Genomic DNA, 245,769 nt, shown 5'->3' with positions numbered 1-245,769 from the left:
GAACAACAAAGACAAGGAAACACTACTTGGACTTTCTCACAGTAATGCAGCACCTTAGGTAATGACACATTTACACATATATGGTATAATACCGAATGATACATAAACATTACCTTTCTAATACACACACACACAAAATCCATACTGTTTTTTAATAACTCATTCTCACAAAACATAGATTTCAGATATGGAAAGGAATTAATAATCTTCCTCAACACAATATCCAGCAAGAAAGATTGTCACCAGGAAGAAAACGAGCAACAAATTCAAATTCAGAAAATGATGATTGCTTAAATACAACAGAACATGCAGGGCTGATCAGGAAATACATTCAAATATGAAAGTTACTGACAAGAAAAACCAGAAGAAATGCCACGTTTCATTTATCAAATTTTTTTAAAAAATGAACTGTATTACAGTATTTTGAAATACAGCCAGAAAAATAAATTAGAAACACAAAAGAATTACATACTACTAAGAGTCTGAGAGGTCTGTATGCACATGAAACACAAGCAAAATGAGACTGTTTAGTTTTTTTGAGGAAAAATAAAACAATAGTTACTAAAACATTGTAGAGAAAAACCAAAGGTGTTCTACTGTAGAAACTGAATTTAGAACATTAATCTACCCTTTACTGAAACAAATAAAATGGGAGGTTTTCTTAAAGGTTGTCTAAAACAATGAAGCTGAATAAAAGTATATATAATTATCTGAATTCTTTGAGAAAATACATTTTTGGGCACTTGTGGATTGCTTAGAAATACAACATTGAAAGAAAAGTTTATCTTACTTCATTAGACTCAAGGTTTTTCACTGCTGAACTGATCTATTTTGCTTAGTCCTAAGTTTTTATTTGACCATTTATTACACATCCCAGAGATCCTCAAATAAAAAATAAAATAATATGTCTTGAAAGACATATATTCAAGTTATTGCAAATAAATACCTAGCTATAACTTCTATAACTTTATAAATATTAAAACAAAATTCTGCTAAGTATACGTTAGCCTTCTAAATATATGAATAAACTAACAAACTCTTTCTAAAAGTCAGAAAAGTAGTTCAGAAAGACAAGTTTATTTTTGGGAAGTTAGACTCCTACAGCACTTGCTTTTAGGGCAAACTCAAAGCGCATTATCCACTACTTCCCAAAGCTCTGTGCTAGGTATTTCTCTTTGGTTAGTTAATGAGTTATAGACTTAAAGCTACTTTAAAAAAAATTAAAATCCAAATATAAAAGTATCTCAGTGAGAAAATGTGCATATGCTCTCCAATGCAAAGGTTACAGACATCAGTAAGCCCTCCCCAAATCCCTTCTGTTTTCACAAAACACATGCTACCTCCCCTTGTCCAGAAGCACATCTCAAAGAGCCTTTCCTCAGCCTGTCAAAGGCTGAGGAAACACAGCTAAAAATGCAAATTCATTTTCCTTTTCAGCCACAAGTCTATGGAGAGATCTATCCTTCTGCTGCAAAACAGAACTGGACTGTCAAGTGAAAGCACAGAAATTACTGATTTACAGACAGGAGTTACTTAGTACAGCAGTTTTCCAAAGCTGCGTGGCATCCTATTCCAAAGCAAATATGAGCATAGAGCTCATATTCCTGTCTTTCCTTTAAACATCCTTACTGGCAAATATTGACAGGTGCACCTGAAATATGACAACCAGGCTACATGTCACAGAGCTCCAGCCACATGGTAATTATTTGGCTTTTTTGGTCCCTTCTTGTACAAGCAGCTTTAAAGTGTTCTCAAAATGCTTCTTACATTTTTTGGAGACTTCTCTTAGGAAAGTAATAAATTATATCACTTGAGCACTCCCACTACTGTGATTCATAAAATCAGAAGTATTACTGTGTAGGGCCACACTCCAACTGAAAGATTACCACCAGCATTTCCCACCTCATTTCAGAGCCGTGCAGGTCCCGTTCTGCAGCCGGCACCGCAGCGAGCCGCTGCTCTGCGCACACGTCTTACCTCAGGCTGCACTGCAGGGAAATGGCCGAATGTGACTTTCCAGAGATTGTGCCACATTGAATGTTACACCTAGAACATTTAATATTAACACAGAATGCCCATTTAGATAGTTTTGACCGCCAAGTAGCAAAGATCCTGCAATTACAATATGTTTGGACATATTCACGGTTCACAAAGCTTAGCAAGCCCAAGGCAAAGCTCTGATAATTCTTTAATGTCTTGCTCTGATAAGACAAACAAACAAAACCTTGATAAAACATGTAATTGCCAACAGAAGAAAACCACTATTTTTACTTGAGTGACATAAGTAGAATTCTTTCTTTCCCATTTACAACACTTTCTTAAGAAATCTCAGAGCACTCCTACAGAATCTCCTAGTCAATCAGATGAGGTACTTTGGTAAACATTTTAAAACACCTTTCTCTTACACGTTTTCTTTAGTACAAGACAGATGCGAGAAAAAGCACGAAGGGAGTGGTGGCAGGGAACAAGGGAATAAAGACGTTTTTACCGCTTGCCATTCTACTGGTAAGGGACTCCTGATGTTTTTACACAAAATGCACTGTCACAGGTGTCACATGATTCACTCAGCATTAACATCCATTGTGAACAGTCTCCTGAAAACAAATGATTTTTAAGACAGTTTGTTTGTTAGTTCCAGATTTTTTTAGTGTTTCTGACTATACGCAGATACATCAACTGAAGTGTCCATAACAGTCTAATTGATCTAACTGCAGCAAGGTTTCTTTGTGAACTTTTTGTTGTTGTTGTTTGAAACAGAATAACAGCATGCTTTTACATTAACCTATTGCACAATTAATTGCTTTTAAAATATATTTCCTATTAAAGTAATTTCACTTCTAGAACAAATAGATCCAGAGAACCCATTTTGGTCTGTTTGCTCAAGGACTCCCAGAACAAAATAATAATAATAATTAAAAAAACCCTACCAAAACTCTAATTAAGCCATTACATAGAAATATACAGAAAAAGCCTGGAAGAGTTCATGAGTAAACAACACTTGTTTAAAAAACACCTCTGTAATAAAGTACAGTACAGTATACAGATGCCAGACCATAATATCTCCAGATGGAGCTGTTGCAGACAATGATAATTGCCTTTAAAATGCTTATTACAGGCTCTTTGTTTTTTTTTTTAAATCATGGTTTAAAAAAATCTTCAGAGGCTATTTAAAGCACAAAAACTACTTTTAAGGTTCTGCCAAGAAGTTGATTTATAATCAGAAAAATAACAAGCATGAACATTACATCTGAGCAAGCACCCATCATCACCCACTCCCAGGTTAGCATGGTAACCTCCAGCCAGCGTTCCCAGAGTCATCCCACCTGCTCCAACATTATGATGAGGGCTGGAGTATTCCTCCCTTCAGACTTAGGTAAGAATGTTAACATTCTTACAATAGTTTTATAGAAGCAACAGAATTGAAATATTATCATTCAATAACAGGTTTCTGTTATTAAATCAGCCTTCTAAAAATACAAAAATATTTGATATTGTGAAAGTGTCTTTCAATCATATTTCAATTTTCACAGTTTTAATAAGGAGTACCTAATTAGAACCATCACTTTAGAACTATGACATTCAGCTCATTTCACGTAAATAGACAAACAGTTAAAAACATATTTACTAAGATTAAATAGAATCGAATGGCAAAAACATACAATCTGACAATGTTGTTGTGTGCTCTTTCAAAGAGTGCATAGGACATATTTCTGCAGCAGTCAATACAGTAACTCTTTTGATGCAATCTTAGTCAAAGCTGTAAACATTCCTAATTGTAGTTTCTTGGAAACTTTTTGTTTCAAGTTTTTATTATCAAGTTGCACTGGGCATTCCCCTGACATTTCCCCCCCCTTCAGTCAGAGATAGCATCACCCTCCACCTGTAACCCCTCTGGCTGTTCAGAGCTACTCATCAGCATTTCTTCAATACATTCAGGGCAGTCATCCTTCCCTTGCAGTGCACAGTGACACTTTCCACATGCCAGTGCCAGCAAGGCCCCCAGTGCATGGTCTTGAGAAGTAGGTTGATGAGGAAGTCTGCTACGCCTTAATGGGATTTCCTGCAGGTTTGGGATCATAACCGTAAAGAAAAGTAGCTGCTATTACAAGGATGGCTCCGAGGAAAAAGACACTGAATAGAAGAGGGATGAAAAAAAAAAGTTTGTTTTAGTTGATGCAAATTTATTTATGCAATACAATCCAAAGAATTTACATTTTTCCATGAGGAAAACAGGAAGATAAATTTCATTTGTCCAATTTATAAAGAGCAAAATAATTTGTATGCATTTATTTTAGAGGGATGTAGAAAGTTGTTGAGGTAAAAAACCTATAACTACAAATAATTGTGTCATATTAACATATTCCGAAAATTAAAATTACACTTTCATGGAACAATTGCCAAAAGCAATCAGATCAATCCTTTTTTCTTAAACTTTTACCTAAAGATATGTGCAAAATGGAAGCAGGAGCTGAAGAAAAGCAACTACTGTGCTTACCCACCCATTCTTAACATATTACATGTTGTTGAAGCTGTGTTTGCTTTGAAGTCCAAAGCTTATGTCAAAACAAATTACTGCTGCCCAAGAACCAGTTTGCAAGTCAGTATAATCTAATTTTTGGCAGATACAGGAAGATTTGTCTCATGAAAACACAACAAAGTCATCTTTTCTATTGTGACACTTTGGCCTTTCAAGTTGTTTCGATAGTTAAAGTCTGATACAAAAACCTGAAGCCAGCAGACAATCAGTACACATTTTAGAAAAGACTCTTCTCACAGACATAACAATGTCAACAATTTGAACTTCTGAACCAAATGCTAAAAAAACTGTGCCATATGACATGATAATCCATCAGAGAATACATTTAGCCTATTTTGGGACATGGCCCCTTGCAACACATTCAAGCATTTAAGTACTTTACATCTATTACCCCAACTAAACTGTTTGCTGATGTGACAGAAACAATTACACAGTTTCAGTTCAAATGCATTGTTAGCATAAGCAAGGTACTAAAGATTAGGTTTGATTAACTCAAATTGATCAAGTTTTATTAAATGGGGTGGTTTCAAGTTCTACCTACTCCTACCTGGCTCTATTTATTTTGAAACATGTCTGCAGAAACTGTTACGTTACTTACTAATTTTCCATTTGAGCACATAGAAATTCTTGAAACACTTTCTACTTTTGTTTTAATGAGACAAATATAATCTACTTATGATTTAAGTACAATGTCTTCCATTTCTTAAGCCTAAACAGCTTTACTTAAACATTTCCTTTTCTGAATGTTTAAGTAAAGCCCTGATAATACAGAACCACAGAATGGTTAGAGAGAGAAGGGACCACAGTATTGCAAATATGTATTTTTAGATAAAAAGACATTTCTTTGTACCAGATACAAAAGTTGTAAATATTATTCAAAATATTTTTATGTTATGAGTACATGTAACATATGCAAGGAGTGTTGGCCAATCATAAGCAAAATCCTATTCCTGCTAAAAATTAGATTATCTGGAAGTGGGATTATTAATTGTACACTCCATACAGGAACATGCACTGCCAAGACAAGCAGTGTTCTCCGCCTACCCATGTACAAAACCTGTGGCACACAGAGCCACCACAGTCTGATCCCGAAACCATCAGGACACTGTACGGGGCCTAGAAGAACGGAGCAAGCCTTCTCGTTCTTTCTCGGCTGTTCTCACTACTGAATGTGGCATTGCCTTTACAAACAGCTCGGCTTTGGGGCTTCTGGGCGCCCTTGGACCACTCAGTGCTGCAGTGTCGTTTCCACGGGTGCGTGTCTGCAGTGACCTGTGTTAGCGCCTGCGGTGCGGGCGAGGAAAGGCAGCACAGAGGCCATGTCCTTGGGACACGGAGCGGCGGCGGCCCCTGGCCCCGGGACACGGAGCGGCGGCGGCCCCCGGCCCCGGGACACGGAGCGGCGGCGGCCCCCGGCCCCGGGACACGGAGCGGCGGCGGCCCCCGGCCCCGGGACACGGAGCGGCGGCGGCCCCCGGCCCCGGGACACGGAGCGGCGGCGGCCCCCGGCCCCGGGACACGGAGCGGCGGCGGCCCCCGGCCCCGGGACACGGAGCGGCGGCGGCCCCCGGCCCCGGGACACGGAGCGGCGGCGGCCCCCGGCCCCGGGACACGGAGCGGCGGCGGCCCCCGGCCCCGGGACACGGAGCGGCCCTGGCCCCAGCGCCAGGGGTGCAGCGGCCGCACGGGCCCGCAGGGGGCGCCAGCGGCTCCTCACCCGCCTGAAACACTCACTGTGAGCTACGGGATGAGGCCAAGCTTTGATGTGCAAGCTGGACTTAAACATTCTGAATGTGTGGTTTGGTTTTTATTTATTTTCGCAGTTATATCTGGTAAGCAGTAATTTTTCAACCTTTTTTTTTTTTTTTTTTTTTTTTTTAGTATACATGAAAAATAATTCTTACCTTGTAGGGACAAAATCTTGCAGCCAGAAATAGGAGATCAGTGTTGACAGTATAATAGAGAGCGAAGTTGCGAATCCCTTTAAAATGTTGTCTGCATATTTTATAACAGCAGCAATCACCAGTCCTCCAAGTGCCTGGAAAAATAGTGAGGTTTGCATTCACAAACTGGTAATTTGACTGAGAGCATCTATTTCAACACCATGCACTTACTTTAGGAAAAGCTTTTGTCTATGTTGAGAAGGAATACATTTATTTTACGTTAGGGATATGTACTGTTGAAAATAGGTATTGGAGGAGTAGCTCTTTGCCCATTTAAGAAATTGTTGATGACATTACTCCCATTAAATGAGTGGAAATGCTTGCACTGTACATTTTTAGCCACATAAGGAAGAGCATATAGAGAGATAATTTCAAACATCACAAAATAAATAATGCTTACATGCTTTTAATTTGCACAATACTTAATCACATACTTGCTATATATTTCATGATTGTCATTTAGAGGTTTATGCTAATAATGATAGATCAGACTTTTGACTATAGGATTCTCAGTAGCTTCAATGACACCCATTAGTTTCTCCAGTTATTTATAGAAGAGTACATCCCCAAGTGCCTTCACAGAAACACGCAACACAAGGTCTCACCTGTAGAACAACCACCACCCAAGTAAGTTTATTGTATCCTTGAAAAAATCCATTCTTTGACAGTTGTTCTCCATCATAAATGTAAACACCCATCAGTCCAAATATGCTACCAAAAAATCCTGAAAGTACAAGATTGGTTTAAAAGCTTCAGGTGAAAAACATGCAAATGGGTTCCTAATCCTTAAAGGCTGCTCATGTATTACTGATTTTAAAATTGGACTGTAACTTACAATACCATCACATCCAAATGCAGTTTGCTGCTCTCTTTTAAAAGTTATTTTCCACACCTGAAACAAGCTTTGATTTTTTTCCATTAAGAGATCCTTATATACTTATCTTCCATTGCTTTCTTCTGGAATTGAATGATTTTTGTTAATGGCATATAGCAAAATTCACTTAAATACAATTTCAGTTTTCCTGAAACTAGCCATGACTGAAGGCTTAAGTCACCCTATAAGCTGGAGAGAAAAAGAGGGAAAACACTTAAGAGGAGAAGGAGGTCTCCAGCACAGCAGCAGCAATTAGCAATTTGGCAATTCAGACAAGGATCTTCGAAATGGGATTCTCCTGAGCCAGTCTCAAACACAACGAATGTTTACTAGTAGAGACTTAATGTCAAAAGCTGAATCTGAGGTGAGACTGTGGAGCTTTTAATTTCAGACTGAAATCAGAAAGTAACTGCCATAGCTCCATCTAGCAGAGTTTGACTTTTGGTTTTAAAATAACATATATGCAGCATACAAAAATGTTGGTGGTATTTTTTTATACATTTATTCTGCACAATTATCTTAATGCTTCAGAATGCAGTATCTCTAATAGATGATTAAAATTAAACTTACCAAGCTGAATGTTTCTGATCCACACAGACTGCTTAGTTTCCTTTAAAATTTTCTCAAAATAAACCCCAGCAAATCCACTAGAAAAGCAGGCTATGAGAACTGCAATCAGGCCTACAAACTGTGATCCTGCTGAGTGCTCCTTAGCCGGTGTTGCCTGAGAGTCTGAAGGCCACTGGATGTAAACAGAGTTACAAAAAATTCACTGATGAAATCAAGCCATGAGCATCTACAAAATGCAAATTTGTTTTCCACCAACAGTAACAGTAACTAAATACAATCACATACTTGTAAAGTTTTCTATTTTGCACAATACTTCTAAAGGACTGCAACACTACAATTTTTTTCTACTTGTTTGTAAGGAGTAAAATTGTGCCTCAACTGAGAGCTGATGAGAATACTCATCAATTTAAACAGCTGCAGGATTTATGTTTTATAAGCAAGAACTGTTTTTGAATGCCATTGTGAATTATTATGGTCATTCTCTGCCACTAACTTGTGCCATCCAACAGTTGATTACCTTACAAATAAGATGAACTGTCTTTTTTATGTGCCCCTCTTCGGTGGTTGTGCAGACCAGGTAAATCTTGCAATATGTCTAAGACTAACTGAATAAAATGCAATACCATGGACAGAAAAAAATTTGAGGAGTCTGTTAAATACTGTTCAGAGTGTTTTGTTCTCATTTTTATTATTGAATTTAATCACCATATCTTTTTCCAAATCCTTAAGTTTTAAAATAAAAATTTCTAGGCTATACTAAAATCTGCTAAAACTTCTTAAAATATCTGTCTCTTATGCCATAATCCTGCCCTCTGAAAACTATGAACTCTGGTACCTGCACTATTTAGAACTGAGGCCAATTTTGCGTTTGGAAGTAGTCCAAAGTGAATTTGCCATGCTGAATCTATATGCCAAAGTGAACACAGCCTGTACTGGCAGAGAAGATCTGTGAATTCCTAACGCCTGAAGAAATGTGCTAATAAAAATTGCTATCATTATTACTTGCAGGTTGTTCCAGAGGCCCTGTCACATTCTACAGTAGAGCACTGGGTTGCAAAAGAGGTGTTATCTTCTGCCTTTGAACCATTTCTGGCGTCCTCCAGACCTGGCCAGTTGTGATTCGTAGTTCCTGACTCTACTCTGGTGCTCATGTGCAGCTGGTAGAATCAGAAAGCTGGATAATCAGTATAGAAATCCATGTTTCTTGAATAAACACATTAAAACCCCGCAAACCACCTGCTAATATTTACCTGCACAAATGCCACTCCTGTCATCAATATTACTAGTGACAGCCACTGGTATACACCCAGTTTCTTGCTCAACATGGATACAGAAAACAATGCTGTGGTGAGAATTTTCAGTTGATATGTAACCTAGAAGAACCAGGAACAGTTAATATGGCCCCAATCCATAGGGTATTTTTTTTTTAAAACTTACAGAGAATTCAAAATATGTAATACCTGGTACGTGGCTGCATCTAGGTTTGACAATGCTACATATAGCAAGTTGTTCTGAAGAGTGTAAATTCCTGAAGGAATGGCAAGTTTAAGTGTTTCCATGGGTTTGTTAAGGATTTCATCATGTAGCACCCTGTTCAGAGTCCGTATATTGCATTCTACCCAAAGAAACAGTAAAAGAAATAAACATTCACTAACTAGTAAGAAGTGGAAAAAAAGAGACACAGCAATGTTCTGTTCTTAAACTGTTGCCCCTTTTTATGGCTATCACTACACCAAGACCTGAAAATACCATCTATGTTTGTTTGACTTTCACAGGCCTTGTATATGTAAGGAAATTCGGCTGCAAGTGTCTTCCTGCAGCCTGAAATATCAGAATGAAAACAATTATTCAAAATACTCTGATTTAAACTTGTTGAAGCTGTAGCAGCAATTTAAGATAATATATCAAAGACTACCACATAAAAAGTGCATATTTAGAATCCTACAGAGTCATCAATATTTATGCATAGACAATGACATTTTTAAGCTGTTTAAAAATAAACAGAAACCAGGTAAATTCCGTTTTAAATATACAAAATAAGAATTGGAGGAAATGTGAATATAGTTTTCTTTTTTTATCTTAAAACTATGATTCTTCCTGTAACAATGAAATTGCTTCTTCTCTTCTGGATCTGATGTTAATCACAGGTTTCTAATGATCATTCATGCTTTGGACACACTTCAAGCTTTTAATTTTTTCCTACTTCTACATACAGATTTCTTAAAATGTCTGAGCAAACACAAGCTTTGAAATGTTAGCATAAAACTCACTCCTGCACTCCTCAGTATCCACATTCTCTTAAGCAAATATACTTATTTCCACATTCTCTTAAGCAAACACTGCAGTATGATTATTGTCTTTCCAAGACTATTTCTTACACAAGGAGAAGGGAAATGCTTTGTTGTATGCCTGTACTCACATGGCTGCTTTGCAGTTGCCACTACAATACAGCATATTGATTAGGAAAATTACTTGGTGCAAAATTTGACACATACTGCTGTCTTTGTAGACTAACAGAACACAGGCCAAAATCTTCAGCAGTTCAGCAATAACAACTGCAGTAGAGGATAAGTAACGAGGTCCTTCTTCTTTCAGTGTCCGAGAATAGCGCATGGTCAACACTAAACTCGTGGTCTGAAAAACCAGGATTCCCAAGGAAAGGTACTTTAAATTGGCAGACATGTCTTGACCTTTTCCTTTCTGAAACGGGAAAAAAAGAAACAAACCCAAAGGTAATGTTGCAGATATTGAGAATCACAGATTTCTTTATGTATGTGAAGGCTCAGAAGGTATTTGCAAGGTGAAAGTGTTCTCTGCTGTGGCACAGCAGAATGCCCAGTACTCCTGCAGCCATGAGCTGTCCTCAGACTGAAGAGATCTTCACCACTCTTCCACCTCTTCCAAGCCTGTCAGGTTGCCATCTCTGCCTTGCCAGGTAGCACCGTGCCAGCAAAAGAAGAGTGAGGGTTGGGCTGCTTTAAATGAGAATGAGAGGTATGCCTGGCAATGAAGGGAGAGCTGTGGGAAAGCAAAAGACTTGGGGTGGAGAAGCTTTAGGGGAGGCAGCACTAAACCTGTCCTGCTGAGTATCCTGCTCAGAAAAAAAATCATTGAATATAGATGACTAGGTGACTGCAACTGCTTTCTCAGGCTGCACTGACTACCACAAACTTCATGATAGTAAAGCTGTACCATCCTCATCTCTACCTGGAACTTCCACCAAGCTGATGCAGTTTTCTTTTGTCACCAATTTAAAGGATTTACTTATTGCAGAAGACTAACATAGACAGTAATTTTCATTTTAAAAGCACAATATATGACAAGAGAATTTAAGAAGCTTGCTGCTACTCAGAGTGTCACATAATTTTTGCTATGCTTCATATAAAGAACTTCCATACACAGTAACTAATGCTCTCTGTAAAAGATTAACTTTAACTCCCTCTTCCCTTCATTGCCCACTTCCTCAAAAACAGAGCCATTTTTTATAACGCCAGTCAAAAGTCAAATCAAATCAATAACTAGAAGTTCACAGCTATGTTAACAGGCAAAAGAAGAGTAACAAGCCAAGACAACGCATGTGGTTCTCAGTGTCAGAGGCCTAGTCACAGCACACTTCCTGCATGCATATGGCAGAGCTGTCCCCATGTTTTACGCCGGCAGGCACACAACTTCTGACTCATTAACTGTGCGGTTCTGTCCACACTGCTCAAGGATGTGCTGGTACCTCTAAATATTTGTGGCTAGAACTGAAACCGTTTCTTGTCGACTGCATTGCTCTAGCTCAAGATGCATTTCATTGCTGGTTTTGTAGATATTTGGAAAGCTACACTTCTTCAAATATTTCTGACTTGCTGTTATCTTGTCTCTAAGCATTTATAGATTTTCTCCAGTCAAGTATTCTAAGTCAAATTACTACCTATACAACATTAACTTAAAAGACTTTGCAGTAACCTGCAAACAGGAGTGAATTATCAACAGCCACAAAGACACACACATTTGTGTCCTACACAATAAAACTGTTCATCTCAAAAATCATGCCATTATAAAAACATTTGTAAAAGCATACTGGAAAATAAAAATGAAAAAGATGCCAGGACACAGAAACTGAGGAAGAAACACACAAGGTTCCACTAAGAAATCTTAATAGGAGATACTTTTGTATGAACTATAATCTCATTTAACTTCTGAAGAAACAAACACTAAAGATGCAACTGCACGGAGCAGCATGAATCAAATATAAACCATGAAGGAGAAGAAAGCTGCAGACAATACTCAGGGTTTGCTGTTTTCCACTGGTTTTCGTGGAATAATCCAATATACAAGGATGTTAACTGTAGAATTATGCATCCTGAACAACAAAACTGAGATGATATGTTAGTTGAAGAACAACAACTTTGACAAATGCATTTGCTAGAGCTGAGAACAAGGAGGAGAAAAGAACAGTTCCTGCAAAGGGATTAAGAAGAGACATGCACATTCTGAGACCGTGCTTTCTGGAGAAATACCAGCACCACAAAGAAGACAGAGAGAGAAAAAGGTAAAGAAAAAAACCCAACAAACCTACTGGGAGAAGATACAGAACCGAATTTCACTAAAAGGCTTGCCTATGATACTAGATAAAACTGAGTTTTCATTTATGTGAGCCAAATTGAACAATTTCTTTCACTGTTTCCATCTACCTCATTTTTTAGTATTCAGACCTGAAAAACTGGAAATAAAGAGCAACATATTGTTAAGACAGAAACTACTGAATTTCATGAAAGCACACCTACAGATAAATAAGTCTTCAAAATTTTAAGTTTTTAAGTTTTTGCTTGTTGGTCCGGGGTTTTTTTTTAGTTTTCAAAATGCTTCTGAGCAAAATACAGATAATGGGAACACACATATCCCTCTTGACTTGGACCAAAACTTCTGCATTTTGTCAGCCTGTAAAATGACAAAGGGTTTTACAAATGTTCAAAATCATTAGATATCAATTCTGCTACCTCCAGAACAGGTCATAGTATTAAAAATAATGTTCCCAGTAGTTTGTTGGGTTTTTTGCTAAATTAAAATAATCTATTTGTGAAGCAGCTTAAAATGTAATTTTAGAAGTAAATCACTAGTATGCTGTTAATGAGCAAGTACCAAAGCAATCAGCATGAAAATTAAAGAACAACACAACACCCGGATAAGCCCATCACCAAAGCCATAAAGAATGCATACCACAACTTCTGTCTTGTCTTCCTCAGTAGTCATGATAAAAAGGGAAACTGTCCCCAGACAATGTATTTCAAAAAGGCACCAGTAGCAGGAAATATTTCCTTACTGCACGTCACTAATGGATTTCAAAGTTTCCAAAGTTCATGTAGAATGGAAGCTAAATGTCCAGCATGATAGCTGAAATAAGGGTATTTGTTAAAAATTGTCCTGTCAGTGGTCAACAAGACAGACTTGCAGACAGCAAGTGTGTAGAGTTTCATGCTGTGTTTAGAAGCTGGTTCACAGAGAATGAACCAGAGCCCTGAAATGTACATATGCCAATTGTATAACCACTCTCTCCTGAGCACACAGAAGACCTTATCAGCTCTCCTGGTCCTTTCTCTTTTAAAAGACCTGTTTATCAGCTCACAGACCTCTGTGCAAACTGGGAAAAACTCACAAAAGGAGCAAAACACTGAACTTGAAAGAGTTGGACTGTCTTCAACTGCAGTCTCACAGCACCTTTAGATTTACAGGTGACCATCAGAGGTGTTAGCATTCACTTGTAGCCACGAGCTCCTGCTACCCTCACAGCAACAGCCATTTGTTCAGTCACTCAACAAATGAGCTATTGTCTTCAGGAACAGCTCACACCTGGATTGTCTTAAACCAACAATGATATTGAAGTTCCCACTGCATTTCCTGTGCAGAGTTACAACTTGGGTTTCTTACTGCACTTTGGAATCACTACTTGGTACCCTGCAGGATGCACCTGTTTAACAACTGTATCTTAGAGAGGGGTGTGCTAAAGACCTGCAGTTGCCTGACTATAAGACTAAATAACTCATCTCAGGGACTGCGCTCATTATTCTTCTCTTCTGTTAGTCTGAGCTCATTATTTTTAATTTTTAACTTAAAAAAAAAAATCAGCCCCTTCTGCATCATTTCTTCAGCGTGCCATGGACACACCTGCAGCCCTATGCAGGAGCCAAGGTGGGATTTGCAGACATGTAACACTGGGATTCAGTACACACAGGTGGATAAAATACAGATGGATTCCATGTGAAGAGCTGTTCTCCTGGAAAGTCAAAAGGAGAAGGACCCTGGAAAGGTTTTCAGAACACAAACCAAAGCTAAGCAATCTATAAAGGAAGTAATACTTCCAGCTCAAAGTATCATATTGTGCAAAGTCTGAAAAATAACTCTTCAAAGAAAGCAGATTTTTTTAAAGTGGAAAATCACATATTTCCAGCTCATAATATTAATTATAAAATGAATACATTTCTGACTTGTAGATTTTCATCTCCTTCTGTAATACCTCAAAACCAGCCTAAATTTTAATATTTTTAATTTTATTTTTATTTCATTCCTCCACTTTCCCTCTTAAAATACTGGTAAATTCTAATATTTGCAGATGGAATTAGGCCAGAATCAATTTGACTTAATGAACAGCACACCAAAACTCCTTGATATTAATCAGATTTTACTACAGAGCAATAAGATTATTATTTTCTTAACCTGAAGATTTTGTCTTTTAAAGATCTGATGGTATAAACTTCTGAGGTTTTCAGCTGCTAGGTATCTACCGTTCCAAAATCCTGTCCAAAATTAAGGATTAGTTTATGAACTGATTCTATTCTTAACTTTGTAGAAGGACTCAAAATCTTTGTAGAAGAACTCAAAATGAGAATTACAGGGAGTATCAGAGAAACTTATATGAAAAGCTCCAAGCACCAAACATTATCTGAAGAAGTAGATGACAGGCAAAAAAAAAAAAAAAATTCCAGTAAATTCCAGCAAGTCTCACGACAAAAAAGTAGGTTAAATTCACCAAAAGATTTGACAAAAATAACTTATACTGGCAACTATTTCTTTACTCCTCCATACCCTGTCACAAGTAAAGTTTAATTAAAAAAAAGAAAAATAAACTAACTAGTATCATGCTCCAAATCTTCACAGTGATGTCATTACATGAACTAAATTCCTTCCAGCCTAGCTGTGAAATGTTTTTCCTGCTGACAGTCTTTAGAGTAAAAAAGCCAAGTTACAGGAGTTACTTTTCTTAGGTCCTACACCATTTTATGACTAATCAGTTTAACATTGCTCAACCAAATAAAAGGCATTTGTGTATCAGTTAAAATGCAAAGTTCAACACTGAAGTAGACAACCAGTCTCTCAAAACCACCAAAGGCAAAGTTTAATTTTTCTGTGCTACTACACCAAATTCCCCATATGGGATCAGCTGGAAAATAAACACTGATTGAGTCTGCCTCTGTGTCATTCCAGTGGTACAGGTATGGACACACTTCCTGGGCATTCACTCTGAAATCAGGATAACAGATTAAAGAACAGGATGCTGTTCTCATATTTCTCCAATGAAATATGAACCTAGTGCTGATGCTATACTTATACAAATACAGTAAGCCATCAACAAAGGAAAAGCACAATTGGAAGGTGGAGTAAGAGCTAACTCACAGAACCTGAAGAATCTATGTTTATAACACTTCCTTCCAAGCTTTCTTACTTCCTACATGCATTGCCCTCTTCCCTGTGCTGGATAACACACAAGTAACATGTAACTTTCTGCAACACAACCACATTCCTCAGAGGAGATATTCCAAAAATACAAATACTTTAAGAACTACATGGAAGGAAGGAATCTCATGAAATTCAACAAGGCCAAGTGCAAGGGCCTGGACATGGGCTGGGCTAATTTAGGAACAGACTGCCCAGAGAACTAGAGAAACTCCATCACTGTAAGTGCTCAAGGCCAGGCTGGATGGGCTTTGAACAACCTGGTCTATGGAAGGTGTCCCTGCCCATGGCAGGGAGTCAGAAACAGAAGATCTTTAAGGTCCCTTCCAACCCAAACCATTCTATGATTCTGTAACAAACATCCCACATGGTACAGAGGGTACACAGATCTCTCCAAATCTAGTTAAGTGCTGCTGAACCGCGTTCTGAAGTAGATTTTACATACACACAAATAATTTAACTGCCATATTTGGACTGCTATAATTTGACAACACATTTCTTTCTTCCCTCACCACAAGATGAAATCTGTTATGTCACTGTAATTGTAGTAATGCACATCCTAAATATTTCTAATAATCTTAAACCTTGTATTTCTCCCTTTAAAATGCCACTACTATGTTTTCCATTTTCCACATACTGTGAATAGGTTTCTTTTTTGTTCCCTCCCATAAGCTATCTACAATTGTCAGCTGTTCCTCCCCAAATACCTGGCACTTTGCAACTAAATCACGACAAATCACTTAATCATTTTAGAACTTACCTTGCTCTTTCTTTTCTTTTCCAGTTTGTTACTGATTTTTGTTGCTGGAGACATTATACAGTGCACTCAGTACACTATGAAAAACACCAAAACTGCGCTTCTCTTGGAGCCTGTACAATTCTTCAGAAATGTGGTTAAAAGCAAATTCTCTAGTGAAGTTTTTTCCTTAATCTTTGAGCAGAAACTGAGGAACAAAAATTTTTTTCACATGAAGGTTTCCACCAGGCAGTATTTCCAATTTCTCTCTTTACATAAAAAAAATCTTAACTGGTGAAAAGAATTAAAAACGCAACTGCATTCAAATGGTACTTTTAAGACAAGGTTATCAAGTAGAACACAGTAGATCCCTGGTGGACCCTGCTCCTGCAACGTCATCTTGCTCCCTAGGCACAACTGTATCTCATGTGCTGGTTTTGGCAGGGGTAAAGTTCATCTTTTTCACAGTAGCTGGCCAGGAGATATGTTTGGGGTTTGTGCTGACACGTGTTGATAACACAGGGACATTTTCACTATTGTTGAGCAGGGATTATAACTTTCTGCTTCCCAGCTGACCAGTGAGGAGGCTGGAAATGCACAAGAAGTTGGGGGGAGCACAGCCAGGAGAGCTGACCACAAGAGAACACAGGGATATATCCCAGATCGTATGGAGCCATGCTCCCTACACAAACCTGGGAGAAGAAGGAAGGAGGGGGGAGGTTCCAAGTGATGGTGTTTGCCTTCCCATGTCACCGTTCCACACGACGGAGCCCTGCAGATGGCTGAACACCTGCCTGCCCATGGAACGTGGTAAAAGAATTCTTTAGTTTGCTTTGCTTGCATGTGCAGCTTTTGCTTTACCTACTAAACTGTCTGTGTCTCAACCCACAGGTTTTCTCACTTTTACACTTCTGATTGTCTGCCCCATCCCACCAGGGGCACTGAGCAAGTGCCTGTGTGGTGCTTAGTTGCCAGTTGGGGTTAAACAACAACTGTTGGCCATTTTAAATCCATGCAGATGGTTTTCAAAACTGGCAAGTGTAAGGTACAGAACAGTTACACATTAAATGGTAATTGTTAAAGATCAACCAACGATTTCGTCTCAACTTTGCTCCAAAACTTTGGCTTCTGCCAGAGATAGTGGAGGCTGTATCAGTGACTCACTGGCCATATCTATCGCTCAACCAGGAAACACCATCACTGCCAGGTTTAAGAAAGGGAATGCAATTAGATATTAACTATTAACTAGTCTCATTCCAGAGAATGCTATAAATTGCTCAGGACTCAGGCAAGGTTTTCTTACATGTTGACAGAAAACTGAACAGAAGGTGAACGCGGGTGAGTTGTTTTATGAGCTCCCAAAGGTTTTCTGTTTGTTTAATTCTTTTGTGGGGGGAAAAAAAATAGCATTCTAATCTATGTATCAGGCAGGAAGAGTAAAGCATTGTGATTCTTAAAATGTGGGATCTGTGGGATCTCTTTAAACCCACCACCTTTATCCTTTACACCAAACCTAAGGTATCTAAACCTAAGAATCCAGAGATCATATTTTTTTTGACTGACGAAAATCTGGTTTGATGACTATTATACAAATCACATATTGAGTATAAATATTCAACACTTTTGGAAATTCAGGCCCTCATTGAGCTAAATCTTAACACCAGCATTACTTGTAAGATGAAGATTTCAACTCTGCCCAGTAGTGCAATAGTTTTATATTGACGTAACAGTCATTAAGCCAAACTCTTCCTGCCAGCACAGAAATTTGATACAAGCTCCCTGAACTGCATCTTGTTTTCACACAGTACATACACTGTGTTCATTGTATAGGTCACAGTATAGATAGATCCCAGCAGGCACATTCAGACTCTGGGAGTAAGGAGCCATTCAGTTCTCAGTTTCAGTTCAAATGCCCACCTCTCCTCAAGCACACAGGAGAGCGATGCCATGACCAAGGCAGTGCTCAAAACTAGTTCCTGCAGATGTATCAAGCTAATGAAGGAGCTCGATTTAAGGTGCTCAAAGACTGAACATTGAGTCCAGCTGGGGTTCAGCTGCAGCTTACACTTATGCTGGTTATGAATTACTAGTTAAGACTGGGTGCTCAAGGCAACAGTGTGTCAAACATCCCCATCAAGGTGACCTACTTGGAGTAGAGTAACACAAACCAGATCCTACAGAGAAAATCAATCTGTAGGCACTGCAGTGTGCTAGTAATCACAAACAAAATGAGACAAGTTGAACAGCATTGAAGGGGTATAAGTGTAAAACAAGGTTCAGAAATCCAGTGGCAAAATCCTGAACTCCCAACCATCCGACATTATCATGCCAGATCCTATGTACAGATGTTATGAACCTCTCCTCCCCTCTAGAGACATCCTCCATTGATGTGATCCAGCTGTGCAGCCCCCTGAGTTCAGGACAAAGGCACATATCCCACACAAGCAGCTTGAATATGGTAGGAGCTGAAGTAACTGGTGAAGAATAACCCCAGGCAGCAAGCAATTCAAGAACAATATGGGAGGAATAACTGTGTCTAGCAAGCCTGTCCCTAAGGTAAGTATGTGTTGTGCTCCCTTAACACTGCCCAATCCAGAACTGTTTTAAGGGGACACGTGACTTCAATTCCACAGGTACTTGGCTCAGGTGATCCCTCCCTTTTTCTTGTTATTGCAAACAATAGCATCGCCAGAATAAGGAATTGGGTTGTGTATGCAGCCTGTAGGATTGTTGGATGTAGAGTTATTCCTAAAAATATACTGCTCTAAAGAAAGCAAATTTTCACTTACTAAAATCAGTCTTTCCCCAAACATCACATATCCCAAACCAACAGATCTTTATCTCCCAGAACTGTGATTTTCAATGACAAGTTCTTCTCACAGTGCCTAACAATGTACAAGGGAATCATGAACTACAGTTTCCAAAGGGAGAGATTATTGTAAATTACTTTCTCCACAACTATCACCTCCCTCAAATTCACCCTGCAGCCTGCAGCTCAACTCTGTGACCACACTGATAAGTCAATGCAGTGCCTATGGAGAGAGGCAACCCCACAGATTTTGAGAAAAGCAGTCCATCACCTAATGTTAACTCTAAGACCCACTCTGTCATTCTGCACATATGGTCTTTGAAAAGCAAAGGCTGTCTTAGATCCTACTCCTCCTGTGTAAAGATCACCATGAAAAAGAAAACTCCCCACTGTGGTGCTCTCTCAGATTCAGAAAGGTTTGTTGCAAATGTTCTTTTTGTCCCAAATAACACACATCTCTTTTGCTCAAAGCTGTGTCAGTCTTCTCCACCCAGTCATTACTTTAAAAGATTTTATCTGGAATTCAAGTCCTCCTCCCTCTGGTTTAAAACATAGTTTATAGGATTTAATAAAACGAAACAACTTCGGGTACCTTCTGACATTTATCTTTTACCTTTCAGTTTATTCCATGACACGCATTATTACATTTGGTATCTCTGAGTCTCTGCTTAATCCATAAGTGCTGTACCGCTAGAGCGCTTCTCATTTGAAAAACTTCCTATAAAATGATGATAACCACGCAAATACTTGTAAGATGTGCATTTGTGTGAACTTTACGTGCAGCACCACGTCACGCACAGCGAGCACCTTCCCAGCAGAGCCGCAGCCAGAGTCACCACCTCAGCAGCACTGACACGGCTCCGGCCGGATCCGCGCCCCTTCCCAACTTCACACGCGGCCGCCTCCCCACTGCAACTTCAGCTTCACCCTCTGCTCCCCCTCGCCCAAACCGCTCCATTTCCAGGCACCTCTCTCGGTATCTCTTCAATCCCACCCTTTCCCTCCCCAGCCTGCTCCCGGAGCGCTGATTCCCGCCCCATGCACTAACCGCACACGTCTCCCCCCGGCACAGGCCGCCCTCGGGCTCCCCCCTCACGCCCAGCCCCGCTCCGCTCCCCGCGGGGCGGCCGCGGCCGGGCTCTGCTCCCACCTGCGCGCCCGCCCGCCGCCACCGCTCGCCGCTCACCGCCGGCCCAGCTCGGCTCGCCTCGGCTCCCGGTGCTTCCGGGAGCCGCGGTCCCGTCCCGCAAAGGCTCCGGCTGCAGCCGAGCCCCGCCCGCTCCGTTCCCAGCGCCGCGGCTGCAGCCGAGCCGGGAGCGGCCGGGCGGGCTCCGCCGGCGGAGGGGCGGCGGCGCGGGGCGCGGGCGGCTCCCGGAGCCTGCGGTCCCTGCGGCCGCCTTCCGCCCAAACCGCCAGCGGGGAGCTTCGGCAGCCACTGACACCAGCGTCTCGTGTGAAACCCATCGCAAATTTATTAGAGAATGGCAGGGATGGTTCGAATTAAGAACATTGCTGTGTTGTCCGAAGAAACAAATCATCCAGGGAATTTTGAAGATCGTATATAGGCGTAACTTTATGCTTCAATTGCAAGTTGATTTACCGATGGTTGGCAAAGGGTAGTGCTGCACATCAAAACCGGGTGAAATCGTGGTCCCGCGGAAGTGGGTAGGAGAACTTGAATGGAAACCTCTCCGACCAGTTACACTTGTAAACCGTGACAGAAAAGCAAGCTACTAACACTGGTAATTTTAATAGCAGGCACATGTTCAATAACGCGTCCCTTAGAAATATGCTTTAGGTGAACGCGCTTTGTTAAAACCAAGCAGAAGATGGCTCAGAGCTCCAGAAGAGCTTGCTGCAGGGTGTGGAGCTGCCCCTGAACTCAAAAATGGGCCGTGGTGTTTCAGCGAGCGCGCTGAAGGACCTCATTGCAGATGTACGCGTCTGAAATGAGCCTTTCAGATACGCAGGTTAGACTGAATACTTGAAAAAAGGAGCCAAGGTGGTATTAGTTAGATGAATTTAATAGATTTTCTATTCCCTTCAAGGAACAAGGCTTTCTTTTTCAGCAGGTTTTGGTTTATCAGCCTAATCTGGGGAACACTTGCCTGATATGCTTCTCTACAGAACTCTAGGTATTTGCAGTTGGTTTGAATGGAGTTCATAATGTCTTTGCTCTGAGCTGTTTAATTTTTCTAATGAATAAACTTTAATTAGCAACAACAACAACAAAAAAAAATCAGTCGCATGGAATTTTTGCGGGTTTTTTGCTTTGCAAACTCCATATTGAATTTACATTTGATTACAAAAGACTAAAACCAATACTCTGATACTATTCCAGCATCTTTTCTTCTGTCCCATGGAGAACTGCTTATCAGAAGTTTTTATCAGCCTTATCTTACGCGATGATTACCAGGCACAGTGTTCAGTTTGCATATACAGCAATTTATTTCACCTTGTCTGCTCTGGTTAATAACCAAATATTTCCTAACTATTTATTTGCCACACCAGTCATTTCAGGTAGGTGTTCATTGCATTCGCTATTGGAAACAAAAATAAATCATATAGATAGGGTACAATATGCTCTCTTAAAATGATGCCTAAAACATTGAGACAACTAATGATATCTATTACTGACTAAAACCAGAGGTAAACTAATGAGGGGCATGGCATACCAGCTAGACATGCAACATAACAGCCAAGTAGCATCTGCCAATTTGACTTAATGGTACTTTTTTCCTTACATTAAGTAATCTAATAATATGGAATATAATCCGTGTTTAGGATGTAAAGTAACACTTCAGAAGTTCATATAGACCATTTTGATACAGCAGCAGAGAGAGCAAAGGCACTCAAAACACTGAATAACATCAGGAGTTGGGGACTGGAGTGTTTCCCAGCAGAGCTCTATTAAAAAAAAAAAAAAAAATTAATTTGATAAACCCATTCTTAAATAGTTCTCTTTGTTGCTATTATACAAGCATAGAGAAATCTTTTTCTATTAGCCCTGTCTATTATGTAGACACTACTGATGTCAAAAGGTCATGTGCCGCATTTATATCAACATGTGTTTTTCAGTGATAGTCAGAGTCAGAAGTATAAAGCACCTATGTGGTCCCACTTCTCTTCATTTTTGTTAAGATTATTTCATTTATTATGATGCACATTGTTCTCAAACATTCATCCAGTTGCAGGAAATTTCAGTTTTCAGACAGATTTCAGACATATTTCAGCTTTCTGCAACATTTATGGGCAAACACCAGTAGAAACTACAAAGAGGAAAAGTGCTTACCACTTGACTGCCGCCTGAATAAGGTGATTGCTGAAAACAAACAAACAAACAAATTTATAGAGGTGTTCCCAGCCAATGGTTTTGAACACAGTTCTTTCCTGTGATCAACAAGATTTTAATAGCTTAACCCACAGCATGGTTTTAAGTTGTTCAAGAGAAAGGTTGAACTAGTATTAATACAGAATGTCCTCTTCAGACCAAATCATCCCCAAATTTCTCAGACCACCACCCAGGTTCTTTGTTTACTAAGAAAAGAAGATTAAAGTGCTGTGATGAAAGTATTCTTACCGGTTTCCCAGAGTAAGTGCTTCCTGAGCCAGAGCCACCCTGTGAAATAATTATGAACCATTTAATTTTGTCGCACAAGGCAGCAGTGAACAGTGTCCAAAGAACACACAGCAATCTTGAAAATGCCCTGGATATCAGCGGGTCTGATAGTGATTTTGATTTTACCATTTTCACTGCACTTTCCCCCCCCCCCCTATTTTAATTGGATTGTCTCAAATAAGCATGGCTATGTCCTTTTTATTGGATGAAGAGTTTCAGAGGAATGGACCAAAGCAACGTGTCTTGTTTGAACTACAGAGTTGGAAACTGAAACAATTACCCTGATATTTAAATACTTCATTCTTATTAGAATGACCCAGGCATGTTCCTATGAATAAGTAACAGAGTATATCAAAACCTTGCTATGGGAGGAATAAACGGTGCCTCATCCTAAGGTTCAAGCTTGAACAAAATATTCAGATTATTATTGGTAATAATTTTTCTCATACATTTACCATTGTAACATAATTTAAAATTTTCACCCTCGTTGTTACCTATCTTAAAACCCAATATCCCCATTTCTAATTTGGTCGTGGAATACTGAAAGAAGAATATCCTTACTGGCTTTCCTTGATGACTGCCTCCTGAGGAAGAGGAACCCTGAAAAAAGATACCTGTTTTTGACTCTAAGTCTATTTATGCTTAAATATTCTTGCTATCTGGAATTAAAGACCGCAGAAGAATGAACACTGTTTTATCTAGTAATTCAAAAACCCCAGGCAAAACCTTATCTGAAATACAAATATTTAACACCTTTTTGTTGTGGTTGGACAATTTAACACAAAATTTTCAAGAAAAAAGAACTATTTTATAGTTGTGTTTAACATATGGAATGGAGAAAATAAAAAGGTCCAATTAAACAATAATTTGCCTGGTATCAGTCTATGGTTACGTTTGGAAAAATAAAAGACACTACCAACAAATGAAGGCAAAGGATAAGAGGCCTTTACTCTACAGCCCTTACTTAAAGAAAACTCTAATAAGAAAGGTAGTTGAAAAAAGTGAGTACAGAAAAATTAGATGTTCTGAAAGCATCTTATTCATTTTTCTGGTGAAGTGGCTCTGCTTATTTGAATGGCACTGCCAACAGGAAATGCTGTAAGCATTAAGTTTTAAAAAAATGCCATTGAATAGATAGATACAGAACATGTCTCACCTTTAGGATTCATGTATGAGAAAATGTAACATTTATGGCCACTTTTTGATTACAAGTACATATTTTTTATAAGAGATAAGCTAAAACATTTGTATCAACTGCCATTGAATGGCAAGAGTGAGGTCCAAATTACATAGTAAAAAGAGTAGTCTGAAATGGTAGAAAAATACACAGAGTTAAATGACAGCTATTATTTCTTTTGAAAAGAAAGTGTTTGCTTCAAAGCAAGACAGAAATACTTGAGACAAATACATACAGAATCAATGAAAAACTAAGATCTGAGGACAAAGCGTATGATTATTACAAATTTAAACAGAAATAGCTGTTCAGAAGTCCCTTACACACATACACAAATCAAAGGGCCTCATTCTGTGATTACTAGAAGTTCAGCTACATAGTAAAGGGCTGTCTCAGAACTGTGAAAATAAATACTGTGTTTGCATTTGTTGAGTATCTCGGATAGGTAAATCATTTGACGCTCTTTGCGTATAAAAGTAATTATCAGAAAACTGTCTAGTCCATAACTAACCAGATATAGGGTTTTTTAACAGGTGCATAAGAAGAGAGAAAGGTAAATTTGAATGTTTTGTACTTACTGGTTTACCATATTGTTTGCCTCCAGAAGGATTTGAGCCCTGTTATAAGTCAATCAAATTTGTATTAATTGAATGAAAAATCTTCTATCACTGTCTTGAGACAATCCCTGCAGTACTTAGGACAAGCTTATTTGGGTGTTCTTTGAACAAAAAAAGGTAAATTGGGTAGCTAAATTTTACGCTCTGTACTGCACATCACGACAATAACAATTTGAATCAGGAGAGCAGTGTTATGAAATACAGCCTGGCAACTATAGTATATTCAAAGGAATATTTTACACAGAGCAGTAACTCATCGTAAACAAATCTTGTATTCACCTCACTGAAACGATTTTGATCCATATTACCTTCACTGTTTAAAACTTAATAAAATGGCCAAATTAATGTGTGTGTCAGCATCAAGTAAGTGACGTGATCTAGAAAGTATGTTAGGAAAGAAAATATGTTAGAAGTGATGGGATGGAAAGAGAATACTCACCTGCCCACCATATTGGCTGCTTCCTGAGGGATAAGATCCCTATTAAAAAAAAAAAAATCACAGAAAATTAACATCGGTTTCATTTGGCAAGAAAAACAAAATGTAACATCACAGGACTGTGATGTTACTCCTCTAACATCACAGGAGACCTCAGTCATAATCTGGAAAGTATATTAGTCTAAAAAGATGCAGTGAAAGGCTTCTCACTTAATGCCTCTAAGTTCTTCAACAGCTGAAAGTAGTATATTGGGCAAACAGCCATGAAACACCTGCTGAAATTGTTCTGTTACATAAATAAATGGATCAAAAGTGTCTTACATGTGGCTCTATTCAAGAGGAAAAAAATCGACTTTAGTTGTGATTTTTGTACTATGTCAGGCATGTTCAGAGAGCATCATGTGAACTATTGTAAAAATGTTAACATTACAAAAAAGATAGTTTGGGGGAAAAAACTGATTTGCAGCTGTTAAGAATCCTCTCCTTTCTACATGAGATTATCTTTTTAATGGAATGATACTGAACTCCAATGCTTGCCAGTGGAGTAAAATCAAATAAACTTTTTTTAGTATGGTAGAGTGAGACACTGCAAACACAGTAATACTAATGAAAAATAAGCTTCATCTTATGAGTTAGTTATCCATTTCATCTGTCAGCTATTTGCACTAGTAGCATTTTTGAATCAGTGGCAGTCTGCACAATGTACACACTTAACAGGAAGAGTCTTGAGTTGAAGCTGAAGAGGAAAATAGTTTTATTGTGTGCAACACAACAGAATTTATACTTTGAAAGCAGTATCTATTGATTTATTATGTACCAAATTTTCCAAGTATTTAATGTAAATATAAAAAAGGTTAATTAAAATAATATTTTGAGATAAGAGGCATTCTAGGGTAAAACAACTAGAATTATGATCGATGGAATTTTTTTACATGGAAATTTGTTCGTGCTACTCAATTTCAAGTAGACTCCAGCTAGTCTACTTGATAGATAGTCTACTACAGATAGTCCCTGTTTTTAAATATTTATTAGGAGTAAAATGACCCTAAAAACCTGTCAGTATATGTACTGCATGTTATTTTTCATTTAATAAATTGCAAGCAGAAAGAAGATCTTGAAAACAAAGAAAATTTGCTTGCCTGTCCACCATACTGATTGCTCCCAGGATATGAACCCTGTAAAAAGAATGCAAATTTTTTATAAATAACTTTTTAATAGCATCAAAATTTTTAAATGGAAAAAAAAAATCCTGGACCTAATATAAACAATACTCATGACACTGATTACCTGGAAGAACTTTACACAGTTGCTAATGCAGTGGCTAATGACTAATTATCCACATATCATATTGGTGGTTTATGCAGTGAGATGAACCCTTTGAATGATTCTTCAGTAATTTTTTAAGGTAAGAAAGTTTATTTAACTACAAAGTAAAACCTTGGCTCTTGTGTGTAGGAGGATATAACTGAAATGTCAAGAGTGATTGACTAAAAGCCCCATGCACTCTCTGGAATTATTGTACCTATCTCTGTGACTAAACTGAACTCAATATTTAATGGGTTCTGGCAAATATGACAACTGAGCCAGGTTTATTCTTGAGGAAGGAATCTGTGTAAATGTTAGAGACAAACTGCCTACCTGTCCACCATGGTAGTTGGTTCCTGAGAAAGAGCCCTGCATTCAACAGAAACAGCAATGTTTACTCTGTATTAACTTCAATGTCACAGAGTTCATACTGCAATGATCAAGTCATTTACACTGCTTGCTATTATTCTGATTCATCTTGATTTATATCTCAAGTAATATATATGTATGTATATAAAATGTGTATATAAGTGAGTAATATTATTAAATAATTTCTATTTATAGAAATTCTAATTTAGATGTTGTTTTCAATGCTTTTGATTCTCAAAACTGGCATGTATACCATGAGTTATATACTTGGGCATCTTGTTTTACTTGATTACACACACCAATAAAGAGAAGTAGTAATCCAGGCAATTTTGACTGTACCAAAAAAACCCAGATAACTGAACCCTCCTTCAGAAGTAAATTAACTTTATATCAGCAAAACAGTGGGAGGGAATTTGTGTGTTTGGGTTTTTTTGGGGTTTTTTTTTTTTGGAATTTACAAAGAAATAGGAAATATACTAATTAGACAGAAAACTGGAAATAGCTTTAACTTTTCCAAATGTGTTTCTCTGCTCCATTCTGAAAGGATTTGGAGCCAAGATTTTAATCTAAGTTTCACTAGTTCAGTCATACTGTTAATAACTATCATATGAGTAAAGTCCAAAACCTAGCAGGTACACTATGAGATATTTAGGAAACAGATCCTTAAAAAGTCCCTAGCCTCTCTTACAAACTGAGTAGCTAATTTTGAATGCAGTACTATGGTTACAAGTCACTTAATATTTCTGCCTTAGCAGGTTCAAAATTGCTCATTTTAGCATAATGTGGAAAAAACTTTCATCATACATAGAACTTCACAGACAGAATTATTTCAAGAATGGTAGTTCCTCAGGAATTTTCCAGTATGAGTACATACTATGAAAAATATATAAAGACAATACTTACTGGACCTCCACCGGGGCACACACACCCACCCTGTACAAAACACAACCAAACTTACTTTCCTGGGACTATGTTTGGAATAGGCCTCTGAATTAGTAAATCAAACTCACATTCTGCTATTCTAAGAAAACTGACTATAGAGGACTGTTCATCCACTTATCCAGCTCTATTTAAAAAGGCAGTTTCTTTATCTCTCCCCTGTGCTTTTAGGCTAGCTGTGCACTTATTGATCAAATTTTTAAATCGAATCTTCTAAATTCTCTTTTAAATTTTACATTAAAAACCTACTCACAAAAGGATAAGTAAAATATTTTGAGTATTAATACAGATTTTTTTTTTCCTCTTGAGGAGGCCAGAGGATCAAGAAGCATTTGGACAATGCTCTTAGGCATGTGATGTCAATCTTGGGGTGTCCTGCACAGGGCCAGGAGTTGGACTCAATGATCCTGATGGATCCTTCCAGCTCAGGGTACTCTATGATCCTATGGATACATACAGTGCTCTTTAGGTGACTTCCAGTGGAGGCCTATCAGGTAACTTCTACTCTGATAAAACTTAGTAAGAGGTGGCCAGGCTTTCACTGGTCAGTGTCTCACTTTCCACATTGAGTCTGGATGAAATGTGTGAAGGGAAATAATTCTTGTGAAGTAAAGTTGCACAAAGCCAATTGTGAGTATATGACTAGCAGAACTGAACAATACAGAGAAAGAAAAGCATACCTGTCCACCAGACTGTCTGACTCCTGAAGAAAAGCCCTGGAAGAAATAAGTAACTTAATTACTCCTGTGTTACTCAGTAACATTGTCACTTGTTCTCTGTAGTTGTCAGTCTTTCAAATTGCTTGTATTTAAATATAACACAAAAAATTGGCTTCTTAAACCATGATATGTTGAAGAAACATTTCCATGCAGTGTCACAGGCCCCTCTATCTTTTGCTATTAATATGATCTGATACACCAGACAGACTTATACTTAGTAATCCTACTTCAGTCTGGCTTAAAGCTATTCTGTCTTAGAATGTTCCTTTTTTGCAAAAAATACCTGTTTTTCTGATGAACTGTGTACCCAAACTGCAAATACCATGAAAGTAGAAGTTTTGCCTGTCCACTACACTGACTGCTTCTCTGAGAAGCTTTACCCTAAAGAAATGAAAAAGCATTTATATATGTTGCACATTCTTTAACTTACGACCTGTAACAGAAAAACACGCTTTTATTTGTCTTCCTTGGATTTAAGTGCCACAGGGACATGAACATTTACTTTATAATCATACTGAAATCCACTGAAAGCCTTTACAGTGGCTGCTGTTTAAACAGAACAATGAAGTTTGAATCAAAGTCAGCTTCAGGCAGGTGTGAGTAGTGCTGCTGGCCTGGACTGTGTGCTCACAGCAGCCTTCTATGCTTTACTTATGTGAGTGGGCTGAGACAGCAGAAAGTCAGATATTTGCATATTCTGCCTAAACACCACTGTTTTGCTGTAAGAGAGTCCTTTTAAAATATTCTGATTTTCATTAAAAAAAAAAAAAAAAAAAAAAAAAAAAAAGTGAATAATGGAAAAAACAACCCATAAACAGAAAAACAATTGCCACCTGTCCTCCATAATGGCTGTCACCTGGGAAAGATAGACCTTGTAGCAAAGGTGCTATTTTTTTCTCAGATCAAAAAGCTTCTTTAAGAGCTTTTTAAAGAAACACTATTTTTTTTCCTCTGTTGCACAATGAAAAACTACAGGAAGATAAACACTCAGCCTATTGCTTTATGTGTCACTCCATACTAGAGGCTATATCTCCAGGCAGAACTAGGAACTCTGTCATCTTTCATTTCACGTGGGCATGAGGAGTCTTAGAAACTCCTCTCCTTCTCCCTTCTTCTTGTTTAACCCATACTGCTTTTCAGATATCAGTTCTGATACTGCATTTTGCTGAAAGAAAGGAGGTAGAGGAGGGATGAATCTGCTTCCAGCTACTCCTTACTGTTAGAGCTAAGAAACCTTGACAGCAACAGAGCAGGTCGGAGGGTAGAAAAAAGACAGAACTGCATTTAATACAACAGAAGCCGCAGAACTCCATAGTTTTTGTGTTGCTTCAAATCATATATCTTTAGATACCTATTAGTTATCAGATAAACAGAGTTTTCACAAAGTATTTTTTCAGTCAATATAAAAGTACCAAGTTTTGATGTAGAAATTGTGTATCAGAATAACAACTACACAGGAAGAGATTCTCACCTGTCCTCCATACTGGCTGCCTCCTGCAGAAGGTGAGCCCTGAACAAAAAAGAATTCAATGATCTCTATATCCATGTCATAGTACTCCTTTAAACCATGAAGGAATACCCAGTTTCCTTCACTCCAGAACTGTGAGTGGACTGAACCACTGTGCCAAAATGGGCAAGGCTCATCTGCATTTATGATGCAGAAATGATGGATCAGAAATTCCATCTTAAAAACTCTTCTGCAGCTTGGCATCACACACATTTATAGCCATTATATACCCAACAAGAAATTAGATTAAAAGTGGACAGAAACCCCCAAACCAAAGCCCAACCTCCTTAAAATGCCCTTTTACCCAGAGGGCTACCAAATCTCTTTGATAAACTAGTAAATACTCCAAGGGAAGAATATTCACCTGTCCACCATACTGGCTGCCTCCTGAGGAAGGTGAACCCTGAAAATAAACAAAAAATGGAAACTGAAACTTTTTTACACCTATAGACTCATAGAATCATTTTGTGAGACTTTAAAAATTATGGTTAGCTTCATAAAGTACTGATTTATTTCATAGAGACATGATATCTAGTCCTGCAAATTTCAGGAGTCAATTGAGTCAACAATGTATTTCACATTCTGTTTTTTCTTAATCTTAGATAATGATCTTCATCTGAACTTGTTTTATTTTTTAATTACAGTAGCATCAGTACACTGCAGAGAAAGATTTACTGAAAATATTTTAGATTAAATTAAAGCTAAGATAGACAGTCAGGTGGACAATAAATAAAATACAAAAATGGGGACTATTAATGCTTACTTGTCCACCATACTGGCTGCCTCCATAGGAAGATGACTCCTGAAAAAAATTAATAATTAGTTATTTCTGAATATCTAATTCGTGGAAAGAAGTGGCAAAGACATCTGTATTTTGTTATTTGAGTGTTATTTGTGTGAAATTAAGCCAGAATAAACTCCTGGTTTTTGTCTTCCTTGAATTCACAATATTACTACAGAGTATAGACCACTGTCAATTTTCTTGATATATTAAATTGAGATCCTTAATGTAAGTAAAGTATTTATTATATATATATATATAAAAATAGATAAAAAAGTAAGAGCTTACGTGTCCTCCATACTGGCTAGCTCCAGAGGAATATGAATCCTGTAAAGAACAGAAGATGAGTGAATTACCTGCAGTAGGATTTTCTTATATCAAAACATGACTCTGCTAGGACAACAGGAGCAAGAGAGCAAGATTAAGAGTGAAGACAGGTGAACAGGATTTTTTGAATGCTTTAATAACTAACTAGAATTCAAGTTGAGCAAAGTAAGTCAGGAAAATACCTGAGATCCTTTGCAAGGGTAGGAGGCAAAGACATAGTGCTTTGTTTGTGTGATGTGTTGGGAAGGTTAAAGTGGCATTCTTTCCAGTTCTTTCTCTGCTTATTTCTGGAGAATGGCATTTTTTTTATTCGGAAAGCTGAATGCTGGGCCAGAGCTAGGAGTAAAATGTTGGCTACCTAACAGGACTCTGAAAACCAACTAAGAAAAACTACTGAAATGTCATACAACAAGAGGCCCCTTTAAAGAGAGGGGATTGGATTTATTTTTCTTCATAATGGAATTAGTCCAATAGAAATATAAAATCATGCACTTTGATTTTTTCCTTTCCCAGAAACCTTTTTTGTGAGCTTCATTTTGCAGGTTTCCTGGAGCAAGGGCAGTATTTGCTAAAAAAGCCATTGTTACAATTTTTAGTCCATATCTAACTCAATGATGAATTTAATTTCTTTTTACCCAGTTCGCATATAAAGACTGAATTTAATTGAGTCAATGAATCAACAATCATTTTCAGAAGTGGCAAACTGGCTCTCCTTTTGGAAGGAATGCTTACTTGGCTGTTGTAGTGGCTGCCTCCAGAAGAAGAAGAGTCCTGCAGAAAAAAGCAAACACCAAACCCACCAGTTATTTTGTTCTGTAAGAAATATTTTGAAGCAAAACTTCTTGAAAGATAGCAGTACATAAAGGCTAACACTAAACTTTCTTGCCGTAAATGATCTAAGAAGAATCAATCACATAAATCCACGTCCTTGGGGGATTTTTTACATGATTCCAAGGAAGCAAATGGAATTGAATCCCAAAGTAAAAATTTGTACTGGTATCTACTTGTGTTTGTGACAATATTTTTCACTGTAAGACTTTGAATGAAAACTATTTCAAATGGAAAGAGAAACTGGGACCATTGCATGAATGTCTTGTGTGCATTTTTTAGTTACAATTAAAAAGAATGTCCTATGTGTATTTTTAGTTGTAACTAAAGGAGGTTATTTTCACAGGTGTATGACTTCTATTAGGTACTGTCTCTCTATCCTCCCTAGCCATTATATTGATAAAGCAAACAGAGGACACACTTAAAAGGTGATGAACGTTTCTTACATTTGCAGAGGAATCACTTCTGACTAAAGTAGGGGATCCGCCCTATAAAGGCAAAAAAGAAAAGAAAAATTAGCCTTTCTCCTTGGTCATGGACTAGAAATGAGACAAAACCTTAGAACATCTGTTCTATGACACATTACAAAGGAAGAATATCACAGACTGAAATTAATTGCATGTACACTTCACTTACTTTTATCAAATAAAGAGAGAAAATAGACTTTTTTTGGCCCAGAAGATCATAAATCATGAAGAATAATATTGTATCTACTCATTGTCTAAGAAATAATAGTATTACCCAAGGTGCAGGAATGTCCTTTACATGCTACATGTTGATGACCACATATCATTTGCTTTGGAAAGCAGGGATTACCCTATTTCGTAGTCCTTAAATAATTTCATATGGACTTAAAAGTACAAGTGAGAAGTTTAGGTTTTTGGTTTTGTTTATGTTTTAAATTTTGTAATCATTTGGGTTTGAAACAAATTTTTATGACTGGCACTTTTGTAGGCTTGATTTTATTTTAGCTTTCTTTCATGATCTTTTGTCAATGAATTCTGCTATTCAATGCAAACTTTTTGGGTTCTTTGAGAAGAGATACACATCTCTGTAAATACTGTATGGCAACTGACATCACTGCTCAGAAATGCAACTCACTGCTAATTTTGGAGCTTCCTGGCTTTTATCAGAAATAATGTGGCCAGCAAGCAGCACTAGAGAAGTGATTGTCCCCCTATACCAAGGGGAGACTGATGAGGCCTGGATGAGTCCTGTGTTCACTTTTGGGCCCCTCACTACGAGGTGGACATTGAGGTGTGGAATTGTGTCCAAAAACAGCAACGGAGCTGCTGAAGGGTCAGGAGTACAAGAGGAACAAGAGGAAATTGCCTCAAGCTGCTCCAGGGGAGACTTAGATTGTATTTCAGGAAACAATTTCTTCACTGAAAGGATTATCAAGCACTGGAGAGTTTTCTGGGGAAGGGGCTGAATCACCACACTCAGCAGTGGTATTTAAAAGACACCTACATGTGGCACTTAGGGACATGGTTTAGTGGTGACCTTGGCAATGCTGAGTTAATGGTTGGACTTGAGGCATTTTTCAACCTAAATGATTCAATGATTCTGTAATACTGAATCTTGGCATAATGAGAAGTAACTCCTACCATATTTGAACCATCTAAGTCACCAAAGGAACAGTGAGTGTAAACTTAAGGGTACATTCAAATAAGTAAGTTGCAAATAAATAGGATCGCTCATAATTCTCCAGTTCAATAGTTTAGTTAAAGAAAATGTATAAAGAACAAATACCACTTACAGAGCTTCCCCCAGAACAATCACATCCACCCTGTAAAGAATGCAGAAAGTATTTAAGATATCAAGATCACAGGACTGAAATGGATTCTAGTTACAACTCAAATTACTTCTACCATCCTAGGCATGCAAACCATAAAGCTACAGTTTAACTGCCCAACTTCTAGTACTGAGTCTACTTCATCCTGTTCAACTATTTCTGCACTTACTGCTCTGATGGGGAAACAAAATGCTAATTTTTTTATCTTCAAATTTTCTTACTTATAATTTTTACCTTGAAAACATTACTCATCAAAAGGATGAGGAAAAAATGTTCAGCAGTACCACAGAAAGCAATGTTTTTTCCTAAACAGGCCAGAGCACCTCGAGTACATGCAGTACTGTTTCATGTTACAGATGATACAGAAAACAGGTGATTCCTACTTTGATAAAACTAACTGAGAGGTGGCCAGGATTTCACCATTCAGTGTCTCGCTTTCTGCTTTCAATATGCATGGAATTCGTTTAGCACCAGAGCATGTACACGAGCTGAGATACATGTGCCAAACAGTTCCCACAGCCTACTCTGGCTTGCAGGATGTCCAAATGACCTGGCAAAAGAAAACAAGGTGCTGCTGAGGCTATGTGCAAAAAGGAGAGTGGTGAAGAAAAACAGTTCTTGTGAAGGAAAGATAAGAGAAGTAAATTTGAGTGCCTGACACCAGCCCAGCTGAAGACTGCATAGAAAGAAATTCATACCTGTCCACCAGACTGGCTGCCTCCTGAGGATGGTGAACCCTGTAAATGTTACATTCTCATTTAAATTTCTTTTCTTTTATATGTGTATTTAAATACGAAGTATTGTCTTTTACTCGTTTAACTATGCTTGAAAAGATCTGTTTGGTTGGGAATACAATTTTATCTATAGAAAGATTAATGAGGATAAAATGAAGCACAGAGTAGTCTGGAAATTTAGGTATTAAAAATTTGGTAATATTTTCTTGAAATATGTACATTAGGGGAAAAACCGTCACAATAAAAACACAGAAGAAAAATTTCCCACCTGCCCACCATACTGGCTGCTTCCAGATGAGGATGAGTCCTGAAAAAAAATAAAACCCACTTACTTTATGCTTAAAATACATAAATTAATACAAAATATTTATCACTTTCATTTTTCCTGGTGTTAAAACATCAGTTAAAACCTGATTTTTATGTTAGACTACTACGCTTGCATTTGGACTTTTACACAGAGATATATAAAGATGAATGAATCAATCTTGTTCACAGATTAAAAATTTCTGTAATACAATATAAGGCCTCAAACTTTTGTATGGCAGATACTTGAGGTCAAAATTACAAAGATTTAGTATTTACCTGACCACTGGAGTAGCTACCGCTTTGAGAAGATGACCCCTGCAAAAAGAAGGCCCAATTTATTTTTGTTTGAAATGGCTTCTGGAGAACAAGACTGCTATACACACAAAATTTTAAGGTTTTTTTTTAATTCAAACAATTTGGAATTTGATTTCATAAGACATGATGCCAGATGTCATGAGAAATCCCAGGAAATAAATAGTTTGGTGTTATTTACTCATTGGGATAATTTTAAAATAATACATCCATTTTTGAAGGGAACTGCAAATAATAAATAAAATAGATGCTTACATGTCCACCTGACTGGCTGCCTCCTGGGGAATAAAAATCCTGGAAAAATGTATTGAAATTACATGAAAAAAACAAACCCCAATAACTAGAAAGATCAGAGTGGAAGAAAAACACTCCTCCTTGCTTCTCCATATTCCTCTATTTCCTGTCATGGACTGTTCAAGAAAAAAAAAATCTTGTCTTTCTCTATAAAACAGCACACACCCTTTCATGACTATTGATAATTGCTCTTTTGGTGGGTGATATTCTCTAGGATACAACAGTGGAAAGAGTTATATCTCCAACAAAATAATTTCTCAGCCTGTGTCATTAGAATAAATACAATATGCGCCATGTAAGAATGATAGGAAAGTGGAAGCCTTCCTAAGTAAGTCACAGAGCACAACAAAGCAAAGGGTTGCACTTAATTCTAAGTGCTGGACAAATCACGGTATTGAAGCCCTTTGCAGTCAAGCAGTGGTTTAAAAAAGCACAGGGACCTGAACAAGTAAATAGTGCTACCACATTTGTGATGCGATTTTGAGATTCAAGAGAACACCTCAGCATCAGCTGGAATTTCTAGTAGTACTTCAACTCTTTAGCCATATCCTCATTCCCACTGTGCTTGAGGACTTTCTGTCCCACACTGGAACAGCCTCAGGGTTTCCACAGGAGATGTAATTGAGGGGCTGCAGTTGCCAACCTGGGGCTGGCACCTGGCAATACACAAAGGAAGGACTGCTTACCCGTTCACTCTGCCGGCTACCAGATGATGAGGAGGAATCCTAAAAAAATATCAGAACCCAGTTATTGCCATGGCAAATATTACTACTTCTTTATAAGCAAGGGTGGGAAGCAAAGGAAGGTACTGCTTGTGGGAAGGTTGAAGATGAAGGCTGTAGGATAAGCAGTGTACCAATTCTTTCTCTGCTCATTTCTGGAGAATGGCCTTTATTTTGAAAGCTGAATCCTAATAAAGTGAAATAAAGGAATGAGGTCTCATCTCAATCTATTTCCTCCAGAATGTTTCAGAGGAAAACATCAGCCTTTAAAAGCTTTCTTTGTATTTTAAGACCAAGATGTGGTAACATATGTTGTTACACTTTAGTTTATTTCAGAGGGCTTTTTGGGCCCTCTGTAGTATCATACTTCAGCTTTCTTGAACATCTATGAAAAGATTTGGTACAGAAACAGCATTGACACAGTAGACTTGTGATTAAAGTGCATAGCTGAATTTATAATTACTTACAGAAAGCAATTTCAATAAGGAGGACCCTGGAAAACACTTTAGAGTTGTCAAGTTTTATAAGCAGCTTCAGCAGAATTAATAGAAAATATATTTTAGTCAGGAGAAAAGGCATCTTCTAAAGAAAAGCAGACAGTTTTCACCACTCCACATGGAAACAGACCATTCCTATGCAATATATAGATGAAAGAAATAGAATTTTTATATGTGGCATTGGAAAAACAAATGAAGTGTAGTGTGAATTGTGGATGGAAAGAGGGAAGTAGTCATGTACTAATATTGAGTTTTGAGGGAAATTGTGAAATAAAAAGAGCTTTCTTTGTATTTCCTACTTCTAACAACCTATTCAAAAAATGTTTGATTGTTAGAAGTCAGAACTATGTAACTGTGATCTTAATTTGTGAAGTCCTTATCATGTGTAGCACAATCATGTGACACCAGATAAGGTAAAGGTCTGTGTAAGCACCTAGATACTTCAAAAGGAAGTGAATTACGATATTAATATTGTTGAGAAGAAACGCTTACACTATATTCAGTTTCACTACTTCCCATGGAAGGTGAATCCTGTAAAATAATGAAAAAAACATTTATTTTCATGTAAAAAGGACTTTTGCATGTTCTTAATTGTGAGGAGCATAAAATAGAAGAATAAAAATAACTAAGGACTAGGAATATCCGATTTTACCTAAACTAAGGAATATGAAAGAAAAGGAAAAATGTGTAACTTTACCTGTTGCTTAAGCAGAAGAGGCTGGGGAAAAAACCCTCCTTGCAAACATGCATTTTTATAAGGAAAAATATTTTCAATGAAGTTAATTTGCAAAGTTATCATTCTTTATATTAAAAAAATCCCATTATTTAAACTTCCAACAACTTCTGCATAAGTAAGGCGTGTAAAATAAATGCATGAAATATTTTCCTTTTGAATGAGCTAACATACGAATAATAAAATAGTTAAAGCATAGAGTAGGCACAGGGCACAGTTAAATATAGCTTACATAGTACCTCATCCTCTCTCCATTATGGAAACATTTTGAGTTGTTACAAAGATAAAGAGAAGCAAAAGTAAAAATGGCATTTTCATGGTCATTGTTACTTAAAAAAACTGAAACAGTACATATAAGAACTGATACAGCAAGTTTAAGCTTTTGATGTAAGAGACAAATAACATTTACCTGACCATAAGTCTCAGAACCACTATATGCGGAAGATCCACCCTGTCCAGAAAACATAGATAATTTTCATATTGCAAAAAGACTTTTTTTTTTTTTTTTTTTTTTTTTATGCTTCCTGTAGGGATCTTCTTCTGGCACATTTTAAAAATATGATTATTTATTTAGTTATCAGAACTTTTAAGAAACTCAGAGTTATGTCCCAGTAAAATACTAATGTTGCATATTTTTTAATTCAAATTCTAATTCCACTTTTGAAGAGACCTTCATCTTGCAGGTAGCTCAAAGCTAGCATTGTTGAGAAGAATAAGCCTTAAAGATTGGAGGCACCCCAACTTTTACTTACCTATAAACTTTCAGGCTACTCAGTTAAAAGTATGTACAAATTTATTCGTTCCTCAAAGAAAAGATCCCTTTCATTAGAATATAGTGAGAGCCAAGATACAGATATAGCTGTATATTTACTTCACCCAGGATATTGGCCCTCAGCAACATTTACACAAAGAGGAAAAAAAAGAGTATTTACCTGACCATAGGAATCACTGCTGCCATCATAATTAGAAGACCCTCCCTGCACAGAAAATAAGAAAAGCTGATTAATCGAATTCTCTCAAGAAAGTGTTTTCCATCTTTCAAGGACGGAATAGGAGTGAAAATAAAAGAAGTCTGTTATCTCTCCAAACAAGAAAGAGCACCTACCTGTCCATAAGATCCACCAGGATAAAAGTAAGGCCCTCCCTGCAGAGAAAGCACAGAAATTTACTGCTGTGTAGTTGCATGTTCTCTCAAAGCACACATTTAGGCTGCTCCTGTGCAGGCACAGTGACCAGAATATTTACCTGGTTACCAGAGTAAGAATTGTGGGAAGAACCTGGGCCACCCTGAAAGAAAAACACAGGCAGCTATTTTCTTGCAGATGAGAGTTTAAATACTTGCACATCTCGTTCTCACTTTACCCCTTCTCTCAAGTTTGAGATAATTTTTATGTGCCTAAGTAAAACTCAAGACCATTGTTGTTGAAGTGGAAGAAGTCTTCTTAGCAGCAATTTTCTTAGCCTGCTGAAACTTGAATTCTCTAAAGAAACTGCAGAGACCATTCTGTACAGTTCTCTGTACAGCTTCATACGACCAGGTTACATCAAGGTTAATTTAATTTTTTTTGCTCTAAGAGATAACAGTCAGGTCTGTGATTTTAGTTTGTCATAGCTAGCACCCACAATATTGGGAGTGAAGGAACCAGGAGGATGGGAGTCTGTATTATCCTGGTGTGGGAGGAAGAACTACTACCTGTCCATAGGATCCTCCAGGATAGAAGAAAGGCCCTCCCTGTGCAGAAGACAGAATGGGTTACTGGTTTATATCTGGCTACTCCTTCAGGGAAGGATTTAGATGGAGTTTCTGAATAGGGCACTTTATCTGAATGTTTACCTGGTTACCAGAATATGTGCTGTGTGAAGAACCTGGGGCTCCCTGAAATGAAAACACAGACTAGCTATTTTCTTGCAAACAGGATGGTAGAAATAGCAATGTATCTGAATCTCACTGTAGGCCAATACTGTTAAACAAGAAGGGACTTCTTATCCCTAATTTTTTAATTTGATGGAAGATCATTCCATGGAAGTTGTAGACACAATTTAGTCCTTTTCTTGGACAGATTTCATGCTGTAAGGTACACACAGCTTATACAATGATTAGGTGTTATGATAGGCTCAACGCTTGTGTGTTACATTTCACAGCAGCCACTACATTAGGAATATAGAATGAAAATAAAAGAAGTGTGTTGTCTCTACAGACAAAGAACACCTACCTGTCCATAAGAACCACCAGGATAAAAGTAAGGCCCTCCCTGCAGAGAAAGCACAGAAATTTACTGCTGTGTAGTTGCATGTTCTCTCAAAGCACACATTTAGGCTGCTCCTGTGCAGGCATATTGACCAGAATATTTACCTGGTTACCAGAGTAAGAACTGTGGGAAGAACCTGGGCCACCCTGAAAGAAAAACACAGGCAGCTATTTTCTTGCAGATGAGAGTTTAAATACTTGCACATCTCATTCTCACTTTACCCCTTCTCCCAAGTTTGAGATAATTTTTATGTGCCTAAGTAAAACTCAAGACCATTGTTGTTGAAGTGGAAGAAGTCTTCTTAGCAGCAATTTTCTTAGCCTGCTGAAACTTGAATTCTCTAAAGAAACTGCAGAGACCATTCTGTACAGTTCTCTGTACAGCTTCATACGACCAGGTTACATCAAGGTTAATTTAATTTTTTTTGCTCTAAGAGATAACAGTCAGGTCTGTGATTTTAGTTTGTCATAGCTAGCACCCACAATATTGGGAGTGAAGGAACCAGGAGGATGGGAGTCTGTACTATCCTGGTGTGGGAGGAAGAACTACTACCTGTCCATAGGATCCTCCAGGATAGAAGAAAGGCCCTCCCTGTGCAGAAGACAGAATGGGTTACTGGTTTATATCTGGCTACTCCTTCAGGGAAGGATTTAGATGGAGTTTCTGAATAGGGCACTTTATCTGAATGTTTACCTGGTTACCAGAATATGTGCTGTGTGAAGAACCTGGGGCTCCCTGAAATGAAAACACAGACTAGCCATTTTCTTGCAAACAGACATTTACATAAATGAATCTAATGCGAATTTCTATTCTTTCAAATAAAACTTTACAACAACCATTAAAAGATAATGTTGGTTCATACTTTATTTAGAGGTAAGGAAACTTGTAGCAGGTTCTGTTATTTTCCGTTCAGGTTAAAAAATCTGAAAGTAGTACTAGCATTTAGTTTTATCTTTCTAATCACACAATCCTATATCATACCTTCTAAACTCTGTGTATTTTTATAGATGGTCTTGACTTTGATGGTCTTTTTAAGAACTGTCAGAATAGTGGACTTCCAAAGTGTAAAGAGTATTTAGGAGACCATATTTTTGAGCTTATCACTTGAAGAAAAGACTATTTACCAGCTCCTGACATTCACTATAACTGTCACTTCCCCCTTATATACAAAGCAAGGGAAGTAGTATTCTACGATTAGATTTCTTCCTCTGAGACTATTTGTAGACTAAGATCTTGTCTTTAAAGGAAGCTTGCAGAAAAAGCAGAATAATTGCAGTGTGAGGAATTTGGGGATCCACATAAGTAAATCCATTTTTTCCTTTGAAACAAGACGGTTTAAATATGCATAGCTCTGACTCTTAATTTATAATATTCTCAAGTTTGACAAGACTTTTGTGTGACTCATACATTTTAAAACTAAAAGAAATCTTTTTTTAAGAGTTTTTCTCCTGTGCTGAAGAGCCTTGAAGGAATCACAGAATCACAGAATAAACTGAATGGGAAGGGACCCAAAGGATTATCAGGTCAAACTCCTTGTCCTGCACAGGACCAGCTCCAAAAGTCACATCATGTGCCTGAGAGCATTGTCCAAATGCTTCCTTAACTCTGTCAGGCTTGGTGCTGTGACCATTGTCCCAGGAAGTAGATGATTCTGTCTTCTATCTAAGATTTATGAATAGTAGTTTATTTGTACATATACATCTACTTATGTCTTGCATCTTTATTATTACTAAAATGTAACCTATCATGGCCAATCTGCTTACATGCTCCTGTAAACACTGCAACTGCCATGTGTGGAGGGCCCTGGACAAAATATAAAGATAAGACCAAGAAAGCTAAGATCAAGTCGACTGTTACACAATCTATCATAAATTAATTTGATCAGCTGATATGATTGCAAATTGGAAAATAAGTCTCGTGTATCAAAGTTGCACATCTGCATTGAGAACTGGTTTTCTAATCTGTTCGATTTTGACATCTTATTTTCTTCATGTTGAAAATTTTTGTTAATAGCAACTAAATACACTCTCCTCAACCAAGCTGTACTAGATTTCTGTTAAAAAATGTTTTGTAACAATTAAAGCATGCAAAGAAAAATGTTTATTAGAATGAAAAAACTTGCGTAAAGATCTCCACCTTTTTCCTTATAAATGGATTTTTTGTACAATCACGCAAGAAATAGAGGTTTTTCCTCAATGAAGTTTCAGTATAATTTCTTTTAATAGACTAGTTTATATTTTACAGTATTTAGGCCATGAGTACTGCTTAGCCTCAATTAGATGAAAGAGGTGGTGTTGTACCTGACCAAAATTGCTGTTGCTATAGTTTAAGTTAATGAAGTTAAGTGCAGAAAGCAGAAATTTCTTTATACAATTAGTTTGTTTAAATAGCACGGGGGTTTTTACAGAAAGAAAAAAATCACAAGATGCTTCTTGTTGAAATCAAAAACTAAAGAAATACTACACCATTCAAATGGGTTTAAGAAAATAAGCATTTATGAGTTATGTAAGAGGTTTATGTAATGGGTTTATGTAAAAAAAACATTCAGAAATACGTATCGTGGTAGAAGACAGGTTACTTTAAAATCCAAGGTGAATTCAAAAGCCAGAAGCATAGTAAAGCTAGTCTATAATGCCCACATGAGCACATTCCTTGGACTTTTTCCTGGGTCAGAGGCATTGCCTAAGAGAAAAGTTTATCCAGTGAAACTGACATTGAAATTTCAGTGATTCTCTTCAGGGGAAAGAAAAGTTTAAGTGTTGATCTAAGGGATTATATTTTGAAAAATTTATCAAATCTTAGTATTTTTAGTCACAGTATTTTATTGCACCAGTGAGAAAGACAATGTATCTAAGCTGGATGCAAATAAGTACTGTGGTTACTACAAACTACATTGACTGGCTTTTGAAAACAGCTGGCACATTATAGTCAAGTGAGAGAGCATGTGGATCACCAAGCACAGTTACAGAAAATTAGTGGTCAAATGGTAATTATGCAGTTAAGTGGAACTCATTCTTTCATTTAATTGTATATAGTTCACCCATACTAAGGAAATCACCATTAGTGTTAACCAAATGTCCATATTGACAAGGTGATTAATTCAAAATACTCCATAATGTGGAAGGAAGTATAAACTCAGAAAAATAATTACCTGTCTATGACCACTGCTTCCATCAGGACAAATGCAACCACCCTACAAATTAAAAAAAAAAAAAAAAAAAGATTAAAAAAATTGTTTTGTGGAAATTTAAAATAAAGTCTTGTTTCAGATACAAAACTGTTTAGGAGAAGAAAGTCTGTGGGACTACAGAGAAGGTGGAACCTTTGCTGTACCTAGAACAAATGAGGGGACAGCACATACATGTACAGTTGGCATTTGCTTTGGAAGTCAGACTACTGATAGTTCCTCTCTCAGTGGGATGTCTCGATGGCAGATGCCTCAGCAAGAGAGAATTATCAGGGTAGATAGGAGTATCCCATTGGGCTATCATCCATAATACACATTTTATATTGAAACAGTGCCAAAAAGTGATTTCAGACAGACATTTTTGATAAATTTAATATGAAAAGGGTTACTTCATTTACAAATTAATGGAAAACATCATCAATCTTCCATGTAAAACTACTTAAACTCTGATTTCTGAATTGAATTGGTTTAATTATTAGGAAGCTACCTGAACAAGACTAGTAAAAAATAAAGAAAATCCCCACCTGATTACTTGATCCACTGGTTGCAATAAATGATCCACCCTGTGAAGAAAACAATTTTATTTTATTAAAGAATTTAATTAGAATTTAAAGTATAAAACTATGTCATGGGAAACATTATTACAAACTATTACTTCCCTGTACAATGAACATACCGTGTTGAATTATTGTGAAAACATAAATTAGGATGAAAGCTAATTAAGTGACTTGATAAAATTCACAGGGAATGGGCATTAGGGAAATTAATTGAGAAAACTGTTACCTTCCAGAGCTCAGAGTTCTGTCTGCAATACTGAACTTCAAACTCTCTGAGACAGAGGACTGTGCTACTGTTAAGTCTACATAAGGCTGGGTATAGCAGGATTTCAGACCCCTGGGAAGCTGATGGCTACCAATCCGAAATATTAAGAAAAATAGAACAAGGTGCCACTGTGAATCAGTTAAATTTCACATAATTCTCTAAATAAATCCTGCTGCAGCAGTAAATAATTCTACAGAATATTAAAGTTGGACCTACTTTTGTAACAGAAGTATGTAATCCCTAAGAGGTACCTTTTACCAAATGCAAAATGAAACGATTATGTATATGGCCGTTACAATCAAGAATGCAAGAATGTTTCTAAAATAAGAATCTGAAATTATCTAGTTTGTGTTTTTCAAATTAATTTTACAAAATGTTATGTCAAGAGACACCTGCAATTCTTACCTGCTTAGTGGGGTGAAGGAATAGAAGAAACTGTGTATTCTGGGCCTAATATGACTATTTACAACTGTGCAAAATCATAACACTATAGGGAAAATGCTGTCAAATCAGAATAGCATTGTTCAGCACAGAAAAAATTACTGGAACATAACTTTCATAATGAAATATAGTTTATCAGAAAGCTCCTTGATATCATGCAGTTGACACTACATTATTACCTGCATGTCAGAGTGGCTGCTATTTGAAGGAGAAGATGCATTCTGTGAAAAAACAAAAAATGACACATATCTGTAAGGGTAATAAAATAAGAGACATAGTTCTATTAGGAAAGAGCCATCTAACCCTAAAGAGAATTAATCCTTTTTTGTGGACACTAGATCCTTCTTTTTTGTAGGTAGTATACAAGGAGCTGTAAGCTTACTACTACCAGCAGTATCTCAGAAAAAGGGACAGGAATGGTTTACCTGTACGTCATAGGCTCTTTTGTTTAAAACATGTGATGTGTCCTGTAAAATAAATAATAACATCTACAATTAGGAAATGAAAATTCTGTGATCAGGGAGAGGTCTTTTTTTCCTTTCCATATTGTTTGTTTATAAGTGCTCCAGACCCATTATTGTCTACATTGAGTAGGCATGCATTATTATAAAATAAAAGGCTATTTGCATATAATTTTAATAGGCCATTACTGAGTCTGACTTGCGACTATACAGTACAGATATCTGTATCTCCTACACAACCACTGAGCATAATAAATTAGGAAACATTATTATTCCTTACTTATTACTCTTTCTTCAGCTAAAATATTAGCTGTCCTTTATATGATACTAATTTAATTTTAACTTTAGCTTCCACCAACTCTGTATGTGCTTAATGAAGAACAGGAATTTGAGCTGCCCTATACTTCAAAGCATGATTTTCATGTGTTTTTTATACGTATACTTTCTTTAAAGAGATTCATCCAAAAAGCAAACACTCAAGTAATTTTATTTTACTTTTCCCTTATGAAGAAGGATATTAACTACTATAAACATGATTAGGGAAAAATTAGTATAATTAAGACAGATTAGGTATAGTTAGGACTAAAATCCTACAAGCAGGTAAAAACTTAAAGAAAAAAAGTGTTACTTACTCGGGCAACAACTTTCTTCTTTCCACAACCAGAACGCTGCAAAGGAGCCGCAAGCCTTTTAGTACTTTATAGCTGTAGTTGTCCACACTTTAGCTTTAGCAAAAATCTACTACTTGTCAAGGAGAGGTTTGGAAAAGGCAAATGTCCAGAGATTTCATTTTATTAGCAGTAAGTGCCTTAAAAAGCATATTCTTTCTTTTCAATTACCTCTTTCAACGTAAGTTCCTGCTTAGGGAAGTTTTCCTAAACTGAACAACTGAATTGTATACTGTAGTTTAGTATACAATCTGGATCAGGATCCTTTCTCTTTCGTTTTTCTTAGCATTCCCCATCCTTCTTTGTGAGAAAGTTTAGAAGCAAACTCTTCTACAATGCCATACAGGCTGGATAGAGATAACCAAGGGCATACTAATATCTCTCGTTAACAAAGGAGGAAGTGAAAAGGCTCCAAACAGGGCTTGCTGATGAAGGATATTTTTGGATTTTTTTCAGAACATTTTGAATTGAACCTGGTGCAATGCATTCAAGGTAAATACAAGCCAAAATGAAAGATGTTTTCAGAAGGTCTCTACTTTCTAGAATATGTTTGGTTCAGTACTTAACTACTGCAGAGGAAAAATAGGGGAAAAAATGAAGCAGAAAAGTGAAAGGCTGAGAAGTGAAAAGACAAGTAGCTGATGACTGATGGTTACTCTAGATGGCAGTAAAACAAAAGGAGGCTGTGACAGGTAGAAAAAGCTTTTCTATGAACTGAAACAAGTAAAGAAAATGTAATTTATTTACACAGCAATGTATTTGCTTGGTCACAATCTATTCATATTAATCACCCTTTCTGCTTGCAGGGATGGAAAGTCTTGACAGGGCAGAAATGTTACTTTATAACAGCAGCACGTAAGTGACATTAAATCCGAAGGAGTGAGAAAAGCTTGAGTTGGCCACGTGCCTCATGTACTCAGGTGATTAATTCCCAAATTATCCAGTCAAAGTGGACATATTGTAAAGAAAATGTATTAGTATGTATTCCTAGAAGTATTGTGCCATCTGAAGTAATTGTGCAGCCTTGAGTTCAGAGAAATAATTAACTTTTGAAGGGTATTATAAAGCAATCATATACTAAAGGTCCACAGGTCTAATATAGAAATGCTCAGTTACTAACAATGTCATTAATCATTAGAATTTTAACACTACAGAACAAACAAAGCTCTTACCTGATTATTGGAACTGTAGGTAGTGTCATTCTGAAAAAGAATACATTATTTCATTTTTTAAAGAATTATTTAAATAAAGTAAGCCTAAAGAAAACAAATTGTTTCTGATACTGCATACAGACATAACAAAAATCACTTATTGTTCCCATTCTCCACAGTTTTATCTAAATTAGCTTGAAATCCCACTATTCCAGTCTGAAAAACATTGTAATAACAACCCTAGATTGGTACAAATGTAATATGAAAAGCAGTGGAATATCTGTCACTTCTTCTTGCCTTCATTGCATGTCCTGAAGATTTTCTTGCAGGCTTGTTTTTTTTTTTTTTTAATTAATGTAAAATGTACTCTTAGATTTTGAGGAAATTATCTGTTACTGCAAAGCCATTGAAGTATTTTTATTCATATTTCACTTCATCAAGTGAAATTGCATTTGAAAGCACTAACTGGTCTGTAAACATATATATATATATGTGACAATTTTCAGCAAGAGAAGAGGCAGTTGCTGAAGCAGCTGTTAGTGTGGAAACTCAGCACTCTTTCTGGATTGTTCTGCTCCAAAGACTGCATCTAGCAGAGCAGTATTTTCTGATCTTTGTGAAAAATGTTGTGATGAAAAGATATTAGAGAAAGCATACTCACATCATCACAAGCATTGGGATTATTACCATATGAGGAATCCTGTGACTCCTAGAAGGACATCAGATATCAGTTATTTCCTCACAGAAATGAATTGATAAACGTACACTTTCCTGTTTACTCTACAAGATGGAAGAGATGCTCATGCAAAGAAGAAGCTGAGTTAGATTAAATTAGGATCTTTATAAGACAAAAAGGAGCCAAATCCATAGTTGCAACAGTGGCTGACAGGGAATGTTCCAAACTTCAGTAAAGAAAAATATCCCAATGAAACAAATCCAGACCACAAAGAGCACAGAAAAAAATTATGTTTTATTAAATCTTTGAGAAAGTTATGCAGGGACTACAAATAATATGTAACTAGGAGAAAGAAAGAACTACTTACATTATTATCATAATAGGTGTCTGAGGATGATCCTCCCTTTAAAACAAACAAAGAAACCCAATAAAAATTGTATAAAGTCAGAATATAGAAAACATGATTTTGAGCAGAGGCCAAAGTTTATATGAAGTGATGTGTAAATAGTGAAATAAAGTATTACTTACTTGGCCCCCACCATAGTTCTGTGAGTAGGATCCATCCTATTAAACAAACAAATATAAACTCTATTTCAGAAGAAACTGTGATTTGGTTCAAACGCTGTAAAGCTGGAATAAAGAATTGCCTAGGATTCCTTTGAACAAATACAATTTTCAAGATATCTGCATAAATTATCAAACACAATAAAAAATTCTTACCAGGAGAAAATCAAGGTCTACTTACCTGGTTGTCACCATAATTTTGGGAGGATGATGATCCACCCTGCCAAGAAACAACAAAATAATTAGAATTTACATCTCCATATTGCTGATCAGATATTGATCCGCCATCATAGAAGTTAAAACCTTCATAAAACTTTTGTGAAAGGCAATACTTACTTGGCTACCACCATAGTTTTGTGAGGAGTATGAACCATCCTGTGAAAACAAAACAGTAGCAGTCATAATGCTGGAGAGATGATTTTTTTCTGAGTGCATACAACTATCATACGTTGCTGAGTTCTATGGAAGTTCTATGCAACTTCTACTTTCATGGAAGTGAAAGTTCAGAGCTGATCAAAAGTGTGTTTGCAGAGAATGACTTAAAAGGTTGGACACAGAGAAACTCCGTAAGAGTCTATATCCCCATGAGCAAGAAAACTAGTGTGGATTAGAATTGCTTTAAAAGGTTTTACCAATGGATAATAAAGATGTACTCACCTGACCACCCTGTGATCCACCCTGTAAATCAGACAAAAATGCTTTAGACACTCACTGTTTGGCATGGAATATTTTTGATGAAACTATGATACTTGCTTAGGAAGAGTAAGAAGCAGAGGCAGATATACAATATGGAAATAATTCCTAAAGTAAAGAGCACAGATTGCCAGCAATGCAATGGTAAATACTAAATGAGACATAAATCAAGGAACCTCAAACATTTAACTTTAAGTAATGTCTAGTGCACAGATAAGTTCCGTTCTGAACACTCTCTAGAGAATGTACCATTTTTCTCCTGTAGAAAACCTAATTTATACAGATCAAATGAGTTCATACAAATTTCCCAGGTAGCATGATTGCACAGAAAGCTGTGACCTGTGAGATACAGAGGCCTCGAGGAAAAGGTTTTAAATAAAACACTCAGTAGGTTTCTATGTGCCCTCTTTAGAGAGGAATGTAACTCCTTCCAGTGAAATCAGAAAACACATTTGTAGAAGTATTCGTGTCAAAAGTGCATAATACGAATTGTGAAATACTGAACTACTGAAGTGAGTGGGGTATTTGCCATTTGCTAAAATGGGTGTGAGGCTTCATTCAGAACAGACAAAGAAAGATTAAATGAAAAGTATTATCTTTTAATGTTCTAGAAGATTTTGGAACAAAATTTAAGCATTTCCCTTAGTCTTACAAAGAAATAGGTCCTCTTAAAAATGAAAAGATATTATAAAATATATATCTATTTAATATATAATTCTTTCCAGTTACAATAATATACTACATACAGTGCATTGTATATTCTGTACCACATTATAATAATATATTGTACCAACATCTATGTTGTTTGCATACTTATAAATACAGTCTATATTTATATTGCTAAAACACAGCATTTGTTGAAGCAATTAATCTATCCAATTCTTCTGTTTCTTGTGAAAACTCAGTAAGAATCAAAAAAAGTATCATGAATAAAAAGGAAATAATCTTTTGCCATTTTCTGCCTAATTTTTAACATCACAGAGATAATCTCTTTTAACATAGCTGGTATCTTTTAGGATAGTGGTTTGTAGACCTCCAACACTTGAACTTGTAACAAAACCACAGATGGCTATTTATAGTTCACTGCACAAACTCAGTTTGTTTCAGAGACCTCAAGTGGCAGTCCTAACATACTTTCTGGCTTTTGACAGGAAGAGAGAAGCTGGTGAGCTCCAGCTCTGATTTAAGTCATGCCAGTTAAACAATTCTGCAACAGACTTCTTTCTAGAATCTGGCCTTAATGTCCTATAGAAATAGACATTTCAAAATGTAATGTGAGGAAAAAGTGGCAAAAAAGACTCGAAAGCCACTGTGAATACTCCTGTGAACAGGAAGATAATGAGTTCTAATGTCAGAATTCATAAGATTACACGAATTTGTGCAATATGAATCTGAATTTGGGAGTAATTTGGTTTAGTGCCAAAACTAATTTCAGATGCATCTTAAAATGAGAGGAGAAAGACCATTTACCTGGTGGCAGGGGTTGCTGTCATAGGAGACACCCTGTCAAAAACGGAACAAATAAAAAGGTAAATGACATTTTCTTGCAAAGTAATTAGTTTCCTTAAAATTTCCTATGTGAGAATTAGTGTAACAAAACGCAATATACACCTTTACAGAGAGTGAGTTTAATTTTACTTAACCCTTTCAGTCTGTGGCTTTGCCCTCTGTCACTCTCACATCCCCATACAAACATCAAAGCACTTGCACACAGATGATCAAATGAACACTTGTGAGCCACAGGGAAGAAGGTCGGTTGGTAATTGATGTCTCTTTGTATCATCCTAGTTCCTCTTGATTGGTAAAGAAGAACTGCTGGCGGGGTGTTCTGGAAGTAACTGTTACTGTTGGGTGACCATCTATCTAAATGTGACCATCAGTCTCTTGCTAGATTCACCACCATGGATTTTAGGCAAGGCTTCTACTCAGAGCCATTCCTTTGCCTGGGTATATTTTGTGATAACAGGGTGAGGAACAGTACACAGAAAGAGTTCTACCCTGGTTGTCACCCTCCCATTATTACAGCAATTATTACAGGGTCTTCTCTTAATAAGTCAACATGTGACACCCCTTAGTGGAAATCACCCATTCTTCAGTGTTTATGATTTTCATTGCTGGTAACTGTGTTTCTGCTGTACTGCTCCTTGTGATGCTTTCAGATGTATTTCCATTCATGCGTAACTTACATCAGTCCTAATATTTCTGCTAAAAATATCTGGTTTTATACTTCTCTTTCAATCTGCTTGCTTCCCTGGATATATTTATTCAAACAGAGGCTTACTATTGGCCTCATGCATTATGCTTTCAACTGGAAACTCATCATCAACATCCGAAAATTCCCAAGCAAAGATTTTATATACTTCTTGAGTAGACAGATTAATTGTTTGTCTTCCAAGTGCAGCTCTAAATGGGAGCAGCTACTTTGTATTCAATACAACAGCCAATAATAGCAGCCTTTCTTGACCTCTGTGCTAGAAAAGTTCATGTAACAATGAAAACAATAGATTTCAAACTAACAAACATTATAAAAATTATTAAAAACTATTGCAAAGACAGCTGAGCCTAGTTTTCAAAAAGTTTGGAGAAAAAGTCTTACTTGTCCACAACCACTGCTGCCAAAATAAGAAGCAGATCCGCCCTGCTTGGAAAAAAATATAAAAGAATAGCTTAAGATCTACATATTCCTATTTTCCATTTCAAACACACACATGAATTTTCAAGGGCTTTAGTGGCAAGGCCACTTCAAATCCAAGTATATCCTACTGGAAATTTTCTAGTAAATTATGTTGAATATCAAAATGCATCAGAAAGTTGACACCAGCAAGCACCCCATTCTACAGGGGAAAGTCCTGCCTCAGTGAGCCCGTTGTTGCCAGAGACATATGAAAAAAGTTCACAACACTTAATTCTAAAGAGTTACTTACTATATTATTTCAAGTAAGAAACCACAGAATTCTCAATACATATATGGGAACATCACATCATATATACTGTAGAATAACCAATGACTGACTGACAATTACCTGTCCATAGGAGCTGCCACCCTGAGGCTGGGAGCCCTGTAGGAAAGGCAAAATGTCATTTGTAAACAGAACTGCATAAGTGTAGTCCCAGCACAGCAGCAACAGAATCACAGAATATCAGAAGGAAAAGCCCACTTCCATTGAAGGTTCCTCTCTGCTATGTTATTTTTTCCCTCATGGTATTTCAGTGGTACAAACCAAATCAAGGACTGCTCAGAAACACCGAGAATGTAAAAGCTACCCAATGCCCCAAAACCCAGTTGCAGGACAGGCTCCTTACAGAAAATCTCAACACACTTCAGCAACAGAATCTCACCTGGCCATAGGACTGGCTGCCTTGGGAACCCTTGAAATAAAGAGAAGACAATTAACACCTTGACAAGGAGGCTTCTTTCAAGAGCATGAGGTTTATGGAAATAACAGCTGCATGCAGGATTCCCTAACAGGTTCTTCCTGTGCCAAAGGACCCAGAGCAGTATGCTAGCAGCTGTGCAGCACATTGTCTTATTCTCAGCAGCAGCCACCACTCAAACTGAGGCACAGACTGCCAAGGGAAATATCACTCTCAAAACTCTGCCAGTCATGCCAGTCACAGAGATCAGTGAAGAGCTTTCTGCAGAACAGCCAGTTTGCTTACCTGGCCATAGGAGCTGCTGCTGCTGCCTGAGAAACTTGGTCCACCCTAAGACAAGGACACCATTTGGTTACTTCCTTCTCAGTAAGGGATCCTGCCTGCATTAGCAGCAGCCAGAAACTACCTCCTAAAGCCATGCAGGGCAGTGTGCAGAGCCAGCCATCTTCTGGCCCTCACGAGGATGCTGAGTGTGATGATTTCACACACTGGGATGCCAGATCAATAAGTAGCACATGCATAAATGTTGAGTGTGGGAATCGACACTGTCAGAGAAAACTGTCCTTTGAAGTTCAGATTCTGAGGGACTGATAAGTGCCTTTACTCTGCCACAGTGCTTCATTTCTGAAATGCTCTATTCTGACTAGTGACTGACTGATGCTTACCTGGCCATAGGAACTGCCACCTTGAGGTTGGTACCCCTGTATGAAATTAATGATTGATTCATAGTTACTATATTTGTGAAGGAGATACCTCTCTAATGTCTGTTTTTGGGGGTGGAAATCAGAATGAGAGAATGTACAGACTCCACTGCTTAATTACAGTTCTTTTGATATTTCTTGTTCAGGAGAAATAGGTGATCTCCCTGTGTTTACTTAATAATAATAATCATAGAGTGGATTGCCCTCTGTCTCAGAGACTATTCAAACTTATGAGAGTTTTCCAGGAAGGGGCACAAAATTGTCTTACATTTATTTTTCCTTCTGTTTTTCAGTCAATGGGCTTAGATGGCTAATATTGAATGCTAGGTGAATATTGATTTAATATATTAATATTTTTCTCTGGCCCTAGCTGTAAAATTCCCTTTCATTGAAAGAAAATTAGGGTGAAAAGTAGTTTTTAAAAACTAGGAAATAATCTTAGAAAAAATATAGATTCATAAAATGAAAACAAACCAATGCAATTCAAAGTAGCAGGTTGAATAAATTAGCCAAGGATGACCATACCTTAAAAAAATTCTCAGTAATATAAAGTTATTGTGGTTATAATTTGCTGTTGCAATATGCCTTCAATATAATCTAAAAAAAGTGCTGTTGTTTCATGTACCTGCAGACCCGTGCCCAGCTACCTGGGAGAGTTATGAAGACAGGGATTACCAAAAAGTATTTGAAGTATCCTGTCTATCTTTGCTATATGACATGGAGATCCTAACAAAATTCATAGCTGTCTTAGGGCTGCTTGAATCTACATAAAAACTGTGAAGGGAGGCAGCCATTCATTGGTTGCAGGCTCCAAGACCATTCAGATGAGAACCTGACCCCGTGTTCTTTAGTTTCTCAACACTTCTTCTCTTCTGAGAGCAAAGGAGGCAGCGAGAACTGACTATAAATTTGTACTGTGCCATCAACTGAAATGGGAACAGCATCAAATACACTTTTTCTACCATAAACATATAAAGTTCCAAACCCATGGTAAAGGTAAGATAGCAGCAGAAATCTAGGATTCCTGTATCTATCCATGAAAAATACAATGGTCATGTTCCCAAAAAAATATTTTAAATGGATTCAGAGACTTATTGGTTAAGAATTCAACATGAATCCCAAACAAAATATTTTAAAATGTTCTAGCTTTTCAGGGCAATAACATTTAATTTTCTCGAATGTTTTATTCTGACTGACAATTACCTGTCCATAGGAACTGCCACCCTGAGGCTGGGAGCCCTGTAAGAAAGGCAAAATGTCATTTGTAAACAGAACTGCATAAGTGTAGTCCCAGCACAGCAGCAACAGAATCACAGAATATCAGAAGGAAAAGCCCACTTCCATTGAAGGTTCCTCTCTGCTATGTTATTTTTTCCCTCATGGTATTTCAGTGGTACAAACCAAATCAAGGACTGCTCAGAAACACCGAGAATGTAAAAGCTACCCAATGCCCCAAAACCCAGTTGCAGGACAGGCTCCTTACAGAAAATCTCAACACACTTCAGCAACAGAATCTCACCTGGCCATAGGACTGGCTGCCTTGGGAACCCTTGAAATAAAGAGAAGACAATTAACACCTTGACAAGGAGGCTTCTTTCAAGAGCATGAGGTTTATGGAAATAACAGCTGCATGCAGGATTCCCTAACAGGTTCTTCCTGTGCCAAAGGACCCAGAGCAGTATGCTAGCAGCTGTGCAGCACATTGTCTTATTCTCAGCAGCAGCCACCACTCAAACTGAGGCACAGACTGCCAAGGGAAATATCACTCTCAAAACTCTGCCAGTCATGCCAGTCACAGAGATTAGTGAAGAGCTTTCTGCAGAACAGCCAGTTTGCTTACCTGGCCATAGGAGCTGCTGCTGCTGCCTGAGAAACTTGGTCCACCCTAAGACAAGGACACCATTTGGTTACTTCCTTCTCAGTAAGGGATCCTGCCTGCATTAGCAGCAGCCAGAAACTACCTCCTAAAGCCATGCAGGGCAGTGTGCAGAGCCAGCCATCTTCTGGCCCTCACGAGGATGCTGAGTGTGATGATTTCACACACTGGGATGCCAGATCAATAAGTAGCACATGCATAAATGTTGAGTGTGGGAATCGACACTGTCAGAGAAAACTGTCCTTTGAAGTTCAGATTCTGAGGGACTGATAAGTGCCTTTACTCTGCCGCAGTGCTTCATTTCTGAAATGCTCTATTCTGACTAGTGACTGACTGATGCTTACCTGGCCATAGGAACTGCTACCTTGAGGTCTGTAGACCTGTAATGAAGGTAAGAAGATATTTGTCAACGAAGGTGTATTGTTTTACAACAACAAAGGTGTTTTCATCATGTTTCCGTGGTACAAACCAAATCAAGGTCTGCTCAGAAACACAGAGAAGGTAAAAAACCCCCACAACCCAAAGCACAGTTACAGGACAGGCTCCTACAGAAAATCTCAACACATTTCAGCAAGAGAATCTCACCTGGCCATAGGACTGGCTGCCTTGGGAACCCTTTAAACAAAGAGAAGACAATTAATACCTTGACAAGGAGGCTTCTTTCAAGAGTAGGATGTTTATAGGAATACAGCTCTATGGGGATTTCACATGGGGTTTCACAAGGGAGATAGAGCAGTCTGGCAACAGCCCTGCAATAGATTGTCCTTTTCTCATCAGAAGCCATGACTGTCAACCTCGTGCATATCGAATATTCTCGCTGTTGAATAGTGACCTCCCTGTGGTCCTGATCCGTAGAAATCACACCTACCTTTTTGAGATCATTTTCTGTCATGGTTTTTTTCACACAAGTAGCTTTATCTTCATGGCTTTAAGTTCCACTATTATGATTTTTCATCATTCCAGATCTGGCTCAGCAGCTACAATTTACAACTTCTGGAATTTGAGGTCTAATGTGTATGGGCTCTGATTCCATCAGTGTGGGGCTGATGGTGTGGTAATGAGCCTAGAATTACTTCCTCTCAGGGTCATGACCTTTATGCTCTGAGTGGACTACATTCATTTCATGTCAACCCATCACACGTGGAATTGCATTTGTGAGCATCACAAACAAAACCATTTGAACACCAATATCAGATGGTCTTTTCATGAACAAAACCCAGGGAAACAGAAATATCTGTACCTGTGAAATCTATTTTTAAATGCAGAAATTAATTTATTCCTAAGTTGTGCTAGCCCTGTTTAAGTGAAGTCGACAGGAATATTTGTAACACTTTTTAAGTTCACTTACCTGAATATAAGTACTGCTGCTGGTTTGCTGTTTTTGTCCACTCTACATAGGAACAAAAAAGGGGTTTTTTTTAAGAGGGATTGCTTATGCACTAAACTATTTCAAGAAGCAGCTCTGTCCTTCTATCTACTAGACAGTATGGAAGCCACAAAGAGTTCACTACACATTTTCTTACTTTATACCATCTCCATCTGCTATAAAATATATATAAAAATCCTACACAAATAAGGTGTCAAAAGTATTTATGTATCTTGATATGATTTTCTTAAAGAAAATTAATTGTATAATACATCTTTGCGTCATATTGTGGTATTTGAAGTGAGTTAAAATAATTCTGCCTTTCAAATGTATTTCACAAATTATATTAAACTCATATCTATTTATGGGATCAAACCATCAAAGTGTATTCACATTATGACTGATTTTTTTATTAATAAGTGCAACAAATTTTTGACAAAGGCTTCGCCAAAACAGAAACTGAAAAATCCACATTTCCATTACAATTTAATTTTCATTATAATTTAATGCAAGGAAAAGCCACAAGCCATTGCAAAAATATTTTGATTCCCACAAAATATGTTGATTATGAGCACAAAATATTTTTTATATTTACACATTGAAGATAGTTAACCTGTGTAATCAAAACACTGTACATTTAAAGTCAGAAATAAAATAACAAGGAAATCTTATTCCCGTCTTTTCCAGCATTCATCAGTAGTCATGGAAGAAAATAATGCTGTATATTTTGAAAGCAATTGTTTTAGAAATACAAATTTCAGCTGGGATAACCTACTAGTCATCTTTCAATGAAAGTTAGAATTTCTTGTTGTAGTCTGATGGACTGACATCTAATGGATTGACTAGCCATTATGAGTGGGATGGATGCTAAAATGGCAAAGAACCCAGAAAAATATGTCTGAATGATATTCATAGTACTTCATAAACATGCTCTTATTGAGATTAGATTGGAATCCACCTTCCAAGTTCCTGATTATCAAGAAGCAAACTTAAAAATACAACGGTTCACCTAAGCATTAATGGCAGGATTTTAAAAATGTAATTCTGAACTGGCTGTTTCCATTAAAAATGGACTGTTTGAAAAATAGACTGAATGAAATGGAACTGTGCAAATTACAATTTATATTGGATTTGATACTGACTAACATTCATGATTTAGTTTTAGAATTCCATCCTCCTTCCTGAGCAGACCGAGATGGTCAAATGTTGCCAATTTTGAGAGCACAATGGGATTCTCATACAGAGGTTTTCAAATCTTTATGTGTAGAAAACAGCTGCAATAATCTTTATTCAGCCACCAGCTAAGATATCCCCTTTGCAGTAGTCACAGAAATGCTCTACTCCACCACTGTAGTTTGTGGACATCTAAGATGTCACTAAGTTATTCATACTTTTGTTCCTTAAATGACAGGAATTATTACTTAGTTTACTAAGACAGATCTTCATTTAAAACTCACGTATAATGGAGGAAAAAAATGTCTACCTGTACTATGATCCTTGTGGCAGAGTTTCCCAAACTCTGAAAAAGAAATCCAGAAACAAAGAAACATAATGCAGCACCTTTAACTGAGTTGTTTAATGCAATGCAGTTAAACAGAAAATACTAAATTGAACTATTTAGTTTGTGAGAAGAAAGACAAAGGTCATATGTGTGATGTACTGCATATCACCTCTTAAAAACCAGCATTAAGCTTGTTTATTCTCAGTTCTGAATGTCTGGGGAGGCAGACTGGCCCTATTAAGTAATTTTCTATTCTTTCATCTTCTGTGGGGAGTAGCAGAGCACGGGTTATGTGCACCACCTTTCTGCGCTGCCAGTCAGCTTGGCTTTTCCAAATATGGGGAGGGAAGCTGAGACATCATCACCCCTCCAGCCCGTCTCACTGTCACCTGCACTGCACATACATCAACACATACAAATCCACTTCCTCATCCAGGCCATTTTTGCTGTATTCTAGGGCATGAGGGACAAATGTAGAAGAGTAGCACACACCACCCTGAGACTGCTGGTTTGATTCCATAAGCGCTACTGTGATACTCTAGGAATTACACGAGAAAGTATGCTTACCTGAGGGAAGGTCTGACGCTGCAAAGAAAAAGAAAAATCTTTCATTATTTTGCACAATGGCTTGCCCAAACAGAATATTGCAGCAGGGAAAGAGAAAAAGGGCCCTTATATTTCAGATGCAGTACTTAGTGAAATGCAAAAGAATGATATAAAAAGGATGGCATATGATAAATGCATCTTAACCTAAATTCAGGTTAGAGCAACAGGGTCAGTTAGAAATTAAACATCTATAAAATATTACATTATAAGAGTTCACTTCAAACACCTAAGGCTAAACTTAGTTTTAGTTCTAAGTAAGCAGAGTGAAAATGTAATAATTTAAAGATGAGAATAGAAGTGAACTTACAGAAAATTGCAATAGCAAAAGAAAATCAAAACTATCCAGGAACACAGAGACTGCATACATGGAGAGACCTGGTGTCTGCAGCTAATCCATGGTCTCTGCAAGTATTAACAAAAATCACAGAACCACGAGGTTTGTACCTCTCTTATAACATGCCTTCTCTGAAGATAGCTATACACACAGGGTAAATCCTGCCTGACAAAATATTGTCTCCAGGAATATTTCTGAAGAATTGAAAATGTAGGTATTTGAAAGCTTTTTGGATCAAAATTATTTGTAGAGAAAATGAGTACTGTAGAGAAAATTACTATTGTAGAAAAAAACAGCTTACCACAGGTGGGAAAGGGTTGCTGTTGGCAATGACTACTACCTATGAAGAAACCAGAGGGAGCTGTTTACTCGCCAGAGATTATTTAAATTGTTAAATATGTCAGAAAAATGAAGAATATAAAATTTATAAACGTTGATAATAATGCTATGGAAGATCCCTTTCATAAAATAACTTTTTATTAAAAAATTATTGCCCATTACCAAGCAAAGAAATATATATATTCATATATACTTTACACAACAGTATAAGCAGATAAAAGATTTGCCCCAAACCACATAAGGATTCAGCTGTAGAGACAGAAGGAAGATTTCATGTCTTGTACCAAATCTACTGGCCTGTACTCTGTGTCCTTTTTGATTCTCAACTTTCCACCCCGAACTAAAGCATCAATTTATATTGCCTTTATTCAAACTTCCTACCCCAAACTAGAACATCTATTTATTTTGTCTTTTTTCAGTATTATGCTAAAAAAAAAAAAAAAAAAAGACTTGATATTGATTTCATACAATTATTGCATTTGGCTTAAGTTTTTTTGAATCTTCTGCTCTGTTAATGTTTTCTCATTAGAAGCTCTCCTCACCTCTAAGAACCAAATCAAATCAAATAATGTGAATCAATCTGGGTTAAAACCTTGAAGAGTATTGACTGAAACAACAGGAGTCATGCTAATTTATAACTGTAAGAATTCTTTTCCCTTTCAAGAGGAGTGCTTACCTTCTTACTGGAATCTGAAGTGCTTGAAGGGACAGACTGTAAAGAATACAGAATTCACTTGTTGCTTAGGTAAATGTTTGGCAAATTAATTACAGCACTATTCTCCACAAGAATATTACAGCTATTACCCCTGAAGTACTAAACAAAGTAAGAGTCTGAGGAAAAATATGAATGTATGGGCAGTTAATAAATTAACAAGTTCAGTAAACCAACTGCTTTAAGTTTCTTTAAAAAGCCCAATTATTTTGCTAGTTTTACAGTATACTGCATAAAAGCAGCAAAATTTCATCTAATTGGAAGTTTGTAAGAAAACTACTGGTAGGAAAAAAAAATTAAGCTCTTCTACCTTCATCCAAAAAAAGTGACCCAAATTCCAGAACCCCTCTCCTCAGTTTAAAAAAACCTACCATTGTAATAGAATCTGGAAAAACTGGGATATATATGTCAAAACAAGATAAATTATTTAAATGAAGCATAAAATAATGTACAATGATGTTTTGCATTTCATCCACCAATAAGTAGCATTGCATAAGCAAAACAAAAAAACCAAACCAAACCAACAAACAAAAAACCCAAAACTACCACCAAAACTTTTAATTTTAGTAACCATCAAAGAAAGAACTGACTTTTGGAAAAGCATAATAAAAGTAACTGGCTTCCATTCATAGAATAAATATAATTGATTTTTGGTGGAAAATGGAATTAAGGATATAGCAATAAACTATGTAATCCATCTGATGAAGTAATTTCCAGATATGTTCATTACTCAATCATTTGAAGAGAGTTTGCCTTTTTCCCCTTCCACAAATTTGATTACTCTTTATTAAATTTGGGTGTAACTGCTTAGCTTTTGAATACTTTAGGAAGCTAGAAACATGTTGGAGAATACAGTTACCTGGCCATAAGTAAGACCACTGCCTGATGAAGATGCAGTCTGAAATAAAAATACAAGTCAGGTATTTATTTATGCAATAATTTGCTAATTATTATTTGCTAATTGTTTTAAAGTGAAAATGAAATAAATGAGATAGACAATAGAAGTTTTTTCTACTAATTAAAGAATTAATATGCAAAGACTGTAAAAAAACCCCTAATAATATTCCACAATATGCAATATCCAAAGATAATAATTTTCCCTGATAAAAAGCATTACACAGTAAGAATTCTGACATTTTGGTAGGGAAACAAATTAAGAGTTTCTAATAGAAGATATTATGTATCACCTATGTGTACATATACACCTTAAAACATAAATGATTAGGCCTTGAGGAACTGGCAGTGTAAAACCTTTTAATTTAGGGTTTAATCTCAGAATAATACCTCAAGCTAACACTATTTTCCTGAATATGTTTAGGAAGAATTCAGTAGCTCTATGGAAGAGAATCAAAAGCAATTTTCAGTAAGAAGGTGAGCTAAGAAGCAGGAGACAATCAGTAAAAAATCTATAACCAGCTTACATCACTGCAGGCGTGTTGGCCATACGCACCAGCAGCACCTCCCTAAGACAAAAAATAAACCAGTTATTTCTCATCTGTATTTTCTATTTGTAAAAGAGACCACCACATGAACATTTATTAAATAATGCCATTGAAAGCTAAGAGTTACTATGATTATAGTTATGCTGGAGAGAAGAAAGAAAATGTAAAAATAGTGCTTACAGGGCCACATCCACTCTTGCTTATTGTGTAGACTACTCCACCCTGAAATAAAAACAGAAGTGAATTATTTTTGTATAAAAATCTCAAATGGGCAAAACAGAAAAAACCCAATGCCATGCTGTTTATGGAATGAAACACTGTGCAGCTGACCATGTGTAACCAGTTCACTGGCACTGATTGTAATAATTCTAATTTAGTGGGAGACATTAGTCACTATCTGTATTTCATATAACTTTCATTAGCTTTGTCACTGGTCATGAAATCTTTCCAAATTTTACTGAATGCCTCATATTTTATTAAAAAATTAGTAACTTTAAGTAGTTACATGACAAGCTGAGAAACTCAACTCTTAGAAAAGAATATGTGTATATATATTAAAAAAGAATGTATATATATTTAAAAAAATACAAGGAAGAAAATCAGGTTTTAGCATATATATAAAAATAATTTGTGTTTCTCTGTATCTGGTAATTCATTACAAGCAGTAAAGATGTTGAAGAAATGGAATATTACCAGATAATTCACTAATAAATATTATATATAAAAATATATATAAAATTTTATATAAATATACTAGTAAATAGTAAGAAATATGTCCTTGATAAGCTGAGTTCAAGAAACTGGAGACATACCAGAAAGTTTCTAACAGTTAAAGAGAAAATAGATAGTGGAGATAATCAACTAAAAGCCAAGTATACATTGCTGTGAAAAATGAAGCTAAAGTGACAATGCAGATATGCATAGCCCAAAAGTTTTAAAAGGCTACCTAGACAGTGATATCCCCAAATTTTCAACTGCAGATATAGTCTGCTCTTAAAAACAATACAGACATTAAACTGGAGCAAGTTATTGAGTTCAACAGAGTAGAAGTAGTTGAACTTAGCCCAGGTACAAGAACACTGTTTGCTGGATGAATACCTCTGCCATTCTGGGCAGAGAAGATATTTCAGTACAGTATTACATCACCTCACTACTCTGTAGTTACAGAATTGAAGTCATTCAAGGTTACTGAAGGGAAACATACAAATGCTGAAATTTAGGATTCATACCTGACTGCCTGAATAGCTGCTCTGAGAGGAACTGGAAGGAACCTGTAAAGAAACCAGATTGGTATTTATTATCTTGCTGAAAAATTATTTTTATGTAAGTGATTTTCAGGAAAGAAAGATCTACTTGGTGGGAAAAGGAAGAACCCACAAAGTAGCTTTCTATGATTTAATTTCCACCAACTGATACTATTAAAATAATTTCAGAGATCTTTCAAGACAAATAATCAAAACTGTGCCAATCCAGCTGTTATAAATAACATAATTCTGTTGCTTGCATCCTTTTTTATCTGAGCTCATACACTTGAGATCCATCATTGAGGAGGAGATCTACACCATCACAATCATTTAAAAGTAGATGAAAGCTTTTTTCTAATATGACCGTGTAATCGTTAGCATATTTGTTGTGAAAAAGCAAAGAAGGAAAAAAGGCTTCTTCACTGAGCTTCACATAGTTTTCAAAGAAATCAAATAGATATATTTTATATCTAGATCCTGATTTTCAAAAGGCAAGGTTTCAGAGATGTTGAAATAAGTGATCTTAACAGCAAGAAAACACTAAGAATAAAGAGTGAAAAGAGAAAAAAGAAAACTTCTATTACATAGCTACTTCAGATAAGAAGAGAGAATCTGCAGAAGAAAATGTTAATGGGGCTGACAACCCTTTAGATAGTTTCAGATTTTTAATCAAGAAAGATAAACTAACAAAAAGAAAATTAAATTGAGTGACAAGGGAGATAAAGACATTTCTGTAATCAACTTTTGACTAGGCCTTGAGATCTTGGGCAGTTAGCAGCATGTCAATGTCCTTGGAGAAAGAATATTTACCATGATGCACCGGCCTGTTGAGTAAGTCCCTCCACGCTGCAAGAGAATACAGGTTCCAGTTACTGTTTATTGACTGGTGTAAAAATATCACATTACTTTAAACAGGAAATCAACTGAATTCATCTTGATCATCTGAGTGAAGAAATCAAGTGTTTCATTGCTGACAATATATTACACATTTTAACAATCTCACCTGCAAACTGATGTTAGCTAATTCAAAATAAAAATACATTCAAAACTGGATATAAATCTGAACGCATAAATGACATCTTGCTAGAAAATTAATTTGAATAGTACAGTAGAATCTTCATGCTACAAGCATGAAACAACTGGACCAGTAGGAGAAGAATTCTAAAACTGAGGTAATTGAAAATGGGGAAATTGAAGAAAAATTGCTCTTACCTTGTTACATTCTAATTCTATCATAATCTGTTGAGGGGAGAAAAAAAGGAAGCATTTACAAATTAGTTACTAAAAAAAGGAATTCCTTATTATAGGCAACAGAAAATACACTTGGTGAAGTGAGACACGTAAAACAGGTGTTCACTCTTGGTTACATCCCAATTTCACATAAATCAGTGCTGCTGCAGTCCAATACAGTGCATTTGAGGAGATTTTCTTTAACTGAGCTGCCAATGTTTAATATGTTTCATATAAGCACAATTCTTGGCAAAAAAATTTTACCAACTCCTTTCAAGAATATGGTACAGTTACAGTTCCCAGGGGCTGGGGCAGCAGTTAAAACCAGCATTGTACATCAGAAGCACAGTACAGTTCTCCTTATAACCAATTTTATTTTCTTTGTTTTGCTTTAAGACATGGATTGTTTTGAGAAATAGATTATTACTTTGCTCATTTCTGTGGGAAAAAAAAGTAATATTTATCTTTTCGTTAATTTAATAAAGGATTAGGCAGTTAAATTAAAATTATCGAAAACATCTAATAATTTTGGCCATCTTACTTAATGAATTAATGACAATAGGCGTATGTCTTGTATCAAGCCAAAGATACTTCAATTACTGTATTGATTTCTATAATTCAATACATTAAAACATACCTTCCTTTTACTTTTTTCTGTTCCATTAACTGACTCAGAATGCGTAGGTGTGAGAGTTTTGCTTTGAATTCCAACCCAAAAATTCTCTAGATTTTGAACAACAGTTGCACTAGAAAGAAAACAAAATTATGTATTTTCTATCAAAGTATTTCAATATAAAACACTAATAAACTCTCATCCCCCTTTACTCCCAGCCAAGAATATCCACTCTGTTCTGGTTTTAAGTGCACACCACACAGTATAAGTTTCACAGAATACTTTTCCTTGTAGTGACTTGTATTATCAGTCAGAATAATTTTGATCATAACTAAAGCAGATGCTGAGAACAAGCAGAAGAGGAAGAGACACTGTCTGGGGGAGCACTGACTGCAGTGAGGAGAATTGGCTCATATGTCCATAATAATTGTCTCACATGCCCTGACAATCTGCATTTGTGATGGTGAACTGATTCTCATGGCAGTAACCAGTGGAAGCAATTGTGGGTTTGGATTCTTTTGCCTGTTCTTAGTATTCCTCAAGATTTAATGAAGCAAGGCAAAGATGGCCCTATCATAAATCTGCACTTCAAACAATACAAGCTATCAAATATTTAGGTATTTTCCAATATACTTCAAGAATACATTTGTTAGAGTAGGTGGTGTTTTCACAAGCTTAACATCTGCAAAAATTGTAGAATTAAAAGTAGGCTTTTCCTGTTTTCTGAAGTTAGTTCATAGGTCATACACTTATTTTAAAATTTATATTAGAAGAATTTACATCAAATTGCTATTGGACCACTGTTCAAAATCAAGAAAGCTGTAACTGAATGGAGTCTGAATATCATTTTTTCAGGGGAGGAATTACATTCATACTTTGTTGCTGTTGTAAATTAAAGAATTCAAAGTGTAAAAAAGGGCTACTTGAAGATCCACTAATAACATTATGCCTAATGGAATCATTTACATATATTAAGATCTTAGGACATTAACTTTTACAATTATATCTTGAAATGGAAGTCATATTTTTTAATGAACATAGTGTGAAGTTATGGCAAAGTATGAAAAAATCTATGATGGACAAGAATATCTAAAACAGCAACACAGGGCTGTCTCAACACAGAAATAAAATTTCAAGAAAAAAAAACCCACAAAAAACAAAACAAAACAACAACAAAAAAAACCCCAAAAAACCCAAACAAACAAACAAAAACAAAAACCAAAACAAAAACCAAACAAACAAACAAAAAAAAAACCAACAAAAAAACCCCAACTATTTACATAAATTGAAGCTCTCTAACATCCTTTGGGGCAATCCATGTTGTTGTAACCTTCTGTTTCACATCTGAATTGGCATGACTTACTGCTGAATTCTGCAATTAAAAAGAAATACATATAATTATATAAGATTCAAGAGTGACTTTTACCTATATTATTACAGAAACTGTCTACTACAACAGGAAACAGTGTTGTCTTCCTACAAAGAGCCAGGGAATTTCTACATAAGTTCCTACCACATATAAAGGATAGATGGAGTTCTTGAGAAAACCTAACCTTTTAAACTCTACTGATGAAATAGCTTTCCTGTGTAAAGAATGGTCCCTATCTCTATTATTTAAAAGAAACCCAAGCTTCAGTAAGTGCTCCAGAGACTGCACACATACCGTCACATTGTGACATTCCAAGCCTTTAGTGTTTGGATCTGTAATTTTAAAAGTACCGACAGGAACATCTCCATCGATTTCTCGAGCTTGTAGATTAAATCCTTTAAACCCAGCATCGCCAAGTGCTTCTAGAGTTACTGTGAAAAGAGGCATTTTGAGAAATGTAAATTTCATATATCACTAAAACTGCTTAAATGCTTACCTAAATGTAATTTGTTTCACTCCAAGGCACAAGATTGCATTGTGCAGAATTCTGCACAGTGCAGAAATTATTTTAAGTCATATACAATTAAAAAAAAAAATTAAAACATTTTTCTTAATTATAAGGACAATGACAATAAAAGCAAAGGAAAAAAATTGAAAATGTGCTTATCTGTAAAAGTAAAATGAAATTTATGATTTACTGACAATTTCTAAAGGAATTCTGCTCTACCAAATGAGCAGCGGCCCTGCTGACCAAAACGTTATTTATTTCCTGTCTAATTAGGACTACAAAGTCAAAAAAGTTACAGGAGAAAGAGAATTCAATTTCTTTCTACCTCTGTTTCAAAATAAAAGATTAACTTTTGCATAAGGCTGAAATGCAGAAACATTTTTTTTTATGTATTACCACTGGAAAAATAGAAACTACAGTTTAGCTTCCATGTTCTACATTAAAGATGAAAGGTTAATAATTATATGAGCTAATCAATTTTGTTACTGAAGGAGCTCAGAAAAAATATGGTAGAGAGCAGTTTCCTGCTTTGTGTGTATCAAAACTGCAATTAGGTTTCAAAAGGCATAACCAAGTTTGCTATAATCTATTATAACTTTTCTCTGCTAATTCCATTGTTAGGGACTTTGGCAAACAAAATTAGAATAATGGTTTAGGAACAGAGATATCTGTCATTATTAAAACCAAGGGCAGATGAGCTGGGAATGACACAAAAATCAAGGCAAAGACCAATCACACCTTTATAATTTAGTACTTCCAAATATCTGCATAATTAGCCTTCCAATTTGTCATCAATTTTCAGTCCTAATTCACTACTTTTCCCCAGGTCTCCCAGGAGCAATGACATGAAGCCCTTGAATGCAGAGCTAAATGTAGCAAGGATGACCTGTAGAAGTGGTACATAGCCCACTCTTAAAATACTAGATTACAAATGCACAGTGAAACTGCGGCAGACTGAATAGAAGGAGACCTAGTGCAGCTCCCTGAGACCATGAACTGGATGCTCACAGTTGGGAGCACGAAAAAAGTACTGCTAAAAAAAGCCATTATTAGGGAGGAAAAGGGACAGAAAGGCAAGGTTAGTAGCATCTGGGATTAAATATTTTTTGTCATGATAAATTTAATTTAACTTGCAGAACAATCTGCATATACTTAAATCCATCCACCATTTTTCTGTCAGTAGTATTTTAAATATTTAAAGAGTATTTTCAGAGCTATCCTATCCTTGAAGGAGCTCTTCACATGTTTTCCCAAGAAGGGCAGCAGTAACAGGTCTCTAAGGCTTCTCTGTTCTTCTCCCTGTACATCATTCTCCATCCATGCTACTAGTTTAAAGTAAAACAGAATTGCAGCTATAGAGTAACTACTTGTGAATAATGTTTTTTTTTCAACTACTGAGATCCAAAAGACTTATGACAGGTCACAACTTTCTTCCACATCCATGCTTCTTCTAGCATGAATGGCTAGAAAAAGAAGCATTCACAAGTTACTTGAAGGATGACAGCACCATGAGATGGCATCATGGTGTGGAGAAACAAGGCTGTTAAGGCGCTCCATCCAGAGAGCAATTTGGGATTAGGAAGATAACAAGGTGGTTTAAGCCACAATAGCTCCACCTCCTGCAATGTGATAAAATCTAGGATGCAACTCTTAGAAGGGTGACTCAAAATGTGTCACTCTTATGTTGTCTCATAGTGCGTCCTGAATTTTTATTTTCCTGTAGGATGACAGCATGTGAAGAACTAATGAGTACAATCCCTTTGTATTGCAGAGGCCTGATTCAACAGCAAATACTCAAATACAAAGTCAAAGAGCAACTAATTATTAGTCCAGTTGGGCCAGCTGTCCCACTTAATTTTAATTTTGTCACAAAAATTACATCATAAAGTTAAGATATATTTATTAGATAAAGAAAAGACAGAAAGAAAGAAAGAAGGCATTTTCAGTTATACAAGTATGCATATACAGATATAAAACATAAATAATAATATCTCAGGTACACATGAACAAGATTGAAGTTAAAAAATAAATTATCTAGACTGAGACAGAAGTGGGGGGATTTTCCTGAGGATTGGTAATTCTGGAAGACATGGAAAAAGATTTTATGTCATTCAGATTGTTTACCTTGGACTTCATTTCCTGGCTCAAAGTTATCAAAAGATACAGCAATAATATATGGTGGTGCAGATGTCTGTGGTTCAGCTTCGTAGTTTGGTAACAGAGAATCACAATCAATTGAGGTATTTGTCTGTGGAAAACCAAAGATTCCAGGCAAAAATATCCCACAGAACAAAAACACAAAGCAGGAGTGTCTCCTCATCTGTGGAGCAAAAAGACAATACAGTTTATAGCAACTTCTTTTAAGTAGTTGCCATGTTTGGCAAATATCTGCTTTTCTCCAGTACAGGAAACAAAGCAAGCCTAGAAAACTGCTCTTTCTTTGCATTCATGTATTTTGAAGAAAAAAAAAAACCAAAAAACTAATCTACACTGGCAGAAAAGTACAACAAGAGACACAAATACTATAATTTTAAAATACTGAATTATTAACGGATGTTTAAATGTTCAGGTTACATGTCAGCAATCCATTAACAGCCATGCCTGCTGCATTACACATTTGAACTTAAAACAAAGTTCCTCATTGTTGCACCAGAAGATTTAGCTCAGCTCCTTGGCTAATCAAGAATTCAGAGCGAATCCTTGCTCCCTCAAATTGTAGATACAACCATGATTAGAATGCTCTCCTTTGACTGCTTTCCCTTCTCGCACTTCCCAGTGGATGGTTTAGAAGTCTAGTTAAATGCCCTGGAGTACTCAAAGATTTTTAAAATATTTGTTTCCTGAATGATTGAACAGGAGATTTCTGCAAAGTCTTCTGGAACTTCTAAACAGTTTAAAATTACAAAATTACTAATGCATGCTTCCTATTAGTAAAGAATAAACTATAGCCAGTGCAGAAATACACAAAATATAACTAAGAAACAAGACTGAAGTCCAATCTTCCAAGGCTGTCCATGAAGAAAATATGTATTTTCTTTATAGTTCAGTTGCAGTATTGACAATGATGGTAAACACTTTCCAAGAAAGAAAGAAAGGAAACATTTCTCAATAGTATTCTCAGGTGTTTAATACCAGATTTTCCAGCCTATGTTCAAAGTCTAAACATTCATCTATGGCACATAATTTAAAAGGTCACTACATTTTATGAATAACTCACTCTTCCAGCTACAAAATTGCTGATACAACTGCTAAATCTCCAAAAGTGTTTATTAATGCTATTTTACATGCTGTCTGCTACAGGATTGCCTCGTGTGACACAACAGAGAGTAACAGAAAGAATGGGGATATTTACTTGAGATTTTTTAAAGTATTTCGAACACAATGTAAGAGATATGTTCCATTTGTACCATCTACCTTTTATCTTACTTCATTCACGACTGTGTAAGGTCATTTGGTTTTGTATGTGCTAATGAACTAAGTCACAGAAGCATCTGGAAGGAGGGGAGAAATACACAACTCTGAAAATTCATGCACTTAGCTTTGAACTTCAACAACTTTTTAAAAAACCACTGAGTCAACAAACAATAAAACAGGTGACTGTGACATGTTGACAGTTTTCCAAGTAGGAGGATGAAGGTTTGCAAGGTGTCACAACTACTAAGAGCAGCAACCAGGAAAGTGATAGACACAAGTTATGGTGTGTTTAAAGCAGATGAAAACTGTACCTCTCTAAAGCCTCATCAAAGTGCCACTTTAATGGGATCCTGGTAACCATCATGTTTTGGTATCAGCACGCTGGGTGCGGTTATCCAATCTCTTGTGACGATTTTGACGTGGCCCACCTCTAATTATGTTTTAAATACAGCATGTGGGTGCTATTATATCAATAGATGTGGTAAACAGTGATTTAATATGACCCAGTCTGTGTGTTGTTGAAATTTCTGCCTGACTCATGGAGAGGTAGAAAAAAAATTCTGTTTCTAATTAGATGTTCCATTTCAAAGCCAAAAGTCCTAGTTTAGCTAGGATTGGAAAATTGTCTGGAACTGCACTCTGCCATGAATGAAACCCAGTCTGAAATCTTTCCTCTTTTTCTTGTTAGAAAAGAGCCAGAAGTACAAGTACAACATGTTAAAACACGGCTGAGATGCCTTCTCTTTGCATCAGTTCGCTGATTTAACAGTGCAAGAGGTATTCTAAGAGTCTCCTCATGTCATCTTTTGGAACTAGCTTTTAGATGAGAAAGATAGATATCAGCATCTAAAAAATTTCAAGTCCAGACTTGAGGCAGAAAACTTCTATGGACTCCGAATTCCAATACCTATTCAATGCAATCATGCTACCTTGCATCACATATTTTACATTTTCTCCATGAAAAATGTAAACAAACAAAAAATAAATATTTATAAAAGAGAAGCATAGGGAATTCTGGCAAATAAATGTTATTTGCAAACTTCTAATTGGAGATAATTATGAAAAATTAACTATATCTTCAGTTCTTTCATCTGACGTAAAAATTTCCATTATTTTTTTTATCACGGATTCAAACCTTTCTCCCTGTGAGTCTACGTAGCCTTCATCTTTCCAACACCTGAGCTGCTACCTTAAGAATTCTCTTCCATATTTAATCTAATACGACTTCAGGCCAACAATTAAATCCCTGAGTGCTAGTTAACGACTGCGTTCAAAGTCTATTGGACTTGGGAAGAGACACTTTGGTGGTTTGCTCCTCCAAAGCCTTGGGCAAACTTCTGAATGGGGACAAAAATTGTTTTAAAAGCTTTTGAATATAGAGCCTTTAATTAAGATGATAAATACCTTCCCATAATTCAAAAAAACAGTCCTTGCAAGTCCATCCTGCCAACAGTTTAAGAATAACTCCTGTATACCCCTTTCTTTACACTACTTTTCTCCTTCTCTAAGATGCTTCTGATGAGCCACAGGATTATTCTTTAGCCTTTGAGAACAAGCATCACCCGTTAGTGTGCACCCTGTCCACCACATCCCCACCAACACACCTTATCGACCGAGTGCTGATGCGTGGGCATCCTCCGGTCCCTCTGTGGTCAGTGTGGAGGAGCTGCAGCCGGGCAGTGCCAGTGCCCCAGGAAGATGAGACAGAGGAGGTGGAAGGCTCAGCCAATCCGTGCCAAGGCAGGAGCCAGCGTGGCCAATCCGGGCCAGCTGTGCCTCTGCCCTGGAAATTGGGACACCGCAGGTGGGACAGTCCTGCCCAGAGCTGGTGGTGACAACACCCTCCTCACAGGTGAGTCATGCCCCTCTGACCTTTATTGAGGCATCTGGCACAGGCAGGGTTTCTGAAGGCTGGTAGCCTAAACCAGTATGTCGACTAAAATCAAAAGAATTATGCTATACAAAAACACCCTTACTTTCATAAACCCCTTATATTTCGTAAACAATTCCAGTAAAATATTCGATATTAGTCTTATTAATCTCTTACCACAGAGATAACAGCAAAGTAAATCTGTTCTGCTGGTGCTTTTTTACTTTTCTGCTCCTTTCTTACAGTTGGAAAAGACTTGGAAGATTCTAATAATTTTCATACTTTTAAGCATTTTCTCAGAGCAAAACCAGCAAAAATAAGGCTATTTCTTCTCATGCACCTGGTGGGGAGAATCTGAAGTTACTGCAACTGACCTCCACTGAAAACTAACCTTTTTTCTTTACTCTGCAGAAGCATTTTCACAAGGTCTCTGCTGCAGACTGGGAGAAGTCCAAAAGCTGAATGACATATGAAATACAATAGAATATTTTCAGCTGGATGAGCTCTACAATTATTTCTCTAGTTCATGCCTGTCCAAATGCCTCTAAAACACTGATAGGCCTGGGGCTATGACCACCTCCCTAGGAAACCTGTTACAGTGCATGACCAACCTCTCAGTAAAGAAATGCTTCTTAATGTCCACTCTGAACCTCCCCAGAACAAATTTGAACCATTCCCACACCTCTTATACTGGACACCAGGGAGAAGACATCAGCACCACCCTTTCCACTTCCCCTTCCCAGGAAGTTGTGGAGGTGAACGAGGTCACCCTTCAACCTCCTTTTCTCTAAACTAGACAGGCCCAAAATCCTCTGGCGCTCCTCACAGGACATTCCTCTCAGCCTTTTCGCCAGCTTTGTTGCCCTCCTTGGGACACTTTCAAGGAGCTTAACAATATGACAGACATTCCTATTTAACCAGAGTATTCTGTGAATCTGTGAGTCTATGGTTTATCTATGAGTCTGGAGATCCTTTAACCAAAATTGTTCATAAGGATCTTCTTCAGTTCCTTAATGTTTATGTGTTGAAAATGTATTTAAATTCAAAATGCTCACAGCATTTTAAGAACATTAGCTATTTTTAAATTCAGTGTATTTAAGTAACTGTATTCTCTTTCAGTTAATTACCTTTAATTAATGAGTGGCCTTTTATTTACATTGTTCCATTATGAAATACATTATTTCCCATCTGCTGCTATCCTTTGGGAAAGAGATCATAATCTTTATTCTCTTACAATACCACCAAACTTACCATTAATACCAATGTTATAAAGAGCAATGCAAAATCATTCTGCACACCACAAATGCAATAGCATACCAGTAACACCATCAAATAAATTATACAGTAAAGGGATGACAAGTGCTCACACCAGAAACACATAACCGAAGAGATGGGATCTTGCAAATGCAGAATGCAAGACCTCCCTCACAACCAGCTGGGAGATTCTGAGACATAACCAGAGGGATCAGAACTATTTCTCCAGGCTACTTTGAGCAGCAGTGAACATTCCATGAGTATTTGATTTGACAGCCAGATAGATAAATGTCAGGCAATGAATTGCTGTAATCTCGGTAATATGGTTATAAAGAAGCATAGATAACCCAAGCAATATGCTTTTGTTGGCTGTAGCACTAGTAAAATACTACTGTGAATAAGCTGGTAAAGACTCAGACCATTAGTCTACAGTGTGAGAGTTGTAAACCTGCGTCCCTCTTACACAACATTCTGCTTGCGGTTTATTTCAAAGGAGCAGTATTCCCACTGAATCAAACATAGGAGACTGATTCAGTATTAATTTACCTGTACTCCAAAGTGCCAGTTAAAAAAAAAAAGGTCGTTTTCAGGTCTACACTCTTGAAAGGACAGTTTTGAGATTGTAATTTAAACACCAATTGAACAAATGGTAAACTCCCAACTCTAGTGAAACCATGATTACAAAGTTTGCTATGTACTGAAACTCCTGTGCAGAACAACACTACGCTGTGTGCACATGGAATTCCCTGGTGCTTGGAATGCCTTCAATGCAAATTCTCGTGGGAATATTAGCCTTCTTTTTTTTTTAGATCTCTGATTGTATGTAGCCCATATGGAGTTAGCTGGTCTTTCTTTGAAATAATCACATTAGATTTGTGACACTGAAGTGGGACAATTTGTTTTAGGAAGAAGCCAGGAACAAGGCAGAGAGGCCAGAGTTCAGAACACTAAAAGGAGGGGAATATCTACTGAGCAGTGGGTGAAAATTTCAAAGGACACATGGTGGGACACAGGGGAAGCTAATGACTCACATAAGCAAAAGACTTGAATAAAGGACTTCTTGAATAAAGGACTGCAAACCCTGTCAGAGTTTCCAGTACTACTTTGTTTCAACTAAAAGCTGTTTAAAACAAATCAGAGTGAGCAGCCCACTTCCTTCTTCCTCACTGACATCAGGAGCTGCAACCACCTTCATGACCCTCAACAGCTTTCTGCTTGCTCACTGCGACATCTGAGCCAAAGATTATTTTTAATCCAGTGGTTTATGTTGCAACTAGAAATGTTAGAAAGCCTAAAAAACCTTCAGCTAATGCAAACATACATGTATAGATAACATGGTAAAATAGGTGGTGTTACTTTCATCAGGGTCTGGTATCCTTATCAAACTGCTTTGATGCTTCCCATAGGTGATATATCCCTGAGTCTTGGCCTGTGCAGGAGAATTGGAAAATTCTTTGCTCAGACACCTCACATGTGCTGGACACAATGAATGCTGTAACAGCAGCCACAGAGAAAATGTACATAACAATGCTCTTACAGAAATTAAGAACTGAATTTAGAACAATCTGTGTCATTTGTAAAGTAGTCCAAACTGACTCCATGGAACAGTAAAAGACATCCCTGACTCCTCTTAAGTGCCAGGTGCCTTCCCAAGCTCTCCCAGTCTTTTTCTTTGCTTCTTCCTTGCTTAAACAGGGAAGACCAAGAATAATCCCTACAAATGACAGAAATAAAATTTGTTCTTCTGACATGTATTTTGACTATTTAAGAAATTTCTGTAATATCCCACATTCTATCTCCAAATGAAAGCAGCTTTCTCAGTGTACAGTATTAGTGTGATAAAAGGATGTTATCATTGTATACTTTTTGTGTATAACTTCAGAGTACTCAACTAATGTTACTTTCAAAAACTAGTCTAAATTTAGTATTCTTAACAGCTATGTGAATTGTATCATAATGATTAAATGAAAAGACAGATTTATCTAGTCTTCCTTCAGAACCAACATGCTTCTGCCTTATACTAGCATGTCAATATTTACATCCTGTTTCCAAGGACTCAAAGTATTGCCACATTTTTTATTTATAAAGGCACATTTTGCTTCCTATGCTCAATAAATAGATTTCTTTCTTAAAAATACACCAAAATATTGTACAGTAATATTGCATCTTGCTCTAGCTATAAATATAGGGTTATTTATAACCCTATATTTAATATAGAAAAATACTATTACATTTAAAAAATATATTGAAAAAGCCAACTAAAATTTACATAGTGTATTTTGCACTCCTAAGGAAAGATGTTAAATGTCTTCTTGATAAACATGTAACTCTGATAATTCAGCAAACCACATTTTTCTAGGAAAGAAAAGATATGAAAATTATCCTTTCCTGCATATTTAAAGATTTCAACTTTTTGTTGCCTTTAATGTCTTGTCTTTGCTCGTGTTAGCACTTTTCAGGTCTGATTTAAACACTGCCAACATCAGTGAAATAAATAAATAACTCCATAAATCACAGAATGGTTCATACCCCCGAAAGTCCTAGATAGATGATGTCACTGAGAGCCTAACATGAGTATTAGTGAACAAGAAAATTATTTGACTTGACTTGACATAAGAGTAGAAATGAAGTGATCAAATGGATTACTTCTACTAAACCTTTTATGTCCCAGTAGAGGTGAGGGTGAACAAGACTGTGCAGAGGTGGTGGGTGCCACGCACTTACGTGCTGCTCAGGAGAAACACCTGACATGAACAGCACATAGAACAGCAATGACATATGAACATTGCATCATCTTATCTCACGCATTGTGCAAGCTAACAAGTGGTATTGTCCTTATGTGCTTTTAAGGTGAGTGCCTGGGTGTGGCTGCAAACATATGCAATACTTCACATAAACCACAGTGGCTACCATTTGTTAGTGATTTACCAGACACTTAATTCAGATTTAAGTAAACATAAACATCTGTTAACTGAATGGAAGAAATTATAGTAGAGGGATCCTGCTACAAAGATACGCAGTCCTCAAGAAAACCGGAGCCTTAATATTAACAATGAAAATTCACTGTTTTGCCAGTCATGGAGAATATAAATGATCTCTCTCACGTGCATCACCTACTGGTATTACTGAAAATTTCTCTTTGACTGTAATTTGTATTTTTAAATCCAGAATACTTCAAGTACCATTGAAATATATTTACAGGCTTTTTCTAAATTCCTGTGGCCTAGAGAATTCTCCTGCATAGGAGGATTAAGGCAGACCACATCTATGCATGTATGGTCCACTCATGAATGAGCAGCTGAGATTCAGATATGTAAGTTAAGGTTTAGAGCTTCTGCCAATCCAATAGTACTGGGTCAAAACCAGCATAGACATAGGATACAAAGCTGGATTGTATAAACTCCCTTTGCTGTTGTATACCCTGTCATTGAAAAATTCTGGCTAATTTGGGGGACACATCATTGCGTGTCTGTAACAGATACCCATGAGACTTGCACCACCGTGTGATCAAAAAAGGCATGGATCTGTTATTAATAAACATAGAGCTGCACCTTCTAAGAGTCTATTTCAATCTCTCAGGCCAAGAGAGATGTCCTTAATAGTGGACATTCCTTTGGAATTCAGAATCATCTTTAAACACTTGCTATTCACTCCTTCAAAAGTGTGACTAAAGAAAGAAGATTACTTAGCTTTGCATCAATCAATACAGTTATTCCTAGGTAAGAGAATGTGACTGTAGATTTGGGGACTCCCAGGTTCATCATTTAGAGAAGCGCAAAAGCTGTCATCGCTGAAAGAGGAATAATTTTATGGGAAGAAATGTTGTCCAATTTTGGCTAACTACATGTGCATAGCTACTGGAGAGCAGAAAGGAAGCAGAGCAAAGAGGGAAGGTATGATGGGCTCATGTGGTTTCCAATAGCATCCAATTCCCAATACATAGCCAGTTAATAATATATTTTCCAGGACACGATCAACAAGGCCCTTGATATTGTATAGGTTTCTAGCAACAAATAGTAATACTTCCACTGCATTTTTCCTGTTTCTCTCTGAACATGCCTTGCAAACAGTAACCAAGTAATCCTTACAGCTCCCTGTGGGGCAGGGAAGTATTACTCTTTATACTCAATTCTGCAGATGAGGAAACCAAGTCACAGAGGGATTAAGTGACTTGGCAAAGGTCATATAGAAAGTCTCCTGCCACTCATGGTATGCGTCAGTCCTTGTCAGCACTCAGTGACACTCCCTGAAAAGTTCACTCAACCCCTTTCTCTGCATAGGCCAGCATCTTTAAGGTTTCGTAAGTGTCATCTTCCACCCCAACCTTGACTGGAAGAAGAAACTTCAGCAGTCCAGGTCAGAGTCAGGCTGAGCAAGATCCCCAGCTTTCTTACTTTTTGATTAGAACTCTTGATTATCTACAGGTTTCTATGTTATTTTCACCTCTGCCCGAAATTTCTCCTAAGGGACTCCTCTAATTTAAACCTAAGCAGGTGGGCAGGATGGTATCCATACAATAAATACATGTAGTAACTTTTTTCAAAGATTCATGTGTATTTCTGTCAGGACACAAACCTTCCCATTTCTACTCCTGCATTTAAAACTCTCCTCCATCCTTTTCTACACAAAATAAACCAGCTCAAAGTTTCAAAAATCCGTGCCATACAATATGGATATTTCTATACACATATATACACACATACACATACAGATAGCATAATATCTCCTATACAGACAGTGTTACACTATAGATGGCAATATCTAAGTGTATATAGTTAAAATTAACAAGAATAATCTAAAAAAACCCATAAACCCTAAAGTATTTCACTTTTACAGTAAGTTTCAAACAAAATCTCTGATGTATTTTATGTGTAAGCACTAACGTGAAAAACATCATATCCTATTTCCTTGTATTTGTGTATCAGAACAGTTAGTGGACTTAATGCGGATTTCTTTAGGTGTGAGAAACTTAAATGAACCTCATGTGTGACCCACACAGTGAACATTCCTTTTTGCTCAGTTAAAACAGAAATATTGAGATTCAGCCACAGCCAAATCAAAAAGCCCAGTGATGAATTGGCACATTTAAGGCTTGAGAGCAAATCAACCAGAACCATTTCTTCTCTGCTGCTCACCAGGTTTCTGGTGCTATATCAAACTGCTGAGGTCCTCCTTCTCCTCTCTCACCTTCTTCAAACAGAGATCTAGGATTCTTGCATTCTAGTGTATTTCTACTTAAAAACAATCCTATGCTAATAGTAGCACAATTCTTACATTATATTGCTAGAAAAGTAGCAGAGCTGCTCTTGGTACTTTTCTTCTACTTATTCAATAATTAGGCTTTTCAGTTCATTCACTTACAGTACTGTTCCAAAACCAGGAGTGCCTTTTATTTGAGAAAAAAGGAGTAATTTTTAAAATGACAAAGGAGGCATGAGTGCTGGAGGAGCTACCATCTTTTCCTTCCTTTGTCACAAATTTCCTGTATGACTCTTAACAAGTCATTAATTTCTATATGCCTCATCTAGAAAATGAGCTAATGACATTTAACTATTTCATTGGGAAGCTTAATGGTTGTGAAATTTGCTGAGCTTCTTGGAAGGAAAGAAGCTGCTGTCAGAGTAAACAGTAATAGCATGATTATGTTTGGTGGGAAGGGTATAGGAGAGTCACTTTGTAGCAATATCACAATTCTACATTACACAGCCAAGACTGGTCAAGCAAGTGAGTCACTTAGTGAGAAATTTGTGTTTTCCTTTGTTTGTGGTATCTGTGCATACTGTCTGGACCCCAAAATCAAGATGAATTTTTAATGCTCTGTAAGTCTGTGGAAAGAGAAACTGTCTTAGAAAATGAAATATCCTTTCTCTACTATTAGAATCTGTCTCCAAACATCAGCCTACAAAAGATTAAGGAAAATCCCTATGGGTTTTGAAATCTGCAATGGATTAGTACAACCCACCATGTGACAGGTCAGTCATGGACAGTAGCACATATATTGATTCTTTATTGATTTTCCCTCTGATATTCTAGAAAGCAAAGGGGCTTGAACTAGTATATCTGGCATTCACATACTCTTAGATGGGAATGCATCTGTGGAGTCTGAACACATTTGTGAAAAAATATCTAATTCATACAGTCAGTGGAAACAATAGCAGCTTAGGATCTCCGAAAAAACTCCACATAATCTTCTTGGAACACCCCTGTAGATGTAGGTATCTAATGTTAGATGCATACACTCCGCAGTTCTAATTTCCCAAAGCTTCACCTCTCCCCAGCATCTCATAACCTCTCTTCTTCTCATTTCTATTTGCTGGGATTTGGATTTTTTAGGTTTATATTCCTTTAACCGAGAAGATGATGGGACATAAAATATGCTTCTAAATTGCTTTTGGCCGTGAAAAATGTGATGACTATCTCCCCCAGCCTCAAACAATTTATGATGACAAAATGATCGATAACATATTTTTGGGCAACAACTTGAAACTAATGCTTCTGCTTCCACCATAGCAATCCTCATTTCATTTGTGATAAGGGATTATGCTGGCCAGCTAAATTCTCTGTGATGTTTCAATGTGGACAAAACATCAATGACCATGTGTTGTTTCCCCCTTCAAATTAAAATGTCACCTGAAGGAAATATATCTGGTTATATACACTGTTTATAAATAGCCAATACACCACAAATGGAAAGTCTTGATATCCACAGCAAGTGCTTTGAGTGCAGGAAATAACAAGCCACCCTTTTATTCAAAAGGAACTTAATCAATTCCCTTTCACCAAATACATGTTACTAAATACCAAGGAAGAACAGCAGCATTACACAATTGAGAACATAGTATGTGAGAGACAGAGAAAGCTAATCTTCTATCATTGTCTTCAGAAGACATTCTAAAAAATAAAGCATGGCCTTTATGGGCATATAGGTATGTATTATAATCATAGAAGAAATAAAGTCTTCCAATCATAGTGGCACTACAAACTGTAGCACTGGTCCATTCAATTCAGAATGTGTTAGAAATCTAACAATTTTCTCTAGGAAACATTATCTGTGTGCAGGAGACCCGCAGTTCAGGAAAAAATATGAGATCTTGGAACAATCATGATGTTCGCATATTCAGTCAAACACAGGGCAACTAGATAGATAAACAGCATTTAGAATTTCAGCACGTCATTTTGCAATGGTGTACTGAAATCTGTTCACAGCAACACAGCCAAATAAGGATCCTCTCATACTTGTCATATTCCATGGTGTCATATCTTAAAGATGAGGACATTCCACAACATCACACTAGTGCCTGTTCAACTACTGTATCATTGGAAAGGGAATAATTCTGAGTAGGGCCAAAAGGCACAATTTAAATAGATTTGTAGCTGGTTGCACTTTTCAGTTCTATCACCAAATTAGCTGATTCACATCAATACAAGCTAAAACAGCAAAACCAGAAGGCTAATTATGATACATATATCTGTCCAGAGCTATTACAGTGAGTGAGCACATTGAAATATTCATTCTGCAACTAGCATATTAGGAAACACACATGATCTAATTAGTCAAAATCCCTAAAGGAAGAAAAAATGGCCATCTACTATAGCAGATTTTAAAAACCCAATCATAAAAGAGTCGAAAAAGGAGTGTGTAGCACATATCGAAAGTGAATGTCTCTGCTTGGTAGTGTCTGAATACTGCTAACTCTGTTAGTATCAGTACTTTAAATCAATGACAAATTATGAAATATTATGTCAAGATTAGAAATTAGATGCAGGAATACTTGAACAGACTGCTCCACTTCACTATTTCCCATCTGGTTCTGTACTCGGTAAACCCTTTGCAGCAAGAATAATCTCAATACATATTTCTACTAAGGTGCTCAATTCAGACTCTTGCAAGACAAATGATGCTACAGGAGACAGCATTAAACCTCTGAAAACTTTCAGGTTAATTTACTCTTAATTTTAAAATAAGAAAGTTTGCAGATAGCCAAAAAACAGATGAACTGAGGCAAGGCCTATCCTACACCTAAAACTGATCATCCACTAAAGCTGAGGCTTTTCTAGCATGTGTTTATACTCCAGAATATCTAGGTTTAAAACTACATCATGGCATCTAAGTTCCAAATATTTGCTTTCAGCAAAAGGAATGCAGTAACTACTTTGTCTAAGTTGATCTCGCTGACAAGTCTAGACAGGTCTACACTTGCTTAGAACACCACAGAGATTTATAGCTGAGAATGAGCCCCAGTTTTAACTGAGAAGGCAGTGTCTGCCAGCAGGACCTAACACTCAGTGCAGAAAAATGTGAGCCTGGCATGACTAAGGTAGGCATTAGAAGATATACTGCTGGGAGTGGATGAACTGGAATGGGCAAGGTCGAGAGTATTAAAATTTGGCCTATTTCTTCTAATGAAATGCTCACAGAAGGATTGTACAGGGACAAGCTACCATACAGATGATATGTAAAAAATAGCAGAAGTAAACCACTCCTTAAAAAAAGTATTAGGAAGGAGGTCTATGTAAATTTCATGCAAATTAGGAATTAAAACAATAAAAGAAAATGGGAGGAGACATTTAAAACATTAAAGGAAGGAGTTGCAGTTTACTTATTTTCTCCCTGAATCTTGCCCTTGAAATGTGTTTGGTTAAATAAGTGAAGAAAGATATAATACGGTGTATGGAGCACAACTGCTCATTCTCAAAGTCTCCTGGTGATTATCTTTCCATCTAATTCCAGCTGTGTGAAATTATAAAGGACATACCATTCCATGCAGCTACAGAAACTACCATTGCAGAGCTCTTAAATTGGACAAACTCTTGTGCCTTGCTAAGAAGGCAGAAGCATATAAACATTGAAATGAGAAAAGTAAAAGCAGAGAAAAGGAGCCAGCAAAGTCAAGTATTTGACTGGACTGGACTGAGTTCCCAAAGTAAGAGTTGCAAACAATACACAGTTTCTACCTTGTCAAAGCTTCAGGTTTGAGTAACCTAAAAGTAGCGCTAAAGGACTGAGAATACTACCAGACAACACCTTCATATGCAGTTCTTTCCTGGTCAGCTCTTTGTAAGAGCAATTAGAGGTCTTTGAAAGTCATATGCTTTCTATTTTCTCCCCCCATAAAACCCCATGCAGAGAGTTACAAGTGCAAGGCAGAGATGACCAACAAAATGATCAGCCTCTGAATTAAGTTTGTCCTTTTTTCCTATCTCAATATTAAATGTTTAATGGGAAACAACAGGAAGTTTATAATTTCAGAGCATAAAAATTAACTTCCATTATAATTCATGTTGTAATTTATGGTAAGTACAGAGTAGAGAAATTCACTCTTTATTATTCATATCTATAATAAACCTCAAATTGTAATGTCTAGGTGTTTAGCTGCAAGGTACCTGAAGTTTTATACATTTATAATTTGTATCCCAGAAAAGTTTAAGTGATGTTTAATTGTAGAGGGCTACTTTGTTGGAAGAGTTCAACATGAAGTTCAAAGGTTGACACTGACCTGGAGCCCTAGGGAAGTGGGATGGCCCTTAATTTATTATGAATTAATTTTGCTGCTTGTGGAGACACATCACAAATTTTTCTGGCTTCTTGGTTAATGGTAACCTTGATTCCAATTCCCTCATTGTGGAAACAGAAGCTAGTTGGATACAGGTGTCTCAGCGTGCTGTAGCAGCTGACTGCAGATGATGTGGAGATGAGAAAAAAATAACAGAAATGGGCAAATTAATTTTGAGATATCCAAATGACAGGCTTTTGCACCCCTCAAAAAACATAATATTGTCAGTATTTTAATTACTGAGAACCGGGATTTTTCGTCTTTCACTCCCCTAGGTTTGTATGGTTGAATTTGCAGTCCTCAATTCTCAGTGCTTTTGGTTTTCTAGCTAAAGGGGACACTGTTGCTGTAGAATTCCCTCACACCAACACTGGGGTTGGACCAAAATCTAATGACACCCATGGCTTTGGCTTAGGCTGTTGGCCAAGTTGCTGCTATTGATCTGCAGTGCCACTCGTGGAAATGAAAACAAAATTCCAACAAGCAGTTGAGAGAGACATCACATACCATTAAAGGACTATTAGAACTTCTCATGTATTCTAAAAATGCAAATAATAATAAATTAGAGCAGTGTTTTCCACTTATTGCTAGAACAGGAAAAATGTGTTCAAATAACTTCAAGCCAAAAACTTCTAGGTGTGTTCATTTTAGGTAGACCCTTTTGACCATTCTCTTGTAAATCTGAAACCTTGTAAAATTATTGCTTTAATTTCTGCAATACAAGACTGAGAAACACAGGCCGCAGCATTACTGAAGTGATACTTTTCAGTATGGTGAAGTTTGGAACAGTGCAACTATGAGTTTATTACTGCAACATGGGAGCAGGTTTAATCCACACTGGCCTACAGAAATAGGGCTCCAGTAAGGACCAGAATTTCTGTCTCAACAAACACACATTGTGGATAGCTGAGATAATCTCCAAAATGAGGATAAAAGGAAAAAAAATATGGGAGATCACTGAAAATTGCATCTATTTATGGCTCGGTCTCCAATATTTAACTACAGAAACCCAGAAAATAAAATAGTAAGTGTAGCATTAGTGGCACACTGATTTCAACTCAGCCACAGCTATTTATTTTGAGACAGAATATAGAAGCAGAAGGGAGGGTTTTGTGAAAGAGCCAAAGGAGTGCTTCATATTTCATCATATCCTGTTTTCAAGTTTCATTAGACTTACCCTACAATTAATTTTTGGAGCAGATCTTGCAGCACCCTAAGGATATTTGGTCTTTCCTGGCTCAGTGCTGCAGAATCTCACACTGAACTGATGATAATTCTAAGCCATAAACTACTTCCAAGTTCATCAATGGTCTGTAAAGCAAATGATTTGCAGCATTCCGAAGTTCTAGATGACACATTAGTCTTGACTTGGAATGTCGGGGAGTTTGTAACACACCTTAGTAATCTGATCAACTTCCTACTTGATCAGCTATGACTTACTGATACTATTTTGTAGCATCGAATGAGAAAAGATTTGATTTAAAAAAATTGTTTAGTTGACATGCAGAAATCCAGTGGATCAAACAGAACTGAAGTACTAATGAAGAACTAAAATTAAAAGCATAGCATATGCTATATGAGGGCCTAATGTAATTTTCATTTACAAGGCTAAAACTATCTGTAGAACATGGTCAGTGTATTGGAAAGACTAGAGGCAAATTATTAAGTACTGAATCAGCTATTTCTTAGACTATTTTTCCTAATTAAAGTGTTTATTATTCAAAGTATTTAATAATAAAAGGCTGAGTTTAATGTTAAAGAAAATGTATCATTTTCTGAGCTGAAGTTTAAAGTAACTTTTTTTGGTGGTATTGGATAAAAACAGGTTCCTAAAAATGAAGCTTGGGAACCAGTAACAGCAATGTCACTTATAGTACCAGTGAATAATGGTAATTATACTCTCCACTTGCAAGCATAGCAAAATTATACTCAGTGTTATGAAAATAGGAGGGTGTCTGCTTCAATCTATTTGGTAATCTAGATGAAGGACCCTTCTTTGCTCAGAAATGGTGTGACAGGAGAGGTGTGGATACACAAAGAAGACTATTTATTTATATGGCTTGGGAAACATGAAGTTAGGTGTGCCAGGCTTGAGCAACACCTATTATCGTTTCTGCAGATAGCTTACTGCACTGAAATCAGTCTTGTGATAATTATTTCAGGACTTGATTAGGTGGCATTGCATCAGAACTCCATCTTCTACTTTATATCCAAGCCATTTTGCAGTTCCGAAAGAAGATTCATCCCAAAGCACTTGATAGTAGTAGGGTGAGAGAAAATGTACTTTCAGAAAATGGTAAGGAAGAACAAGAATAGCTCAGGTGCCACGTAACAGTGACACTGCTTGTGGTGGGCTTATTCTTTCATGATAACATAAGAGAAGTCTGAAGCATACCAATGTCTCAACATGGTTAGGTTGGTAACTGAAAATAACAATAACTGTTTTGTCTCCATTCATTCATCTTTCTTTCAAGCATCAGAAGAAAAAACTTGCTTGGGTGGCTCAACTAGCTAATTTATATAAACCAAGATTTCTCAAAGACTCGGAACAAGAGCTATTTCTTGGATGTCAGCTACTTGCACGTATTAGGTATGAACACTGTGTAGCACTAGTAAATTTAGTACTGGTGATGGTCATTAATTTCCTTTTATCTTCATCTTGTGAGCTACTTCTAGACTATTCAACAGAACATTATTATGCAAGGAATCATACTCACAGTAACTTGTCATGTTTTCAAAACTGATGTATAAAATGGTTATTCAGGAACTAAAATTTCTAAATTGCTATCTACATCTTCAGCAAGCTTTCATAAGTCAAACATAACTCAAATATACAAACTTTTTTAAAAATTTACAGTAATTACTATTGGATTATTTCTAGAACTTTTGATGCTTGAAACTATGTATAAGACTAAAAACTCTGACTTAATGTTTTTAAAATACAACCACTTAAATTATCTTTTCTGCAAAATGAAAATCTTGTCATACAGATGCAGGAATTGGAACCATAGAGAAAAGAATAATTGAAGAAAATGCTTTTATTATGGCCTTCTTTCTCAGAGAATCATTTGATTTTCACCACCACAACAACGATTATTTAGAAAAAAATATAGAAACAAAATAACAATTACACCAGATTAGTTCTTGAAAGACAGTATCCAGAAAAGGTCTGCTCCCACATTACAGATTTTGGAAAAAATACTATCATTGTTACCTGGTTACTTCTGATAAACTAGTTATGCTAGCTTCCTTGTTGGTTAAAAAATAATAAAAAAAATCAATCAGTAGAATATTTATCCTTATAAATCAAGAAAATTGGTAAAGGTGTACCTACTCTATTCCTAAAAGCATCAGTATCTTAGCTTAAGCTTAATTAAATAAGAAAAAAGACGTTGATAATTGAAGTAGAAAAACATGAATGTAATCACATAAAAGGACACTCCTCTTTCCTCCAACCTGAGAACTCCATAAAGGTGAAATAATTACTTAAAATTGAAAAGATCTCCCTTATGGCATAGTCTCTCCACCTTGGGCTGTATGTAGGAAATACGTTTTGTAAACTTGACTGTAGATTAAAAGTCTCACCAAAGACTAAGCAAAAACATTTTGAAAATTTTGTCCAATGAACCAAACAAATGTGTCACCGTCAACTAGTACTTCTAACAAAAATTCAGTGAGGAGATTTTAATGATCCAAGATAGAATCTGAGAACGTAAACTATAATCCAGAGTAGATGACTGATTAGGGCAGCTCCATCTCAGGCAGCCCTCTGAAGTCCAAGCAACATCTGTCTGCACCTGTCTAATGTTACAGTTCAGAACAGGAGTACATCCACATCACTCCTGAAGCACTTGTATTCATGGATTTCACAAAATCTATCTTATTCCTCTGGTTTTTTTGAGGTACTTTGCAGATGTCATTTTAGTGTATGTAGCCTTGGCAATAACTATACTGTGCCCAGTTTTGCCTGATCCACCAGGTCCTTATTTATGCCAAGTCAGCATCTCTCACTAGCTGTTCATGCTCTTCTACTGAGAGGTAGCTGTCATATGGTACCAAGAAGGACCCTTCTATGCATAAGTTAAATGAAGTCCTGGTGGTAATCTATTTGTACGTTTTGTGTAAATGCAAATGACTTTTAAAATCTTTTAAAGTCTGGAAGTTGCTTCACTCATTCATCTAGAATACCTTGACTTTGGTGACCTGAACCCCAAGATTTGGAGAAAGACACTTAGTGAAAGATTTCTCTCATGTGTCTTTACAGTAGCTACTGATGAGCTACAGTGAGTGGGTAACATGGAGATGCTGCATGTATCTATTGGATTAAATTCCTACTAGACTGACTAATTTATTCCACTTGATAATGAATTATCATTTCCATCACTTAGACTTTTTAAATTTGTAAAAATAAAAAGATGTTTATTAGATAAATAAAAAAATGTTTGCAAGATTTAGTAAGCTTACTAGAACAAGGGTTATGATTGCTTATGGCATCATAATCAACACAAGAACACCTTCTTGTGGCTTCCAGAGAAAGTGTTAATACAAATAAATTAATTTTCTGATAGGCACTTGGAAGGCCCAAGAGAAGCCCACAAAGGAATTGTTTAGCTGTGGCCTCTCAGTAGAAGGAGTTGATGCTTATTGTTAAGTATTCACTGGTCTCCTCCAACTCTGCCAGAACTGGGACATGTGTCTTGGCACTGAGGACCTCTCAGTCAAGCAGAGCCTAGATAGTTCCAGAGGTATTCCCTGACTGTTTCCCAAGCACTTCCTTTCACTCTGCATAGCAGTGAGAAGTCACCACAGGATGTGTTCTCACGTCACCTGGGGTCATGCAGAGTTTTCCCTTTCAAAAGCAGAAGCAGGTGAATTCCCATTCCTTCAGCAATTAACACTGTAAAGAATATTCAAGTAACAATTTTTGTTCAGTATTTACAACGTTTTTTTCATGGTGAATTTGAAATCTACTACAAGGAAAAACCAACTCACTTTCTATAAATAGTCAGCCCCTACCAGCTAGAACAATGTCTCCCTTTTATTTCAAAATAGTAAACATTCCTGGAATCATATCTGAAATGCTTAATTAGAAGTGCAGTATATTTAGAATATCTACATTTCCTGGCACTTCTCTACTCACCAGTCTGCAATTGTTTGACAGAGATAGAGTTTAATAATGCCTTCCAACACAATCCCCACAATGCCCACAGATTCATTATCAAAACAAAAGCACCTGGCTGCTCTTTGGGATTCCCATGGCATGGTAATAGATAGTATTAATTGAAATACAGTAATAGAATTTGTAACAAAGACTCAGAGCAACTAATGAAATGAATGCTTCAGTAGAGCAAGTAGCTCTAGTTTGCAAAGTTACTCACTACAGTTAGCAGGAAAAGATACAATGGATCTAGAGGTTGAAAACAAAACGTCTACAGAGGCGTTTTGTCCTATATATTTTTTATTCATTCCTAATCCATTTCCTACAACATGACTGACTCTTCCATCAGACAGAACATGGTCTTCCTGTGTGAGCTGTGGCTTGTACCAACTTTCTGTTGGCAATCTGTAAACCTTCATACTCTTCTGGCAAGTCTTTCAATCCTGAGGCTTGATTTACCAGGCCAAAATTTTCCATCCTATAGACCAAGCCAGAGATGACATAATTTTAACTAGGCTACAAATTCAGCTTTTTTCCTCAGGTACTCAAAGATCAAGTTCTTTGGTCTCCCTTTTTCAAGATAAGGCAAATGTTAACAATGTTAACAATGTCATGTGATTTCTTAGATGAAGTAATAACATGAGAATGCACACAACTCCTAGTATTTTGAAGAGGAGAATCTGTTTTGGAGGACAATGAGAATGGAATATATGAAGTCCTGTCATTGCTTCAGTATCACAAAGCCCTGGTTATAAAGTGCACACAAAGACCTGAACACAAAAGAAAATGCTGGAATTAACTGAAGAGAACATAACAAAGAGCAGCAAACAGATGAGGGAGAGCATCTAAAAACACCTGTTTACAGGGAATCATGACTCATTGGGTAGCTTTTTGTGCAATGGAAAAAGGGAATCCCTGGTGTGTAAGCAAGCCAAGCAATAAGACCAGTGAAGTGCATGTGCTCTACGCAGATAAATACTGCTGCCCTCAAGTCAACACATTTTTCTGAAATAAATTAATAAGCTTCACACTAGTACTATTCGCTTCCATACGTTAGTCATGAAAATGCTTTGAACTTAGACTTTACTAAATCACAGATAACTAGCTCGTTAACTAAGGAAATGATCATGTGTTTTTGAAGTGTTTGCTCTTGTCCTTGCATTTGATTGTCCCCTTGTCTCTTGCATTACTCATTATGTTAAGCCTAAATCCAAGATTATCAGCTTTTAGAGGCAAAGACCAAGTATTAAAACTTTGAAGCACAATGAATCCTTATTAGGTATAATCAATAATAATTATAGTTGTGTAATGGAAAATAGGAAGGTGAGGAAGAGGAAACGGCTGAGACCATAATAATTACTTTCTATTAGGACTGACTGAGAAAACTCGTGTGAGAAGCTGATCACCTGAGAAAACAGATACCTATTTATTTGGGTTTTCCTTGGAGTAGAAATAGTTGAGTTCAAGCATACCAAGTGTACACCAAACATAATTTATAACTTTAACACACTCTGGAAGTGCAGTGCATGAAGTAGGTGTATCTCTGAGGGGGTTGCTGTGGTAACCTCTTTGGAATGCAGCAATTACCACCTACCTGGCAAATTGGAAGTGTTACATTCCTCTGCTAATAATCCACTCCTCCATTTAGCCAGAGGTCAGGGAGGAGAAGCAGTGACTCTCACCGAGGGAACAGTCAGAGCCAAAGAGCTTTCTACTAGAAGGGCAAAGATGCACTAGGTGTTTACTTCACAATACAAAAAGCCTCTCCACATGGAACATGAAAGCCCTGTTATACCCATGAGATACAAAATAATTTGGACAAAATCAGAAATTGAGCTCTGTGACACTTCTGATCTAATGTTTTATGTTTCTATGGAGTGCAGGTCTAGGCCACTCCTGGTCTTCAGTGGGACTTGTTTGCTAAGATGGTTCCACAGAGAAGCTGCTGACCATCAAGGCTGTTGTGGGTAGAGTCCCTCACTGCTTTGCTAGACCCGACTGGGCATACAGAGAGCCAGGGTAATCAGCTACTGGCAAATGTCTGGCAAGTTAAATTGTAAGTCCTCTAATTTTTGCTCTGCACCAAGAATCTACTGCCCTGACTTCTTAGGGCCATCAGATCACTACAAACAGGGGACTTCTGCTCATGACAAATTAGTTTTCTTGGGTTCCTCCAATCTGATGTTCCATCTACTAAATAAATTCCAGAAGTATTAATTTACTACAATCCATTGTCCTAAATGGATTTAGATTTATATATAAATATTATCTATATTTTATATATAAAATTTATATATAAATATGATCTATATTTTTATATATAATATTTATATATAGCTTTATTTACTATAATCCATTGTTTCAAGCTTAGTATGATATTATCTACAGTATGAAAGACAGGCTATTTATTAACATCTTATCACCCTTTCACAAAAGAGTAGCATCCTTATAGCAACAGTCATTATAGAGATACAGCAATATAAATATCCTTAATGTATCTTTTAATTAGGTTTAGTAAGGGAAAATATTGGGGAGAGTCAACTCAAGGTCAATTTTCTAAGGACCACTGCTGTGATTCACCACTCTGCAGTGATTCATGAAGTACTGAGTGAGAATTTCCACAGCCACTCAAGGAAATACATTATCCCTGGTGCTACAGCGACAGTCACAGTGCTATGTGCACAGCTGAGGCACAAATTTGGCTATGCAGCTCTTCTGTAAAACGGTTACATGCACATCTACATCCATGAAGGTACTTGAAATAGTCTCCAACATTATTTCAAACAAAGTAATAAAACTGAGGATGAAGAGAGGGCTGCAAAACAGAAAAGGGTAAAAAGGAAAATGGAAACCCATCTCAAGTCACGAGTACCTGAAGAGGAGCACACATCTCATAGACAGTTAGTCCACAGCTTTTAGCTTTTAATTGTGATACTTTCACCTTCAAATATAAGTTTCACAGAAAGAAGAGTTTCATCTTTAAGTAATTTTTTATATTTCCAATGCTTTCTCTATCCATGTGGAAGCAAAACAAAGGTAGGAGTGTATGGTTTCCAGTAACAGTAATAGAAACATGTTTTTTAAGCATAGTAGGTAAACCTGTGGTCTACATATCCAAAGGTCTATATTATAGAATATTTTTTTAAAAAATCAACCTCTGTAGAAATAATATATAGACACAACTTTCATTAATTAGTTCCTTAAGTGTATATGCCATGTAATTTTCTGCTGAATGTGACATGGTGAATAACATCTCCAGAGCCATTCAATGAATATTTGAGTGTTCCATTGTATAAAACAATATTATAATCCAAAGAAAGGATTGTTCTGGAAACTTTTGTGACACAGTTCATAACCCAGCCTGCAGACCATGTTGAAACAGAGCCCAGAATGTTGTGTACAGCTAGGTCAGACATGAGCCTAGGCTGTGAGGCTTCCTGAAGGCTAAACATGTGATGTGGCAGGAGTGAGAACAAAGGAACTGTAAACTGTAGGAGGTTAGTATTTATATTTTATAAACTAAATATGTAGCTACAGGTAGTGCAGTAAAGGTACATGCACTGGCAGACCTACAGGCTTGCTGCAAAACACAGTGAGATTTGGCTAGTTGTGAAGTGCTGTATAATCCCTGACACATGAACAGTGGGATTACAGATCAAGCACATACAGGTCCTGAGGACAGGACAGGCAAAAGCAGCTCCTGAGGAGGGCAGTGCTCAGACAAACATCAGTGTTACTGGGGCATTGTGGGAGTGACCTCTGAGCAGGCAACATTAACACTGCGCAAATGGGAAACTAACTCTCGACTTCCTGGGTTTAAATGTCTGTGTTCTGCTGAACTTGCTGCTGTTTAAAATTATGACCCATTACTAGTCGCTCCTCATCCACATGTTAACAGGAGGAGGGTCTTTTCTTTTAATAGTATCCCCAGCAATGGAAGCAGCATTTAGAAATCACATATAACAATGGCAGCAAAATCAATGGTTCTTAGCTTAGAAGACAGATTCAGCTAAGTAGGATCTGGGTTAGCAGCATTCTTATTTTCAGCAGAAAATAGTTACTGATTAACTGTGAGGGGCAATGAAAATGACCAGGCAAGAAACAAAGATCAAAACTGTCCAAAAAGAAGTGTGCCGATCCACTTTCCACATGTTCTGAAGCTACCAGAAGTTCTCAGAGTACAGTAATCACAATTTTCCAAGAAAGTAAGACAAGAGCACAGAGACACTTTCATACTATGCCATTGTCCCTTCAGTTAATTCAGAGCAATCCTTAAATTTTTAGCACTGGAAACATACAAACGTGAGTGGTGTGTACTAATTACTGTCACAACTACTTAGCATTTAAAAGCATCCTCGTGTTAGTTTCCTGAGAAAAAATTCAATGTAACATGATATTTAACAAATCATTAATAGCGAAAAATGCTAAAGATATAAAGACATAGTATCCTTGACTTCTACTCCTACCCTCACGTTTGAAAAAATATAAACATCAAATAGATACATGTTGAATGAGTATATTTATTAGCAGTACACTGAGTATATAATTATGGAAAATTAAATAGAGTTCGCTGAGAATTACACTTATGAGACAAAAGATACTATTACAGCAATTGTTATTCCAAGTTACCTTTTGTATATGACATCAAAAGACTTTAAAATGTTACATTCAAACACATAAAACCTTTGAGTCTGATGCAGTACTTACATTTCCAGGGGTTTTGATGACTTCTGGCTGAAATTCACAGTAGCATTTTAGCTATGTTAAAGGGTGAAAGATGGAGAAATTAAGTCCACTTTAAGAAACCACAGTGCACTGGCTGAAGAGGTGGAAATAAGGCTGACAAAATAATGCCAAATTTTCACTTCAGCCAAGTAGAAATGTTTATTCAGCCTCTATAGGACTTCTTCTCCCTGTGAGATTTCAATATTTTTAAAGTTTCTAGTTTTCAGAATAGTGAAAACCAGGTGATAATTGAAATAATTTTGGAATTTCATCTGTGGTTACAACTAGTTCCTCAAGCTGCTCTTCCCTTCAGTGCTCCAGAACTCTTTGTCAGGGCAGTGTTGCATTCTGGTGAAACAGCAGTAGAGCCCTGTGGCTGTGCTGGCTGCTCCACTGAAACACAGGGCCTTACAGAGCAGCCAGAAGGCCCAGACTGAGGTAAACGGCAGCTCCCTCTCACCATCATTTTTGCTGTACAGCATGCAGACACACCAGGGGTAAAAACTTCCTCTCTTTCCTGCTTCCTCCTTTTGAAACACTCCACAGGTGAGGAAACATCCTCCTTGTCTCTGTGGGGTGTTCACTTAGAAGTCCTTCTCCCTTTCTGTCATAAGCCATCCTCAACCATCACCCGATCTCTGACCACCAAGCAGGAGGGTTGCTCTTCAGTCAAACATGAAGCTAAAATTCAAACACTGGGGTTCTGTCTTCCAAGAGATTCTTTGTGAAAGAGCAATACTGCAGCTCCCTCTCTACACAAACATCGAAGTGCTGTATAATTTGAATGGCACTAGACACAGAAACACCCACTCCCCACAATTAAATGGACCCTTTTTATGTTAAATAAAATCAGGGAGAAGGATAGGAAGCAAAATGACATTTAACATCAATATTCAATTTAGAACAACTACTTCATAACCAATAAAAAGTATCTGCTGAAATTTGGAAGAAATACTTAATTGCCTAACCAATGGCTCCTTATCTCAGCTACTAAACTAATAAACATGCAGTTTTTATATATTATAATTTTTTACTTCTTTGCTCAATCTTTCAGCACAGAAAAAACCAAGTCTTTCTAATAACACAGATACAAATTTCCAAATCCTAATGCTTTTAGGGAATACTTATAAGATCATCTTTGAAAGCATGATGGAAATAACCCGAGGAACACCTGTCTACTACTATTACTACCACCCCCTGCCCTGATCCTAAACTAGGATTTATTTGCTTTTAATATTCCTGAAGAGAATATTTTCACCAATTTGATAAACCCAAAGTACAAAATTCTACCGGATTTTTGGGACTACAGCAGAATTTAGAGTATGTTCTGTTAGACTCCAGCAAAGATACTGACAAAGAAGGCAAAGGACCCCTCTGCATGAGTGCTTCAATGAAACTATTGTGACAATGGACCCCAGCACAGAAGAGACTCCCTACCCTGGAACAAACAACTGTATCACATTGCTACATCTAATTTATGCTTTTAACTGCTGTTTGCAAAGATGTATAAACTGTCTAAAGACAAAATTATTCAAAAATAAACCTGCAATTATTTAAGGCATGGAAATTAAATTATGCTATATTTACTTTGATACACCTGATAGCAGAATCTGGTTCTTAAATTAAACTAAACAGTGCCTGGAGGCCTTGCAAAAGCTCTGCAGTAACCTAACTGTTCCTAACACATGAATCTGGCCCTCCAGAGGCCTGCAGGGAGACCTCCAGCCATTCAGCCATTACAAGAAAACAAAACCAGCTCTTCAACAGCTGTTCCAGTAGGCCTGATTACAGGCTTTACAAATTACAAAATTACCTTGAAAAGGTGGGTGTTCCCATGCAGCTTCAGCAAGTGGAATAACTGCTAGAAAATGCAGCCTGTAAAACGTGCAATGAATGGCACTAAAAAAAATATCCATGCAGTGACATAGTTAAGTTAAAATACCCACAGTTATAGTGAAAGATTGCCCAGGCGAAATTATTTTGAGGCTTCACTTTTTCGGGTTGGTTTTTTTTTTTTTTTTTTTTTTTTTTTTTTTTTTTTTTTTTTTTGGTGCTAAACAAAGCATTTAAGGAAACAGAAAAAAATCGTGAACAATTACAGAAGCATCAGATGGTTCTGGCTTCATATCTTAGTATTTCCCATTCTTTAGGAGATAAATAGATTCTTGAACTTTGCAATAAAACAGAGAAATATATCACTGGATCAAACTGTAACTAAACCACCAAAGTGCATTCCTTTCCCACTTCTCCTACATGAGGATATATTACTGAAAAAACTTCTAAACATTTAAAATCTTATTATGATTTTGACGTGTGGGAATGGAGACTCGAGCCATTCAAAGGCAGCACAGCGAGTGCAGCTGCGAGAAATGCGGAGCCGAGTGTCCCGGCCCAGCCCGGGCAGGGGACGGCAGCGCCACAGGGGCCAACTGGCGCCACCCTCCGCCGCCAGGGTGAAAACGTAAATTTTTTTATGTATAATAAGGAGCTGCACTACTCTTACCCTACATTCTCCTTAGGTATAAGACTACAACATCTTGGCAACACTTAACCTTCTATTGCCCTCCAACGACCGCTCTTGCTAAGACACTCTTGTTATTTGGCTGCTCTTCAGAGTATTACACAAGCAGCTGTGACCCTTACTCCTGCATTTGGAACCAATTTCTCATTGCACACTATTAAAACAGATACCCCTCTCCAGGTCTAGGCTGTATCTAGACAATGGCAATAAGACTAATCACAAAGAAATTTTAAAAACAGCCCCTGAATGTATCCCACAAAAGAACAGGTTGTTCATTTTGTACAAACCTTTTCCTTAAGACGTCACTTACAAGAATTACTTTTCAGCTTCCTCAAATTATGTGGTTGTGACTCTAAAAATCACCTTAAAAAGAAGACTTCCACTATTATAATTTAATCCTACTCTAGAGCATCATGCCTTAAAATAATTGTACTTATAAGTCTGTAACTCATGTGACTGCAAATATCTTCCTTCAGAAATGATGAGAAGACATAATCTTATTTTTCTTACCACCATACAAAATTAAGTTCCAGTTTATTTTCCAGTCCAAACTCAGAAATACAGAACTCCACAAGAAACTTAGGTCTATTAGTACCTGCAGTCCACATCATCCAACTTAAGACCCTTGTCCAGCTGCAGCATAATTCTCTTCTTTCATGGCCAGTTCATTCTCATTGCAAAAAGGCTCTGTATGAAGAAGAGTTTCTCTGTCTGAAGTTGTACTGAGATATTGCTGTGGAACACAAAGGGAAGGGAAGTGCTTGTGGATCTCACAGATTACGTAAGTTTATATGAATTGAGGTGAACAAGTGTATTATTTGTCAAGTTATTAGAATCGGTGCTGCTGAACTTTGTGTAATACTATGAGATTAATGCACCAGGTGAACAGCCACCTGAGGCTGAAAGTCTGCAAACAGAACAGACACATGGCAGAGATTAAGATTTCTGAGAGGAAGAGATTCAAGGAGGTAGTACACAATGACACAAACGTGTCACAGGCCAACGGGACTGGACAAGTGCTTACAGAAACACAAGAGCCCAGAACAGCACAGATGGCCCAGACTGCCATCTGACTAGCCACAGTCTTTCTGTGTTATTCTCAGGTTCCCCTTTGTACCACCATATGTTAACTCTGCTTCGAAATCTGACCCTGTAAAAACCAGCTATCGCTAAAACAATCAGCAGTCAACTTTGTGCATTGTCCAGCTGCTCGTGTTCTGAAATTAACACTCCTCATTAAAAATGGCCATTGGTCCACTTGGCCACCTGCACTTCGATGCAAAATTCAGAACTGGGAAGCCTCTGTTTTAATTTAGTCAGTAACTTCTGAGAAATACCAAATGCACGGCCAATGCTGTAAAATGTGAATAGAGCCGACCTCTCCGTTGTACCGCTACATTAAAACAACAGGCGTATAAGCTCCTAAGTTTGCACAAACCTCCAGATGCTCACAGGCAAGCACATTTTCCTTGTTACTGTTTCCAGGCGCATTTAAAAAGGAAAGCAGTCTGTCAGCTGGGGCAGGGTTCAGCAGTTTCCCGGAGCAGTGTGCGGCGGAGCGGCCCGCAGCCGGCGGCGCGCACGGAGCGCTCCTGAGGCGCCGGCCGCCCACAGCCGCTCCCGCTCCCGGCGCTGTCCCGCTCCCGCTCCTGGCCCTGTCCCGCTCCCGGCCCTGTCCCGCTCCCGCCGCTGTCCCGCTCCCGCTCCCGGCCCTGTCCCGCTCCCGGCCCGGCGCTGTCCCGCTCCCGGCCCTGTCCCGCTCCCGGCGCTGTCCCGCTCCCGGCCTGTCCCGCTCCCGGCGCTGTCCCGCTCCCGGCCTGTCCCGCCCCCGGCGCTGAGGGCTCCGGGCAGCCCCGGCCGGGCTGAGGCCGCCGTCCCGCCCGTTGCCGCCCCAGCCGCCCGGGAGGGGGAGGCCCTGGCTCTGGTGGGATTAGCGGGCTCTTGAGGGGTCCTGCCTCACCTACACAGCAACGCGGGCGCTTCCCCAAATGCCATCTGTAAATTCCAGGGGAGGTTTCAAGAGAAGCCTGCCTGTCACCACTGACATTTCATCCATCTATTCCTCGACTGAGCTGCTTGAGGCTCAGGTGGCAGCTCTGACCTTATCAACTTCCCCCAACTCAGTGACTTGTCACTTCTACATTTCCTTAACTATTTTTTCAATAGAATGTTTATTAAAAGTATATACAATAGAATAATAAACTATTTTTAAAGAAAATGCTTGAATATAGAACTAGAAAAAAATCCTATTTTTATAAAGCATGGAATTGTTATAAATGCACATTATATAGTTCGCTTTTTGCAAATATCAACATGAGTACTATATGTATAATTACACCGTATTATGCTTTATTCATAAGAGTTTAGAAGGGCGATGAATGTGTATTTTCTGATTATATCAGAGGGTTAAGACTGGAGGTTGGTTTTTTTTTTTTAAATCTCTTCTTTGTAATGTCTAAACCACCAAGCCAGAAGTTATGGGATGGGGGATCACCTTGTGACCCTTCATAAAAAACCTGTTAACTTCTGTTTTCTTATCCAAATGAAAAGAACCAGAAAACCTCGGAAGAAAATTTACACCCATGTTACCAGACCGAGTGGAGCCACCCACAAAATAAATCTATTAGATAATATGATCGGGAATACTTAAAACAGATCAAAAGAAGAATATTTGATTAACATCTGATGAATATTCAACACAGTACTCCTTAAAGACAGAAGTCCTAAAAAAGTGAGGTGGACTACGGGCGGACTTTGTGCCAAGCCCCCTCTGCCGAGAGGCTTCATTTATTCTGTCTCCTAATTTGTCTATTATTAAATTTTTTTTTAAACTTATAAATTTTTAAAAAGAGAGTGGAACTCGTTTTTCACAGAATGAAATGGGGACATTGCAAAACATATTCAGTATCCCAGGCACCTGTGCTGTGAGACTTTAATTTTACAAAGCAGGCCTGAAAAGTGAAAATGCCTTCTCCATAGTGATAAGAATTTTACTCAAGAAGTTCATCACTTGGGTATCTGTAAATCAGTTAATCAAGATTGTTTTGGTGAATTTGCAATCCTATTACCTAAATTATATAAATATTCATAGTAGAAGGTCTGCTAGCCCAAACCCACTCAAACCCAGCTAGGATAGCTGACATTGACACCAACATAAGAATCTCAAGTTTATGCTTTTTTCCTAATAATTTGTTGTTTTTGTAATAAGTGTTGTTAGAACTTTAATTTTTAACCTGAGAAGTTAACAATCTCTCCCCTGTATGTAAAATTGCAAGAAGTGAACACTGGCTGCAAACTTTGACTTTTTTTAAAAAAAACACCACAAGAAAAGGTTAACTTTGAATTAAATAGTTTTATTTTGTGCATTTCAGAAAGGAATAATGACGTTTTCTAAAATCAGTTGTTGCTGTGATAGACAGACATGTAAAGCTCAGGTTTCCATTTTACATTACAACATGAAATGTGAGAATGATACATTAGTTGACTTGAATTCTCAAGTTAATCATATTTGAATAAATCAAGAGCTATTAACTGTGTGAACATTCGTAACAGTTAAAATTATTTCGATTGGGAGGAAAAATAATTAGTAATACAATACAGATCAAGAAGCATCAACTGGAACACAATGGATACACAGTTCTTACTGAGTTACTTAGTTTATTTCTATTTTACCAATTATAAGTTCGCATTACTAGAAGTTTTTGATTGTAGAATATAAAGAATAATGCTACAGCTCAGCATCAGTCAATATAAGTCAGCTATTTTTAGGGGATAATGACTTGATCTGTATGAATATCAGCTCATTTTATGTTAGATTTAACTTTTTTTTTCTTCCTTCTTAAATTTTAAACTGTCTGGCTTGACAAAGTGTTGAGTAGCTTTTTGAGAAAAAAAAAAAAAAGAAACACCCCAAAACCAATAAACCACCCCCCAAGAAAGTTAATAACCTTAAATCTTACTTTTGTTGCTACTTAACAGCAAAGTCAACCAATACGTATGTTTCCCCTATTCAAAATATTTATCACTAAAACTATACTCAACTAATCAGTGCAGAAGCAACATTATAAATGGGCATGTTTAGAAGTTTCATAATATATGTATTTTTGTGTACACAGTGGTTATTTATCTTTAAAATTTTACCATTAAATCAGAAAAAAAACCCTAGCAGTGACAAATATGCAGTCCCTATCAGCAGTGCAGGTTGCAAAACTGAAAAGCAATCTGTACATAGCATAGGAAGGTTGTGATGAAAAATTTCTCATGTTTTTTTTTTTCCCAACACTCAAAGAGTGCTATTGCCCATGAATATAATTTTGACACCTGGTGGAAATCTTCAACAGTCATAGCTCTTAAGCTTCACTTCCAATTTTAAAATTTTTTCATGAAGTAAGAACAAAACTTTTTCTGCCATTTTGTTCCTGTTTTTTAAGCCACAGGAGCCATAAAACATACCTTGAAATAATAAACAAGAAATAAGTACCCAGGAAAACAGTAAAGCTACTGAAACAGTAGGACATAAACCTCAATATAATTATCAAGAATTTTGGAACGTTCAGTGCAGTATGAAAAATATTTTCTATGCCTCTTGGACATTAAAAAAATAATCTGTAGCTGACATTTCAGTAACATTTTTGATCAAATGACATTTCTTATGCATTGTGTTGAGAAAATAAAAAATTCCCAACCCATGTACTGCAGCTCAAAAGTTCAGGTATAATATAGACATTACCGATCCCTAACTTCTAAGGACTGAACACTTCAGCAAGGGAGTTAAAATCCTTATTAACCTTTGAAACAAATAGTATATGAGTATAGCCACTGCTTACAATTCATCTCTTGAACCTGTTAACTTGCCCTTACAGTATTTACCTGAAATACATCTCCCTGAACAAGACAGCATGTGTGCACTGTACTTTAGACAGAATACAGAAACTTTGAAGTACAGATACAATACAATCTTGATCCATGTGTTTTAGTGCATTATTATTACATCCTGTATTTATTTTTTCAGCATATGTTGTCTAACATTAAGAAATAGTGCTTTTGCTTTTATGCCTTGTGATGTAGGGAAAGTGTTTTCAACCACACACTCTGCCTGTTTATTGCACTAGGATGGAAGAATTGTATGAAGAGAGAATTACCAACTGCTCTCCTCTCAGTTTGTGAACCCTGAACTTAATAAGGACACACAGGCATCATAATATGAAAAAACACGTTTTGCATCATGTTCACTGGATTTGTTCCCAAAGGACACCACACAGAGGTAGCATGCTTATTGTTATTGGTGCAATTTCAAATGGCCCAGAAGCCCCATATTCTCCTCTCTGGTAGTAGGCTACTACGTCTTTCCATTGAGTTAAGCATTCCCACCTGATTAATAAAGCTAGAATTTTCCCAAGAAAGAAGGGCTCAGGTGACCCTATCTCTTCAATAAAGTAATTTAATAAGCAGTTTAGTACATTGGCCTTCCCTAACATACAGACTGTGCATTGTATGCACACTTCCCATGAATTACCCATGGTGAATACCAGATAGAAATGAAAAAATAGGTTTGCTATATGGCTCATGGTATTTAAATAAATCTAAAGACAGATTAATATTGGATGTTACCTCATTATTGCTTGAGCTAACTCTCAAACTAAAGTTTTCAAAAGTTTATGCATAAACTTCAAAGTTTGATTTATTACAGTAGTCATACACTTTATTTCTGTGGTTGCTTAGTGGAGTGTTCAATTGAACACAAACAAAAACATCCCCATTATACAGTTCAATGGAGAGATAACATATTATGCCTTCATTAATGCATGGTGCTAGAGCATGAGCACAAAGCATACCAAACTCAGAAAGCTAGAGGTTAGTCTACTCCCCCTTAAGCATGCATTTGCAAAAACATCCATTTACTCTTTAAGAGACAAAGAAAAAAAAAACATAAGAGCTGTGCTACTTATTTTTAGCTCAGGAAGGAGCAAACGTACTTCGTTACATCAAGATTTTGTTTTGAAAAAGCTAAAAAAACCAAAGTTACTTAAAATTAAGTTTGTGCATATTCTTAAAATTCCTCCTACTAAAAGTTTCTGCATCAAGTGTGCACTGCAGTTTTATTTTATTGTCATGGCCTGATTTTCAAAACACCTAAGCCCCACACAGTCAGAGGGCACAGAAGCTGCTGGCATTCAGCATTTCTGAAAGTCAGGACACAGCTTAAGTGATTGTGCAGAACAGATAATTTCCCTTGCAGTGTAAGCCAAGTGTTCATTTATGCCCAATAGTAAGACCACAGAAGTTTCATCAAATCTATCAAACTTTTACAAGTCATAAAGGATTTCAAGGATAACACCAATCGACCAGGCCTGAGTTTCACAGCTAAAAGGACAATACTGCCCATTCTCATTGGTTAGCTCTGGAAGCCCTTTCCAGGATGATCTGGTAAAAGAAAACACAAGTGAGTATGGTTGTTAAATCATAGATTGAAATAAAAAGAACACTTCATTTTAAAGCCTTTTGGAAGATAAACTCAGTAGGAAACTGAAAACCTTGACTAAAGGTCTGCTCTCCTACAAGCACAGTATGTCCTTTAATAATTGAGATCTAATTTTTTTTCACTTGCAGTTGTTAATTGTAGTGGAAGAGTTTCTTTTTCAAAGCAGACTTTCTGCTACTAATAACAACTAAACCTACACAACTGGTGTGCTGCTCCTGCTTCACATTCTGGTAGTTTTGCATTTGGAAGAAGAGATAACAATAGTGTTCAAACTACACTTGAAATTGATTATGATGCTAAAAAGTGACCAGAGCTGGAAGACAGCACCATTACATAAACCTCCTTTTCCTCCTTAGGAACAACCCCCTCCCTCCCCCAAACTAACACACAAAAATACAAATAAAGCCTGTTGCTACACTAATTGTTCTGTACAGAAACAAAGTACAAAACAGAGTTAAAAAAAAAAAAAAAAAAAAAAAAAAAAAGTACGCTACTTCACTAAGAAGCAAAGAGTGCTACCAAATTGCAAGTTGTTTCTGATACTACCAAACAAGAGACTTGGTCAAGACACTATATTATAAGGCAAAATGTTGCCTTGCAAATCCTTTTTTCTTCCTTGTGTGGAAAACTTTTTTGTCATGAGTCCTGAATTACTCTTTAGGGTACAAGTAAATGTTCGTGTGCTGCAGAACAGATTATATGGAGGAGGTATCAAGGACAAGGTGTTTTGTTTTTTTAGTTTGTCTCAAATCCTTATTATGTAAAATAGGTAGCAAAAGAGGAAAAAAAAAGTGTGGGTTTGGTGGTTTGGTTTGAGGGAGAACTCAAAATGCAAGTTCCTCTGTCTCCTTAGAAAATCAAGGTTATTAATATGACAGCTTGAGAATCTTAATTTCCTCACTTAGAACACAATAAATCCTAACATTATTTTGTATCATTTTATCTGCTGCAATTTCAATCTGTCACTACTTGCCCTTTAACTATTATGTTATATGAAGTTTGTTTTTAAATACTTTGATTTTTTTAAAAAACAACTCACTGACTTATTTTTTCTGAAATTGATTTCTTGTATGAAATAAGATCCTAATTTTTATGTAAGGTTTATTTCACCCAGTCTTTGTATAGATAAGCATTAGGAATTCTGTAGTCCGTAAAAGGCACTAGATCTCACCTGTACTTGAAATCTGACTTGAGATCTGCAATTGCACATATAGCAGTCAGCTTCCTATCTACAAGAGATCCTGTTTATACAGTAGATCTGTGCTCTTACATGCAATTGGATAGTGGATACCACTAGCTTGGTGTTTTGAATATTTTGAATGTTTGTTGTTACCTTACCTTTCAAGATGAACATAGTGGCGAGAAAGAAGATTCTTAATCATAACTACAGTTTTTGCATATATCTCTGGACCAATCAACCTAGAGAAATAGAGTTTGGCACGAAGAAAATATCCAATTGGCCACAGCCATTCCTAAACAAAGAATGAAAAGAGATGATTATCAAAGCAGTTGATCTGAAAAGATGACTACATTTTTTTCTAAAATTGAAGGAAGTAGCTCTTACAGGTCCTTGGTGATAATTAAACCCTCTGGATACATTGTAGTTGTCATTGTCAAGAGCATTATCATAAACTCCACAGTACACCATATCACTGCAAGAAACAAAAAATGTATTATGCAAAGTCTTAATTAAAAATGATACAAAGAAAAGGAAAACAGAAAATAACCAAAGAACCTGTAATTTACATTTATTGATGGTTAAGTTAGGGAGGTCTCCACCAGGTTCGGTAATTTACATGACAGTGGAATGCCAAACAAAGTTTAAATTTGTAGGAAAACTCAACTTCTTGAAAGGACTTCAGAGTCATAATTTTACCTTTTTACTTTTACTCAAACTGTAGTGCTGTACACTCTATCAAACACTGTATGTCCCAAGACAGAAATTCAACACCTTTGGTATGATATCAAATTTGATTTGCTTGGTGTGAAGCATCCAAAACCACATACCCACTGCCATAAAAGAAATCAATTATATGGACTTCCAGAATAGCAAAACAATTTTTCTGGAAGTATTTCCTGCAGCCTTATTTCATTGGCATAAATGAAGATTTCTCACCATCACCACCACCCCTGCCCTACATTAAATAATTCCTACTGTTGTATTTATCATCTTTAGGAATAACCACTTGATCTTATCTCTACTGTACTTACTCTGGGTCTAAGGTTTTCATGCCTAATGGACCAAGAAGCTTTTCCTCTGCTATCTGCAGAGCTTTCCAAGCTCTCTCAGGTGTAAACAACTCAGGGGCCTAATAAAATAATAAAGATTTAATGAATGATCTCTGTGCATATACAGACACAAGGCTGTGTATACAAATACAGAAGATAAAAAGCCTGCGTTTTGCATTACTGAATCAACTTCTAGAACCTGAAAGTCAGAGTAAGCAAGAAAACAGAAGGTATCCAGTGCTCTTTTCAATTTTGATTTTATTTTATATACCCTTGCCAAATATTATCACTGATGCTCTTTACAAATCCAATGAAGACAAAGAATCCATCCTTTTAGGCCAATTTGATGGGAAAAGCAGCCTCCCAAACCTAACCATAAAACATATTCTGAATACACTGAACACAGCAAATTGGCGAGTCTTGTATTTGATACATTTTTAGAAAACAGTCCAAGATGGACAAATATTAAAAGCATGGAAACAAAGCTGCTGTCAAAAAGTTATTCCAAGCAATGTATGTTTGTGATAGAATACCATGCAGATGGACCTTAAATTGCTCTTCATAACTGAACTAAGCTTGCATTTAAGTGCAAAGCCCTCCTCCCACTCCTCCCCCACTTACCACAACCATTGCTATTGGAAAATTTGGCCTGAGTTGGTAATCACACCAGGGACTCGAAGCTCCATAGCTGTCCTTATAAATGCCACGTTTGTGTACAAGATCTGGGTGTTTTTCATTAGGATCCGCTGGATTCTCTGAGACAAAGAACAGCTTTTCAAAGTGTCCTTGAATTTTCCTGTCCCACTCATCATATGTGATCATCTCCTCCTTTCCTGCAAGATGTTACACACAGTTTTAGTTTTCTACAATTAGCCACAGTGACAACAGCAGAAGTATGCTTCAATTTCTGACACTTCATATAACAGGAACAGACTTAGGATCATCCCTCTCAGTTTGTGATTCCCTACATTCAGGCCAATTGTACAGATGAGAGGAGCAACAGCTCACTGAAATTTCTAGTGAGACTAACCCAACGTTGGAGTCTCCACAGGGCATATTTTCACTCAGGCTGGTTAAGCTTAAAGTAACTTTGTGATTAGAAGGTTAGTTCCTCTAAAACATAAGGGACTTACAGTGATATTTATGTAAATATTCCCAGCAAGGGGCTCTCTGTGTTATGAGTATTGGGGGAGGGATAGAAATAGAAAACAAAGACAACTGTCCTGCATCATTTTACTTTGTATTCTTGTAAGTAATGATAGAATCATCATAATACACAGTAACCTTATCAGTTATATCCATTTAGAGAAAAGGTATTCAGGCTCTGAAACTCCTTCGTAATCCACTGACTAAACTATCTGAAATGTTGAGAAGACAATATAAACTTCTAATAAATTTTTATAGTAACAAAAGGATTTTGATCATACAAGATACAAGTTTTTGCCCTTTTACCCCTAAACCTTCTCCTGAGGTTACACGGTCACTTTTTCCTTGTTTTAGTTACTTTTATAGCCCAGTAATAGAATTATGAGATGTGCCTGTTTTACCATGTCTTTTTACAGTGACTCCACAGAATGGAAATATGTTTTTCCCAGATAAATCCATTAGCCAGCGAACAGTCGACTTGCACAGGCCAACAATTTCCACAGCAGAGCCATCTCTAAAATAACAATGATAAAAAACCTCATTATTTACTTTAAGAAGGCTATTAAAGTTCAATGAGTAACTGAAAAAATTAGATTAATAAATATCTTATTTAGACAATTTCTTTTTTCTTATTTTCCTGCTATCCCCCAATTTCTCAGTCAGGGAAAGGACTTGCTTGTAAACTGGGTAGCAAATACTTTTTTCTGTCCAACAGCCTTATTTAAAGTAATATTAGCATACCCAGCTAATTAGCACAAACAAAAGATAATTTTATACCAGCGATTAAGAACACAAAAAAAGGATCAACCCCAACTGTAGTCCTCTGATGCTAAAACTGTGTTCAATATGAAGCTTCAACTGCACATACACTTCTGTAACTTAATAGTTCCACCATAAGAGATCACTGAAATCAAAAGTGAGCACTAAATGTATCTCTTGTACTTGCTTCTTATTTCAGGTAATATTGATGTAATCAATATATGCAAATATTTCGTATTGTATCATACTCAGCTTTACTGTCTACTTGATGGAATTTTCTCTCTCGTATCACCAACTCAGCCTCTTTCAGAAAGCACCTCAACCTCTCTTGGCTCTCAATTAAAATGCTTGATTGCTCAAGCAAGATAACATTTTCTTCAATTATCACCCATGGATGGCAATTGATTTGAAACTGATACTGTACTAAATTCAAGCAAGGATGCCTGCAGCAGTTTGCTAGCACATAATAAAGAGCCTATTTCAAACTTAATCTCAACCCTAAAAATGTAGATGTCCTAAATATTTTTGAATTCAAAACTAAAACTTATTCAAACACCACAATCATCAATATATAACGCATATGAGAAGTCTGAATAAAGAAGTACTGCTAGTACAGCAAGTATACAGTATTTCCTAAATTACATTTTACTACTTGTATTCAAAGTCAGCTCTTGGCATGGAGCTTAAGACTGTGACAGAAGCCATTGGCTTCACCTGCCCAGCAACACAGCTTTTGACTTCAAATCAGCACAAAGAAAAAATATTCCATTAACACTTTAATAGGTAGAAACATTTAGAACATTTGAGAGAGAACCTCTCAGATGTGTCAACAGAACTCACAGTGGTTCTGCCAAAGAATTTTAGTTAAAAACAGAATGAAAAAAAAAATCCTGGGTAAAGCCCAGCTTTCTTTCATACCTCGGAGTAGCTGGAATTCCTTTGTTGCGAGCTTTGTCACTCTCTCCCATTTTATCCATCCAAGTGCCACAATTGAAGCGGTTCCCTCCAAAGACAAAGCCAGTTTCATGGTCAACGCCTGCAATTACATTAAAACCTGGCAAGAAAGGGTATCAGGTGTTAAGTTCATTTTTCAGACAACCCCAACTACCCACATCCTCAACCCAAACATCTTAATAAAGAAAAAGACCTTTCAACAAGAGACTTGAGGTAGGTTTCTGAAGGCAACTGTACTTTAAGTGGAATTTTAAGGATAACTTGTACAATAATACGACCACTTGCTATTAATAAACTATTATTTAGGCACTTCAAAAATACTGCAGTAATATAGTTTTAGATACAATAATATAATTTTATTTTAAAAAATATGCTCAATAGAAAGCAGAAATAAGAGGAAAAGAAAACAAAATATTTACTCATTAACTTCTGTTTCACACACTAAGTGTTCTGTATATGTTACCTTCATCTCTCATTTTTTCATCAATCTGAGGACCAGCATTCCTTTCTCGGAAATTTATGCCTTCCATATGTCGCTGCATTGCTTCCTGTATGACTTCATAAAGTGGCTGATCCTAGATTCATTACATGTTTGGATGACGTGAAAAGCAAGATGAAAAATGAGTAGAGAGCATTTCTTAAACCTGTAGTTCATAATACATTCATAAAAACCTCCCAAACCATCAAAAATTTTCAAGTATCATCCTTGGTAATGGCAATACATTGTATACAACTTTTCACATAAACATTTTTTCAAGACAAAGAGCAACAGAAAGATTTAGAAGCTGATGGAATTTTTTTTCCACCTTGCACTTGGTCTAATCAGGTGATACAAGAAGTGCCTAAAATATGGAGTTCTTGTGCAATAATAAAATTTCACCATAAACAATAGATAGCAACAGGTTATTGTAGCTAGGAAAAATTACATCTTTTCATTAAAACATTATAGTTTTGTTCAGTAGCAAAATTAGAAGAATTTTTACCACAGTGCCTGCAGGCTGAGGAGAAGAGTTATCTCTTGGGTACATTCTAGAAACAGGACACCTGAGAATGTCTAATCCATTGGGAACAATTTTACAGTACTCCTGGATACAATGAAGCCACCACCACACAGCATCACGACAGTTGTATCTGGCATGTGTCCCCCCTCCGAGTAGATTGGGAATGAGACCATGTCTTAAAGTCCCAGCATATGCTAAAATGATGTTTCTAGAACAAAAGAAAACCACAGTCTTGAATAAGTTGCCTTCAAGGCCATAACTGGACCAAGTATCAAATACGAAGCAAGAAAACAATCAGGATTTAAAAGACACACGATAAGTTTGCTGTTGAAAGTTACAAATTACTCAGTTTAGCATGAAATTCCTTTACAATAAAAACCTACCCATTCCCTCACAAATTCCTCAACGTGAATACAATTAAATCAGTTTGTACAAAATATACATCATCTATTCGTATGGAAAAGATAATTTGCTTTTTAATAGGTAGTGATAACAATCCTAAATCCCACTGAGGTCAGAGGGAAGGTTTTTATTGACCTTATATATGATTACCCTGGTATCCATTCTGATGAGTGGGGTCGAATGGGGACAGAGGGCATGAATAGATGGGAAATTCCTATTAAAATACAGAGAGGTGACCACAACTGAGGTCATGAGAGGTTTCATTTGAGAACCATTACGCATACCTTGCAGACAAATGGATTCCAACTAGCTCTAAAAGTCAAAATAAACATCCTAGTTGATTGCAGATCTCTCTGCATGAGAAAGCCAACAGCTGGCCAAATGTACAACAGCATAAATACATGTTGATTTACACCAGCTAATTTTTGTTTCTATTATGTGCCAAGATCCATTCAAATTAATATTAATCAAAATATCAATTCATCTGGCTTATGTATGGTTCATTTGTGAGGTTAAATATTTATAGCTACCAGATTGTGACAATGCACAATTAGCTGATTTCTAGCATCAACAGACAAATGGTAGCAATTACAAAAATCGTCCACATCTTTCTGATTAAAACAGTATTTTGCTACTTCAGAATTTTACATGAATAATTCTCAAATTATTGCTCAGCAACAATGATGCAAGTACTAGCGAAACAATCACTTTGTTCAAGGACAAACATTAGCATTGCTGGGCTTAAAACTACCTTATCTCTACAGAATATCAGCTTTGTATCAGTGCTAAGAAGGCAAAAAATGTTTGAGCAGTATTTTTAATCCCACTTAGAGGGAGCTCCCAAATATGTTTAGTGTCATTAAAGTTTTATACTGTTCCTAACAGCTTGTGCAGCAGCTCAGGTTTTGAGAGCATTGCTTTTTCCTAACTGCCTGCAAAGCCAACAAGAACCAAGGCTAGGCCAGTCTTACCTTGCTTCTAGATAGCGCCCAGTAACTAACATTAGACCTCTTAGTGCAATAAAAGTATCCCTTCCCCACGAACGAAAAATTCCAGAGGAAAAGTGAGGTAAACCTGAAAAGCAATGTCATTATTCATCTAATTAATTGATATAGCAGAAATCTCCAAGCACGCATGTATAAAATAACCAGAAGTAAAAAATCCTGATTTATAACTTCTCTTAGATTAAGGTATTTCAAATAGACAATCTCCTAGACCGAGTTCTTGATAGAATTAAATACATCTTATTCTAGAACAATATCCTCTAGAATTTTAAGATCACACAAAAGCATTTCTCATCCCAGTAACACTGACATTTTAATTTTTATTAAATCACCTAGCAACTTAACCAAAAGTTAATTGAAAGAAACAGAAAGAAAACTAACCAAAAAATCATAACTATGACAAGATTGTAACACTTTGTTGGCAAGAGTTTATGTATGAGAGTTGTGGCATCTCAGCAGCATAAAGAGGATGAGACTGTTCTCAGACACCGTGAAGGATATCCTGCTTCTCTTTTCCAGCAGCTTATAGAGCTACATTTTACAGCAGACATTATAAGATGTAGCTTTAGAAATGATTCTAACTGATAAGGCATAATAAACACAACAGTAATATTTGTCTTCTCTTCCATTTGTTTCCCTTTATGATCTATTAAACAGAAATTCCACATGGTAAAGTTTCAAACCAGCAGTCTCTTGTGCACGCTTGGTAGAACAGCATTTCACTTCTATCACTTTAACAGAGTTATTTGCTAATTCTCAAACATGGCATCAACACTTCTGCCAATTTACAGCACATGGCAGCAGCACTTGAGAATGACAATCTGTGTACAATTTAAAAATCTTAGGCACAACTACCAGTGAATATGTGAAAGGAATATTTGAAACCAAACCCTTCAGTACATTTAATCTTTATGACCAGTTTAAGGGAACACCGTGTCTCTGTGCTTCTGGGTAACACTAAAGTGGGCAAATGGAATGTTATTAAAATCCAGAAACTAAAAGCAATAAAGCTACACAAGAGTGATGGCAAAAAGAAAAAAGCACTCCACTGAGAGATGCCACTGCATCTGTAGACATTTAAAAGTTTCCATGGATTCAGAAAAGGAATGAGCCAACTCAGAACCAAAATAAATTCATTCTAAGCCACACAAGATACACTGAGCATAGACAAATGCCCATAGGAAGATTGCCAGATGCTGGCAGAACATTTGGAGGTATAAATACTTCTTCCTGACTGCTTTTATGCTCTATCCTTTCAGAGACAGATCAGGAGTTTCAGATCAGGAGTTCTTCTGGTACTTGTAAACTATAAATTCACTCTTGTTATTCCATTATAATTCACTTTTTAAATTCACATTTATAAAAGATAAACTAAAATCCCTTATGACAAGTATACTCATCTCAGGCAAATCTTCTGCAAAACAGTATTTGTGCAGATCTCTATATATGGTAACAATAAATACAGCAAAAAAGTCTCTAAACAAAAAATTTATGCACAAAGCTCTCCCTCAAAACCCCCTGGGGTACTACTACAAAAAAACTCCAATATTTTTAACAGGAACAAATCTTTACCTTAAATACAAAGCAAAAGTGAGTGAAATCACTACATTTTATACATAGCTTCTGACATATGGCTCTCAAACATGATGACGAAAAATTTAATATAGTTACTAAAAGTAGTTTAACTGCTTTGGAAGACTTCTTTTTTAAAGGTTGTTCTCACTTACCAGCTGCTAAGGAAACACAACATTGTTCTTTCTCATTTGTAATCTCATTCAGCCTATAGGGAACATCATGTAAGGAAGGAGACAGATCTGGCAGGGAAGAGTATTTTCCTATCCCACATAACTGGATTGAACCCAAGGCAAGGTGTTTAACAAACGTTGATCCATTCTGCACAAAGCTGTAATTCAACATAATTAAATAATTTTGCATTCAATAGTCTATAAAATATACCCATTCACAGAAGGCTACGACAAGCTTTATATGTAAGAAATATAACAAACTAGCAACAAATTAATTCTAGCATTTTACATTAACTGATTTTTTATACAAGATTTAATTTGTAAATCACTCATTTTCCTAAAATGGGTGTCCAATGTTAAGAGTCAGATTAATGCCAATGGAAGTGTTTATAGCATGTACTTCTAGAAAACAGGTTAAAAAAAAAGTTCTTTTGGTTTATTAATGCCTATACACAGACCTAAGACTTCAAAAATACGATAAAAATATTTAACTATTAACAGAAGTTTGTCAAAACTAGCCAGTATTTTTAAAGATCATATTTTTACATATAATACGAAAAACACAAAACAAAAGATCTGTGAAGGCATTGCTTGAAATAGTTCATCCCAATTCCTGACTAGTTGATCGCCAAACATCTTTTCATAAAATATATTACATTCCATGATTTCACAGCCATACCAAATTCTATTCCCATTTTAACATCCCTGCTTTTACAAAACAAGATCAACAGGCTCAGCATATTCATAGCTAGAATAAAGCCTCCACAAAATTAATTTCCCTTTCCTTTGCAAGAAAAAAGAAGACTGAAGATTAAACAGTTATTTCAAAAAGTAACCAGAGTGCTCAGGTAATGGGGAGTAATAATGGAGAAGCCTTGAACAAAGTATCAGCCACAAATACAATCTGGTACTTTCTTAGTTACTTGAACTTAAAGGTATCATTGCATTGGTACCAAAATTGTAAGAAAAAATAAAAGCTTCCAAAGTCTGGCAAAAAAGATGCTGGCTTAGGGTTTCCTCCTCCTACTGCTCAATGGCAATAGTAGTTATAAACTGAAACCCTGGATAGGTGTCTGAGATCTGAGTCTTCCAAACCACCACTGTTAGAAGACAGATTTGATAATTCTCTACCAATTTTACCCTTTCACATTAGAGGAGTATGAAAAGATTCAAATTACATTCTCCAGCAGATAGAAGTCAAAAGGCTCCAATATACACAGATGCCTTTACGGCTCTGATAAAAAGGCCAAGCATACCTCGACATCTGCTGCCATGCCACATCCAGAAGTGTTGTGTATGCTCCCACTAATATTGCATCAAAGTAACATGGGATGAGGTAACGTGGAATTCTCTTCAGGTACACAAACATGGCCTTCAACCATTTACCAACCTATTAAAATATAATAGAATTAGAATTTGATCCATCCAAGTTCTAAAGCCAGTACTTTCAGGATCCCTATTGTTAGTTTTTGTACATGTGTAACACCCCAGTTATGCTGTACCCTTTTGCTCCAAACTTTCAGCTAAAGGACATGAACTCTAAGAAGAGTAGTACAGAGAAATGCATATTGCATCTATACTAAATGAGCCAAAATGTGAAGTATAGAAGGAGGCTATATTTTGCTAGTATTATAGTCCAAAAATGAACTACCATGAAGTTGTAATTAAAATTAAGTAGCAAAGAAAAGTCACAACTCAAAAGGCATCATTATAATCCAAACATGGGAAGGAAGTTTTGCATTGCTAAAAATACAGGACTGAAGAGATGTAGCTTAAGACCAGAAATAAAAAGTTGTCAGAGCTAAATTATGTAGAGCCACTAGTGAATATGACTGTAGGTCTGCGTGTATGACTGTATCTTGGACTCAGGATTCTAGAGCTTCACATCCTTGTATCATTGCAAAACATTTGACACCTGGAAAGTATTTTTCCTTCCTTTTAGTTCTGCTAAATAACATTATGACAACTTTCTAGTAAGTCACTGAAGATTTAAGCCTTGCAGATAAAGAATGCACCTGTCAACATATCACATGATGAGACTACACTAACAGAAAAAGTGTAAAGTTCAGTTTCACATGACTTAGGTCTTTGAAACAGAATGAGATATTACAAATTAAGAACTCAAAAATAAACAGAAAAAAACAATCTTTGCAAAGCAGTAAGTGTGGCAAGTATCAGACTAAGTTATTTTCTAGAAAAGCTCTGTTTCTCAGGGCAGATCTAGCATTCACATCAGTATATTAAACTGTTTTATTCGTTCTTCTCCTTTGTATTACTAGACTTGACTTCAGGAATAGAATGAAGTAAGAATATTAAAGCTTTTATAATATTGTATTTGTTAGGTAAAAAAAATCAGGTCTTGTGAAATAAAGAAGTTTCCATGTAGGAAAAGAAACTATGAAAAGGACCGCACTGTAACACAGCTACAAAGCAAACTTGAATCTCGGAAATTCCTGTCTTCCCAGTGCTTAGTGACTGTAACTGTATCATACTCATGTATGCAGTAGTATTTAGGCACTCTCTTGAAAGTACTTTCATAAAAAAAACCCAAAAAAAAAAAAAAAAAAAAAAAAAAAAAAAAAACCCAAAAGCCATCCCAAAATCTAAGGGAAAAAAATATTGCTAACTTAAGTTTTTTGTTTGAGGACCAGTAAAACAGGGAGGGCCCCCCATAAGCCTTCATGAAAGAGCTAAAAATTCCTTAATGCCCTATATATTTTTCATTTCCCTTTTGCAGTCTATTCTTAAATAGGATTGAGGGGGCGAAGAAAAACATAATAGTGGTTTAACCTACTAGAAGAAATTGCCTAGACAGGAAATATGTTATAGACTGTCTTAATTAAAAAACACGTAACAGTAATTGAAAATGAAACAAAGCAGCAATTTAAAACCCCAAAGTTACCAAATAAGTATTTTTACTCACTTCTGCACAGGTTCCAGCACGCGAAATCAGACGATTACTGACATAATCAATCATCCAGTCTCCAGATCTTAAATTATCACAAAATGGATGACCCAAATCATTCTTTGGTCTAATGTCTGCCATCACTGACATTAACCCTGAAGATACAAACCCAACTCTCTATTAAAAGACATCATTATCACAAAGAGCAATTACAATTCAGGAGGAAAAGGTACATAGCAACAGATGCTTTAACTGGACTGCTTCACTCCATCTGCACAGCAAGTTAAACTATAATCCAAGTCTAGTTTCCTCAGCATAAATCCTAGAAACTTAAAAAAATCATTGCAAATAACCTGCATGATAGAATTTGTATGTTTGATAAATAACAGACGCTCCTCAGTAATCAAGTAATGCCTCAGGTTAGATTACTGCAACTTTTCACTGCAAGTCTATTTGTTTTCCTTTTACTTTAAAAGTCAAGGCACCGGTGTTAAAACACATCCTGGACTGCAGTGTTAAGTTTCAAAGCATTGAGAGAGAAGAGTTTTGTTCAAGTATGAGATTTCCTGGATACAACACCAATTACTAGCATGGTTAAGCAGAAAAAAATTATCTTTTTTTACCAAATGATGGCAGCAGCAATACAACAGCATTATGATATGACCTACATTGAGCAGCTCTCATTTACTTTTTTACTTGACAGAAAAAATAATGCTGAGTCTATTACCTTGGAGGCCTGCATACTTTAGGGGTGACCAGTTTGGTATATTGTAACAGCCTCCACCATCTTCCTGTTCTTCTGCCTCACATCTGTACAGCACTTGATTTAGCTCAGCCAAAGTTAGTTTAGATGCAATTCTGAAAAAACACAGGAGAAAATAAAAGCATAAACCCCCAAAGAAACATTAGTAAGGGGAACTGGGAAAGGATTTCACAAGCAATTCTCATTTCAGACTTAAGTTAAAATATTAAAATATATACAGTTCTTTCAGCAATTCTTGGAAATTAGGAGCCTGATTTTTTTGGTGCTCCAAGATGTTCTCAGATGTTTCAGTGCTTATTTAGAAACACAGTATTAAGCACAAAATCACACCTAAACAATCACACCCCAACACTGAGAAGCAGATCATGTTAGAAAGTCCACCTTAGGCAGCAATTACACAAACTGTTTTTCAGTATTAGCCCCACTTAGTATTATACATATAAGATGATGCCTAAGAGTCTTCATTGCACTCTCACAATTCAAATCCATCTGTATCACCACCACCAAAACTCAACAATCCCTCAGCAGATGTGCATAATATTCTCTGCTCCCCTAGCAGCTCTCTTGGTTCTATGCCAGAAATTTAAAGAACACTTACGAAGAAAATGGTGTTTTTAATATTGGTGCTGAGTGATCATCAGGAAGACTTCCAGACTTAAAATGAGAGCTGAACTGGATCAAATGATTGCGGAGTATCCCCACAGCCTCTTGTGCCTTTGGGTCCAGACTAACTCTATAAATAAGAATGCATATCTTATAGAAATACTGCACTTAGAAGAACTGTTCTCCAGTTTCCTATCACTCTTTTTCAAATTCACACAGCCACATGGCAATTATGATAATGTACCTGAATACTATCACACTTCCTGGTGTTAATCTTTCAAATTCTATTTCTTGAACAAATTCATTTGGCCCTTTTATAGCAGTTCCAGCTTGCTTTATGATTTTACTGTCTTTTATCTGAAAAAAGAAAACAAATTTGCAACTGAAATTCACTGGGTTTTTTTTCTAATATAAAATACCACAAATTAAAAAAATACTACATCAGAACATGGGTGAAGGAGGCTAATTACCTGGATATGCTCTCTGAGTTCCATTGTGAAATTAGGCAATCCATTTATAAAATGTAGATCTTTTTTGTAAGGACTAGCACTTCTCTCAATAGTCCTTGCCTCAAGTACTACTTCATCTATTTTTCCTAGAAAAAGTTAAACCATGTTGCAGCTCTTAGGATATTTGAAATGAAAAAAGCGATTTTTTTGAAATTATGAAGCAAAAGCTAAAACAAAAAACCTGAACATTTCATATCCAAGTCTCTGTTAGCAGAAGAACAGAAACATATGACAAGTAATTTAAATATCTATAAATATTAATTACACACTCATATGCTGTACTGTATTTAAAATGGCAATTTTTACTATTTTATAATAAATTAATAATAAAATCAGATAAGAGCATATCAACCTGTCTTTTACTGGCCATTTAGCTTCCTTAGTTTCCCTAATATCTTTTAGGAGACTGTGCTAGATGGCTTTCCAAACTGCAGCTACAGATGGTTTTCTTTAAAAGGTAAAAGTTTATTATTAATTTACAAATTCTAATTTTCTCTATTCTTTGAAGTCATTTACAGACACAAGGTATACAAGTCATATAAACATCTTAAAATATAAAGTGACTGATTTTGAAACAAGCACACACATGCACTCAAAGAACTGAGTATATTTTAAAAGCCAGTTTGGAAAGCTTCTCTTCAGAAACACTTCCAGGTAATGTATAAAAGTCATTATACTTTGCTACTTTTATGTACAATAAATACTCTGCATAATTAATTAATATTATGTATCCACTCCATACATATTGTCTTTACATTAACTTAGTCAATACAGAGTTCTTATCAAGAGTTTTTCAAGCTACAAAATAGCTACAGATATTTGAAAGCTGAACAGCAATGAAATCAAATAGGATAAAATTTTATCCTTTTTCCTCAGTATAACAGAACAAACAGCAATCCCCCCAAGTCTGCACAATTAACCATCTCACTAGTAACTAGTTCTAGTTCACAGACAAGACCATAACCACCCCCCCCCCCCCCCCCCCCCACACACACACCCTCAAGGGGAGCTTGCAGCAGGAATATTCTTGAATGTTATGAATGTTGAATGTTTCTGAAAACCCTAAGCATTGCAAGTCTATTATTGGTTCTTTAACCACTTTCGGGACATACATATTAGTACATATAAAAGGAGCAATATATACTGAGAGTTATCATATGGATTTCATGTGCACGTGGTTGAAGTTAAAAAGCATGAGTAACTTGAAATATTTGTACATGACAACAGCTCTTGAAAAAAGTCTGTTTACCTGGGATACACATTTCAGGTACTTCTTTACTGTAGAAACAAGTTTTGGGATTCCTGAAGGCAGTTCGACACACAGCCACAACAGACTGGTGTGTGTTAGGGCAGTGTCTGGTCACTGCAACTATATCTTCATCAACTTGATCTACATATACCTAGAAAAGAAATAACATTGCAAATGTGCTCACTCAGAGCACACATATGAAGAAATCCCAGAGTTACCCTCACTTCTTGCCTGATTAAAGCCTTTAGCCCCAAGCTCTTGATGCAGCCTGTTGATGGCCAGCCGTCCTGCCAAAATTCCTGTTTGGAAATTAACCTCACCAGAGGCCAGATATGCTGCTGGATTCCATTTTGAATAAAACCTCTCTTCAGATACTACAGAGATCTGTAAAAAAACAAATTTAAGCAAATATGAACCACTCTGGGAAATAAAAACTACCACACCTTGAGGTCAGAACTGTATAATAAATTAAAATTTCATATGAATCTGCACAATCTGCAGTAAGGCCAGAAAGCAAACTGCTTGGAATTTCAAAGAAACAACATTAAAATAAGTGTTCTAGGATGAGACAGAAGTTATGTTTAAAGGTATCTTAGGAGTTGAACTGGAGACACGCACCTGGTGTGGTACTAGTTCATCATAGCCTTTGGTACTTCCTGTGGCACAGCATGCCATGGAAACAATCATTGCACTAGGAAGAGCATCATATGCAGATCGGTGCTGCATCAAAAAATATATAGGTAATAAATAGTGAAACCAGGAAAATTCAATCCTCCCAATTCAGCATACAGAAGATACACTCAATTTAACAAAAGAAGTGCTAATCCCATGGTCAACATTTTTTCAGTTACAATACAATTACTGGAGAAATTTTCTACAAATGAACTAAGAAAAGCACTTCAGAAAAATCATCAAAATAAGCACTCCCTGCCCACCACTCTCTCTCACTCCTGCCTGTATACAAGCTCAGGAGAACAGGTCAACAAGCAGAAACAGAACTACTTACTCCAGCCGGATGAAAGACTCAAACCAGCTTATTTAGTTACTTTGTATACTTCTCCCCTTGAAAGACTAAATCTTGAATGTCAGAGTACTGTCACAGAATTTTTTTCTGTGCATGAAAGCTTGAGCTGAATTGCATTTGTTCTAAATATTTTTTAGGATATCCAAATTACACCAAGCCCTCCCACAGTTCAGAAATACCACTTCAGTAAACATTAAAGGCAAAATATTTTGTTTTGTTTAGGTGCTCACCTGAATTGGACATTCATTGTCATGTGTAATATCCATAAACAGTGCATGAGCAATAGCTGGCATCAAAGGCCTCAAACGTGGCTGGACAAAAGATCCAACAGGCTCACCTCCAAAGCGATAGACCAACCTCCCTTCTTCATGGCTATTATAGGCAGTCATGGCCTCTAAAGAACAGAACACCTAAGTGTTCGCATAACAGCAACTACCACACAGGACAGCACGCACAAAGGTGTTAATGTGGAATTTAGAAGTTGTTATTTTGGTGTGTTCAATCATTAAAAAAATCAAACATATAGCTATATTCTCCAGTCTGGAAACACAGCCTTGGAATATTAAATTTACTGTAACATATTAAGAAAGAGAAAGCTAATGGAAAAAAAAGGATAAAAAAGCAGAGACCAAACTATTTCTCACAGGCTTAAAAAAACTCATGCAACAAAAATCAGACATGATGCAGGACTTACATAGCAGAAACTGTGCTACAACTCCTTTTTCCTTCAATAAACCAAGAGTGGAAGATTTAACCTTCTGTAAACTAACAAAGGAGGTCTTCCCTTATTTTATGGCTAGTACTGTATTTTTTTTTCCAAGTATCAAAAAAGCCGTTATACAGAACCCGTACTTTTGATTATATGGAGTATGGAATTTAAAATCTGGTAGAAAACTTTTCCTTGAAAAAAGCATGTAATCTATAATCTCTCGTTGGAAAAAGACCACACACGCAGCAAGCCTACCTCTTATTAAGGAGGTAATGCCCAGCCTATTCACAAAGATATTGTCCAGCTCCTCATTTCCTGTGAACAGTTCAGCCACTACATACAAATCGGCTCGCAATTTTCTAGCTGTGTCCAGCATGTACTGCAAAAAGCACAGCCAAAAAAGCCACAGAAAGGGGAAAGGTAGATACAAAAAAGGACAAGTTTCAAAGCTAGGCAGGGATTGGACAATAGGAAAATGCCGTGCAGCAAAGACAAACAGAAAGCCAAAATTAAGGAACAAAACAAGTTGTTACATAGAAGAGGACACACAAACATAAGCAAAACCAAGAATTAGCATACAGCACAGGAGAATTTAAACAGAACATGAAGAAGAAAAGGTAATTGCATAAGCAAAGAACACGAATATGTAAGAAAAATGAAAAAGCATACCAATGTTAGTTTCACATTTAAAACTCCAAACCATACACGACAATCCTACATAATTTTCAACTGCTTATTGTACCTCTAATCAGGCTGGTAATTCCCAGGCGGTTGACAAAAACATTGTCAATGTACTCACTGCCCGTGAAGAGTTCAGCTATCACATAAAGATTAGGTCTGACTGATCTGGCTGTTGCTAGCATCTCCTATAGATCATAATACATTTTTAATGCAAGACATCCACTGTCAGCTATGTATACACAAACATTAACATGAATGTTAACAGAACAGAAATGAATTATTCATATATACAACACATTAAAATATTGATAATGTGGAGGTTTCAGAAAACCATGGTTATATTTTACAGATATTACTTATGGATTAAGTAATTCTAGGAAATTTTCTGTAGACTTTAGGCTAACTATTACTTTGTTTTAGAAGAACATCTTTAAACATACACTAGCAAAGCCTGGATAAAAAGAGATACCTATTGAACTAGGAAATCTCAGCAGCACTTCAGTTAACACCTTTGCAGTTATCATTCCAAAAATAGTAACGCTAAACAAAAGAATTTTTGAAAGGGCTGCATTTAGGAGCTCCTTACAACTAGTGTGGGCAAACCAACTTGTTTTGGAGAGCTCTTCATAGATTTAGGTAAACTCTGTTACAAAGTTAAGAGCAAGTGCTAACAAGCTGCACTACTCCAAACCTATTTAAAGCTGATTTACTAGCTAAGTACAACTTCTGGATGTAGTCAGCTCCCTGGGAAACAAGCAGCACTAGTCTTAGCAATACACCTGCCAGACTAAACTTTTTGCAGGAGCTGATAACCAGCTTTTAAATTCTGTGAAGTGAACCATTTGCTGTTTAATTTAGCAATCGCAAAATATATATGGCAAAAAAAAAAAAAAATGAACCAGTCAGACTTTCAATCAAGTCTTGGCAATGACTCCAGCTCAAACTGACACACTGGATACTGGCAGTCATTGCACCACATCCACAGCTCAGTGAGGGAAAAGCCAGCCAGGCCCATACACATTCACAGCATTTCAGCTAAAGTAGAGAAGTAAAAGATACAATAGCTACACCACTCTACTGTTTAACATAGCTGAAACCGCCTCTGAACATTCAGACAAGAAACCTTGCTTTTATGCTATGACAAAGATTCATTCCCACCTAAACTCTGCCTCCTAAGTCCTGCACTGTTGCTGTGAAATCTGCAGGATCTATTTCACAGACAGGAAGCTGCTTTACAATAAACAAACAAGCTTAATTTTGCGTACCTCAGCTACATGAATAGGTGTTGAGTGACAGTTGTCCAGACGAACACCATGGAAATACTTGGCAGTGATTTCAGTGTATTTTTTCATATGTGCCCAGAGGTATGGGCAGTCTTCAGGTTTATTACCATAACGCAGTTTCACGCTGTCTCCCCAACAAATGAGCTCTCTTCTCAAGTACACATTTGAACCTGCAAAGGAAATAAGTTCACTTTAGTGTATGTAAAACAGAATGTGTATGAAAATGTGGCATTTTCTACTACTGGAGAGCAGAGAAATACTGTAATGAGCAGTAACAGTTCTAAGAAAAACAACAGCAACTCAAAAATCTATATAAACTACACTAATACACAACTTCACACATGGGAATATTTAGCTTCTATAGTGATACTGAAACAATACTTCAGATGAAAATAAAATTCCTTTTAATTCTTCAAAGTAGCATAAAAAATTTAAAAAAGCAGAAAAATAAATCAGAAAAAGAAAAAGCATCAAACAAATGAACAAAATTAGTAGCTTTGTTTTTCACACTGGCCAAATTAAAAAAATAATCTCGCTGTGTTATTATGATCTGTCACAGCCACAATTTACAATTTTATCTTCTATTAACATCAGACTGCGATGGATTTCCAAAGCCAGTAAGTAAAAAACAAACTGTAAATTACAACAAACCCCAAAGCATTCATGTAAGCACAGTCAACCCTTTTCTTCACTAATAGCAGCACAGCCAGATAGACAGAAAAACCATGTTTCTTTGGATGTATGCTATGATTTTTTTCAAAGGATCATTTAGAGAACCGGCTGCATTTGTTTTGCAGCTCCTTTATTGTGCCTTTCTGTACCACATTTTCATATTGTGTTCTCAGTTGAAATAATGCGTGGCATAAAACAAAGGCATAACACAAACATAAAGCACTCATAAACCTGTAGCAAGGTTATGAGAAAAATCTCAGTAATGGAAATTAAGGATGCTAAATAATGCCAGTGATTGAAAGGAAAAAACCACAAAAGTCTGCCTAGAAGAAAGGCGAGAAGGCAACGGAACAAAAACACTCTTCAAATACGCATCAATCCTTGGGAAGAAGAATAAAAGTAAATAAAATTTAGTGAAAGAGGTGTAGATTACTTTGCAAAAATTAAATATTTTCTAACTCTGAAGTATCATTGGATTAGCTTGTAAAGCAGACTCAGACTTTCAGATGTTTTTTAATTACAATTAAATTGGCCTTTGTTTAATTTTATTTACCAGGTGAATGGCTACTCTGAACACAAGCTTTTTTTGCTTTTCTTGGATATCAACACTGTCCCCAAAGGAGTCATAATGCAGTATTTTAGTGCACGGTGATTTCATACCTTATTTTACCTTCACAAGTAATCTGCATACTTAATTTGAATTAACTGGGTCATCTCTTGACTGCCTGACTGCCACTCAGTGGACTTTTCAAGGATCCAGTTTTTGCTCACTAATGCAGTAAAATACTATTCACCTTTTCATTGCATTAGTTTTTCTGCCACACTGTCATTGTCTCATGGAAATGCCAACAAGCACTGGTGTTGGAACAAAGTACAAAGTAAGCAACAAAGACAATGACAAAAGTGGGGAGGCAGGACATCCCCATTTCAGTGGCAGAAAGCTGGCAATTTCCCTCTCAAATCTTGTAAAACTGTACCTCAAATTCCAGTTCTTACAGTTCATCTTTATGCTGAATGGGAAATTAAAGTGCTATAAGCTTAGTATCTGCTATTCTGCAGCTTCATAGGCATACATCTGGAAAAAAGACAGATTAAATAAAATCCTTTTTGCTTTGGCTAGAATGTCAAATGGTTTATAAGAATTCAAATTTCTTTTACAAACCTGGCTCTGCAAAGTTTCTAAGAGGATCATCTCCCATAACCCAGCCATTATGAGCCATGAAATAACAAGCTTTATCTGGCTGATGTATCATAGTTTCCTCTTCCTCCACAGTCAGCTCTTTGAATGGATATGTAAAATACCTATGGAATAGACAGGCAATTAAAAGAGAAAACAAACAGACAAGCACCAAACACATACGGTAACCTAAGATGCAATGCATTATCTTTGAAATTAAAGTATCTGCTATGAACTGGCTTGCACATAATACAGATAAAAAAGAGAGCATCTTGCATAAATGATGGACAGTTTTCTATTTTGAAGGAAGCTTTGAAGGAGCAAGAACAGATGCTGCCACTATGTTGGTGTCAGCTGGTAATATAAGATTAAAGGAATAGCACTTTAGATATGAGCGGCATCAAGAACATAAAACTTGAAAGGTGTAAACTTTCCTAGTTCCACTCCTCTTCCACCTACAGCAACAATTTGCACTATGTAAGGTTTTGATGTGCTCCAAGTATTGTTTCATGTTTCTGATCACATTTGTTTATGAAATAGTTACTGCTGGTGCTTAAAAACCCTGCCAATTTGCTAAGTGACATTTGTCCATGTGAAAGAAAACATATATTTCTACATATAAATATATACTTTTATTGAACTTTGAACTTGCTTTCCCTGGATAGATTCTAGTAGTTTCCAAATAAACAAGAAAACATGTATATACCTGGTAACCAAGGGATGTTTTCTAGTGATAGGTCCCAGCTTAGGACCATTACAAGCAATTCGTTCATAAACCACAGTCCCCACAAGGCAATTGACAGCCTGGAAGTAAATGAATTATGCATTATTGAAAAACTGAATTGCTCCAAATAAATGCAGTATTTGCAATTTAAAACAATTCAGCATTAAAACAGTAATTTCAACACCTGTTCTTGATGGTGACTAGTTTGTCTGTATTGCTCAGCATTTAGTTCCTCAATCCTCTTGCGAAACCAGTTACAACATTCTTCTATTGCAGCTGGTCCATTGCTTCTCAGGAGGACATTAAAAGCAGAGAACAATTAGAAGAAATATTTTAAAAACATGCAGAATAAATTACTAAAAGGAATCAAAAGTTAGTTTTTCCTCATGCCTCAAAATAATGTCTTTTTTTGGCTTTATAAATTTAGCTTCACTTAGATTTTAACCTGCAATCAATAACATGGTACCTGTGTGGTATGAACGTTGCCAGTGCTATGTTCATATCTACAGTACAGCCAAGTCGTCTATAATCAGGATCCTGAAGTATTTGGAGATGTTGATTTGGATCAGATTTAGTGCCCATTTTGCCTGAGAACAAAAAGGAAATGAGTACTCCAAGTAAAATCAGGAATTACATTTAACAGACATACAACTTTCATAATTCTAGCATATCCAATATGTGGGTGGATGAAAGCACTGAAGGGGCACGAAGTCTTTAAAGATTTTCCTAGCCCTCAAAGCAGTCTTATATGCTTAAATCAGCACAGTGGCTGTCTCACATAGTAAAAAACAGCATTTTCCTGTTTTCTCTCTAACTGTTAAATTCTCCTACATCTCTTGAACTGTAAGTATGTAACTCACATACTTCAGCAACAAAATCTTCCTTTACCTTGAGTTAGAAGCGTTTTAAATTGCTGCACAGCTTTGTTAACATCCACTTGGAAAAATTCCCATAGTTTAATTTTTGGATATATATCTTCATAAATTATTTTACGTAAACACTGTAAAAATAAAAATTGCATTAGTTACTAAGGTTGTTAATATAATTAAGAAAAGTTAAAAAAAAAAAGGGGGGGGGAGTAAGGGCTTATTTCACTAAATACATTTGCAAGGTATACACCATTTTTTGTGCATTTCCACAACCCTAGAAATATTCAAGGTTTATTCAGTTACTTCTGCAGTTCATTAGATTATACTTAGTTCTCATTCACTTACATTCAAGTGCTGATCATTTTCAATCAAGGGAGGGACTCCTTTGGCAATACATTTTCCATCAGCCACCATACCAGTCAAATGCCACAGAGCTCTGTCCAGGATCCACGCTGGCTTCAGGTGAGGAGAATTTACAAGGTTATAGCCACATTCCGGATGCATCCTGAGCCATTCACTGTTAGTAGCTTAGAGAAGAAAGGGAGGGGGGAAAAAAGCCCAAACAAAAATGTAAATACATCAGCTGAACCCTTCATGGTATTTTGTAAACATCTTAACACCAAAAAGCTGAGGTACTATAGCACATACAGTTCATTCACATTTAAACTGAAGCTTCCTATGTCAACAGAAAATCATATCTTGTGCAGAAATGTTCTTACTGATTGACTTTTTTGGATCAAAAATACAGCTCCAGAGACTTCAGGAAAACTTTGTTAGGTACATAAAAATAGGCAATGGTATCACAATCCTGAAACACCAAAAATACCCAATTCTAAAACACCGAAAAAAAAAATCAAATTTTTCTTCCAAGAAGTACATTAATTACTGAACGTAAGATACTGATATTCTTTGTGTTGAAAGCCACATGTTTGTCCCAAACTTTTATTATAAAGTTGTTTATTTTTTAATATTCTTCATCTTGTCAAGATGCCACACAGAGCCAGAGAGGAACAGCGCACATACCCCGCCCCACCCCCCCCCCCCCCAAAAAAAAAAAAAAAAGAATTAATGCAAAATATAGTTAAATGGGCATTTAAGAAGGGATTAGCTGTGACACTTGTGTCCATAGAAAGAAGCTGAGTTGCAGGAAGCAACATCACTGAGCCTTACCCAGCAAGATGAGTGCACTGTCTGGAGCATGCAAATGGAACACTCATTCAAGCTAACACTACACTCTGTGTCTACTTGCCAAGCTTTCCTTGCAGCATCAACAAGCACCAGCAGATACGGTGAACATTAAAAATTAACTCAGAGAAGGTAAGGAGATGTTAAAGGGTGTTCCAGACCAAACAGATTATTCCCTCCTGCTCTTTCCTTCTTTATCATTTACTACTTCTGAAGAAACCATTCTTCTCCAGAAAGCAAAACCAGCTTGTTCTGTCCTTCTAACAAGAACTATAATTTACTTTAAAGGAATTTCATAAGTAAATACAGTTAATTCTAAAAAGACAACACATAATTTAAACCTAAAAAAAAAAAAAGTCAACAGGTCTTCCATTAATTCATTAATTCTGCTACAGAAGAGAAGGGTGTTTCCCGATCAGAAGGTGAAGGTAAGCTCCAGTGATTCACAATGTAACACCAAGAGAAATCAAACTCTGCAGAAGAAAAATGATCCAAAACATCACTGGTGATTATATTTGCTACAGGTAAGGGGAAAATAAGTACGGTAAAGAGTATGCATATAGAATAAAGTAAGTATAGGACTATGGAAACACCAAGATGAGGAATTACAAAAAACTTTCTAAAATTTATAACATTCTAAGAAAAATCTGAAATTATTTTCTTAAGTGACTAACTCATTTTTACATAAATTAAACACAAACCTAATATTTAGCTGTGATGTTCATGGCCCAAGATTTCTTTTCTTCGATTCTCTATAAAGCAGGGAAAAGGTGGTGTTTGATATGACTAAGCACTTGAAAGCAAAATTTACTCAAGTGCTATATTGCAACCGTACAATAGTAGCCTCTTGTGAAAGAAAAGGAATACTTAATTTACTTCACTTTATTTTTACTGCCTTATACAATTTATTACAGCCATGGAAAACTCAGAGAAGAAAAAAAACACCAACTATCTTTTCTGTCTCCTAGTGAAAAGTAAATGTGGATATATATTTCTTATTTGAATACACTCAGTTACCAGAGAGGCTTTGTAAGTTTATTTGTGATACTCCTGCAAAGATGCCAAATGCTCAGGGACTTTTCACATCACTGCACGACTTCACTTTTCAAGTTCGGCCACAGATGCTGCCTTTCATTAGAGCCTCAAAGAGACAACCAGAGCTGACTCCCTGTGCTCCCTGCTGTGCGCACAGTGCGGGCTGCTCTCCAGCGTGAACGCCAAACACCTCAGCTTAACGCCTCATCCTGCAGGTGATGCTGCCTGGCTCCCACAGGGGCACAGGGGAAACAAAGCCATTTTTACACAATGGTCTCCACTAGAAAGCACAAACTACCAACAGATAGAACCATGGTAAACCAAAGGTCATGACAGGCAACAAAGGCATCAAGGTTATCCTACTTAATGATCTGAGAACCACAGTCACCTGAATATTTCTATCCTCTTAGAAGACACTTGGAATATTTTTTTACCATAGTACAAATGTTGAGTCATCCATCCCAAGGAAGATTACTTTAACTCTGAATGTGACCTGAAGAAGTCCTTCTACAAATATAGCCAAATAACACGACATTTTTCTTCTCAAATATATTCTGCTTTATAATTATGATTGTTAGATCTTTCTGTCCATCAAAAAAACATTCTCCTTAGTACCATGCAAATATACAGTTAAAAAATGAGAGGATCTCAAGCGTCTCTAAGAGAAATTGGACTTATAGTGGAAAAGTTTAAGAAACTTTTTATCCAGAAGTGGGAGGATCTTTAAAAGCCTGATTCCCTCAGACTCAGAGCCAACAACTACAATTAGTAACTTCTCAAGAAAAAGACAAGGAAAGCATTGTGTTGCAGACTGATCAGACAAGAATGTTTGGCAGCAGACAACACCAAAGAACTAAAGCAAGTAAAGCTTGAAATTCACAAATTATTTATGTTTAGGCATTTTCGAGCCTCAAAAGACACTAATCTACATAACCCCTTGTTGTAGTCTCTGCTATGAGAATGGTAAGTATGATCTTTAGGGTTACAGTATGCAGTAACAACTGCATTATAAACAAAGAAAACTCACTATCCAAATAATCAACATAATTACAAATTATTAAGTACTACAGTTTTCAAGTACTACAAATATTTCATCAGATCTCACAGAAGAAAATCCACTGTTCCTCATGCAATTAAGAAATGTAACACCTTTGATGTATTAACACACCTATGCTTAAAAAAAAAAAAAGCCTGCCCCAGACACAAAGCTGTAACATTCTCCCCATTACTTAATCTTATCTTCTCATCCCAACTCTGTTTCTAGTCTGCATGTTAGACCCAAACTGGAGCAGTTACTTCTAAGCAGCTACAAGCATAATGCCCTATTTAAGAGAAAAGTACTCAGTTTATGCTCATCAAACAATTCATAATACAGACTCTGCTCAAATATATGGGAAATGCACACCACAGATCATGAAGATAGGCAAACTACATAAATACAGATACACAGCTTATTAGCGCTTTTTAAGAAGGGCTGTCCTCGCTCTTTCAGTAGCAATACTAAGTCCTTTTATTCCTGTTACAGAGATGTATCAGTTATAATTGCAAGGAGTTAGCCTGGATTTGAGAGACTCAAAGACAGACAACTACATTGTTTAAAACAGCTACTAAAATGGGCTCAAGAGAGAGAAATTCAGGGAAATAATGAAATATATTTATAGGACCAATCCAGTTATTAACACATGAAAATCATACCAGTATGATTGTAGACTACATCTGTGATGCAAAGCATATTCCATTCATTTTTCATTTTCTCCACAAGTGCTCCAATATCGCTCCAAGTGCACTTTTTATTATGGTCTGAAAATTCAGGATTTACTTCTAACTGGTCAGCCAATGAATAACATGATCTAGATAGTCCAAGCTTCTGTAGTGGTGTAAAATGAATCATGTTGTAACCTATGTAATAAAAACCCATTTATTTAATGAGAAAAAAATCAGTCAAAGTTAATTGAAAGAAGCACAGTAAGCTGCACATATGTACTTAGACCTAATGTTTGGAATAGCCAATGTAAATGAATCTGAATCTCCACCTTGAAATTCTATGTAACACAATCCTTTAAAAATCACCCTGTCAGTTCTACAAACCTCCAAGTCCCTCGGAAATGAAAACAACAAAATAAGTGGTTTCCCATATTAGGAAATCCCTGAATTTTTGCATCTTTGCCAATACTTTAATTAATCCACTGACTTAATCAGTTAACAAAATTGAATGTAGAAAATATTTGTAGAAAATGTAGAAAATCAACGAAGAATCTATGAATTGTTTACAATGAAGCTCCTCCACATAACTTTGGGTGTTGATCACAAAACAAAAACTTCTATCCTTGAATATATGTATTAGCATTACCTGTTTCTTTTGCCACTTTAAGCCTATCTTCCCATTCATGAAATGGTCCCAGACACTTGGCGAGGTATGTCTGGAGCGTAACACAATCCAAAGGCAGTACATGATTATCAGCTCCAACATGCAAAATGGGATCCACAACTATGTAACCTCCACCACTTTTTTCATTTCTAGGGAAAAATAATTTTCATTAGTATAATTAACACCCATTGCACAATTTGGTCGGTTTCACAGAGAGAATTCAAATAGCATAGGTTTTCAAAAACACAGTAGCCCAGTACAGTGGCTGGAGGGAGAGGGGAACAGAACTGCATGACACATGAAGGGAAACAGTAAAATCTAAAATGTTCGTCCCTTAGGCATCATCTCTCTACTGGACTTAAAGAATACAAATGGGATACAGAGCTTAAAACTCTGGAAAAGTGAGATATATTTGCTATTTTCTAATGGAGTACTGGTTCCTCCTTTTGGCATATGGAAACACAGAAAGCATGACTGCCCATCTCTTACATGTAGATCTACATTTTGAGCCCTATCCTCAGGAAGGTACCTGAGCTAAATGTCCTAAGCCTGGAAAAATTTAGCCACCCATCTTCCAGAAACACAAAATATCAGACTACAATCACCACAGATAGTGGCATTCTCTTCTGCAGCTATACCACTAAAAGAAAAGATGAAGTATCTCTGTGCTAGATAGAAAACAATCCTCGAAGTCAATGAATAAAGTACAAAATAATTATTGAAATACTGAAGAATTTGAAAACTTGTAAAAATAGATTGCTTATCCAACATTCACAGAAAGTTGATCAACTTGGCTGTGTATGTCCTCCAGAATATCTCCACATCAGAAAGTACTATATAACCACCAGTAACTGCCTTTTACTGGTAGATTCAAATTGGTCCCATCGCTGCAATTTGAAAAATCCATGGTAAAAAACCTGTTTTTTTCAAGTTAAGATGTAGACAAGGGAGAAAACTGCAATTGGCTGCAGGTATACATATTAAACTTACCCAACACTAAAATAGTATTGGTATGAACCAGAAATTTGGAGATCCACCTTGCAGTATTTGTCAGAGTCATCTTCTTTTCCTGTGGGATTGTGCCACGATAGCGCCCTAAACTTGTGGCGATCAAATACTTCTCCAGAAGCTGGATAATTTGTGTACACAGTAACGGGCTTGCCCTGAAGAGTGGGGCCCAATCGGAATTGTAGCTCAAAACCTCAAGAAAAAAAAGAAAAAGAGAAAAGGTAAAATCACTTGATCAGGAGGACTTGGTACTTCTAGTCTCTTACCACAATTCCTAATCTGCTACTATGCTAATAACACAATCCTATCTGCCAAGAATTTCAGCAGAATTATATATTTCTGTATTTCTACACCATAGAATCATAGAATATCCTGAGCTGGAAGGCACTCACAAAGGACCACTCAAGCTCAGCTCTTAGCCCTGCACAGAACTCCCCAAAAGTCACACCATGTGCCTGAGGGCATTGTCCAAATGCTTCTTGAACTCTGTCAGGCTGGTGCTGTGACCGCTGCCCTGGGGCACCCGTTCCAGTGCCCAAACACTCTCTGGAAGAAGAGTGTTCCTGATATCCAACCTAAACCTCCCCTGGCACAGCTTCATGCTGTTCCTTGGGTCCTGTCCCTGGTCACCACAGAGAGGAGATTGGTGTCTGCCTCTCACAAGGAAATTGCAGACTGCAATGAGGTCTCCCCTCAGTCTCCTCTCCTCCAGGCTGAACAAACCAAGTGACCTCAGCTACTCCTCAGAGGGCTTCTCCTCAAGGCCCTTCACCATCTGTACTGCTCATCTCTGGACATCGTCTAATAGATTTAAACCTTCTATTGTGGCACTCAAAACTGCATCATCTGTCCCTTCCTTCTCAACACTTCTCTTTGCATACCGTACATATATCCTTTTTCCTTTACTTACATGGCACTATTCATCTTCTTTCCAATTTGTTTCTCTTTGCTATCTAGAAAGTTTTAAAAACAAAATACAGCAAAACACCACGATCATCTGAGAGTTCACTAAACCGTTAAACTCCTTATGCTTTTAACTGAAAAATTATGTATTTGTGTATGATCTACAATATATGAATTGTTATACTTTCATAGGTCTCAGCAATCCAAAGGGACTCTTGTATATCTGCTGCAGGTCACACACACATAGAAAGAGGCTTAAGGTTAAGTTTAAAATACATGTGATAATGAGAAAAAAGTTAAAAAATTAGAACCTAAAAGCATATGTACTCTACTGACTTAGACATAAAAAATTCTTTTTAGTCAAGAGGTTTTAGAAAAAGTTTCCACTTGCAGGTATGATGGTGACCATCAGAAGTGACTGGTCGCAGGGTTCTTTCAAGTGAATGAAACAGGTCTAAGTTCTTACACAGTACACTTCAGTTACATAGTTAAGTGTAGTAAATCACCTACCAGCCCTAGCAGTCTACAAAACTTGTAGTAAAAGAAACCTGAGTACTTGCAAAAAAATGGAGAAAATTATTAGTATACAGATAATGAATCAGAAAGTGTAAAACATTCTGGACACCAAGTTCCAATACCTTAAGTTGAAAAAAACCCACTTGCTTATTAAGTAAAATCATGGGGACTCCAACACCAGAACTCAGTGTCTGAATACATTTAAATACAAGTGTTATCCAACTTTGTATTTCTCTTATTAGCAAAATCACCACTGCAACAAAACCAACTAAGCAAAGCAGTTGTTTTCAGATCTGTATGTCTCTCAGGTAAAATGAAGATCATTCGAATGCAAATATACATGTCTAAAACCACATTTGGAAGGTTAAGTACACTCTCTTCAGTACTGCCCTGACATTTTGTTTCAGGGATTACTAAAATTAGAGCACAGGGATATATGCCATTGATATCTTATTTCCTCTAAGAGTTATACTGACATCAGGAACGCTGTGCTCAAAATTAGCTATGCCCTCTCAAAGACTGCTACCAGCAGAAGCCCTTTGAATTTTGACAGCCATGCACTTCTGCTTCCCTCCTTCCAAGAAAATTTACACAACTGGATGGGTTAAGTTAAAAACAGAAGTTAGGATCAACTCTGCACTTCGCTAATGAAAATTCCCTACATTAGGCTGGATAGAAGATTTTGGAATCAATATAGTTGATGAGAATTGTTATTCTCAAGAACCAAAATTTTGCTCCTCTAAGTTCCTAGATTAGCAACACCATAAAAACTCTTAATAAAAAATGTTGCACAGTTAAGAATGTTTTTTAAAGACAAGGGTTTTAGTTTTATTGTCTAAATTTGCTGATCAGCATAATAGTGGACCAATTAGGGGATGGTTTTTGGTTTTGGAGTTTTTTGTACAAACAGACTTAAAAGCACTCTCAGGGAGAAATAACACCAAGTTCTTAGAAGTATGCAGCAGGATACATACCTTTGATAATACAGCAAATCTGATAACAAGATTTAGGAGTTGCTAAAGAGCTTATATTCTGAAATACTACCTCAAACCTGCAGACTTTGCAAAATACTAGTATTACTGATAGATTTCAAAATCATAAGAATAAAACATGGAGTGCTGCATAAGAAGATAAACACTGGAGACCTTGACTTATGAGGGCTTTTTCAGGTCACTGAAGTACAGGCTATAAAAGGAGAAGAACAAGACTTGTCCAAAAAATGCTTCGTGCTTCAGTCCCACGAAGACTGATGGCTCTTGGCCAATCTGCTCTTCAGTTCTCAAGAGTTTTAACGAGTCAGATTAAACTATGTGCGGAGCCCATAGAGCTCTGCAGTGGAAACAAACCAAACCAAACAACCCAACCCACTACCAAACCCAGACAACAGCCCCCACAACTCCCCAAAATCCCACCACTTCAAGGTGAACTCTTTCCACTGCCATCCAAAGAAGATGACGAGGTCCCGGTCGCTTCCTTCTCACCCGGCCCCAGCACTCCGCCCTACCCTGCTCTAGCCTGAAGAGGGTCTTGTCCAGCTTCTCCATCTCGGCGAGGTGCAGCAGCCGCGTCTCCTTACCGCCCGGCATGGCTGCGGCCGCCCGTCCGGCGCTCCCGCCGCGCCGGGACCCTCAGTGCGGGGAGGGAGAGGCGATCCCTGCCGTGAAGGAACACAGACAAGACCCCGCGGGTCAGCGGAGACCCCCGGCAGGACGCGGCCGCTCAGGAGCGCCTCACGCCGCCGGCGCTTACATGTTCCCCGGTCCCGGGGGAGCGCGGAGACACGGCACTGCAGGGCAGGGCGGAGGGGAGGCGGGTACGGGACGAGCTGTCAGGCAGCGCCCAGCCCTGCCCCGGCCGGGGACCGCCGCCGGCAGCACTCCGGAGCAGCTCCCGTCCCACAGCGCGGCCCGGCCCGCGGCCAGAGCTACAGGAGTGCCCCGGAGGAAGGGGAGCCTGACACCTGTCACTCTTCGCCCCGGCGCTGCCGGAATGCCCAGCCAGGCCCCTCAGGGCCGCCCCGCCGCCCTCCGCGGGGAGCGCTGCCCACCGCAGCCGTTCCACCATACTCACGAGCGGGCCCGCAGAGCGGCGGAGGCGCCGCTCCCCGCGGAGGGCGACGGCTGCCGAGGCCGAGCGGAGCCGGGGCTGGAGCTGCCCGCAGCGGCCGCCCTGGTCTGGTTCGGCGGTCAGTGACGCACTTGCCCGCAGCCGCGGTGTCACCGCTCCTTTCCTGCCCTTTTCTTGCCTTCTCTTTTTTTAAACAAAGTTTATTGGCACTGCGGCGGCCGCGCTCGGAGACGGGCGGCGCCGGCGCAGCTCCCGCGAGAGCCCGGGACCCACCCCGGCGGCGCTGCGGAGCGGCCGGGCCGGGACTATCCCGCCCCTCCGCTCTCGTTCTGCCCCGTCAGGTCCCGCCCCTCCGCTCTAGGCCCCACCCGGAGTGCCTGGAGCCCCTCCGGCCCTGGGCCCGCCCCGCCGATCCCGCCCCGCCGATCCCGCCCCGCCGATCCCGCCCCCCCGGCCCCGGGCCCGCCTTGCCCGGCCCCGTTCTTCCGCTCTCGGCCTCGCCCCTCAGCTCCCGGTCCCGCCCCTCCGCGGGCAGCCCCGAGAAGCTCTTCTCCTTGAAGGGAGCGGATACCTCAGGGATATCCCAGGGAGATTCCTCAGGGGTACCCCAGGGTTCCCTCAGGGTTACCCCAGGGTTACCCCAGGGTTCTCCCAGAGATAGCTCAGGGGTACCTCAGGGGCTCCCCTCGTGGCCCGCGCTGTTGCGGCAGCGAGCGGGCTGATCTCTGCGCTAGCCGGGGCCCTGCAGCCCGGCAGGGCTGTCGAACAACGCGGCGTGGTGGTACCTGTCTCCTGTCACAGCCTCTACAGTCACAGCCCCGCCAGCGCCTTTACACTCGGCTGGAGCGCACAGGCACGAGAGGTGGCCCTGCGGGGTTCGGGCAGCTGAGTCCGGAGCTCTGTGCGGTTCACCGGGCACTCCGCTGAGGGCTGAGTGGCTTTAAAGGTTGCCTGGAGTATCCCGGCTGATGCCTCAGGGCCCAGCCGCTCCTCGCCGCGACTGGAACGCCGCTCGGCCGAGTTCCCTCCGCGTTCCCGCCCGGCTGCCTCAGGGCCGGCACCCAGCGCCGGGCGGCCGGCTCCGTCCTGATAGGCTGCGCTGCTGCAAAAACATGATGTCAGCCAGAGTTTAAGTGCTATATATAGTGTGTGGACAAGACTAGGAACTTCGTGGATCTGTCTTTGCCCAAGAGGTAGCATGGTTTTTAAAAAAATCCAAACACCAGAACAAACCCACCCCCCGACCCCTTGTTTCGCAGCATACCGTCATCCGAACTGGTGACAACAGACAGCCCTTACCATTGCTTTGTATTGCAGAACACCTGGGACAGTTGCTCCAGGCCTCTCACAACCGAAGTCTTTAACTGCACCCCAGTGTAAAGGTCAGCCTCGCAGCTTTGGAAGGTCAGTCTATTTTTATTGCCTAGAAATACATTGAAAAAAAGTGCTTCTCAGTTTACAGTCACTGCGTTATACTGAGTTTGTTTTTTCTTTTTTTCTTCTTTTCAAAGGTGGTATATTTTGTGGAATTGGAAGGAGCTGCAAAATAATTTAGGCTTAACCATTTCGGCCATCCCATCCATACCCTTATAACTGTATTTTGCTGCAGGGTGTTCATCCAATTACAATGCATTTAGGGGAAGTCCAAAGGTCTTGATATTCATGGAAACACTCACTCATTTCAAACTGAAGCTTTTTTATCATTTGGTAGCTTTTCTCCTTTATTTTCTCTTTCACTTGTTCCTCCCTCTGAAAATTTCAAGAAATCTGTTCTTCATTACAGTAAATGTTTTTTGGTATTGTTGAGAAAGGTTTTCATGTTGGTGTAGGTGAATATGTTAACTTGTATGTCCTTGACATATACTAGGGTTTCTAGACAGAATGGGGGAAAAAGGAAAAGCATCCCGGTGAGTGCAATTCCCTCAAGATTCACCTCATCAAGACTCATTCAGATATGATTCAGATGTGATACTTACAATCTGAGTTATTTCACATGGCTATTTCCTGAGTGCCCAGTAGAATTGTTCCACTGTTCTTTGTCTTTTCTTGCTCCCTTATTCTTCACTCAGCTTGCTGGCCTGCATTCATATACAGCACAGGCCTGCACCTAGCAGAACCCTGGCTGTCCTGGCGTACTGGCTGTTCCCTCTGAATTGATGTGTCCTAGAAAGGAAGATGATACAATGTAGGAATGAGAAATACAAGAAGCGTCAACAGCTACAGAAGCCATAGGAGCAAAAGCAACAGAAGTAATTGAAAGAGATTTGGACAATCTTTTTTCTAGAGTCCTCTGCAAGCTTCAGTAGCTTGAAGTGACTGCAGTTGGTCTGCCACGGAGCCTTGCACAAGTGTCTTTTCCTCCAGGCTTGCTGTTGTCCTGTCACATACTGCAGATGAACCGGCATTTAGAAATTCCATGAGCTGCTTACACAGAGAGCAGCTCTCAGAGAGGGAGAGCAAATAATGCCTATATAGCCAAGTCCTTTGCATAAATAGTTATTCTAAAGTGCATGTTGAATACTTTGAGAAAAGCAAAATAGGAACCAAAAGGGTATTACTGAAGGAAATTTTTCCCCTGTTACTAAGCTTTAAAATGTTTGATTTCCTTACAGAAACTCATGCTGCCCTTACTAAGCTTATACTGACGCATGTCCTCTACACTATGCATTAGACAGATTTTGGAATGTACCCAGGTTTATGAAAAAATTTTTTTGTGTTTTGGACAAGAACCATTAGGAAACCAAGCCTGAGCTAGTTATTTTGACATCATTTGTGACTGTAGCTAGAGCAGATGTCAACAGTGTAAATAAAGGACCTGATCCACTACATAGCTAAAAAGTGTCCTAGGTACTGCGAAATCATTTAATAATTGGAACAGTATAATTTCATTTGCCATCACTGCAATATAATAAAAAATACTGTTTCAAATATAATTAATGTTGCAGGTCTCTTGATGAAGTGTAGTCAGGAACAGAGCAGACTTCTCTAATCCTTTCTCCATTGGCATCATCTCTTATTTCTGGCTCATCCCTTACAGACTTTGGGTCTGTGTTAATTAACCACGTGTAAATTGAACAGTTTTTCTCTGTATGGAAACCACACCAGCAAAACATGAATGCACAAGTGCTACCTTTGAGCATTGCAGTTTTGTCTAGAAGACAGCCAACACCAACTGAGCATTTGCTACCCTGGCACCTAAGGGGTGTTTTTCACAGTGCCATTTTATCTTTGGTAGCAGTTTCTCTGTGCGTGATTATGATATACCACAGCAGGAAATGATCCTTTGTAGTTGCTTCAAGATAAGAGTACATACAGTCATCAGGAAATAATTTTGCAGCATTTTCAAATGTACTCATACCAGAATTCTTCAGTCCTTTTACATACAACTTCCTAGTGGTCCTCTTTTCTTGCCTTCTGCTTTGCAACAGAGTGTTACAGAACACTTATCCTAGTAATGATGTCAATTACACTTTGGGGAGCTTTTCACTAGGTGTCACATCTCGCTAATGTCATATTGTTTATGCCTGTTCTAAAGGGTAAAAAGTACTCTTAGTTCCCACACTGTAAGGTGGATAAATGATAGGCTGGAATAAAAATGCTCATTTAAGCCAGAAGTCATATGAGATGGAAAGGCTAGGACATGAACAGATTTAGTTTGTCCTTACTGGCCTTTCATGTAAGGCAGTGTTGGTTTGAGCTTTCAAAGATTAACATTTTGGGTTTGTTTTCAATTCCAGTTTGGCTATTCTTTTACTGTGTGGCCTCAAACAATCAATGGTCCAATATCCATGGAAAGTTAATTTTTAATAGAGTTTAATTTTTAATAGAAATTTGTAAAATGCAATGCAAATATCTTTAAAGAGGACAAAATAAAATGTCATTAAGGTAGCTTTTCACATAAGTGCCTAGGATACATTTGACTGTGCTTTAGCTGACAGCATCTTTTGATATTAATAATCTGCAAACATGGGGACTTGGCAAAAAAAACTAAGTATCTGAATTATATTCTTGTACCATTTAATTTAGTTACTGTAAAATTGAATCACATATCTTGGGCCAATTTTTATTGTAGAAAAAGAACATATCATACTGGTGTACTGAACCACTACCAGCACTTCTATCTTCCTGTGAATTGCTCCATGTAACACTAGTGAGATATGCTGAGGTTGAAGACTTCAGCTGAGATTTAAGGTTCCTAAATGAACTGTAGCAATGTCATATCAAGCAAATCTATTTCCTCCTCAAAAATAAATATTCAGAGTATCTCTTGCACACTCCATCTCCTTTGAAGTTCCTTCCTAAAATGTCAAACTATACTGAGAATACCATGAATATTTTCCCAGTCCATTAAAAAAATAATTCTTAAACCTTATCTAAATGGGCATTTGATTTCAAATGGTAACCACTTGATTTTACTTTTCTGCTCTATATATGTGACATCTGATTTTTTAAACAAAGAAATAATTACATGACGTTATCTGAAAGCTAATGTTGGGGACTGTAGTCCTGCTCTGTAGTTTTTCAGTGCAGGCAGAATTCAAGCCAGGGAATTTGAACAGGCTAACAGGATGTAATATATTGCAGAAAGAAAATATTTCACCAAATGTATGACTACCACAAACATTTGTTTTAAAATGTATTAACCATGAGCAGGAAGAACAAGGAAGATGATATAAGAGTGGCTTGCACTAGAGTGCTGCAAAGCTGGAATTCAGACTGGCAAATCGGAATTTTGCTATACAGCAATCAGAGCACAACAGCATTTACAATTGAACCATCTCCAAACGCTGCTACCAGAAAATAAAATCCTTAGTGTTTATCCCATTGATATCATCAGGTCATTTGGTTATCCATGAATTGAAGTTTTGATATTTCTGATGAGAAGTAGTTTGCCCATAACTGGGCAGTAGTTCCTATATGAACACTCAGGACCTATGAGTTACTGCTGTATTTTGGGACAAACTGCTGCTGAGATTTGTTGAGTATCCTACTTCTGCACAAAGCACTGGCTGTCCATTTCAGCTGGAGGAATTATTGTATTGTACAATAGAACAGCTTTGATATTTTGCTTCTGAGAAAATTTGGAACTTCCTCTAAGGTACTGGCTTCCAAATTGATCATGTACTAACCTGACTGTGCAGGAGGCAGCTTTCCATAGCATGTCTGGACTGGGCCCCTTTACACCTTGCTTGATATCCTCTGTGCTCATCACTCGAGGATTGCTGCTTACAGGACTTGAAAGCTGGTATGAAACAACCTTCTCTCCCTCATTCTTCTCACAGCTCACAATGTTGGATGTGCTTTTTACCAGCTCTATTAAGGTCTTATCGGTTTGTTAACTTTTGAAAAAGCCTCTGCAAACATGTAGGTGAACTCGGTAAAGTAAGAGCTAAAATCCCTGCAGCCCTTCCCTCGGAGGGTACTCAAACATTACAGCACGGCTCCCCCACGGGGCGCTGGGCATGTACTAACTAGAATGTTGCCACAAGTAAGGGTGCCGAGCATCATCCCTCCAGCAGGACCGCTAGTCCCAGAACCCAGAGCAGCTGCAAAACCCACAGACGTGCTGGGTCTGAACAAAGAATGCATTTAGAAGCCATGAAAGAGTCAAATTAGGAGCTGCTGAGAAAAGGTGAAGAAATGGAAAGGGGTTGTCTGTGAAAGGGTTTCTGAGATGAGATGAAAATGAGTAGGAAAATTAGTTCGTAATCCAAGTGAAAGGGCAAAAAGAAAACAACCCGGGGGCAAAGATGGAATTGAGATTGGCTGGCAAAAAAACCTGATAAGTGTGTGAGAGAACATTCTACAAGATTTTAATTAATCTTAGCTTCACATTACGAATTCTGTAATTAGGTCTAAAGTGCTTTGCACTGAAGCACTTACAGGTCAATGCCTTTGCCAGCAAGCTCTTTGCTCCCTGTAAAGCAGAACAATAAAAACTTATCACATCTTGCTGATATAATAAAATTAATAATTTAAAAAAGCATCACAGCAATGGCCAGAAAATACAGAAAACTCAATAAAGTTAATAATGCAATAAGTTTATCAGATAAAACTTGCTAGTGTGCATCAGATAAAGCACTGACCCACATCACTTGGATGGGGTGAAATAATTTTACTGAAGTCCTTTATCAATTTATGTGTGTTGTTGCACTGCATAAGTGGAGACTCTCAGGAAAGTGACAAGTTCTGTGTCATTTTGTCATAACACTTATGCACACCTGTCTCAAATGGATATCAGAGAACCAGTCTTAAATATTTCGTTTCAGATAAGCAAGGACGTACTTTTTTTTTTTTTTTTTTTTTTTTTTTTTTTTTTTTTTTTTTTTTTTTTTTTTTTTAATATCTATTTAAGTCAAAGTGGAAACATATTTTGGCAGAAAGCTGTGCGGCAGGAACTTCAGCTGTTGTGTTAGAATAGAGATGCAAAACCAAAGGAGGTTTCTGTCAGTCGACTTGCAAACCTTACTTGACTGATTGGCTACTGCCGCCAGGTGGCTTATTACAGTCATTGACTGAAAACTGTAAAATGCGTCTTACCTCTAGGTAAACAAGTATTTTTGCATAAATACTGTTCCAAGTCTGAACTTTATGTGCGACATAAATTCAAAAATTAATGTGATTAGTAAAGAACAAAAAAATGCATACAGTAGAAGGAAATTTCTGAACATAAGTTCATAAAATTCTGAACATTACAATTTCAATTTATGAAATTTTAATTTACATTTCAATTATATTTCAATGTATGAAATTTCTGAACATTACAAACTTTAATCTAGTTTATAAATTGACAGAAATTTGGTAAAACACGTAAGTATGAAACAGTGACAAAACTCAAGGGAAAAGAAATTATTAATTATGGAGAAAAATATCTCATCCTACATCTGACTTTATCATCATTTATTTCCTTTTAGATGGTAAGGATTGTTTCAATGACTCAACATTCCCCTCTATTTGTGACACAATATACAAATTGGCTTGGTAGGAAGAATTCTTCATCTCTTAAGATAAAAAAAAATTGTTGTTAATTCCCTAATACATCTTTGACTAAGAAAATAAGCTGAAAGCTTGAAAAATCTTGAAATGCATAGTCTCATGTGTGTAGTTTATGCAAGAGAGAGGTGAGTAAATATTTATGCCAGGACTGGTATCTTCACAGAAAGCCTGGTATCCAGAATGTATTTAGCCAAATCCAAATGCACTTTTTCAAACAGATTTCAGTATTTCAAAATAGGTAACACTAGTAACAAAAATTTCTTTGATCCTGTTATCCATAATCAAAACAGTCTGGTAGGGATGCAGCCTTTTAGCACTCACTGGATTTGAGATCCAGTGATGTTTTATGGTAATAACCTTGCCAGTAACATAGAGCTCAATGCACATATATGAAACTTGAGCATCTTTCCCAACACAAGGTCTGACCTAAAATGTCACAGTTTTGCTGAATAGTTAGCTTAATACCTAAGTGGAAAGTTGATTAGAAGGAATCACATAGTAACATGGATTCTCTTCAATGGCTTATTGTTCTCCATATAGCTTTGGGCTTAAAAAATAGAATAGTTATCAGTATAAACCTTGGACTGCACAATAGTTAATTTCCAAAATTATATATATTTACTTAATTGCTTTCTCGGTTCTTAAGCAAGAGAAATTCCCCTTTATGTATTTGGAATGAAGTCTCCTCTACAAAATTCCTGTTGCTTTCAAAATTACAGCTTTCACTTGCTGCTTTAAGTGCCTATAATAAACCATGCAAAAAAACCTCATCAGCTTCTTTTCATGTTAGATGTTGTGTCATTCGTTTGCCACTTGACGTCCTCATCCTCTGACACAAGTCAATAGTAGGTTACACAGCTTTATCTCTCTTCAGCCTTGCAGGAAGATTCAATCCCACCCCCAAGCCCTCTCTGTCTCTATCTCATTTGGTTAAGCTAGAACCTCTGCTTTGTAATAAATACAGAATTGTTATGAACATAGTAGAAACAGTTACAGTTACAAAGAAGTTGTAGCTGTGGATTTTTTATAGTTCATACACCCTAATACATTCTATATACTTTATACTGGATATGATACTTAACAAATTAGCATGCAGTGCCCTTTCATAGAAACATTTTCATTAAGGCTGCAGAACTGTTGATTTTATTATTTTTAAAGGAGACTAATATGCTTGAAAGGAGCCCTTCCAGACAGATTGATGATACCTGTGCAGTAGTATGGGGACTTGTACTCAGTAGTTACAGAGTTGGTTTTTCTTCTCTCTGGTTCTCTTCGTGTTTTCTTGGTTTTCTTGCTTTACAGCTCTTTAGCAATAGCTAACATCTTTTGAAATAAGAGAAGCTATACAATGATAAGCAAAACAGTATTTCCTCCCTTACCCTCTTTACTTTTCAAAGAAAAATTATTTTTTCTTCTTAAACTCTCATTACCATTTCCAACAGAATTGTAGCTTGTGTTTTCATCTCTCCTTGTGGGTCTTAATGAGGAAATTACTTCCATATATACTTATATATAACGTAATGTTTCAGATATATGTACCCCATTCTGTCAATGAGCCAAAAACCCTAAAATAATGTGTTAAAATATGTGTATATTAGTTCCACTATACTCTATGAAAGTTATGAACCTAAATATTGTAAATAATGGCTAGGGGGAAATAGCCATATTTCAATTCAAGCTATTGCTTATTCATTATGTTTCTTCAGTTATTGAGCACTGAGTGAAGATTTGCACCTCAGCTTCCCAGTGACTCCTATGAGCAAGATAATGCAAGTGTAACAGCCAAATAATTTTTCTTATTAGGTGAAGTAAACTCTTATTGTTTTTCACATTAAATGTATTTCTAATATGTTATCACAGAGTACCTCTAAAGGTTAATGCTGCTTTTATAGAAACTGAGAAAAGAGTGAACACTAACAAAGCATCTCCTAGTCTGTTGTATTTTAGTAGATAGTTTTTTTAGAAAATATTACTGAATTACTAGTATTAAGATCTCTAGAGCTGCTCAGAACTACTAGTAAGCAACTGAATCACTAGAGTTCTCCAGTAAAGGATTTTTTTAACACAACACAATATTTCTATACTGTGGTAGGGCAAAATTCACATTGGATTTTTTAGTTTTTAAACTTGGATTTAAAAAATACAGAAGTCAGAGAAGCCTGTGTAAGCAAATGCAGTTTCTGCCAGCAAAGCCCCAGTTACAGCCAGTATGTATTTGCTTTCTTGATAAGAAAGGCCTGATTTTGCAAGCCTGTGTATATGACCGCCTTTCGGCCCACGAATTGCACCGCTAATGAGCTCTGCAAGCTTTGGCAAGGCCAATTTCTCAGTAAAACTCTAGTAGTTAACCCAGGACGACCATCCAGACCTCCAGCGTTGGGAGGCTTCAAGGAAATGAGGTGCCCTAACACCTCCCAGCGCCCCGGTTCTGTGTGTTGCCGGCGGGCAGCCCCTGGGGCGGGCGCACGGGCCGTGGGCAGCGCCCTGTTGGCGGCTCCGCTCCCCGCCCCGCCCGGGCCGGGCACCTCCCCGAAAAGCCTGAAAAGCGCCGCGGCCGCGGGGGAGGCTGGAGCAGATTCAGGGGTTTGGCCCAGTCGTGTCCTCTCCCCTCTCCTTTTTCTGCCGCAGCGGTGCCGGAGAGGAGAGTGAGGCTCCCTGGAGTAAGGGCGTGCGGGGCTGAGGAGCTGCTCTAGCCTTTAGTAGTGCTTTAGTTAAACTGATGCTAGTGAGTGCTCAAAGTGAATACTGCAAGCTTTATGGAAGGTGTATTTGCTTAATAGAATACCTGCAGCATGTATGAAGCAAAGTAAAATCTGGTGGTGTTTTAAAGCACCTCGTAGCTGCTGCCTTCCGTGCAAGATTTCTGAATTGCTTTAGAGAAAACTCCTAAACCTGTGTGTCTTAATGAGTATAGGTAAGCTATCATTATTTTATCTGGAAGCCATGCCATGTTCCTCTGGTATCTTTTTAGTTTCTTGTTATGTGAATGTTAATTTTTTCTTTTGTTTCTTGTTAACGTGCATAGGAGGTGGCTCTGTGATCACTGTGACTGTAAATGTGTTCATGCTGTAGTTGAAGTTACTTGTTGGGGTAACAAACCAAGTCTTTTTTGGGTTCTTTCTATACATGAAAGTTTGCAAGTTTGGGGCCTTGAAGATTCTATGCAGAGCAGCTGCCCAAGTTAAGTCATTAAAGCAAACAAGTGAACAGGGCAAAATTCTTGCCTCCAGCTCATTCTGGGCGAGATATATGGAAAAAAGACAAAGTTACAATATTTTTAAAATTGTTTCTTCTTCTAAAATAAAACGTCTATTTGATAGGGAGTAAATGCATAGTGAACTTTAAAATCATGCTGCAAATTTGTGTTAACTTGCAGAAAAAAATATCAAAAGTTGGTTGTAGGTTCCTGCAACCAGAAGATAACTGCTCTAGAAGATAATTAAGTAATTACTTAGTGTGAAGGTCTTTGAGGTCTGGGGAAGTGTCTAACAAAGCAAAGGAAGCTGCAGGGTCAGTGATTCATTACAGCATCATGCATTTCAGCTGAAATGTGGGGAAGCTGTATAAGATACATTTCTCAAGTAAAGATGTTCTTATAAACCTTTCTTTATGTGTGTACTGTTTCATTTTTCAGACAAGCTTCCTTGGATACAGAAAAGGTTAATCAGTTAGATGCAAACCAAATAGAAGAGATTGCAAAGTAATACAAGTTTTTTTACTGCAAGTAGAGAGCCAATGGCAATTTTACTCAGTCTGTGTCATTGTAACAGGACTGGCTGTAAGGTAAGTACTAAACTCAAACTGTTACAAAATATAATTTTGAAACACATATGCCCTTGAAATTCTGTTTCCTAGAAAGAACTAGATGCTGAGGTATGTATGTTTTGTGTGCGTGGGGGGGTGTGTGTGTTTGTATTTTAAAAGTAATGAATTATCATGGATATGTTTTCTGTCCTTGTTCAATCCAGCTGTCATGATAAGACCACCTTTAACAAAGCATAAGAGGCCAACCCAGGCTCTTTTTATGAATTCAGAGGAAGGATGGCTCTTGGGTAACAAGACTTTCTGATTTGCTTTTGTAGGGGTTTATTTCTAAAGGAATGTGTCATAAACCCCTTATTAATATAGGTTACTCCCCTTGGCTTTTTTCTTTTCTGTATGCCCTCTTGTCTGAAGGTGCTCAGGAGAAATTTCTGTTAGTGGTAGTTTTTGTACCTTTGAGCTGAAGATATGCTTCCCTTGCCTGTTGTCTCATCTCCCTTTCCTCTCTGAATTTATTTTAAGATTTCACATTGTGCAACTAATGAAACAGCTCAAAAAATAGAAGTTCAGTGAAGAGATCCTGAGTTGGAGTGTGAGCATTGTGCTCCTGAGCTATTAGACTACCAGGGCTTTCTTAGCTGTTGATACCTGGAGGGATTTTAAGAGTTGTTTTCAACACAGAAAGAAGTAACTTACTGCTCTCTGTTTATCTAAATCTTTTTCAGATTTTGGTCTCTTTAAAATTCTATTAATCTCTATTTAATCTTTTTCTTCTGCCAGCTTTTGAGTCAGTTGAATCTGATAAGAATATTTCTTGTTTCGTTTTACATTCCCACCATGTCCTCTGCTACTTAAAGCAAAATACTACCCTACTCTTTTTCTTGGCTGTGATATGCAGACTTATCTCTTCTTGTCTTGAAAATTTCCCTGGTACATATAATTGTACTGAATCTTAGTCTTTAGCTTTCTATAGCTATCTTTAACTTATGTATAAAATCAATTAGATGTAGACTTTTGACACTTTGGAGAAGTGTTGCAACTAGAAGGAAATACTTTAAATTTAAAGATAATGATCATGTTTTCTAGAATATTTAGGAGGAGTTGAGTGTTGGGTTTTTATTTTTCTAGTTCTTGAAACCTAACTATTCAACACACTCTTACCTCTGATTTTCTTCTCTTTAGTGGTGTAAGTTGCTGGGGAGCCCACATGTTGAAGTAAAAATATAGCATTGACTTAGAAATTGTGGATTTCCACGTATGAGAACTTTGGAAGAGTTCATGTTGATGGCTCCTATTATATAAGACTAATGATGTGGCTTGTCTTCCTTTGACTGCTTTTAGGTGTCAAGAGTTTAGTCTGAAATGGCTCTGTGTGTTTATCTTCCTGTCCATCCATGCTGTCAGGGAACTTCAAAACATGGTACTTCTTATCACTTGCTGCAAAATAGGCACGGCCCTGCCAGAAGGCAGACCACCTTGGCGGGTCTGTGTTCCACCAGAGCTGATAACACTTCTTGTGCCTAAGGATTGAAAGGAACTTTCTCTGTTCTGCTGGCCTTTTGGATGTGGAAACACTTTGTTTTGTTGGCTGAGGTGTTCTGTAAACCACAGTATAGCTGTAAGCCCTGCATGCTGCTGAACAGCAAAACAATTGCCACAGCTTTTATCTAAAACAGTATTGGTGGCAGGGCAAAACACTGTATGATGAAAGCTGAGGTTAGGGGTTCATATAACTGTTTTAGGATCTGGGGTCCTACTATCCCTTGTCTTTCATGCATGCTGTTCCCTTGACAAGAATGTGATAAGCAATCCATTTGACTAATTGTGTAGAGGTCCAGTATCCAAAAGGAAGAGCTCAAAGGAGAAGACTTGTGCTTGTCTGCAACAAGCATACATATTTCTTTGTCTAAATCTTCATACCAAATTCTCACTCTTATATGCATAAAATGTATTTCTGACATTTAGCAACTCTAACTTCCCTGCAGAAAGAAGAATTTGCTATTGAGGAATTATTTGTCATATGGGAAGAAATAGACACGGGTTGTGGAAACAAAAGGCAGAATGTAATGATGCAAAATTTGAAGCTATGATTAGTAAAAGTGGGCTTGATACTAGCTGCGTAGTTCCTCAATACCATCAACCTTTATATATCTATGAAGCATGTTTTAAGATCCATGTCCGTGCGGATGTTTAAGGAACTTAATTTTTTTTTTTTTTTTTTTTTTTTTTTTTTTTTTTTGAGAGAACACGAGAGGGACTGGAAAAAAAATATTTTAAAAGTGTATGAAGGGGATAATGCATGAAGGGAAATAATCCACCCAGTGGATGCAGGGATCCACTGACAACCTGTAGATGGCCTGAAATATGGTATCTGAACATTCTAAAAATGTCTGGCAATTATCAGAAGCAGAACTTATTCAGCAGCTGGAAGTGGTGTCTTCTCATGAATGCTTTTTTAAACATGGTTTTGTATTCCACCATTCAACTGATTTCTAAAGAGGAGTGGTGTCCTGTAATATAAATATTTATTGTGTTTATTGCCTGTAAATTTTATTTTATACAGATGGAGGTGCCTGGTTTTGCTGTTTGGATATTTGTTTGCCTCTATGCATCCGTGGTTGGCTATCCAAATGGAAGAGTAAGAGAAGCCTGTACTAGCATGGTACCGTGTCATGGTAGCTCTCCTCAGCTGTCACCTGAGCACACCATTACAGTGAATGGGACTGAATTTAAACCAGGGGACACCATAGAAGGTATTGTGCTAGTTACAGCTGAAGGGTTTAATTTATTGTTTCTTTGTATTGTGGTATATCTTTCCTCAGTTTTCTATACTGGATTTATCTAAGAAGTTGTGTATTGTTTGGGTAATCCATTAACCATCATTCAGTATTTATAAAATGAGCATCTGGTAGTCATTGCTGAAATACTTCATTCTTCTTCTGGAGTAGAGTTAAACTCTTATTTTTCTTCTTGCTTTAGTGCATCTGTCTGGACCAGATTTTGAAGGCTTTTTCATCCAAGCCCGGGATGCAGAGCACCTGGATCGCCCTGCAGTTGGTTCTTTTGTGTTAGCTGACCGGAGGCGTTCCCAGCTGCTGACATGTGGGCGTACCAAGGTACAGGCCATGCCTTAAAGTGCTTCATTGGTACTGAGGGGCTTGTACCAGAATATGTCTGGACTAGGACAGAGCTAATCCATGCCATCTTATTAAAGTTCAGTGAGTCTCTGGGGAATTTGGTCCAACTTGGAGTATAGAGGCATGATTCACTGCAGCTCTGGACTATTCTTCTGAGCTGTTAAAACTATCCTGGTGACAGAAGGCTGTTGACTGCTGCAGAAAGATGCAATATTTGCAATCTAAGTTTTACTTTTACACAACGGACATAGTGTACTCCTAATATTAGGAGGAGGAGCCATTGTACTGTCTCTTCATTGTCTAATTGTCAAGAAGTAGAGCATTTCCTTACTAAGAAAACCTCACTATTTCTGCATAAATGCTGTAGGGACCTCTACCTCATTGCTGGAGTCTTCTGGATTGAAAGTCATTCCTTTTAGTCTTGAAGACTGTTAGTATGAGTAAGTTGCAGTGCTTACCTGAGCAGATCATGACTGACTGGGAAAAGGCCAGTAACACTGAGGTTGTGCAGTGTCTCTGTAGGATTTAGCTGCAGCCTCTGCTGACTGTGTTTAAATAACAAAATACGTATCCACTGTGTAACTCTTGATATGTGTGTGTTCTCAGAATTCAGCTGTGAGTCACACAAGTAAAGTGAAAAAGCAAGACATAAAAGTTTATTGGGTTGCTCCTGGAGATGCTCCAAAACATGTACAGTTTCTGTAAGTAAACCTAGTATCAATTCTAATTTATTAAAATGCAGACAACATAAACCTGTACCACTGTCTGTGTCAAGTATTGATCAGCAACTGAAAAGCCCTTGGCTCCAATGCCCTCAAAAGTCAACATCCCATACTTGCTGCAGAGTCTGTGTTAATGCAGACATTTGTTTTATTGGAAGAACTTGAAAGTTGTTTTTTTTTCTTTTTCTTTTTTTTATTTTTCCCCTCAGGGAGAACATAAGAGGATTTGGAGACTGGTTTCTTTAGTCTTTCTAGCTACCATCTCACTTCTAATACCTGAAATACACACTGTTAAGAACCTTTTTCTTTTCTGTACCTCACTAGCTTTTTATGAACTACAGGATAAAAGCAATGCAATCCTTCTCTGAAGTTGTAATCTATGTCATAGGCATGAATGTTTCTTATACCCACTGCAGCATGTGGTATTGTGTTTTAAAATTCTTTTTCTACTGAGATTTAAGATATTTTCCTACTTCAATCCCTAAAATAGTAGAGGTCTCTGTAAAGATGAGGGGTTTACAAGTTATTTGTGTGAACTATAGATTGTTTGCCTTTTTCTTTCCTTTTTAAAGTAGCAGCCAATTATAAATGTACACAGTAATGACTCTGTGTGTTTTGTGTTTTAAGAGCCACAGTTGTGAAGAAATACAGGATTTTCTGGGTAAAAATTCCGGGTCCCATTGTTTCTCAGCCTGATGTGTCCCCAACACCATCTTTGTATACAACATCAGAGGCTATGTCAACTTCACACCCAGTTTCCTACATATCAAAGCCGGTAAGTAATGATAAAGCTAAATCAGGGTATCTTTAATGCTTGTGATGAATGGAATTTAATGAGATGGCATGGATACAGCTTATTAAGAGAAAAGGAGAAGATGATGGATGAATAACTGTGATATCTAAGGCTAAGAACATGACAGGTACCCTTAGATGAATTGCCTGAACTTTACAAGGTCAAATGCTCTCATGCTGCACACAGGTCAGAAGATTAACAGAACATCTAGAAATTCATGATCAGAAAATACTGTGCATCTCTCACTTGTCATGAGAGAGGGGAAAAGACTTAATCTACTCTTGACTCATCTCTTCCTATTTAGCCACTCCAGTCTCAGAAGCTTTCTTCTCTGAATTCATCTGTGGTACTGACTTCGGTTACTGAGTTTTGAATGGATTGAGCAAGCATTGCTATTTGATCCAGGATAACTGTGACATATAATCGATGTATTTTCTCAGTGTGTATCAGTGGAATTTTCAACTTTAAAAAGCAAGCATGAAGCTGTAGTACCTTTCTTTTCTTTCTCATCTTACAGCTGATACTACCTCTCCAAATATTAAACCAGAGGAAGTTTTTTTCTGAAGTTCTTATTGACTTTTCAAACTTATTCTATTTTAATGTCTTTAAAGTGAGAATTCAACTCAAATTTAGCTTGGAATTTACCATCATTTTACTTAGTAGTCCTGGGGTAATTGTAGACATGGTTTAAGAGATTGGCTTATAGACATGGATAATGTTGTTCTGTGTATGTTTTTTTCCTACCATGGGTAGAAAGTAGGAACAGACTGAAAACTCTCATTGTTCACCATTTGTTTGTTTGCTTAATTGTTTAGTTTAGTGCATCAAGTTGTGGAATTACAAAGTTCTGCATTAGGAACCCTACAAACTGTGATCCTGGAAGTGCTTCCTGTTTTTTTCTATCCTTCCAACAAGAGGAGAGTTCAGTTTTTATTGAAATGAGTGGTCCAAGTGAAGGATATTTAGCATTTGCATTTTCTCATGACCAGTGGATGGTGAGTGTTTTGTTTTCTGTAGTTGCTTTTGTGATGTTACTAAAGTTGGAATGGAAATGTGTATGGAAAATGGAAATACTGCCAGATGTCACACAACATGTGACTTTCCCATAGTGCTAAAACACAGGTTGTTTCTTAAAGGTGGGTATTCACTTTTAGCTCAGGACTGAACAACTGCAGTAGGATTTGCCTATGGATATCTCTTGTGGCAGAATTCAGCCTGTCAGACTGAAATTCCTGGTTAAATCAATCTTTACTTACCCATCCAAAAAAAATCTTACCCCTCAGAAGCTGAGTTGTTATTCTGAAAACCATTTGCATTTGATCCTTGAATGTTACTCCTATACAGTCTTAAAAATGTTTAAAGATACTACTTTCTAACTTACGTTAACTGAAGGGATGATGCTGTTGACAAATGCATAATCTATAAGCTACTTGTTGCACAAAGTAGATGCTATTTATATTCATAATCCTTAGTGCAGGAACACTTGGTTCTCAACAACACTTTTTACAGCTGTGGAGGAAAAAACCTTGTAACTGAAGTGGATTTTTAAATAGTTCCAGCATCCGTCTTGTCTAGTAAATTTAGTAAATTCTGAATAAGTCAAGAAACTTCTGATAATGTGGTTGTTACTCCAAGAGGAGAGTGTGAATCATAATGTGTGTTTCTGTGTGTCATCTCTTTGACTGAGTGTGTCTTTGAAAAGTGGGAAATAACAGCTTGATAACTACAGAAATCTTCAGGTCTTGCTGGCTATATTAAATCAAAGACCTTTTGGAGACTGCCAGTAGTGTTTTGTATTGGGCTATAGATATTTCTCTTTTCAACTCTGCAGGGTGGTGATGATGCTTATCTGTGTATTAATGAGGATCATCATGTTCATGTGAGCACTGCCTGTCTGAAGAAGCGAAGTTATCCTCTCTTGGATTCAGTGGTATGTTTTAAAACAACTCAGACACTTCCACAGATGTAGCTTTGAAGTAAGGCATGCTGCTGCTTTGTGCTTTTGTTTTGCACAGCAGGTGTGAATACTGAGGTGGATCCATAATTCTGTAGAGGTGTTATTGGCTGGGCTCTTACTTCCTAGTGAAGGTTAACTTTAGAAGTCTAAATTTAATTTGTAAAGATAGTCAAATGATAGGAACTTAGTCTACTTAGAAACTTTGTACTTATTATTAGTCTGTCCCTTTGCTAGAACTGCAACTGTAACTGGTATGTCCTGGGTTAAACATTGGGCTTTTATGGGCTGCAAAAATTAGTGATAATAAGTTCAAACCATAAGTTACTACATTGACTTACTGACATACCTTTTGCATGCCAATTTACAAGTGATCCCTCTTCCCTGGGTCATTCACTTTTTTTTTTTTTTAAGTACGCAAGTTACACTCCTGTCTTTTGCAGGATCACTTTTAAGCCAATTACTCTGCCAATCTGAAAGCACTGGGTATTAAATATCTCCTGTTTTACAGAATGCTCTTGAAGATGTGGCATGGAGGCTTGCAGATGGCCTTCTTCAATGTTCTTTCAGAAGGCATATTCGTCTCCCTGCTTATAAAGGGAGATTTAATCTGGATAACAGTTACTACATCTTTCTGGTAGATGGGGAAGCTAGTGAAGGTAAACTTGACTGGTTGCTTTTCTTTTAATAGCGCTAAATGAGTTAGTAACCCTTCTGTTAGATATGGCTTAGATGAGAATTGGTATCTGAACTAAGGTTTTCAAGTTTGAGGCTTTTAATTCAGTCACCTTTACTGCTTCTCTAAATCACGTATTTGCTTGTGGAAGTTATTGCAAATTTACTCATATGTGTTGTATGCTCACTTCATGCTAGGAACTGATAGCTTCTTGACAGCTGGCCACATCTTTTTTTTCTAAATGGAGGCTAGAATCAAAGGGAATTATTCTTCATGTTTTGTGTATGTAGTGGAGAAAAAAGGTATTTCCTGTAGCTGAGTGAGTTGTATTTTGTACATGAAGTGTGCAGGGTAGCTTAGATGATGTTAGGTTCTCACCATATTGGGTGTTAGCTTGTGTGATTATGCACAGTGGTCACAACAGGGCTTGAATTCTTGAATGAAGAATGGGCTTACAAGTGCTGTGGCTTTCATTAGAAAGAAATAAATGGCTTTGTCACTGCTCAGGTGGACTCCTATACAAACATCGTCGTCAGCCGCTGGTCACCGATGGACTATACAACATCACCGGCCTTCCTCAGGATATTGGAGGTTCCCGGGCCCCACGGCTTATCAAGGCTCATGGTAAGCTGCAGTTTCTAGCTTTGTCTTCCAGCTCTAGACTCGCTAAGACTGGAGGGTTGTTGCAGAGTTGGTATTCCCTCTTGTCTTTCTGGCATTTACATTGTATATCTTGTTGGCTAGCAAGATCTGATATTCAGTTAGCAGAGTGAAGTTACTAATTTTTCATTTCAAGAACAGTGTTGAAAGATTTTTTTTTGCCCAGGAAAATGAACTCTCTCTTGCCTTTTCCTTTAAATTTATAACTGGGACTTGTTTTTCTCTCTATTTCAAGTTGTAGTTGCATTTTTGGTTTAGTTCTATTTGAAATGAGAAACCATTTTTCTATTTACAGGAGCACTAATGTTTGTTGCTTGGATTACCACAGTTAGTATTGGTGTTATTGTTGCACGATTCTTCAAACCTGTCTGGTCTCGTTCATTCCTCCTTGGAAAGGAGTTGTGGTTTCAGGTGGGCAAAATCTCCTCATATCTCCCACTGTATTTTGTAGCATTATTGCAAGCAGAAGTATAAACCTACTAGATCCAAACAATACACTAAACATAGTATGATTTACATCTTTCTTTAATCTTATGAAGTCCAACAATTTAAAATCAGAAGTTCACCTACTTTACTGGTAAAGTCTAAAGTGGGGATTAAGAATATCTTTTAACTGTAGGCCTATTAATGTCTTTTAATGATGTGTTAAGAAAGCTATAGAGTTTCTAAAAGCAAATTTAACTTTTCTAGGTGCATCGTATGCTTATGTTGACCACAGTCATGCTCACAAGCATCTCTTTTGTGTTGCCTTTTGTATACCGAGGAGGTTGGAGCCAGGTAAGTGTGTACTTTTTTGTCTTGCTTGTTAACTCAAAGGTAAAGGTGGGACTAAATGAATGAGGAAGTCCACTGACAACTAATATGTTATGAGTATTTCTAAGCAAATTTCTGTGAAAGCTGTTCTTAAGTAGGCTGATTTCAAATCCTAGCAACACACTAGAGGACTGTTGTCTCTTTTAAACTACAGCTGAAAACTTTTGGTGTGTTCCTTTTTTTCCTCTTTCTCCTAAATAAATTCCTTGCTTATAGGATTTTTGTGTGTTATTTTGGTCTTACTGTTTCTTTAGAGAATATGAATTTGGGATGGGAGTAAGGGTGCAATGACTGACATTAGCAGGGTAAATCTGCTGGGAGTTAGTGTTTTTGTTAACTTAGACATAATTGTGTGCAGTGATAACCTTAGTCTGGAGCAGTAGCTAGACACAGATTGTATACCTGTTGCTGTCACCTGTATTTTATTTGATGCAAGGAGACATCAAAAGTTGGAAAGTCTAGAGAGTATCTGCATTCAAGGTGGAAGAATATGGTCACATGTGTGAACTAGGGAAATTGAATAAAATGGTTTAGGGTGAGAGAGAAAACCAGTGCTGGGATGAGTTATAAAACAGGCCTATCCTGAAGACACAGGTTTGAGGCTGGAGAGCTTAGACTATGGCTTCTATATTCATATAGAAGCCATATATTCATATGAGTCTGCTCTTCAGCTGTTAGAATTTCTCAATAAAGCCAAAAGGTTGGACAAACCCTGAGCAGACACACAAGTGTCTGGTCCTGAGGCAAACAATCTCCATCTGGCTGCAGGGCAGCCTATTGTGTCCTATTGCCTCTGCCAGTGCTGCTCCACTGTAACTTACTAATACAAGAATAAGGCTTGCAAATTTTTGGTGTCTTTTCTGTCTGCTTATGTAGATATTATATTTAAGAAAAATGTCCTCTGTTTAGCAAGCAGGTTTTCATCCTTATCTTGGCTGTGCTGTGATGGCTTTGACAATCTTTCAACCACTTATGGCAGGTTTCAGACCATCTCGTCATGCACCGAGGTACAACTGACTCATTAAACTACAGCCACAGGAATTCAATGTGACTGTTTTCTTAAACATTCTTTTTACAATGGATAATTTTTACAGCATGAAAGTAGGCAAAAATGTTCTTTGATTTCTGCCCCCCTTCCCTCAACTATGTAATCAATAAAACATGTTTTATTGTTTTGTAGGAGGGAATTGTTCAACTGGTTTCACTGGAGTACTGGTACAACAGCTAGAATATTAGCTGGTGAGTAGAAGTGATCGCTGTAACTCCCATTTAACTGATTTAAAGGAGTGTTGTCCTTCATCTGGGCTGTTGTTCTTCTAAAACATCTATAGACATCCAGTCCAGACACCCAGTCTGAAGATCTTTTCTTGGCCATCTTTTTGTGAGTTTTAAGGGGCCATTTGATATAACTTAGAGAAAAAGTGACTTTAAAACCAAAGGAATTACTGACAAATGTGAAATTTCTCTGTAATGAGGACCTGCCCTCGTCTTCATAATTTCTTTTTTGCCTTGGAAGATATGAAAATAGTGTTCTTACTGTAGCATAGTTCAATGTTGTTGAATGGGAGACAGGAATTTCACTTATAGATGCAGAAGCTGGGTTTAATACTAGTAATAGAGGCAAGCTTCCACAGGAATCTTGAGCACTGATATTGTGGTGAGTGGTCTTATTGGTTTGTGTGGCTGGAATGTGATAGGGCACTAAGCAGTTGAAAACCATCTTGGCCTTTTCCTTTCTTCCTGTCTTCCTGGTAGGCCCTCACACTACCAAAAAACCCAAAAAGAGCCCCACCCAAACAACCCCCTATCCCACTCCAAAAGGCCCTCAACAACTTTCAGCTGTATGAACCCCTTCAACCTTATTCCTCAAGCAGTTTTAGGTAATTCGTGGGAAATCTATTTACAAAAGCATTGAGAGCATTTTTAAAGCACATTGACACAACATTACTATTGTTTTTTTTATCTTATGTTTACTGAATAGTTGTGACTATGTTCTTGGGAATGGATCTGCCAGCACTTGACCTGCCAGACCCGTGGGACACCTATGCAATGATTGGCTTTGTAGCTTGGCATGTTGGTACTGATGTTCTTCTGGAAATCCACAGCTACTGTCTTGTTCGTAAAGGTACAAACTCAGTAAAACTCCTGTTGTCCCCTTGCTTGCTGAGCATAAAACCAGTGTGGATTGAATTTCAGGAGGTATTCTTTGGCCTCTAACTTGGAAGCTGAAAGGGAGTGACTCAAGTAATAGTGTCTTATCTTCTGTAGACAAATGAATATGGAATAAAACCAATTTTCATGACAAAAGTGTTCTAGAAGATTAGAGTTTGTGCCATTTAAAATAGTAGCTTCTCATTTCTCAAACCACATTAATAGGGGACTGAAATGTACAGGCTGAAATGCATAAATATTTTCTGAGACTATTATTTTTTGGCATAATTTTGATCTCGGGTGGGTATGTTAAATCCAGATTAATTCATGCACATTCAATCTGCATTTAGCTCTTGATAAATTGCTGTTATTGCAGGAGCAAGCTTTGAATGCTTGCCATTTTGACTGAATGGGGGAAGAATGTGAAATCCTGAGTCCAGTATGTCTAGGGAAGAGATGGGTAGTAACTTAATTAGAAATTATCTTCACTGGCTGGTGTCATGGAGAGGAGGTGACTGCACATATGAATGACCTTGGGTCTAAGGCTGAGATGAGACAGCTGCCGAATTGAAGAAGTGTGATTAATTAAGAGTCTGTGTAAGGTAGCATGTGGAGGAGTGATTATAAAAGATGTGAATTTAAATTTAACTGCAGTAATTACTTCCTAGAAATAGGGAAGTTAACCTGAAATGTTTGGACAATGAGTGTTATGTTGACTAATGAAAATACTTCTTAATGAAATCCAGTTGTCTTAAAATATAATAGGAAAGTATGTTAGCCTAAAGCTCGGTGTTTTGATTATTCAGTCTAGCAAAATGTTTTTTACTTCAATGTTCAGAGTTTACTTCTTTGTAGGTCAGCTCCAGAATAATTTTTCATTTGTGCTGTGAGTGTGATAGTAGCAGGTCATGAAATGTCAAATGAGACTTCCAAGTCCTTTTAAGATTTGATGCTGTGTAAGACTTAGTCACAGGATTAAGACTTCTGCAGTGTAAAAATTAAACCCCCTCCCTCTTAAGGGCAGACTTGACATCTGTTTTTCTTCCCATGAACAGCTGAATTGATAGAGGATGACAGAGTACAGATACTGCAGTCACTCACATCTGCAGAAGCAGAGGTGAGTCACAATTTGGTAACTAACTACTGTGAAATGGTATGATTCTTTGTTTAAACCAATAAAGACTCACTATTTAATGACTTTTCTTCCCCTTTTCTTGCAGGGTCGTCTGTTTAAACAGATTGTGTTAACCATCTATGTCTGTGGAAATATAGTATTCCTTGTTGCCTTCCTCATAGCAATCAACCAAGTATGAAATAAGTATTTGAGAATTTTGTGGCAAAATACTGTGCAGTGGAAAAATCTTCAAGGAATACTTTTTATTACAACTTGTTTCTCAACATGACCCTGAAGATGTAATTGAAGAATAGCAACATATGCATGTCATGCTCAGTGTAAGGGAGAATGAGAATTCAAATCTAGAGAGGAATACTACTGTCTTCTGATGGGACTTTTAATGGGAACCTTTGCCTGAGTAAGGAATGAATTCTGTTTTTTAAGCGCACTAGTTAACTTGATGGAAGCTTATAGGTTAAGAGAAGATTGAGGTGGTGTGCTGAAAATGTTATCTTAATAGTCAGTTCCCTAAACCCCTTGTGGATATTATTGGGGGAGCTGGTAAGATATGACTGTTCCAGATTAATATGTCCACCTTACTGTGTTTTAATGATATGTGGTGTGCCAGCTTCCTGCTCTTGACAGTCTTGTGCATAAAGAAACCCTCAACCAAACAAACCATAAAACTTGGTGAAAAATTGTCACAAATAAAAGTTGTGCTAAATAGATAAAAGTAAAATGCAAAAAGCACTGTCTGCTCTAAGAGCAGTGTACTTACACAAGAAGTATAGAAATTTAGGAATTTTGGTCCTTTAGTAAAACCCCCATTTGCCTCATTCAAAATACTGCTCTGTCTCATCCCTCTTGGTGCCTCTAAATCATAAAGAGAAAGCATGTTTGCAATGTAATTGCATTAAAACTTATTCTAACTTATCCTAAACTCAAACCAGGAAGAACCTGGCTGTGTTTATGGATTTGTCTTTGGTTGCTTGAATTACTTGACTGTGAGAATAAGATAGATTTATGCCAATTGATGCTTTAATGGGAGTGAAAATACTTGCTCTGGAATGCTGCAGTTGTATTTGTGCGACTGAGCAAAATGTAAATTGGGAGCTAGGCAGACTTCAGGAAAAGCAGCTTCTCTTAGTGTTAAGTGAGAGCCCTTTGAGCTGGTAGATCTAGAAGACAAAACGATAAGAATTCTATAACAATTCTATTCTGCAAGAGTATTGGAGGGCAAATTTTAGTCAGCAGGTTTCTCCTAATATATGAACTAGGTACCAACACTAGAAAGAGGCTATATTGTTTAACTTTTTTGGCTCATGGTTTGCCTGAGTGTGGAAGGATACTCTTGAAAGGGCATTTTGGAAATGAAACCTTAATATGCTGCATAGTTAGTGTTTTGCAGTTGTGTTATGTGGCTCTAAACAGCCTGTTCCCACACATCATCATTTTTCTTACTGGAAAGTACTGATTTTTAGTTGTAACAATGCAAAATATATTTTTAAGCTAGGGCTTATAAAGCAGCTGAGAATTAAGATACTTGGAGTATTGGATAGAGTAGTGAGGCATGACTTGGTATAGACTTTTACAGCAACATCTCTCCAAATATGGCCGGCTCTAAAATACTTGTAGGTGTGCGTCAGGTGGTGGTTCTTTGCAGTTACTGAAGCTGTCTGGTTCTGGCTCTTCTTCCACCTTCCCAAGCCCACAGTGCAGCCTGTTGCATGGACAGGTGATATTCAGGAAGCTACATGTTTGTTTGTAGTAAGTGATCTTTTTGGCTGCTTAGATATTTGATTTAGCCATACGAATGTTTATGGAGCTGGGATTAGTCCCTTTGTCAGCAGCAGCTGACTGTGAGTTCAAGTTGAATCATCTCCCTTAGAAAAGTCATGTGCAGATTGGGAAAGGAGGACTACAAAGAAATGAGTTACAACCCAGGCTGAAGGACATGAAGCATGGGACCAACTGTGTGGGTGTGGGGGCTTTTAAGAGTACTCTGGTCTCAAAAGCCTGGGAATCTCAGATTCATCTACTGTTAAAGTTTTGTGGGACTATTTCATCTACTGTGAGTTAATAGAAGAAAAATCGCTCAACCTAGGCATGATTGATGGTTTTTTAAATGAAGGTTAATGCTGGATTCTTTCTGTATTACAATAGTTGTACTGAGGGTTGTTTCATTTACATGTGACAATGAACATGGGTTTTAAAACATGATTGTAAATATCTCAATAAAAGTTCTTGTCCCTTGTAGTAATGTGAAAATGCTGTTAAAAGAAAACTAGAAAAAGCTTGTTTAGGAGAAAAATGGATTGTCTGGGTTTTGTAGATGTTGTTTTATAAATGAAAGCTATGTAAATCCTTCTTGGAGAAAGTAATTTTGAAATTCAATGTTAAAATAGTTTCACTTTTTAAAGCAGTTTCTTTTCCTCAAGAAGGAAAAAAAATTCCTTGTTCCACATCTAATACAACTTCAAAACTGGAAAAATTCTCAGTTGCTCTGGATAACTTTTTCTTCCTATTGTTTGCAGTATTGTCTAGTTTCTTATGGAAGCCCTTATGTGCAGTATTGTAACTTAATTGCTTGGAAGGCTTGCTAATTTTAAATAATTTCAGTTCACACCACTACTCCTGCCCTTTTCCTGCATAACTAGTAAGGGGAAGTATGTTCTTGTATTCCAGTGTCTTCCAAAGTTTTTTGTGTACTCCTTTGAAAAAAATCTGTGGATTGGTTTGATATTGGCAGGATACAGATGACAGGTAGAAATTTGTGATTAGTCTTACAAGTAGTTTACTGTTTTGCTTGTTAGGTGCAGCCTCCAAATACTTATCATCCACTCTTGGCTTAGCTACAAATCACATTCTTTGCCTGTGTTTTGAACAAGAATTACTTGATGCAAATGCGATGGAGTTCACAGCTGCTTTGTTTTACTTTAGGTAATTTTTAGCTAGTTGGCATTTCAGACTGAAGCACAAACCAGGGGAAGGTGTATTTCATTTGTCTTTATTACACTGAGTGCTACATTTTTTTCTGTTTTGTCAAAAATCACAAGATCGGGAGATGTCCAGTTCTGTGTAATAATGGCCAGGTTTTTCCTCTACCCAAGGAAGGCTAGGGAGACTTCCCTGCTTTGTCTTCCATCAGTGTGTAACACTGTGTGGCGCCCTTGTTCAAATAACTTCTGTTTTGCTTGCTTTCTGTTAACTGTCAGTGAGGGGTTGACATGTAAAGGTTTTCCAAAATAGGACGTGTTTCTAAATGAGCTAATTGGAAAAATTCTCAAGGTTTATTAAGAAACTCAATCTTTAAATTCAAGCTGGCTCATACAGAATGATGTTCTGGAAAGGGTGTTTGCTTGATATCTATTCTCAAGATTTTGTTTGAGCAGGTATGGATGATTTTCTTTTGTCACATGGGTATATCCTTTTCCAGACAACTGAGGATGAACAGCAGTCACTACGGAAAAAATACAGTATTCTGCATTTCCATGCAGAAATTAATGCCTTGGTGGTTTTTGAACTTTGGTGCAGGCTGAAGTAAGAAGAGCCCAAGTGAATTGAAGGATGGTCAATAGGGATGATCTGCTAGTAGATCTGAGAAATTCTTTGCTCACAAAAATCTGATTCTGACTTCTCTAAGGGATTTGTGTGAAGGGGAAACTGTTGTATATACCTGAGGAAATGGCATAGGACAAATTCTTCAGGACATGCTCAAAACCAACTGTTTTAGTTCATACCATACCTACTTCGACCACTGTCTAGCTTTGGTTCCTTGTGCTGTGCTAAAGTGACTTTACCTAATGTAAACCACAAAACTGCATCATTCTGAACCAGCTGCTTATGACAGTCATCCCACACAAATGACACTGCACGTAAGGAGTGCAGCTTTGGCTTTGCTTCAGAGAGATTTTTGTTTTGTGGGGCCTTAGAAAATCACTTGGCTTTAATAATGAATTAGAGTTTTGTGTGGTATCTCTGCTGATGTTTGAAAAGATGATTTGCCACCTTGTATTTCTGTTCTTGTTGGATCAGGATGCAGGAAAGCTCTGGAGCTTTAGCACTCAGATGATGAACATTCCTACTTTGAAGAAGCACAAAACTTTTCAGTCTTTCCTTTAAACTACTTTGACTAGTATTGTGATGGTAGTTGCTCTGTTTTCCATGTTATTAAAGTTTAATAGTAAAGGTTGTTGAGGGAGCAGAGGATGAGTGTCCATAGCTATCTGCTGCTGTTACAAAAACTCCTTGTGATTACTTCATATTACTCACCTACTCTCTTTCTTGGTGTATCCTTAAGAATTGAGGCTGAAGCCTTGTGCTTTCACAACCAGCGAATAACACAAGAAGGAGGAAAAAACCCACTATAAAACAACAACAAACAACAGGACAAACTAGAGGAAGTGTACTATAATAAAATTTATTTGTTTTTATTTACTATTCCACCCTGCAGGTAACCATTTCTGACAAGTATTGAAATTTGAAATTATTACCCACATCAGACTGGGAGCCACCAAATGTTTAGAGGCTACAAATCAGTCAATTACTACCATCGTGCCTCAGTATGAGGTAGTAACTTCAGTTTCCTGCTTTGAAAAGAATACCAGAGAAAAATTAAAGCTTTTTTTTTTTTTTTTTTTTTTTTTTTTTTTGCTGGTGCATAATTTGAGTCAGCTATACCAGAATAACACAACCTGAGCTTTATCTGTTTAGTGTTACAAGTGAGGCTAAGACCTAGTGAATTAAAGCTGTTGTACTAATTTGAGTATAATGGTGTAGTGTGCTCTGAGGCACTTTTTCTCCCCAAGAACTATGTACTGGAAAGTCTGACTTGGATGTGTTTTTTCTAGGTATGATTTAACTGACTTTTAGGGCCCTTATCTCCTCTATCATGTGGAAAGAATTAACCTCTTTTTTGGTGGGAGCCTTAAAACTTGCTGTAGAACAGTCCCCAGCAGTGGCTGCACCTGTAACAGATCTTTGTTTTCAGCTGCAGGACAAGCCACTGGCAACTCAGTATTTCTGGTGGTAGGCTCACCTGATTTCAACTCCGCAGCCAACGGAAACCTAAACCGTATGGTTGTTGGTTTTTTTTCTGTTGTTGGGAGGGGGAAGTTGTTTGTTTTGGTTGGGTTTTTTTTGATGGATAGGCACTGCATGTCTGGCAAACAGTTTCTTGGAAAACCAGGGCATTCTCAGCAAGCTGGGAGGTGAAACCACACTTAGGAGGTCAGGCTGTTCATATTATTATGCAAGGACTGATGCGTGAGGTTGTGGGTGGGCAGGATGTTTGTGGGATGGTGAAGAGAGCAGGGTGTGAGGATGGCTACAGTGTCATATGTAACATAGAAAGGTGAATGGACTGTGGAGCTCTAGAAGGTGGCTTAATATTTAAATATGCTGGCTTAATTATTTTTGGTTTGTTCTGCTATCACTTGAAAAGGAATGCTTTACATGTCATCCAAGGTAGTATAACTGGAAAACACTTTTTATATTTACAGTTCTTCCCGCTTCTCTCTCACATTTTGCTTTTTACTAACCAGTGCTTTTAGAAAAAGAATGCTGGAACAGCATTTTCAGTCAAAATCAGATAGATAGGCACACTTGAATGTGAAACAATGTTCCATGGAGATAAGTGTTTATCTGCTCTGTGTATATAGCAACAGCATATTTCTGACTGTGAGGACAGGTATGCACATGTCTTCATAGTTGTAAATACACTGCATTTATGGCATTAGGTAACTTTCCCCTGCTTTTAACAAAATCCAGGGTGTGATTTGATTTGCATGTATGTGGCAGTTGGTCAAATCTGAAAGTCTGTTGAAGTCCATTGCATTATGCAGAGGGCAAAATAGCCCATGAAACAGAGTAGCAAAACAAGCATTGTGATCCAGAAAAAGTATGTGGAAGAAAGTCTTCTTAGCTTTGAGTGGTAAATTTTACTTCCATGCCATTACTGCTGTTAAAGCACCTTTTTCCCCAGCTTTGCCATTCTCATCCTCAGAGCTGCAAAAATAAACAAATAAAGCCATTGCATTTTAAGTCTTTCTTTCTATTTCTGAAGCAAAATCTCCTTATTTAGAAAAATTAAGAATACACATACCTCCAGTGGTTAATCCAGCAGAATAAGCATTGTTTTAGTGTTATAGAAAGAAATCAGTAGAAGGTGTTAGTTCTGGTAATTTTGCAATGAAGTGAGTATATTAAGAAATTACTACATAATTACTATTTAAAAATTACCACAGCAATCTTCTGTTTTGTCTCTGTTACTATCACTAACACATTACACAGAGTTGGTTTTGCCCTTGACAGGATGCTGACAAATTAAAAGGATGCATGAATAATTAAACAAACTCTTTGTTTAAACTGAACTCCTCAGTGGGAGCTGTAACTGTTTGGAAACCTTTTCCTTTTCTGTGATGCTCAGAGAAAACTTTCCTCTCTTGCTGGTGTTGTGAGTCAGAGTGGGAATTAGTCATGTTCCTGATTTGATCTGCTGCAGTAACAGTACCTGGATAAACATTAGTATGGCTATTGTCTGTAACTGGGTATAACATGGGTAAGTTTGAAAGGGACAGCGCAAGGCCAATGATTTCATGTCAAGGTTATTTTTAGAACAGCAATATAATGCTGTTGTTTGATATGTAAAAGCCTCCCCCCCAGCACATTGTTGATCTGAGAATGCAATGGGAATAATCTCCATCACTCTGACCTGTTAGTTTGAAGAGTCACCAAAAATAGCATGTCTCATTCCTGCACCCTGCATATGTCCCTCTGCTGAGGCATGAGGGGTCAAAGCAGCTGTTTACTTGATTTACACATGTCAGCAAGTGTCCAACTCAAGTTATGTTTTGAATGCTGAAGTTGATGCAAATCATAGAAGCATCTGAGTGTAACTTTATATCATAGAGCCACTGATGTTAACCTTAGCTCCTACAAAGACACTGTGTACTTTTTACAGGCTGAGGAATTCTGAAGGATTCAAACCCTGGTCATGGTTTCAGAGCAGTTTGATTCCTCCCTAACAGCTCATAGTCTGTTTTTGTCTTGCTCTATACATTACAGAAACAGATGGTGTGCATGAATCTTCATTAAAAAGGATTTTTATATTTTATTAATCACAAATGGACCTGTCTCCATTGTGTTTTTTGAAGGTTGCAAAGCTTCCAGTGGTAGGAAAAAAATAGCTCATCTAGACTAGCTAGCTGCCAAAAGCCTTGGACCTTTGTGTCCCATGAGAGCATGTTTCACACTGTCAGTAGGTTTTGCTGCTTATTCAGCTTTCTTTTTGCATTTCCTTATTCATTTTACTATGTCTAGCCTTTGTTCCCTCCCAAGTACTTTTAATTTCCCTAATGAGTATTGCATCTTCAAAACACTTGCACTTGAATTAATTTACCTGAAATTTAAAAAAGAAAATAAGCTCTAATAATGCAAATCTGAGTGTACCAATTATAGCATTGTCGTCCTTTTCTCTGTATGGTTTTCCAGAGTGCACGTATTTGAGGTATTGGTGGGAGAAGGAAAATTGCTGTGATATGGAGAGAGGTATGTCCTACATATTTGTAAAATTGTGGGCATGAAAAGCTTCTAATGTAATCTGATATGTCTCAATATAGATTGGCACGTGGAACAATGCCTCTGCTTCCTTGGCCATTGCTAACTAATTCAGTAACTTGTTCTGAAGGTTCATTTCTTTCCTAAAGAAAAATTGTTACATAAGGGGACATCATTCTGGTCTGTCCTGTTCTTCTTTGCTTTTCATTGTCTTTCAGAGTCCTCAGTGCTTGTTTAATGTTTAAATGCTGCAAGTGCTTTCTAAAGCTTTTGCTTCTGAGAGGATTAGTTTTCTGCTTTACTGTTTGTTTTAGTAATGAATGATGAGCTACCAAAAATAACTGACGCCACTCTTTTCTCTAGTGGTGTTTAGGGTGAACCTGCTAGGGTGGGCATCAGTGACTACTTTGAAAACAATATATTTCTCTGAGAAACAGTTCTGTATAATACATTGTTCTGGATCGAGAGGCCTTCCTGGTTTTGTTTCCCTTTTAGAAATCTCAGTAGGATTATAGGGCTGCTTGGGAAAGATTGAGTCACTTCCTGGCTTTTTCCACTGATCAAAAATGTCCCAGGGAGTGGCAATAAATAAGTGGAGGGCTAAAGAAGAATATGGCTTAGATCCAAATTCTACTAGGCATGAATACTTGGGGACAGTGCTGACTGGAGGAATTCTTGAGGCAATTGCCAAACAGCTTGTAATTTAACTGGGATCCATGTTTCCCAACTGGCCATTTGCTTATTGGTGGAATAGTTATAAGTAAATGGCTGAGAACAAATACAGATCTACAGGACAGATTCTCAAAAATCTTTGCTGTATTTGCACTTGGTCCCCTTTCCTAAAAGTCGGTGTTTGTTTTCCACTAACCTCAAATGAGAGAACCCAGATTGTTTGGGAAGTGTCTGAGTGAAAGGGAAAAATGTAGAAATGTCAGATGCTTCTCCAGGGACACAAAAATAAGTGGGGGTTGGTATGGATAGAGGTGCTCAGCTACCATCCCATGGCCTCTCTATGGCCCACCTGAATGGTGCTGCCAGCTTGTAGCTACTACTTGGACAAGTCTTTCCCAGATACGTTCGGAGGCACCCCCTCAGCAGGCTGTAGGATGAATGACCTTTTTCGGTAGAAACCTGCTGGTGGATGGGTGAGTGTCCCTTCTGCATTATTCTACACTTATGTGATGGGGGAATTAAAGGACCATCTCCAAAATATAATGGGCTGGAACAGCTTCTGGAATGGTTTATCTTCCCTGTGCTAACTACTTCTGCTTCCTGTTGCTTGGATAAGAGCTGCTGGCAGCAGCTCTTGGTACTGGAGGACACAGGAAAGGACACAGATGGCAGGATGGGTGCTTGAGGAAAACAAAGGCCCTCTTAAGTAATGGAAAAAATGTAGTGGCCTTATTGATCAGAAAGGATGAGCAGCACTGCTGGAACATTTTTGAATGTGTGCATGATTCCATGATGTTGCTATTCCTAAAAGCTGAGAGCCTTGCTTGCTGAAAAGCTTTTCCCAATAAGCTGCTAATGATGCAAAAATACTTGAAAGTTCTTACACGATCTGAAGATCATCCCCTCTCCTGGCTTTACATGTAGTATAAAGAATTACTGGGCTGTCAGTTAAGCTTTAGGCAGGGTCCAAACTTTCATTTTTGCTGCAAATTGTCTGGAGGGAAGAGAATGTGGGATCGGGACCCCTGATCTTCCTGTAATTCAACCACAGTGTTCTTTCCTTCAAGTGGAATGTGACTACTGTCTGAAATCTGCTGCTCTGTAACTATACTTCATTGGAGTTTAATTGTATGCATTAAAGCACAACATACTCATAAGGAAGAGTTTTCTATGTTTCTGGAAGATTTTGCTATTGCTTTCAAACTTTATTATAAAACTTTATAGTAAGAAATAGATACTGTATGTCTTAATAGAATAAAAAAAAGTATTCAAAAATAACTCTGTGCACTATTCTACTAACCATGTGTAGTGATGAAAACTGCTTCATTATTTCCAGAGCCATAAAAATATCCAACTCAAATTAATGAAAACATGTTAAAACTTGCATAAACACTATCAAGACTATGTTGGCAATGTTGATTCCTTATAAATACAAAGTAAAGCTGGTTATTACACAGTCTTTCTTATTTAAGGGGTAACTTGGATTATCTAGGAAGTAGATGGAATTTTCAGGCAGAAAAACATGCCAGTAAGGAAGGGGGGATTGTTAAGTAGCAATGCTGTTAGTTACCTGCAAGAAATGGGAACTAATTCTGCTAGTTTTGGTAGCATTAATGGTTGAAAGAGAACCACTTTTAGTCTTTGAGGTATACAGGAATGGGATTTCTGCGATTAGTTTATTTTCCACATTTTGATATGATAGCTAGTGGATTGCTAAAGACAAAATAATTCAATGGATCCAAAATTAGATTGGTATTTGTTAACAAACAAGAGCAAAGAAATTATTATTAATAGCCTATTAGTCTGAAACAATCCATACAATATAAGAAGTGACAGAGTTGCCAGCAGATAAGAGCAATATCAATTTGCTACATGAGCAAACAGCAGTGACATGATTTTCCTGTTCTGTTACCTGTTAGCGAGGGATCTTCTGTACCATCTCCAGACATCTGGCTGTGAAGATGAGCATGGTGTGTTGGTGAGCTTAGGCACTCCTCTTGTTCTTGCAGGGAGATGGAATTTTTGTGAGGTAACTTGTTCAGCCTTGCACCCAGGCTGCTTGCAGCGTTTGTCTGTTGGGCTTCTGTGGTTTTCCTGTTTGGTGGCTGATAAACTTGACTATAATGGCCTATAGGATGATATGCTGGTTTCTCAGATTTGCTGTCATCTTCATCATCGTCATCAATGATAACTAGTTCTGCACGGATAACCCCATCATATCGAGACAACTCCTGGTTTGCTTCTGCATTGTCATCATCCACGAGCTGATAACCCATGAAAACCATTGTTACAGGTTCAGATTCATCCACGTAACAAGGGACAGCCTGGACAATGTTGTATCGAACGTCTTCCTCATCTTGAGGTGCAGGGGATGCTTCATTAGGATGACAGGGATTTAAAAACCTTGTCTCACTATGTCTTTCCCTTGTATTCTGGTAAGGTTTTAATTCCTCATGTGCAGAATTTCTTTCTTCCTTATGAATCATCCTGTTTTCAGGATTAGTGTGCACTTTCTTCTCTGTATGGGAAATTACTGGAGAGGGGGACTTTGGTTGTATTACATTTGGAAGATCGAGGCCATTCTCTTTCTTTTGATGTATAAAGGGCTCTGTTTTGGGGGAGAACTCTGACTGATGATTGCTAAATCCATTTATCTCTCTCTTTTCAGTGCCTTCCAGATTTGGTCCAGGGACTAGTTTGTCTTTCTGAGGAGTAACTGGCCTGCAGAATTTGTTGGCAAAGACAGGTTCATGGTATTCTGTGGGAGACTGTGAATTTTTTTCAGTTGCCTGCCGTAGCAGGTCTTCCACTTCAACAGGAGCAAGTTCATCCATCCCATTTTCTGTTGTGCTCCCATTTGAGGACACTGCATAGACTGACTTTCTGCCATCATCATAGACTTTAATTCCTGTCTCTTTAAACTCCTTTGAGGGAAGAGGTATTGTTGATAACACAGTGTTTTCACCTGTCTTCATGTCTTTTTCAACCTTAATTTCCATGGCAAACAATGCTGTTGAAAGAAACAAGTGCTTAAACTGGTAATGCAGTAGCTGCAAGAACTACAGTTCTGACAGTGATAGAACAACTGTCAGAATGAATTATTAAATATGTGAAATTATCACATACACGAACAATGTATTAGATTCTCATTTTGAGTGTCCCCTTTTATCCTGTGGAAAAATACATTTTCTTTCTGTGAGGAGAAATCAGCTGTTGAGGAGACAGTTTTGATTACTGGATAGACTGAGAAATCCAGATTTAACCTTGGCCTCAGGCATTATGCTGGGCAATAGCAGCTGAAGAGCTCAATGTACTGTGATGCCAGAGAGTCTTGGGCACTCTGAAGGGTTAGAGGCTTTCTAGTAGTTGGGAAATAACCAGAATACTGCTGGCTGCCCAACAGCTGTAAGTGCAGATAGAAAATGTGAAATGAATGATATGAAGGGAGTCTATATTAAGTTATGACAGGCAGAGGAATGAAGTGCTGGAAAGAAGTGTCAGTGTGAAAGGAGTTACTCTCAGTGGTACATACCTCACGCCACTGTCTCACCTCTCAGTTTTGATGACATGACTGGTAACACAGCTTAAATGAGAACAAATGTCTCATAGCCATAATGTCTATTCTTTGCTTAAAGTGTACTAGATTCAATATAGAGGAGGCTTTTGTATGTATTGACATCTTCTGGAGTTACTAATAAGCAGTACCTTTTCTCTTTTCTTCATCATCCATGTCAGCATGTGCTGTACTTCTCAGTGCAGAAGGTCTGAAATACTTGGGAAGGTCAGGGATGCTGGCATATATGTAGTCTGCTGCCTCTGAGTAAAGAAGATCCACAGATCCACAAAGCATTAGTGTGTTTTAACTTACTTCTGCGAGAACCTTTTAAAAAATATTCTTTTGACTAAACGTACCTTTTTCAAATCCAGCTTTTTCAGTCTTCACAGACTAGGTGGGAAAGAGAACCATTAGCAATATATGTGATAGTTACTTTTAAGTAACAGACTCTTAACTAGACAGTGCTTTGGTTTCCCTGATAGTTTTAAGCTTTTGTGTGCACAGCTTCATACAGAGAAGGGACTTAAAGTGAAATGTGCTCAGTTGGAGCATGGAGAGTGAGAAAGTGACATTTCTGTGGTCTTTTGCCAATATGATTCCAAGTCACACAAGGAAGGACAAAAATATGATGAAGTATTAAAACAGTGACCTAGCCTCCCATTGTGGCCCAATGTGGTTGGTGTCAAAGATTTTTTATTTTTAAAGGTCCTACTTTGCCTTTCCAATTTTATTTATCTCCCTATGTATCTCCAGAGAAGGTGTGTGTGTATGTAAGAACAGCTGGAGAACTGAAGTTTAGTTTCAACGCTGTACTTTTTGAGACTGTTTAAGATGATTTAAAAACATTAAAATTACTATTTGACAAAAACTAACAGCTGATAACATTGACATGCATCATAATCTCTGTCAGGGACTTAGTGGAGAGCATGATGTGGTTTAGCTGGGCACATCACCTGAAGGAGTGTGAACCTGGTCTCTACCTGGTGTGTCTGCCTCTGGCTGAGATGCAAACTTGCTGGGTGTCAGTGGCAGTGCTGTTTTTAGATATGTGCTGTAGATGAGTTAAGATAGGAATTGCTCCCTCACCCCCATAAATAAGCGAATGGAGGCAAATGGGCACTTAAACAATGTAACATCTTGACCCCTCTCGTGTTTGAATTGCTGTAACTTCAGACAAAGCTCATGACCACTCATGGGATCCAGCTACTTCCTCTCTCCCTGGATATGATAATGACTGAATAATAAATTCTGTTTCTGGAATAATATAGCACTAACCTTTATTATGTCTTCTGTTGTTTTCTCAACAGACTTCAGTTTCTTTAAAATTGCTTCTTCCTTAGCTGAGACTTCCATTTCTTGTCTTTCCAGAGCCTCAATTTCCTTCTCCAGTCTGCAATCACAGTTGCATTTGATTTAATACCAGGCAGAGAACAACATTGTAGAGGTGATGCATTGGGAATATGGACATTAGTAGGGCTGGTTCTACTTACCTTGACAAACTTTGTTCTTATATGAGATCAGCTTATAATTTCACACACACTGAGAAAGAAGTGTGAAACAGTATTTTCATTTAAAAAGAACAAAACTCAAACCCAACAACAAACAAAGCATTCCACATGGAAACATGAACTGTTTTGCTGATGGGTTTTGACTTGGCTGGTGGGTTAGCTATTTTCTTTTATAAACCTTTCTTATTATGTGAAAGGAATACTGAGGTTCAGGGGTCAAAATATGTTTTGGGCTATTGACACCTGCTGCAGGTTTGTATGTTACACCTCCCTTCCCTGCCCTTCTTATGTGTTAAGTCTATGTTGTATGGTTTCTTTCATGCTAAGGCTGAGTACAATGGTTAGGGTATCTTTTTTCATGATCAGAGGTTTTATTTTCTTAGTGCATGACAAACACTTCTAGACAGAAAGGTTCAAGATAAAAAATTGAATCACTGTGTCAGAGAGGGAGAAAGTTATATTCCTGGTTGTCTGGGTATAATGCACACTGCTAAAGTAAAGTATGTTGGTCAAATTTTTCTCAGCTGAGTAAGGCAGTGACTTAAGCAGGTGTTCTCTTTCCTATTTTTTATTCTTTCCAGTCAAGGCTACTCTTTTCTGTATAAGTGCATATTTGTTGGGTTTTAGATGGAATTTGCCTTATTAGCTGAGTAGTTGGGAAGTCAATTTTCCATGAAGATCTAGAATCCAGCACCAGATTTAACTCTGAAGTGGAACTTGAACTGAATGTCTTATTCTGTAGATTAATGCTGTATAACTTGTCTCCTGGTTCTTTTTAAAAGAACTTCTTTTAACTTTAAGAAAAAAAAAAGAGGAAATTTCAAAAGCTTCCATATTTGAGTGAGCTATGCCTTCTATTTTCTTTTAATCCATGCTGTAAATCAGTGACTGTAGACATAATGCAGCTGCAACTGATAACCATGTTTTGCTGAGAGCAGTCAGAATAGTTACAAGTAGATGATTTGAGACCGTTACAGATCATCAGAGAAGTGTTTGCCTATAACCACTAGAGAAAGAAGTGTTTTACGTTTGTATTTTGACGACACTGCTGTGTACTAGGATTCATAATAGTACCCAAAGTCACCATGAATGATTAAAGTCTGCCATCCCTTTAAAGTAATCAGACTAGAAAAGCTGTATGCAAGTTGACAAGTAAGCATTATTGATTTCCTTCTGTGTGGCTGAGGAATCTGAATTACCATTATGGCTCTGGCACTAGTTAAACTCAGATATGTAGAGCTAGGTGGACTTTTATTTGTTGGTGACAATGTCCTCTTTTTTGATATTCAAAGGTATCACAGACCTCAGAATGGATATACGAATAAAACCCATCATGATGAAAATTAAAGCTAAAAACAAGTATATTTAAAAGCTGCTCATACTTTGGGCTTGAGCTCTGCAAAATGGCCCTGGCACCCTGATCAAAGGTACTGATTAGAGGGCTAAAATATGAAAATTTTTACAAGGCGGATGAATATTTTTGGAACTATAGAAGAAAGTATTGATAATGTGCCATGTTTTTGCACTTCTTATGGAAGAGTCTTTGTTTAATGTATGAAGATGTTTTATTTTTAGATGAGATGTGATCACAATATTATCATAATTTCAAAATCATTAAAAACTCAAAGATGCATAATGAGATGAAAAATCATTAACTTATGCTGTGGATTTATTTCAGTCTTGGCTCTAAACACTCCCAGACACACAGGTGTAAGAAGAGAAGGAAAAATTAGGGAGATACTTGAAAAAAGGGAGGTGGAGAAAAAGAGAAAAAAAACCCCAAATAAATCCAAGATTATAAACTACATGTATTTACCTGGGTGATCAAGAAACAAATTACAGTTTATATATGTTCTTACACCCATACCAACACCCACTTTATATGGTAATTAAGAGATCTAATTCAGTGCTCAGTGAGTTTAGAAAAAAATTCTCATACCCATGTAATGGGAATTGCATCTAGACTCTTAAGTATCTCTTTTGCATTTATACTTGCCAAAACAGATTTTATGGTCCAATTTCAGAGCATATTGTGAGTGTGAATACTGGAACTTGTGGAAAGGAAACTTCTTAAGAGATGCAATTTGTATAATTCAAGGAAATTGAAGCCCTTATTACATCATGCAGTTGATAAGTTAGGCCAGGATCTTTCTGGTGTGTTTAAATGTTTAGAAACTTCTAAGTCAATGACGTTTTAATGGAATTATGACAGTTTGTTTTGAAAGGGTCTAGCACTATTCTAGCAATTATATGGCCTTTTGTACAGCACTGCCTTTTTTTGGAGAGAAATGGAAGTATGACATAGCTACTGTATTAAATCAATCCTTTGAATATTTGTCTTTTTTTCAAGTAGCACTGATTATTTGAGAGAGGAAAATAAGTAGCATAGAGGTGTGGATCAGAAAAGAAGCCTTAGAAGTCAAGACACTCAATGAAAGGTTTCTCTGCCAAAGTAGTAGCTGCATTAAGAATATCTATGGAGATTGTCTGGATGCTGCTGGCCACCAGCTGATCTACTGGAGTTAGCATCACTGCCACCCCAGGAAAAAAAAAATAAATGGCTTGAGAATGAAAAGCAGATAGGAAGATACTACCCTGAGGAATTCTAGACTGAGGGGAAAAGGCAGTTTAGCAAGTCCTCACATGTTTTGAGGTGAGTCAAATGCTTTAGCAGCTCTGTAGTATAGCCTGAGTCCCCTTTCATGTATCACATTACATATTCAGTACACAGACATCATGATTTCATTACATCACTGTGCAAAGGAATAGACCTTAGTGGTTTGGCATTTTTAAATATATTGTTTAGCAACTAATTCCACCAAGAATGAGTGTTATTAGCTGAAGGTAACTGAGAAAACAGGACTCTTAATTCTTCATTCAGCTTGTACCCTGACCAAGGATGTGCTCACTTGATTCACTGAAGCTTCTAACATGTAAAGAGGGTAAATAGGATAGATAATGTAAATGCAATTTTTTGTCTGTAACCAAAGCATTCAGCCATTTGTCTCCAAGGTGGCTCAGGCTGCTGCTATTCACTGTTTTGTCATTGATACCAAGAATGGAACTTCTCCATTTTATAAAAAATAAAGCTCAAATCTGAACTTACCAGCAGACATACACCAGCTCAATTTGACACCCAAGTAAACAATGTTTCAAAACAGAGGTCCCACTTAGGAAGGTGATTGCAAGGCCCACTACTGTAAATAATCTACCAACAATTGCAATTGTCCTCTCAGCAGAAAGAAAAGAATCTTGTCTAAAGGTAATAAAAAAGTCATTATAGTGAATCATAATTTTTTTAACTGACAATAAAACACGCACAGAATGATCAACAGAATCAACTCAATGTCTCTGAATCAAGTGAGTTTTAATAGTCAGATGCTTTGAAGAAAGAATTCTATTGAGCCTCTCAGTTTGTCATTTCTACTGTATGATGTGTCTACATGATCAGTTTAGCAATGTTTGATTTACAGGGCAGGCCATAGGTCAGACAGGCTGAGCTTTGGTGATAGCTATGGCGTAGCAAAAGCACTGTGCAAGAAATGTATGATGCATATTTTATATTTATTAGTGGACTTTATTCCCAGGTTTCTGTATCACTGCTGGCTGGTTTGAAACTGGCCTGGGTGTGTATAAGCAAGTTGTAATGCTGTTTGGAAGGCAATGTCGATGTTTTTCTAGATGCCTTTGCTAAAAACCTATTAGGGAGTGGTAGGAAATTTAATTTATAGCAAAAGACGCGTGAATAAACCTGCCTCAATTCTTAGCTCATGCTTTGCTCACAGTCAATGGACTTTGAATCTAATATTTCCTCTCACTGTTAGAAAAGGGCTGAAGTTCTGGTGGTCTGATGAAGAAATGCTTGCTCAGCACCTTTTCCTTATTGCTCCTCAGCCCTTTCTAGCCCTAGATGCTGTTGTTTTCTGGCACTCGCACTGTCATATGGACCCCTCTTGTATGCTTTCAAAATTACAGTCTCCTGGGATGTTTTCAGGGCATGCTGTCTACCTCCTACCTCTGCAACAGTGAATCCTACAGAGGTCTGTAAAAAGATGTTCTGTAGTGAAAAGTGCTATTGAAGTCAGCATAATTATAGGGCAAACTAGCACTAGGCTGCTACCTGTCAGCCAGGAGAATTATTATCTGTGTCAGAGATGGAGGAAGGAGGGAAGAGGATGGGAGATCACCAGAGAAGGTAATCTTGGTGACAGCTCTGCCAAAAGAATGTGTGTAGGAGGACAGTGGAAGAAAAGTAGAGAGGAAAATGCTATTGAATTGAAATAGAGGAAGCCTTGAAAAAGGATGATGAAACTTTCCAGAATCTAAAGGAACAGAAACATTTCATCTTTTCTGTGGATGCTAAGGGGTAGTACTAGTCAGTATGCCTGGACCCAGGGAAGGAGCTAACTGTGTGCACAGCTCTGTGGTATTTGAGAAGGGCTAACTAGAGCTAATAGGCACCTGGAACCGTGTCCATGGTAAATAAAAATCTTTTATGAGACTGTCTCTGCAGTTAAATGCCAGTCCTGTGTGATAGGGAAGCACTAGGCAATGAGATTTGTAGAAAAGTCTCTAATGAAAGGTTGAAAAAGACCTTTGCTATAGCAGGTTTCTGGGACTAAATTGGATACAAACACATAGAAAACTGAAGTTAAGTGTTACTAATGGGGCTAGGGCGCCTGTGCTGTTATAGTGAAAGACAGGTGTTAAAGGCTGTGCCAGGACCCAGTGAAAGTGAAGAGCTTTCAAAATTTATTGTTATTTTGAAGTTCTGATTCAACAATTTCTATCTCAGAGCAAGCCCCATGTGTTGTGGCTTACTGAATACAGTATGGAAAGGATATCTGGAATTAGAGAAACTAATATAACTAATACAGTTATATTGCAATTTATTTCAATTTATGCTATAGAAAATTGCATTCTTTGATTGTATTCTTTGTATTCTGACTAGAAAACATGAGAAGAATTGCTTTACTCTGCAGATGCTTAGCACTTGTTGACATTTTCATCTTTTACAAAATAAGGTAAGACTTTAAAGATGGGACTATTTTAACCCAGACACAAGCACAGGGGTACTTCCCTACCTGAAAATATCTTGTTCCAGCTCATGAGTCCGTTGTTGGTCCTCCTGATTCTGCTTTTGCATTTCTTCTTCTTCTTTTGGAGTCATAGAACTAAAGCCATCCAAGAGCCATTTTTCTCGCAACACCTTTTTCTGATGGGGAAAAATAGACAAGTAAGTGAATGAAAGTTAGGGTATTTAACCATTTCCTGTATTTGTCTTGATGCCACAGATGTGATCCACAGCATCATGATCTATCCAGCATAAGGCAATGTGACTGCAGTGAGTGTCGCTGGAAGAGAAATACTAAGCAACTTCTGTGTTTTTGGATTGACTTAAAAGCAAAATCTTTAGGAATAATGTCCCTTTTTATTTGTTCATCCAACAAAAATGTAGAGTATGTCAGCTGCTCTCCGTAACAGATTAGTATTGGTAAGTGGATCCAGTGGGGGGTATGTGTGTCTTCAATAAAGCAAACCAGTTGTACAACCATACATGTAACAGACTCATGGGAAAGGCTCCAGTAAGAAGCACAACAATTTTATTTCAATAGCCTTAATTTCTAGGGTCCTGGAATTGCCTAGCTTCTGTAAGAAGGTATAAAAGATGAGAAGTTTCTTACAGGAGTAAGAGATCTCTAGGGAGTTAGTGATGCAATGCTTAATCCTGGAACTTAAAATGATCTAATGTACTTATGATAGTGAACTCACATTTCAGCTGGTGAAGATGTGTGGGGTAAGAGAGGCAGTGGAAAGGTGGAGCATGGGCAGCTGGTGCCTGTTTAGTGTTTCAGCAGACCTGCTGTGTATATAGAGCTGCTGTCGCAGGGGCAATCAGAGTTTCGGTATTTAGGTTCTGACCTGCTTAGTGCCTGTGAAGTTTTTTCTGTGCAGTGGTGGCTCACAAATGTGTGTGTTGCATGTGCACAGGTAAGTGTATCTCTCTCAGCTATGTTTTCAAATTCTGAAAAAAACCAGTTGTATGCACAGTTCACTTCCTACAGCTGCGTTACACTGGGAAATGTGGTACCTGTAAGTTATTAGAACTCTCAAAAATATTCCTGGTATAAAAAAATATTCTTGGAGATAAGTTCCTATTTGCAGGCTAAAACCTGTAAACCATGCCAACTTTCTTGCACTCTTTTTACTCCTTTCAGTCTAACTCAGGGGTATAAATGCAGTTGCTGCCTTGGGGAAGGAGTTTGGACTCTTTAGAAGTACTCTTTCAACAGGCAAAAAAGGAGCACATATATCAAGACTTTAATTAACCACGAATGTCCCAGTTATACACAGTCCTTGAGCTGTCTAATTTCCATGTTAAGTTTTTGTTTTTTTCCCCCTATACAGTTTCGTTAATTGCAGGATGTAGATTACATTGAATTTTGACTGCTGCTGTTTGAGGCAGTGTGCCCAGCACTGGTGAGAAGGCTGCACTAACCTCAGTGTTGCTTGCAGGGGCTGTTGGAATCCCTGCCTGCAGCCTCTGTTGAGTCACTTAAACTGTTGCTTCCTACACTTTTCTATTTATTGTGTACTTTCCATGAGGTTATTACTGAGGCCCAACTGGCAGAGGAATATATATGTAGGACTTTATTGCAGTTAAAGCAATTTTCCACTTGACACACAATGTCTCAGAAAATGTGTCTAAAACAGGCTTGCTGAGAAACCTGTGCACTCCATGGTGCTTTTAATTTTTTTTTACTTGTGGGATGTAAGAGCAATGTTTGCAGTTGCCTTAGCCTGCAGGACGGAGTTTCTGTCTCTCCCTACACTGGATCCTAGGAAATCTTTGCAAACACAGGTTGCTCAAAACTGATCTCCTGAGCCTTGAATCTGTAGAATCACTTGGCAGCACTTCCTGGTAGTTTTGGTTTAGGCTCTAATGAAATAAATTAAAATTTTAATAGGACATTTCTACATAATCTGGTAGGTGCAGGTAGCCTGGTGTTGGCACAACACTGATTGAGCAGCAAATACTGTGTTCTCAAGCTGAAGGGCACATAGTTATTAATTCCCTTTCTATCAAGCTGTTTGGATTTTAATGATAAGTAGGGCTTCTAGAAAAGTGAGGTTTTCATCTTGGCTGGAACAGTGTTAGTCTAGCACTTATATCTCAAAAAAAAAAATAAATTTATAATCCCCTGTGAGATTTAGATTGGGACAAGCACTGTAGACATCAGAAACTGATATCATCTATTGGAATCAACAAAAGCTTCTGTATGTATGGGGTTAGGCCCAAGAAAACAAACTCCCTAAATACCAGAATAACACAATAGTGCTATTTTTGCATGTTTCTAGAACAGTTTGCTGCTACTCCCAACTAAATGCCATGTAGTCTTTTTCATTTAATTAGCCATTTTTGAAAGAAGGACACATTGTGTAGTTTGGAAACAACCTTTGAATAAAAGATAGTTTCAGGTCTGTTCCATCCAGGCAGCAACACAAGCCAATGCAGGAGAGCTGCTTTGGGCCTGGCAGGGTTTTTTTCTGCTGTCTAAAATTTCCTTCCAAGAAAAAGTGTCTCTAGCTCAGAACCAGGCTGTGCATGTGTTATAGCACTGACAAGAAAGCACTTTCGTTTTGTTAAGGGAAAGGGATACTTGTACACTGTGATGTGATAAAACTCTGGGAAGGGCTAGAGTGCTGGAGAATAATCACTTTGTTTTGTGGTTCACGGTCACATCAAAAGTACAATGACAATATGCTGCAGTTTCTGTGAAAGATTTACAGTGTATACTCCAGTTATAACTCCACTACCATCCTTAACAAGGCTGGACTAGTGTTGAAAGATTCATGCTTCACTGAAAAACAAAGGTGTTTTGAGTTTGTGGGTCTTGCTCTCCCAGGGGTGTGGCTGTTAAACTTACAACATTTTGGGGAAGGCATAAATAGTTTTCACATTTTTTTCACAAAAATAAATGGGGTTCAACCCTTAACTACTGTGAGGAGGAGGAGGTGTGTGACAAGCACCTACAAGGTAGCACTAATGGAGTTCAGGCATGTCAGAAGCCTGAATATTGTAAAAAAAAAAAAAAAAAAAAAACCACTGTAAAAGCTCTGAGAAAGTATATGCAAATGAGTGCTGACTGCACTTTTCAAACAATTCTGCCTGGTCCTTTCCCTCGTTGCTTCAGGGAGAAGGATTCCAGATAAAGGGAAGGATTAGTTGTTGGTGCATCTAGAAATACTGGATAAAATTTCTCCTGTACTCACACTAGCAGACCCCAATGCCCCTTGCAGTTCTGTGAAGCCCTGTCCACACTGCTGTATTTGCTGGCATCCCCTCCATTTCATCTGAGAGAAGTGCACATGTAGGGAATAAATGTTCCTTCTCCACTTCTACCAGATAACTAAGATGTGTCATGAATGCCTCATTGTGTCTTTCTAGTAAGAAGTTTGCTTGGGGACAGCCAACAAAGTAATTGAGAAGCCAGAGCAGGGATTCCTATTTGCAAAAAGGAAGATAGAACTACCTTTTTTGTGCAACAAACAAAAAACATACCAAAGAAAAGCTCTAATAAATAAATAGAAAAAAAACCCACAAACCAAACCAACAACCTTTTAATAAACCTGTTGCTAGGGGTTATAAATAGGAAGGACAAAATGAGGAATAGGGCAGTGATACCCATCTAACAGGACCATCTCTATGCCAGTGAGATTTACTAACCTGCAATAGTTTCATAGGGGACAGGTGTAAGGTATGTTAATAGATCATGGAGCTCTGGATTTCACCATGCACATAATTGGCATGTGTATAAATCAGTGGAATCAGCCTGAATTGCTAAGGAAATGATCCCTCAACAAAATTTACCGCAGTGTTTAAATATTTTAGAAGTCTAAATCTGTTTTAAAGCACTTTATACACTGGATCCTTTTGTTTTTTTGGCTCCATTGAAATACTTGAATTAGTCTGAAGCAGGAGTGCTCGTTAAGGGACAAAGCTTTTGGGGCATAAAGTAAAAGATGTTCATGTACTAATGTTGTGTTTGATATTAGGTGCCTGTCTTGTTTCTGAGCTGGAAAAAGTAGTCTACGTTTTGTGTGCTCCAAATAACTAGTGATATATATGTATTTGTACAGCATATGTGTGTATGTAAGTATTTACTTAAAGTGTATATTTAAATATGTGCTTGATTCTTGTTTTCCACATGAATAATTTCCTCAACAAATCCTTCCTTTGCCTTGTATACATGCAATAGGACTGATTGAATTTAAAAGCTTTTCTGTGTGATATCTGTATGATTTCTAATACAACAGGCAGAGAAATCTCATCCTCTGTTCTCTTCCAATGTAAAACCTTTTCAGGAGTATTTTTCCAGGAGTGTTTTAGTCTCTCTAAAAACTCCACCAAATTTCTTCAGAATAAGTTCAAGGTTGGTTTTCACTTTCTCAACTTTTAGAACTCCGCTGAACCTATTAATTTTAGCTATGAACGTGTACTAGGTCTGTAAGGAAAATGCCCTAGGGCTCTGCACACAGCAGTTGTAAGGATTAGCTGCTTTCTACAACAGATCAGTTTATCCCTCCATAAAGAAGGGCAGAAGAGTCATCTGGATTTATAGACATGGAAACTTGAAATATAACTTTCAGTACTCAATGTAGCCATGTACCATGATGGAGGAGTCACATGTTTGCTACTCAAAGGCTACAGGACTTGGAAGATATTCCCCTCCCTTTTAGACTAGATGTTACACAAATGGTCAAGCCTGTCCTTGGAGTAACTACTTTCCAATAAAACCTGGGCATGGCCGTATGTTGACTTGTTTGGTACAGTGAACTAGTTTATCATGGCTTTTCATTTTCTTGGCTTGACACAAAAGAAAAGGGTAGATGAAACTCAGGATCTGGTGTCTGTTTTGAAGAGGAGTCTGTTTTAAATATGCTTCTCTCACATTTGCTAGAGGAGACACACCACACTCCCGGTGTTAGATTCAATATATCTTGCTTGAGACTGTTTATCTGCTCACATAAAAGAGTATGTAAAATACTAAGTCTTGCATATTTCTAGAAGCATAGATCTTGTCTCATTTCCCTAAATGACTGCCAAACTGCTATAAATATTTTAAGAATAGTGGTGTTGGGTGGAAATCACTGCAATTTCAGTTCTCTACAGAGCTGGATCTTTAGGTTTTTTATACCTTTGGACTTTGTAATCCTGAGTTTACCAGGTCATATTTGAGAACAAAATTTGTAACATTTATATATATGTATTTTAATATACAAAGGAACAGCATTATTCTATAAAAGAATAATTTAAAAAGCTGACAAAAGCCTACAGCCAAATAAATAGGCTGGTTTTATTCTAGGAAAAAATGTAATTAGATCTCATGATTGTGCTGCACCCTGTACCAAGTGAGGTTGCTATTGTGGGATTAGGGAGTGAACACACTCATTCTGAAATATGAGGCTTAATTTTCATCTGTGAGTTTTTCCTGGTTATGATCTCATTTTATGCCATGAAAGTGATCAAGTAACATTACCTCCCTAGTGTAATTTTTTTCAAAGAGTGATGCTTATTAAAGTCAGATGGAGTCCTGGCAAGACTCTACAAAGCTGTGAAAATTTGACAGTAAAAACACAACTTAAATGCATGAAGATTTGCATTCTGAAATCCCCAACCTTTATTCATGCTGTATGACTTGAGGCTATCTTTAGTTACATAAATCTAACACTTTACTTACTTTTAAATGTTGATGTTTCATTTTTTCCTCTTCTACTTTTAAACGTTTCTGGGTAATTTCTTCTTGCAGTTTTCTTTTGTCCTACAAATTTAGAACAATAAAACTTTGTTTAGAGAAATTACTTGTTAATAAAATTATTGTGTAAGTGTTGTTCAGTAGGGTGAAATCAATCCATGCAAATAAAGCTTTATTTTAAAGCTTATGTGGTGCTTAGACAGTGCATAATTCTTTGCAGCAATAACTTAATCCTACACAGGTATGATTCCATAGCTCTTTCTTCAAACTATATTTAATTTTGTTAATGGTCACAAAGGAGGGATGATGCAAAATAAAATTTATTTAGTCTTGGGAAGGGTAGGGGGCAAAAATAGGAAGAAAGTACAGTTGAGCAGAATTTTACATGCAGAGTGAGACTAAAAATGGGTCCTGACCAAAATTCCTAAGGCAGCCCACACATCATTTAGGAGAGGCAAGAGTCTGCACTGAGCATCACGAAATGAACTGTCAGTGAATCCAACACTGAGCTTATGTGTCCTGTGGCTAACAGCTGAAATAAACAGGAATAAACAAAGACTTAGAAATTTATTTTGTTAGTCAAATAATAGTAAAGATGAGAAAATAGAAATATACTTCATATGTGTTGTTGCTACCTCTCAATAAAAAAAATTTTTTTTGCGTGTGCGCAGGCTGTGTTCATGGCTGCTGATCTTTAGAAGGAAAAGCTTCATGTAGTGCTGGTCTGTCCTAGTGCCACCTTAATCCTTTTTATTACAGATTAGAGAAAAAAAGGAACAATGAACAATGCCTGAACGCTGGCAACTCTTGAGCCTCTCCTGTTTTTGGATAGCACTGCCACATGGAGTAACCTTGTGGCTCCTCTGTGTGAGGCCAAACACTGATTTACTACCTTGTGTCCTCAGCAGCCGGGGGAAAGATATCATGCCAAAGGAAAGTAATCTTAATAAGGTGTTTTAGCAGGCTATTGTCTTGGTCAGCCTTAATGCAATAAAATTCTGTTATTGGGCATGGCACCTTGCCATATTCCAATCAAGAAATATTTGTACTTGTTTCTTGATACATTATAGGGAAGTAAATGGAATCTGTTGTCCTGTGCAGAAATGTTTGTTGACTGGAGGCTAATCCTTCTTTCCTTTCAATTAGAACAACGTGGCTCTCTTAAAAAAAGGGGTAGCTTTTTTATAAGGAGTCTATTTTCAGACAAGTACGATTTAGGAAGGAGTTAACTTCTTCACAAACAGAGGAAGAGCCTTGCTTTTCACCCCACCTGACGAACCAGCTGTTAGTAAAGATGGATAAAGTCAGTAAGGAAGTGCTGGACAGAAGGCTGGGAGTTGTTCTCCACCATTTGTTCTCTCCCTAGGATCTGGGATTTGGAAACAGGAAGAGATGTGTTGTGCTTGGCTGAATCACTTCACTGCTACTGGAAATTGGAAGTTAGCAGCTGGCCACAGGCTCTAAGGACACTTTTCTGAAGGGTAGGATAGGAAGCAGAAGAAGCCACCAAGCTTTATGTGGACCGAGGGCAGGATACAGTCTGGCCAGGCACTACTGATACTCCGCTGGGATTTAGGAGGTGAACATCAGAGCGTCACTGATCTCTCGCAGTCTATAAAGTATAGTAGTTATTTATAAACACTTTACAATTTTTCTTTGATGGTGTTAGTCTGCCTTTTTAGTACTCCAAACAGAACAGGTGGGCTCTTTCCTCAAAATACATGTTATTTTTATCTCTGCAGTGGTTTTGTGCTTTGCCAATCCTCTTTAAAGCAATTAACAGTTACTGATTTAGAATCACTACAATATGTAATTTCTCTGCAATGACCCTTATGTGAGACTTTATCCAAAAGCTGCTATGCTGGATTTTTCTTAGCCAGTCCTGATTTTGAAGACAAAGTATCTGGTTTTCATGCTTTTCCTTACTTAGGAAATATTCCTGCTCTCATGGTATAAATGGTCTTTAAATAAACCATCATTAGATGAGTAGCGTGACAAGAGCTTGTGTTTATAGATTATTACCATTCTTAAGGAAAACTCTTTTTTGTCTTTACTAAAGTTCTGGAAAAGATTCTTAGCCAGAGAACAAACTTTGACTTGGTTTATACTATTAAAAAATATTCTAAGTCTATCTGAATATTATTTTTTAACCAGTGGAGATGCAATAAGAGTTTGGGTAGTCGGAAATGAGAACTTGTACATAAACTATTGTGCAGAAAGAAATCTGAGTATAAAAGCAGAAATTAAGTGCATTTTAAACTAAATTTATAATAAGGAACCTATTCAATAAAGAAAGTTTTGCCTGTTTTTTTTTCAGAGGTCCATGTTTCTTTTATGCTCAGTTTTTTTTCTCTGAAAGTTTTCTTCTTGTATCCTTTGCTGTTCTAGCATGTTTTAATTTGATGGTTGGTATTAAATATCCATTATACATTTATCCAGATTAAATTGGCTGAAATAGATTGTCTTTTATATGTCCAGTCTACATATCTATATAGCTTAGTCTAATTCCAGAAGCTAAGAAGTATGAGGAATCTTTTTGAACTTTGTGTGGCAAAATAACTTTAAAAACCTGTTAGAACCCTTTGTACAGTGAATTCTGCTATGCTTTGTCTGCACATCATGTCTTGCTTTATGAAGCTTTGACTGTACATCTAATGGTATAAATCTTTATTCCTGGATAGCTAAGGGAGCATGATTCTATTAAACCTTGTGCTCTGCTCCTGCAGATAATCATGTTGCTGGCAGAAGTCCTTGAATCCTCTCTTACTGTGCTCTTGTTAATATGAGCAGGATTTGCTTTTTATGACAGAGCATCTTCAGCTATTCCTTTCTGTTGTGCATTGATATGACGTAAGACTTGTCACTCCTACTGAAACATGTGGGACTGTTTCCTGACTTTTGTGCACAGAAATGAATTGTGTTCTAAACTGGATCCGTCTGAAAGAAAGGAAATCACATCCACAGGGCAGTGTCTTGTGAGCTATCTTCTCTGCTAAGTCCATTCGTTTGTGTCAGTGTTCTACAGTGGCACCAAAGACTGTGGTCTTGGTCCCCTGGCAAATGCCGCATACTGCCAAATTCCATGGAGCAGCTAATGTTTTAGCTAAGGTATTTTTATTTTCATGTAATTTTCCAGGTATAAAAACCCATTAAGCATCAAAAGTATTAAAGCTTTCATATTTTAAGATATGAAAGTTTTGCTAACAAAATGAAGGCATTGGATTTTTTATTTCTATGTTCTAGGTACACCAGCAGCAGGTGGTTACAACATAACAAAGTAAAAAGTTTCCTTTTCAGAGCGTGGGAGCATTGAAATATTTAATAACAACATCATGAACAAAAACTATAATCATGTTTTGGTTTTTGTTTGCTTTATGGAGAAAAGATTTGCAGAAGACTTTGAAAACTACTGGCTCTGTTGCTGTCAAGGAGACAGGTATTTAACAACAGAAACCACTAAGGTTTAGTGCAGGTGCAGTTGTTGACTGCTCTGAGTCCTCTTGCTCTCCTGTGAGGTCCTTTACAGCAAACACCTGGTAGGTGGCACTTGAAATTCCCAGGTATTTTACTTGAGCCAAACCTCCCCAGAGCTGCAGAGGAGCTTGCTATTGTAACTGCATCGTGCTGTTTCCCTGGACAACTCCTACTGCAGGTCGTTAAGGCTGATAACTTCTAACTCCTCACTATTTAGACTGCTTTGTTTATGCAGTCAGAACACTCCAAGTGTTTCAACAGCATGCTACCGATTGATGTAAGTAGAGAGCAAATAGCTCCTTTACACATCAAGTGTAATAAATTAAGCCATAGGGAAAATCTGCATATTGAGTTCCTGTTTCTTTTAGTGCAAGGTACTGGAAGCTGCCCCAGTTTCTTAAAACAATACTGCTCCAGTATTAAGTTGGAAACAAAGCTGCAGCTGGAGGATGCCAATCTCAGTATGTTCATAGGAGTCCTCACCAGCCAAGGGTGCTGCCCCATTCCTGCTCCTGGATCTCAGGACCATAAAACATTGTGAGGCCTGGATTTCTCTAGAGTGCCAAAGCAGCACTGTTATCTTTTGAGTCCATACACTAGAAGCAAAGTCCAGGTTATGACCCTGGTTCAGGCAACATTGCAGTTAAACAAGCAAATGTACTCTAAACCCTCTAAAACATTTCAAATTACCTTATTGTGGGCTTGTGTCAGGTCTCAAGTAAATACTATAAATAGTCCTGTTGGCTTTTATCATGCCCTAATTAATACTCAACTGAATTAAAACATGACCTATTAGATTCCCATAGATTCCCAGTTACGCCTTCTTACATTTATTTTGATTCCAATAAGGTATTTTTTATTTCTGCCCATCATTTATGCTGCTTACAATGTTTCACAACTAATGATTGTGTTAGGAGTGTGACAAATACCTTTGTTTCCCTTACTGACTTTTAACTAAGAGAGTGAGTGATCCTTCTGCAGGTTTCCTTTCATCTCAAAGGGCCAAATTTTATTTCAGTTTAAGTCTATTGTAACTGAGCATGTTCAGTTGGAGATCAAATCAGGAGAATTTGGCTTCAGCCAATTTTTATAACATCAGGTTGTATTACTTTAAAAACAGTTTAGTTGTTCCTTTTATACATTAGAAATTATCGCTCAGATTTCCTTTCAGAAGAGAAACTGAAAATGTTTTCTAGTGTCTCCAGCATTCCTCCTCTGAAAGCTGACAGGTAAGAATTTGCTTAATTCAAGCTTGTCCCCTTTTACTTTTCAGACAGAGATACTTATAACAGATCATTAATAATTCAGAAGTTGTATTTAATTCCACAGTGCAAATGAAAAATCTCTAATCTCACATTGTGAAATGTAAAAATTGATTTGTTCTGGAATTCTCTAGCTGCCTTTTAACCTTCAGGCAAACATTCAGTATGATGACAGTAATGTGTGTTTTAGACTGTCCAGCAGATTTGCACACATACTTTCACTGTTTCAATTTAAAGTGCAACACAACCAATAAAACTCATAATAAACTCAGTACTGTCAACTTAGCTGTTTTAAAGCAATATCTAACAAACTAGAATTATTAAGTAACAATTTCAAGAAGACATAAAGTCTTTTCTTTTTCTGTCCTGGGATAAATCATTATTCAGCAAACACACAGCAGCTTATTAATAATATTTATTACTTCTAAGCCTTTTTTTTTTTTTTCTAAATAGTGGATTAGAACCATGAGCACTTACTGTTATGGCCTGGAATCTTTCTTTCAGCAGTTCGGCTTCCTCCATTCTAGAAATCAAAAACAGACAAGTAGTGAAGTCAAACAAAATGAGACCATAGGCAAAAAACTCCTGGTGGGGTGACCAAAAAAAAAAAAAAAAAAAAAAAAAAAAAAAAACTGAGGTGATTTGATCCAGTTCCAGAGCAGAAGGAGACAGAATTTTTGATTTGTCAGAGGAGTCTCTGAACAGATGAGCAGATCAGTCCAGACAGACACATGTAATGAGGGTGTGGAGAAGAGGCAGACAAGGAGAGTGCTGGCATGAGTTGACTGACAAGTTGGAACAGTGGAGCACAAGCTTTTTTCCTTCAGGAGCTGCCAACTCTTTGTTTTAATGTGCTCGGTTTGCATGCCACTGCTTCTTTAACTGTTAAATACCCAAAGCAGACTCTCACAGGACCATGGTTGAAGTAAACTTTTATTATATTCCTATTTCTTTTTCCTCTCTTTTTCTATGCTTCAGGTGATAAACAGATATTTAAAACTTACTAAATCCATTTAAACTGATTTTTTTATTATTTAGATTATTTATCTTATTTCACCAGTATTTTTTAACCTGTTGTAGTATTAGCATTGTAGATGGCATGGGGCTTTTTTGAGATGGCAGTTTCAATTTAGTTTTTTAGATGAAATTTTTAGAAAAGCTGTATTCATAGCTGGAAGAGTTTTAGAACTGCTAACCTGAAGTAAGATAAAATTTAAGCAGTCAGGTCTTTCATTAAACACAAGTGTTAATCTGTGCAATTACTGGTCAGCTATCTGGGACTCAGGGGAAGCTTTGTCTAAGTAAGGATTTCAGGATCATCATTGCAGTGTTACCAAGATGAATCTAAAATGCTGGTGGCTCTCAGGCTGGATTTTTATTCAGCTGACTTGCTGCAGTCTTCTGCTGAAAACAGCATGCTGTGCCTTAAGGGATGGAGCACATTTTGACCTTTCCATTTACCTGAGTGAAAGTCACCCATCCAAAATCAATCTAGGAAACCTGCAGAACAAGTGGAACTGCCTTAGTAAAATCCAGTTGTGGAAAAAATTCTAAGCAAATCAAACAGCATAAAGGTGTAATATGAATCTGGAATCCCTTTTTTACCTTCAGTATCACGTAACTTAAGTTTTTGTAAGGACACCAGCAGAAGAGTCAGTGTCAGCATGTTTGGGTTTTTTCCTACTAATTCACTGACATGACTCAAATCAGCAGGATTTGGTGATGGGGTTTATTTTACATGTTGGTGCAGTGACTTGAAGCTTAGTGGCAAATCAAGCTCATTATTAGCAAATTCTAAGATGCTACAGAATTGAACACTTGATAGTGAAATTACAGCCTTATAATTCAATAGAAACAAGTATTTAATTTCAATTTCTTCCTTTATAGTATGTCATCACTCTTCTGTATACACAAACAGATTTTCCCCCTCTGCACTGGGGATTAAGGATTCGTTAATGGTTTTTTTTTTATACTCTGATCCACCCTGAGGTTTTGTTCAAACTTGCAAAGACCAGTTTTTATCCTCCAGTGAAGAGTCGATTTCTGTTTTTTAAATATTAATATATGCTTTGTTTGGTCAGCACCTGAAATTTTAAAAATTACAAAATTAAAGCAAATGCAAAGTTCAAAGGCAAGTACATTGAGGTGTATCAGGTGACTGACTACATGAGAGTTTAAGTTTTGTTTATGGATAAGAGAATAAATTCAAACACCCTGTGAAAATAAATATATTGTTGCTGCAGAAGCCAATAGAGAGACAGTCTTTGTGTTTAAGCTTTCATAAGTTAGCGTAGCCTGCCTTACCAAACATTGAAAAAAAACGAAACCAACTTATTTTACCCTTGTCCTCTGTGAAGTTCATCTTAAATTTTAAGTGTGTATGTCGACTTCAGAATGTTTAAAAAAATATTTAAAGCAGCAAGAGATTACATCAGAAGTAAGGATGTCTGGTTTGGGCTGGAATCTGTACTCTGAAATAAATGGGATCTACACTCAATGGGTGGAGGAATTAGACCTGTATTTCAAGATCAAATTAAAATCAATGGGTTTGCATTGCTTAGAATTTTTATAATCTAAAATATTGTCCTTAATTTATGCTTGAAAGTTATTAAAATGTTTTTAAAAATCCTGCTTGTGGATGTCATATAGTTACAGACTGAAAAAGTATTTAACATGTCATTCCCCAATCTAAACCAGTAAATTGAGGTAATCTGAAGAAGATTTCTGAAATGTTGCTTCTGTTTTTAGGTGACAATTATTAAGAAATTATTTAAAACCCACTTCATATATTTTAAATTGTTTGAATTATATATACCCCCTTGCTAGGCAGGATTTGTTGTTCAGTCAATAGGTTGTTTTCCAGTTGTCTTAATCCTATTCTAAATGGGATTTATGTTTCAGAGAAGAAATGGACCAGCTGTCATTTTGTCTGCCTGGTAAGCCTGCCTTACCATTAGGAGTATCCGTGGAGTAAAGGTTAGGGCAGTGAATCTTAGCAGCTGTGTTTTCAGTCTGCAGGATTCTTGGAACAAAGTTTCTCATAACCTGCCTGCCAGAAACATATCCAGAGGAAACTATCTACCTGTTCTGCAACTTTAAGAAAAAGTTTGTTTTTCTTTTGGTAGAATAGATTCTCTGAGTGATGTAGAAAATGTTTGTGTATCATATAATGAGTCACACACTGGATTTTTTGGCTTCATTTATTTCTTTGTTCATTTCCCTTTTCCACTGTGTACCTAATTCAGGAATAATAATAAGAAGTCTACAGCACAAGCTAAGAGAGAGTTCCATTATGAAGTCTTACAGAAAAGGGGGTGGTAATTTAGAAGAATACAATATCATGAACCAAAATCTAGAAGGACCATAGAAGCACTTTCACAGCTGAAAATGTGAGTTCTGTTGCTCATCTCTGGAACAATGTCTGAGTTCTGGAATGGTGTTTGGAACTGTGGCTTTCCCTGGCCATACTCTACATACAGTATCAGCCTCAGTTCTACTCTTGCTCATTATACTGGGATTTCTTTTGAAGCACATAATTAGCCGAAGGTACAGTGCGATATAAATTATTGTAGTAACAAACAATTGCCTCTGAGAAGAAACATTGCATTAAAAGTAAGGAGAAAGAAGCTTTCACTTTTTCAAAAAGTGAGTTTGAAGTGAATGGAATTGATTAGATTGTTATCAGCTAAGAACACAGCCTGTACTTTTTGGAAAGAGTGGTTACTGAAATCATGCATTCACATTTTGTTCATTTTAACTAGTTTGATAATTTTGCTTTGTGATGACCTGCCTTTGGTAGATGTGTTTGAAACAAAAAGGGTGTGTTGGACTCTGTAAAAAAAGGAATTCTGTATTCTTACAGTGAGCAAATGTACTTCCCTTATGCATTTGTCTACACGTAGGCTCTGACAGCAGGAATAGGGAGGAGATAAATGTCAATGAAGGTGTATCAATACAAATTTTATTTACTGCAGCCATCCTCTCAGCTGGCCCAAAAATCTGGGTTTTCTGGGATGCCTCAACTGATTGAGAGACAGTCTTCTCCATCTAGAACCATGGTTTTCCATTTTACAGGTAGAAAATATACCAACAAGAAATAGAAATTTGAAAATCTAAATAAGGCTCATGTCCCTCCATCAAAGTATGCATTTGAAATGATAAAAAAATGCATTTTAAGATCTTAGAGGAAGTTTATAACAAAATATCTGCCAGCTTTTGGGAGGGATTAAATTTTGCTTTGAAGACCATTTTTGGAGAAGTAATGCCTTATTTGCAGGTCTTTTAACATAATGAATTTCTTGTGTCCTCTCACTGAAGCAAAACAACATACAAGTATCTCAGATTTATACAGTTTTGTAAAGCTAAATTCTACTTCATTTACTTGTTTGAGTAGATACACACCCTAAATTTCTGAGAGGAAAAACCTTGGACTATTATATTTCAGTTGGTACAACTCCCTTCCTGTTGCTATTCATAACTATAAATATATTAATTCTTTAAACTTAAACTAAAATAAAATTAGTTGTCATTATCATCAGGTTTTTTTAGCACATTGATTTTTAAAATAGTATTTTATGGAATATCTGCTGCTCAGACATCTTTCAATGCTATGGAGAGTGCAGCACAGGCTTAGGTGTCCCTTCTGTGGTAGGGGTCTATCTTATGTTGATAAGACACAGTTGAACCCAGCTAAGAGTGCCATTGTGCTAAATATGGACCATCCTGCCACTATTTTCTAAAATTACACAGTGAAATTTGTTGAAGTATACTGACTACCTTTAATGAATTAACCTGTTTTGTGTAGCCTTTTTCATGTTCCCAGACTTGTGTATTTTATGAACCTCTGAATGTGGAAGGCTTTCCATAGCACCTTTAATGATCTGTTGTGTCTCATCTAAAAATCCCTCTTCACTGAATAATTTTAAGCATAAATATTGTGGTATATCAAATGTAAGACTCTTAATAGAGTGTGTTCAGGTGCCCAGATAAGTGATAGGACAGTTTTGTGGAGGTTTGTGGGGCTTTTTCTCTCTCTCTTTTTTTTTTTTTTTTTTTTTTTTTTTTGTTGTTGTTGTTGTTGTTGTTGTTGTTGTTGTTGTTGTTGTTGTTGTTTAAAATGTAAACTGAAACAAGTAAAACCCACAAAGAATATGAAATACTCAGGATGGGTGCCTTAAACTTGTGGAATGCATTGCTTGCAACTTAGCATTTTCCAACTGCTGCAGATATGCAGTTCTAAGAATGGGTCAGAGTTTTAAATCCTACCCAGCCAGCTGTGTAGTGAATTTTTAGCAGGGCTCTGAGAACAAGCTTTAGCTACTGCATAGTTTGGTTATGTTTTATTAAGTGAAAACAAACCACCCCATAACCAGGGCCAAATCCTGCAAAAAGTAACAAAACTCGAACAGGTACTGTGATGTCCAAAGGAAGGAAACTACATCTCATATTCTTCTGATTCATATTTTATGATGCTCTTGGAGAGCACAATGTGAACATTTGTGGTGTTTGGATCTAAGAAACTTCAGTAAGATGGCAGAGCAAAATGAGGGCCTTGCAGATATATTTTTGTGAACACTTAGTGCCAGGTGTACCAGTGCCACAGTACAGAGGGCTGCAGGTGAAAGCCTTAAAAGTACAGATCACTTGTTCTAGAAGATGAGCTGAAGTAAGAATTCCTTACGAGAAAAGCTCTTTCTGCAGCTGGAGCTGGAGAGGGTGCGGTGTAGAAGAGGCAGGGACAAGACTGGAGGTGGTGAAGCCATTCAGCAGCCTGTGTGGGTTACAGTCAGCTGGCTCCCTTCTCCTGAGGCATGGGCAGAGGTCTCAGGATGCTCCCCTGAGAAGCTGCCCAACTAGTCTGTGCCTGTAGCCCTGGAGCTCAGACCTTCTGCAAGATGAGATGAGCCTTATCTGATAGCTCCCAGCAGAGCAAAGTGGAATTACTGCTTTCTCCTCCCACGCTTCCGGCCACATTTTCCTGTCACTTCCCTTCATTTGATTAATCTGTGAAGCAATTATATTTGCTAATCTGTCAGAAAAGTAATTCAAAAGGAAACTTAAAAACAAACCTAAACCCCCAAGTCCCTGAGTATTCACTATGTCAGTGAGCTGAATAGGTTCAACAGGAGATTACAGTAGTATTAGGGAGTAAGAAGAACTCTAAATCTGATCAGGAGACAAGCAGCAAGAGGAGAAAGATATAGGAAATGTAACTTCTGGCAACAGAGAGATGAACTCAGCCACCTTGTAGGCTTCAGGCTTACCTTACTGAGTGGTCCAGGGACCATGAGAGACCTCATGCTGACATGTAGCATAAGCATGTATGCTTAGCTATTTATCTGAAGCTTGAGACTGCTGTGAAAACATGATGACTTCAGACTCTGGCAATCCTTCCTGTGCTTCCAGATATTCAGTGCCCTCTGCTGTGGGTGGGCAAAAAATACCCCGCATACAATTTGTTTTGCGTAAGCCTTTCCAAGTATTAGTGGAAAAAAAACCCCAAACCCTTGATAAGATTATGTAAAACTTTATTGTTAGCAGAGGTGATAAGACTGTTTATGTCAGATGATGCGTGTTGCAAATACAGGCCCAGTTTCTTCGGTGGAGACCTGTTGTTGTTTTTTGCTGAGGAGTTTGTTATTTGGAAGCAGAGGCAAAGCTCTGAGCCTGTCAGTCAGTGAGTGTGTTAATATCAGCTGCCCCGTTTGCTCCCAGTCCAGGGAGGTCATCTCAATAACATGGGGGGGCTCTGGCTGCCTGACGCCGGCTGTGCCCAGGGCCAAACCGTGCAGCGCCAGCAGCTGAACCTGAGGAGTCCTCGGATGCCTGTGACAGTATGTCACCAGCTCAGAATTTCAACAGATTCCAATATATCGCTGCTGCTTTACACAGCATGGTACATTTACTTAACCCTTTACCCTAGAGTGGTGGTTATTAACTAGGAGTAAAAAACTTGGGATTAATAGTTTCCCTTACTTTTTGTGTCTTGTTTTAATTGTTAGGATTTCAGACCTGTTTCATGGCTACGTTTTCTAACCAGAAAGATATTATTGTCCTTATTTTCACCTGACTCTGAAGTGGATCCACTTAGTGATGTCCTACTGTTTGCTTGATATTTACTCATGGTGAAATTTTGTAAAAAGTTTGAACTGATATATTTGCCCTGTGAGGCTGAAAGGAGACACCCTGCTTCTGTCTCTATATCCCATATTCCCACAGTTAACGTGGCTGTCTGCTCATTCAATCTGCTCACTAAGCTGGCTGAGAAGTATCCAAGCTAAAAGGTGGCTATTGCTATGCTGATGAATCAGATCATTGCCTAGGGAAGCCTGATGAGTGCCATAATGTGGTAAAGAAAGAGGATAGAAGGTGAAACTGTAGCTACTAGAAAATGCAAAAGAGGAGGAAAGAGCAATGGAAGAGGAGGGTCATGTAGGAAGAAAGGGAAAGCGATGGTAAACTGTTAGATAAAGAAAGCTGTTAAATGTAAATTTACCTTTACAGACTATGTAACACAATGTGTGGAAACTTTCTTTTTTTCCTTTTCTTTCCCCTTGGAGGCTGAATAGGCCTTTGAAACACTTTTGTCAGATCAAAGGTTAATGTCTTATTACCATTTATGAATGCAAAGAATAATCAGGTTGCATGAAAGAACATTTTGGGGACTATAGAAGTTCTTTTCTAGTCATATCTTCTTAACATGTGAATCTTTACTCAGTGACTTAAGGAGAGCCAAGCAAATCTACATGTGATGGCACTGCTTCATTAGATATCACTTCTGAAGAGTGTCTTTGCAAATTTCTCTGCAGCCTGGCAAGTAGGACCTGTAGTTGGTTTGGAGATCCATTATGGTCTTTATAGATTTCTCACTGTCCAAATGCACTTGGAGACTGATGGCCTAAACTGGAGTATAAAAGACAAAGACTGCAAAGACTGGAGTTAAATACTATTTTAATAACCTATTTTAACAAAATCTTTGAAATTTTGGAAATGCTACTGTGTATAGCCTATAGGTGAAACGACTATTTAAAAAGGATTTGATGCATTGTGTTAATCTGGAAAACCGGCCTGTCAGGTAATTTCTCATTTCACCAAGTGTTATAATAGCCTGCTGCCAAATGGATCTAGCTGTATTGTCAGACATACAGCTGATGCAGTTACAAGACATTAAAAAAAACCGGTTTTGGGGTTTGAATTAGAAATTTAATTCACATTTCTTGCTTATAATCACACTGAGTTGGACACAATGTTGGTGTTTGAAAGAGAAATCAGGAACACTCCAACAACTCTAGTCAGAACCTATCATCCTCTTTGTTGGTCTGTTGGTCTGTTCTCTCATTTTGGCTAATGCAGCTCAGGACTGTAATCAAAGGTTGTCTTTATGTCGTGACTGCTCAGTGTTCGTATACGAACATATATATGGGGATTTCCAGAGCTGATCCAATGCTGCAGCTGTGCGCTACCATATGCAAATTAGCAATTAGAATTGCAAGTGTTGGTAGTGGAAGTTGCAAGTGTTGGTAGTTGGGTCTCTTTGGTGGCTCCCACTAGGGGCTTCAAAGTAAAGTAACTCTTCCTCCAAATCCTTTTTCCTTTGACTGCAAACCTTTTTAGTAATTGCTTTACAATTATGGTATCTTCAGCAGAATTGATTGCAGTCCCTCAGGTCCTGGTTTGAACTTTCTCCAAACTGATAATGTCTGCTTTCCAAAAAAACCTTGTGAGAGCCTCAACCCCTTCCACCTCCTCCTACTTTGGCTAGACATTATCCTAATCTTCAGTCTTTCTCCTGTGCTGTATTAATCCCATAAACCCTGAGCAAATCTGCCTGCCTCTGTCAGAATTTGATGAAAAAGGTCCAGGGTGACAGCCCCGTGTGCACTTTCTGCACTGACAGGCTGCAAAAAACTGACGACAGCTTGAATGTCCCCATTTAATCGTCCCCAATAAGCAGTTAGGAAATCCACAGAGGAGCTCTAAACACCCATAAGGTGTGCTGAAAATGTTTTTTACACACTGGTCCTTTTAGTTTTGTTGTGTATAATGCTTGTAGTATAGAACTGTCTTTGAGTTAGTGAAAATCTAAATGCCAGTTGTGAAAACATGAATAATACAAGAAGTGGTGTATAGGTCAGACTTTGACAGATAAGCATGGCTCAAGCAAGTGGGATTCTAACCTGGTTACATGGAGATTTCCATCAGAAAACATCCTGGCTGTTGTTTCTTCTTGCTTCTCTTGCAGAAAATTACTTTAAATTCTCTAATTAACTTTTTCTTGAATGTACTTATTTGCTTGTGATTTTCTAATTCTTGGACATAAAAGCTCTTTGTAGTAGAGCTTGTCAAAACCATTTGATATAAAAGGCTAGAAACTTACACAAATCTTCCTCTGCTAAAACAATGTCTTCAAACTTTTGCTTGATTTACAGGAACACTCCTAGCTACTACAAACAATGACTAATCCCTCTAATTTTCAGTTTACCTCTATTATCTAGATACTCTCAGTTTCAGAAGCAGAAGTGGGATAGGAATTAGTTTAATGCTTTGGCTTGTATAACTTTGGTTACTTAATTATATTGTCACTTAATCAGCTGGAAATAATTGAATCTTCCTGAGCAATAAAAAGGTTTACAATAATTTAAGAACAAGATGGTCTCTCTTTCCATGTTAATTAAAGTTTCAGATTTGTCATGCATTCTGGAACTGTAGGCTAGATTAGTACTAAGCCTGGGTTAATTTTAGCACTTCAGAAGTTTACCGAGAGTCTCTGATGGCTTCTGCTTCCAATCTGTTTAATGACAAGACAGATCTTCTGAAAAAGGTTGTTGGGCTTTTTTCTTTCAAACTCTGGTTCACAAGGCTTGTATCAATAGCAAAGCCTTTTGTAGGAATAGCTGAAGGTTTCTATTTTCCTTCACACATCTGTGTATCATGAAGGTTCTTCCTTAGGAATGTTTCATAGTTTTTCACTGGCAATAATGGCTGAACGTGGCAAACAGACCTTTGCTGTGGCCCTCTGCAATACAGAAATGACAAATTGCTCTATATGTGTCTTGTACATCTAATAAAGTGAATCTTACTTCTTTTTGTTGAGGCTTACACGTGTAAGAATACTATCAAAATAGGACTGTCTGTTTAGGAGGGATGAAATTCCTCAGATTAAGGCATGCCCTGACACCTCAAGATTCTGAGAAGAATTTGGGGGTCATACTGAATCCTCAGATAAATATGAACTCTGATAGCAAACCTGTAGCTAGAATGGCTAGTATTTTAAAGAGTTTGAGAGTTCCTCTGAGCTGGGGATGAGAGCAGCTGTTGTGAGGAATAGATTGTCCAATTTTGCTGGAAATATTTCAAGAAGGATACTGAAATCTGACTGGAATGTTATGAGAAGAATAATAGAAGAATTTAATAGAAAGTATGTTCTACAAAATGAGTATAACTCATTAAATAGAAAGTTAATTGGCTCTTCAGGAAGACACAGTTTCTTACTAATGGAAATTTGACAGTAAAAGGCAAAATGATAACAAAATCCAGTGACTGGATGTTGAAAGGTGAAATTACTGCATGCAAGAAGAGATTTTTAAGAGTGACAATAATTCCAGGGCAGTGACAAAAGCAAAACTGATGAAACCTATCACAAAACCTGAGAACATTCTTAGCATGCTCAGGAAAGTGGCTAGTTATAATGATACAAAAATGGCTTTTTCAAGGGCAATTAAAAAAGATTTCTTACTGATATTTTTCCAATTTCCTTTCAACTTTTTATTTTTCCTGAAGAAATTCTTAAAAATTTTAACAGTTCAGAATTTGCTATTTGTCCTGGGTAGATGGTTATTTTGGCTGTCAGTGTTATAATATCATCTACAGTCATATTGTACCAGTTACAGAATGTGTTTACAAGACACGTGACAGTTGCTGCTGGATCCTGTTGCTTGCAGCCTTCCTTTTGGAGCTTTGTACATTTTAAGCAGCAACCTGTTGTAACCCAGAACCAGTGATTTTCAAACAGGGACTGAATTTGCCATTCTTTTTGGTGTCATGAATCAAGAAACGTGAATATAAAGATGGTGTCTTTACACTGTCTTTTCATGGGCCAAGGCAAATTGTGAATGAATTTGTGTAAGTCAGGAAAATCAGCCCTGCTTCTCTGCGTATTTCCTGCTTCCCATCTGACAGATGGGCAGAATGGTGCTTTCCTAACTCACAGAGAAGTGTGCCATGGTTGAATATGGACTGTTCCTTTCACAGCCACTTAGATGATGTTTGAATCTGGAATGTACCTTAAATGATGGTTGGTCATTTGGTTTAAAAAAAAAAAAAATCACTTTGAACAGCCTTTTGATTTATAGATGTCCATGCAAAATAACTATTGCAACCAGCCATAGTAATAATGGAATACTGCCAAAACTGTGCTACCAAAATTCAGGCTAGCCCAGCCCAGAAGAGAATGGAAGCATCTGCTTGATTTTTGTTGAAAACCCTGAAACTCATAAGCAAGTGCTCACCATGAAGTATAAGCTGTCTTATGTTTCAAAGGATGCCTCTGTTGTAATGTTTTTTCTGTTGCAATAGGCCTCTGTGCCTTATTGGTCTCCAGAACTTTACCTTTTAACAAATTATTCTGGATGGCATGGACCCAGCAGCAGGCTAATGTACTATAGTCATCATTAGCAAATGTGCTTTGCCCTTGAACATCTCCTATGCTAATCATTTTATGCCATTGCCATCCTTTTCTAGGAGTAGCTGCCCTTGCTAAAAGCAGCCTGGCCCTGTCGATCTGCCAGGGGGAGGTCTTGTCATGTGATTTAGTCCCTCAAAAAAAGTCTGTGTGTGGCTTGGCTGACTTCTCAGTTCATTGCATGCTGACACTGAGTGTAGCAGGCTGACTATCTTCACAGAAGACTATAGTTCAGCTGATCTGAGAGGTATTTTCCAACCCTGACTGACTCTATGATCTCATCTGCTGCCCTTTCTAAATGAGCAACCAGACTGATGTCATGTGTTAACAGATGATGGCACTGTGTTTGGTGATGGCGCCTGCATATTACTAAAATGTAAAACTCATAAATATTCTTCTAACCCCTGTATCTCTATAAATTAAATACTCTTTCACTCAGAGATCTGCCCACTGACAGTGCAGTCTGTGCAGTTTTTACCACCTGTGTTGCATATTGTGGTCAAATCATACTGGGTTGTATGAACATTTGGGCACTCAGTGGTGCCAGTGGTGAGCTCAGAAACTAAGAAAGTGAAAGTGGTCTTCATAAAAGTCTCGGCTTTGAAACTGTGATACCTTGTAGGTGTTACCTTTTCTCATAATGTTAGAGACCTTATCAATACCAGGTGAAGTGTGCTGTCAGCAAACATGTTTAATATACTTTAAATAGCATGACATGATTCAATGTTTACTGTGACCAAAGCTCACATAAAACTGACTGGAATTGCTTAGCCTTCTACTCCCTTAACTTTTCCTAGTAGCTAGGTAACTCCTTTTCTAACTCAGTTGTCTGTATTTATTCTAGGCAATAACCCAGCATAGGGTGTTTATGGTGTTTTTTCCTAAAAAATTAGGGTAGATGCAGAACATTTCACTACCTGAAGGGTTACAAAATTTAATGGCAAGGGTAGAGCATAGTGTGTCATGGTCCCAAACATACAAAATATGAGAGTAAACTGATTTTTTTGATGAATGGTCATTGGTAGCAGGACATTTCTCTGGGCTCTAGTACTAACAATGAGCAAGATGAAGGGAGCATTAACTACAGAAAGTGTATATTAGAGCAGAAGAAGAAAAAACTAGGAAAGCATACAGGAGGCCCGCTACTGACTTTTGATTTGGTTTAATTTTATTTGTGGTACTATTTCATGTCAATGACTAACTTACAGATGTACCCTAACACCCCTGGAAACATTCAAATAAATCATGCTTGAACTTCTGGAAGACATCTAATTGTAACTGGAACTTCAAGAACACATAAACCAGGATTTTGTGAGGTTCAGAGATCATGATGAACACTGGGAAAAGGTTAACTGATACACGAGAAAGTAAGTTGCTGAAGTAGCAGTTTCATGATCTATAGTTTGGCCTTTTGTCTGGCCTTCATCAGGTATATAATAACAAAGCTTGAAAGCTGTTTGATCAGCAGTTCAGCTCCCACACTAGGAATGAGACAGGGCTTGCTCAGCTGATACCTCATTCTGACAAAGAAATTGAGTTACAGGAGGGACCTAGAGCAGGAGTTGGTGTGGTGTCAGTAAAAACAGTAGCAGAGTAAACTTCTATCAACCACTGTTTGCAGGAGAAGTAAGAGCATGGACAGCATGGTTAACCAACAGCGTATCTAGTATTACTTGTTCAGCTGCAGCAAAAGAAGCACTTTCAAAAAAGGAAACACAGAAACTGGCGTTCCTCCTGGGATGAACCTGCTAGGGCTTGTAGGGCTTGGCTGTCGGTGGTGGGTGGGGAGATTCTAGACATGTTCTGTCAAACCCTGGCATCTTCACTGCCTATGAAAAAGGGCTGTGTTGTGTTCTGGCAGGTAAATATGGGATGACACAGTAGCTGTGTGGAAACAACATAGTGACACAATCATCAGACCACATGAAACTCATTGAGAGCAGAAAGACACTGCTTGAGATGGCATCTAATGTAAGAGAGAGCTCTTCCTCTTTTGAAGTCCTGGTGTGATAATGGCTTTTTCTGAGAGTACCAGCAGTCACTCTTGCTTTCTATACTGGATTAAACTAATTGCTAAGGAAGAGTCTGTAGGTGCTTTACATCATGACTCTGTCAGCCATGTGGGTACTAGCACACACTTCACAGTGACTGTGATCCTTCCAGCCTGCAGCATGTGGAAATTGTTATTAACAACTCAGTGTGTCTAGGACTTAAATATATGGAACCTAAAACTTATGAAACCTTAATTTGCAGAGCCTGACCCTCTGTGCCTGTTCACCAGTTTCCACCAGTTCCCAGTCTAAGTTCCTAAAACTGACGTGAAACCTTCAATTTTCTGTCAACAATGTACAGCGTCAGGTCTGTTTGTGAGCAGCTTTGGGGACTGTCAAGCAGCATGAAGTTCCAAAGACCTTTAGTCCTCTGAGGTACAGCACAAAATTTGCTCCTGGGGTTTGGGGCAGTGGGGGAGTAGTTCAGTTTCTCGTAGAGATTGAATTTATTAAAGAAGGTTCTGGCTGTGCAATGTAATTTCTTTATAGCATCCATTGGAATATTGCAAGGTTGGGTTGATGGAGGAGCCAGCCAAAAGGTTTAGCACCTCATCTGCACTGAGGTAGTTAGCAAAGGATCATTACTCTTGCAGTGCTCAAAATTGCCTGGAAAGCTAGAAGTAGTATACAGTGGCACGCTTAAGGTAGTTTTTGGGCCATTCATAGACTGCAGGGAGTAGTTTTCTAAAACAACATTTTTTGTGAATGTTTTAGTAAAGACACATACAATTACAATCTTCACTCCCCTAGCATTGACTTTGTAAGGAACATTATCATTGTCTTCTATTTCGAGAGATGTTCTAGAGCTATGGTGGGAATGATAACCTGAATTCAGCCTCTGCTTGGAAGCCTTGAAAAGCTCTGGGTAGATGTGAGTTAACCTCCTTTCTGCAATTCTTCTTACCTCGAGAAGGTAATTTCTGTGTACTTAGTGAGTGTCTTGAAAAGTGTTTATTTTGAAAAAAAAAATTTCTTCAAGCAAAGACACTGCTTCCGGAATGGACCCTCTCCATCTTTATGCTCAGTTTTGCATGGATCACAACACAAATACCAAAACATCCATTACAAGGTTAAGCATCTCTGAATTCTAATTCTTGAGTAATATGTTGATAGAGTTTAGTTATGTTTCACTATGCAAAACAATGTCTTGAAATACAAGGATTAATTAGAAAAAAGTCTCATCATGTTGTAAGGAATTTGCTGACTCTCTTGGACTCAACCAGGGCATGGTAATCTCATCAGTGCAGGAGCTGAGGAGGTAAAGAGCGCCTACAATTAAGCATTTGTTGTTCAAAACATATAATTACAAAATCTGTCTGGGCAGATTCAAGTTTATGCTTGTTGCCTGGAGACAGACAATATGGGAAATGGCAACTAAGTATTAAGTATATAGAGGACTATTTGGGCAGGGGGCAAATACACAAGACAAATTGCATTGATGTGCTTCAGTATATTGAAATACCCTGCCATGCAATTGGAAGTTTCTGCCAAAAAGCTCTTTAGAGAACATAAATCTTTTATTTCTAGTAGCAGCAGCATTGACAAATGACAGTGAAGACACACATCATCCTGGGTATTATGTACTCAGCTGGGAGCTCTGTACTCACTGTATGAGGGGGAAAGAAAATAAGATTACCCTGGTATTTCCTGAGCCTTTTGGGTTTTGTTTTTGGCTAGTCAGCCAGTACCAAAACAAACAGGGCCAAATCCACTCTTTGGGTATCTTTGAAGTCAGAGGAGTTATAACTGATACTAAGTCTCAAGCTTCTTAGTGTAAAGACTGTGCTGCATCTCACAGGAGAATCCCATTTTCAGAGTTCTTCTCTAATGGTTGCAGTGTTTAGTGTGGCTTTTCAATTATTCATGATGACTCATGCTGCTGCCTGCTCAAAAGATGCATTTGCAAAGATGTGGTTTTGCCTTTTCTCGTTTTCAGTGAAACATGAAAAAAATCTCATGAAACAAGGATCATGCCTAGGCCCATCAGTGTGCTGTGGGAAAATTAGGACATGGGTCAGCTAGGGTAAAAAGCATTTCTGTGAAATGTTTTGTTTCCATCACTTCATCTAAAGGTCAGATGCCCAAAATACTTAATAGGGTTCTTTTAGCTATTTGATTGCTGTGTCTTTACCTCATCTTCTCTGATGTGCGTAAAAAGTCATGGTAGGCCTAGAGTCTTTACAGTCTTTCACCTAGGTTGCAGTCAAAGTTACTAGCAGGGAAAAATATTTGTTCTTTTTACCCCTAACTCTTAATGTAGGTGCTTATTTTATTTATATCATAAATACTGATACAAAAAGTAGTGGAAGTTGTTTGCATAAACGTTTGTGTGATCCCACTAGGAAGAGTATAATCCATGTTCAGATTTTTTTTTTCCACTGGCTTCCTTATATCCCTTGTGATGGCTTTTTTCTTGGGGAATTGCTTTTTCTGTACCTGATAATCCCCATGGTAGTTTTCTCCAATGCCCCAACTTTAGCATCATGTTATAATGATTTCAACAGGACTGACTCATATCTCTTGCAACCTTGAGCAAGTTGCAAATACTTGACATTCCAGTTTATGTAGCAGACAAATACTTGCCTTCAAGTACTTGCTTCTGGGAGGCCATCACAGTGAAACTGATGGACAAGCCCAGACTTGGAGACAAATGTTTGTTAATTTTCCTACTTTATTCTCTCTCATGTAACATCTGCTGTATTTTCCAGTTTGCTATATGCTCAGCTAGCACTGCCAACACTGGCTGTTTCCAGATGAATGGAAACTTTCTTCTGAGTGAAGCAAGTTGCAACGCTATCTATTGGAAAATCGAAAATATCTGTAATCTTTATGTACAAAGATCTTACCATAACTACAGAAACAAAGCACTGTTTGTGCCCAAATCTCAAATATATCATTGAAATAGCTGTGAGCTGGAAAAATGTTTGGCAATGTGAAGGAAGATTAGTGGTCTAAACATAGCATTATGAAATGCAAAAGGTTATTATTATATTTTGCTTTTGAGCTCTTTATTCCCAAAGGATTGCCTTTGGGAAAAGGAAATGTGGCAAACAGGAAAAGACGGCACTTAAGTAAAACCACAACTGTAGCCTGAATTGTTGGCTTTGTCTTATCACATTTTAGATAGAGGAATTGAAGGTGAATGGATTCACACCCAAATTCCACTGTAGCCATCACTATAACTTTAGAACTGGACTCAAGGACCATGTTGATGTGCAAGGATCTCTGAGCCTTTGTCCTGATGTACTTTTAGTTGGCTGATCCTTTTCTATAACTGGGATGGGTTCAGGTATTATGGGTGCATCCACAGTGACAGAGAGGTCTGTAACCTACTTAAGAGAAGTCTTGTGTAATTTTTCTGACAGGGATTCAGGAGCCTAAAAATGTGGCCTTTTATGTTCTCAAGGCAGCATTTTCAGGCTTCCCAAAAAAAGCACAACTAGTGTTTATTCCTTTTCTGCAATTTGCAGCTGGGGTTGCACAGTATTTTCTTCAGGGTAGAAAATGCTGCTATATTAAGTTATTTCTCAGATTAACCTACTGTATGGAATAACTGTATAGTTAAGGTATTTTTACATATTTAAAAATAGAACTGCACAAATGAAACTATAAGTAAATAGACATGTAAAAAACATTCCAACTCTCTGCAACAAGATTTAAATAGATCAGATTTCACTGTTAACCATTAGGATATTGTGATCTCCCTGCCTCAAAATCAGATCAGGAAATGGATTATTGACTGAATGTTAATTCTGTTTATGTCTATATATTACAGAGGGAGCCATGCTTTTATGTAGCTTTCATGTGGCATTTGCAGGAAAAGTACAAGTAAAAATACCAGCAAAAGGTCCTGTTTCATATAAATTTATTTGCATATTTATACAGACTATGTAGTTGCTAGAAATTATATAGTCTGTATAAATTGCTTTGTAGTGTGTTACCCATCACTTGGTGTCTGGACCCCAGCAGACATTTTGAGAAAGATCTTCCAGTAGCTTCTGTGTGTTTGTTTTCATAGGAACATTCATTGGCAGGCTTGTCAAGTGTTTGCTGTGTCAATGGTCTCTCCAACATCTTTCTTATATGTGTAAATTGCCAAAAAATTGCTTTGGTATCCTAATTTCAGAGATTATATTGTAGACTGAAAGTAAATACAGTTTTATAAAGTAAACCTGGAAAAAATTCATCTCTTCTTCCCTAATTTTATTTGTTCACAGGTCTATGTTGACTAATTCAATCAATGCCTGGCTCATCCAAAATAGAAAATTACATATGAATTTGAGAATTAAGCTATCAGCATACCACCACTGAGTTAACTTTTACCTCAATGAATCCATAATGAGATATTTTAACCTGTTTGCACTGCTTGACGCACTTTAAATATTAGACTAATAACATTACTAAGCATAAGTCCTTCCCAAGCTGGGAATATTCCTTATCATATCTAGGTAATCTCTCTCAGGCAACAGATGAAGTGGGAGTCTCCCTATCTAAAGCCTAATGGGTAAATGCTGCTCACTGATGGCTTCCCTTTCACACTCACTGCCTGCCATCAACCTCCAGGAAACCTGGCTCTTGGAACCTCCTTAGTAATCAGTATGGGCAAAGGTACTTCAAGGTGTGCAGGAATTAAAAGGAATAGGAGAACTGTGTTTGCTTTAATATAAGCAGAGGAATACTTTCTGTAATTAATAAGTGAAGGTTTGGTGTTACATGGAGAAAACGATAGGTAGGAAAAACCCTATAGCCACATGTTTATAGTGTTTGCTAGGAGTCACACTGTCCTTTGGCACACATAGAAATGCATAATACTGGACAATCTGACACTGTATTTCCTTTGCAGATTGTGAAATCCTATGGGAATTTCAAAACTTGAAGTGTCTTTAAACAAATAGAAGCATCTCTCAAATTGTGATCATGTTCAGTGAGCACCAGTTTACTCTGATTCAAGTGCTTTCAGAAAGTTACTCTGTTTTGTTACAAAAAATGCCACCTGGAAACAGCTGGAAAGGTGTTGAGCTGTGATTACCACTGCTGAGTGCAGCTCTGTAGCACTGTTGGCAGTTGTGTGCACTGCAGTGTAACAGGCTGTTGCTGCTGTCACTCTGAGTCAGCCCAGACTTCCCCTCAACACCCAGCCTTCCTACCGTCCCCTGATCCCTTTTACCTTCAGACTTTCATGGCAAGACTATTATGCCTTTTCTTTCTTGCTTCCAAGAAAGTACTTAGTGAGCTCATACAGGCTCCTGTTGCTCTGTGTGCACATGAACCTTGCTATCTGTTGCAGGGCTGGTTGTGACTGATTTGTGCCAGTCCCAGGCTGAAGGTGACACAGACAGTGCCAGGCACACAGGGCTGCGGTTTGCCCTCTGCCTTTTGCTCTACAGAGCCATGTTCTGTCACTTCTGACACATTCCCACCAGGAATTTTTTAAAAGACGTTTTCCTGATGCAAACTAGAAAAAAAATAGCACTATAGCACTGCTGAAAATCTGGAAAGCATCTGTGTTTGTCTGGGTCATGGATTTTGGGAGGAATTTACCATATTTAGCCAACCAAAGCACACAAATACTGAGACAACTTTATACATCCTTTCCTCAGGAAAGAAAGGGCTATAGAAATCAATGACCATTCATTGGACTAAAGTTGCCAAAATTTGATTTCAGCATCAAATTCATCTGTGCCTGAGATTGGATGTGCTAAAATAAGCAAAATTTTTAAAACCATCGTCAGTAAAAGTCTTCATTATATTGCATCTGCTTAATACCTTTCAAAGACACTTAGTGGAGGAGTTCTTTGTTGAGATAGGTATCTTGAGATTAAATTAATTTCATGCCAATATTTTTAGAAGTTTATGGAAAATGTCATTCCACCAATTCCATGTTCAAGCTTCTCCATAAAAGTAGGGTAGATTTCAGAGTTCAGTGAAGTGCCCTAAAATTCATACCACATTGATCAGCTTTGATTTTTCTTTCTCATTTTTGTGTCCTTTCACACAGTTCATGTGGTTGCCTTGTGTAAGAGTTCATATTTCTGTTGTGATGTGCATGGTGAGCTGATTGACAGTGGAATTGACATTTGACATTCCCAGGTAATCGGCATGGGAACACTTTGATTTGTAACTTAACACATTAAAGGAATAAACCCCATGTTTTATGTTATGTGTATTATCTAAATGAAATAATGAGCACCAACAGCTATAGTGAAAGAATGGAAGAAATTTGGTAATCTCTCAACCAGTTCCTAATTCATCTGCTTGTTTTCCTAAAAGAGACAAATATCTCTACCAAAACAGATACAAAACAGTGAATGTCCAAGGCTATAAATTTACCACAAGCAGGCAAAAATCACTGTGGTTAATTTTCTTCTCTGAGACTTAAATCTGAAATGAATTTTGCTTATCACTATTAAATCAGGGAGTGACAGAAAGGAAAGGATGGTCAGGGGAAATGTCTTCATGCAAAAGAAAAGCTCTGTCTGTGCAGGCATCTATAGACAGGTTGAGGGCTAGGGAGGGGAGGGGCAAAACACAACAGAGAAAATTGAGATTGTCCTCTTATTACAATCTGAGGATATCATTTAGAGAGGCAAGAAAGAGCAGATTTAAATACTTTTTTCAGCAACTTAAACAGAAGGTTAATGTGCTAGAGTATTTGAAAGGTGAAATAACCAATTTTGAGAGTGAGAAAAGCTGAGCAGGAATTGTAATTTATGGGAGTTAGGGACTGAGAAGTTAGGTCAGAGAAAATCATCATGAGAATGTGACTTCTGATAATGGAATCATCACATGAGATAGCAGGAAACTCAGTGTGGGGGATGTTTAAAGCAATCCGCTGCTGGATATAGCTCTGAGGGCTGAACAATATGCACAGAGCAAAGCAGAAGTAACTTGTTTGTTATTTGGTGATGGCTCTCCTCACAGTGCTTTTTTGTTTCCTGATCATACAGATAGTTAAAACAACTAGAACAGGCTTACTAGACTCGTGTATGAAAATAAATTATTCTAGTTCTGACAGTTGAAAAATTCTTGTTTAAATTAAGGCTTAACCACAGGATCTGTGTATCTGTCTAAATTGGAATTACTGCTATGCATTGCTGCTTTTTTGATGGCCAAATCAGCACAGTGACCACTGTATTTTTCTGTATTCAAAGTCACTCTCTAATACTATTTCAAGTCACAGAAGCAGGTTCAGGGCAATTAGATTAAATCCACCTACATTCCAATAACACTACCTTCTTTCTTCTCCATCTGTTTTTCTGTCCTCTCTCACCATTTCCTCCTTGACTCTCAAGAATACCTGCAGTCACAGGCACACATATATTTTAAGATTTATGTAGCTCTATCTTTGAAATAGATACTTATCCATTGTGAGCTGGCACAAATTCATTGAAGTTATAGTGCACTCATACAAATAGTTTTTTGTCCTTTCCTCCCACATCTGAAATCACAAGAACTCATACTCCAGATCCACATAATAACTGTAAATGTATGAACTTGGAGGGTTTTTTTAGTAAGTAAGAAAAGCAGAAGGAAGAGCCAGATGAAAATACTATATAAAGACAGATTTTGATAGAAAAATTTGTTAAGAAAATAGATTTTAAGAACTAGTGACCTTACCTTTTTTGTTGTTGATGTTCAGTAACCGAAGTGTGGGACTGCATTTTGATGTCACGTTTATCACCACCACTTTGCAACTGACAACAAGGTAGAGGCTGGAAGCAGATCAGTCTGAGATGATAAATCCTTTTGATGCTATGTTATTGTGCTTTCTTCATGCACATACCTATCCAGGTGAAGACCTTCTTGGGGCTAAGATAAACAGATGGAAACAGATATTTCAGAAATCTCCATGGTGGGCGAAGGAATACTTGCTAAAGTCTTTTCCTTTGATAAATCTGTTATCATTGAAGGGACCTTCTTGTGTTTTACGTCAGTTTAAATCTAGTAAATTTTTAACCTGCTAACTAAGAGACCTGGGGCTGTGTGATTTATGAGTGGGTGTAGCCCTCACTTTGGCATTTATTGTAGCCCTTTGTTCTGGACATATCCCAGCTAAATTAGCGGGTGAGGTAAAGACTGTGATTTACTGTAATTTCTGAACAGATAAAAATGCTGGGCAGGTGCTAAAGGTTGCTTTTTAAAAAAATTATGAACTTTCATATGATGAACTATTTTAAATGAAATGGTATCTTGACAGTACTCAGGAAAAAAACCACAGCAAATGCATTCTAAAATGGAATTCTGTGATCAAGAATGCTGAATTTTCTTAGTGATACAATGAGAATGCTATACTGGATATGTAATCAATACATGTTTTGTTTCATGTAAAATTGCTTTGAAAGCAATCATTTCATGGCACCTGTTGGATTTTCCTGTGTCAAGTTTCATGACACCTCAATTTATCTATTTAGTTGTGTGGGAAGAATGAGAGGGAACATGGCTCTGTTTGTGACAGGATGCCCTCTGAGCCACATCGCAGACTCTGCAGGATTCAACATACACTTCCATAACACAGAATATCTCCTCAAGTCAGTAGGGGGCTTAGCCAAAGGAATATTCATTTTGAACTATTCAGCTGTGTATGAGACAAATTGAATAATCCAGCAAAGCTGCTTCCCTAAACAGATATTCAGGAACAGATATTTGCTTCAAGAACAAAGAGGAAAGGCAGCACGGAGATAGGTCAGAAATGTGAGGGGCTGTAGCCCTTTGCAGTGGAGGTTTCAGGGACTGGTAAATCTCTGAAATATACCTAAAAGAAGTGGTCTTTCTAATTCTTTCCATTTTCGCAATGTGGGATCTCCTTCCTTTGTGGAAATATTCAAAGGCCAGCTGGGCCATTGTTACATGTTTTGTAATATGAGTAAAAGTAGCTTGGCACAGGCTTTGGTTAGCACAGAACACCAGCCGTGTGGCAATCTGTGACAAAGTCCACATGACTTGGCTGATTCCAGCTGTGTTCTGCCAGCAGAGTGCCCCGATTCCCAGAGGTGACTCCTCCTGGCTGAGGTTACCAGCTGGAAGGGCTGCTACTTGCTGATGGGGAAATCTACTGACTTTTGAGGCTCACTAGTCACAGGCTCACTTCCAGCAGAGACTGAAGGCTGGTAAACTCTGTCATGGTACCACCTCTAGTTTTTCTTTTTGACTTCTTCCCATTTTATGGGTAGGTAAACATAAAAGAAGTGGAAAATATGGTTTTGTAGGTGTCCTTTCTTCACTTGGACAGGTAGAACTCCTACAGATTGCTTCATTCTCCTCTCTGTGTTGCCCTTGATATTTTTTCTTCAGGAAAAGATAAGAAAAATACATTAAATGCTAGTAAGGACATAATTTTAAAGGAGTTTAAAAGCCAAATCTGTAACGGTGCTGAGTATCCCCTCCTTCAGTCGAGATTTGCATCTTTAGATTGCAGAGGAACCCAAACACTGTGATTTTGCAGACATTTACTTTGGGACGGGTTCTGTGCCTTGTGGTCCCGCCGGGCTGTCAGCGGTGTCTGTGTCTGTGTGTGTGGATCCCTGTGTGCCCGTGTCTGTGTGCCTGTCTGTGTGTGTGTGTCTGTCTGTGTCTGTGTGTGTGCATCCCTGTGTGTCTGTGTGTCTGTCTTTGTGTGTGTATCTCTGTGTGTGTCTGTGTCCGTCTGTCTGTCCGTGTGTCTGTCTGTCCGTGCGTGTGTGCGGTGCGGGCTCCCCGCGCTCCGGCGCGCCCGGCTCTCCCTCTGGCGGCCACTGTCGCTGCCGGCTCTGTATCTTGTCTGCAATGGTTTTGTAAAATGATCTCTAAAAATACACATGTGGAATTGTTGTTGTTTGGTGTTTTTTTTTTTTCTTTTTTTTTTTTTTTTCCTGCAAGCCTGAAGCCTGTCAGGATTTTTAAAAGGGGGTCAGAATTTAAAGAATGATAGAATTATATAATTTATGCATCCCATATATATATATATATTTTAAAAAGACTTACTGTGTACTATGTTCAAGCCTTACAAAGGTTTAATTCTGGTCTACTGTAAATGGTTTGATCAATTTTGAGTAAAAAAAAAGCCTGAATGATGATGTTAAAACCAGGATGGGATTGTAATGAAGTTACACAAATATTGAGAAAACACTGGGGGGGGAGATGGACTTGCCAGTCTTTGGTAAGAAAATTTACCTCCATAGCATAATTTTATTTTGTTTATTCGTGAAAGCATTATCTGTGTCTATGCAGTCCATAAGACAGGATCATGCAGTCAGTCCTATACAGTCAAAACTACGTACACATGTACATTTAGGACCACTGACCACTTTGGCTTTATGTAATACTGAGAATTTTGTTTTGATGTAGCAGCACCTGTAGCTGGAATTTAATATTATTTGCTGGACTACAGGAATTTCGTTTGTTTGAAGAGATGATTTTTGTTTCCAGAACTGCTACACAGTATTATAGACGTCATGATACTTTCTTGATTACTTTCTTTTGACTTTTGCTACTATTAAATTCAAAAAACCACTTCAAAGCAAAAGAACACCTTTTCCTCCTTGGTTACGGTATCATCGTTTTCACTTTTGCTCAGTTTAACCAGAGCAGAAAACAACTGAACAGTTCAGGGCTGCTAATGGATTTATGCTTTATTTTTTGTTCTACTGGCCAGGTCTGAGAGGCAGAAGCAAAGTGTGTGAAGTCTCAACTTTTCTGTGTAGTTCTCATGTAGTGCCACCTAAATCAGTCGAGCTGTATGTATTTAGACTTTCTTAAAATTGGGTAAAAATACTGAGATATTGAAATGCAACTTCACAGCTTGACTTGAAGTCTCTACAGATTTGCAAATATTACCCATGATCACTAAGAACTGAGCAACTGCACTGGATAAAGATTGTGTTTCATTTGGCACCAGATCACCATTGACATTAGTATTTTTGAAATTCCTTAATTAAGAAAGAAATTCTTAAGTGTGTTGTAAACATTTCCAGATAAATATACACAATTGCTATTGTCTTCTAGCCCCTCACAGAGTGCTGAGAATAGATTATTTTGGAGGTTTGTTACTATATTTAATTTCTGTTTGAATAAAAGGAGTTTTATTTCCATTGAGGCATGTCAAAATACCTTTAATTCATTCTGTGAGATTAGATTAAAAAAAACAAACTGAGAGTGTCAAAGGTCTTAAGCTTGTTAAAAAAAAAATCCTAAGTTTTCTTCTGTCACCTGAATGTCACCAGAGAAACATCCAAGACACTAGAAGAGACACTGCTTGGTGCTTAGCTCTGTGCCTTATGCTGCATAGAAGCTCTCATTTGGTTGAAATGTAAAAGCAATTTTTACTCTTAAAGGGAGTAAGATTACCTTAAATTGCCTCCTTCCATTATCTTTGATTTTTTAAAAATTGCCTGCCTATCTGTTTGGCTTTTACATAGCATCACTTTGCTTTGGAAGATCCATCCTGATTCCATTTTTCAGGGGAGCAGAGCATCTCTGAACATAGTACAAAACAATTTTTTTCCCTCTGTATATTGTGCTGTTAGGGTCTCATGCAGAAGAATTTATAGTGCATCTTGATTAGTAGTTTAGTTCAGATCAGGAATGTGCTTCTGAAGCTAATCTGCTTGTCCTTGGTAAATGGGCTTTGATTCATACCATGGGGCAGTCTTGGGGTGCTTTATTGGATCTCTCTCAGATTAAACTGAAAGGAGAATGTTTTCCAAGAGCATTTTCAATGCTCACTGACTGCATTCAGTCCCTAGTGGGACCAGATTTGTTCTTTTTTGAGATAAGCCCTAATGAAATATTCATGGTAGCATGTCAGGTCATCAGCACCACCTGTCTCACTGCACAGCCCTGTTTCCAGCAAACCCCAGTCCTTGCTGATATGTACATGGCCTCTGGCTTGTTGTCATGCTTGCTTTCAGCAGAGGTGCTCTCTGACTCTCTGGCCTTGTAAGCACTTCTGGAAATGCTTAACAATTACTCTTCTGTGGGGCCACACCCCCAACTGCATTTCTCTGTATTAGAAGGGAAGAAGGAAGGAAATCAAATCCTATCCAGAGCCCAGTGTGAGATTTTACTGTGTACATGTCAGATTGTTCAGTGCTGAGGTCCTGCTTTGCTTAACCTGAACACACTGGAATCAGCTGTGTTTGGGTTCAAATTATCCCCAGAGTCAGAGCACTTCCCAGGTACTTTCTGGAGCTTAACTTCAGGTTTGCCCCATCTACAAAAGTAGGGGAGAGGAAAGAGACACAAAGAGAGATTTGCAAGTGACAAAATAGATCATCCTCTCTTTATGTCATATAAATAATTGCTACTGGAGTCTTCTGGAATAGATTTTCACTTTCATATTCTGTCTTGCCATTCCAAAAACCTTCTCCAAAAGAGAAGTGACAGAGGCTGAGCTTCAGGCACCATGTTTCCTCATGTAGTATGTTTTTGATAAAGCTTGACTCTAGTGAGACTAAAAGAAAAGTATATTTCAATAATGAACTAATGCAGTCTCAAAGGAATGTTTCTGAACTGCCAGGGACTTAATGGCCAGGCAGTGTAGCAAATTCTGGATTTTAATGAGAAAAATTGCTGCCCTTTATATGATACTATTAATAGACTGAACTTCATTAAATTAGAACAGAAGCACTTTGCAGACTGAGATGTAGGTATGCTGTGGAAAACTCTACACAAGTGACATAGTAAAGATTTTGGGTATAAATAATAGCCACACATTAGGAAATTGGATTGCTAATGCTTCCCTCAAGTCTGTGATGTGGGTATTGGCGTGGGTATTTTGTGTTTCTTTGTTTGTTAGTTGGTGGTTTTGTTTGGTCCTGTCTATCCTGTCTGTGTCCCCCTGCCACCTTCTCTCCCCTCTTTTTTCTCTGCTCTGTAGCAGTTCTCTGTAGATTGCAATGAACTCTGGAATAGAAAAATTCAAATCTGAATAGACTGAGATCAAATATCCTCATTAAATGGGAATACCTGGTGCCCATAGGACAGTTCAGAGAAGTTTTGAGTTGATCCTGGTTTTCTAAATTTTATCATGATTTAGCACTTGTAGTTTTAAACTGTGTTTGAAGCTAGCACTCATTAATACATTTGAGGTTGATGTATCTATAGCACCTAAGATAAGGAAGTGATAAGAAAACTATCCTCCTTAAGATTTTAGATAATTATTCTATAGAATTAGGATAATCTGGGATAAAAGTACTCTCCAGTTACAACTTTAGTCCAAGCAAGTGGTTTGAACTGAGCACACAAAACACTTGACATCCTTCAGATACAAAACATGCTAGTAGCTTTTGTTTTGCATTGTAGCTCCTGAGCAGGAAATAAGCTTCACAGAGATGCTGTTGTAGCAGTGTGTTATTAACTCTTCTTTGCAATCAAATGAAGCCTTGAAGAAATTGGAATAAAATTGAGATGTTTTAATGAAACAACATTTAAAAACTTGTATTACTTACCCACCTAATAGTTGCTTCAAAATTTTGCTTTCTTAACTGGAAAGCATTAAAAGTTCAAAACCACTGTGAAGGATGTCATAAACAAAAGTATTAATGAAATGTGCTCATCTCCAGATACATGTTCCCATGTATAAATATCAGGGCTCTTTAATTAACAGCTATTAAATATTGTGGTTATAATTGCTGAGTTAGCAGCCTCAGCTGCTGGCTGGCATTCAATATTGCCAATGTTTTTCTCTTAGCTACAAAAAATGGGGGTGGGGGGGAGGGAAAGAGCCTTGGTCTGGTTTTAACTAGTGGGAAGGTGCTTAAGATTCCAATGAAAAACTCTCCTATCACCTCTTTCAATATGTATAGCAAGTGTATTCAGCCCGTCCTTGCCTTCCCCCTGTAAAATGAAATTTGTTTTTTGAGACTGAGCTGTGCAGATCTCTGTGCTTCTCAGTGCTTGTGCTACAATATAAAGATCATAGATCTCATTCCCCTGTAAGGACACCTCTTTCTTTTTGCAGCAGAAACTCATTAATTTTAATATACACCAGTCAAGCAGCTGAGTGGGCTTTGAGGTCTCCTTCATAGCAGCATGTTCTGTTGTTTCTGCACCACTGAGTTCATTATTATTTTATTAATAAAGCAAGGAGGAATACAGTGTGTACAGTCTTAATGCTGTCTTCCTCAGATATCACAGGACATCAGCACTCTTCAGAAACATAGAGAGCCTGCTTGAAAATTGAAATGAAACATTCTTTATTTTGTTTAATCCCCAAGTGAGGAACATGGGGCACGTATTTCTATGTGGTTTGCTTCTTTATTTTCTTCTTACTCTACAGTTACATAGGCCAAGGCTATGAAAACTGGTGGTGTAAGAAATAAATACAGTGTTATATAGGGCCAATATAGGACTTGTCTGCATTTCTTCCACCAGCAACTGTATGAAAGGTGTTTCCTCAAGCTTCCAATATTTAACAGTGCTGACATGAATACTTTTAGAGATATATATTTACTTTTTGCGTTGCCTCATTAGCATTGATACTTCTTTTAAACCTTGGGAGCCCAGTTCTACTTCTGCCAGTTCTCAAGTGGGCTGAATGTCTCAGCCCAGGATGCATAAGGAGACATTCATCCAGTATTCAGAGCACTGAAGATTTTTAAGGGAGGCATGCAGTGGTGCTCAAGACCTGCATGTATTGGTTCAGGTCCAATTCAGATTTGAATTCAGAATGGAGGTTTCATGCAGCTGTCCAGCCACTTTGCCCCACTTCTGTTCTGTCCTTAGAAAAATAAATAGCAAATGCAGAACCTGTAGGTTTCAGCACACTATCATTTGAAGTTAGTACTCAGGCAAAATAAGTGGTCATTTCTGCATATCCAAATATTAGGCATGTTTTTAATTTGTTCATTAAAGAAGTGTCTATTTAATTTTGGTTTTGATTCCATAGATTTTCTCAGGACTTGGATGTGGAAGTTAAAACCAAGCAGACATTTTTATTGTTTCTAAGACCAAGTTTCGCATCTTCATTTCTCTTTTCCAATTCATGTCTCCTTACTGTCCCTATGTAAATATGCCCTTTTTTTCTGGTTTGCCCCAAGACTTATTTATTCTAATTTATAGGCCTCAAAGTCTCCTTTGCATGCAGTAATTCCCATACCCTGAAAAATGTGCATCACAAGCTCTAGCAGAGGCTTATTTAACCTGCCTCTCCTGTTTCAGGAAAAAGAATGAAGGAAAACATATTGGAATGTGTCCCCATGCTGCTGTCTTCCTATGGTGATCGATTAGTGTCCTGTCAAGAGCCGCATGCCTTGATTGATGTGTGCTGTAATAGAGGGATATGCTGTGCTTGCTTGTTTACAGTTCCATGGATGACAGAAATGTTCTTTGTAGCATCCTTCTGTTTTGCACTTGGAAGCTGGAATGTGGGTGGGCAGCAGAGAGGCAACCTTGCTCTCCTGGCCTTGTCACCTACAGAACAGGTTAGGTGAATCCTGTAAGAGGAAGACAGAGAAGCTGAGCATGTTTGGCTAGGCAGACTTTTGCCTGGCATGCACAGAGACAGAGGGCTTCTGTGAAGATCAGAGTAGACAAAAAGTCAAGCCTTGGAAATGCTCCAGAAAAAGCCTTTCCTCAGAACCCAGAGTGATATGCTGCAAATATGGAGCAAAGTTTATTTTATGTATTGTTCTTTCCCATGTCTGTATTAATGCCAATGCTTTCACAGTTCCCTCACAGTTTTACCTGCCATCAGAAATCCAGAATTTAGCCAGATGAATGTTTCTGAGTCTTTCACAGTACTCTGTTGCCAGACATATTAGAAGGAGGTGAAGGTTGTGATGTCTTGGAAGCAGTGTGGCCTTGGATGTGTGTAAGCCAATTGGAAAGATTCTGTCACCTTTTATCATTGTTCCATCAGGCAGAAGATAAGATTTGCCTTGGAGTAAGTAAACAACCTGTTTATATTTAAGCAATTCGCTGGGAAAGTTGGTAACACCCTTTTACTGTAGGAGGAGAGGTGTTTTCCCTGACCAAATGTCTGCATCCCCTGAGTTAGGGCATAGTCAAGTTGCTGGTGGCTGACATGCTGGAAGTAACTGGCTTGCTATCAAGAAATCTCTGCTAGTTGATTGAAGAGATTTAGAATCAGAATAGTACACTGGAGTGTGAACAGACTCACAAATTAATATCCTCCCTCCATCTTGAGTGCTCAGTCAGGCAAAGGGAGCTGCATGCCTGGCCCAGAGTCTGGGTAAATGTTCTGGCAGTGGTAGCCGCAGAGAAATGCTTGCTGCTTGAGAAAAGGTAAATTCTTACTGCGAGAGATCATCATGAAAAGCACTGAAGATTCTTTCCCAAATAGAAATTCAGGCCTGGAGATAACTGAGATTTAGAAAATGTCAGGTTTTATGAAAAGAGCCAGATGATGGCAGCATAGAATGCAACAGAAAACTGGGAAAATTCATTGGTTAAGTAGCATGTGACCTGCCCTTGAAAACTGAGTCAGGGATCAACCTTTCCATCTAATCCTCCACTTCAACAATGGCTTTTGAAATATAGGTTTATAGTTCTGGAAAGAAGAAAAGAAAACAGTAATTTTTTTTCAATGTGACTGTGTTCATCTTTCAAACGCTAAGCAATAAATCAGCTCAGAAATCTTTTCTATGTGGCATGAGAGATAAACAGTTCTGCTTCACCCTTTCAGACCCTGAAGTCTTGTGTTCTGTCCTCAGCTGCATCAATTCTTCTAGCAAGTCCTACCCTTCACTTTCTTAATTTCTTGTCATCAAGACTAGATCTATAGCTACTGAAGCTTCCAAAGGAGAATTCAGAATATATCTCTAGATATAATAGGAAATATAAACCATGTGCATGTTATTTTTTTCAAGAGAAAAGCTTAACAACACATGTCTGAATCAAAGATGATTGACTTGGGCATCTTAGAAGCTAATGTCTTTTTTTGTTGTTGTGTGACAGATAAGTGCTGTCTCTATGGCAAAATATCAGCCTGCTTCTTCCTGAAACACTGTTTAGTGGTATTGGCAGAGGTCAAGCTGATCACTGGGCGGGGGGACTGGTTTCTTCTGATCCAATAATTTTATTTTAATGTTTATTGAAAATGTTCCCATCACAAGCTTGTAGAAATAGTTTCCTGGATAAGCAAAAGATAAATGGCTGTAATGCACTTAAACATTGACTGTTTTTTTGGAAATAGAGACCACTGAATTAATGCTTGTTGCATCTGCAGACTCCTCAGTCTCCTTGGGATTTAATTAGAAATTTCAAGGATGCGAGTACTTCACAACACTGAACATTTGCAGAAAGAAGAGTTGCTGCAAAGAGGAATGGAGACTGTAGCACTTTCTGTGTGGAATGTGAGTGCAATATGCTTTATGTTCAACTGATTTCTGGAATGGCAAACTGTCACTGCTGCTGTGACAAGGTCTGGCTCTACAGATCTGTTACTGCACCTTTGACCCTTGGTTCTAAGCAGAACTGGCTCTTTTGCTTGCACTTTCCTCTGCCACCCAGAAAGGAGGTAGTCTCCTATGGAAAGCAAGGATTGTCAAGCCCTGTTTCACTGTTTCACTACTTTGAAAAGCACTAAGAACAATCATGTTTATCCTTGTATTTCTGGAAACACCATCTGTGAGACTGCACTCATTGTGAGTTTCTACCCCAGCACTTGAAAAACTCAAGATTCTTGATTATTCTGGTTCTAGTGATTGTGATAGTAAATAAAAACATTTGAGGTAGAAAAAGAAAAAAGGTTATTTTCTTGTGAAACCTGCCCAGGACAGCTCCATTTTATGGCAAGAGAGGAGGCTTCAAAAGAAAGTTGACTCTTATTTCTGTTCCTGAGATATCTTAGAAATATTAGAAGTCTCATGGATTGCTCTGGCTGGTAGAGGCAAATTCAAACAATTCAGTAGCACCAGTAAGGAATTTCTAGAATACCCATAAACAGAAAGAGACACACTTCTGGCCTATGGGGAATAAAACAGGAAGGAGAAAATAATCAAGAAAAAAAAAAAAAAAGAGAAGGAAAAAGGTACCTGCTGCTACTTAGTGTCCAATGCAAACTAAAATCCTTGCCAAGAGAGACAAATTGCTTAATGCCCATATAGTGCTTTGAAGATCTAAAGTACAGTAAGTGCTACTATTATTACTATTTTTACTACAGCTAAGAGCTGAGATTGCTCTTCTAAATAGATATACTGAGTTTGATCTTTAATAAACTGTATTAAAAAAGGCCTGAATGATTTTTTTCTGAAAAGGAATGAATGATACAATACATTTATCAACACAGTAATAAAGCATTTATAATTAGACCCACAGCTTTAGATGGGCTTGGAGGAAAGGAATTTCTGAGTCAGCATGTGGTGTCATCAAACATATTTAAGGGTAGTTTTATAATAGCCTTTTCACATCCTTTTAGTACATATGACTATACAAATAAAAAAGGGAAAATTGCTCCTGGGGGTAGGAGCGCACTGTGTTCATGTTATTCCACACCTCTGACTGTAAGTACTGCCATCAGGAGGGTGAACAAAACATGGCCATAAAAATGGGCATCATAATTGTGCAATGATACTGCTAGTCCCCATTTTTCAGGAATGCTAAGTGGTTGCATGTCAGGAGTAAGCACACAGAACCTCCACACATGGCTGTGCTGCTCCCCCTCAGAAATCTACAATTCTATTAATGAAAGCTTTGGTCTCTTTCCTAAGCTATAATTTTCAGGTACTGGTGTGTCTGCAGTACATTTTCTCTCTGCTGTTATTCCTTTGAAGTGAACAGGAATATCTGGAAAATGGATCTTGGCACAGTCAATTTTAAGAGTTTGAACAGCTTCAAGAAAACTCTTTACTCCTAATTAGCAGCTAGTTTAATACACAAAAGTTTTGCAGCTGTCACACGGCTATGCTGAAAATCATCACACTCTTGGAAACAAAACATTGCAATGCTGGAATCAGGAAAAGACCCTCTGGTCATTTACTATAGAATCAGTAGCGTTGTCTTTTTCTTTTCTGGGACAGAAAGAACCACTGGAGCTGGGATTTAAGGATAAATGTGATATTAAGACTGTTGTGACTTTGTGTGACCAGGCCTGGACTACTGTGGATGGCAGAAGTTCTTAGAAAATCAAAAGATAGGACCTGGAAGCTGAACTTCCTGTATTCTTTGAATATTCTTGTTTCAAGCTCTCTTTACATAAAACTACGTTTCCCATTTCAAGTGTAGTGAATTATTCTGTAGTAAGTTCTCCTGGGAGCTCTATAAATATACAACATAAATTGTGTTGTATGTCTACTTAATATTAATTTGATTTCTTGAGCAGCATTTCTACGTGTCTTCTTACAGCAGATAAACATAATATGAATATATATACAGTACATTAAACAGATTTGGGACTGAAACCAGACTCAACCTGGAAGTAAGGTTCGAAGAAGGTAGTATTTTCAAACAATAAAGCTCACTAAGGAACTTAACGTAGTTTCATTTGAAAATTATGACTCTTTTCTTTGCTGACCCTGATCCATATTGCAATCTGTAACATTTTCTATCTCCTATTGTTCATCGTCCCCAAGATGGATAGAAAGAAAATTATATTGTCTTTGAAACAATGGTTTTTTCTTGATTATTCTTACTTCAGTAGCGACATTCATGACAGTATGGGAAAATGTCCAGATCCTCCCACTCTCCTACCTATAACAAATACAAAAAATGGTATAATTTTTCTTGGCCACATTATCTACTGGGACACTGAGATTAAGATGAGATATGCACATTTACTGTGCATATGTACATTTTGAATATCTGCAAGACTGAAATCAAGTTACCCACTTAGTATTCCGTTCCGTTTTCAATGTGTATATTTGAAGATCATTTTATCAGAGTTGCACTTATCAAAAGGAATAAACTACTTTTCATAAATTATTACTTCACCTATAGGGTGAAACTGTGCAGATTGCAAGTGATTTGTAAATACAACTCGTCCACCTATGCTCCTCTCATGATTTCAGTTTGCTGTGACTTTATTTGTCACAACTGATTAGAAATTGTTTCATAGCATTACTGTGTGCTATTATGTATTTCCAAGTTTTACCCCAGAGATATTTGTGTTTCAGTTCTGAGAGAAATTCTTCCTGTACAGTAGGTGATTTGCAGGGTCCTTTGAAATATTTGTTGATAAAAGGTGCTATGTAAATTATCTTTACTACCATATGCCCTCTTCATGTTCCCAATTCAAATCCACTGGGAAAAATCTCTCAGCAACATCAACAGTAGCACATCTGGTCCACACACAGTCTATGACAGAGTATTCTTTTGGTTTGATTGGTCTTTCTATGCGAGTTCAAATATATTAGACATAAGAAGAAAAAACAAAGCTTCTCAAAAATTAAACCCACTCTACAATGTGTTTGAGATATGTCAAACACTGATCTCAGTAGAAACTAGCATTGCAGATTTTAAGGGGACTTGGTGAGAGATAAAATCACTTGTAAGGTCACAGCTAACAAATCACCTGGACTTTCAGGTCTGTAGTTTGTTGCAGAAATGCTCTAGACTTTGCATATTAAAAGACAAGATGATACATTTTACTAAGTTCTTCTTTTCCCCTGCTGCTGACCACTGCTGCACTGGTACGAAGTAAGTGATGACTGTTAGTACAGTTATTCTGTGAGGCTTTCAGATGAGGGAAACAAGTACTTACCCATGGGATAGGCTGATTATCATGCCTGCAATGCAGGCAGAATTTTCTTCTACTGCTTACAGAAAAGCATGCCAAACTTGTGTCAGTGATTCTTTCCATTGCTGCCTCTTGCATTCTGAAAACATTCTCAAGATAAAAATGACAATGCCAGTGAGAATTAACCTTGACAGCAGTATAATGAATTGTGTGGGAGGGAACACTCAATCTGCAGACTTTGAAAGAAAATTTTATTCCACCTCCAGTCCTGCAAGATGTGGTATTGGACCAAGGACTTTCAGTACAAGTAGCAACAGCATACAGTCAAATTCATTCACAATGAGAATAATTCCTTCTGGTGCATACAATATTAATACTCCAGGGTTTTCTCCATCTGTTTTCATGTATGCTTAAAGTGCACCTCTTTGAGGCAGGAAGTGACTTCATTGTTTCATGCATTTACTTGTGTCTAGCAGTCAGACACTCTTTGGGGGATACAATCACTACTGTAGTACAAATAATTTTTTCTCTTGAAGAACTCACGGAGGAGAGGAACAAAGAAATTATAATGCCCCAAGGTGGAAGAGTTGGACTTGATGGACCTTTCCAATTTAGCATATTCTGTGATTCTGAATAAACTATTTCCTTAAAATAGGTGTATTTTTTGTAACTGAATGCAAGTGTAAAATTTACCTCATTATTTTGCTTTAATGAAGGTCCAGATTTACATGCAATATAACTTGTATAAATCTACCAAAAAATGTACAAGAGCAGCAGGAGAGACAGTACTGGTGGGAAGGCTAAACCAATAATAATGGTATATATGGTGAAGGTAGGAAAAGGAAACTGGGTTTCCTGACAGCTCTTGGCTCTGAGGGGATATGCTACACATGATTTATAAAGCATGATTTCTCCTATAAAACCCCAGCAAAAACTCCTTAACCAGCTCTTTAACCCTGAGTACTAAGAAGCTGGACTGCAATCATACAGCCATGTTAGGAGGAGCATTCCTATTTGTAATCCTGCTGCAGTAAAGAAGGCAACTCTCATGATTATATCACTGCGGGTTTATAGTGCTTCAGGTGAATTTTTTGTAAGTCAGAGGTATTAACAACTAAAAGGAACCAAGAAAAGGGCGAGGAACTTTAAATGGCTTCTAGTAAAAAAATAGATGCTTGTCAGTTCTGAAGAAATTCTGTGCATAAGTATAAAATTTTAGAGGATTTAATGGCTCTTTATAGACTGTGTGTGTTAACAATATTAAAAATCTAGCAAAGATTAAAAAGTAGTTGCACAAAAGGGGGGGGGGTGTCTCTGTATAGCAACTTCTAGAAGAAAATTTGATCCAAGGCTGCCTCTTTTATTCCCCTCTTGGTATACTGAATACCCTCAACAATTAATACCAAGCTGTTACTTTTTAGTTTATGAATAGGTCATAAATAAGAAATAGATTAGACTCCTATTTGCATATTCACTTATCCTTTATTGTCCTGCTAGCCTGCACTTTCTCAGGTGAGTGCTGAGCATTTTTCCAGAAGTGTGTGCTGGAAAAGCAGAGGCAAGGAACGTCCAGCTTGTCTGCTGCTCTATGTTTGTGTTTGGCTGATCTGAGAGGAGAATTACATTGCTCATCAGGGAAGCTAAGATGTGTGTTTGTGACTTTTGGGTGATGAACATGCGTTTCAAACGCATCCCATGAAAATATTCCCTCATTGGATAAAAGTGCTTTTGCAGAGAAAGACTGCCCAAAGGAGATAGGAAATTGGAAAATGGACATTTCTTCCAGGAAAACATTCAAGTGATTTTTGTGTTTTAAGATTTTATTTTTTTTCGTCCTGAATTAAGATAAAAAGCAAGGGTTCTCAGTCTCTCTTGGGGTAAAAACTCTCTTTTAAGAGAACCAGATTTGAAATTTTGGTGCTCTTCTAGCTGCTAGCAGATAATACAGCCACCACCTGGGACTGGTTTTATTTCTCAAATTTCAGTCATTTCTTTTTAGCTGATGGTATATTTCTTTCATTGTAATTTTAACCAGCTCAAATAGTTAGCCGAGGTGGGATGTGGTTAGGAATACGAGTGAAAGTTTGCAATGACTCATTTCACTACGGAAAATTCAATTTCAACTCGCTTGAACTGCAAGGGATCACGAAAATTTCAGAAAATTCCTAAAAAAGGTGGGGGGAAAGCCGGCACTTATTACGTACGAAAACCGGACAAGTTTTGTCGTTCTTGAGCCGTGCAATGCCTGAGGGCGGCCGCCCTGAGGGGAGGCCGGGCCTCCTCCACAGCGCCCACAGCCCTTCCGGAGGAAACAATGTGTGCTTGTGCCTGAATCTTTTCATATGTGTGTTTGTATTTAAATCTCCTGAAACAAACAAAAGAGTGTTGGTTGCCTAGGAGACAAAAAATATACAAGTATCGATGATATTTTATTACTGAACTGGGTCGTTCACTTTTGGGTCATAATTCTTAAAGCACTTGGAGTCTGATGAGATAGTCATCATCCACACTAGGCATTGCCATAGAATCTCCGCAGAGTGTTTTTCCATGAGGGGAATTCAGCGCGGGTCAGGCTGCAGGGACTGAGAGCCCAGCCGCAGACCACAGCCTGCGCTGACTCACAAAGCAGGGCCCAGCGCCACAAGTGAAGTCTTGACGTGTGAAATTTAGGTTACCAAATTTTTGTAAAATCGTTTGTTCTACCTACCCCTTGTGAAAACCCCTCTGGTTTTTCCTTAGTTGTGGGTCCTGTCCCTGTCACCCTGCCCAGGCTCTGGCGGGGCCGGGGTGATTGGCAGAGCCCGTGACTTCTCCGCCCTGTATTATGTATAGGATGTCCTGCTGATTGTCTTCTTGTTCTGGTCACTCCCATCCTGCCCCTTTCCACACCCCCTGTACTTAAGCTGAAACCCAAAGCCCAGGAGCCGCTTTTCACGTGGAAAAGCGCTTTTCCTGGGAGTAATAAGCCTTTTGCTTCAACTCACCTGAGAGTCCTCCTTTCTTCCACGCCATTGCCACGCTTCTGCTTGAGGTTCAGACCCACCACACCAGAAGGTAAAAAGCTGCACCCCTGTGTGCGGAGCCGGTGAGAGAGCAAGGCGGTAAGCGGTTCCGGACACCCGCAGTGAAGAGTTTTCCTTAGTTGCAGTTTCTGGTCACTGGCCCCAGTACAGATAGCCCTCAGCCTCCTCTTACCCTGTTCGCTTTTCCAAAGGCAGTGTGATATTTAATTAGCTACAGTCAATCTATTTTTATAGTGAAAACAAATATTTGCAATTTACATCGTGTAGTACAACACGTTAGGTCTGACACAGCCTAAAAGAATGTCAATGCAGATGGTTTTAAAAAATTTCCACACTCAGCTCCTGCAAAATTTAAGGTGGGCTGGGCCCTGAGGGGTCCTTTCTGCAGCCTAGAGCTGGGACAGACCTGTGCTATCCCTAGTTCACTTCAGATTGCTCCACCTTCCCAGGCTGTCTGTCAGCAGGCAGGATTTGACTATGCCTCTTCCCTGAGCATGTCAAGTAAACCGCTTATGCTTAAAGTGGATGGCCCAAGCAAACAACTTTTAAGCATGGTAGTATGTTCAAAGCAGCACAAAAGAATAAGCTACTTTCTCAGCTTCCTACTTATTTCCTGTTTGCACTTACAATATAAAGTCAATGTTCTTATTCATCTGAGTGTATGCTGTTTGAACAGGGATTGCAGAATCAGGTCTTCATCTGAATTATTGCGAGTATAAATTGTATAAATCAGGGACTACATCAATTACAGTCACTGGAGGCAAACCAAAATCCTTTCTGTTTTTCAATGTATAAAGAGTTGTGTTTTTTGGTTTTGGGGTTGTTGTGGGTGGTGGTGGTTTTGTTTTGTTTTGTTTTGTTTTGTTTTTTTGATTAGCCTTTATGACTCTTACTTGTACCCTTGACAATTTAACTGAACTTATCCAAACTGAGATCTCATTAGATTTTAATTTTGTGGTTAGAGCATAATTAAGATAAGCCATCAAACAGCCCTAAAAACAGAATCCTTTGCACCCCAGTACATGGAATTCATAAAGATGTATAGTCTCTAAATGTTTCACCACAATTTAGTCTGGATTGGGTGCTTAAGTAGAGAAAAGGTTGTGCTGTGGTAATACGCAGTCATAAGAAATTGTTCTTTAAATATTTTGGTTTTAGACTGCAACTGGCAGTTGATCTTCATCTACAACCTACCATTTCTTACTGGGTTTTTTGATCAGTCAGGGGCATTATGTAGTTCTGTGTCACATAACCTGAGGCATTTTCACACGCCTCTGCAGGGTAGACCAATTTGATTGCAACTTGTAAATTTACCACTTAGGCAAACTGTTATGTAACTGCAGCAAGATGTCTAATCTCCCTTTGCCCTAAGCTGTCACACATGGCTGGATTCTTGGTGACTGCAAAACAGTGATTGAAGGCAGTGGAAATTGTGTTGCTCTACCATCTGAGAACCCAGGCCAAAATATACGTGGAAATCATAAAACCTCTGCTACGGTTTCAGTCACTTTGATGTTTTGTCCTTCTATATGCCTGACAGTAACTTCTGATTTGTATTGTCTGGGTGCAAACAGAATTGAGTTTTTCTATCAGCTTGCATGTATTGACACATGTTCAAAAGTAACTCTCGCTATCTGCAGTGGGAAACCAAGGAAAGATGTAAAAATCCCTTTGGTTTTTGGCAAATGAACCTAAAAAAAGTGGGGTGGACAAGGCTCTGGCTGCTGCTGAGACTGATCTGGTTTATCGAGATGCCAGTGGTGGCTCCTGGGGGATGAGTGTACTCCAGTGTCACACCCCAGCCAAACACTGTTCCCTCTGTGGCTCAGGTGTGCACAGAGGCTGCAGTGCTACTGTTTTCACTCTCAGTTCAGTGAGCTGAGTGGGGCTGAATGATTTTTCCCTGATTGATTTCCCTGAATGATTTTTCTCCACTCCAGATCTGATGTAGACAAGAGCAGAATGTGCTGCCTACAACTATTAATGTCAGTAGAACCTGGAGTTTGGGATAAGAGACACCTGAAAGGCCAGTGAGTGACCTGGCTCCCTGAAGGAGTTTAGGAGTATAGGGAAGGGTTTTGAGTTTAAATGAGATGAAGGAGTTGCGGGTGCAATACAGGTGTGTCAGAAATAATCTAGACATGGCTGACAGGGTTAAAATGAGCATTTACTTGCACTGGTAGTGTCTTATTTTGCTTCTCTTAGAGGATATCATTCAGTGAGAGTGGAATTGAAGCAGTTAAATGGATGACAAGTGTTAACACTTTCAAGGCCTTCAATTCTGCTTTTTTCTTCCCACCTGTTAGATCTAAAGTATTTTTTACTACTGAGCTATAAGCCAATGCAGGTCTGTGCTATCACTTTGTGGATCCTTCTAGAAATAAAATAAAGGCATTTATGTAATCTTTAAGTAAAGAAACTCCCATGCTATAGATATTGCTGTATCTTGAGCTCCTACTAAAAACACCACTGAATAATAAGCACTGTATGTTTATATATATATATATATACACAAAATGTACTATCCATTCTCATTTAGTCATAAGTATTAAATATCTATCTGAAATAGAAAGGATATTTATGTGAATATTTTGCAGGTGAGTTTTTAAGTCTTAGAGAAAGCAATTATTTAATTATTTGGATAAAGCAATTATTTAATTAAGCAATAATACTGTTTTATTTCCGTTAGTATTCAATAAATAATTAGTGTGTTAATTTACACACATTCTTTATCACAAAAAAGCACCGTAGGAAAGGCAGTGTAGTTTGGGGTTGTATTGTAAAAATCTATTGTGAAACCCGCGGCCTGTGCTCCCACCAGGGGGCAGGACGAGACAAAAATTAAAGAGCGTCAAGGGAACAAACCAACAGCCCGGCTCTTAATCCCCCCCAACCTTAATTTTTGCAAAGGCTCAAGCTCTGCAGCTGTACGACTATGTAAGTGAAAGCAAGTATTCTGGTTGGTTTTTTTTTTTTTTTTTTTTTTTTTTTTTTTTGCAGAGGGTTTATGTAAACAATGCCTGGCTTCTGCTTCAGTGAACATACACATATCACTGCCTCTGAGATACTCTATGTCCTCAGAAACAGAACCCCAATGCTCTATTTACAGAAGCACTTTTTAACTATGTGAAGCTATAAAATAAATCTGTTTGTTTCAAATCTTTGTAAAAAAAGTCGTTCTTTAAACCTCCTCTGCAGTGTTCTAGCTATCATTTTTCCTGCATAAAATTGGAAGATAGACACTGCAATTCAAGACTGTGGCATTATATTGTTCTTTGTAAAAACAACATAGTAGGAGCCTGAGGCTTATCATATGCCCAATTACAGGAGAACTCTGACGTCTTAAGTTTTTCTTGTGTCTAGGAATAATGCAGAAGGCAGCCTACTTTCTAAGATATTGCAGTGACCCACTTGTGCTCTGATGGGAGGAGATCACTGACTGAAGGCTGTTTAGCCCAACCATAAGTCATGCTTAGCTATGAAAAGCAAAACCCAATGCAAAAACTAGATTTGTTCATGAAAGTTTAAGTGCTTGCAATGAAGGCTGTTCATAATTAATTATACCCTAATCTCAGATGATTTGAATACTCATCTCAGAGCAAGACGATTGTGAGAGATTTTTTAGTAATTACACCACAAAATTTAATATCTGTAAAAGGAGAGAATCATCTGAGACTAGAAATGTGTCATCTAGTTACCAGGCCATTCCAAACCCACCGCTGAGGTGTGAAGCCTGTAGCAGGTACCTGTGAGTTACTAACAGTCATGATTTTACATGTCTATTACCAGAGGTACAAATTGTGATGCACCAGCAACTGTGCTGAGAGGAAGTGAGTTTTTGTCCCTTCATGCAGGCTGAGTAGGACCCAGCATCCAGCCCAACCCACTTCTCAGAGCATAATCTGTACTGAGTTCAAAAGAGGTTCACCAGGTTTTTGAGGCCTCCAAGTCTGGAGACTTCTTGGGCTCCCTGGACAACCCATTCTACTGCTTGCTGTCCTGTGACTGTCAAAAACTTATTTCCTAATCAAGTCAGAACCTTCCATTTTAGTTCATGATAAGAAAAGGCACAGAGAAGTTAAGCAGTGTATGTATTGTTAAATGCTTAGGTAGCATCTTAAGTAGTTAAAGTGAGAATTGTGACAGTTAGAGCTGAGATATGAGAACAATCTGAAAAAATAGCCCCCTTCAGAATATTTTAGATTGAGAACAAGAAATAACTTTTCTAATCTTGATGCTCTTTTTCTTCTAACTACTGGACCTAAAAGCTGTCAAACATGAGTTTAAAAGGAATCTGGATTTCAGTAGCTGTTGGAAGATGTAAATACAAGTATTTTTTATGATGAATTAGCTTCTACCTGATATTTTTCTAAACTTCATTGGATCAAAACATTTTAAGAGAGTCTTGGCTTCTCAAGTATTTTTCTATCATTTTTAATATAGAGAGAAGCCTTAAAGGATGATTACAGCTAAGGCCTTATGTTATAGCAGGCAATATTTCCTCAAAGAAATCTGTGCTTTAGAGCAGTGACATGAGGATGCCTAAGTTGTTATTTTTAATCCTAGTGTTGATATTACTATGAACTCTATGAATTCTTCTTATGAAAACAAATATATGGGAAAGAATATAAGAGATTATATGTAATCTGATGTGTTTTAATGAAGAAAAACCTCATAGTCAGCTCTCAAAACTTGTGTGGGGATAAACCACGTCCTACAGGAGGAATATGGAATGGAAAAGCAGCTCCATAAATACCTGTAAGACAGCTAAGAATAACTATTTAAATTTATTATTGCATTCAATGACTGTTATTTTTTCATATTGAAAAGAAAAAAAAAAAACACAGAGGAGGGATTACTCTTTCTCCTTAGGTGCTTGTGTTAGAGTTTTGATTTGATGCTTTAACTCACTTCTTTCATCCCCGAAGCTACAGGCAGGTTGCATGAGCTCAGTCAAAGGAGATAAATTCTCTGTTTCTTCCCATAACTGTAGACTGATTTTGGAGTCAGAAGGTTCTTATAATTTGGGACTACTCATCTGCAGCTTGTGTTCCTTTGGCCAGGAGGAGAAAGAGGGGAGTACTGCACACCTCCAGCATACATGGACTCTCATGAACTGGAGGATCATGAGGGAACAGAATCTGGTAAAATTCCAGATTGTCTAAGTCTCTTTGTTGAGCATTACTTTCCATGGTTTGGAAGTTACTGATTCCCACTGTTTAGGAATTGGCATCAAGGCCTGAAGAGCAGATTTGCACATGGCAAGACTCCAGTGCATTCCACTGTGTTCAGTTTCTCTCTTTGTGGTCTGATGTGGCTGTGTCAGAGCCCATCAGCTATGATTTCACATATATATTTACTTCTCAGCCTCATCATGGTGTGGATTACAACACTCTTCATTAAATACCTAATGATATTATCATATATCTCTTCATGCCTTATGACTTAGGGAGAATGCCTTCCTTTCTGAAAAAAGTGCACAAAAATGTACTGTTTCCTTGGGACAAAGGGGAATAGAGGATATAAAAATAATCTGTAGGTGCACATATATTGTAGGAGTAGAAATCTCCTTTATTTTTTTTCGTCTTTTATCTTTAGTTTCTTTTATTACTTTAGTGTTTGTGTAACATATTTTATAGAATAAATGTATTTAATGTTGGTTTAACTGAGAAAATGTAGAGGATAAAATAAAAGACATAAGTCCAACAGAAAGGCTATAGATATCTTCTTGGCTTGCAGATATCTTCTTCAGTGCTGTTTCCATGGAAATTATTTATAGTGCCTGGAGGGAGTGAAGTGCAGGTCACAGATCTGCAGAGCTACAGTAGGCTTTCAGCCCAGTTAGGCAGAAGCTGACAACAACAAATGGGCATGTCTCTCAATGGAGCTCTTTTGCTTTCAGAGGAAAATGCAATCTCTTATAAAAATGTGGCTCTGAAAGAAAAATATTAATCTCTATGGCAGTTTGGGGTGAAATCAGAACCAAGAGCTGTCGGTTTTCATAATGAAAACAGCTTCAAACTCTCTTCTTCAATTTCCCCTTCCCCCACAGTTTGAAGTCATTAAGGGCTTCATCACATTTATTAGAGCAGAATTCTAAGTACCATTTCAGATAATCACTGTGTATTCCAGTTTGGCTTATTATTTTACTTGAATATCTACCTGTGATATGCTCAAACAGAGCACAATAGACAAATCTGGCAAGTGCTGAGGATATTGCAAGTCATCAAGAAGAATATTCTGCATTTTACTTACGTAAAAATGCATTTTATATTAAATATTAAACATATAGGGAACGTTTTTATGTATTATATTTATGTATATTGCACATATTATTATATTTTCTTCTCAAAGACTTACAAAATATGTTATATAACAATTTATGTGATAGCTTTTCATAGAAATGAATGCTTTGTAGAAAGATTTTATGAAGAAGGGTGTACAGATACATAGACTGCAGCTAGAATTAAGAGTATCACACTTGTTTTGTCACAGATTATTTGGTAGTATCCACTTTAGGAATTTCAAAACCAAAAGATTTTTTTTCCCTCCTAATTAACTTTCTTTTTTCTTTTATTACGTTAGTAATTTGTTTCTTCATCTCTTTCTTCTTAATTTATTAGAGAGCAAGAAACACTCCCTACACTCTTAAAGATTAGGGTATGTCTAGGCAGACTCTCTGTGAAGCAGATACTGTGTTAATAGCTATGTAAGAGTAAGTGTAAGAGTGTGTGACCAGGCACTGTTTTTTCCAATTTGCTGGAGATATGCAAGATGTTTAATATAGTAGTAAGTCACTTTAAAATGACTTCATCAATATCCCAGGAAAATAATAAATTCAGGAGGAAGGTAGTGAAATGAAATGTCCTGATAATTATTCTTTTTAGGATGGTAAAAAATTTGCACTAAGACTATTACTGTTTCTTATTTGACTTTGCTCTCATTCACCTTTGAGCTCCTGTAGAGACTGTTGTGCACTGCGTTTCCAGTAGCTCCTTCAAAATACAAATGACTGGATATTAATGATCACAGTGAAGTATTTAAGTAACTCTACAGGTATGAATCGAATTCAAATTGGTTTAGCTGCAAACCCTGATTTTAGGTCTTGTTTCAAACTGTTTTTCAGCTTTATTTTAGTGTCTGAAAGGTTCTGTCTACTGTAATGTGACACACTTTACTGTAACTTCTTAGCTAAATGAACTGGGAAAATCAGGAGATAATGAAGGTGTTGAAGCAGGCCATGTCTGCTGGTTATATAAAGCAAGTAACTTCTGTGATATCCTAAATGCAGCGAAAAGACTCATAATTGCAGACGAATCACGGAATGGGCAAGGTTGGGAGGGAGCACAGTGGGTCACCTGGTCCAACCTCCCTGCTCAGAGTGACTCTGGAGCACCTGGCACAGGATTGTGTCAGGCAGTTCTGGGAGATCTCCAGTCAGGGACACTCCACACCCACTCTGGGTCAGTCTGTTCCTGTGCATGGTCAGCTGCACAGTAAAGAAATTCTTCCTCATGTTCAGGTGGAACTCCCTGTGCACCAGTTGCTGCCCATTGCCTCTTGTCCTGCTGCTCAGCACCCCTGAGCAGAGCCTGGTCCCTCCTCTGACACCTCCCACAGATACAGACATTGATGAGGTTCCCTCTCAGTCATCCCTTTCTGGCTGAACAGCCCCAGCTTTCTCAGCCTTTCCTGGTGAAATGCTCTAGTCCCTTTTTTGTGTTTGTCAGCTTTTTCCAGACCCACCCCAGGAGCTCCCTGTCTGTCACTGAGGAGCCCAGAAGTGGTCACAGCTCTCCAGATGTGCCTCGTTGGGGCTGAGTAGAGGGGCAGGATCACCTCCCTCAACCTGGGGCAATGCTCCTTCTGGCTGACACAGCATAATATCAGCTCATGTACTTTGTATGTCTCTCCTCCGCTTCTCAGAAGGAAAAGAAAGTACTGAATTTCTATTTCTATACCAGTGTTGTGACAAGGTCTCTATAATCTCCTCTCCATTTTGCAATATTTGTTAGCTTTCTTTTTCATTTGGTAGATGCTCTTAAAATTAGAACAGTGTTTTTAACAGGTCAATTAGGTAGGCCATTGACCACTCAGGTGTAAAAATCTTAAGAGGTGTCTGCTCATTGGAGGTTAAATATTAACCACAACCTAGAAATTCAGCACTCACCTCATTAATCCATTTGAAACCATCTGTCATAAAAAGTTGCAATATGTGACACCACTTTTTTTTCCCCTTTGGCATCTGCCAATTGCTTTTAATCTCAGGAAAATGAAATGTGTTGTTAAATTCAGTAATTTTGTAGCCGTGCTTTTGTCAGTTTAGAAACCTTGGCTGATATTTATTAAAATTGCTTTCATTAAAACAGCTCAATTTGAAATCTCTTCTATATGGCAGTAAACACTTCTTCCTAGGTGTCGTTTTTCTTGTTGGGACAGACTGTTCTGAGCAGCAGCAGGCACAAAGCTGTTGTCCCTAGGAGATGGTCTGAGGGGAAAAAAAAAAGAGCAAAACAAACCCAGCCCATATGGTTCCTTCCTGTGCAAAATGTGTTCAGATTCCCACAGTGGCATGAAGTGGGCATGGAAGAAAATACCTTAAATATATGCAGCAACATGCCCATGCAGGGTTTGGTCCGTTCCTATAGGCATGGATGGGATGCAGAGAGCAGTGGGAGTTTTGGACCTTTCCTGAGATGCATGGTGAAAGGAAGATTGAGTACTGAAGCACATCGTGTAGTACTGAGGAGAGTAAATCTGTATGTGTTTCTAGGATATCATGCTGTTTAAGACCGAGTGCCAGCCTCTAACTGTGGTAAGAAATTCAGCAGCTGACAATTTCATCTGTTGTTACCTATGGTGGTGTTATGAAAATGTAGAATACTTAGCTCTCAAAGACTCATTTTTACATTGATGGGAGTAACTGCTGTGAGCAGAAGCACTGACACACCATCATGGCTGCCTGAACAGCGCACACTTAGGCATACAATACTCCTCGACATGCAGTAGCCTGCTTAGATCCATGCTGATCCTTCTGCATAGCTATTCAAATAATCTTTATTCTTCATCACAATGAACAAGATGGGCTCCTTTATTCTTTGAGACAGGTTCAGTTTTTGCTTTTTCTCATTGTGATTTGAAGCTCCTTTATGGTAAGAGAAGGCTTAAGACAATGACAGCCTCCTGAAAAATAAATTTTTAAAAGAGCAGTAATCAGCAGTATTGGTTTTGCTGCAGATCTTTTACATAGTTTTTTTCCAGCACTGTAAAAAAACCTTTTTTTTTTGTAAATGGAAATAGAGGTATTCTTTTTATCTATATTTTGCCCTCAAATTCCCATGCATATGATTGCAGTAGTAGTTTCCTGATTACTTGCTCTTTTTTTGATCTACAAAAAATATCCTGAATATATGCAGTCAGAAACCAGAGTATATCTCACAAGAGGAGCTATAAAATATAATTTCATAGGAATGAGGCAGTATTTTAACCCTATGAGATACTTCTGCTTTGATGGGATCCCTATTCTTTCAATTGTATACCAACTGTATTAATGTTTAAGTGTAATAATAGTATAGTAAAGCTGAATGGTTTCAATTCCATTGTCAGGATAATGTTTTGCCATAGTACATCGTCTTATTTGTCTTGCACTTTGCTGAGGAGTAGTTTTTAATTGATAATTGATTAGTAAATGAGTGTCTTTTTTTAGTAGCCATTGTCTGCTCTTCATTGGGGCTGACAGAAATTGCCAGTTAGAGATCAGTACACTGCATAGCTGCACAGTGACTGAGAAGGGCAAGTCTCCTATGATGAAAAGTTTGCAATGAATTGGTTTTGTTTTGTTTCTTGAAGCTTAGCAGTAAAAAAGACTAGACTGACAGTGATTAGTGCAAACTCTCACAAACATCTATACCCACTTCAGAAAATTTCACTAGTCTAAACAACTTTCTTGGCTTTTGTTTTCCATTGCATCAGATTAATATCTTTATTCTATTTCACCAAACTGAAGTATGTACAAAAAATGTAGGGTAGACCAGTTTCTTTTCAGCCAATGACTAGCCATCTGCTTATCAGCCAAACAAAATACTACTCATTAATGTGAATAATGCTTCTAGTCTTAGTTTTGCACACTACTGTCCTTTTTTTGGTTGTGTTTTTATTTAGGCAAGCAGGAAGAGTGTCTTCTGAGATATATCTAACAGGGATTACTTTAGAAATTGGTTTAGCACAGTTGTCCCAAATTTGTTAAGGACTGTAAGATGGACATCCCTGATGAAATATTCAGTAGAGAAATGTTGCTCTGTGAAGTTCTCTACTAGTCATTACTGTGTGGTAGCTTTACTAAGACTTAAAATATACTGTATATAAGATTTTCTTGTAGCACTTCAGCATCCCTACTCTTTCTCTAGAGGTTTTTTCCACAGCAGCTTGTGCAGAACCATTATGAATAAATATCTGCTCCTATGTTTGCATAGCCAATTCATATGAGCATGAATAAGAAGAAATTACAGTTTTTCTGCTGGTTATTGCACATGTGAGGAGTACTTGTTTCTATAGTAATTATTTTATTTATTTGTCTTTATAGGATTTTAAAGTATTAGTTCAGCATCTTGTACATATGAGCAAGATGCTAGTGTGCACTCTAAATAATTCTAGGCAAATAAATATTCAGATGTCTTTGCAGAAAGGGGTGTTTGAGAGGAAGAGCACTTAGTGTAATCCAAAGTGACCACAGGTAATGCAGTTACATGGATTGCCTGTTGTCCAATCGGTACACAAAGCTTAAATTTCCTGTTACAGTTGCAGGATAATTATACAGCTCCTTGACAGGAATGGACTTGGTCTGTCCCCAAACAGAGAATGATTGCTGTTGAAATCAAATGCAGTCAGCTGCTCTTGAGTTGTGCTAATTAAGGCTGTCACTGAAGGCATGGGGAGAGAAACTGTAGGTAAATTGTCTAACTGCCTTCAGGTCTGTAATAGTAATTATATGTGGAAGTACATGAGGCAGAATAATTAATTTTTCTTCTTATGACTCAAGCCTCGCTCTGGACTTGTGCTAAGGACTGTTTTGCTTGAGCTATCTGCAAATGGGTGTCTGGTTCATGGTAAACAGTTATTTGGGCTGTGATGGCAAAAGTGACCATGATGCTAAATGGAACCATTTCTGTGGGTGAAGTTGGCTATACAAGGTGGTGTCTTAGTTGTACTGATCTAGTCACCTAGCTAAGATCAAGAGGATGTTTTGCTTTTTGAATTACAATAGAATATTGTAGGAAGAAGACCTGTAATTATAATCTTATCTAAATGCCTGGGCAACTGAGGGCTCTGATCAAGGGTCAAAGCTTGTTATTAAGGGCGTTGCTGACAGGCTTGGGGCAGCAACCACCTCTCTAGGAAGCCTGAGCTAGGGCAAAACCACCCTCTCAGTAAAATAATACTCCTTAATGTCTACCTAAACCTTCCCTGGCACAGCTTTGAACCATTCCCATGTGTTCTATGATTGGATACCATGGAGAAGGGATCAGCACCTTCCTCTCCACTTCTCCTCCTCAGGAAGCTGTTTAGAGCAATGAGGCCTCCTTTTCTCCAAACTAGACCAGCTCAAAGTCCTTTGCTGCTCTCACAGGATGTTCCTGCCCTTTCCCCAACTTTATTGCCCTGCTCTGGATGCATTTGAGTACCTTCACATCCTTCTGAAATGCCGGATCCCAGAACTGCATACAGCACTCCAGGTCAGGTTGTTCCAAAGCTAAATGCAATAGAATTGCCTCTACGAACAGACTGAATTGTGTATAGAGAAGAAAACTTTGATCACAGCTTTACAGCTGCAAAGGAAGGACCCTGCCATGTTATTGCAGTGATTAACTTACAGACATACCCAGTCAAACCTCAAAGGATGGTTAGACATCAACTCAGACCACATTGCTCAGGGCTTTGTTCAGTCCTGAAAACTTCCATGGAGCGAGATGGCACAGAATCCTTGGGGTACCTGCTTCATTACCTGATGGCTTCACAGAGGAAAAGTTCTCCTTACAACCACCCTGAACCTCTCTTTTTTCTGCTTATCCCCACCACCTCACACTCTCCTGCTATGCACCATGTAAAGGTAAAGGTCCTGGCTCTGCCTGCACTAGAATCTGCTTGCAGGTCCTGGCAGTTTGCCAGTGAAATGGAAGATGTTTGAAGCACTGTTTGTTTCACCTGTGTTCCTCCTGAATGTTACATAATAGTATTTGAAACAACATTTGCATCGAACAAGATGCATTGAAGCATCCCTGAGTATTTTTTATTTTTAAATCTCAGGCTTTCATAAATTCAGATTTTATGGGAGGAATAAATATTCTCTTGTTTCTGAGCTCTTGAGTGTGTGTGAAAGAAATGAAAAAGAAATAGGGGCAAAACCCCAAACCACAGCAAACGGAACCCAACAAAACCAAAAACAAATCAAAAGTTAAAAGGTAAGTTTTTATTTTTCTTGCATTTTTAATTCCATTCACACTAACATTCAGTCAGGATGTGAAATGTGCATGAGAGGATGTTGGTGAAACGCCTCTTGTAACAGAGGTACTAATGTTTTTAATGAAGTCTTTATGCATTTTCACATTTGGTGTACCCGAATATAAGGGTGACTAAAATTAGGATCTCAAGTATAGCAAAGTAATGATTGTTTTGTAGTTACTTACCTTTTAACTCTTTAGATCTGTTTCTTCCTCAGTAGAAAATGTACAGTCAAATAAGGAATAACACTAATTCAAGGGTTGAAATTTTTATATCTTTGATTATAGAGTGGTACTGAAAACCTTGAGACAAATTATTTTGTCATACAGCAGTGGCTCACTTCCTACATCTGTTATTAATGCATTGCAACTATTTATATCAGCACTTAACATGGCATCATGAGTTTTTGAGTTTATTTAGTAAATTAAATCTGTTGGATGAGTTTGATATATAGCAAAACATTAAATAATGAAGTTATGGAACTGTGGAAAAGTAAAATAGTGACATATACCAGCCCTACTCCAATATATTTTAATGTGGATTTTAGTCTTAGACCTTAAGCTTACCCTGCAACAGACTTTGGCTGATTTGCTGACGACCTTCCCCTCCACCAAAAAAGAACAAAGTGATATGAGCCCTGTGACCGTGTTTCCTCAAGAATGCTGAAGTGTGTGCAATAAGTACCATAGTCTCTGAACATTTGTGAGTTCAGTGGAAAAACCCTAAACATTCATTATATAAAATCGAACAAATTGTTTTCACACCTACTAATTCAAACGTTCATACATGTGACTGCACACATAGAACATGCTGGCCCATCTCTGATTATTTGATTTGTGCACAGAAGTTCCCTAATTGTATACACACACCCCAAAAACTGGAGCAATGCAAGCAGAGAAGATGTGTATCAAACAGCCCCCACCCTCTTAATCATTTCAGTGGAAGTAAAAATGGGGGGTGGGAGATGCTCTCACTTCTTAGTATCTGGGCATCTGAGCTTAGACCTGGATGCTGATTGTTTAGATGTCCTTGACTAGAATTTTTCCTTCCAGCCTTCAGCTGGCTGCAATTATATTTCTATCATATTTATTTTTAATATGTGCTGATTTTTAAATTTTTTAAAAATCTTACTAAATATGAAAGCAGAGGCAAGGAAAAACATCTGCTGTAGAAAATATTCTGAATCGCAGTTTAGAGAGCTTATGAATACTGTAGGCTTAACACTTGCACAAAGCTGTGTGGGTGGCACACTGTCAAGTGCAGACAGTGGTGGGAGATTCCAGTATGGGAATTTTTTTTAATGGTAGTGAAAAGATCAAAGAAAAATTATTTGGAGGAAAAAGGCTTGATTTGGAGGGAGAAAATAGCATGTTGGACACAAATTAAATTACTGTATGGATTTGGACAGATATGACGTGATTAAAAATCCATGTAGTTAATCCACCAAGTCTTTAATAGAGCTCATTACTGTCATGTGGGAGAATTCCTGCTGAGAACCTTGGGTTGATTAAGTATTAACCTATGGATAGCAGGGAGCTGGCCTTTTATTTCTAAAACATAAATTTCTCCTGCCAATCAATGAACCAGGAAGGATTTGAAAATTCAGCCATGCTTTTTATTCTCTAGTGAATCCATGAGTTTTCTGATGCTTTTGTTGCTGTTTTCAGTTCTTTCGTTAGTGCTTCTACCTGGCTTTAGTGTTGCTGTATCTACCAGCTGGGTCTCTAGCTAGGGCTCAGAAAATAATAACAGAAAGTAAGAAATGAATGATTAGGCTGAACAAAATAAATATTGGGCTCTGACAGAATATAAAAGATTGCACTTGTAACCAGAACGTTCTTCTGATTTGCAATATAAATGCCAGCTAATATGTGTGTTCCGTAGACCTGCCTGCCAAATATGTTGGATTTGGAAAAGAAATTTTCCTGCCAGTTGCTGTATACTTAGCCTGCCTGTCATCATCTCTCTCAGCCTTTTTTTTCCCCGAGTGATTGTGCATTTTACAGAAGTACAAAAGACAAGCAATTTAAAAGGCTTTTTGTGTATAAGATACTCTACAGGGAACTTACCTGCTGGAAATGAAGTGATTTTGTGGGACAATTTTCTCTCCTGCATATAACATTTATGCCACAAAAGTCATGATTGTGGAGGTAGAGTTCTTATTTACTGATGCATTAATTAGAGTGAATAAAAGCATGATTTTGTATATGGTTTAAACCAAGCCAAGCAATTTTTAATAAAAACAATTTCTTTACAGCAGGACAGGAAATTGTTTTTTCCATCCCTATAAATACTCACTATTTAAATACCTTCTTTTTCAAAATGAAATTTAGACCCTTCAAAACATTAATGAACTTATATTGTGGGAAAATACAGTGGGGAAACTTGAAACACCTGATTGGAATGGCTTTGAAATATTGAATTTATTTCTTATCCTTATTTGATATGCTAAGTTTACATGTACAGACATAAAAAGAAATTCTAACCAAAAATAGTATTTTCTATGTTTTGAAAAAGTAGCATAAACTATTTGGATACCCATAGATACTTTTCCACTTACCTTAACCAATAAATCAGTTAGTGTTACTTTTTCACAAAATGTTTTAGCTCTGAAAATGACATATTTTTATTTGAAAGTATTTAGTCAAAGACTTCTCATCTACCTGCACTACAGACTTCACTATTATATTAATTTCTGAGCCAACCAATACTAGATTTGTTTACTGCCATTTAATTTTTAAAAAGGAGACAATATTGGACATTTACCATATTTTTAATTATTTCAGTAAACTGAGCAGACCCACTATTTTATTGATCTTTGCAGCAGTTTAGTCACCAAAATATGATAACGAAAACTTCTGTAAAGCTTTCACGTTGGCACACTGCTGAATTATCTTGAACAGATTATGTCTATGCTGAAGGTAGCCTTATGCTGAATACAAAAAAACCCTTGACATATTCAAAGTAACATAGGAGTGAGAAGGTAATATTCTTTGTAGCAGAGAGCAGAGATCCCCCTACATGCCATGATTTCACTCTTATGAGAAAATGTTCTCTGAAATAACTAATGAGGCACTGGAATTGTAATGGCAGATGTGTCTCCAGGTCAACAACGCCCATGATCAGTGCACCTCATCAGATACACCAGCAAACAGGGGGATGTCACCAAATGTAATTGGTGGCTGGGCTGTGGGATCTCCACAGACTCCTGGCATTGTTCATGGGGAGAGGGATGGTCTCCCATGTTTGAAGCATGGGCTCAGGGACTGAGAATTCCCCACTGTAAAACCCTGTATTTTTCTGTCAGCTGTAGAAAATGTAGGGTGATCTGGTAGAGATAGGACCCCAAAGGTGAGGGAATAAATGTACTATATGGATTAGCATCCTGCAGCAGGAGACTCTGACACACTGAGAGCCTTGGGGCAGCCTTGCCAGTGGGTGACAGGAGAGCAGGGCCTTGTGGCAGTCCCATGCACAAGATAGAACCTGACTGCACTGAACAGGCAGCTTGGGCACTACAGGAGCAGTTTTTCTGGGCTTTCACTGGAGCTATTTTCTGATGAGCTACTACTGTATATCTTACCTGAGACACAGGCTGGAGACCTTTGACATGTACCATGAGGCAACCCTTTTCCTCCTGATACTGCCTGCAGTGTTTTCTTCCAAGTAACTCCTGGAATTGCTAGTGTAGTTTTTAGATCATTGTAGACGTATTCTTTTGTGTATTGCATACTAGATGCTGTGGCCTGCAACACACCTGCTTAGGAAAGGCCACCCACAAATCAGCTCTAAAGTCTCTGCTAGTTAATTCATACAGTCCATCAGCTGTCATAATTTTTTCATCACTTCTTTTCAAATTATGGTGCTTCTAAGAAAAGTAAAGCTTCACATTCTTGCTTAAGCATTCACTTGAGCACTTAAACATTTTATAGGGGATTGGTTTTGTGAAGTAGGACAAGAAAGTGTCACACATACCAAATGTGCTCTGCTTCAGAATTTTTTTCTGCTTCTAAGGTACTGTGCTCAGTTGATGTGGCAATGCTGAGTTCTGGCAGTCTCTTCCAGACTCATTTCTCACAGCTCACTTGGGCACCATGCCATGCTAATGCCATATTGGATGTGACAAGGAGATGATTTCTTCAAGAAGAGCTTTATTGTCTTTGTGGAATAACAGAAGTTATTGTAGATTAGCAATTTGTCAGGCCCCTATATTTTCAATAGGGTCTCTTCAAAATAGACTTAACTAGTATAAGGCCTTAAAGCGTCTCAGACAGACTGATGTCAACTTTTCTGCCAAAGAATGCTATTTAATAAAGATTTTGCTGTTTCACACCATAACATGGTTAATGTTATGTAGGTGTGATGAATCCTGATGTCCAAATGGATTAAATTTTTGTCATGGACACCATGGATCAGAATTTGTTTCTGCTGGGTTAAAATTAGAACATTAAGGAGAGGATTTCATGTAAATCCTTACTTAAGGGTGTTAAAGATTAAAATGAGTTTTTATTAGCATAAATCTCTCAGTCCCAGTTCCCTGGACCCTCAGAGCTGTGCATAGATACCTTCTTTTAAGAAAGAGCACAGAGAGATTTTATTAATTCATTGGAACCTGTTGGGACAGCCAACTATGAAAAGCAAATCCGCCATGACTTTAGACTCAATGGTTCCTTGAGCAGGGAATTAGAATCGTTGTGCATTTGCTAAGTGCTGGGAAGGTGCTGTAATTATTAAATCTTGTAAAATAATTCTAATCTTTCTTTGTTTGATCTTTCCCAACTCAGATAATCCTTTCTTGTTCTCCAGTTGAAGTTCTTTATTTTTGAAGTTAATGCAAATTCATGTATCTAAAAAATAACTAAGTATTATTCTAAGCTTTCATAAAATTCTATAGAAGGTGTAAGCAACCAGTGCTCTTGAAAATGAAATTATGCTTCATGAGAATTGGTAGCTAAAATGTAATGCCTTTAGTTGCATCATGAATCTAAGGTGGCTATTTAAATAGAGGCTGGACACCAGGTGTCTATATGTCATTTGTGTTTTCATTTCTGGCCTCACAGCCAAAAACTCCACTGAAAATGTGGAGAGTGTTCTCAGCTGCAAAACTAGACTCAGCTTAGTTAAATATCTGGAAGTGGGCTTCTATGATAAGATACCAGAGCTTTGGTACAAAGTATTAAAACAACATTAATGATACTGAAATGTTAAAAAATACTATCTTTCTACCACATAACAAGGTGTAGTATAGTCATGGCCATCATATGGCAAGGTAGTACACTGAACAAAGAGTGTCATTGCTACAATCCCAATGAATGGTTAGTTTAAATGTGCATTTATTCCTGACTTAAGACACCAAGGGTAGTATACACAGACACAGCATTTGCTAGCATTTGCTAGCATTTGCTAGCATTTGCTAGCATTTGCTAGCATTTGTAGAAGCCTCAAATTTCATTTTTAATTATATACTAAAATATAGTAATGGTTTTTCTATTATTCTGGTCAAAATAAACATCTCCATATTAGCTTATGTATCCTACTATGTATTAGATGCATCTGTTAATGAAAAATAAGACTTCAGGACTTTTAGCTTGCCTAAATCACATTCCTAATGTTGTGGATCTTCATCTTTCTGATGTATCTAAATTGGCCTTCCCACTTTTCACTTGTATTACTTATAACATTCTTTATAAATATTGCTGGTGAAGCTGTGTTGAAAGATAGCAGTGTTAAGTGAAATCATTAATAGATTGGTGGCTTTTTAGGGCAGTTTTTTCCTAGGGAACTGAAATGAAAACCCTGGCTTTTAAGTGCCCAAGTACTCTCCTCTTCAAAATTTGGCTTATATTATTCTTTGTGTTTATGCTCTTGCTTCTTCCAAAAATGAATATTATTAAAATAATTATCAGAATTTTGTTCCCTTCATAGAGAGAATTTTGGAGTTGCTCCATCCCTTGTCTTAAAGAGAGTGTTATACATGCCAAACACAATTATATTTTAGGATCAGATACTTTGTCTGTGACAGCTTTGACAGAAGACAGCACACCTCCTTAGTTTAAGAGTTTTTCTTATTGTGTTAGGGTGGTCCTGTGCACTTTGACCTGTGCTGGGGGGCCTTGTTAGTTCTTTTATGGGCAAGGAATCAGATCAAAACCACTGTAGCTTAATACTAATGTTGAACAGCTTGGCTATTAATTACATGTACCTTTTCACAGTGACTTTGATGGAAATAATCAAGGTTCTTTAGACAGGCCAACTCAATATTATATAACTTTAGCTCTGATCACTCCTGTGGTCATGGAAAAGAAAAAAAAAACACATTTCAGGCTCATAAAAGCAGAAGAGAAAATGTCTTTTTTCTTGGAGTTCTGGATTTTGAAATGAATTTAAGAAAAGTTGTGTACTGTAAAGAATTATTTTTTAATTGGCTCTTAACATTAAGGGTTTCTTAAAATGATGTTTCCATCTCTGTAAGACATTTTAACAACACCAAATGACTTTTAAAAATAATAATTTTTGGCTCTGTCATTATAGATGGGTGGATGGATGACTGACTATCTGTCATTGCATATGACAGGCACCTACTCTTACTGAGCTGTCAGCCTTGTGCTTTTAGTGTTATTGTTTGCAGTAAAGACTGCAGTTGTAGGTGAGCTCTTACTGTAGAAAGCTGAAGAGAAGGTATGAAAGATCTCTTTCAGCAATTCTGAGGTTTCATATGACAGGGTACTAAATAACTGCATGCATAAAGTACTGGACACAATTTTGAATGTTAATTTTTCAGAGGAATATCGAAGTATTGAAATTCTTGATGTTCCCACAGACCTTGCATGTGGTTTTTCGATGTAATTTTGCAGTAATTTGTGAAAATTTGATATGAAATCTATCTTACTTACTGTTGATGGATTCTGTGTGACAGTAAAAGGACTAAGTGTAGGAAAAAGGAGAATCATTTAGTTTGTTGTTTAGAGGCTGCGTATTAAAGTTATATTAGGTTTTTTTTTTTTTTTTTTTTTTTTTTTTTTTTTTTTTTTAATGTAAATCACCTTAAAGCTGAATGTTGCTTATCAGCAACTACATCCTGGGCACTACAGTTTCTTTTTAACTGTGTAAATTCTAAATTTTAGGAGAGATACTGTAGCTTAATGACCACATGTGAGTATCTGTCACACTCTGACAAAGGACTGTGGACAACATCCTACAGCAGTTCAAAATACTGAAATCACACCTCCACTTTCATTTTTCAAGGCAAAAATCAGTAGGGAGAGGTACCCAAATGCATATTTCCTTTTTTGTACCCTCCCCTTATTTCTAAGTTTATTTCTTTGGGTATGTCAGCAAGATTAGAGCTGAATCTTTAGGTCATTCTGCATTGTGGGTAGGTAAGGCTTGTGATGGGCATACACCACATCCTCCTGATGGAGAATTCAGATGTGTTCCCTACAGTTGCAGTCTGTGTTGTTCTCTGTTGCTAAGTATGATTTTGTGGAGACATTGTCATTAACAATGAAATTATTAGTTGGTGTATTTTAGAAGGATGCTTGAAACTAGTGACATGTGCTATAAATTTGTGATTCGGATAGTTTTTCTTTGAGATTTTAGGCACGCTAATGTTTTCACAATAGAACTGATTGAGTTCCTGTCAAGTCTGTCTGATTTGGGAACCTTCCCTAATAGGGAAATATTAGACAATATTTAGAAAGATTTGCTCTGTTTTTGTAGAAAAAACTTGCTCTGTTTCTTCAATTTGTATAAATATTATATGTTAGCAGTCATAGAAATGGACAGATTATATTTGCTTTCAATCTAGTTTGTGTTTTGATCACATTTAATCTTTTAAATAGTAACTGGTTGAAGTAATTTTCTTGTAAATCCTTAATTTTTCAGGCACTCAGCTGCTTTTAGTATTATGTTGCTGCTTCAAATGAGACATAAACCTCAGTCTTTTAGTGTTTTGCCAACTTGCAAAACTCCCAACTTGCCTTTTAGAGGCTTTCTGCAGGAGAATCTGTAAACAAGGTCTTATCTGGAAATGGAAAAGGGAATATTTTGATGCAGTCCTAAGGTCTGCAGAACCATGCAGAACCATGCTTTGCTAATTTATATTTCTAGTCTATCTTTTGGGTGCTTTGCAATTGCACTTTGAAGTGAAAATTATTGCAAGAGTAACAAGATTCATCAGGTTTATCACAAAATGTCTGTATGAATTTGTTAAGCTGTAACTGATGGATGAAAAGAACAAAAACTGAAATATGGCTTTATGCCATACTTGTCTATGGAGAGGTGTGATGAGATATTTAAGGACAGCTGTTTTATGAAGCCTTAACATATTCATAGTGGCAGCTGCAGTTTTCTTAATAAAGAATAGCAAGAATGGAAGAGCAGCAGAGCTGTATGCTTTGAAGAAGAAAGGTTTTATCCAGGACCAAACTGTACATGATAATAAATTGCATTTTAAAAATGTTAGAAAATTTCAGAGTACATGTTTTTGCAAGGGTTCAAATCAGATACTTTTTAAAGATGGCTCTGGTTTAGGAAATCACAGTCCTTTAACATGGCTGCATTAAACCCAGTTTGCCACAGGCCCTGTGTATCACCACCAAGGTGTTGTTTGAAGAACCCTCTGAACCATGAACTGTTGAGCAGTTGAGATTTTTCTTACATCGTTGTATTGATATTTCTGCTTGATCTTCCACATCATGAGATATTTTACTCCATCAAGCCATTCTAGCGCTGATTCTCACTTTTTATTTTCACTTTGAAGCTCCATTTAGTCCTGATTGCAAGATACACAAGCACACAGGATTATTTAGTCTCAGAGAACTTGATGGATGTCAGAAAGTCAGAATATGGTACGTTAAATGTGTGTGGAGTGTATCAGCCATAGCTGATGGCAAAGACAGAGTTTCATAGGCTTTGTTTTACTGAGTTACAGGATTGAGAATGCTGAGGAGTGGTGGTGAGTCCTGGATTTACAGAAATGTTGAGTCATGCCTGTCTCTGGTAATAGCCAGCTGGTAATCACAAACACTGGGGGTGCTTTATTGCCAGGCTTACATTTCAGTTAAAGCATCTATAAAAATGTGTTGGTACAATTGCAGGAGGGTACATTTGATTTGCTGTTTTTGTATTGTACTGTTGTTTGTAACTCAGAAATCCTTGGTGATACAATTATTTCAGTCCGCAGGTGGATGTGCAGCCATCTGTCTGTCTTGCCACCAGCCAGGCTGCTGCTACAAGTGCTGCCTAGAAAGACATTTTTCAATGCCTTTCTCAAACTGTCCAGTCTGTTTCAGAAATCACCTCTTTTCCTCAGGTTTTGTGAACGTACAGGAGATATTTCCATCATCGAGTGAGCTCTTTGGCAATGCTATTCCAACTCTCACTTTTGCTTTGATCTCAACCAGAAATCTGCTTTTATCAGGTTCAGTAAGCCTTCTTTTTTCACTATACTGCAGTGTAGGATTTTAAAAAAATCATTTGGAGAATAAAAACTGGATATCTTGGGATTTTCTTTCTTTCTAATAAGCCACCTTTCCAGTAGCCTTTTCCAGGAGTGGAATCTAAACAGCTGCTGCCACTTGGCTTCATTGACATATTCAGCAGCTGGGCTTGCATTCAGGGTAGTCAAAGTCTGCAAGATGCTTGAACATCATATAGACTGAGTTCAGGTTTTAAATAATGGAGATTATATATATAAAAATAATATCTAAAAATAACAATAAATGAGTAACAAGAAAAGTAGCAAACATATAAACTCTAAACTACAACTGGGAATGTATATATTTTGAATCAATTCTTCTTCTTTGACCATTTCCAAAAAGAAGTTTTTACAAGACAAATTAACTGACAAATTAACAGTTTATACTAAAGTAACCGATGAGCTATTAATGGAATCATCCGAGCCAGAGGTTTGCTATTTTAAATCCTGATGCCATTCCAAGTGAACTTTTTAAGGTAAATGTTGCTATTCTGTGCTCTATAACATGATAATAGACCGCATACTTCAACAAAATAACTTCAAATAGCTTAACAAATAGCTTTAACAACAAAATAGCTTCAGAATAACTCTTGAGATTAATTCTATTGATGTCTTATAAATAAAACATAGAAGTGTCACTGCTATACTCATTTACATGTCAAAAATGATCAAGAACAAAGGTGTGCATTTTCTTTTTTAATATGCCTTGACACGAAGATGACACATTAACTTTCCTTGTGATGATGGCAGACCTTGGTGTCTGCCATCAAGGCCACTCTTTCCTTGGGTTCAGCATATAACTAAAAGGACAGAAGTCACTTAAAAGAAAGGTAGTGTGATGAACCTATGTTGATCAGCTGCCCAGTCTGGACACCAGATCTGGGAACATCATGGGGCAAGAAGTCTGTTACAACATCTGGGCAGTGTGCCCAGGTGGCCAAGAAGGCCAGTGACATCCTGGCTTGTATCAGGCTTATTGTGGCCAGCAGGACCAGGACAGGGATTGTCCCCCTGTAAGTGATACTTGTGAGGCCACACCTCGATTGTTGTGCCCAGTTTTGAGCCCATCCCTTCAAGAAAGGCATCAGGATGCTGGAGAGCATCCACAGAAGGGTAACAGAGCTGGGGAAGGGTCTGGAGCACAAGTCTGATGAGAAGCAGCTGAGGGAATTGCAGTTGTTCAGGCTGGAGAAAAAGGAGGTTCATGGGAGACCTTACTGCTCTCTACAAGTACCTGAATGGAGCTGGGTAGGTGTCAGTCACTGGTCCCAAATAACAGGCAATAGCATGATAGGAAATTGACTCCAATTGCACCAGAGGAGGTTTAGGGTTGATATTTGGGAAAAGTTCTTCACCAAAAGGGTTGTCAAGCTTTGGAGCTAACTGCCTGGAGATGTAGTTGTGTCACCACCCCTGGAAATATTAAAAAGATGTATAGATGTCGCACTTATGGATGTGGCTTGGTTAGTGGCTTTGGCAGTGAAGAGTTAATGGTTGGACTCAATCTTAGAGGCCCTTTCCAGTCTAAATAAATTGATGAAGGATTTTGTTTCAGTTACTGTAATCCCACTTGCAATAATAAATTTGGGAATAGCCATTAAAAATCACTGATTATCACTGTGAGACTGTCCCATTTCAGAAAAAACAATCAATAATATTTTAGAGAAAATAATGCTCAGCTCCCAGGTAGTTGCTTCGGTGAGAATTAATCTTTTGCTCTTTTGAAGAAGGATGTAAATGTTAAGATTTCTGTAGTTGAGGAAGAATAATAATATAAACAGGGGAGCCTTCCTGCCATCTCTGGGTAAGAATGGATATTGTGGCAGAGATATATGATACCAATACCACAGCGAAGTTGTGGGTGAAGTGAGGAAATAGGCTTAAGCTTGGTGATAAAATTAACAAATGTAGGATGGGGATGTCAAGTCTGGAGTCATTGTAGTTCTCTGTAAATAATTTAGTCCTGAAGTAATGTCTTCTGTCTGAAAATAGCTATTTGGACATTTTATAGCAGTATACTAACATTTTCAGAAATAGAGAAGTTAGGAGGTTTTCACTTTGTGATAGCTGACTCTATGCTCCTTATGAATGCGTGTGTCTGTATGCTGAAATTAGAGTATCTAGACTCCTAATGAAATGTAACTTGAATAATTTTCTACCTTTTAACTTTCTCTCGAAGGAGTTTAAAAACATAAGATGGAAGAGTTGCCAACATAAGTGATAGAACAGATGAAATTTTAGTTATGTAAAGCTGACTCAAGTTATGAGCTCATGCTAAGGGAGAAATCAGTGCAGTGCAGGCTGGGCACCCCTTGTAGTCTATTGGTGCTCAGTAGATGTTGAGAGTCTTGTACACACACACACACAGACACACACACACACACAGAGCCCTGTGTGAGGACATTCAGACCACTGAAAAAAGCCATACCAGGAGTCTTATACTGGTTTTGGTTATAAACCAGAGATAATTGGTTATATAACCAGAGATACTGTCAGAATAAAGCTTTTGCTGTTGAAGGACTACTTTACTTTTGATTTACTTTCTTCAGTGTAATTTGATCCTGTTCTCATTTTATTTCAGTGGCTTTAGATCAGGCCCTATCGCTAATTTCAGCTCCAATCGGTTTCCCTGGTAACATTTTATTTTTAGCATCATTATGCTTCAGAGATCTGTCATGGAGGGTTCATTTTAATTTTATTTTATATGTTTTATTTCATGGTAAAATGATAAAAGCCCAAAACCCTAGTCTGTTCCACAAAATATCTATAAACAGCTAAAAAAATGTGACATTCTTACATGGTTAAAATTTTTATTACTTTGCTGCTACCTCCCCCCATTGATTCAGCGGAAGATTTTTAGGAAACAAGCTGTTAGACATTCATGAATTTTTAAATCCTTTGAAAATCATTACCCCTTTGTGCACTAGAGATGTGTTATTCTGATTTTTCAGATCTACTACCACAGCAGGCCCCAAACTCTCAGCAGCACGGTGAGTATAAAATAATTGGTCTGGCAGAAAAGGAGGAATACTTCTCTTCCTCTTCAGCACTAGTCACCTCCTCTTTCTGC

At 37.7% G+C, this 245,769-nt stretch overlaps 6 protein-coding genes and 2 long non-coding RNA genes across 13 annotated transcripts; 2 read left to right on the top strand and 6 right to left on the bottom strand.

Annotated features, from left to right (window-relative positions):
* Window positions 1-3,598: 3,598 nt before the first annotated feature.
* Window positions 3,599-20,401, bottom strand: SLC35A3 (solute carrier family 35 member A3). Of its 2 annotated transcripts, none has more exons than XM_066325265.1 (8): window positions 20,372-20,401; window positions 10,420-10,624; window positions 9,385-9,539; window positions 9,175-9,297; window positions 7,925-8,096; window positions 7,086-7,204; window positions 6,442-6,575; window positions 3,599-4,131 (listed from the first exon to the last, which is right to left on the bottom strand). In XM_066325265.1, exons 2-8 carry the CDS (start codon window positions 10,604-10,606, stop codon window positions 4,041-4,043), a joined length of 981 nt encoding a protein of 326 aa, XP_066181362.1. In that variant the 5' UTR covers window positions 10,607-10,624; window positions 20,372-20,401; the 3' UTR covers window positions 3,599-4,040. The 2 variants fall into 2 exon arrangements, with proteins under 2 accessions (XP_066181362.1, XP_066181361.1); XM_066325264.1 differs by lacking the exon at window positions 20,372-20,401 and adding an exon at window positions 16,401-16,755.
* Window positions 20,402-21,448: 1,047 nt separating this feature from the next.
* Window positions 21,449-35,522, bottom strand: LOC136364607 (keratin, type I cytoskeletal 9-like). Its single transcript, XM_066324557.1, has 21 exons — window positions 35,209-35,522; window positions 34,918-34,956; window positions 34,604-34,642; window positions 34,300-34,338; window positions 33,566-33,595; window positions 32,253-32,294; window positions 31,711-31,749; window positions 30,940-30,978; window positions 30,634-30,672; window positions 30,235-30,273; window positions 29,835-29,873; window positions 28,325-28,360; window positions 27,609-27,638; window positions 26,670-26,705; window positions 26,171-26,206; window positions 25,035-25,073; window positions 24,557-24,595; window positions 23,366-23,404; window positions 22,766-22,804; window positions 22,478-22,507; window positions 21,449-22,092 (listed from the first exon to the last, which is right to left on the bottom strand). Exons 1-21 carry the CDS (start codon window positions 35,338-35,340, stop codon window positions 21,994-21,996), a joined length of 939 nt encoding a protein of 312 aa, XP_066180654.1. The 5' UTR covers window positions 35,341-35,522; the 3' UTR covers window positions 21,449-21,993.
* A 19,125-nt stretch (window positions 35,523-54,647) lies between these two features.
* On the bottom strand, window positions 54,648-56,951 carry LOC136365235 (uncharacterized). The gene is made up of 3 exons (XR_010744310.1): window positions 56,913-56,951; window positions 55,412-55,453; window positions 54,648-54,678 (listed from the first exon to the last, which is right to left on the bottom strand). It is a non-coding gene; the product is annotated as an uncharacterized lncRNA (long non-coding RNA).
* Window positions 56,952-64,726: 7,775 nt separating this feature from the next.
* Window positions 64,727-70,375, bottom strand: LOC136364606 (putative ferric-chelate reductase 1). The gene is made up of 4 exons (XM_066324556.1): window positions 70,346-70,375; window positions 67,452-67,647; window positions 65,114-65,250; window positions 64,727-64,822 (listed from the first exon to the last, which is right to left on the bottom strand). Exons 1-4 carry the CDS (start codon window positions 70,373-70,375, stop codon window positions 64,727-64,729), a joined length of 459 nt encoding a protein of 152 aa, XP_066180653.1.
* A 26,780-nt stretch (window positions 70,376-97,155) lies between these two features.
* Window positions 97,156-132,115, bottom strand: AGL (amylo-alpha-1, 6-glucosidase, 4-alpha-glucanotransferase). 3 transcript variants are annotated; one of them, XM_066325263.1, is made up of 34 exons: window positions 131,798-132,115; window positions 131,232-131,381; window positions 128,291-128,501; window positions 127,283-127,449; window positions 126,628-126,831; window positions 123,058-123,239; window positions 122,732-122,843; window positions 122,310-122,430; window positions 122,028-122,130; window positions 121,826-121,923; window positions 121,105-121,244; window positions 119,253-119,440; window positions 117,562-117,685; window positions 116,828-116,991; window positions 116,192-116,293; window positions 115,805-115,957; window positions 115,574-115,724; window positions 114,286-114,410; window positions 114,060-114,172; window positions 113,811-113,945; window positions 113,177-113,307; window positions 112,468-112,604; window positions 110,801-110,934; window positions 109,527-109,702; window positions 107,767-107,869; window positions 106,376-106,601; window positions 105,856-105,967; window positions 105,357-105,492; window positions 104,081-104,193; window positions 103,155-103,366; window positions 102,516-102,613; window positions 101,869-101,956; window positions 101,643-101,776; window positions 97,156-100,246 (listed from the first exon to the last, which is right to left on the bottom strand). In XM_066325263.1, exons 2-34 carry the CDS (start codon window positions 131,311-131,313, stop codon window positions 100,129-100,131), a joined length of 4,593 nt encoding a protein of 1,530 aa, XP_066181360.1. In that variant the 5' UTR covers window positions 131,314-131,381; window positions 131,798-132,115; the 3' UTR covers window positions 97,156-100,128. The 3 variants fall into 3 exon arrangements, with proteins under 3 accessions (XP_066181360.1, XP_066181358.1, XP_066181359.1); XM_066325261.1 differs by lacking the exon at window positions 117,562-117,685 and adding an exon at window positions 118,049-118,172 and having other exon boundaries at window positions 131,798-132,114; XM_066325262.1 differs by lacking the exons at window positions 117,562-117,685; window positions 131,798-132,115 and adding exons at window positions 118,049-118,172; window positions 131,477-131,730.
* A 203-nt stretch (window positions 132,116-132,318) lies between these two features.
* LOC136365013 (uncharacterized) lies at window positions 132,319-136,066 on the top strand. The gene is made up of 3 exons (XR_010744248.1): window positions 132,319-132,987; window positions 133,112-133,198; window positions 133,306-136,066. It is a non-coding gene; the product is annotated as an uncharacterized lncRNA (long non-coding RNA).
* A 5,251-nt stretch (window positions 136,067-141,317) lies between these two features.
* On the top strand, window positions 141,318-156,828 carry FRRS1 (ferric chelate reductase 1). 2 transcript variants are annotated; one of them, XM_066325257.1, is made up of 17 exons: window positions 141,318-141,704; window positions 142,425-142,573; window positions 145,116-145,305; window positions 145,532-145,668; window positions 146,296-146,390; window positions 147,039-147,186; window positions 148,020-148,199; window positions 149,036-149,134; window positions 149,670-149,817; window positions 150,342-150,458; window positions 150,790-150,905; window positions 151,185-151,271; window positions 152,217-152,314; window positions 152,488-152,546; window positions 153,289-153,432; window positions 154,514-154,575; window positions 154,679-156,828. In XM_066325257.1, exons 2-17 carry the CDS (start codon window positions 142,526-142,528, stop codon window positions 154,769-154,771), a joined length of 1,821 nt encoding a protein of 606 aa, XP_066181354.1. In that variant the 5' UTR covers window positions 141,318-141,704; window positions 142,425-142,525; the 3' UTR covers window positions 154,772-156,828. The 2 variants fall into 2 exon arrangements, with proteins under 2 accessions (XP_066181354.1, XP_066181355.1); XM_066325258.1 differs by lacking the exon at window positions 141,318-141,704 and adding an exon at window positions 142,131-142,300.
* A 2,143-nt stretch (window positions 156,829-158,971) lies between these two features.
* On the bottom strand, window positions 158,972-204,950 carry PALMD (palmdelphin). Of its 2 annotated transcripts, none has more exons than XM_066325259.1 (9): window positions 204,707-204,950; window positions 183,836-183,881; window positions 178,608-178,688; window positions 172,950-173,080; window positions 167,633-167,747; window positions 166,714-166,747; window positions 166,507-166,617; window positions 164,714-165,811; window positions 158,972-160,578 (listed from the first exon to the last, which is right to left on the bottom strand). In XM_066325259.1, exons 1-9 carry the CDS (start codon window positions 204,748-204,750, stop codon window positions 160,535-160,537), a joined length of 1,704 nt encoding a protein of 567 aa, XP_066181356.1. In that variant the 5' UTR covers window positions 204,751-204,950; the 3' UTR covers window positions 158,972-160,534. The 2 variants fall into 2 exon arrangements, with proteins under 2 accessions (XP_066181356.1, XP_066181357.1); XM_066325260.1 differs by lacking the exon at window positions 204,707-204,950 and adding an exon at window positions 189,622-189,709.
* Window positions 204,951-245,769: the final 40,819 nt, after the last annotated feature.

This window comes from Sylvia atricapilla, chromosome 9 (assembly GCF_009819655.1).
Source record: "Sylvia atricapilla isolate bSylAtr1 chromosome 9, bSylAtr1.pri, whole genome shotgun sequence".
NCBI lineage: Eukaryota > Metazoa > Chordata > Aves > Passeriformes > Sylviidae > Sylvia > Sylvia atricapilla.
This window is presented reverse-complemented; position numbering and strand designations above follow the sequence as displayed.

Coding starts and splice junctions, on each gene's coding strand:
- SLC35A3 (XM_066325264.1), bottom strand. CDS start 16,454: ATGTCTCCAGCAACAAAAATCAGTAACAAACTGGAAAAGAAAAGAAAG. Junction 9,540..10,419: donor GTTAGTCTACAAAGACAGCA/GTATGTGTCAAA, acceptor TTCTTTGGGTAG/AATGCAATATACGGACTCTG. Junction 9,298..9,384: donor TAGATGCAGCCACGTACCAG/GTATTACATATT, acceptor TGGTTCTTCTAG/GTTACATATCAACTGAAAAT.
- LOC136364607 (XM_066324557.1), bottom strand. CDS start 35,340: ATGGAGAAGCAAGGAGGAGTGTTTTTCTTCCACTCTGATCTTTCTAGT. Junction 31,750..32,252: donor GAAGTGATTCCTCTGCAAAT/GTAAGAAACGTT, acceptor TTTTTTCTGCAG/GACTCTTCTTCTTCTGGAGG. Junction 27,639..28,324: donor TCAGACAGTCTGGTGGACAG/GTATGCTTTTCT, acceptor TGTTTTGTACAG/GGTGGGTGTGTGTGCCCCGG.
- LOC136364606 (XM_066324556.1), bottom strand. CDS start 70,375: ATGCCCACGCATCAGCACTCGGTCGATAAG. Junction 67,648..70,345: donor ATCAGCACTCGGTCGATAAG/GTGTGTTGGTGG, acceptor TTTGCTCCACAG/ATGAGGAGACACTCCTGCTT. Junction 65,251..67,451: donor GCCAGGAAATGAAGTCCAAG/GTAAACAATCTG, acceptor CTCTTTTCACAG/TAACTCTAGAAGCACTTGGC.
- AGL (XM_066325263.1), bottom strand. CDS start 131,313: ATGCCGGGCGGTAAGGAGACGCGGCTGCTGCACCTCGCCGAGATGGAG. Junction 115,725..115,804: donor GGGCTAAAGGCTTTAATCAG/GCAAGAAGTGAG, acceptor TTTCTTTTCTAG/GTATATGTAGATCAAGTTGA. Junction 114,411..115,573: donor ACCTGAAATGTGTATCCCAG/GTAAACAGACTT, acceptor AACTTTTTCTAG/GAAAAATAGATGAAGTAGTA.
- FRRS1 (XM_066325257.1), top strand. CDS start 142,526: ATGGCAATTTTACTCAGTCTGTGTCATTGTAACAGGACTGGCTGTAAG. Junction 146,391..147,038: donor CCAAAACATGTACAGTTTCT/GTAAGTAAACCT, acceptor TTGTGTTTTAAG/AGCCACAGTTGTGAAGAAAT. Junction 153,433..154,513: donor CTACTGTCTTGTTCGTAAAG/GTACAAACTCAG, acceptor TCCCATGAACAG/CTGAATTGATAGAGGATGAC.
- PALMD (XM_066325259.1), bottom strand. CDS start 204,750: ATGCAGTCCCACACTTCGGTTACTGAACATCAACAACAAAAAAG. Junction 166,618..166,713: donor AAAAGCTGGATTTGAAAAAG/GTACGTTTAGTC, acceptor TTCTTTACTCAG/AGGCAGCAGACTACATATAT. Junction 165,812..166,506: donor TGATGAAGAAAAGAGAAAAG/GTACTGCTTATT, acceptor TTCTTTCAACAG/CATTGTTTGCCATGGAAATT.